This window comes from Pagrus pagrus (genome assembly GCF_965226575.1).
Source record: "Pagrus pagrus genome assembly, chromosome: 6".
NCBI lineage: Eukaryota > Metazoa > Chordata > Actinopteri > Spariformes > Sparidae > Pagrus > Pagrus pagrus.
Window position 1 is genome coordinate 17,170,224 of NC_140190.1, and position 265,863 is coordinate 17,436,086.

Sequence of the window (265,863 nt, forward strand, 5' to 3'; positions counted from 1 at the left end):
AAAAATACAATTTCCACCCGAATCCAATGGGGACTGCTGTGTCTCGTTCAGCCAGTATAGGACCACGTTTGGGAGAAGTTTCGAGTCAATCGGTCAAAAGACCTGGAAGCTATTGAAATAATCGGCTGAGGTTTTCATGAAAAATGGCGGCTTTTCACTAAAATAAATCACCAAAAATACAAATTCCACCCGAATCCAATGCGGACTGCTGTGTCTCGTTCAGCCAGCATAGGACCACGTTTGGGAGAAATTTCGAGTCAATCGGTCAAAAGACCTAGAAGCTATTGAAAAAATCGGCCGAGGATGTCATGAAAAATGGAACCCTTTCACTAAAATATTCACCAAAAATACAAATTCCACCCGAATCCAATGGGGACTGCTGTGTCTCGTTCAGCCAGTATAGGACCACGTTTGGGAGAAGTTTCGAGTCAATCGGTCCAAAGACCTGGAAGCTATTTAAAAAATCGGCTGAGGTTTTCATGAAAAATGGCGGCTTTTCACTAAAATATTCACCAAAAATACAATTTCCACCAGAATCCAATGGGGACTGCTGTGTCTCGTTCAGCCAGTATAGGACCACGTTTGGGAGAAATTTCGAGTCAATCGGTCCAAAGACCTGGAAGCTATTGAAAAAATCGCCAAGGTTTTCATGAAAAATGGCCCCCTTTCACTAAAATATTCACCAAAAATACAAATTCCACCCGAATCCAATGGGGACTGCTGTGTCTCGTTCAGCCAGTATAGGACCATGTTTGGGAGAAATTTCGAGTCAATCGGTCCAAAGACCTGGAAGCTATTGAAAAAATCGGCCGAGGTTTTCATTAAAAATGCCGGCTTTTCACTAAAATATTCACCAAAAATGCAAATTCCACCCGAATCCAATGCGGACTGCTGTGTCTCGTTCAGCCAGCATCGGACCATGTTTGGGAGACACTTCGAGTCAATCGGTCAAAAGACCTAGAAGCTATTGAAAAAATCGGCCGAGGATGTCATGAAAAATGGCCCCCTTTCACTAAAATATTCACCAAAAATACAAATTACACCCGAATCCAATGGGGACTGCTGTGTCTCGTTCAGCCAGTATAGGACCACGTTTGGGAGAAGTTTCGAGTCAATCGGTCCAAAGACCTGGAAGCTATTTAAAAAATCGGCTGAGGTTTTCATGAAAAATGGCGGCTTTTCACTAAAATATTCACCAAAAATACAATTCCCACCCGAATCCAATGGGGACTGCTGTGTCTCGTTCAGCCAGTATAGGACCACGTTTGGGAGAAAGTTCGAGTCAATCGGTCCAAAGACCTGGAAGCTATTGAAAAAATCGGCCGAGGATGTCATGAAAAATGGCCCCCTTTCACTAAAATATTAACCAAAAATACAAATTACACCCGAATCCAATGGGGACTGCTGTGTCTCGTTCAGCCAGTATAGGACCACGTTTGGGAGAAATTTCGAGTCAATCGGTCAAAAGACCTGGAAGCTATTGAAAAAATTGCTGAGGTTTTCATGAAAAATGGCCCCCTTTCACTAAAATATTCACCAAAAATACAAATTCCACCCGAATCCAATGTGGACTGCTGTGTCTCGTTCAGCCAGTATAGGACCATGTTTAGGAGAAATTTCGAGTCAATCGGTCCAAAGACCTGGAAGCTATTGAAAAAATCGGCCGAGGTTTTCATGAAAAATGCCGGCTTATCACTAAAATATTCACCAAAAATACAATTTCCACCCGAATCCAATGGGGACTGCTGTGTCTCGTTCAGCCAGTATAGGACCACGTTTGGGAGATTTTTCGAGTCAATCGGTCAAAAGACCTGGAAGCTATTGAAAAAATCGCCGAGGTTTTCATGAAAAATGGCCCCCTTTCACTAAAATATTCACCAAAAATACAAATTACACCCGAATCCAATGGGGACTGCTGTGTCTCGTTCAGCCAGTATAGGACCACGTTTGGGAGAAGTTTCGAGTCAATCGGTCCAAAGACCTGGAAGCTATTGAAAAAATCGGCCGAGGTTTTCATGAAAACTGGCGGCTTTTCACTAAAATATTCACCAAAAATACAATTTCCACCCGAATCCAATGGGGCCTGCTGTGTCTCGTTCAGCCAGTATAGCACCACGTTTGGGAGAAGTTTCGAGTCAATCGGTCCAAAGACCTGGAAGCTATGGAAAAAATCGGCCGAGGTTTTCATGAAAAATGGCGGCTTTTCACTAAAATATTCACCAAAAATACAATTTCCACCCGAATCCAATGGGGACTGCTGTGTCTCGTTCAGCCAGTATAGGACCACGTTTGGGAGAAATTTCGAGTCAATCGGTCAAAAGACCTGGAAGCTATTGAAAAAATCGGCCGAGGATGTCATGAAAAATGGCCCCCTTTCACTAAAATATTCACCAAAAATACAAATTCCACCCGAATCCAATGGGGACTGCTGTGTCTCGTTCAGCCAGTATAGGACCACATTTGGGAGAAATTTCGAGTCAATCGGTCCAAAGACCTGGAAGCTATTGAAAAAATCGGCCAAGGATGTCATGAAAAATGGCCCCCTTTCACTAAAATATTCACCAAAAATACAAATTCCACCCGAATCCAATGGGGACCGCTGTGTCTCGTTCAGCCAGTATAGGACCACGTTTGGGAGAAGTTTCGAGTCAATCGGTCCAAAGACCTGGAAGCTATTGAAAAAATCGGCCGAAGTTTTCATGAAAAATGGCCACTTTTCTTTAAAATATTCACCAAAAATACAAATTTCACCCGAATCCAATGGGGACTGCTGTGTCTCGTTCAGCCAGTATAGGACCACGTTTGGGAGAAGTTTCGAGTCAATCGGTCCAAAGACCTGGAAGCTATTGAAAAAATCGGCCGAGGTTTATATGAAAAATGGCCCCCTTTCACTAAAATATTCACCAAAAATACAATTTCCACCCGAATCCAATGGGGACTGCTGTGTCTCGTTCAGCCAGTATAGGACCACGTTTGGGAGAAATTTCGAGTCAATCGGTCAAAAGACCTGGAAGCTATTTAAAAAATCGGCTGAGGTTGTCATGAAAAATGGCGGCTTTTCACTAAAATATTCACCAAAAATACAATTTCCACCCGAATCCAATGGGGACTGCTGTGTCTCGTTCAGCCAGTATAGGACCACGTTTGGGAGAAATTTCGAGTCAATCGGTCCAAAGACCTGGAAGCTATTGAAAAAATCGCCAAGGTTTTCATGAAAAATGGCCCCCTTTCACTAAAATATTCACCAAAAATACAAATTCCACCCGAATCCAATGGGGACTGCTGTGTCTCGTTCAGCCAGTATAGGACCATGTTTGGGAGAAATTTCGAGTCAATCGGTCCAAAGACCTGGAAGCTATTGAAAAAATCGGCCGAGGTTTATATGAAAAATGGCCCCCTTTCACTAAAATATTCACCAAAAATACAATTTCCACCCGAATCCAATGGGGACTGCTGTGTCTCGTTCAGCCAGTATAGGACCACGTTTGGGAGAAATTTCGAGTCAATCGTTCCAAAGACCTGGCAGCTATTGAAAAAATCGGCCGAGGTTTTCATGAAAAATGGCCACTTTTCGTTAAAATATTCACCAAAAATACAAATTCCACCTGAATCCAATGGGGACTGCTGTGTCTCGTTCAGCCAGTATGGGACCACGTTTGGGAGAAATTTCGAGTCAATCGGTCCAAAGACCTGGAAGCTATTGAAAAAATCGGCCGAGGTTTTCATGAAAAATTGCGGCTTTTCACTAAAATATTCACCAAAAATACAAATTCCACCCGAATCCAATGGGGACTGCTGTGTCTCGTTCAGCCAGTATAGCACCATGTTTGGGAGAAGTTTCGAGTCAATCGGTCCAAAGACCTGGAAGCTATTGAAAAAATCGGCCGAGGTTTTCATGAAAAATGCCGGCTTATCACTAAAATATTCACCAAAAATACAATTTCCACCCGAATCCAATGGGGACTGCTGTGTCTCGTTCAGCCAGTATAGGACCACGTTTGGGAGAAAGTTCGAGTCAATCGGTCCAAAGACCTGGAAGCTATTGAAAAAATCGGCCGAGGTTTTCATGAAAAATGGCGGCTTTTCACTAAAATATTCACCAAAAATACAATTTCCACCCGAATCCAATGGGGACTGCTGTGTCTCGTTCAGCCAGTATAGGACCACGTTTGGGAGAAGTTTCGAGTCAATCGGTCAAAAGACCTGGAAGCTATTTAAAAAATCGGCTGAGGTTTTCATGAAAAATGGCGGCTTTTCACTAAAATATTCACCAAAAATACAATTTCCACCCGAATCCAATGGGGACTGCTGTGTCTCGTTCAGCCAGTATAGGACCACGTTTGGGAGAAATTTCGAGTCAATCGTTCCAAAGACCTGGCAGCTATTGAAAAAATCGGCCGAGGTTTTCATGAAAAATGGCCACTTTTCGTTAAAATATTCACCAAAAATACAAATTCCACCTGAATCCAATGGGGACTGCTGTGTCTCGTTCAGCCAGTATAGGACCACGTTTGGGAGAAATTTCGAGTCAATCGGTCCAAAGACCTGGAAGCTATTGAAAAAATCGGCCGAGGTTTTCATGAAAAATTGCGGCTTTTCACTAAAATATTCACCAAAAATACAAATTCCACCCGAATCCAATGGGGACTGCTGTGTCTCGTTCAGCCAGTATAGCACCATGTTTGGGAGAAGTTTCGAGTCAATCGGTCAAAAGACCTGGAAGCTATTGAAAAAATCGGCCGAGGTTTTCATGAAAAATGCCGGCTTATCACTAAAATATTCACCAAAAATACAATTTCCACCCGAATCCAATGGGGACTGCTGTGTCTCGTTCAGCCAGTATAGGACCACGTTTGGGAGAAAGTTCGAGTCAATCGGTCCAAAGACCTGGAAGCTATTGAAAAAATCGGCCGAGGTTTTCATGAAAAATGGCGGCTTTTCACTAAAATATTCACCAAAAATACAATTTCCACCCGAATCCAATGGGGACTGCTGTGTCTCGTTCAGCCAGTATAGGACCACGTTTGGGAGATTTTTCGAGTCAATCGGTCAAAAGACCTGGAAGCTATTGAAAAAATCGCCGAGGTTTTCATGAAAAATTGCGGCTTTTCACTAAAATATTCACCAAAAATACAAATTCTACCTGAATCCAATGGGGACTGCTGTGTCTCGTTCAGCCAGTATAGGACCACGTTTGGGAGAAATTTCGAGTCAATCGGTCCAAAGATCTGGAAGCTATTGAAAAAATCGGCCGAAGTTTTCATGAAAAATGGCCACTTTTCTTTAAAATATTCACCAAAAATACAAATTCCACCCTAATCCAATGGGGACTGCTGTGTCTCGTTCAGCCAGTATAGGACCACGTTTGGGAGAAGTTTCGAGTCAATCGGTCAAAAGACCTGGAAGCTATTGAAATAATCGGCCGAGGTTTTCATGAAAAATGGCGGCTTTTCACTAAAATAAATCACCAAAAATACAAATTCCACCCGAATCCAATGCGGACTGCTGTGTCTCGTTCAGCCAGTATAGGACCACGTTTGGGAGAAATTTCGAGTCAATCGGTCCAAAGACCTGGAAGCTATTTAAAAAATCGGCTGAGGTTTTCATGAAAAATGGCGGCTTTTCACTAAAATGTTCACCAAAAATACAATTTCCACCAGAATCCAATGGGGACTGCTGTGTCTCGTTCAGCCAGTATAGGACCACGTTTGGGAGAAATTTCGAGTCAATCGGTCCAAAGACCTGGAAGCTATTGAAAAAATCGCCAAGGTTTTCATGAAAAATGGCCCCCTTTCACTAAAATATTCACCAAAAATACAAATTCCACCCGAATCCAATGGGGACTGCTGTGTCTCGTTCAGCCAGTATAGGACCACGTTTGGGAGATTTTTCGAGTCAATCGGTCAAAAGACCTGGAAGCTATTGAAAAAATCGCCGAGGTTTTCATGAAAAATTGCGGCTTTTCACTAAAATATTCACCAAAAATACAAATTCTACCTGAATCCAATGGGGACTGCTGTGTCTCGTTCAGCCAGTATAGGACCACGTTTGGGAGAAATTTCGAGTCAATCGGTCCAAAGATCTGGAAGCTATTGAAAAAATCGGCCGAAGTTTTCATGAAAAATGGCCACTTTTCTTTAAAATATTCACCAAAAATACAAATTCCACCCTAATCCAATGGGGACTGCTGTGTCTCGTTCAGCCAGTATAGGACCACGTTTGGGAGAAGTTTCGAGTCAATCGGTCAAAAGACCTGGAAGCTATTGAAATAATCGGCTGAGGTTTTCATGAAAAATGGCGGCTTTTCACTAAAATAAATCACCAAAAATACAAATTCCACCCGAATCCAATGCGGACTGCTGTGTCTCGTTCAGCCAGTATAGGACCACGTTTGGGAGAAATTTCGAGTCAATCGGTCCAAAGACCTGGAAGCTATTTAAAAAATCGGCTGAGGTTTTCATGAAAAATGGCGGCTTTTCACTAAAATGTTCACCAAAAATACAATTTCCACCAGAATCCAATGGGGACTGCTGTGTCTCGTTCAGCCAGTATAGGACCACGTTTGGGAGAAATTTCGAGTCAATCGGTCCAAAGACCTGGAAGCTATTGAAAAAATCGCCAAGGTTTTCATGAAAAATGGCCCCCTTTCACTAAAATATTCACCAAAAATACAAATTCCACCCGAATCCAATGGGGACTGCTGTGTCTCGTTCAGCCAGTATAGGACCATGTTTGGGAGAAATTTCGAGTCAATCGGTCCAAAGACCTGGAAGCTATTGAAAAAATCGGCCGAGGTTTTCATTAAAAATGCCGGCTTTTCACTAAAATATTCACCAAAAATGCAAATTCCACCCGAATCCAATGCGGACTGCTGTGTCTCGTTCAGCCAGCATCGGACCATGTTTGGGAGACACTTCGAGTCAATCGGTCAAAAGACCTAGAAGCTATTGAAAAAATCGGCCGAGGATGTCATGAAAAATGGCCCCCTTTCACTAAAATATTCACCAAAAATACAAATTACACCCGAATCCAATGGGGACTGCTGTGTCTCGTTCAGCCAGTATAGGACCACGTTTGGGAGAAGTTTCGAGTCAATCGGTCCAAAGACCTGGAAGCTATTTAAAAAATCGGCTGAGGTTTTCATGAAAAATGGCGGCTTTTCACTAAAATATTCACCAAAAATACAATTCCCACCCGAATCCAATGGGGACTGCTGTGTCTCGTTCAGCCAGTATAGGACCACATTTGGGAGAAATTTCGAGTCAATCGGTCCAAAGACCTGGAAGCTATTGAAAAAATCGGCCAAGGATGTCATGAAAAATGGCCCCCTTTCACTAAAATATTCACCAAAAATACAAATTCCACCCGAATCCAATGGGGACCGCTGTGTCTCGTTCAGCCAGTATAGGACCACGTTTGGGAGAAGTTTCGAGTCAATCGGTCCAAAGACCTGGAAGCTATTGAAAAAATCGGCCGAAGTTTTCATGAAAAATGGCCACTTTTCTTTAAAATATTCACCAAAAATACAAATTTCACCCGAATCCAATGGGGACTGCTGTGTCTCGTTCAGCCAGTATAGGACCACGTTTGGGAGAAGTTTCGAGTCAATCGGTCCAAAGACCTGGAAGCTATTGAAAAAATCGGCCGAGGTTTATATGAAAAATGGCCCCCTTTCACTAAAATATTCACCAAAAATACAATTTCCACCCGAATCCAATGGGGACTGCTGTGTCTCGTTCAGCCAGTATAGGACCACGTTTGGGAGAAATTTCGAGTCAATCGGTCAAAAGACCTGGAAGCTATTTAAAAAATCGGCTGAGGTTGTCATGAAAAATGGCGGCTTTTCACTAAAATATTCACCAAAAATACAATTTCCACCCGAATCCAATGGGGACTGCTGTGTCTCGTTCAGCCAGTATAGGACCACGTTTGGGAGAAATTTCGAGTCAATCGGTCCAAAGACCTGGAAGCTATTGAAAAAATCGCCAAGGTTTTCATGAAAAATGGCCCCCTTTCACTAAAATATTCACCAAAAATACAAATTCCACCCGAATCCAATGGGGACTGCTGTGTCTCGTTCAGCCAGTATAGGACCATGTTTGGGAGAAATTTCGAGTCAATCGGTCCAAAGACCTGGAAGCTATTGAAAAAATCGGCCGAGGTTTATATGAAAAATGGCCCCCTTTCACTAAAATATTCACCAAAAATACAATTTCCACCCGAATCCAATGGGGACTGCTGTGTCTCGTTCAGCCAGTATAGGACCACGTTTGGGAGAAATTTCGAGTCAATCGTTCCAAAGACCTGGCAGCTATTGAAAAAATCGGCCGAGGTTTTCATGAAAAATGGCCACTTTTCGTTAAAATATTCACCAAAAATACAAATTCCACCTGAATCCAATGGGGACTGCTGTGTCTCGTTCAGCCAGTATGGGACCACGTTTGGGAGAAATTTCGAGTCAATCGGTCCAAAGACCTGGAAGCTATTGAAAAAATCGGCCGAGGTTTTCATGAAAAATTGCGGCTTTTCACTAAAATATTCACCAAAAATACAAATTCCACCCGAATCCAATGGGGACTGCTGTGTCTCGTTCAGCCAGTATAGCACCATGTTTGGGAGAAGTTTCGAGTCAATCGGTCCAAAGACCTGGAAGCTATTGAAAAAATCGGCCGAGGTTTTCATGAAAAATGCCGGCTTATCACTAAAATATTCACCAAAAATACAATTTCCACCCGAATCCAATGGGGACTGCTGTGTCTCGTTCAGCCAGTATAGGACCACGTTTGGGAGAAAGTTCGAGTCAATCGGTCCAAAGACCTGGAAGCTATTGAAAAAATCGGCCGAGGTTTTCATGAAAAATGGCGGCTTTTCACTAAAATATTCACCAAAAATACAATTTCCACCCGAATCCAATGGGGACTGCTGTGTCTCGTTCAGCCAGTATAGGACCACGTTTGGGAGAAGTTTCGAGTCAATCGGTCAAAAGACCTGGAAGCTATTTAAAAAATCGGCTGAGGTTTTCATGAAAAATGGCGGCTTTTCACTAAAATATTCACCAAAAATACAATTTCCACCCGAATCCAATGGGGACTGCTGTGTCTCGTTCAGCCAGTATAGGACCACGTTTGGGAGAAATTTCGAGTCAATCGTTCCAAAGACCTGGCAGCTATTGAAAAAATCGGCCGAGGTTTTCATGAAAAATGGCCACTTTTCGTTAAAATATTCACCAAAAATACAAATTCCACCTGAATCCAATGGGGACTGCTGTGTCTCGTTCAGCCAGTATAGGACCACGTTTGGGAGAAATTTCGAGTCAATCGGTCCAAAGACCTGGAAGCTATTGAAAAAATCGGCCGAGGTTTTCATGAAAAATTGCGGCTTTTCACTAAAATATTCACCAAAAATACAAATTCCACCCGAATCCAATGGGGACTGCTGTGTCTCGTTCAGCCAGTATAGCACCATGTTTGGGAGAAGTTTCGAGTCAATCGGTCAAAAGACCTGGAAGCTATTGAAAAAATCGGCCGAGGTTTTCATGAAAAATGCCGGCTTATCACTAAAATATTCACCAAAAATACAATTTCCACCCGAATCCAATGGGGACTGCTGTGTCTCGTTCAGCCAGTATAGGACCACGTTTGGGAGAAAGTTCGAGTCAATCGGTCCAAAGACCTGGAAGCTATTGAAAAAATCGGCCGAGGTTTTCATGAAAAATGGCGGCTTTTCACTAAAATATTCACCAAAAATACAATTTCCACCCGAATCCAATGGGGACTGCTGTGTCTCGTTCAGCCAGTATAGGACCACGTTTGGGAGATTTTTCGAGTCAATCGGTCAAAAGACCTGGAAGCTATTGAAAAAATCGCCGAGGTTTTCATGAAAAATTGCGGCTTTTCACTAAAATATTCACCAAAAATACAAATTCTACCTGAATCCAATGGGGACTGCTGTGTCTCGTTCAGCCAGTATAGGACCACGTTTGGGAGAAATTTCGAGTCAATCGGTCCAAAGATCTGGAAGCTATTGAAAAAATCGGCCGAAGTTTTCATGAAAAATGGCCACTTTTCTTTAAAATATTCACCAAAAATACAAATTCCACCCTAATCCAATGGGGACTGCTGTGTCTCGTTCAGCCAGTATAGGACCACGTTTGGGAGAAGTTTCGAGTCAATCGGTCAAAAGACCTGGAAGCTATTGAAATAATCGGCTGAGGTTTTCATGAAAAATGGCGGCTTTTCACTAAAATAAATCACCAAAAATACAAATTCCACCCGAATCCAATGCGGACTGCTGTGTCTCGTTCAGCCAGTATAGGACCACGTTTGGGAGAAATTTCGAGTCAATCGGTCCAAAGACCTGGAAGCTATTTAAAAAATCGGCTGAGGTTTTCATGAAAAATGGCGGCTTTTCACTAAAATGTTCACCAAAAATACAATTTCCACCAGAATCCAATGGGGACTGCTGTGTCTCGTTCAGCCAGTATAGGACCACGTTTGGGAGAAATTTCGAGTCAATCGGTCCAAAGACCTGGAAGCTATTGAAAAAATCGCCAAGGTTTTCATGAAAAATGGCCCCCTTTCACTAAAATATTCACCAAAAATACAAATTCCACCCGAATCCAATGGGGACTGCTGTGTCTCGTTCAGCCAGTATAGGACCACGTTTGGGAGATTTTTCGAGTCAATCGGTCAAAAGACCTGGAAGCTATTGAAAAAATCGCCGAGGTTTTCATGAAAAATTGCGGCTTTTCACTAAAATATTCACCAAAAATACAAATTCTACCTGAATCCAATGGGGACTGCTGTGTCTCGTTCAGCCAGTATAGGACCACGTTTGGGAGAAATTTCGAGTCAATCGGTCCAAAGATCTGGAAGCTATTGAAAAAATCGGCCGAAGTTTTCATGAAAAATGGCCACTTTTCTTTAAAATATTCACCAAAAATACAAATTCCACCCTAATCCAATGGGGACTGCTGTGTCTCGTTCAGCCAGTATAGGACCACGTTTGGGAGAAGTTTCGAGTCAATCGGTCAAAAGACCTGGAAGCTATTGAAATAATCGGCTGAGGTTTTCATGAAAAATGGCGGCTTTTCACTAAAATAAATCACCAAAAATACAAATTCCACCCGAATCCAATGCGGACTGCTGTGTCTCGTTCAGCCAGTATAGGACCACGTTTGGGAGAAATTTCGAGTCAATCGGTCCAAAGACCTGGAAGCTATTTAAAAAATCGGCTGAGGTTTTCATGAAAAATGGCGGCTTTTCACTAAAATGTTCACCAAAAATACAATTTCCACCAGAATCCAATGGGGACTGCTGTGTCTCGTTCAGCCAGTATAGGACCACGTTTGGGAGAAATTTCGAGTCAATCGGTCCAAAGACCTGGAAGCTATTGAAAAAATCGCCAAGGTTTTCATGAAAAATGGCCCCCTTTCACTAAAATATTCACCAAAAATACAAATTCCACCCGAATCCAATGGGGACTGCTGTGTCTCGTTCAGCCAGTATAGGACCATGTTTGGGAGAAATTTCGAGTCAATCGGTCCAAAGACCTGGAAGCTATTGAAAAAATCGGCCGAGGTTTTCATTAAAAATGCCGGCTTTTCACTAAAATATTCACCAAAAATGCAAATTCCACCCGAATCCAATGCGGACTGCTGTGTCTCGTTCAGCCAGCATCGGACCATGTTTGGGAGACACTTCGAGTCAATCGGTCAAAAGACCTAGAAGCTATTGAAAAAATCGGCCGAGGATGTCATGAAAAATGGCCCCCTTTCACTAAAATATTCACCAAAAATACAAATTACACCCGAATCCAATGGGGACTGCTGTGTCTCGTTCAGCCAGTATAGGACCACGTTTGGGAGAAGTTTCGAGTCAATCGGTCCAAAGACCTGGAAGCTATTTAAAAAATCGGCTGAGGTTTTCATGAAAAATGGCGGCTTTTCACTAAAATATTCACCAAAAATACAATTCCCACCCGAATCCAATGGGGACTGCTGTGTCTCGTTCAGCCAGTATAGGACCACGTTTGGGAGAAAGTTCGAGTCAATCGGTCCAAAGACCTGGAAGCTATTGAAAAAAATCGGCCGAGGATGTTATGAAAAATGGCCCCCTTTCACTAAAATATTAACCAAAAATACAAATTACACCCGAATCCAATGGGGACTGCTGTGTCTCGTTCAGCCAGTATAGGACCACGTTTGGGAGAAATTTCGAGTCAATCGGTCAAAAGACCTGGAAGCTATTGAAAAAATTGCTGAGGTTTTCATGAAAAATGGCCCCCTTTCACTAAAATATTCACCAAAAATACAAATTCCACCCGAATCCAATGTGGACTGCTGTGTCTCGTTCAGCCAGTATAGGACCACGTTTGTGAGAAGTTTCGAGTCAATCGGTCCAAAGACCTGGAAGCTATTGAAAAAATCGGCCGAGGTTTTCATGAAAAATGCCGGCTTTTCACTAAAATATTCACCAAAAATACAATTTCCACCCGAATCCAATGGGGACTGCTGTGTCTCGTTCAGCCAGTATAGGACCACGTTTGGGAGAAATTTCGAGTCAATCGGTCAAAAGACCTGGAAGCTATTGAAAAAATTGCTGAGGTTTTCATGAAAAATGGCCCCCTTTCACTAAAATATTCACCAAAAATACAAACTGGCGGCTTTTCACTAAAATATTCACCAAAAATACAATTTCCACCCGAATCCAATGGGGACTGCTGTGTCTCGTTCAGCCAGTATAGCACCACGTTTGGGAGAAGTTTCGAGTCAATCGGTCCAAAGACCTGGCAGCTATTGAAAAAATCGGCCGAGGTTTTCATGAAAAATGGCCACTTTTCGTTAAAATATTCACCAAAAATACAAATTCCACCTGAATCCAATGGGGACTGCTGTGTCTCGTTCAGCCAGTATAGGACCACGTTTGGGAGAAATTTCGAGTCAATCGGTCCAAAGACCTGGAAGCTATTGAAAAAATCGGCCGAGGTTTTCATGAAAAATTGCGGCTTTTCACTAAAATATTCACCAAAAATACAAATTCCACCCGAATCCAATGGGGACTGCTGTGTCTCGTTCAGCCAGTATAGCACCATGTTTGGGAGAAGTTTCGAGTCAATCGGTCCAAAGACCTGGAAGCTATTGAAAAAATCGGCCGAGGTTTTCATGAAAAATGCCGGCTTATCACTAAAATATTCACCAAAAATACAATTTCCACCCGAATCCAATGGGGACTGCTGTGTCTCGTTCAGCCAGTATAGGACCACGTTTGGGAGAAAGTTCGAGTCAATCGGTCCAAAGACCTGGAAGCTATTGAAAAAATCGGCCGAGGTTTTCATGAAAAATGGCGGCTTTTCACTAAAATATTCACCAAAAATACAATTTCCACCCGAATCCAATGGGGACTGCTGTGTCTCGTTCAGCCAGTATAGGACCACGTTTGGGAGAAGTTTCGAGTCAATCGGTCAAAAGACCTGGAAGCTATTTAAAAAATCGGCTGAGGTTTTCATGAAAAATGGCGGCTTTTCACTAAAATATTCACCAAAAATACAATTTCCACCCGAATCCAATGGGGACTGCTGTGTCTCGTTCAGCCAGTATAGGACCACGTTTGGGAGAAATTTCGAGTCAATCGGTCCAAAGACCTGGAAGCTATTGAAAAAATCGCCAAGGTTTTCATGAAAAATGGCCCCCTTTCACTAAAATATTCACCAAAAATACAAATTCCACCCGAATCCAATGGGGACTGCTGTGTCTCGTTCAGCCAGTATAGGACCATGTTTGGGAGAAATTTCGAGTCAATCGGTCCAAAGACCTGGAAGCTATTGAAAAAATCGGCCGAGGTTTATATGAAAAATGGCCCCCTTTCACTAAAATATTCACCAAAAATACAATTTCCACCCGAATCCAATGGGGACTGCTGTGTCTCGTTCAGCCAGTATAGGACCACGTTTGGGAGAAATTTCGAGTCAATCGTTCCAAAGACCTGGCAGCTATTGAAAAAATCGGCCGAGGTTTTCATGAAAAATGGCCACTTTTCGTTAAAATATTCACCAAAAATACAAATTCCACATGAATCCAATGGGGACTGCTGTGTCTCGTTCAGCCAGTATAGGACCACGTTTGGGAGAAATTTCGAGTCAATCGGTCCAAAGACCTGGAAGCTATTGAAAAAATCGGCCGAGGTTTTCATGAAAAATTGCGGCTTTTCACTAAAATATTCACCAAAAATACAAATTCCACCCGAATCCAATGGGGACTGCTGTGTCTCGTTCAGCCAGTATAGCACCATGTTTGGGAGAAGTTTCGAGTCAATCGGTCCAAAGACCTGGAAGCTATTGAAAAAATCGGCCGAGGTTTTCATGAAAAATGCCGGCTTATCACTAAAATATTCACCAAAAATACAATTTCCACCCGAATCCAATGGGGACTGCTGTGTCTCGTTCAGCCAGTATAGGACCACGTTTGGGAGAAAGTTCGAGTCAATCGGTCCAAAGACCTGGAAGCTATTGAAAAAATCGCCAAGGTTTTCATGAAAAATGGCCCCCTTTCACTAAAATATTCACCAAAAATACAAATTCCACCCGAATCCAATGGGGACTGCTGTGTCTCGTTCAGCCAGTATAGGACCATGTTTGGGAGAAATTTCGAGTCAATCGGTCCAAAGACCTGGAAGCTATTGAAAAAATCGGCCGAGGTTTATATGAAAAATGGCCCCCTTTCACTAAAATATTCACCAAAAATACAATTTCCACCCGAATCCAATGGGGACTGCTGTGTCTCGTTCAGCCAGTATAGGACCATGTTTAGGAGATTTTTCGAGTCAATCGGTCAAAAGACCTGGAAGCTATTGAAAAAATCGCCGAGGTTTTCATGAAAAATGGCCCCCTTTCACTAAAATATTCACCAAAAATACAAATTACACCCGAATCCAATGGGGACTGCTGTGTCTCGTTCAGCCAGTATAGGACCACGTTTGGGAGAAGTTTCGAGTCAATCGGTCCAAAGACCTGGAAGCTATTGAAAAAATCGGCCGAGGTTTTCATGAAAACTGGCGGCTTTTCACTAAAATATTCACCAAAAATACAATTTCCACCCGAATCCAATGGGGACTGCTGTGTCTCGTTCAGCCAGTATAGCACCACGTTTGGGAGAAGTTTCGAGTCAATCGGTCCAAAGACCTGGAAGCTATGGAAAAAATCGGCCGAGGTTTTCATGAAAAATGGCGGCTTTTCACTAAAATATTCACCAAAAATACAATTTCCACCCGAATCCAATGGGGACTGCTGTGTCTCGTTCAGCCAGTATAGGACCACGTTTGGGAGAAATTTTGAGTCAATCGGTCAAAAGACCTAGAGGCTATTGAAAAAATCGGCCAAGGATGTCATGAAAAATGGCCCCCTTTCACTAAAATATTCACCAAAAATACAAATTCCACCCGAATCCAATGGGGACTGCTATGTCTCGTTCAGCCAGTATAGGACCACGTTTGGGAGAAGTTTCGAGTCAATCGGTCCAAAGACCTGGAAGCTATTGAAAAAATCGGCCGAGGTTTTCATGAAAAATGCCGGCTTATCACTAAAATATTCACCAAAAATACAATTTCCACCCGAATCCAATGGGGACTGCTGTGTCTCGTTCAGCCAGTATAGGACCACGTTTGGGAGAAATTTCGAGTCAATCGGTCAAAAGACCTGGAAGCTATTGAAAAAATCGGCCGAGGATGTCATGAAAAATGGCCCCCTTTCACTAAAATATTCACCAAAAATACAAATTCCACCCGAATCCAATGGGGACTGCTGTGTCTCGTTCAGCCAGTATAGGACCACGTTTGGGAGAAATTTCGAGTCAATCGGTCAAAAGACCTGGAAGCTATTGAAAAAATCGGCCAAGGATGTCATGAAAAATGGCCCCCTTTCACTAAAATATTCACCAAAAATACAAATTCCACCCGAATCCAATGGGGACCGCTGTGTCTCGTTCAGCCAGTATAGGACCACGTTTGGGAGAAGTTTCGAGTCAATCGGTCCAAAGACCTGGAAGCTATTGAAAAAATCGGCCGAGGTTTTCATGAAAAATGGCGGCTTTTCACTAAAATATTCACCAAAAATACAATTTCCACCCGAATCCAATGGGGACTGCTGTGTCTCGTTCAGCCAGTATAGGACCACGTTTGGGAGAAATTTCGAGTCAATCGGTCCAAAGACCTGGAAGCTATTGAAAAAAGCGGCCGAGGTTTTCATGAAAAATGGCCCCCTTTCACTAAAATATTCACCCGAATCCCCATTGGATTCGGGTGGAATGTGTATTTTTGGTGAATATTTTAAATTCCAGCTTGTTAGAGGCATTGTTGTGTACCCTGACACAGAAACCCTTCAGTCTGCACAGACTTTTATGCTAAGCCTCAAATTTCTTTCACCAATGATTCACTGACTTCTTATGTTCTTTCTTAACGCTTGCACAGAGTTATCTTTGTTTCTGTCGGCCCTTTCAGTTGTGAGTCTTGTTGAACAGCATTTTGTTCACCATCTACAAAACATTACTTTTTTGCAAAGCATTCATACAAAATAACATTGATTTATAAATAGGAATTTATTCAACCTAAAACCATGAAAGCCTGTTCAAAACTAAAGAGTGGTCCTCTTGGCCATCCGATTGTACAGAATCAAGCTTTGGTGCACTAATGACACATGAAGACAACACTGCATCATATTTTTTCAATGATGTTTTGGGACATTTTATTCCTTCATTGAATTTTATGTAGCTTACCCTTGGTGATATAAATGAGGGGGAAAACCTTTCAGCACCAAAAACTGTAGCCTCTAAAATGCCCATAAAGTTGAATCGACATCTCTCTAAAACAAACAGAACATGGTTCATGGCTACGTGCACCTAATAAACTGGCAAGAGAGTGTGTAAACATCACACTGCACAGGATTGTGCCAAAAATTTTCTGTGAGCACAAACAATTTCAAAAGCTGACAGAGCATTTAACTGTTGAGATGCCATATGGCGTTGTGATCAACACATGCTTACTGCATGTTCAAGTCCCTAGTGTGAATTTGTCAGAGCAGCAACCAGCTGTTCTGTGTAAGTGGTCAGCACAGGATTGTCCTGACTCCATATGACACCCCACAGCTGCCAAAGAGTGCCAGAGTGGGTGACATAATGACACAGTCGCGATATGGTTTCCATCAGCGGCTGTAATGTCAGGATGCCCTTGAGAAATTGTGACTGGATGAAGACTGCTGTGCAGCTCCCAGCTATAGTATATGGAATCGAACTGAGACACAATTAATTTCTATGCTGATGAACTACACATTCACAAGTACACTTTCTAGTAATAATCAGGTAATGTGAAGTGTCACCTTTACAGTTTTTAATTGTGAGAAACCAGTATATGAGAGCTGTCTGATTCTGAAAGTAACCAGGATTCAAAAAACATACTTCTATTTGATGTAACTGATCAACCAGTAAAAAGATTCAGTTCGTGAAACCATTGCTCACCTTGTGTAGCGTATTTTATTTATTATTATTGATATTTTTTTCCTTCTGGTTTTTGTTGTATTGTTATCTCTTCTGTTTGTGTTTTTGCTCTGTGTGATGTTACTGTTCCATAAAATGCAATAAAAAATAAATTATAAAAAAGTTAATTCATCAAACAACCAGACTCATTATACTACTACTCACATCTGTCTATACTGCACTCTATACTGAAATGATGAATTTCATTTTATTTTGTGTGTCTGTTTGCCTCTTTATTTTCCTGAAGGTTGTCCATGACTGGCTGCTGACTCAGCCATTGTTTTTCTAAATCCCATCCAGTACGTGGTGTTTTAAATCAATAGCTGGTGTTTTTTCAACTTGTGCTCTCACTAAAATATTTTAGATTCTTATTTAAAACCACATTATATTTAGAGAAAGAAAACAATATTTCCTCAGTGCATGACATTAACACATTTTATCAGTCCCATTGCGTTGTACTTGCTATCTTTTTATTTTGGCTGAATTTCAAAATCCCTCTGGATTGATTGCAGTAGATTCGGATCACCTGTGTGCAGGGTGAAGAGACTGGCTCCTAATTAATGAGTGAAAGCAGCTCGGGGCATTCCCCTCCCAGCCAATCAAGGTGTGACAATGCACTTTCTAGCTGAGGGAAACTGTGTGTGTGTGTGTGTGTGTGTGTGTGTGTATGTGTGTGTGTGTGTGCGTGTGTGTGTGTGTGTGCTTTCAGAAATCGGGTTGAGTGACCAGCAACAGTCACCCTTCAAATCCGGGTCTGGCTTATTTGTGCAAGTGTGTAGCTTGCCTTTCAAATAGCCTGACGTCTGCATGTTTTCTTTTGTTCATTTAACTTTTCCTTATCTTAACTGAACCCCTTCGAACCCAAACCCCTCCCTACTACATTAGTTTTCTCATTTTATTTTGCTGGGGACTTGAGAGGTTACAAAAGCATATTTCAGTTTCATTATCCCCTGAAGAGGCATTTTTTGATTATTAAGTATTTGGCAATACCTGGATATATGTATATTTTCTGTTTATATATTTATGTGGGTTGGGACTGGTTCGTAAGCATTTTACTGCCAGTACGACCACAACATGACATGATGTGTGCAGGGTTGCTATGAGTGAAAGAAATGCCGTCCTGAGAAGAAACCATTGACCCCTTCACCACATCATCAGTTCTGTCTCCGAACACTTGTTCTATCAGTCTAATATTGACAAATGGTGAGTAATGGAGTTTGGGGTCTACTGACTTTTGTTGTTATCTATAAAGGAAGCAGCCCACTGAGGTTTGAGCTGAGCCAGGATCGTAAAGTCCATGCCTGTGACTGTCAGAGTTGGACACATTGACTTGTCGGTAAGCACGAGTACCAACAACTGAAGAGATAATTATATAGCTCCATGTATGGCAGAAAAAAGGGTTCACACTTGTCCCCTCTTCTCTCTTAGATTGAGGGGGACAGTGAACAAACAACTTAGAATTGACCGAAGCATGATGGGAAGTAGTGGAGTTTCATGTAGCAGCTAACAGCCAGTGGTGTGTGGTAGTTAAACTGTTCAAAATCTGGAAGCTTTCTGGCTTCTTGTTTCCATAAATTAATTAGGCAGTGGGCATCAAAACTACTGCTTACGGTGGACAAGCAGCAAAAAAGATTTAAGATCTGGTATATTAACAAGTAAACTAAAGACTTGTTTAATGTGCCTCTTATTAGCTTATCACAGTGTTTTAAATCTGTGAAACAAAAACAGAAATCAAGATTTTCATCTAGTAAACAGGACTTATGAATCATTGCCTGTGGAGTGTGGAAACACAGTACATGGAACAGGAACAAGAAAACTTTGTCTTTGCACTTGAACCCACAAACCCGGCTCACAAATCATCTCACCAAAGCAATCCATCTTTAAAAGTCGTTTCAATTGATCGAGGAGCACAAGAAGCGTCTTTAATAATCCAACAACTGAGAGAGGGTGGGGAGATGTGACCCTGTTTCTGGTGTGTGTGTGAGAGAGAGAGAGAAGAATTGGGAAATTAATGAGGCTTACTATGGGTGGACATGCACGGTAAGGGATGGTTAGAGCAAGGTTTGTGTGTGTAAAACATTTTAATGCTTCACTATACGTCTCCTTTGTCATGGTGACACTGACATGTGACAGGCGTTAGACAGTGTTTGCAGTTCCTCAACATTGTTTGATTTACACAAATTGGAGTAAAAGCTGGGTGATGTTTGCTTCAGAGGACACCACAGTGCAATGACACCGAGCCATGTGAGACAAAAAGGCATTTAAATCAATTTAGTGGATAATTTAGCTTTGGAAAGCATATGACCCTTCTTGAAATGTCTTAGTGGGGAAAAGCTCAATTATCTGTTGCTCAAAGAGGATAAAAATACAGTAAAAGAATGTCATGTTAATCATTAAGCTGCTAATTCAATTGGGATGGCAAGCGCTGAGGCTAAATTCTGAGGTGGTGATAGTTTTCAACTCATTGAATCCAATAATTTGACAAAGAAAATGTACAACAGTGTGCTTTGTATCAAGAATGTGTTATCTCTTCAGGGCCATGAGCTTTACATTCACAGAAATGAATATTTTCACATCAGGAAGCTCCACGGTTCAATGACGGTCTCCTGCTGTTGGCAGCTCAGCAGCCTTTGCTTCAATTTAGGCTTTGGATGATCTGCACAAAGGCAGGTAACTATTAAAAGTGAACTATTTTCTGTGAAACTCACATATACTGCATATTAGTCATCTTTGCAACATGCCTGCTCTATTGCTGCAACGTTGGAAAAGTCTTTATCACAACTCCCAACTGGGAACATAGTCTTAACCAGCCTGTGAATTGGGACTAAACATGTCGATGTTTCAGTTAACATCTTCCAGCTCCTGGCTGCAGAGAAGAACCAAAACGACGTCATTTAGGAAGGCTGAAATGAATGCCACAATCCAAAAGGGAGGAGAGAGGCATAGTCTCATTGCCAGGACATCAAATACCAACATTTTGGGTTGGTAAAGCATTCTGAGCACAGCAAAACTGAGAAAATAAGAAAATCCAGGCAGAGGGCTACAGGGCCCCTGCAGATAAGAGACGCTAACACAACTTTTCTCCCCGTTCGAGTCGCCCTCTCTGTCTGTTTCCGTCTCGCTACGTCTGCCGTGTGTGATATGCACTGATAGGTTGAAACCAGTCTTGTGATGTTGGGAAGGCGACGTGCAATGACGCAAAAATAAAAATAAACTTAATTCAAAATGTTGATGTACTTCTCCCTGCAACACAAAGGTCTGCTGAGCAAGCTCAGATGAAATGAGTGAAAGCTGCAAAACAATTAAAGAAGGGCCTTGACATGAGAATGTTTTGTCAGCTACATAAACACAGTGATTTTTCTTACTACTCTCAAGTTCCATCTTTTTTTAAACTTGTCAGGATAAAAGAAAAGCAGACTTGTTTAATGTGGCTACCATGATTTTATGGCGTATCCAGAATCTCATGAAAATGAAATCCCTCATCTTAAATGACAACATGAAACGGACATTATGCAGTTTATACGCAGCAACATTACGCCTTTGTGCGTGTGGGTGTATCACTGTAAGTCTATCCAGCTAATTATCCCATTGTACTGTGGTGTATTGAGAGGTCACAGAAGTGTTATTGGCTGTCACACTGACAGGCGGCATTGAGGGATCATCACACCATCACTATGTCAGCCTGAAAGCCTGAATACACTTCACCCGGTCAAAACACACACCGGGCATACAGCCAGCACTGATGGGATTTACACGAGGGGGGAAAAAAACACTGATGTCTAATCCTTTTGTGAGTCAAATGTAATCATTTCTTTTCATGCAGGTTGAATATAAGGATATCTCTGTCACACTTGGCACAAATGTTACTTGTTTTTTTTTTTTATTTAAATCCAGCTCAAAAAACTAAATGTAGGCTTATACTGTATAATCTTGTCACATTAATACATTTTGGAAACATTTGATAAATTCCTGTCATTCTTAATTTTTCTCTCTTTTATAATCCAGCCCTTCCTGTCCTCACCACCACAGCTTTACTATACCCTCACAGATCATAGTACTGCTGGCACTAATGGACTGAAATGGTGGCGATAACCAAAAATATTAAGTTGCGGTGGGTTGTCTCTGCACCAGAAATAACCTGTATTATAACATGACATTGTGACATTATTTTAATTTAGCTTTTTTATTTATTCAATCGTGACAGTTTCATTTCACCATAACCTTGCAGACTCCTGACAGATCAAACAAGAACAATATTTCTCTGAATAATAATTCTTGAGTTAACAGTGAGTCCAATATTATCCCAGAAGGGAAACATCTTTTCTTCACTCTCACATTTGTTTTAAATCATTATCTGCCCGACGACAGAATTAGAAAGGTGCCTGCTATAATACAGTGGCCTTTTTTTACTCTGAACAAAACCTAGGTGATTCTTCGATGCACACGATGACCAGCATGCTAGCAAACAAGATGTAACACGTTAACAAGAAAATTTCTAAACTTTTTCTTAAAATTTTCCTGTACTTAATGGTGTTTCTTTGCCACTCAGTCTTGACTTTGTGTTGTGATTCTTAACCTAAAAGGTTTGAGTTAGTCAAACTAACACAATGACGGCACACAGTTTACTCACGAAGCACATTAAGGAAATCTCAACCCACAGAAACGCTGCAGTATGTGGAAGTCTCGGTGCTAACAGGATGTCTACTGTAATTAGCCTCTTTGTGAAACTTGCAAAGTTATCAGCCTACTGCGACAATTAACCACATTCAGGCTACACACTGTGGGTCCCTCCGTCTGTCTCATATCTCATCTCATCTCATCATATCTCCATCCCTTTGTACTGTGTGTAGGTGTCAGGTTTCTATTCATCGGTGTGAGCAGGCAGATGAGACTGGGAGGAGAGAGAGAGAGATCAGATACAGGGATGACTAACGGCTCATTGTTATGAACAAGGAGCTTGTTCACATGTGAGTCAACCTGTTTGACACAGTAACGCCAAACTGCCATGACAAAGTACAAATGTGCTTCTTCTTCTTCTTCTTCCTCTTTGTGGTGCCGGATTCATGGTGCAACGTTGAACAGACAAAAATGATGAAGGCATGAGATACAGATTTACGTAACAGTCTGCTTGAATGATTCATTCAGCTATTGACTGATTCATCAAGTAGGTCATCCATCGAAGTCTTCGGTGAAAAGGCTGCACACAAGAACGTACAGTATCTTTGAACTGTAAGTTAACATACAGCTTTTTGGCTAAGGGGAGTTCCAACTATCTAAAGTCCTGGTTTTATTCAGGGTCAAGTGCATTCATTGCATCACTGCACTTCTGTCCAGATGAAAGAGTCAACGAGGGGATTATGTTCAAAGTGGAAACACAAGTCAGCGGCCAAGTGCTGCAATGTTTTGGCCACGACACACAAGATCTTTATGCTCAACCAACCAGACCTTAAAATTGAGGTCTTACTCTTCTGGCGTCATTGCGGTTTTCTTTTTTACAGTGAAACTTTAGATAACAAACAGCCAAGGTGTTTATCGGGTGTCAGCAGTGGGTAGATCAATACCTAAAGCATCAGTACAACAAACACTAAGCCTTGTTTTGAATATTTATTGTAGGGTCAATTGGACTGATAGATTAAAAGTGAACTTTTTTCTTTTTTTTTTACTATTATTTACTTCCCTGTGTTTAAACGTGTATGATTAGGTACGGGAATAGTGAAAAGAAACAGTAAATGACCGGCAAATCATTTAGTGATAATGACAGTGTATTCACAAGCTGCTCTAATGGCCTCATAAATCATAACATATTGCTCTCCCGTACATAATAGTACATTAGCCGCTTTTAATAATAAAAACTCAAAATCAATATCAGTGATTCTATCCTTGAATTACTTATCGGAGGGTAACCAAATTATGTGCCATCATCCACTCTGAGCAATTGCGTAGTTTTTTCGCTGCCTTGCCTTTAATAGGTTATCCTGTTCGAGGACCAGGGTGCACCCGGAGACGTTATCAGAGAGGAGACAAGCCACCTCAAACATTTTGTGTAGAAAAGTCGGTAACACTTGAGATGCCGGTTATGTGACACATCGGCGTCCTTTCCCCCCATAGGCCAACCCTCTGCTTTATCACAACTGAACGGGGGAAGATATCAGCCAATCTGATGCAAACTCATAGTTGAGATTCACAACAGTTTTTCAACCGATTTGGTGCAGCAGGAGAAATACTTCTAATGAGCATGGAAGAGATATCACACTAATGCACAGGATTACCAAGCAACGTGAGATTATTTAAAGATTAGACATTACATTTGCATTTTTAATGGTATTTTAGAGTTCAGTACTTCATGGAAATCAGACGGGGTGGACCTACTGTACATCACGACAAGTAGCACCCGTTTCATAGGAACTTTAAAATTGTTTTAAATAATGTGTTTTAATATAGCTTTTTTACTGCAGTGATACATTGCTATTACCCTCAACACTATGGGGGGCTGGGGATGGATGGGTAAGAGCTTCTATTGAAATAGCTCATTTAAAATTAAAAATACGGAAGAAATGAATGAGAACCAGTTCATTTATATCTGTGCAAACTGAACGTTGAACTGTACTTTTTTGTGAAGTGTAAACATGCACAACACATTCACTTTACCTGCCTGTCTTTGGATTCTGAGTTTAAACCTGAGCGCCTTTGCAGCAGGTAACCCATGCTGTCACAACAGGAACATGACCTTGTATTCTGCTTTATCAATAAGCACAAAAAGGAGCATGAAAACAAATGTGTTTCAATCACACTACCAAGCACTTTGTACCTTCCATTTATATCACCTTGCTGTCAATGTTGTTTGTGCTACACGGTCTTCTGATTGTGTTTTCTGCCATGCTGGGACAAACAGAGCTCACCTTTGGCATTAGCTAAACGGATCCTTAATAAAATACAAATAATCTCTATTGCCACAGTAATTGACCTTGCCACAAATAGCAAAGTGCATAGATAAAAGGAGAGGCACCGAGGGGTCAACATTGTTTGAAGGCGCTCGCAGCTCAGCGGGCTTGTGAATGCAACCTGCTTTTATCGGCCACCAAACAACTAAATACAGCAGAAGCAGGCAGCTGTATTTGCATTCTAAACACTCAACAATCAGCGGGTAGTGATATCAAAGCACTGCAGACCCCTTGATCTACTTTTGTATTCATCAAGAAAATCCTGCATTTACTGATAAATAAAAATACTTCTGCATATGAATATTTCTAGTTTGGTTAATCTGGAGCAGCTGACATACAAGCACGTGTTTGCACTGGAGATGAATGGGATTTCTGTGTATGCCTCTCCTCATCTGAGGGAATATTTGAGAAACATGAATTATGAATCCCATGCCACGCACAGATAACCGTGGTAATGAAGCCAGCAGAACAACTGGATAGGCTACATATTTAAAGAGGCTACTTCCTTTGTGGACATGTCATTCGGGCATTAAAGATTCAGACGTTGTGATAGTCCGACATTACAGAGGACTGCAGGGTGAGTGGGTTTGAGACAAGAGCTTTATCTGGACGGCATTATGGGGTTGATGCTTACAAGAAACCAGAGCTGCAAGGGCACGGCTGATGTAATAAGACAGCACATGTAAGCTTTACTCTGAAGTGTCCATAATGCCTCTGCAAACACTTCAAAATACCCGAAATTGTTAATGTTGCACATCCAGGATGCTAATTAAATTCACATGCTGAATTTATTCAGCACATATGAGAGGATTATTTGTGGCCTCCAACTTCACAGCATCTACAAACAACTTCTTTAATCACACTACAGGATTAAAACTAGAGCCATGAAACCTCAGCTCAGGTAGCATTAACCACCGCTGCAAAATGTTTATTTTCTCCAAATTAGTTTCTGTGTAATTAAACATTCATGCTACACATCTCTGCCCACACCATCCAGTTTCTCTGCAACGTTGGCCTTACTTTATCATTATCCTGTCCAGGCTACAGGCATGAACCAGGCTATACATTTACCAGGGGAGAGAACAAGGCCAACACATGCTATTTAATCCTCCACTACATCATGGTTAACCAAGACCATTTGTTTAATCACCAACTGGAGTCAGTTCACTGCAGACACTGATAAAGAAACAGTATACCACCGAAAGGTCCTGACTGTCATTAAAGAACTGAAAGAGTATGTCAACCTTTGTCCAGGTGAGCTCTTAGATCCACTTACTGTACTACTGGGTGTCAGGATGGCTGGTAGCTTCACCTCTTTGTGTTGAGTACATGTTTAAGTTAATGAGTAGCCAGCTTGAACTGTTCACTGAGATCTAACCCCAGTTTGTGCTTTACCACTAAATTCTAGTAGTTACAGAACTGAGGACCAGTTGTTTTTTTTAAAAAAAGGATTAATGCCTGATGTTGTGTCAAACAAACCAGAATGTCGTTGAGCAACACCTACCACTTTTCTGAGGATATTTCAGGATCCCTCAAAGCCTCGTCTAACCAGGGTCGCCGATAGTCTTGCTCATACCCAGGTGAGGAAGATCTCCAAAGGCCCCCGCAAGCAGATTATTTGAAGGGTTAGGGGGTCATTTGGGGTCCTCCGTTGACCCAGGCCCTGGGACAACTGACCTGGATTAAACATCTTTTTTTATTGTAGTCAACATTTACATGCTAAAAGACAACATGCTAGCATTATCATTGTGATCTAGAGCAGGGATACCCAACCTGAACCAATCGGGATACGTCGGGACCCACCAGCTGGGCCGGGTCGGACAAGGTTTCAGTCATGTCATAGATATAAACTGTGTGTAGAGAAATGCCTTTTCATGGCAATCGACACTGTACATGTCTTTATTCCAGGTAAACAGGAAAGCTGTTACCATGGTAATAATTGCGTCAGAATAACACAAACTCAGTTCTTCAGCATACTTTAACTGCGTCTGGCTCGAGTTGGGTTAAGACATAAAAAACACAGTGCCTGTCGAGTGTGGGTCGGTTCTGTTATCATGTTGTCATGCTGATGTAATCCGCTTAGCTCATGCACAGCCACAGCCACAAAGAGCTGCTGGAAGGACTTTAGATTCTTTGGCAGAAAAAAAAAAATTAAGACTTTTCCCTGACCTCGATAATGAACATCATGAGGTCAACGAAAGATATGAAGGAGGATTCTTAAGCACTTAGGAAAAAACAACCACAGAAGTAAGATAATCCAACTGTACTAACACTAAGGCTGCAAGGAATCGTGGGATGGCATTATCTCCTTTCCTATTGTAAAGGATGGTCCAGCGTTTCTATGTGAAAGGAGACAAGAAAGGAAGCATTACAGCACCTTTGCTTAGCATTTAGAGATTCAAATAACTCTTATCATGCTGCCACTTCAGTCATTTCACTTTTAAGCAAAGAAGAGTATTCGACCACAGCTTTAGTCTTGTTTATAAAAAAGTGAGGTTATGCAAACATACATGTAGTAAACTACAAATATTAAAATTGTGACCAGTCTTTCAACATGAATATATTCAGTGATAATAGTAATATTGTCACAAAAGGCTAGCTGAGTCAGGGGACGGCACAGTTTCAACAGGAAACATGTTTGTTGGAGTGTAAACTGGTACAAAGTGTCTGCCACTCTCGGTCATTTGACATAATTTGTTTGCTCTATTAACTTTTTGTCATTTTCCTCTTCGGCTGTGTTTTGTTGGCTCACTGCTAATGACTTGTCCTCCACACTGCAGATTAGGTGTTAGCGTGGTACTTACACCGTGTGCTAAATCAAAATAAATCACATTTCGTCTGAGGTGACCTGATAGAGCATGTAGTTTTCAGTAAAATGGGTTTGTTGCAGGAAAAAAAGGCAAGATGTCGCGATAAAAATATGATCAAATGGATAAAAGTACAAGGATAATCTCTGTGGTGCATAATTAATTTTTATCGTGATTGAGCTGAAAGACAGATTATTCCCCTGCATATTACTCTGACTGACTACAGTACCAAGGTCTCTCCGGTTACAGAACAAACTCCCCTCCTCTAATAGCTTTGTTTGTGACAATACACACTTTCAGATTGCTGAGTGACACAGACTGAAGGTCAGACTCCTCTCAAGCAAACAAAGCATGATGATGACGTCAAAAACAAAAACACACACAACCCAGACTGACAAATGGCCACGACATAAGATGGCAATTTCCATGTGATCATGAATTGAGGTGCAGAATTGTGTTGACCGACACAGACAGTGACCTGTGGGTTGTGCAACAGATGGCTGTCTGAACATCACTTGTGGAAAAAATGACAGTTACAGGCTGAGCTTCAATGTAAGAAATGTGCAATTGAATTTATGTGAGACTTTGCAGGTGATTTGCATGTATTCTCTGCTTTATGCTATATTGTGTGGTGTTATGTGACATGAACAGTAGCCACCTGGTAGTGCCTCAGGGACTATTTTGCATCAAACATGAATCCTACATTCATTTAATCAAATACTCTTTTTGTGCTTTGCCCATGTGTTCAAACTCATCTTTGGTGGGACTCTCACCTCAACTTGATCTGTGACGTTGCATGGTATACCTACCAGCCAATAGATGATACATGTGATAATGGGGATTTAAATTTTTAATCAGCACATTTGTCAGGTTACTTTGGTGTACGTCTGCTAATAATGGGCTCACCAAATGTGCTACCTGCATCTATTTTTGTCCTCATTCATAATAACCACTTCATTTGAAACACTGTGAAGCCAGAGATCAATGTGTTCTGACACATTTTTTTTTAGATTTTTTATATTTTTAGACTTCAAAGACATGTCCTGAGAGGCTATTTCAGAAATGGGCATCACCATCTGTGATCCAGTTTTGGATGCTGACAGGTAATGATTATATTATGATGGAATGACTACAGTCCATACTGCAAAAAAGTACCAAGTCTGATCATGCTATGTTTTCACTAGAAATAACACTGCTGCTAATGATCAAAACAAGAATGTCTCTTCTTTTGATTACCACAGATTTATCATAATGACAATACACACTTATCTGAAGTGGCACTACTGTGCGAGAGTCTCTTTAGGTGTGATTCTCTCATCAAAGTAATTAAGCGAAGCCTGAGTGCATGATGCAAAAACAATTCACACATCCTGTAGTACTCCTGCTTTCAACGCTGTTGGATGAAAACCTCACATCCACAGGTTTGGTGATTTTAATATTTTCAGATGACCTAACAGATGCAGCAATGGGCTGTTTAAAAATGACAAGATATGATAATTAATACATGGTCTTTACATGTGAAAATGTTTATAGAGCCAACTTAGACACTTAAGTGTTTTGAGCTACATGCTAACATATGCATGCTAACATGCGCCAATGACAATGCTAGCATGCTAATGTTTGGAAGGCAATGTTTACCTTGTTCACCATCTTGGTTTAGTGTGTTAGCATGCTAACATTTGCTAATTAGCCCCGAACACAAACTAGCTGAGGCTCAAGAAAATGTCAGTAGTTCTTCAGGTATTTGGTTATAAATCAAAGTATTTGAGAAACTGAAATTTTGACCTCATGATGATGCTAGTTGAAAGTTAAGATATCACTAATTAATCCTGTGGAAAACAAATTTCATCATGATTGTCCAATACTTCTCAAGAAATGTCACTTAAGACCTAAAATGCAAACCTCATGCTGGCATGTGTTTGATCAGAAACCAAAGTTTTGGACAAATTTACATTTTGACCAGATGATTGTGATGATTAAAGGTCGAGGGATCACCATAGACACAACGATTCATGCTTTTTGGAATATGCTTCATCTCTCAGGGATCCTGACTGTCTGTACAATATTCATGAGAATCCAACTGATAGTTGTTTTGGTATTTCACTGTGGTCCAAAGTGGTGGACTGTCTGACAGACCGATATTGCCATCCCTTGAGCTATGCCTCTAGCATGGCCAAAAACTTGTTAAAAGAGAAAAAGAAAACATTGCCAATTTTTCATGCAAGGTCAGAGACATACTGAAGCAAATGCTGTATTGTCCAACATGGACACGAATAACAGAAAATCCTTTTGGTCTAGGTAAAATGCAGAGTTTTCTGATGATCCATTTCTTATTCTTTAGATTAATTTCTATATTTCTGACGACTCGTGCACAAAGCCATATGTCGTAGTTCCCGTTTCTCTTTACATGAGACTTTTACTGAGTTTGTTACACGTAGTTAAAATTCCAATTTTCTCCATCACTGAGATGAAAACAGCTTTACCTCTTTTCCCAAAACAAACTAACACAAGGTTCTGAGCTTTTTTGTAAATGTAACAGATGTGGCATAATATACACATGCAATTTATGCCCAATGACTCCTCAAATTATTTTTCACTGAATATCCTGATGGAAACTCGACTCGACTCTCTCTTTCAGCTGCTACACTTCAGAGACAGATAAAACATTTCAATTTGACAGAAATAATTTGTCCGTCAGAGAGTGCTGGCTGTCTGCTCTGTTGTACGGAGAAGTAATTCCCATCGTCTTAACATTAATTATGTTCTCCTTGTGTCTGTCAACACAAGGAGATTGATGGCCGAGGGAGGAAGAAAAAAAAGAGCCACAGTCCGATGAAGTCTAAAAATAGACTCAGAGGCCAGCACGTTCACGTCTGTCATCTCACATCACCAGCATGAATGTGTAATTATTATTCATTGATTAAACAATTGGGGGAGGGATATGAAAGAATTAGAACCTATTGATACACATGGTGGCATATTTATGTGCATGTGATTGAATATATATAGAAACACAGGGACTAATAATCAGGCTGACTTTCATGCCTGGGGGCTGGATTTGTTTTCATCTGCTGAGGGATGAAGAATATCAAAACACTGCTGATGGAAAAGACTGCTGCGCTCCTGCTGGTGTACAAAACACTGGGTGTTAGAGGTTTGGCTGGTTGCTACATAGGAACAAAATCCAATCATTAAAGAAAGGCTGTGTGTAATTATTGCAGAGTTTTTCATATCCACTGAGGTCTAAAAGCCAGAAAAAAATGAAGAAAGAAGTTACAGGTGCGACCCGATCGCCAGAATAAATGTTGGAAATGTATGATTTTGCAAACCACGACTGTGTCGCAACTTTTGGATTTAGATTTCCAATTTCATCCTCTGACACCGCTGTGGTTATGTTCTGGTTAGGTTTAGGCAAAAAAAAACACTTGGTTAGGGTTAGGAAAACATCATGTTCTGACTTAAAATACCTGTTTTTGTTGCTGTAAAACAGGGCTATAGATGTTCTGACCTTCTGTCATAAATCTAAGTTTTTGTCGCCACAAATACAGCAGTACATAGTCCCCAGATTTCCTTGAAGAATATCCAGCATTGTCAAACTTACAAATGTTCAAATGCATACCTGAACTGCGGTCACCGGCTTGGCAGCCTTGTCTTCTGTAACTCCACCACTGTCCCCTTCACCTCCTAATACGAAAGCCAGGTCATAAACATGCGATGTGAACATGATATGACACATTTTGTAGAAATGTCAAAGTACGCAGCCAATGGCATGCACAAATGTGAACGTATCAGTGGCTCACAATAACATTAAATGCCAACATTTACTTCCGGCAGGTGACAGTTTTCTGCCCAGAGAAAGATAGACTCACTGGTATTAAATCCTTTGCCTCTTGACAGGCACCAGACACAAGAGCACTGCATGCAGTTACATCACATTTCATAACTTCTGGACAATGAAGTTCATACTGTCAGTTACCCCTCGTTGCCATCTGGAACTGCCAGTGTGAGAAGTTGCCTGGTGCAGCCTCCATTCACACGCTTAGCGGTAACATCTGACCCAAGTACAGTGTATTGTAGTAGATGTCCAGATGGTGGTACATTGTGATCCTTTGCTACTCAGCTACATCTAATGAACAGCTGCAAGGTGAGAAAAGGGTTTGCATGCAAACATATGGTGGACTTTATTCTTTATTTAGAAGAGGTATTACAAAAGAAGTGCGAATGGTTCATAACACATTGTTATTCAGCGAGGATAAGAAAGATGGGCTGCACCACTCAACGTTACTTACGATATAGATGCAGGCCTATAATATACAGTTCATTATAACAAGTTGCATACCAAAATTAAAGTATCTTTTTATTATTGTTTTACAGTTATGATCAACATTTTTACACTAACAATGTTGCAAATGACAGCGTTAAAATGACAAAAAGCTGCTAGCATGAAGAACCAGTGGTGCAATTATGCAAACTATACAGTTAATTAATAAATGCAAAATAGTACTCGGAGGTACTGCTCTTATCTATATTTAAAGAATCGTCCATATCTACTCCTTTACTCTCCTGTTTGAAGCACAACATCTGGTGCCTAGCCTCTGCCTCTCAGCGTCTGATGCAGAGGAGGGAATTTCCAGGAACCCCACGATTTGACTCTGGATCAGAGGGCTACAATGTGACTGTAAAGTGATTATGGATGCATCTTGAAGCATCAAAATTTTTAACTTTCTGTAGCCTACATGATTTATGTTTTCTCAGTTTGACTACTTGCTACTTATAAAATATATATTGTATTTGTGATGATCCCTAATTAAAGTAACAGATGAATTTACCTCCATTGTCTCTGCTTACATGTTGTGTGTGTAAGTTTCACAGTTCAGTTGGTTCAGTCGTACAGAACGTGCAGCCCGGTCTTACAGACTTGTTGCAGGCAATCATGTGAAGAACTGGGAGTCAGATTTTCAATTATCAGCTGTTTTGCATTATAAGATACTCTTTCAAGAGAGATTTTTGCAGTGCATCTGACAGTCTCCTGGTCTGATAGGGCTTTAATCGGCTGCTAAGGGACCAGATTCCTGTAGAGCGATGGTACTGTCATCTGGATCTTTCTTCCCTTCAGCAGTTCTGCTGGGTTTACACCAACAGATGTGTGTTGCTCTGTCGCACATTAATGCTAATAGTAGGTCAATGTGTTTGAGGATGCACGTCCATTTCAGAGTTGTGAGAACTGGACGAAACACGCACAATGTCCTAATGTCTGCAAAAGTCCTTCCATGTCTCACCTGTGTATTGTTGATGAATGTCACTAATTATCTTTTAAGAAATGCCAAATGTTACAAATGTGGATTTCACTGACTTTACAACCTGGTGTGTCCTGGTAGAAGACAGATGCAATCTTTCCATGCAAATGATACTGTAATCCAGTGCTTGGCTCGATACTCACATGTGTCTGTGTAGGTTGAAATGCCTCTGCGTGCCCTTTGTGCGCACTTGATTTCCTGGCAGAAGTGGCAGGTTTCCACTATGCATTCCATATTGGCAGATATTTCAAGCCACCACGCAGTTTCCTTTGCCTGTTCTCTGCATTTTGACAAGCTTTTAATGCTTTGACATGATGCATGCTCTCTAACATTTCCTGTGTCATTGACTGTGGAATTACAAGGTGACAGTCTGGTGTGATAAGGCCCTCACATTCTGACAATGAGTCTTTCAGCGTGTAATAGTCTTTTGCACCGCGCGTGATGCCATCCACCTTTGATCAGCTTCAGTACACTTTGCAGCTGCTCATCCCTCGGCGGAGCAGACTTTATCATGTCCAGTTTGCGCTGTGATATTGGCCAACTGTGACCGCATTTACATGACAAGCAACGTCTCTATGTCTCTGTGGTGTTGTCTCTGTCCTCTAATGTTCTGCGTGACAATGCATTAGCAATGAAAGGGGGGTTTTCCCGGTGCTAACTCTGCTTTGGCATTGAACTGCATCAGTTGCATTAGATGTCAGGTTTCCAGGCGATTTCTCCTCTCAGCAGATCATACAGGGGACCTGCATCTGTTGACATTTTGGTTATAAACTTGTTCATAAAGTATAATTAATCATGGTTGTGGACATTTGTGGGCTCCTGTGGCTTGCTGATGATGTTCGTCTGCTCTGATTCCCCTGACATCCACTATGTAGTTCGGGGGCCGCAGCTCTGGCTGTCTGAACACACAGCCTGCCTTGTTGAGTTTGAGGCCAGCCTCCGTTCTCTCCAGTGGGTGTGATGCAGGTGTGTTTACTGTGCAGGTACTATACGTCTCTCCCTTCCAGCAGTTTATTCAGTTTGCACTGGAATATATCTGGAGCGATATGTATTCAAAAAGGCAGGAGCTTGAATCGACACCTCCATAAGGCGAGATACATATTGTTTGGAGGCTATCCTCATGCAGTGCTGTCCAACAATGTGAAGACTGTGGATCCTGACAGCTTGGCCAGTGTCTCCTCTATTCTTGGCAGATGGAATCTCACACTTTTGACGTTCAGCTCTTGGAGGCAAATTAACTAATGCTTCCACCGGCCAAATTGCTTGCGAATGTGCAAATTTTACCAGCAACTCAATAGATTATCTATCAGCCACTTGCATATTTTACCAGCATTTGGCTGGTGACTCGTGCTGATTTTGTGCCCTTTTTGGAGGCCTATGCAGATCCTCGATGAGCTTATTGGCTCCAGCATGGTGAGCACCAGTCTGTCAGGCTGCGTGACCCTCTCTGTCACACCCTGCTCTTCCACTCACTGCAACTTGCCTCAGACTTTAGAAGGAAGTGGTAGAGGAACTCTTCTGTGTGACATATGGTACAGCTCCCTCTCGTAGGTGGGTCTTGAACAACCCAAAATGCAGAATATATTTTGCCTATGGATGTTTCTGCAAACCACAGATATGTGGGAACTTAACATTTCTATATTTTCCAACTTTTTGTTTCTTTTGGCTCAATTTTTTCAGTTGTATCTTATGATAACACTATGCTCATGCTTTGGTTGGGTTAAGACACAAAACCACTCATTATAAGGTTTAGGAAAAGATCACGTTTTGGCTTCAAATACCCATTTTGGTTGGCATAAAAACGGCTGGAGACTCCCTAATAATAATAATAATATATCTCGAGCAGCAGTCTCGAGCTGCGATCACTGGCTGGGTAGCCTTCTTGCCTGTAAATCCACCACCATCCCCTTCCCCTCCCAATATGAAAGTCAGGTTATAAATATGTAATATGAACATGATATGACACGTCTTGTAGCAACGTCAATACAGTACGTAGCCTATGACATGTACAAATGTGAACGTGTGTGTGTGGGTTGCAGAATCATTAACCGCCTACATCTTAACCTGCCGATTGGGCTGTCTTGACTGAGTCTTTATCTTTGGTCTAAGTGGTCTGAATTTTCTTTACAGCATCAACATCAGCTCCTTTTAATAGTTCTGAACTCAAATGGAGTGTGTTCTTTATTTATTTATTCTGTCTAATGACCCGATTTTATGAGTTAAAAGTTTTTTCTCAGTCTCTTCTCTAGTACTGACCTTACTAAGCTCTTACTAATTTGAAATAAGTAGCATTTTTTTATCAAAATGTCTTTTCTCCCCTCAGATTCTAATAGTTGCCTGGAGCTTTATATTTATGTCACATCTTCTTTGACACGTATGCCAACAACCAGTCTGCCCGTGACGTGTTCACTGTTTTCAGTGTGCCACCAGAATTTGCAGTAACTGTTGCAGGCACGCTCCCTCATATAGTGGTTTTCTTCAGTATAAAATAATCATCGCATTCAGCAAGAGCCATGTTGTAGTCGTCCTCTTTGTCCCCTCTTCCGAAGATGATTTCCTTGAAAATATTTTAAGCTTCGTAGCACATTGTGTAAAGAAGTTAGCAATAATGAACATCCTTTCAGTCTTTGTTTCCCAACTTTGCAGTTGATCTGTGCAGGGTGGATCTCAGTCTGGCTTCAGGTGTCTCTGTCAGAACACTTCTGACATCATGTCAGTTAAACTGCAGGTTAACACAGCTTGTTAATGTGTTTCATTAACTCTACAGCAACATCTCAACATGAACATTATGACATGCTATCAACCAATCATGGTGACTCACATACTGCGCAGCTTGCCACAGCATTGCTCTCTGCACAGTCTTACCTGGCACATGTCTCTGCATTGTCATTAATTTATTGCCATTAATTCATTTCCCCATTTTGCAGTTCTTGCCTTTGCTGCTCAGCTGCTGGCCTGGGGCACATTTAATTTGCCTACTGGTTGGGTCAGAAGTTTTATACGGTTTCTTATAACAAGTCAGGCTGGGCTGGGACTGGAACTGAATGATAATGGTAACAGGTCGTTCGATGCTGAACTTTGCAGGTACATTGCAGGTTTGCAAAACTGGAATCATGTATGGATCTGGATGGAGAATGTTTTTCTTCCCATTTTGCAAACTTGTTTAAACTTTTTAATAACATTTCTGATTGCTTTCGCTGCATATAGGAATACAGGATGAAATATGTGTGGCTGATGTTGATTATTTCTTTTCTCACAGTCTAACTCGCAAAATAATTTATTTGCGACTTTGCGATACGAGACGTTCATCAGGCGAATAGTTTGTTCCAGTGAGAATCCATCTTAAATAGGGAGTGACTGCAAGTCTGCAACCAATCACATTCCATGCATGAAATATAAAGACATGAATAATGACAAAAAACACAGGTTTCCTACATGAAAGTATCAAACAGGGAACAAGAGAAGCAAAATACTCCACAGTAATTCATATAAAGAAGACCATGAAGAAGAAAGTATTCCACCCACTGATCTGAGTGATTATTCCTCCATAATTAACTGCAAAATACCAGACTTACATATTTTTGGTTATATTATTGTTTCCTCCACTAATTGGGCAGCTGGGAATAACAATGCAGACATCTTTCACACATAACATGTGCTGTACAGTTTGCTTTTCGCAATCTAATTAAAAGTGTACACAGTATGTTACATAACAATGTGCAAGAGATGAGTAATAATGATTATAAAATAATTGAAAATGCACAGAACTTGGCCAAAATATGTGTAAATATATAGAATAAAAGTAATATTTCAAACATACTTGCTGTGTGTTGTTCACAGGACAGGGGAAATATGGTATATGTTGATGAAGGTTCACAGTCAAGAAAGATGGTATATAAGCACAGATGGATAGCTCAAACTGATGCCTCCAAAATACATTTGTAATTAATGGCATGTCCATTTTTCCTAACCTGCTCTTAAGTGTGTGTGAAATGTGCTCGTGTGCCTCCTTGTGGAGCACGTCAGCACTGGAGGAGGCACCACAGGGCTGGGTCACAGGGAGTAGTTGGCAAACAGGAAAGAGGAGCGCACTATAAGAAGAGACTGAACCCTGAGGAGCGTCAAAACATTTAAAACCACATCCGAGAGAGGAGGAGAGGAGAGAGGGAGACAGAGGCGAAGTGAGACACGCACAGTGAAGGACAGACACGGCGAAGCGTCCAGAATGAAGCGGTGATTTTATTCCCACAAGGACCGCGAGGCTGCCTTTTTAAAAAACCCCAAACCGGTCCTTGTCACAACCCAGCGTCAGCACACTGAGGAGAAGGTAAAAGTGCGGTCCGACGTCGCACTCCTCCTGCGCCCGGCGCGCCTCGGTGTCACCGCGCACAGAAATCCTGGATGCGCACAAAGTGTCAGCTTCAGCACCTGAGGAGAGGACAGCTCCGCTCTGGACCTCCTGTCCGACACAACTCCAATACAGCTTTTCATGTCCACACTTCCAGTCTGACAATCTGCTTCTCAAGTCTGGAAGAAGTCTGAAGACCCGCTGACGGAGAGATCCGCGACCGACTGTGTGCTCAATATGTACCAGGGGCATTTACAGGTAAGGAGGCAGCCTCTTTTGTTTGCTCATTCGTCCATGAAAGGGAAGTCTTTTAGTTGGGATGGGACTGACGTTAACGGGGCGCGCTTCCACATGCATCCGAGTTCATGTCAAGGGCATTTTTTAAGAGGTACTCACGGTTAATGCTCTGACAACAGGGACAGGAGTGGGGAACAATGTGCTCATTTTCATCTGCAGAGGGACGTTTCCTCTCATCAATCACAGCTGAGCATTTAGGTTTATGGAAAAATTGCCTACATTGATGAAAAGGGCTGACCTAGGAGCTTTAAATGTGTACATTATTTTCTAACATCCATTGACCAAAGAGAGATATGATAGGTGCACGTGCAGCTGCGTGCCAGATGTAAACAGGAGGTGAGCCCTGAGCAGGGCAGCCTTGACTCTGGCAACAACAAATCATGAGTTTCTGAACGTGCATGCTTAGGCTCACGTGACGTCATGCAATCTGACGTCAGTTTCCATACAGCAAACTACAGTACTAACAACACAGACCAGGAGAAGAGACTGAAACTGGAACAGACATGAAATGAGAGGAGCGTCAAACACTGCATGCCTGATGTACAACATAATCACACTCTGTCAGTCCTTCCTCAGTGGTTAATGACGGCCTCTCCTCCAGTTTAGATGCATGGATTGAAATGAATACTGGTGGTTGACAGAGATACCTCAGCTCTCAGACAGTTGATTATGTAACAGAAACTGACTGACTTGGTGCTCGGGAGCATTAAAGACCAAAATTTAATATTTCATGATGGATTACTCAAGCAGCAGTATTCATTGAAAATGCATGAAAAGGCGGTCAGCAGTTCTTGTCTGGATTGTGTTTGTTACGGGTCAACGAGGAGCCCGTGTTACTAAGTTAAGACATGTAATCAATGCTATCTTTACGCCACATGTTTCATCCCATGATCTCACACTTTAAATGTTTCTCATCACATGCATGCGAGCCAGTACACTGTGCATTGTTTAGATCATGACTGAAACAGGACGTCTCGTTGATGATATAAGGCTGATTTAGCAGCAGAAAGGTATTGAATCTATCGCCATGACGCTCATTTGTGTAACTGCTGCACTTTCTCCTTTAAAGTTAAGTGTGTGTGTGCATATGACAATAGAGCTACCTGAGCCTCGGCCAGATCTTTGTCTCATACTGTAATAATGCATTGGCTGCGTGGAGAAAGGGTGTGGTTTGCTTTACACATACTGTATACATGATTTCCCAAACTTTCTGATCATCATGGAGTTTTATCTCTGGAATAAATGCTCAGGAAGATATAAAGTAACATTTTATTGAGCTGTTTCTGCAAAAGTATTCTGAAAAGAGAAAGGTTCGGGTGCATGAAGGGGACTTCCTGAAATGTGAGCTGCATGCATTTCATTCAACCTCCAGTGAATGTATTGCTTCGAAACTTCTCATGAATGTTGAGCATGCCCTCTAAAATCTTCATTTTACATAATTCTCTCTGTCCCCAAATGCTGGCTCGAGGCATAAATCATTAAGAGTTGTGAATCTCCGTAGCTTGGAATTTTAAATGAAGCTCATACTGTACACACTTCCTGATGTAACAGCGAAGGAGCATCAGTCAGTCGCTCATAATCAGAGCTATCAGATTTCCTTCCTCACGGTAGATACACTTGTAAATCCCTCTTTATTACACGATTGTCAGTCAGAAAGATTTGTCAGCTTATGGTGCTGCAGCTCAGGAGGCTGTTGGCTGTGGGAACAAGATAAGGACGTCACAGCTTTCCCTTTCCTATTTCACTGGACGACCTCCCCATCTCTCTGTGACCTGGAGCATCTATACGTGAAGGTTTTTCCATGAACACACTAACATTTTTGCATAAATTATGTGGATCTGCACACAATGATGCAATATTTAGTGGATCAAATATCTTGGCATGACTTTCCTCAACGACGCCAGAGCCTGTCCTTGTGGTTGGCACGTGTGGATCGGGCTGTGCATGATGGATAATATCTGAGTTTGGCATAACCAGTGCTGCTTGGCAGAAATATAATACTGGACTCAATTTCTGTAATCATTAACATTTGTATCTTGTTTGTGTTAAGAATAGAGTTATTGTCAGCATCCTGCAGTTGTGTTGTGCATGAAATGAAAAGAGTATTGTTCCTGTTTTCGTGAGCAGGGGATCACCTTCCTGTATCAAGTGTTGGAAGAGATTGATGCTGTTTAAGAAAAGCGATTCAGAGGTGTGGATGTCAGCCTCATTCTCTTTCAGTGAAGGTGCAGCTGAAGATGCTGCGAGGCGAGCTGATTCAGCTGATTCAGCTGCTCAGAAGAGATATTGTTCCTGTCAACGTTCTGTATATTTCTGCGTTGGTGAACTGCATGTAGGAAAGACCTTGAGTTGTCGCCATCCGCACTCCCTCAGATGGCACTTTCTCACAACATTTTGACGTTATAGATGGCTGTGTAATTGCTGTAGTGGCTTCCCTACTTCGGTATTCCTGTTTACAGGGAGTCTACTAACGAGAGCGTTTGTACTGTGTGTATAAAACACATCCGGGCTTAATGGAAGCGATGCTCCAAGGCCTGTGGATATTTGCTCAGTTAAGCACAACATGATTACATAATTTGATTACCATATTCCAAGTCCCCCAGGGTAAAACTTGGATGAGCGATATCGTTGATCAAGTCTCTTAAGACCTCAGTCGTTCGCACCATCTTTTCATTAAGCTCCTGGTTTGTTTGTACAGTTTGGTTTGTCAGGTGAAAGATTAATTGTTCAAAGGTTGTCCTCGGGCACTCTGGGGGAGTCAAAAAGGCCACCGATATAAACTAGTGTAAAATCGCTGAGTGGTTCAGAATGACTTTTCCCCATTTGCATTTCCTCTTTTCTGTTTCTGTTTTGGTGGTGTGGACATTTGTGGCAACTCAGGGCACGTCTTTGTGTTTTTGACATCTCTTCATTGTCAAAAAACTTTGTCTCAAGGGACACTAAAGCCCTGACAGATTCTTTTTACAGCAGTCTGACACATTAAAATACTCTTAATTAGCATAATCAGATGTGTCTTATGAGATGCAAATACCATATTACAATTCCTAATGATTTAAAATATTCCAATCAATGCTAAAAGGAAAATTTAAGCAGTGTTTGTTGTAGGAAAGCCTCTTGATAAGAGAATAAACAGGTGGTAAAAACAGAGCACGGCAATCAATCAAATCAATAAGTCGACATGCAAGTCGACAGGGGATCACAACACCAGCAGGGGTCTTTATGCAAGCACGTGGCGCTCCACAAGCGCTTATCAATCATAGCTGCACAGTCCGTCGGGCCATCTTTCACTGATGTTGACGCATGTCTTCCAAAGATCTTTCAAGAGGCTTTCATCCAGACTGGTCAGCCACCTGCAGGACTTAGGGGTCCTGAACACTTTTTCCACATCGACTGTTTTAAAGTCTCCTTGATTTAATGAAGCATGGTCTTGATTAAGAGTGATTTAATAGCCTTGACTATTTCAGGAGCCAGGATAATGAGTGAAATCAGGTGGTATCCGGCTGGAACGAAAAGCTCCACAGACAGTTATGCTCTCCTTGTTGGAGACGTGTAGTAGGGCAGGAAGGAACATAACCCAAAACTGTTCAGACGCTGCGTTTTGGAGCCCATAGCGTCAGGAAATGACCAAAGTCTTATAATGCAAAATAGAGAAATAAATATACATCAACACCAAAGAGGAGAGGAGAGGAGTAGAAACAGGTCATTGTTTGACAACTGGGCTGAAAGGTATGCTTGTGAGGTCGAGTGCAGTGGAGGTTAATATTTTTATCTTCAGCTTTAATAACTTGGGTTTCATTCCAAACAAAATATCAGAAATTGTTTGAAAAAATTGGGGAGAAATAAATGTTATCAGCCTTCTTACTCAAACAGGGACAACATCTTATTTTAAAGAAGATGTTTGCTTGTTGCCCATTTAATGCTGAATTCTTTATATAATGGCATTATTAATTAACATTATCTCAGTTTGTGCTCATGTCACACATTGTTTTTATAGTTTGATTGTGTTTTAAATATTTATTTGAATGGCATGTGGGGAGGAATTAAAAAAAAAACCTCTTGCAACCCTTGTGTCGCCTACATACTGTACAACATTATATTATAGTCCGACATTACACGACTGTTTAACAACGGGGTGTCTTGGAGTTGTTGCGGTTTGCACATTACATGAGTGATTGGCAACACATGGTCACAAGTCTAACATCTGTCTGGTCCCTAAACCACGTAGACAACAAAACGCACTCGGGAAGTGGTACATGAAGAGACCACGTGTGATTCCTGGGAATCTCTCATCCTCCCTGGTTGGGTAGTTAAGGCTCTGTAGAGGTCCTGAGCAGCTTGTGGAGCTCGTAAAGTGGACTAGAGGGAGACTAAGAGGGATTCTAGCATACATCAGCAGCAGTTGTGCTATAAGCTGATTGAGGGGACGGGGGTTTGTTTTTCTTGCCCATATAGCATGAGAATTTGGTCAGTTTGCTGTTCACTGTTATCTGCACTCCGCTCTCCTAACACCCACCTATCCATCCTATAAAACACAATTAAGATGTGAACATTAGGGACAGATGTGTTTGTGTGGATGATGTAAGGAGATATGAGAGGAAGAGGCATACAATATTATCATAGTGCTCACTGTCGTTTTATTTTATGTTTATGTTTATTTGATGTACTTCAAATGATGAAATGGTGTCTCATCTTCACAGTTCATAGACTCATAATTTGGTCTATCAATCTATGATCTGAGTCAAAAGCCGAACATGCTGCATGTTTATTAAAAACCTTGCACTGATTACTTTTCAGATCACTGATAGAGCACCTCTATCGTCTATTGATTATCTGGTTTAAGACATTCATCAAATGAAATAATAGCTTGTGTCTCAAGTTTATGTAAATCAGTTGTTTGATAAATGATTGATATGATACTGACATGGTTATTCCATCCTGTAAAGGGCCCATAGTCTTGATAGAATACATAAAATACAAGTCTCCTTCAAAAACAATTGAAAAAAGCTTAATTAAAATGCTTTAATTTGCGTCGCCACTCCACTGTTCTCCACTTTGTTGGTGGAATGGCTTTGAGATTTAATTTCATATTCTGATGTGTGTGTCGATGTGTGGAAAAAATGATGCTTAAGTGGAATTTTATGTCAAGAGGGAGTTGATTCAAACATATGTGCATGAATATTACTTCATAAGTAAAAACACCAACTGTTACTGTGGCCCTTTGGGAAACGGTATCAACATCTCTGATACTAACAAACCAAGATGACACCTCTGGCACTACACTACTGATGAAAGTGCTAATTATCTTACGCGTGAGATGGAGAAAAAAATAATTCTGGTGTAAACAAGCACAAATTTCATTTATTTACAGTTAAACAATGAAAAGGGCACCAGCTGTATGCGGTGGGGCACCAACACGTAGAAAGTTGTGATATATTTATAGTGAAGAGAGGGCACTGTCATGTTTTTTTTTTACCAAAGGGGCAATCAGGAGGGTACTTTAGTGGTGTTTATACTGTACTATAAACTATATACTCTAATATATACTATACTGACAACAGCATGTCCAAGACAACAATTGAACCTTGTTTTGTTCAAAATGAAGTGTTTTATGTGTTAAGTTAATTCTTTATAGTTTGATTAATATCTGAAAAGCTGATAATGTGGAGAATTTTAACTAGATAACAGAAGTCAGTAAGTGTACTAGACCCTCGCGTTCCTGCTAGAAAGATGTTTTATCAAAACAGGACCCAGCAGACACACAGAGGCAGTTTCCAAAACCCAACATGCAAGCAAGAAAAAGGCAGGCAACAAAAAAGATGGCAACAAAAGCTGGAGACTCCAAGAACTAAACTAAAGAGTAATCTGAGAACAAAGCAGAAAGCCACGGGGAATGACGAGTGAAGAAAAAAGTCAGGAAGTGGGAACTAAAACATGACACATGAGGATAAAAATCTACAAAATAAAACAGGAAACAACCAAACTAAATCCCACAACCATGACAATAATGGATTCATGCTGTATGCCAGACTTTTGTTGCTTATTTAAGCTCAAATAAACTCATGCTTCTGAGTTTTGACAGAAAGGGTGACACAGGCTAAGTGTTATAGCAGCTCACAAGCCTCGCTCACCATTATGAGTCTCAGACTGAATGTCATGGGGCCGCCTTGAACTACACACACATCCACACACCAAATGTCAACACAGTGTAGCAGGCTTTCTCAAACAAGCTGCCCGTATCTGAGAAGGGATATAATCAACATGAAGCACCCAAATTCACAGCTTCACAGCTCGACATCATTCTCTCTGTTGGTAGATTTCCTCTGGGTATCTTTCTGCTCTGAGTCTGTTAACATGGCAGCCCTCGCAGCCCCACATGGTGAGTCCCCTGAGCTACTGTACTAAGCCACATTCTTCCTCGCACAAAAGTAGGACAAGCCCCGGCATCTTTGTTACTCGGAGCAGAGGGCTGTGCAGAAGAATGGGTAGCCCATCCATCTCTCTCGCCCAGCCCATTCATAACAGTCGTTCTCCAACTGGGAATTAATTTGCTCCAGAAACCAGGCGTCTCAGCGTCGGAGGGGAAGGAGCATGTGTTTGGTCCTCTGGGGAGATATGAGCTATCATGGATGAGAGCTGTTGATAAACAAATATGCACTTGAGTGTGGCAGATGTGAGCATGGTTTTAGATACTTAAAGGGACTGCCCAGTGATGAGTTAGTGCCACCACTGAGTGCTGTGTAAGTCTATAAAACACATCGAATGGGCTCCACATCCCTTTGAACTTGAACCGTACTTTTATGCAAAATTCATTGCTCCTCATGTAATAATGAAATTAATTAGCCGTTAATCCTATTCTTTCTGTCTTCAGATTTACAACATTTACAAAGAAGTAAATTGGCATTTTTCTTCTATCAGATGGCTCTAAGGTTGGCAATGTCGGTCTGTTGGTCTAGACTAAAATATCTCAACAACTATTTAGGTTGTAAATGCTGTCTTAGAGGTCTATACAGAATTTCACAGCAATCTAAGTCTCAAATTAGAGTCAATCACAGTAAATTTCCTCATATTTTGCAACATTTGTGTTAAGGTCTTAACAAAAGCCACTTATCGCTTCCATGAGCTGTGTAGTACAGCCACTGCTACTTGTGTAGCCATGTTGATGAATCAAGCAAATCAGTAGACCAAAACCAACTTCTGTCATTTTCACAGTCAAACACATGTCTCTTACACTTCTACTGGACACTAACTTTACCTTACATCTCTCCTTCTGAGCCCCCCTTGAACTCACCCTTCAGGGAAGGCACTCCCACAGGATTCATTGTAATAATTTAGTGTTAAAGGTAGTGGTAGTGTTAAAGGTGCAATATGTAAGAAGTCAAAAAGGGGAGAGCATATCACCAGAGTATCGCTCACTGCTGCTAACAGTAGCTTGTTAACCAGCTGGTTAACATGACTTCAGTCAGCATCACTGCAACACAACACATAGATGTCATGATATCAAAACTGCTATTTTTTTGGTGTTGGTTTTAAAATGGTTTCAACTAAAACTCTAACGTATTGCACCTTTAACTTTTAACTTACTGCATCATCAGGTCCAAATTGTCCGTTTGTCTTTTGGTTTATGACCAAATACCTGACAATCAGCCTCAGCTGTAGATTACTTTATTTTCCATGCTAGCATATTGAACTAAGGCTACAAACATGGTAAACGTGATACCTGCTCACCGTCAGCATGTTAGCATTGTCATTGTGAGCATGTACAGTGTCACAGAACTGCTAGCATGGCTGAAGACTGTTAAGCTCTGATCATTCTCTAATACGAACATGGACAACTGCGGACTCGCACATGGACAGTGGATGCTATGCGTTTGTTTTCACACTACAATCGGAGGAAAGAAAGTTCATGGTGACCTGACGGCAAGAAGAAGAGCTCATTTGTTTGATATCTAAGACTGAACAACAGGAAAAAGCGGAAAAAAAGAACTTAATGAAAATAGGACATGGGTGGAGATTACTGTACACACAGTACATAAGACATGACTCAGCTCTGAGTTCAGTTTTTCAAAGCTTACACAATAAATACAGTTGAAACAAACTCAGACACTCATGCCTGTAATGTGTGTGTCTCTCTCTTCGTGCTTTTAGAAGCTACAGTAAACTAAGAATGAATGGTGGGGACAGATTCACACATTTAAGTGAGGTATATCCGAAGGCTGTTCCTACACGGAGAACACACGGAGCGCCGCTCCCGTCTTCATCACGGCTATACAGCGTTCTCCTCTCTGTTTTTTGCCGGGAAAATCTGTTTTCTCGCCTCCAGGAAGAGATACTCATCTTTTGATTTGCCGACTCCCGACATCCTGCCTCTGGATTTGAACCTCACAACTCTATCTTCACCCTCAGCCCTGCACAATAGCTCTTCCTCTCTGAGCCAGTGATCTTGTCAGATAATTGCAGGCGAACGCTGCGCAAAAAAAAACAAGGTCTGCATATTATCACAGCAATTAGTGTGTACCCACAAACAGCAATTACCTCCCTCTCATGATCACTACTAATGACAATTCTTCGTCACAGCTCCACTTACAACCGAGCTGTGGGAAGAGAAGTCAAAATAATAAAATGTAAACTGAAGCTGCTCTAATTTCCCTTAAATTAATTTCAAGAGCTTTTTGCCGCCCGAACCAGTCATTTGTCTCTCTCATGTGTAAGGCTGGAGTGGAAATAGGAATCTTTGATGTTATTTGTACGCGCTGAATGAAGGATGAAGTGTGGAGGATAATGATACTGTAGCTGGAAAATGTGGCAATTTTACCCTGTTTTTTGCAAAGACAGACAGGAAAAATGTCATTTGTTTATTGTTTTGAGGTGGATGGATTTACAGCAGTGAAAGTGAAGATAGAAGGTCAAATTATGGCTTTTCTTCATGTATTCCAGTGTCTGTGCACCATAACTTTCTGTATGAGTTTGTCAGTCAGAAGCGGGTGAGGGTGCCTTGCATTTCTATAAATACCTTTGAGACGTGCAGTTAATAAATTCCCTGGCAGAAGTTGAGGGCTGGGCTGCAGAGCGGAGCACAGAGAGGAGCAGGCTGTACAGATGGGATGTATGCAGAGTTCAAGGGTACACCAGCTGAGAGGTCTAAAGGCACGAAGGTTTCGTTAGCAGAGCAGCAGCAACTCCTCACCTACTGTAGCCTGGTGCACTCCCACAAGCCCCAATCTGACTCTAGCTGCATCTCAGTTCGTGTCTGTACGTGTGCAGGTAGAAGCTGTACAGTATATACGTGCTGCCACCGAGTTCATCTGTATGGCTGTAAGCATACATGTTCACACAAATGTAGGTAATGGTGCGAGGCATGGCTGTGTGATTCATAGTTCTCCACATGACAGAGACTGCAGTGTGTCAGGGAAGAGGTCAGAGGCCCAGCTCCCCGCTGACTTCAGTCCATACATGCAGGGAATGAACAATGCCTCTTGGCAGCCGTGTGAACGATGACACATACGTGTTCGCATGATGATGCGGGCATCAGAGCTTGCATGTGTTATCTCCTGGGGTCAATTCACCACCTTAGATCACAGACATGTTCTACATGGACAGAAAATGAAATATGTTTCGGGTATTACTTTGGAAATAGTCTTTTTCTGGTTTGCAGAACTTTGGGCCTCATGGATTGGTCCATACATCCATTTTTTGCCATGACTGTCAAATGTTTGTGAAGTTTGTGTGTGATGCATGCATGTATGTATGTGGTCGCAGGTATTGTGAATTAGCACTTGTTTCCTCTTTACATTACACACACTGCTGGGATCAGAAATGTGAGGATGTGAATAAAGGTACACTACATGATGTACTGGAGAAGAGCTGTGTGATGTCGATGTTTCAAATAGTTGTGATTAGTGATGAATGTTAATTTAGTGACTGATGACTCTTTGTGCACATTCATTTCCATCAAGGTTCGTGATCAAATACTTATCCTTTTGAAATATGATTTTATTATCCACTTGGTGAAGTTATTGGACCTGTAATTAGCTACATATCTCAGTTTCCATATTTAGAGAGAGTACAGGCATGAAAAATGACACTAGCCACATCCTTGAGACCTGATCAACCCAAACTCGTACTGCCAAAGTGACAGCTGACACCTGACCTGAGCCTGACCCAACCTGATGTGACAGATTGAACAACTTAATTATAATTCAATATTAAACAGCCTTACTGGCACCCTCTGAATTAGCACCTGTGTGGCGAGAGAGAGATAAATAAGAGGACAGGGAGAAAAGAAAAGAACCAGTGGGACTGTACTTTCAGTGAGAAGAGTTACTCTGAAGGAGATAAACAAATGTTTCAATATGATGTGACATTCTAGTTATTTGGAAACAAGACAGAGTACATATGTTAATGCAAAAGACAGTGCACAATGTAGACGTGGCAGAAAAACAAAGACACATCTTGCGTTATGTCCCTGTTTATAAAAAGGTACCTCTTCATTTCTACAACCCTCATCTCTTGTGGCAAGATGAACGTTGTTCCATTGTATCCTCCAATTCATTCCTCTCTCAGCGTAATCCATCACTGACAGAGGCAATGAATGTGTAGGTGTTTCTGTGTGTCTCTGACGGTGTCTGTGTGTCTGTTAGAGGCCTGCCGGCTGTGAGAACGTCTAGTTCAAGTCATATAGATACCAGAGTCTGTTGCTATTTTGGGCTCTTCAAGTTTTCTATCTGTGTGGTATGTTTCTGTCGAATCATCACACACTCTTAGAGAAAGTGATAAAATCGATAAAGTTGGCCAGTGTCCCACGCCTCACGCCTATGCACAGTAAATAATGTCAAATCTGGGTATCTCAGATTTGATCTTATTCCCTCAGGGACCATTTTGTCTAGACTGGTCTGAAAATTTGTGAGCAAAATGTCTTAAAATGTTAGTAGGCAATGTTCTACAAGCATTAAAGATAGAGTAATCTGTTTTCCCTACGGTGACACAAAGAGACAGCAGCAGGAAGGATGCTGTGCTGGATTTACATTACTGCATTACTGCATACCTACTCGTGTCGTGAGTTTCTGAGGCAGATGGAGATGGTTCAGAGTGAAAACACTAGTTCAGAAAAAGGCTCCTTAACCTCTGCCTTCCTGTAACAAACACAGAGAAAAGCCTTCTCCACTGCAAATCCTCTGCTCCCCATAATCACAGCTGTCTATCTCAGTCAATGAAACAAGCACTATGACAGCACAGAATAATCTCATATTCAGTTATTAGAAAGGCGGGCCTTTGTCGCTCGTGTTACAAAATAAATTATATAACGTAAACACGGTTACTGATGGGAATGTAATTTCAGTGTGATGCGGCGTAGTCAGCACTTCTGTCAAGTGTTGCCGAGGAGCTTCAAGGTTCAAGGTTCATTGTGATTCTATAACACAGGGTTATACAACGAAATGTATGTAACAACCCCTTTATGCACTCCACCATAAAAAAATATGTTGTTGGGTTCAGGAGTCTCCACAGTCTGGTGGTACGGCAGCAGATGCTTCTGTATCTTTTGCCAGATGGCAGCAGGGTGAACAGATTGAGGCTGGGGTGGGTGTTGTTGTAGTAGGAGTAGTAGTAGACTCCGTGCAGACATCTCACTTCACTGATATCACTGATGCTCAGCAAATGGGCACCAGTGATGTTCAGGGCAGTCTTAATCAGCCACTGTAGAGCCTTCCTGTCCTCGGCCGTGCACGAACCATGCCAGTTTGTTTCCAGTCAGGATGCTTTCTATTGCTCCTCTGTAAAAGTTGGCCAGAATTCGGCTCCATAATTTAGCCTTCCTGAGTTTATTTAGGAAGTAGAGCCTTTTGATGTGCATTGACCATAACAGGCTCTCTGTGAAGTTGACTCCCAGGAACTTTCACATGCTCCACCTCAGCTCCACTAATTTTCATATGTGCAGGTTTTGTTCTATTTTCTCTCCTTAAAGATATAGACTTTAAAGTCACAGTGAGACAGAATTTAGCTTGCTAGCTTAGCGCAGCATAATCCATCACTGACAGAGGCAATGAGTGTCTTAGTGTTTCTGTGTGTCTCTGACAGTGTCTGTGTGACTGTTAGAGGCCTGCTGGCTGTGAGAACGTCTAGTTCAAGTCATATAGATACCAGAGTTTGATGCTATTTTGGGCTCTTCAAGGTTTCTATCTGTGTGGTATGTTTCTGTCGGATCATCACACACTCTATTTCACATGCTCCACCTCAGCTCCACTAATGTTCACATGTGCAGGCTTTGTGCAGCCCTTCACTTTCTTTTCTCAAAGGTATAGACAATGAAATAAAAGTCACAATGAAACAGAATTTTGGAATATGTTTCAAACTTAAACAGTGCTTATCATCAGACATCCAAATACACACCTCTGGCCTATGAGCTTTTGCACTAAGACCAACAAGGTAATGGTAAAGTATAGTCAAAGTTATGTTGGTTATTAGTTAGTTATACATTAAGATGACTGTCAATGTTACACGGATCAAATTCCAACTGTATGAGGTACTGTAGATGCTGAAGTCTTCTTAAACAACAGTTAAGAAAGTATGTGCCTGAGGTTTGAGTTTGCATTAATGCACTGGTAGGGTCAGAGGAAAAAAATGCACCACTGTGCACCATAAGATACACTGAAGCCTGGATGGATGGAAATAAACTTCCAGTAAAGATAATGGATCACGATCTACTTCTATTTCTGGTCTGATGCAAACTGCGCTGTGATTCATCTCAGTGGAGGATTACCTTTGACTACCATCTTATAATGTATAGACATTCAGATGCTGTGTCACAGGGTTATTTTTTAAATGAATGTGTAGAAGCACTTCACTCAAGTTCATTTAGAGTTGAGAAAAGACTGAAGGAGATTTGTCTCGTTCCAGTTTACAAAAGATAAGCGAGCTGCTGTGATAAGAACTACATGTCAGAAGTACTCAAAGCAGCAGCCAGTGGAGTGTTTCCTCAGGCTTTGCACTGTTGTTTTGTTTCCAACTCAACTACTATAGAGAGGAATCTATACGGTTGGAGGAAAAGGTCATAGAAAAGACTTGGGCTCAATTGGGTGCAGTCAGGCAGAGAAACATGGTTCGACCGAATCATTTCAAAATGACTTTCCTAAATTGACTGTACAACTACTCTGGAGTGGTCTTTAACCGCAGGCAGTGCATCTCATTTAGGAACTACTTTGAAAATGTCATACATAGTCTCATTTCAAAGTCAAAACAATGACTGCTAGATAAAGAATAAATGCTTCAAATTAAAGAGAAACCCGGCTAACATCATCACATCACCGTAATTATGAGGAGACATTTTCAACCTTGAGGAAAGACTCAAGAGCGTAACCTTTCTACTTTCAACATTTCTCTTTACCTACTCCTCTCCCTCACCCTGCCCAACCTCGAGAAGGCTATCACGTCAATTAAAGCCTATCCTCCAGCTATCAAATACCCCAGGGTAGTTAGACAGGCTGCCACAGAAAAGGTCAGTCACAGCTTTAACAATGGTGCAGAGAGAAATAAAGACACAGAAGATGGACGAGTGTTGTTGTTAGGAGTGATAGGTGGATCTGACACAAAACAACAGCTGGTAGACTAGTACTCAGACACATCAGACACAACATTTTGCGGTATTATCCCGAAGAATCTTTAGACTTTGTTTTTTCTACCTTTACTTAGAAATGATTGTTGCGCCAACAAATCCAACTTGTACGACAGTTGATTTTTGAGTCTCATTCCCAACTTGTCAAAAAAAACACTTTGGGGTGGCAACTGTCCCAACCTACAATCCCAAAGCGTCAATATTTGACTAGTTGGGAATGAGACTCAAAAATCAACTTTCTTGCAAATAAGATCTTGAAGCCATATTAAATATGGACACCTTCAACTTGATTAAACCTCACTCAAACCACAAACCTGACAACAAAAACATTATTTTCACTATTGATTGATCTTCCAATGATGTGTTTTGCTTAATTGATTGAATGTTTGGTCGATACTGTAATTTTCGCGGAACAATGGTCAAGTCTTTATATTGCTTTTTTTGTCAAACAGAAGATATTACCTGCATTTTTGGGGATTTTTCTTAAACAAGGCAAAAGCCGAACTTTGAGCTAATGTTGACGTCCTAACCTGCTGATGTTTAGCAGGTAATGTTGGTAAGGGTCTCGCAGACTGTACAAACCACTTTTACACAGCACTATAGTGGCTGTGAATGACAGTAGACCACAGCAGTTCACAAATAGGCAGCACATTTTAGTAAATATGAGGCAAACTAAACTTTTTAACTGCATTATTTCAAAGTCAAAAGTGTTTCCTCCGTCACTTTTTTGTGCACAGATCCTGTGACCGCTCACTTCTCCTGATAGGAAAACCCTGTCAATCTATTAACTCTAATGCATGCACAGATATTGTTCCTTATATCCATGACAGACAGCAGCAAATATATATTGTAAATTGTAAATTAGCAACTCATAGACATCCAGCAAGACATGCATAATATAAGAAGAAACACCAGCAGGTTCCAGCTCCATCCACCCTGTTAGAGCATTATTATCAGTTTTTTTTATTTGTTAATGTAAATCAGTCTGCACTACAGAGGATGTGTTCATGCTTTGAAGAGCGAGACAATGCGTGGTGTTGTCACTGCGCTGCTGGCAGCCTCTTTTATGGCCAACAGTTTTAACTCCAATGACAGACGGAGACTGTAAGAGAAAAGTAATATATTGGATCTATCGGAGGGGACATGGTTGCCTCTTCACAGCGTGTTCATTATTACAGTTTGTTCCTCTCTGCATTCATTTGCTGCGTAAAGTTTTCGAAAAGGCAGCCAGACAGAGCGGAGATGGAAACTCTCCAGTCTGGCAGAGGGTAGGAGACGCTAACAAACTAAGCTGTATGACGTGATCACAGCCCCTTGTGTAATCAGCACCGCTGCCCACATCTAATCTTGTGTGAAGAGCACCCTCCCCACCCCACCTCATCCCCGACACACACACACACACACACACACACAACCATCAGCCCTAGATGACCGGTACAGAAATTGTCCTTTGATAATGAACCCCTCAGCGTGGTGATTTGTGCTGGAAGTCTGATATTTATATGAGAAAAGCTACAAGCAGCAGCCATCCCTCATCAGGAAAATCATACTTCTTCTTTGCATAAATGAAAGCAGCTCTTTACACTGATTGGTGGGTCATCTGATGTTTCCAGTCTGTTATTATCACAACTGTTTCGTTGATGTTTAAGTATCCTAACCCAAGATCAAGATCTCCTGACTGTGGTTGAGGAAGTAATGGCTCCGACGATTGAAAAGAGTTGCTTTGGTCCTCAGTTGTAAAAATAGGAACCTAAATTGGCCACGCACCTGGAAGCTATTGTGAAATCTGAGACCTCCCGATCGATGGCCGGGCAGAGAGCCAGCATCTGCTCCAGACTTGTGCCGAGGAATCCCTACCTCGTGCCCTCAGTGAATATCTGTTTCCGTGCAGAAAACAGCCCTCTCTCTCTGGGATAATTTTTGCAAACACCTAATGATTTCAGATTGTCCTGTCATGCTTCTCTGTTGTAGCAGCTTGATGAGACAACATATCATTCTGATGTTTTACTGTACAAACTAGTCACCCCGGCATAATCTGGCATTGAAGGGCATCTGCTGAAGTGCGACTGTATGTATGTTTCCCAAAGGGTGAGATCATAATAGATTAGCCTAATTACATGTGATGCTAATGGGCTGCCTTGTGCTGATTCATTGTTTGATGATGAATGAAACTAGTGCTATCTTAGCCTGCTGGTGCGACTCTCTGCTGTTTGTTTTTTTTAAAGGAGTTAAGTGATAAAGAGACACATCTCGAGGGGACGAGCAAAAAGGCTCACGGTGTCTAAATCTGCCTCAAAAGCCATCAGGACAACAGCAAATTAAACCCAGCAAGCCAGTGTGTGAAAAAAAGTAAAGCTGCCATCAGTATCTCACCTTGCACAGCTACTCTGCATGAATGGCCATGGTCAAATCTGTTTTTGTGACATTCGGCTTAGTGCTAGCAGTCATATCAGGACATCAGTCTTCTTCTGATAAAGGGCTCAGGGGGGAAAATCCAGCCTGGTCTGAGTTTTGCCAAAGATTGAAGACGTAACACTGGCACTGCTCTTGATGCCGTCTTTACTTGCAATAAATGGCATCAGGCCACAGTGGCCCTCGATCAGAGCTTGATGTACTGTCGCAGATTTCAAAAGCGATTACTGCTGATTTTAAGTAAAAACCCTCAAAACGTTTTAATCTAAAAAATGAGATAACGAGCCGGAACAGTGACACATCACCTCTACAGTTTGGCTGCGTGACAGAAACATGGCTGCAAGTGCGGCGACCCTGCGTGTCTTTCAGTGATGTCTTGCCATGTTGAGTTAAATGGCATCCTGCTTCCATTGAGATCAATGGCACAGTGAGAGGGCATTTCTCTTCTGACAGATTCCTTGTGGTCGTGGAGGACGGTTAATGAGCTGCCTTTGGGCGTCTCTCTCTCTTTCTGTCTTTGTCACAATTTCTCTCCATCTCACACGCAGGTGAACCAACACTAATCTGTGCACCCCCCTCTCTCACACATACAACAGAGTATATCTCTCAGACGTATGAAAGAGAAGAAATCCTTGCTCATTGTAAAGCATTTCCCCTGTAAAGAATCATCTATAATGGCTGGCAGCTCCCCTTTAAGGCACGCTCCTCTCTATGGGTCATACTTCAGTTTGATAGATTTGTACTATTACAATGTGATGATCACAATAGGGCCATTAGGAGGTTGACTGCACCCTTTCTTAAAATGAAATGACTTTGCATGCCTTGCAGGTACAGTGTCGTTCTAAGGAAGTCCTCCAAATTCGTTTAGTTCATTGTGTCCGGAGAAACAAGCGGCTCTTCATACAAACCTATGAAATGCTCCACTTTAAAAAGGATGTGCGTTCATCCACTTTACTCAGTTGAACAACTCGAAAAACCATGATGGGACTTGCTGAAATTGTCCAACCACAAATGGTTTGCGGAGTGCATGATGGCTGCTTAATGGTCCCACTGGATGTTCCTTCACATTAAGTTTACACAACGTCGGAGGCTTTTGCGTCTTCTTGAATAATTAGAAAGTTGATTATAACTCTTCAAATTTTCAGCAATGACGAACAGCAGTGTTGTTCAGCCCAGTCGCCAGGATATAATGTTAGAAGTTGACGTTTCTGCAAACCAGATACATCCATGGATGACATGGGCAGCAAATGTGGCAAACCCTGTTGACATTAAATGCTTATTAGCCACCTTTTACATCAGGAGGTGGAGCTGACGTTATTACAGCCAACAAGGCTGCCAAACGGCCGACCGAAGTTCGAGTCACACCACTGGATATTTTTAAGGATATGTGGGGTATTTCGAGCTGTTTTGGTTGCAGCAAAGGTGGATGTTTTTATGCCACAGCGCCCGTGATCACTGTGGCCGGAGTCATTACGTTTTTGTGGGTTGTCAATACAGTACGTCCGAGATATCTCTGAACGAGCTGCTGTGTTGTTCCTCTCTGAACTAGGGAGATATTTGACTGTAAATATCTCCCACGAAACCTCATATTCAGTATTTAGCTCAGTTCAAATCCATCAGGATGAGTGCATTACTGTATACTCAAATGTGGCCACAGTCACCGCCAGTCCACACAACTAATTTTGTTGCTCAAGCATAAAGCACTGCTGAAAACAGAAACCTTCTCCGACAGCGGCTTTAAAAAAAAAAACTATAATTCATCACTTTATTGAAGTTAAAAGGGCTGCTTTTTATTCTTTCCTCTGGTGGAAATTAGTTCTATAAATATCAAGGACGTGTATTTCAAAAAGGATAATGTGTTTGCCTGTGAAGAGAATGTGCGTTATGGAGAAAAATGCAAGCAAGACAAAAAATAACTTAAATAAGAGATGTGGACGCCGATGCTGGCAATCTGAGGTGTAATTCTGCAGTGTGTGTCTGTGGTTTACCTAATAGCTTTTTAAAATGTTTGCTTAATCACTTGGATCTGTCTGTGCACTGGAAGTCCAAAAAGCTTCCTGGCTCAGTTTTGCTGATAACAGTATCGTCCCAAGCAGGCGCTGGTCCAGATAGTGTTCTTTAGACAAATGCCTTACTGGAACAAACTGTCGGTTCACTTTAGAGTTAGAATTATTACAATGCAAAGAGATACCACTGCTTGAAATTAAGGAGGGATTTTTGGAGCTGCCACATTTTCGAGGAATTCCAGAAATTCTGCAATAAATCTCCTAAAAATACAAAAAAGAATCGCAAGAATCACGTCATGATGAAAGAAACCCTCCATGAATGACTGATGAATGATTACTGTGGTATCCACGAGTAGACAGATCTTTTTATGATATGTAAATGGATGCGTCTAAAGAGTCTTCATTTCCTCTCACAGCATGGGTGAACAATAAGCCATTACTGGCAGCCTATCTTGTTTGCGCAGCAGGACCCCGATCCATTCCAGTGAAGGACCGGTGAACGAGAGGCAGGCTCGGTGACAGCAGGGAGGTGGGGCTGGGTGTCTTCAGAGAGTCTGTGTTACACCGTACTAATCAGGGTGGGGGTGGGGCAAGTGTAACATCATTTCAGGGGACCTACACTTGACCTAGGATTGCTTGTTAATGTATAAACACTGACTCCTGTTGTTTATTTATTTTAACAACCGCCATCGTATAGATCAAATGCAATGATCTGTGGGGCGATGATGCAATACATCTTTGTCAGACTTTTACAGCTATAATTAAGATCATTGGAGCTTGGTTTTTGGATAGTCTGTTGGCCTCGAGGGACTGTAATCAGCGAGCCACACTGTCTTGCAAGACGGAAATAAGTAACTCAGTGACGAGTATATCAATGGGATTTTGATCAGAGTAGACTGGTATGTAAGAAATATAAAAAAGGAGGATCGGGTTAAAAAATGGTCACAATCAGCAGACTGGGAGGTTGATGTGGTGCTGATGCTTGCACATTATAACCCATTCCCTCCTCCTCCTCCTCCTCCTCCCAACAACTCTATTCCTGCAGCTGCTGTTTTCAAAGCTTTAATTGGCCAAAGTCACTCAAGGTAACAAGGCCCTCATGGGCTTGTGTCTGGGCAACCTGATTATTGTGTGTGTTTGTGTGTGCACTGGTTGGGTAAAGGTACCAACACTGGGGCACTGAAGTCAAAGGAGGCATGTAATTGTCCGTGATGGTAAAATGACTGCAATAAGCTGAGGCTTTGATTTGACTAAACTCTTTCTAGTTTCGCTGCCAAAATCCTGGTGATGTTTGGTAAAATTGTTGCCAGAACACGCACAAAATCAAATGCATGCATTTTCAGTAATACAGGTGAAGCCTCACATTGGCATTATCCTTGGATGACCAACTGTAGGAAAACAACTGGCAACCATATGGCTCGGTGGATGGCAGTGTCCATCATAGCAAACTTTATAGATATTCAAGGTGATGATATGCACCATCTCCTGACCCCTCCTCTCCTGTTTTCTAGTGCCACCATGAGGGTCAAATTTATGCTTTAAAGGCAGAAAAGAAATTTCCAATTTTGTTCATTCTGGTGGCCCCTGTGGACAAAACTGGTATGAGCACCCCAGATATTGATCTGGCTGGCTTGTGTGTTTGTTTTGAAAGCAGGTGAAAGATGAATTACACTCATTAAGAAGCACACACGCAAGCACACCATTGGGCATATATACATTTTACCAACAAAGTGTTGGTTTTTACAGTATATTGAGAAAAGCATATATTTTTGTCATAGATTGATTACTTTACCAAAAGAGATGAAAACCATGACAGAGATGGGTTTGCCTTGTATATACAGTGATTGCCACCAACTACTGTTACATGTTGTGAGTTTTTCAGCATCACTTATTCTTTGTGTTCATATAGAAGAACTAGATAGCGAAATATGGCGTCTCTTCAGTCCGGTAAGAATTGCTCACCTGGCCCTTACGCTAAGTACATTTTCTTGCTTCTGGGTTTAATTCTTGGTCATGCGACCGACTGATGGCCCCGCTCATGAGTTCCCGCTCGGCCCTTACACTTTACATTGTGATCACGTAACAGATTCTCTTAAGCGACTCCCATTATCAGCCCATTTCAGAATGTAATCAATTAACACTTTTTCAAGCAAGTTTTAACGTTTTCTGGGTGTGGTCTGATGAGATATATGATCTGCTGTTCTCTCCAGTTCCCTGTTTTCCGTCACATTTGTGACGGGAACGTGAACATGAAGCATCAGGAAAAAAACAGACTCACGTACTGGCAACGGAAAACGAGTCAATCATCTATTTTTAGGAGGTTTGCCTGCTTTTAAAAAACCATACGGTCTATGTAAGTACATGTAAGTCTTGTTTTTGCTGAATATCTATGAATGTGTCTGTCTCTGTCTCTTTTTCTTCTCTCTCTCTCTCTCTCTCACTCACACACACACACACACACCATAAATAGCTCTGGGTCTATTTCAGTACCACAAATACTTGAGACAGAACAGACAAATGAGTGGGCCTGGATTGAATTTCAGGTATCCAAATGATTAAAGCCAATTTTCTCAGTTAAGTCCACCCATTAAGTGGTCACCTTGTGAACAGTATTGTCTATTCTTTTTCCTGCTGTCCACATCTCAGCTATAACTCCAAGTGGCATGCTGTTCTCAATAACGTCTTAAGTCATGGAGCTGGACCTCCACCCCCTTATTCTAGGCACATAATTAAATCTAACCACATTCTGATGGACTGGAATAGTAATGCATAAGGAAGACAGAAAGCCACATTTTGCAATCAAAGCACTCAGGGGCAGCTGCCCAGTGGCCGTGCGTACGACAGCTCCTTACGAAGCACAATGATAAACTCATCCACAGAGAGCACGGTGGTGCAGCCACTCGGATCTAGGACAGTCAGAGGCTTAACATGAGAGACGGGTCTGCGGCGAGAATGTAATGCCATTTTCCAGGCAGCCACTAGTAATCAGGTTACTGTACCCTCCTGCTCTATGCACAGAGGGGACCCTCCTCCTTTTACTGCCATCCCTCATCATTAGCAGCTCCAGGCCAAGCTGCAAGTAGCGACACAGCTATAGTGTAAGTAATGACTTGTGCTGGCTCTGCAAAGGGGCTCAGTGCCCTCTTTCTCCACAGTTTTTCTTAATGGAAAGGTAATGGGGGAAAAGGAAATTGGCCACTAGGGTCTGGAGAGGGCTTTTGTTCTTCCAGGATATGAAGAGCTATCAAAAGTGGAGAGAGTTAAAGTGGAGGCACAGGGAGAGTTCAGCCCGAGGGTCACTGTAACCACCCAGCCTCCATTACCTGCCTTCATCCTTCAGTCACGCTCTCTCATGCCATCATGGCCCCGCTGTCACTGTCATATGCGATATCTGACTAAAACTAAAAATAGGTGTCAAATAACATCCTTGTCCACTAGAAATTATGTTTATATCCAACCCAATCACTGTAAGAAATGTAGGCAACTGTGAGGTTCGATTTTCTATTTTACGTTGTGATGACACTGTGCTTAGTTGTGCACTGGTTAGGTTTAGGCACAAAAAAACACTCGGAGGTGGAAAAGATCATGTTTTGGCTTAAAATACCTACAAAAACTGATAAGCAGTCTTGAACTGTGGTCACTGGCCTAGCAGTCTTTAACTCAAACCCCGAGAAAACTGTAATTTTAAGAACAATGCGTTTTATTTGATTATCTGTTACTGTGAACATGACTTTTAAACATTACATTGTCTGTGAACATGTCTGCCTGTGTCCTGGAGAGATTTTCATCAGCAATGGTGGTTGTTAACAATGAAGAGAACATCTCCCATGATCCCACACTGACAGAAATTACATACTGTGTGTTTAAGTAAGAAACATGTAAAGAAGAACTTAAACTTCTATACAGTATTAGCACAAAATACATAAATGTAGGCACTTTCAATAACCCATGTCTATTTATGTCTATTTCCAGAAGCTTTAACAGCCTTTATTTTACACTCAAAATCACTAGCTGAAAGATTTCAAGGACCTTTGGGAAAACTGGGTTCAACAAAATCATTAGACTTAATTCTCAGGGGAGCACGAATGTCTGTCAGAAATACAGAGTCCAACACAGAATCCATCTAAGAGGTGTCATTGGATATTTTAGGATCAAAGTGGTGTACCATCGGACCAACCAACGCTGTCAAACTACATTTCTGGCAAAATGTATTTGGCAAAAGAAATTAGTTTCTAAAAGTAATTTCCTGGAGAACAGGTTTGGAATAATTCTAAATGAAAATGAAAAAAGGGAATTAAATTAAGATCATTTTCAACTTGCGAAACTTGGATAAAACAAAGGTGGAAAAGTAAAGAAAGTCGGCTGAAATTTGATCTGGCTCTGCCCTCCCCTCATTCTTCTCCCTTATAGGTTAATTATAGTGATAGATTTGCGGCAGCATTTCAGCAGCAGAGAAGACAAAGCACTCTTACAGAACTATAATCTCAGCTTCTTTTATTACCCTCCAGCTGGTGGCTGTGCTGCTGCTGCATGAATTACAACTCCAAGTTCAGCACTGACAGGAGCCCTGCAGGTCTTCCCGAGCGCTGATGAGGGGAATGGACGAGTCGGGTCAGTTAATGGTAGTTGAGGTCAAGCACCTTTGCTTAAAATAGATGAGGTCAATAGGAGAGACTGTGTGATGTTTTATGATTAAAAATGTTCCTCTTTGATCACAGCAGCATGGATAATGTCAGGATGAATTCATTTATTCATTAGTTTCTTTTAGTCCTCCCAGGTTGTTTCTGTCCATCAGGCTCCCCACTATCAAATCAGATTAGTTTTTTTTGTTTGGCCTCTGACTCATGACAGATGTAAACTGAGATCTGCATTGGACTTGATTCTACTTGATCCAAACCTGTCTGCTTTTAGTGGAGTCAAATCTGACAGATGAGTTTCTTTCATTTTTTAAAAATGATGAGTGAAGCCAGGTTCTCAACTCAAGACAGACTGTGTTTCAACTCAGATTATCTAATCATCTAATCATTTAGCTTAATTATTTTTTGTGAAGAAGAACAATAAGTCTTAATTAAACCATACCATACTTCCCAACAAGTGTCTGAAGTAAACAAGAACCTTGTGGATTATCATTCATAGGATGTTGCACCATGGGGGCCAATAGTACCAGCCTCATTACCTGACTGAAGGGGCCGGTATACTCCTTCAGAAGTGCTCGTCTGATGGACGGATACTTCACACTGTGATTGGCCAGCTGTGAGCAGGAGCAAGAGTTTGAACTTCTCTCTTTTTTCATTCTTGACAAAACTTTTTCTGCATTTTATTCATGTGAACAGCTGACACATCACAATGAATGTCTTCCAAGAAAGCCTGTTTGAAAATGTTTGCTCCTATCCCCATACTTAAAGGTCTCCCCCATCTCTATAATTGGCTTTTCACTTTGCCTCCTGTGTGACTGTAAAGAACACCAAAACTTTCCCTATCTTTCCATTTTGCTTGAGAAGTCCTCTTTTAGACTGTATGGAGTCCGTTATAGCATCTCTGAAACTACTTACAAATTTCCACCTGAAGATGGCGCCAGATTTTAGCGCCGTCTTTTCCTGACTTTTCCTCTCACGGCTAGAGAAAAAGTCATGAAAATTCACCAAAGCCATAAGATTAATCATCTGCGAACCACGGATATCCAAACCAAATGTCAAGGCATCCATCTGATAGTTGTTAAGATGTATCACGAAAAGCCAAAACCTCATAGTGACACAAGAGAAAAAGTCAGATCAACCCCAACCTCAGTAGATGTCATCCTTCGAGGATCATGGAAGTCTGTACCAAGTGATTTTAAAATTGTTGCAAAGGTTTCATGTAAATCCATGTAATAGATGTTGAGATATTTCATTCTGGACCGAAGTGGTGGACCAACTAAATGGCATTGCCATCCCTGGAGCCACACCACTAACGTGGCTGAAAAGTAAAACAAATATAACGTCAGGGAAGTGTGAGTTTGTGAAATCTGATTGTTCAAATTTGCTGTCGGCTGGTAAAACTGGGTCGATTAGAGCTTTTTGGAGATCGTAGTTGACCCATCTCAAACTACACAAATATTTAAGAGGAAGAATGAGACACTCAACAATTATTTTTTAATTGATAAAAACAAACAGAAAATAAGAAGGGGCCTAAAAACCATCAACAATGTATGAACTATTGCTTAGTAAATAGGCTACATGAAAACAACACACCTGCTCCTCGAGGCTTTCAGAGCAGGTGCGTTGTTTAAAATAAAACATGCCCACACTGCATATCATTAGTCTTGTCCGACAGAGTGCAGCGAGAAGCAAATTCACATGAGGAATTGCTGAATTGCTGTTATTTCACAAGATCGCCACTTCCTTCAGAAACTCACAGATGGCTGATGTGTTTGTGGTCCGTAGCTACTGTATGAAGAATGATTAAGGGGAGGACTGACTCACTGATGTTTGTTTCACAGCTGAAATAGAGACTCTGCCTATGTCAGGCTGTGCTGCTGGGTCATTTGGCCGTCTGGGAAATGAACAATAAACTCAATATCATAACACTGTATAAGCCAGTGCACACTTTAGAAGGCTTTCATTAAGTATAGCTATAATGCAGGGGAGAATATAAGCATTTTAAAAAATGCAGTTTTTGCTCTTTTGATCTTATTTGTGGGGATACTGCAGTTTTATTATCACGATGCTAACCCATGCCTTTTCAGAGTAGGCTGCACACTGGCCAGTTCAGCACAATAGATCTGTGGTCCCGGTTGTGCAGCCTGGACCTCTGTGGCTATGTTATGTTATGTTAGCAAGGGGATGACATGTCAGTAGTCAGACTATCATTCACATCTTTAATCAAAAAACTACTTAATTTATGTATGTATGCAAGTTGAAAATAATATATTGGTGGTATTCAACTTAAATTGCCAAAATGTTTGTTGCATGAGTTCCCATCTATATTAGCTGCTAGTTCAGCATGGGTCCAAATCGGCAAACAGGAAGTGAGAACATCTAATGGCCTTTATAGTTGAGGGAACTCAGGTTGTAGCATGTTGAATAAAGTATAGAAGAGGGTTTCTCATTGTTTCAGGGAATATTTCAGGTTTATTTTATGTAGTCTTTTCAACCTCACCAAAGCCAGCCTGGACTGCTTGTTTGTCTGGTGTAGACTATAGAGGGACATTGTGTCTCCCCCACCACTCATAATATACTTACATTTCATAGTAAGTTTGTGGCACTCATATTTTGCATCTTTTCTATTTCTTAAAACTAGCAGCAGGTCTTCCTGCTGAGTATCAAGAGTTGATTTTCTCCATCTTTTCTCTGTCCTCTTCATTGATGAGTTTTAAAATAAGTTTTTTTTATTAATTTCATTCTCCTGCTGGCTGCAAATCTTTAGATTTTTTTGATATTGGTGTCTCTTCCTCATGATAAAACTAAAATGGCACTAAGTAGAGTGCATACCATCACCAAGGCCCAACAGTACCCATTAATTCAATCAAGCCTAATTTAATACAAAAACAAACATATTTAAATTTCTATTTTGATCTCACTGATAGATACCAGGCTCCTAAATATGCCAGATGTTTTTCATCAGTGTCCATATATTACTCCCTGAGCAATTAATGAAAAGTGAGCCTTTTTGTGGATCTGCATCAAAAGTTAATGGGGTCTGTTCTGGGCCGAGATCAATTCTCCATCCTAGATTTGTGGGAATCCATTCAGTATTTTTTTTTTGTAATCTGGCTTACAAACCAAACAACAATGATGATACAAATGAGGCAACGAGGGAGTCTCTAACCTTGACTGTAACAATGAACACAATGATGACCTGATGCACAATGAAGCTGCAGCATTATTGTGGTAGAGAAAGGTCATTGTGTCTAACATTAGAGTGAAGGGTCCAGATGGCAATGGGGAAAGAGCAGAGGGTAAATAAGCTTTGTTTTGTAAGGAATAAACAGTAAATGCTGTTGCATGTTGTGCAGCTGTAAGGAGGGAGCATCCCTCAAAGCCTGATCTGAGGCTAATCAGAGGACGAAGACCACGGGATGTGTGATTTCTTCGTTGTAGCAAGCTGTTTGGAATTTATTTAGCTGGATAACACACATCTTGTGCAATATCCCTCTTGTCATTACAGCTGCATTGACAGAGAGCCATTCTCTCAGGTCGAACTTCATAAACTTGTCAATCAAAAAGAGCAGCGGTCCCTTTCTCTGAGCTGTTTCTGATGTGTCATTTACAGCTATTTAAAATAGGTAAAAGAACAGCAGGGACACGCCGAGGAGCTGTTAATGTGTGGAGCTGATGGCAAGGTGACACAAGGAACTCGTGTATGCTATATTCAGAAAGCTTTAATGATAAACAGATGACAGCAGGACTTACAAGGTAGATATGTGTTGACTATTCGGTCACGGCCGCTCACATGAAACCCTGTTCCCTGTCCCTGTGGCTGACATGACCATAAAGAAGCATCGCTGAGTTCTCCCAAAACAGGATCAGAGCTGCAAGCTGTGGACAGACTTCACCATTCAATCTCACTCCTGCGACGGTGGACATGAGGAGTAATTTAAAGAGTCCAAAGAAAGAATCGATCTTCTCCTGCTCAGAAGAGTAGAAGTCAAAACAAAGCTGCTGCCATGGTACCTGACGGTAAAGTCGTCTCCAGAGAACGCATACACCTTCAGGGGGGTGAGAGGAAAGAAGAGCATGTTGGGAGAACAGTAAACGCAGCATAGCATCTGAGAAAGTGTGAACACAAGCTTGACACTTATGCAAGTGTTGAGATTAAGATAAAAGCAAACAGAAGTGCAACTTAAACACAGCACCGAAGCCATGTGGACCCAGGACTGTTTCTTTGGAGATATTATTATGAATATGGATGATAGCAGCCCTTAGTCGTTTGCTCATGAAAAGAGGGTCATTACATCATAAGTGACAAAATGCACAAAATGCATATTTATTGACAGTTTAGTTAGTTTTAAATACCATTATCCTCTCCATTCTTGCACTACAAGTACTGTACCTCCAGCCAGATAAGTGCTGCTCTACGTATGTTGGTAGCCTGAGTTACACAATATAAAACATGTTAAAATATGCAGTTATAATGAGAACTAGGAATGCATTATCCACTACTCAGAGTGCCCAACCAAGCACACTTGAAGCCTCAGCAAAATCCTTGTGTTTTTCTTGCCAAATCGGATTCTAGTTAATGAAATGTTCAACTGCCAAAAAACATCTCATGTGAGTACTCCAACTGGGAGGAGCCCAAAGCTGTCTTTAATGAATACCACAGGCCACTTTTTACACTAATGCCGGCACTTCCTGAGCCGTTTCTGTCACAAGTGCTTTCAGCCAAGTGGATACAGTGTCCAGTGTGCATACATATTAATGATTCAAACATACATCCTCGGGTGTAGGATGCCCCGAGAGTCGTATCCTCGTACGGCCTAAGTTGAAATTGACATGCTTTTTACATGCTCTGTGATCCAGTGTTAATGTTTTATGAGCAGCAGCCTGTGTTTCATGTTCATGTTTCAGCATGAGCCTACAGTATCCGCTGGGATTACACGCTCACATCGCTACCATCCAGGTGGGTTAATATAAGTATCAAGTTGAGGTCCATCAGCTGGCTGGTATTCTAATTATGTGCACCCCTGTTTCAGTTCACGTTTGCATAAGACAGGTGATCTTCTTGCAGTGTCCTCCTGACCCCCTGACCTTTGACCTGCAGTCATATCTCAACCAAAGACCAAAGGTGGCTCAAACAGCTTTAAACTTTAAACTCTGCCTTGGATCTTTCTGTTTTTGAACTTTTGCATTCTCTACCAAAGAGCACCTTCATCACACTTTGTTTGAAATTCAAACTCTCTGGACTCTTTCTGATCACAGGTGACTTTACCTTTGAAATGTTAACCCCTGTACAGTGGACACTGGAGCATCGGGTTTACAGTATAATGTGTGTCTAGGTAAGACCATGTATAACACACCGATATTACTTTGACAATACTGTCTCCATTTACTCATTTGTTTCTGGAGCTTTTGACCGTATCACATGATCTTCATCAGCAATTTAAGTTGGATCATGATATCGCTGGATGATGATAGCGGTTACTGTAATGATAGGATTGTTGTTACATTATTGTTTTTCAAATCTCTTGTGTCCAAATTCAGGGAGTAAAACTAACAAAATTACCATTGCATTGTCCCCCCATTTAAACAACAGCTTCATTATTTTATATGTGGATAATGGAGTATTATGTAACATTAACATAGTAAAATTTCAACCATATATTATTGTTTACCTGTTGAATTTCTGTCATATTCTTTGGCTTCTTGTCAGCGTTTAAAAAGCCCGCTGAAAGGTTTTACATTTTGAATATTGTTGTCAAGCATAAAAAATCATTTAAGACCAACTTTAACGTGTCTTATCCTTTATGTCTACTTGTTTATCGCTCTAAAATTCAGGCCTGTGTTGTGTCCCACTGTTTGAAAGTGGAGTTCAAAGTCATGCAAACCTGGTGAAACAGTCTCTCACAGTGTTTATGTGTGTGTGTATATGTTCATGTGTGATGCTGGCTGACAGCCTTTTGTACATCCACCGTGTGTAAAAACAAGAGAATAGATTAATCATAATTGTCTGAATATATACCGTCTACGACAGATATACACATGAGATTTGAGCTCATAAATCTGCAATATCGGATTAAGATGTTAAAGCTACACATCATATAACTGATGGAGAATAATCAATAGAGAGCGATTAATAGTGAGAAGTGATTTATGGAGAGATCATCAGAGACAAACAGTGATGGCATTAGAAGTCCTATTTTGCCTGCGGACTAAAGGAACAAGGTTCTCATGAACGGAGAGTGATTCTTCTTTAGTTGAGCATCTCAGCGCTCAATCAGGCAGTTTTCAGGGTTAGAAAAATGTCTGGAATCATTGATTTCTACGTTTTTTACTGTTTTACTGGGCCTGCTGTTGAATTACTTGACTAAAATCTATTTCAACCAAAAAAAGGAAAAGACAAAGTGGTGCCAAATTTGATTGCCTGAGCTTTAGTGTTAATTCATGTGATTCATTTTTGACTACCCTAATCAAGTCAAGTTCAAGTCAGCCGTGCCTTTTTCAAGCAAACAACAGTCTGTGTACTATAAGCTCACATGGTGACATTTTTAAGCGTTTTAAATCTTAATTGCAGAACAATAATATCCATAACAAGGAGTCTTATACTACACCAGACATCGAGTTAAAGTAGACATTTCTATCTGTGAATTTTGTTCCTGTTCTGAATTCAATAAAATTGTTTGTCTGTTGTCACAAATGTTTAACTACTGTCCTCGTGTGTACCCTGTAAGTCCCCATTTTCTGCTAATGTGTGGATCCAAAACAACCATTTCACATTGACAGTATTTATTTTTATACAATGGGTCTTATAATCCCTTGTTGCCTTTTTTAATGAATATGCACTGTATTAATTAATATTTTTGGTTCTAATAAAAATAGTTATGAGGTTTTCAACACCAGCCAACAGCGTTTGACCAGATTAAAGAGTGGTGATGGCAGATGTCCAGATGTTTGTGTGCACCACACTGATGATGAACTACAGAGCACACTGCAGTCACTGCTTTACAGTATGTGATGTCAGCTCTACTGGGGAGACTTACACTTTTATAACCTTACTGCCTTTTAAAAGGTCAGAATTGCATTGAGATGCTGTACAAGTCACACAGTGTTACTTTGGTCTGAAGATCAGTTGATAGTGTGTTTCTTTTCGTCTTCTTCTCTTTTGTAACCAACTGAGAATTTCAATTTATTATAAGTTATTGGCTTATCAGACAGCCATTTGTTGTCGTTGTCGTTGTTGTTGTTGTTGTTAAGAAAACAAATGTTTAACACTTCTAATAGGGTTGTTGATTTGTTGCAGTATGTGAGAAAGTTTCCACTTCTAAACTTTTTTCTGATGGCCCGGGGTTTAAACTGGCATCCGTGTAAAATAACACCAGCATGCTTAAGCTAAAGGCTACTGCATCTTCTGTGTGCTACAGCCTCACATCCTTACATATCATCCGATGTAACACAGTTTTCCCTTAAGTAACTGTTTTGAAAAACATTTGCACATAAGCCTTATCTTGCATTTAAAGTTGCATAAACTGGGAATGTCCCGATGCCTGCACTGTAGTTGCATCTCCACTGTCTCTGGGTGGACACAGCACATGTACACCAATCACATGTAGACATTTAAGATCCATTCTGTGCTGATAAGTAGCTTGAAAGGGTGTATTCGATGATTATAAACGTGAAATAAGTCCACATATAAGCCTATTGATGTATAGGCTTTGGTTGGTTGGTTGGTTACCTTGGTTGGTTGTTTGTTTGGTTGGTTGGTTACTTTGGTTACGTTGGTTGGTTGGTTTGTTTGTTTGTTTGTTTGTTTGTTTGTTTGTTTGTTTGTTTGTTTGTTTGTTGGTTGGTTGGTTGGTTGGTTGGTTGGTTGGTTGGTTGGTTTGATTGTTGGTTGTTTGGTTGGTTGGTTGTTTGGTTTGATTGTTGGTTGGTTGGTTGGTTTGATTGTTGGTTGTTTGGTTGGTTGGTTGTTTGGTTTGATTGTTGGTTGGTTGGTTGGTTGGTTGGTTAGATTGTTGGATAGTCGGTTGGTTGGTTGGTTGGTTGGTTTGATTGCTGGTTGTTTGGTTGGTTGGTTGGTGGTTGCTTGGTTGGTTGTTTGGTTTGATTGTTGGTTGGTTGGTTGGTTGGTTGGTTAGATTGTTGGTTGGTTGGTTGGTTGGTTGGTTGGTTGGTTGGTTGGTTTGATTGCTGGTTGTTTGGTTGCTTGGTTGGTACCACTGGAACTTGTGGGTTTGAATATGTTTTATTTAATATTGGATCAGCTTAATTCAATTAAAGGAGACTGTTGTGCCTTGGCAGAGGTATGCAATCTACTGAATGCCATTCTAGTTTGGCCATATTTTGGGTGAACTAGAAGCTCTCCCGTGCCTGTAGCCCTGGGATGGATGAAACCTATCTTTGCTGTAAACGTTTCTCTCTGAGCTCAACACAGGATTAGCCAATATAGACATAGATATTGATTTATTAGTTCAATTGCTAGTTATTGTTTTTTAATTAAGAAAGATTGTTGAAAATTGTTGATATTTCAGTTATAGCTTCTTGTTGATGGTCTAGCTGTCTTTAGTCTAAACTTTCATTCAACTTACAAGTATTTTTATATACTTGATATACTTGATGAATCGTCTCTGTATTGCCACTGTTTGGGATAGATTTCTTTTAATTGTAGTGTTGACATTGAATAGTTGACCACACCTGTCATCGTCATCCTATTGTTATATAAAGTGTATTGCTGTTGGGACCATTTTTAAACCTTTGGCCTGACAGAGATATGATTGTGATCGAAATCTTGTGCATTTAAATACATTTGTGGAGTCAGTGCTGAGTTCCAAAGAGGCTTATATGTGATCTGCATATGTCAACATCCCTAATGAAAAAAGTCAATTGTTGACCGTGGCACTTTTCCAGGTTTGTCAGTGTGAAAACAGCAGCAGCCAGTGGCACCTCAGCCATAGCGACCAGTAGCTCACTGCGGTGATTCTTAATGGTGTGAACTCAGACGTGTGTTTGTGGGTGTTTGGGCCATAATAGTCTGGCACACACTAGGCGGCCTGATGCCTTTGCACTGATTTCTGTTTAAGCCGTATTTGCTCAGCTGTCCTCGGGAGCGGCAGCCTGTAAACCCTCAGGGACGGTTTTCCACCATCTATCCCCATTATATAGCATTACAGTCCTCTGCCTTTCCCAGAGTGTCACTTCATTTTATGTGAAACCTCTGTTGTGGCAGATCCTCTATATAATGAATATATTCAGTTGTGCTGCGCAGAAATTAGGTTTACAGAGAATCAGTGGAATAATTATTTCCCTGTACATAAATCTAAGAGTGGACAGTTACTGTGTACCTTGTAGTTAATTAAGTATTGGCTAATAAATTTGGGACTGTTTGAAAGATAAGCATTGTCAGATTTCCCGTAAGTTAACAAGTTGTTTGCTGCAGATAAAAAAAATTTCAGCCATGTGTAACCATAAAAGCTTGTCTGTGGATTTTGGTTTTTATTGGTCCTATGGGCTCTATTAAATTTAGTGTACATCCTGCTGACATTCACAACAGAGCAAGGTTGAACAGTATTTCAACATAATCCTTCCTGTTAGTTTTAAGCTGCTGTATGAGATACCAGGAAGTTGGTGTTTTCACACAAAAAACAAAAACACTCAACACACTAAGTGTATACAAAATCACACCTTTCCTTAAAGGGACGGTTTACCCCATATAAAAACCACTCAAGATAATGTTGTTGTGAGCAGTTGCATATAGCTACTATTTTCTTTCCACCACACTCTTCCTTCTGCACAGTTATACGGTTGGCGTTATCGTATAGGTTAGTTCCTACATTAAAATGCACACAACAATGTCTGTAGATTTTCTTGAGTGACTGAAAATAATTTATTTTAGATTTTGGGATGAACTGTCCCTTTAATCTAACAAACCAGTGCTGATGTACTTAAATGAAACACATGATTCTTCTGTATCAATAGGAGAGGTGTTTAAATGATTTAAATTCTGCCACATAATTAAAAGATTATAGTTGTTTGTGATTAAGACTGTGAAGACTACCCACATAATCATCAGTCACATAAGGCCACTGTGGCTCAGGAGGTCGAGAAGGTCGTTCACTACTCAGAGGGTCCGTGGTTCGATCTCTGGATCCCCCGGCTGCATGTTGGAGTATCCTTGGGTGAGATACTAAACCCCAAATTGCTCCTAATAAGTTAGTGGGCACCTTGCATGGCAGCCTCTGCCATCAGAGTATGAATGTGTGTGTGAATGGGTGAATGTGAGAACTGTTGTTTAGTTTTTTGAGTGGTCAGTAGACTGGAAACGCCATTAACATAAGTCTTTCAAATGAAGTTCTTAATACAGTAGTTGTTTACAAGTGAACTATTCAGAGTTCATGGCACAGAGTCAACAAAATGTAAACAAAGCTGATAAATGCCGACAAACAATATGTTGCCGTGCCTCTTATGAGATGTTCATTGTAGTTGGAATCGGTGAGTTGCATTTAGAATGTGACACCATGGACACTGAGCTCAATCAAAACAAGCATAAAAGTTTCATTGCCTAATTTCAATTTAATAGCTGCTGTAAATCATAACAGAAAGGACAAAACACAGCTGTTCAACTTTTTCAACACTTCGTAATGCTTGTCTCATCAATTCTACAAAGGCAGTCTCACCTATGTGACACCTGAGTAAGTTGAAGCAGACTTGGGTCTGATTCACAGCAGAGGCCTGACATGGCCTTCAGTAGTTAAATGCTGCAGGTGCAGAAATGCAGCCACAGGGTGGCTTTCAGCAAATCGCCTCAAACCTCTTTTGTTGACTGAGGGATTTAAAGCGTCACCAAAGCTTAAATCCATACAGACTTGTCTGTCACAGTACTGTGGGAGACATTCCTGACAGGCAAATACTCTGAACACCGATCACCAGCTAAATGCTGCTGTCCAATTTCTCTCAATGTGTGCAAATTAAATAAGCTGATTCAGAAGTGATTGAAGCGCTTTCAGTCAAATACATTTTATGTATTTCATTGTATTTCTAAATGACTTTATTTGAATCAAAGCTGCAAGCACATAATGTAATCTCACTCTTGAGTAGATGAGCCATTTCATGCTATTTGAGTACATAGAACATCAAATACAGTGTGAGAATCTTTTATTTGATGGTTATCCTTTTATTCTTCTATTCTCTATATCTATATCTTTCAGCATTTTGGTTGGCTTATGTTGAACAAAGCAAATGATTCAAGCCTGATATTTCAAATAGGAATACTTAAACATTTTGGAAAATATGCTTATTCACTTTCTTGCTGAAAGTTAGATGACAAGATTGCTACCACTGCCATGCCTGTATAGTAAATCCGAAACATACTGGCAGCAGTTGGTTAGCTTAGCTTTGCACAAAGACTGAACACAATTGGAAACAGCTCGCCTAATTTTTTTCGAAAACTATCTACTTAAAAGGGCAATTTGTGATGCACAGCCAGAATTGTTGTTTGTTGCAGAGATGTCTACTGGATTTAGCATGCTAACCAGCTAGCCCCAGCCACTCCTGTGTCATAAAACAGTTTTGTACCACAAGATGTGAACTTGTGAGTTTTAGCTGGGAGATGTAAAAGCAGGGAATCTGCTACTTAGACTAATGAGAAAACAAAATAAAGTCACAAAATGTCAAGAAAAGAGATATTTTACACCTATTGTCCTCACTAAACGGAAAGATTCAATCATACACCTTATGAATTCAAGTTGCTGTCCTTTACCGAACTTCCGTCAGCTAACACAGCCATTTAGCTCCAAGGCTAACTGAGCTTTTTGCTAACGGCAGCTGACGCTCTACAACCAAAGATAGCGACAGCAACAAGTTTAGTGAGCAGCAGTTAGCAGTTATGCTGCCCACTTATTAAATTTTAGCCATTTCTTACCAACATCTTTAATAAATAAATTAGATATAATGTGTTAAACAGTGAGCTTTAGAGGTGCTGGTGGGCTGATCTTATTACCAAGGCGAGGCTAGCTGTTTCCTGCTTCCATTCGTTGTGCTAAGTTAAGCTAACCAGCTGCTGGCTCCATCTTCATATTTAGCACACAGACATGTGAGTGGTAACTCTCTGCAAGAACGCAAGTAAGTTTATTTCCCAAAATGTCAAAATGTCTTAAACATGTCATCTTACATATCAGTGTGCTTCACTTGTTTGTTTCTAGAAAACAACCCCAAGGAAAGTTATTTACTGACTTTGGCTGCCTTTAGCACCGTGATAAATATTTTCCTGTGCAAAATTATGCTGCATTTGAGGACATTATTTGCACACAAGAGACAATTAAAAACCAACAACTTTGCTGCAGCCTCCCATGCTTCTCATTAGTTCTGTGGCCTTAATTGCACTTTTGTTATGGAGAGAATAAGGTAGCCAAGGAATCAAAAAAACTGATTAGAGATGAGAAATAAATCTGCCATGCTGTTTTTCAGGGTTATAATTATATTCACATTAGAATACTTGCAATTAAATAAGCTAATTTTGCCGAGAGCACAAAGGAACATTACTTCACAAACAAAAACGTGGCTTGCTGTGATCCTGAATGTGCCTTTAAGCTGTTGAGGGTTGGATCATGTCTGGTGCTCAGGCATATTTATTGGTCGGCAATGACTTAATGTCACATTTTTAAAGTCTTTATAAACCACAATGGGAACATGAGTGGGTACTAAATATACCCTCAGGACACAAGACGTGGCGTAGAGGGCACTTATTTGTACTAGAGCGTAAATTTGTATCAGCTGTCATCGACAAAAAGTCTTGACGTGACACAGCAGCCAGGACTATCACCGTACAGGCCAATAGATCTGGACAGTGACGTATGAGCAGCTGTAAGCACAATAACAATAAATTATTTTTCGAGACCACATCAGGTTGCAGTTTTCTGTGACGCATTATGTGTGCTGCCATCCATTCATTATAAGAAGCAATCCCCATAAAGTGTGTGGAAGCCAATAAACAGTGGCAGGAAATGTCACACTGATAGAAAACCTTCTCATGAGCCACTTCAGTTGAAATGGCAGCAATAAAATTGAAGACCCTCGGTAACATTTATAGGTATTAGCCTAGCTTATCCGGAATATTACCACTATTGGGAGTCGGTTATTGGCTTTAATATCTGGAGTGTTAAGGAATCCTATAACACACTGAGCCTCAGCACCAGACTGAGTCCCCCACAGTGTGTGTGTGTGTGTGTGTGTGTGTGTGTGTGTGTGTGTGTGTGTGTGTGTGTGTGTGTGTGTGTGTGTGTCCACTATGATTAAATGTGTCTGACTGCATAATTCTGCATAAGTTTCCATATAAGTGCACGTGTGTTTGTGAGTGATATCACTGTTATTTCTGACCAGCAAAGCCAGCAGAAACACAATTATCTGCCTGTTTGTTGCTAAAAACAAACCTGCGTCCCTCACAGTGAACAGAGTGGCACAGCTGAGGTTGTAGATCTGGTGGCACACTGTAATTCTGTTACTTGTTTTTTATATAAAGTTGCTCTTAACCAGTTTGTTTCTGAACTTTTTTGGCTTGTAACAGCGTAAAACACAGCACTGTCTGCTTGCATATGTATGACCAGTTGTGACCGACCAGAGAGAGTAATGTACAAAAAAAAGGCACAGATTGGAGAAAAGTCTGTGTAGCAGAAATGTCTTTTCCAACCTTGTTAATCATCTCAGATTTATCCTGCGATCTCTTCCACCTGGAGACCCTCCGCTCTAAACTAACACTGTAACAGCAAGCACATATATTTTGTCCGAGTGCAAAAATTGTATTTATAATTTCTGTTTAAAGACAGTGCTGTCAAATGTTACATTATCATTAAATTCATATTTTTTTTTAATTAAGCAACATTATATAACTTTTTTGCTTTAAAATAACAGCTTTGTCATGACTCATGCTGAGGAGGTCACAACAAATAGGGAGAAAACACCATCGTTAACGTTGAAAGAATGTTTTATTAAATCAGTTGTGTATGATGTGCATGGATGAAGAATGTGTGTGCAGATGTTGACAAATGCAAAAAAAAGCAAAGGGTAGACTGAGGACAATATCACCACAACCAGGACGTGGCGTGTCTGTGGAGTGGACCAGAGCAGAGAGAGGGTGAGAGTCAACGGCAGTTTAAAGCCGCCCCTCCACTTCAATTTCTAGTTTGAGCCGCAACTGGGCTGCTTTTGCACATCTGATTGCGCTTGTGCCCCTTTTCAGTGATTATTAGGGTTGTCACGGCTTCAAATTTCAAATAAAAAATCGATCAAAATGAGCATTCCATTTCAAATATCGAAATCAAAAGCGGCATCAGGAATTCACACATTTTTTTCTTTCCGTCCTGCCTATCAAAGTGTGTCTGTGTCCAGAGACAGACAAGAACAACACTTGTAGCGTGTCTGTGTACACACTGCAAAAAGTGTGGGTTTTGCAGGTGAGGGGAACTGAACTGTTATTGTGAAGGACCCTTCTAGTGTCTCTTCTTTTGTTTGAAATAAGTTATTGTTATTACATTTGAAATAATTTATTGGCTTAAGTGTGGTATATTAGGACGTCTAGTCATAATTAACCATTGCATATCAGCTCACTGTAGTCTGTGCTCATCCCTGACTGTGATACATTTTCCATCTGCGGAAAGACATCCCAGTTATTGTTTGTGGTATCTCTCTGAAGCCACGAGTGAGTCACGCAAGAGGTCAAAAAAGACATCATCACAGCCAGCTGATACAGTAGCATGTGGCCAACCTGGAGAGCAGATTGTCCTCCAGCTTCTGACCATGCATTACAGCAGGGGAATTGATGTGTTCTCCTTATTCAACATTCATACCTGACTTCTGATAATGTATGTGAGACAATAGAAACAAAAATCTGTTTTTTTATCAGATATATCTTTTTGTCACACTTTTTTTTACCTGGCTGGAACCAGAGTTTTGTACTGTATCGAAGGCTATTATCTCCTGCTGGCTCTAAAATAGATCTTGTAGGGAAGTATCTCCTGTTGTATAATGCAGGACTTAAAGGTCACCAGTTTAACATCATAAAACGGATCAACAGAAAGGTGGCCTGACTTTGAGCAGTAAGTAATCCTTCATGAAATTCATCTTTTACATCAACTATGAAGAATGAGGCTAGTGTGGAGTCCAACATTCATTAAATAAGTGCTTTTTACTCCCACAAAAACCTCAATCCACTCGAACCACTACTTTTATTTTACAGACATTGACAGGACAACTTAAAATAATGATTTTTTTCTTCAGTTTTCCTTTTTTGGAAACATCAAAGCAGACAGTCCTGACAAACTTGTTCTTGTTCAGACAACCCTAACCTTTACATTACTTATTTTCTTTACTTGGCACGCTGTGTTTAAGATCGATACAATGAAAATTTAATGGAGAATTAATGGAGAGGGGATTCGTCTTCTGAGAAGAGTAGATTATGGGGTGTGTTCAGTGGTCACTATAATAAGCCACGATACAGGAAAAGGAACCTGTGTTCACCCTTTACTGTGTAATAACCCCCTCACTTTAGCTCCTGATATGTATCCTGTGTCCAGACTTGATCCTCCAACCTCTAAAAATCTCCTGAAAACAGTAGTTCAAGTCCAAAGTGTTTGGTGACACACTTGATTTCTTTGTGTTGAAGCAATGACACGTTAAATTCAATATAGATTATTTCATTACTGTCTTGTGAATGCCACAAAAGATTGTACAATATAGTGAGTCGGTATTAAAAATGTAATTTTACACCTCATTACTCAGAGCCTCGTTTGTTTGCATGCATTGCAGCGCAGGAGAGATTTTTACGCCTGTTCAGTTTATTAATACTGTTGACAGATGCTGATATTAATAATATACATAAGAAAAAATATTAACAGTGCAAGTGCCACAGTGGGGTGTAATATGAGGTTACACAAAAACTTAGGTTACACCTAATTGTGGAAAGCACTAGCTGACATTCATCATGTGTAAACTGTTTGGTGGGGGTATCACAGGTCGTCAGATTTGGTCTCAAATGGTCTCACACAGTTCACTCATAAAACAAAGAGTTGGTAATTGGATTTTAGAGGTATCTTTTTATTTGTAAGTGTAAAGTTTATTACAGCAGATGATATAATTTTTGTGATTGAAGGGTGTCTGCCCCAAGCACACTGGTAGAGGTGGTGGCTGACGATTCTGCTGAGACTGGTGGGCTGATGAAGCTGGTGAAGCTGGTGAATCTGCGAAGACTTGCTGATGGTGAATCATATTTAAAAATACAGCAGCGAGATGATAGGCTGACAGTTAAGGTGTGTCGTTGTGCTTTTGGATAACTGTGGTTGATGTGACTGACAGCCCCAGATAATGACTGCAGGTAATTATAAGTGAGCATGTGTGAGAGGAGTGAATGACAGGATAGTATAAAAAATATATATTAAAGACTTCAAGCAGCATTATGTAGAAATTGGCATTTTGTGCAATTTGGCGCCCCCCACAGTGCAACACCAGTGTCATAAATACGAAGGTCCGTAACAATTTGTCAGGCCTAATGTAGGTGCAAACTACAAACAAAACTCATGGCATCATAACTATGTAATGTGTTGAAAACTTGCATGTTGAAGTAAACATGTATGTAACTCTGTGATCCTACCCTCTCACTGAAGCTACATAGTGCAGAAACAAGTGATGGGAGGGCGGAGTGGCCTATACAGAGACACCATTCATGGTACCATGAAAATGATTTTTTTTTAAGTTTTAAGGTTTTAAGGTTCTGTTGAGTCAGAAGCATGAAAGCAAAGTTGCCGTCTTTTGACTCCACTCCATAAAGAATCTTGATTTTCAACTTCAAATGATGCTTTTCCCACGAACAGATGTGGCTCAAACTCTCTCCAGACTTATGTCACGACAACTAAATTCTCTGGTTTTAACTGTCCTCTGAAACTCATAAAGATTGTGAATCCTCCAGACGACAGTGCCTGCGTAAAACAACAGTTTCCCAGCAAATGCATTAGTTGGGAGTGATGAACGTGCTGTGGCGGCTGGGAGTATGTAAATGAATTTTCTGAGCCTTGAGATAAACAGAAGCATTTATGTCCTCTGCCACCGGCAGCACCTAATGATTTGATTAAACTGTTTGCATAATGCTGTGGTCAATCTCATCTACTGTGGATAATTTGTTTTTTTTATTTATTCTATTTTCCAAAACAGCCCCACAGTGACAGGATCCTTAGTCAGAGGCTGCTGGGTGAGGGAGGAAAACAATTTAATGAAAATGTGTCACAGTTGTTTCATTCATCTAGACACTGAAATCAGATGTTCTTATAGAAAACAATAATACATATTTCTATCTTTGGCAGAATAGAGAATAGAGGCTCCTGAAAAGGAGCCTCTATTCTCCTTATTTTCAGTGCATAATTATCTTCTTGTCAAGGTTTCAAACAGCTGTGTCGGTCAGGAAAACAAAGTTGTAAAAAAAAAGACTAAGGCTATCAAGTTTCTCGGTGGCTATCTACAGCAGTTTTCTGCCAAACGTATCTTTATTTAGTCCTCGAAAAATAAGAGCCACTTAAGCAAAAGTTGACACAAAACAACACAGCAGGCCAGCCAAGACTGTAAACTAACACAAGCTGCCTGCGTGCCTGGTGGAAGATATCCTCGACACTGTTGGCTCGCATGATACCTGCACATACGGCACAGAAGGAGCATTTAGCACTTTTCAAACTGTGTCATCTTCCATTCAGAGAAAGAAAAACAACTGAAAACAAATGTTAAGAGCTTTTCTGAATCATCTCTGGCTGTGTTAACGCTGCTTTGCTCCTGGCATTGTCTTGGAGACGGGTGTTGCTCATTTATACTGAGTGAGAGTAGAGAGTGGGCGCAGGTGGCTTTTGGGACTTTATTAGGAGCATTAGGCTTTCAAAGGAAGTCTCCCTCAGGGCCTGGCACATGCATTTTGTGACATGATCAGTTGAGGAAATCAGTGAAGGAAATGGCCTAATTCATTTTTCTGGCGCGTGGAAATGTTAAAAGCCCTAATAAGATCCAGCTTAAAGGCCTCCAGCATGAGTTTCATGCTAAGTCTGAACAGGCAGATTCACTGAATATGATGAACGGCAGGATCTTCTCTCTGGTCAGCAAATTTAGTATCAGGAGGATACCATGATGTGTGTGACAATTCTAATTCTGCAACATCTGTGTGCCTTAAAATGATTGTGAAGTGAGTGAATGTCTGAGGTGAAAGCCAGTGGTTTCTGCTGTCAGGTCTCTGCCATAAACTCAAGGTGAAAAGGATGACAATGCCCCGGCAGAATCAATTTGACCCATTATGTAATCAATTTTTACTGTTATGTAATGTCGACTTAGCAATGATCTTAAGAGCGCTGCACAGTTTTCTTCCTTCATGAGGCGATGTGGGTGGTAGATGGAGAGTGGGACAGCTGATGTGTACATGCTTGGAGGGTACGTTTGGGTACAGTGAAGAGTCACATTACAGACTGGATCCAAGCTTAGACTGTGATCTTATCACTTCTTGTGATGTATCAATAAAGCAACTGACTATTTGGTTTGTTCTTGTTTGTTTGCTTGTATGAACACCGAACAACAGTATGAGGATAACTGAGCAGAAAGTGCAACTTAATAATTAATATGACTTGTTCTTGCTTCTCTTTGTGTTTGTTAAAGTCAGTTACAATCGATGGCCAACATTGATTTAAAAATGTATTTTACAAGAAAGTGAAAATGAATAAAAATAGAAGATTGATTGGCAGCTATTTTTTACAGAAATTAAGTTTATTATATTATATTATATTATATTATATTATATTACAAGTGAGAATGTTAACTGTAACAGTATGATTCAAATGAAACTTTAATTAGAGCTGCAAGATTCAACCAGCAAGGCTGAAAGCCCAAAGTGTAGCTGCAATGTGTGCCACAAACCATTCATATGTCACTACTTCCCCTAACAATTACATTTTAGCAGGTTTGGTCACTGGTATATGAAATGTTGTGCTAAACTTGTGGAGCACACATTAGCCTTTGCAAAACTGCCATTGCTTTACATTCATGTTAACTTGCTGGCAGTCTTCTTCCCTGCCTTTGTTGAAGCATTACTCTATTTCCTTACTAGTTAACACCACCTGTGGATCAGGAATACGTATGGCCTCACTCACATGCTAGAATGCAAGTGCAAGTAAGCAAACAGGACAGGGATCCACTTTTAAAAAATGTTGTTACGAATCAGCAGAAGCCCCTTTTACACAGTCTGTTCGAGGCACGCAAGTGCCTTTATTACTCCTCAGCAGAAGGCGCGGCACTGTTGTTCTGCCTCTGAGGAGCCATCAGAGGTAGCAATACTGCCAATGTCCATATGGGACAGGAGTGTGACATTAAGATGTTGAGTTATGTTTGCGACGCACAAGCTAGAGATCTAAAAAAACGTGTAGCAAAAGTTACCAACGTTAGCTTTTTTTCCTCTTCTATTCTTTCACAAGTTCTGTGAAAAGCTTCACAGATCAGCTGAGCCTGACAACACGAGAAATGTCTGCAGTTTACACATGATACAGCTTTACTTCTCAGTACTGAAGGACTTTTAGATTACCTCTAATCTCGTTATTCCAACATGCCTCATGTAGCTTTACAGCCATCACAACAGGATGTACATTATTATCATCTGCCCAGTAGACATGAACGTTCACTCGCCATACACTGTACATGATTCTTAGTGAATAACATGGTCTGTGTAATGAGCTCTGTATGATATTCTGTCTTCATAAGTACTGGATAAATATTGCTGTGGACAACCATGCTCATCACTGTCCACAGTCAACCCTCCACATTGTGCAGTGACCCTCTTTTCATTGCCATAGTCTTGTGGAAATGTCTTCAGTCGATGTTGTGTTACCGTAGACAGCCCCATCATCATAAAGTAAAGTCTGTTCTGTAAGATGCCCTGGACGGGGGCAAAAAGCACTGAGTTGTCCAAATGTCCTGACACAAGTCATTGTTGATCTCACTGTTGTAGGGGAAAGACTCTAGGGCTGCAGATAAGACTGTTGCCATGGTCCTGAAGGAGATACCAAGTAAGGCGTCATCAGAAGGGAAGCCCCTCCTCACAGTGACTACCAAGGTGGGCAGAACCATTTCAGAACCCCCTCCCCTCAGCTTCCCTCCCCCCCTGCCTCCAAGTGGAACGTCCTCCTGTGTTGGTCATACTGAACAATAGCAAAGCTTTGAGTGTCCTATAACTGACCTCCACTGTCTACTAACTCATCACTAAAGCCTTATGACTGTTGTGTCTAACATAGAAACAACAACAAATCATTTCCAGCTGCTCTATGGGGTATAAAACCCTCCTACTACATCACTACATTTACACAAACTGTGTATAATGATCATACGATCTATAGAGACAGCCTCAAATTGCTGCAATTACATGTTACTTTTCATCTTTTTAAATTAGCCTCTGAAAGAGTTATTGTGCATACAGTACATAAGGGTGGGATTAACCACAGGGTCACACAAATTTCCTCCCCCACTCCTAATCAGGTCAGAAAAACCTCCTCATGAACTTTTTACACCTCATAAGCAGCTAATCTTCCGCACAAACAACGTATGACTGCATTTCCAAAATGCTATGCCACACAGCATGGCATTGAGCTATTGATTGAGCTCTCTGTGTACAAAATACTGCAGCAAATTACTGTTTACCCGCTGCTGAGCTTTTCACTTCTCTTTTGCTTTTTTTTAAGTGTTATTATAGCTGGATGGAGCCGATGCTCCAGATGCCAATATGAGTTTTCTCGCTCTGTGCTTGATTGCTTTTGTACAGTATGTGTGTGCGTTCGCTGCTGTGTGTGTCCTCTTGTATATGTGTCTGTGTTTTAATAACCTGTAGCATGCTGCTTTATACTTGTTTGACGGTCTAATACAATGTCTGGTCTGATAAGCTGTCACACAACCAAGATAATGCTTCCGCTCGAGTGGAAGAGATTTAATTGTGCCTCGGCATATTTGCTGACAGACGGAAACTGCTGACTTCACACTAACAAGATAAGACTTGTATATTTGTAAAAAAAATTTAAAAAATATATATATCTATATATAGTTTATTTTGTTGTAATAAGTAATAATATGAATTACTTTATAAAACTGTCAGAAAAAGTCAGTTAAGACAAACTTCCCTCTAACTTTATTTTTTAATTCCTCGGCGTATGTTCTACTGTATGTCAGTAGAACTGTTCACTGTATTGGACTTACAGCTAATGCCTTTTCCTCCTGTGCATCTATTGAACAGATTGTTTTCCCTTAAGATGCAGCAGTTTCACCAAACTCAATATTATGGAGACAATAGGTCGATAATTCCCTATTTATAACATTTAACTGCCTGCAAATGTCAATACTTTTATCCTTCGGTGAACAGAGTGAGAGGATCTCTTGAGAGAAACATAATTGCGTACATGTAGTAAACATGTCCACTTTAGTAAACTGTACCTGATCTTACAGCACTGTAGCAGTTGGACCATTACCAGGGTCACAGAGGTTTTCAGCGAGTGTCGGCAAGGCATTTTCCCATGAAATTACAGTAATGAGTTCCACATTTCCATTTATCAAGCAAAATAAACACATGAGGACCTGCTCATGCAGAAATTAAATGCTCAACAAAGTCAAGACTTTCTCTGCCATTTATTAGCCAAGTAACAGACCTAATGAAGCAAGAATGCCACTGAACATTCCATTGTTTTATGAGGCGTGTTTTACATTTATATCCTGTAGATATTACCATGACTACGGCTGTCAAATATCACATCTAACAAATTATTAACTAATTGATTATTATGGATGTTTTTCAACCTTCTTCTACTGATTTTGATTTTGACAATAGCTCCAACGATCACTGACATCTCACCAGAAAACACAGGCCAACAGTCCAGCCATACTGGAATTAAACTACCAACATGATCAAAGGAAATATATACACAGATGTATAAATAGATTTGAGATGGCAGGCCCTAACTGTGACATTTGGTATTAAAGTCAGTGTTTTTCCTGTAGATTATGCTTTTTTTTTTTGTTGGCTATTGCAGTAACAAAGCACAGCCCATTTAAAGGTTAAGGTTCATTTATTGTCAATTTACAACGCCAGCATTTTAAAATGAAACTGAGTTTAGAACGTTTAGGCTACATAACAGAATGAAAAGAAAAACAAACAACAAACAACAAACAACGGAGTGTTGATGATGAGTTCAGGAGTCTCACAGCCTGGGGAGAGAAGCTGCTCTGTAGTCTGGTGGTACTGTAGCGGGGTGAACAGACTGAGGCTGGAGTGGTTGTCCTTTTAGTGTCTTTTGGGCTCTGTGCAGAAATCTAACACTCATATCTCCATCATTCAACCTTTTTGAAACGTTTTAAGGTTGTCATGATACAAAAATTTAACTTCAATACAATACTAGTATAAAAAACGATACTGGATACCTCTTCTGGTATCATGGCTAGGCCCTCAAAAACATACCAACACATTTACTGTATAGTAATGTTAATATCAGTACAGACTGGGGTTGAATAGCATGGAAATTAGCAGGGATAGTGATATTCTTGGGTATTGAGGAGCTACAGACTTTATTCATGGGCGAAATGTAACCTGTCCTGTACATTTACTGCCCCTAGACAACTTCGCTGATAGACTTTTCCCTCTGCTTCGGTCGATAACACCCGCCTGCTCTGAGAGCAGCCACTGTCTCCCTCTCTCTCCCACGCTCAGCGCCACACACACCACGCACTGCCCTCTTTTTAAAGGAGCCACGCTGCTCTTTTAACCAATATCACCAAGATTGGAGGATAACGCTCCCAGATTTTACTATAGTCATACATCATTGTTCTATTTTAGCAACAGCTTAAATTTTGTAACTTTGAGCACGAGATCTGTCCAAAAATATCATCATCAACATCGTCAAATACACAAATACACTGGAGTGGGCATTTAAACATACCTGAAAATGTGACAATTAACCATACAGAACAAGGCAGAAACAAACTATGGATGCCTCCAAAACCCAAAATCTTGAAACCGATCACTGCTCAGACTGGCTTGTTGTAGACACTACACTAGCTCTCTCATATGGAAGCACAGACACTGGAGTAAGCAGCTGTTGCAAGTCAGCATTGTTCTGCTAAGAGCAGCTTTTAAATATTTTATGCCAGACAGAGTAAAGTAAGCACCAGAAAACAACAAGATAAGGTTGTTTGTTTTTATTTTAATCACACAAGACTTTCAAGTCCACAGGTCACAACTTGCTTGCCAAAACTCCTTTTTTTGGGGTGAAATACACACAACATTGAAACAACTGTAGTGTCAAGTGGATCTTTGTGACACGACCCAAGTCATGATTGCTGTGCTCTCCAGTGGCTGAGGCTGCAGTTTGAGGGGCATCATGTCCCAGCTTGATGTCACTTAGCAAGTGACAGAGGCTAAGTGACAGGCTGTGGCTCCTTACGCCACATGTCTTGTCAAGTCATGTTTGTTGGTAAAGCCCAATATCACATGCAATGTCCCAACAGGCTTCACAGACTCAGGGGTCTCGTTTCTCTGAGAAGATGAGAGAAGCTTCAAAGTATATGAAAAAATATCGATATCTCACTATCTGTCCATGGCAACAAGGTGAAAACCCACAATTATTAGTTTAACAGTTGTAATTGCTTAGTGCCACTGAGGAGGAGGAGGAGGGGGACTTCTCATGGAAAGATAAAACAGCACTTGAATATGACCCTTAATTTGCAGCACCAGTATCCATCAATCCAAAGAGAGAATGTGCTGCTAATCACTCAGGGTTCATTTGGTCCAGGCCAAGGGGAATAAAAATTGGACATCGCTGCATTTTAGTCCTGGTTCGGTTCCTGTTCATACTGACTTTCAAGAGGAGTAACAATGAAGACAGGTAACTTGTCAATTCAACGGTTTGGGCAATTGTTAAATTAAGCAGTTTAGGTAGCATTTTAATGATTTTTGTTGTGTATTTATATTCTTTGGTGTCACAAATAGCTTCAGGAGAAATAACTGATTATTAGCATTTTTAGAGTGCAGACAGGCTGCATGTTATGATTAATGACTAATGGGTTCATACTACAGTCATGATTCAGGGTTTATCCATGTGGGATCACACCGTTTATAATGGACTTTAATGAACTGACAAAGTGCTTGAAGTAGGACACAGCACAGCAGTTTTAATAGCTTTTGACCTATTAATCAGGGAAAATACCTGCGCTGACATGCACTTATAGGCTACAGATCAATTATAAGATTGCTTCCTGAGCAGTTCACAATCAGCAGATAGATTTATTAGCAATATAGCTTTTTAAATTGTGCTATATTTACATAACTATATTTAAAATCCTGTGGTTGGTCTGCTTGCCTTTACAACAGAAACAAACCACACCACAGTGCACTCTGAAGGTGACCCGAGACCCACCTTTCCAAACGGTCTTGGTCCGGTTGACTGGTCAGCTGATTGACAGCTTTCATCCAAACAGTTTGCATTAACCAGGAAAATGCACTTGGGTCCGTTTCAACTGAACCAAACAGGTTAGGTGTGAGATTGAAACCACACTTTATTGGGAACTAAAGGAATGTATTTGGCCTACTGCATGTAAAATTGATTTACTTGAAGGATAAGGCTGGTGAAATTCTCTTATTGTCATCAAATCCCATGAAAAGGCTTATACTACTTTTTCATTAGAATAAACATGGGCACAGTAGTTTCTTTTGACTCAATACCCCATTGTTCTTGCCCCATAAGTACTTACAAAAATGCCACATGTGTATTAATCCACAGCTAAAAGAAAGTACCCAACACATGCACTATTTACTCTTGTTTGAGTGAGGTTTTCGCAAAACTACTAAATGAGCCTTTCTTTAAAAAAAAAAAAGAAGAAAGATATTTGTGACCTGTTTTTAAAGACTTGCATCTTCAGAAGGAATTAGTAAGAGATGAGAGAACTATTGCTTAGTTGGTTTTGTCTTTTCATGGTGTTTGAAAAATATTAGATCATAGTGAATAATGTCAGTCTTATCCTTTAAAAATAGATAGAAGAACATCATGTCCTAACTACACTTTAATTTCCAATCTTGCAGCCTAAGGACGAATCATGTAAAACCATTATGATGAGTCAACTAGCTGAACTCCAGTATGGTGGCCCGTGGGAGTACATGGAACAGTTCACTGCCACCCACGATAACAGCTTCCACACAACAGTAATGAGTTAACAACAGGATTTACAAGATATATAACAATCTAAAAAGCACGATTTAGCATTAAAGAATGCAGATGCTGAAGGGTTAAATGTGATATAATAACTGATCGCAGCTCTACACTGGACCCACACATACTGAAAGATGTTGGCTGTAATTATTTTCTCCATAGCCATCCCTGACATGACCTCTAGGTTGGTCTAATAACTGCTGTAAGTTTTCTGCTTTGATATTTTTAATACACCTTCCCCTTTATGTAGTGTTTTCCATCCTCTCCACCTCCTCCTGTCCTCACCCAAACCTCCCCGCCTTCAAAGCTCTGACGAGTCTAACTGGTACACAGCTCCCTTAACAGCAACATCTAAGAGATCTCTTGGAGTCAAGCCCAAGTGGCACAATTAGCTGAAGATTTCCATTACATAATTTTCTAGATTACTCCTTAAAGCACTTGTAAACAACGTGCCAAAGTGCTATGCATAGGAGAGGAGCAAATAGGTATAACACAACGGAAGTAAAGGAGGAAAAAAGGCAGTAAGGGAAAACGGTAACTTCCTCATAGTGAGAGTAATGGGCATGCAGTTCAGAAAGCTGCTCTCCTGGGTTAAGAGTAAACATATCATTGGCGTTTGCATGCAGCCTGCTACCAAAGTGCCTGACGCATCTCCCTAGATGAATGCGGCAGATCATCTGTCCCCATTTTCTGGATGATTAGAAGAGGAAAATGCAGAGGTCTCATCATCTCAAAGCCATTATTTAAAATTGGCCCCAGTGGCAATCACAGGAAGTGCTTTGAAGAACATCTACAACAATCATGTTGTCTGCAGTGCAGTTAGCACAGTTTCCTCCATTATGAGACTGCCAACAACACAGACATATCCAATATCCCTACACAGTGGTTCATCTACCATTGCCTTGGGGCAGTGTAAAGAAACAACATATTTTATTTCTTTTACTTACCTATTTATGTGAATTTGTTTAATTTCAGCTCAGTGTGAGAGTCGACTGCGTTTTGCTGTCATTTATGATCATGGAAGTTTCTCACCTCTCCTCTGTTCTGTGTGAAGTATGGAGGGTGGGGCTGAGCCACTCTACACACAGAGAGCAGAGCAGATGATACAAGATAACTGACAAGCTTTCCAAGAAGAGCAAAAACCAAAAATGGTTAGGGCTGATTAACCTGATTAGGGTTACACAACTGATCAAAAATAATATTGAAATTGCAACGTGGCCTAATGCAGTATTGAAATTTCAGGTTGCTGAAGTTCTTATAAAGGTTAAATGTGTGACAAACAGCTTTATGAGTACTGTAGTGCTCCAGAGATGTCCTGGACTACAAATTGTGTTCTCCAGATTTAAGGTGCCTTGTTTGTTTGGTACAGACCCCAACAAATGTCACATCAAAAGGACTATAAATATTTTTTTTTACTGACAAGTGTGAAATAGACCGTATTCACACAGCAGCCATTTTCACTCAGGTTGGGAGGCTTGAGTGCTGCGATGAATGCTAATGTGAGTTGTTGTCTAACAGAAGCTAAAATTAATGGGTTGTCTAATATGTTGTTTTACCTTGAAATACGGCCCAATGTTCCTCCAGATTTTCACAGTCCATGGTCTTTTTAGTCGCTATTAATCAGGAGGCAGTGAATAATTACAATTGCAACTTGGAACACAACAGTATGACATTTGAGCTTCCTACCCTGAGTATGATGTCAGAGAAAAATGGCCGCGGTGTGAATATGATCAATATTCAGTTGGTCTTGAAAGACTTTCTAAAAAGATGTTCTCAGACAACTGCCAACATTTGAATGATTGCTGTTGTTTGAGAATGTTTTACTGGTGTGCCATGCGCTTAAACCAAATTTCATGGTGTCCCATCTAACAACTATGGATACATTTCAATAAACAACACACATGCCAACCTGGCATTAGAGGAAAAGTCGGGGGATGGCCAACATTTCACTGCAAATTATCCAATAGTTGTTGACCTATTTCGTTCAGAACCAAAGTACTGGGCTGACAATCCGATCAGAATGCATCACTCAGTAAAGCAGTATTTTATAATCCTCCTTACTGAGTCAATTAAGGGCCAAGCTGGTTGCAGTTTATCACAAATAATGTTCTTGTTTAACAACTTAACTCCATGTCATATTTTCTGAGCTACACTGCTGACTTTCAGTAGACAACATGACTCAGCAGAGCTCTCTGTCAACATCTCTCATTATTCTCTAAAAACCCTCAAGACACTTTAATGAATTGAATGTATCACTTGAAGATTATGGTAAAATATCCAGCCTGCTGCTCCTTTGACAGCGCTGACCTTCAGTCAATCAGTCACAACATCAAAAACAGTGACTCTGCAGGGAAGACTTCAGCCTGCGTCCAGAGAACATTTTTATTGGTCGATAAAACACAGAGTGGAGAAATCCAAGGTCATCTATCGTTAGGGGAGTTTTCACACAGACTACAGAGGATTTATCAGTGCACCTCTATTTAAAGCAGACAGTAACTCCTGCTTGTCCCCAATAGATGCTCTGCAGACATCACAAAAATTGTTATTCACTGACAGATGTTTCTCTGGTTATCATTCACCCAGCCACTGCAAGCATGTGCATTTATGAATGCCATTTACATTGTTAAGAGATTCTCCCCCTCCAGGCCTCTGGTTCCAGGCCTCCACTGGGTGTTTAAAGACTACACTATATTTATACAGCACAGCTTGCATTTATGGAGCATGGATCGGTCAGCTGAGAGGCTGTTTAGATGTAGCTACAACAGTTTCAGTGGTGACTTTCATATGGAAGGAACTCTTGTATTTTTATTATGATCTATACTGTACAATATCAATACTGCACTGAAGCAAGAGCTGATTTAATGTGACAGAAGCTTAACATCGTTTGTGTGATCTTAAAAAAAAAAATCAAACTGGGATTGAAATTAATATAAAACTGATAAATCATTTAATTACCAGCAATTACTGATTTATAATTCATGTTTAAAAAAAGAAACCTAAATGACAAAAGTGGATGATACATTTAAAGATATATGATATAGGAGGAGTTTAGCTATACTTTTTAAATCAACCCAATCGCCAGAGTAGATAGTTAAGTAAGTTTCTGCAAAACCACAGATAAGTTCAGAATCAGCATTTCTTTATGTTGCAACTTTACATTTGTTTAGGTTTAATTTTCTATTTCTCTCTTGTCACAATGCTGTGCTAACCACTTGGTTAGTGTTAGGAGAACATCATGGTTCAGCATAAAATACCTGTTTTGGCCACGATCACAGGTGGAAAATAGATGTTTTTATTGCCACAGAAATGGCTGTCGATGTCCCCAGGTGTCCTTAAAAATATCCAGTGGTGTGACTTGAACTGCAGTTGGCCGTTTGTCAGCCTTGTTGGCTGTAATATCGCCGCCACCATCCCTCCTGATGTAACTGTCATATAGTGTGAACGTGGTATGCCACGTTTGGTACAAATGTCAACCTTGGATGTATCTGTGGTTTGCAGAAACCTTAACTGCTAACATTACATCCTGGTGACTTTGATCAAAAATCAGGTTTAAAACAATGCCCATCATAATGACCCAGAGCCTGAGTGACATCCTTAAACTACTTGTTTTGTCTGGCCTACAGAAGATATTCATTTTACAATGATATAAAACAGAGAAGGACAGCAAACTGTCATATCGAAGAAGCTCAAAACAGATAATATTTCAAACTTTTGCTTTATAATTGACTTAAACAATTAAAGGTAGGGAAGGCAATTCTGGAGAAAGATAGTTGATTACTGAAAGCCAATGATTTGGGTAAGAATTTGGGGTCAAATGCCGGCACACAGCATCAGTTGTTAAAATGTTTGCATGTGTGAGTGAACCAGTTCTACACTGTGAGAGATGATGGTTAAAATATTCTAAAAGGTTACTTTGTAAAAAAAAACAAAAAAAACAAGCCAATTTTCTCAACAACATACAAAGTGCCCACACAGTGAGCTAGACCACCATATTCCCTCTCACCAACAACAAACAGGCTAAAAAGGGAAAAAGTGTTTTGATGTGGTAAATAATAAAAGCATGCTGGTGTTTTTGTTTTCTCTGAGAGACGAACAAAGCTTCTCTCCCTGCCAGGCTTGAGTCAGTCAGTTTTAAAATTCCCAGCTATGTTAAGGTGGCATTTTAATCAGGTAAGGCTTCAGCTGAATATGGTTAAAAATCATCTAATTAAAGCAGCAAGAGACACTTGAGATGATTAATTTCTTCCATTAAAGGCCAACAGTTGAGTGGTTATTATTCAAGTTTTGTGACGTTTTGAAGATAAAATGAGGCATCTACGTCTTTCACAACACTAACAGCTGTAACTGAATCAACTGTGGCTCAGTCTTCACTCAGACTCAATTAGACTTTTCCTAAACATAATGTAAATCACTGAATAAATTCGACCTTTAAAACAAGTCTCCCCCTGTGTATTCTCATCCTATGATTTGTTGCTGTAGTCCAAAATTGGGGGGAAATGCATGGGCTGGCAGCAGCAGAGGTTGAAATCAGGTTACTTCACACTGTGAGACTTCCCTTGTACCGAAGCTTTATTCTGACACCAGAACTGAACAAACTCTAATTACCTGTGCTGGGTCAGCATTCTTGCAGCACAGCGCAAACTCCCACTGCACACAGTAATGACCCCTTCCTTCCTTCGGATATTATTTATGTACTTTTTACAAGTTTTCGTTTCTGCTGCAAGAGTTTGCGTTCCTTTCTTATGAGAAGAAAATATTGAACCTTATTCTAAACTGGTTGTTATCATCTTCAACATTTCTTTCATTTTACCCATCACTTTATTTGACGTCAGACATTTCTGTATGCATGTAGCAAAATTCATAATATCCACCTCATTGTGCATTATATTCATTTTTTGTCCTTTAATGTATTTTATTTTCTAATTTTCTTTTCTTTTTTTTTCTTTTTCTTTTTTTTGCAGCCAATGCTTACCAGAAAAACAGCTGTTTTAGTCATTCGTCCAGGCAGCATTTTACGACCTATATTTACCATTATCGTTTGGCGACTCCCTCTAGTGGATGTAGAGAGCCGGGAGCAAAGGAGGAAGTCAGGTGATGTAGTATAAAGAGCAACAAAGTCTACATATGGAAAAGGCTGCAGTGGTTGGCTGGTACGAACAACAGGACTTTTACCTGAGATCGTTGTTCCTGCTTTGTGTGAAACCAAAACTATGAATAATTTTAAAATATGTAAAAAAAAAATAATAATTTAAAAAAATACATATTTTGCTTACCTTGATTACATAACATAAATTATCTTTGATTATAATGATCTTTTCCTGAACATAACCAAGTAGTTTTCGGCCCATACGTACATTAAAACTAAGCCTTTTCTTTCATAAACACTTACACAGTGTTTTAATTTGTTGAAAACTGACCTTTTGGAAAACTCCTTCCAGGGTGATGATATTCACAAACTCCATCATCAGTGTTTACCTCTGAATGGGCAGAAACTTGAGATTTTTGGAAACAATGACACAGACACCCACGTTTATAAGTGTTAGTATAAGTGTAGCATCATTGGCACATGAAACTATGTGTTAGTTGTTAGTTAGTTGTAATGTATGGGTTATGATATTGGAGTATTCGAGTTTGTAAAGTGGTGATATGGATGTTATATTGTTAACGTTATATTTAGAAAGACAAAAACGGACATTGATAATATAATGATGGAAAAGAGAGAGGAAAACGGCTTCTTACAATGTTTTGCTGACAAAATAGCATTATCCAGGAAGCTTGTGTGAGGAGCAGTCACATCTCCATGCATTAGTCATAGAATTGTCTGTAGCTGATTCCAGATTCAAATGAAAGGGTCTATGTCAGACTTCAGCAGAGCTTGATGATGAGCTGATCATTGGAATCAGGTGTGCTGGGGCAGGGAAACATCTAAAACACGCAGGGCGTGGGGTCCCAACAAACAGGATTTGAAAACACTGATTCAGCACAAAGTCAGACCTCTCTGGTGTCTAACCTCAAACATACAGTAAGTAACTTAACAATAGCATGTTCTACATGTCTTCTTCTTAACTAAAGTAACATATCCATCCAGTGGCCATTTGGTACACCTGGCTAAAATGATTGCAGGGTATTACCACAGCCCTGCAATGAAACATGAAAAATAAAGCTGTTTGAGAGAGGTGTTCATTGAACTTTTTATTTTAGACGCTATGGTTTGTTGAGCTTCTGAATGTTGTTTCTGTTATTTTGTCCACCCCAGTTCTATAAATGAGGGTACGCTAAATAACAGAAAAACCTCAGCTGAGCTGATTTTCATGCATAGTCCAGAAAGTATTTAAAACATGAAATATTCAAAGAGAGGGTTTCTACTTTTATACTCCTTCATTTCATTGTTAAATAGCTACTATAATGCCACTGTAATAATAGAAGATGGGTATACTATACATGTATAATTGTAAGGGCACATACAGTACATGCCATTTATCTACTCAGCATCTTTCATACCAAGCATATGGAGGGTTGTGTGCAGTCCATTCTTGCCTGGTAATTAAACTTTCAGCACCTTCATTAAAATTCTGCTTGCAAGCACGGCCTGTAGAGCAACAATAGCAAATGTCATGTTCCCCTGCTGCCAGCATTATAGACACGCTGCACAGGCTGACAACAGTGGTGGTGGTGGCTTGCAAAACTGGTTTTCACCTCCAAATCATGAAGCATTGGTTGGCAAATTGCTGCCAGCTGCACCTGGAGTATCGAGGCTTCAGGGTAGCAATTTGGATGTAACCTATTCTGCAGCTGCACTGGCAGACCCACAAATTGGTGCATCACAGGCAAGGTGATTAGCATTTTCATGGTTTGGAAGGTGAGATAGGCAATAATGGTTAAGCAATTATTTTCTGGGACTCATCCATCGGGTTTCTCTCAGCCCAGCTAGTCGGAATGGTGACTACAGTAGTTGTTTTCCTGTATATTTCATTTCTGATCAGACCTCTGCTGAAGGTGCAGTCACACCAGATTTCACTTCCCAATATCCACTTACAGTCACGAATTAAACCTTGTCAAACACAATCAGATTAAAATTGCTCTCCAATGTCCGGCCAGCTTGAAAGATACGGTGGTACTAAAGTCTCATTCAGGAAACATTGATTGTTTATATTCTTGTTTATACTGAAGGAGCAATTTGTAAGATATGGCTCGAATTTCAGCTTAACTTAAAATAAAAAAAGATGAGCTAACGTTATCAACAGACACACTCTATTGCCGCTGGCTCCTAACTGAGCCATGAGATAATTAACTAGCTACAGCCAAGGATAGCTAACAAAGAGCAGCAGTTGTCGGTTCCTCTTTGTTTTTGGAGCTACCTTCAAATTCTGGCCATACTCTACACATTTAATGAGGGATGCTGCTTGGCTGTAGTAAGCACAAGGTTAATGACAATAAAGTGTTTGCTGTTTCCTGTCCTTGTTGCTTTTTGCCAAATCACATGAAAAACTTCGCCGTGAGGAATTCTGGTTTGGCCGCCTCTTACCGTGGCAGAGTTGCCCTTGTCATTCTCTTGGTTTATCTATTTCGGTGACCTCAATTTCAGCAGAGCTACGCCCAACCTCAAGCTAAGAAAAGCTCCAATGAGCCAGAAAGTAAAAACACAATGTGTGTGAGCAGGGTCTTAACACCCAATGTGACTGAAGCTTCGACTGAAATTGATTTCCAATGGCTCAACAATAAAATTCAATCACATAAACACACAGAGGAAAATCTGTATTCTCTCTCACTACAGAGCCTGTCCTTTCAGTGTGCCGTCAGTTCAAATGCTTGAAGATTTGGGTGTCGGTTTGGGAGACATCTCATTACAAATTAGCTCTGTGCAAAGACAGGTTTTACTGTAATGAGGTAATTACAGTGTGTGTAAAAAACAATCATCAATTTGCCACCTTAGACTGATTTTTGTGTGTGCATACAAAAACAGCAGTGTGATTGTGTGATTAAAATGATTCTCCAGCAACCAATGACCAAACGTCAGCTGTGTTTTGCCGTCAGAAAAGCTGCATCTGACTCACTTCAGTGTATCTGTGTCAAGATGCTGTGAATAAATGATGAATCTTAGCCAAACTTCACTCTGTTTTGACCCTTTAATAACTTTGTTTTTGGTGAACATGCACATCCTCATACTCCCACTCCATCTCATTGCATTTTTAACAATCTATCTATCTATCTATGAGATACAGACGAGTTGAAACCCTTTTGTGATGCAAGGATGTTTTAGCATATGCACTCTGGGTTCATAGGGCTCATCTTCTCTTAGTAATGACATGCCAGGGAGTCTTACGGACATTGTTCTGCTCAGTGAGAGCCTGAACTGTCTTGTCTGTTTGCCCTTACAGCTGGTGAGTGAGCAACAAGAGAGCCGCCCGCTTCTGAGCCCTTCCATCGACGACTTCCTCTGCGAGACCAAGTGTGATGGGCTTTCCCGCCCAGTGACTTCCAACACAGCTGGTACAGTACAGTTATTGACACGCAAATGTACGCAGGATCATACAAGTACAGTAACATTTCAAGTCTTTTTTAACTTGCTGTTTAAGATGCCCTTTATTATTAAGACCATGTCAGCAGAATAACTGATGTACTGTATGTAGAGGAAAGCTCTCTGACACCACCCGTGATTCTGAACACTTGAGGCACTTGTGGGACACAACAGATGTTTTTATCAACCACAGCAACACGGCTGTGCCCACGTGTCTAATAAATCACAGTGGAACCTTGCACACTTTTACTATCACACAAAGACCATGTTATGTGAGGTTTTACATGCAGACCAAAGCTCTTGAGTATCAACTTCAGTTTGATATGAAATTTATTATTATTATTATTATTATTATTATTATTATTATTATTATCTGTTTTTGACACTAAACAAATCTGAAAATTCTTTGATAGTGTTGCAAACAATTTTTCAGAACTTTTAAAATGTTTTTGTTTTTTTTCACAAATAACGCTTTAATAAAGTGATGGACACAAAATTGTACATTTCAAAAAGTGGCGGGGACATCCCCAGCATCCCCAGTGAAAATGATACCTATGCATTATTAGGAGGAATGTCGTGTTGATTTTCAAGTAAGGAGCCAATAAACCATTGTGCAATGGGTGACATTAGTACTAAACTTCCAACAGTGGGAATCAATATAGAAAACTTAATGGATAATTCTATACATTTTAGGAACGTTACAGTCTTCTCCACTCAGATCTGCAGATAAACAAGTTTTAAGCTTCATGTATGTTGTGGAATTTAGATTTGGAATATCTGGCAATTCTAATCTGCATTTTTACGGTGCGGATTGTAAAAAATCCGGGGATGGGTGAAGTTTTCACATGGCGGACAGTAATTATGTCAGATCCTAGTGACTGCACTCAAACCTGCAGCTTTCCGGGTCAAATGTGAAATTGGAGTCAGGGGTCATCACAGCTCCATAATAGTCAAAGCATCGGCGAAAACTCTCAAATAATTTTTTACATGGAGAATAGCTCAATTGATCTGAACAGGAAGAGAAACCCAACATCTTGACATCAGCAGAGTGCATGTGGATTTTATGTTCAAGTGTCTCCCTTCATATATATGTGTCTTAAACAGTATATATTTGTTATAACCTTTTTATTCTGCAAATAAATAAACTGAAAATCAACTGGTCAAAGTAGGTGTCGAGAAGTTAAATGTTCTGACTTTGACAGATGCCATCTTGGTTTCCACATGGATGGGACCTTAATTACTGAGCTGCACCATCTTTTAAATGATGATTTTCAGAACCAGATTGCACAGCTGACACGTGTGATCTCCAAACTGGCCAGTGACTGTTGTGATTCAGCTGGGCAAAGTATGGGGGACTGTTGTGGGAAACTCTCCTTCTGTCTCCCCAGTGCCTCCTGCTGCTCCCATTGACACTGACGTAGGCCTTATACGATTCCCAAAATGGTCAGATTGTGTCTAGAATTTAGTCAATGTGCAATTTTATAAAGGTGCCATTAAAAGGGTTTGGATTGTACACATGAAATCATCAGTGCCAACTTGTCATGTTCTCCACATGTTCACTTGGGTTTCCTCCAGCTGCTCTCATTTCCTCCCACAGTGTAAAGACATGCAGGTGAAATGGATATTAGGTGTGATTGTCTGTCAATCTGTTTTCACACTGTGATGGACTGGCAAACATTCCAGCACTGAATAAACCTGAGCAGGAATTAGCAGGCAAAGGAAATCAATGATTAATGATAATTACCAGCTCAAATATGCTAATCCACATGAGACCTACATCATGTTGTGCTCTCTCTTGCATGCAGCTTCCACTTCTGGGTTGATTTTGAGGTTGATGACTATTTTTTGCCCGTTGATGTAATTTTAAAAACTCTTGTCATAAATTATAAAATGCTTACATGGGTACTGGGGTTTGGAAACACACCAGTCAAACAGCTGTCTGTTTAAATTTTGAATTTAAGTAAGAGGATGAGAAAAAGTCTGCAGCTGTAAACTAACCTTATCAGCTGGTTGCCCCTGTTCAGCACAGTGTCCTTCACACTACCCCATGATCCATCACCACTAATTTCCAGATGAAGGCTGAAACTCATTTATTCAAAAGGAGCCTCTCATCACCGCCTCCTCGCTGGATAAAATCCCCTCTCTACAATACTCGCACAAAACATCTTTTTTTTTCTTTAGTCAGCACTTGCTCTAACATGCTAGATCAGTACTCACAGGAAATCTCTAAAGACACAACAGTGCACCTCTGAACTCTTTTTGAACTCTTCTCAAATGATTGCTTGAGATTTCAATCATTTAAGCTCAATCTCTTCTCTCCTCACACTTTCACATTTGCTAAATGTTAAACTGTAAATCCAAATGTTGTTTAACAGTGTGTTTGTCTGCTCTATCACAAACAGCAAATTTCCTGCCAACTTACTTACTACCTACAGTGGTTTTCTAGACTTACTCCAAAGAAGAAGGAAGACAGTACATCATTTTGTTGGAGTAAGGGTTACATTAAAAATGGCAAAACAACTCCATCATCCAAAATCCATTTGTCAAAACAACTTATGTCACCATTCCCAAAATAACCATTGCAGCGTTACAGTGACCCACCTACCAGACCTTTGTCGTAGAGGTTGTATTAGTAGTCTAAGTCGTTCCTCTCTCACACTAGTTTGGCTCGGTGGTTACAGCAAGTAGGGGTTCGAATCCCGGCTGGGGCAGAGCCTTTTGAGTTTGCCTGTGTTTCCATACAAGTGTTGCAAGATCATTTAAGCATTTAGTGAAATCAAATCATAAAAAAATCCAATTGCTTGCTGTGAAAGTAAGAGCATTTCCACCTGCACAATGCAAAGAGAACTCAAGGGATTGGGACTAAACAGCTGTGTAGCTGTAAGAAAACCACTTATCAGTGAGGCTAATCGAAGAAAAAAAAAGGCTTTAGTTTGCTAGGGAGCATAAAGATTGCACTCTGGAGTGATGGAAAAAGGTCATGTGGTCTGTTGAGTCCAGATTTACCTTCTGGGCGCATCAGAGCAAGAAGAGAGGCGGATGAAGTGATGCACCCATCGTGCCTAGTGCCTACCGTACAAGCCTGTGGGGGCAGTGTTATGATCAGGTCAGGTCTAGGTTTAGGAACGTTATGTGTCAGCTGCCAACCTGGATATACTGAATGATCAGGTTTTTCCATCAATGGATTTGTTCTTCCCTGATGGCACGGACATATTCCAAGATAACAATGTCAAGACTCATCAGACGGAACTAAATGTTGTGACATTGCATAAGCTTATCAAAGCGATGCCATGGCGAATGCGTGCCGAAATGAAAGCTAAATGCATCCAACAGTGTATGTTACGTTATTTCTCCTGTCAGTGCCCTTGACTGGAGTTGGTCCCTGGGCGCAGCTGCTTCTAATACTTAGTATAGAGTAAAATGCAAGAACAAATTTCCCTGCAAGGATCATTAAGGATGACTTAACCTATTATGCTGTCAAGCTGAAAAGCTGAAGACTCCGGTAAAATTCTCAAAGGCTACATTGATTTGCGCACCACCAGTCCATTGGCCACCACAGAGCAAATCATGAGCCATTAGATAACTACACAGTTCACAAGCATCCAGTTAAAATATCCAGTTGATGAGGAAACTTACTTGTCTGTGCAATTGTCTTCCCGTCTCATCATTTCAAGTAGACTCGAGGGTGCCAAAACATTTTTGACATCATTGCCTTTTCATGAACAGCTTGCGTTTATTTTTGATGCTGAAAACTCTTCAGGCAACCTTCCCCACGAGTGTGTCTCCCTTGATTTGTAATTGTACTTGTCGTCTAAAGAGCACAAGGCATGGAAGACAAGCACACTCTCTAATTACGCAGAGATTTCAGTCAAAAAATGCTCTCAGTTGGTTGTCATGAAACAGCAGCACGCCAATTATGCAGTCATGTGTCTGTAGTTTTGAGTTTGCATTTTCGCAAAAGACAGCGAGGATCCTTGGAAATGAATAAGAAAACTTTGGAGGTTCCTCAGATAACCAGTGCTTCTTTTTTTTGTACTGGAGCTAGGGATCTCTAATCTTACCATGTGTCTGGTCCAAGTTTTTTTCAAACACGTTTATAAAAATCTTGCCGCAATGAAAAAGATCATTATAAAGTTACAAATTATTGGACGATAACATGGATAACACCTCAACTCCAAAGCCAGATGTGCTTCATATATAATATGTGTATACTGACAATGTAATGTGACCCTACAAGGATTGAGGAGATATAATAATGTTCACCTTGGAAGCAAGAAATGCATGACAACCAGTAGCGAAAATGGCAATTACTATTATCTAAAGAGGAAAAACGTCAGCCAGAATTAGGATCCTTTGAATGCATTTCAGTGCAGTGAGTATGATTTTGCTTTATTTATTCATTTTCATCAACAACACAACTGGCAACAACAGCCAGCAGCACGACATAATGTTGATTTGACTCAAACCACAACAAATCAAATTACTGACACAGAAAAAATTCAATAAACAAGATGAGAGACTAAAGTGGCTGTAAATAGAGAAAATATATCAGCAGTGGGAAGAAACTATTTGGGTCAAGTGTGGGTTTGATTTACAATGAAAGACATTCAGTAGATACAAAAGGCTTCGGAAATAATTAACAATACTCGAACCAAAACATCCTCTTCTGAGCAGCCATCAGCACAGAATTTTAACACCGTCAGAGAGTCTGTAGTCATGAAGCTAGACGTCAGCGCAGACAAAAGTTGAGACCCTTGACAGAAGGCTCTGTCCTTCTTTGCCGCTCTACCAACCTGAGATTGAATTACTTAATTGACCAAACTGGAGCTCCTCAAGGGGCTGCATGCCTTATCCTTATCAAACTGTGCAGTGGCCTGTCGTATATTTAGATCCTCTGAAAAGAGCAGCAGCAAATTTTTTAGATGTCCACCCAGGAGGCAACGCTGTGACAGCTTAAGTACCTTTGACAGCTCTACTCGCCATGTCGGAAAATGTGTAGATCAAAATCAAAGCTTGGTGCCGAACAATAACTTAAACCTTTCGTTCTGTCTTATCACAAAAAGAGAAAGGAAGGTTTTCAAAATTATACCACTTAATAGCATGAACAACCTTGACATAACTGCAATAAGAAAGCTGAACTATTGAGAGTGAAGTATGAATAAATCACTCAAATGACAATTGTTCGCAAGTTGAGCTGGTATTAAATCAAACTACATTTCAAAGAGCTGTAAGGCAACAAAAGAACAGCAAAGAAGAGATTGAAATAGTGTTTCTTATAGCATAAAATGATCTATGTATACCTGAACACGACCTGGATTGCTGTCCTTAATGACACTTTTGCAGCTTCTAAGTTTTTGTGAGAATTACCCACATACATTCAAAGGATTCAACGTATTCACATACTGATTTGGACATTGATAATCATGGCAACGGTAGAAGATTTAAAGCATTTGGCTGCAGCATTGTGTAGGAAAATAACATGTTTGAACAGTAAAATTGGACGGCCAATTTATTACTTTTCATCTGATATAACCTGTTTTCATCATTTTTGTTGAAAAGGAGTGAGAATCTGCGCCCCAAAAAGCTCTTATTTCAAGAAATATAAAACTTTTAGACAAAGAGCCTCACGGTGAGGTCTGCGGAAGAACCTTCTCCTCTGAGAGAGAGCCTTTTGGTTTATGGATCTCTCTCCTTTTCAACTCTGCAGGTATTTTTGTGATCCAGCATCCATCCCATTGGGTGATGAAACTTCACGAAAGTATCTATACTGTATATTTGCACAAATTCATGTGTACTTTTCCTGCTTCAGAACGTGTCTAACCCAACACTTCCTCACATTTATAAAATCCCAGATGAGGTTAAAGCATTTTTGTGAACCAGCAATACAGACAGAAGTCATATTACTGGTTCAAGATGCAGTACATTTGGCGTTGATGTCCCTCATTCATGTCTAAGATGTGAGCCTGTCGACTGCACATGTACCTGTATGCAATGACTGTGTAAAAACGTAAAGGCTAAACTTGTGTCACGTCCCTCACAGTTCTGTCTTCAACACTGGACCTGCTGGATCTCAGTGAACCTGGCGACAGGAGGAACAGCAAAGACAGGAAGAGTCCCCTGTCGTCCCGGGGCAACAGCCAGAAGAACAACCATCACAGGAAGAAGACGGATGAGACGGAGCTGATCCAGGTGGAAGTTGAACACACAGGACCAAGCATGAGAACCCCAGAGAGGATGTCACTCGACTCAGGTAGGGACTGATTGTAAACTTTGGATGTTTCATAAGAGCCACAAGTACAGCATTCCTAACATCTTTGTAGGGACAATGATGCAGACCAACCATCAGTTATTTGGTATGCACTGACAGTCCTGCGACAAAGAAACAGCAACACACAGTACACAGTGAAAATACACTTAAAAACCCATACATAGTAGAGATGATAGCCTGCATTCAGGACTGAGTATGACATGTGTCTGTACCACCAACAATAGAGAACTGGTATTGAATATTTGTATAATACAGTATATAAAAATGAAATCCTATCATTGCACACAGTACCTCACCCTTCTTTATCGTGCCATCAACCACCTCACTCAGCTGTGAAAAGCTGTGAAACTCCCATCAACCCTCAACCCCCTGCATACACCAAAAGCTCGTACTCCCATCATCCCCAGTGGAGCTGACCTCACACATGTTCAAGATAGGCCAAAGCAGGATCAAGCCAATTTACTTTAATGAAAGGGATCATCTTAAAAGACATTAAAAGGGGAACGTCCAATTACTTTCGTATTTGCCAGTTGAAAAGGTTAAAGTCTTCAGTGAGAACTAATTATACAGAGTGAGTCAAACTACAGTGTGGTAAATTATTCATGGTTGTAAGATTGATGATGACTCTAGCGATGTTTTCCAGCAAAACTTTATGTCTTTTTTTTTTCAGTTAGGACACTCACAGCAGTAATTATCAGTCTGTTTTTAGCTCACTGTTTGTCCTGTCAGAGAGACTCCATTAGTGGATGTAATCTGTTCGTTTTTCATCTCATGGAAAACATAACCACTTAGTTTTTAAATTAGTGTTATTGTTAATCAGTGCAAAATTTAAATGTTTTTTTGTTTTTTTTAGCGTTGGTCCAAATGAACAGTTAAAAGATTTAGAGTGATTCATTGGATTAAATGTGAGGGTGTTGTTCCTTTGTTAATTGAGTCTGTTTCGTGATGTTTTATTTTTATTTATTTTATTGTTGATTATTTTATTATTGTCCCCAGTTACTATTGGTTCACCACTGGATAAATGGGAAGAGCTGAACCCTGAGAGGAATGGCAACAGAAAATGGAAGATGGAGAGACGGCGTTCTTCTAAAAATTCCTCCAATGAGTTTCTGTGGTAGGTGTCTTCCTGACCAGGCATTGATGGGATAGCAACAGCTTTAGAGTTTATAGCTACAGCTTTTAGATTTGCTGATTAGATGTGCCATGATATTTGTAACAGTACATTACTGCATTCATGGAAATGTTTAAAATAACTGAAAGCAGCCTCTCAAATCATAAATCAGAGTGTACGAACGGTGTGAACCCGCCTGTGTAGGTGCATCTACATGTAATGCGCTCTTCACGCAGGTGGGCGCAAGTTCATTTGCTATTTACGCAACGTGGGCGCTGGACGTGAAAATGAAAACTGCGTCAGTCTGAAACTAGCAATTACACCTGCGCTGTGCTGTGCGCCGCTTTGCCCCAAGCGTAAAATAGAGCCCAGAGAGGTTTGGGTGTTTGATAAACATGTAATACATCAGGCTTTCATGCAGGGGACAGTCAGACAAAGTTAGCGACTAGCTGATGAACATGGTGCAGCATTTAGCAGCTTAAGATTCACATATTTCCCTCATGAGTAAGTGGAGTTTAGAGGAGAGTGAATATTGGACTAACACGGTGCCCAGAAACACAACTCTAAATGATGCTAATGCTGCTCCATATCTGCCAGACGTGTAACTTAAAAACATTTTTCCAAAATGTTAGTGTTGGTTATCCTTAACCATACTAAATTAGGATGGCACTCAGTAGAGCGCGTACCTCCACCCAATAGTCCCCATCAATTCAATCGAGCCTAATCCAAAATCAAACTTGAGAGCCCTGTATCACTTAAGATTTTACCACCCAAAACTATAACTATAATTTAAACTCGCTAGATACCAGCCACCTAAATACACCAGATTTTTTTCACATGTATCCAGATCCATGTATTATTCCCTGACAAATTAATTAAAATGTATAATAACGCCCTCATGTCGAAGAAAAAAATCCTGGATCTGTCCCTATACCCAGATTCACCCTTAAAAGTTCTGGGCCGAGACACATCCTCCTTCCAGGTTTTGTGGAGTTAGTTCAGTAGTTTGTGTGTAATCCTGCTGACAATCAACCAACTAATAGATGGACATGGGTAAGGACGTAACCTCCTCGACGGTTAGTTAATGTGCCAAAAAAAACTTTCTTTCCCAACAATTACGACTAAAACAATTGGCTGTATAAAATGGGTGGAGCTTCCAGGTCTGAAAAGTGAAGCCAATGCGGAAGAGCCTTAAACCTGCGTTCTTCCTACTAGCCAGCAAGGGGCGATTCAACTGGTTTCAAAAATAAGTCAGATTGTATGTAAGCTTATAAGAAAATTACCCTATTTAACTCAATGTATTACCTTGGTAAACTGTTTCCTAATGAGTTTATGGTTTCAATCGCTAGCTTCAGGTCTTTTTCAACACAGGATGATGTTCATTTTATGAATTATGGGTCCATTTAAGACAATTGGCAATAAAGCAGGATATGCTTTAGGGCATGTCCTTGGGTTCTCAGGCAGAGCCAATCAGGATCATTTTCACATTGGGTTTACACTTGCCTATACATAGAGGCCAGTTGCATGGGCAATCTGGTTGTTTGTGTTCTCGTGGAGGCCAATGAATTTTGAGTCAGAAATAGCCCCAAAAGTTTAAGTGCCCTTGAAATCTGTTTTGCAGGAGTAGTGGAGAAATCTCATGTGCATATACTCAAGATACTGTACCTCCTGGATTATGAAAAGTAACAGAAATGTTTTGTTCATATCAAGTCAAGTCTGTATTATGTACACCACCTGTTTCTCTTCTACTTTAGGTCCATAGACTGTAAAACCCAATTAGAGCCATCGAATAAGAACTCCTTGGAAGTAAATACCAAAGTCGAGCCAGAGTCTGCCCTAGCATCTCAAGTAAGTGCTCAGCGTGACAGGAGCAGGCAGTAATCATCATTATTGTATGCACTGTCTGTACTTGAAATCAACATTCTTTTGAAGTGAGACTGCTTCACACATCTCTTCGGATGGTTAAATGCCTTCGTAAGAATTTCATGAATTTATGAATGTAACCTGTTTATCTAGCAACTGCATGTAAATGCATGATAATGTCGCCTTAATGTTAAATTTTGTTTGTAATCAGACACCCTGTTTTGTAATTGTTAAACCGTCATTTTGTCCTAACACCTACAATTCTTCCATTTCAGCTCAACAGGCAGTATATTAGTGGAAGACATGTAAGCCTCCCTCTGCATCCTTTCATATAACATTGAAAGACTTCTACATTTGCACCGGGAAATGAAAGCATCACACCATCTCGTAAATTTGACTTAAAAAGACCCAAAAAGAGGAGATTGCATTGAAGCCAAAATGCACCTTTGAGGAAATCCAGATATACTGTTGGCCTTGAGATTATTCCTTTGTGGTGCTACGAGGTCCAAATGTCAAGCGCTTTCCTCCTGAGTTGATGTCTTTGTGTAGGTCTGCATAAGGGGTCTTGTTTCCAGACGCCATTATTAGATTAATAGCCTATGAATAATTCAACCGCCTTACTCTGAGCCCATTAGTGCTGATCTCACCAAGCTGGCTAAACATACATCACCTTTTCAACACTCTGATGAATAATAGATCTGGGATTAAAGATAACTGTTTGAAATGGAGGGAAGTTATTGGCAAACAAACACTATATTTGTTTTTCTCAGGAGTTACATAATAGCTGATAGAGATACTGTACAGAGTGGTTTTACAGTAGTTTCCTTCTTGGCAGGTTCCACTGTACACACACACAAACAGAAAATGCATGCAAAGAGGGGCGTGTTGCATGAAACTTACATTCACTGGAACACATTAACCCAAACCCTAACCCTAACCCTAGGCCCAAATAATTAAGGCTTAAGGAAAAATCCACCCTTAGATGGGACTGACTAAATACTGCATATTAGTTGAGCAAGATTTTTATTCTAGACCTTGAGATCAATATGTACGATGAAATAATCTCAACTAAAGGTCCAGTAGATTTCTGAGGTTTTTCTCCCCTGTTAAAAGGGTTTCTTTCTCATATGGCAAGTTTTTCCTCACTCGAATCGAAGGTCTAAGGACAGAGGATGTGGCTCACTGTACAGAAAAGCCCACTGAGGCAATGTGATTGTGATTTTGGGCTGTATAAATAAAAGTGATTTGATTTGATTTAGTCACATTTCATCCATTATCAACAAATGGAAATTAGTGGTAATTGAGCGCTACATAGCAATTTTTTTGCTGCCCAAACAGTGTTTGTCCCACTCGACCTTAACATTGTAAATAGCCACAGCCGGCCTGTCAAGCTTTGGACTTTCTATACATGTTAAAGCAATGTTTACTGAGCTGTATATAAGTGTAATGTATTGGAAGTGTATCTATGTACTAGCGCTACCACAATATCAGATTTTCACTACATGATTATCAATTATCAATCACAATATCAATCACAATATCAATTTTTCATTTTTTTACATCACAGTTATTGTAAATATTGTGGTATTGCGACACCCCTATACCCAGCTATTAGGTTTACTGCTACTACAGCAGCACTGTTCCAACCAAGTCCAAAAAGCCCATCATTAACCAACTACATACATTTTGAAGGTTCTCTACATGATCATCAAGTGGTGAGGATGTTTATCTTTTCTTCGGCTTTTTTCTGCAGCTTTAGCCTCAGGATGAAATTATGTATGTAGCATCACTAAAACAACAACAAAAAACTTTTACAGGATTCCGGTTTTAAAACAAGTCAGGTAGGAAAATGAACATGTCAGCCAGAGACAGTATTTTCAACCAGTTCATTTAGCTAACATTAGTTAGATGTCTATAGTTCTGAGTATAAAATATGACACGATACGATACGATACGATATGATATGATATGATACGATACGATACTCTTTCTTTTTTTCAATGTGCCTCATCTATTGCTGGTACGATTTCCTCCATTTCCCATGATGCTCTTTCAGAAATTCAACTGAGTACCCGCCTTCACCTGGTGCTGTGAATCAAAGGTGGAAATATGGACATAAAGTTTAAACACATTTGACAAACTCAAGCCAATGGCCCTGATTCAACACAAATCAGACTGCTTGCATTCTGGTCTATTGAGTTTTGTGTTGGCAGTCAAATTGGTGTCGCTGCCTCATCTAGATTGACTTTCCTCTTGTACTTAAGTTTAAAAACTATGAGTCTGGAAAGAAGCCCTCTTTGTTTATCAACCGTTGATATATACCTTCTTTTATTATCCCATAACTGGACTGGAAATCACTTCAGGGGGAATTTTAAAAAAAGCAGCCAGAACAAAACAAAATGGTTCACACCTGTTTTGTAAATAGTCTTAGAGTGCTTTTGGGTGGATTTTTCCTTTAACAAGCCTACTACAGCAGTTTCTCCACACATAAAGACTTAAAAATATGGTAAATATATGGTAAATATGTGGTAAATATGGTGCGATTTTGTTTTAACACTGCATGCATTTAGTTCTTGTAAATAAAAAATATGGTTATCTACGATAAATGGATGAGGCAATTTCCGTTAATACTAAGATTAAGTAACCTCAATTAATCCTGCATAATGGCAGTCTGTAGAGATGGGGATTTATACAGGTAATGGCTGGCTTGACTGCTAAACAACCCTTTCTGGGGTGAAGTCACTGACTCCACACACATTTCTCTGTGTCTGTAATGGATTTCTTTTAGCCCTGGGAAACATACAGTCACTGCTATTTACAGTAAATCTTGTGCCATATCAAATCTGTGCATGAAAGGGTATCTCAAAACAATCAACCCCGCGTAGTTAAATGTGTAGGTGTAACGAGGAATCATGTAAACCACGCCACACTGTCATGATGCAAGGCCACATGTAATTGTTCGGGGGGGATTTTGTACACCAGGACAAGACTTTGTACAGTATGCAAGTTTGTAACTGAGAGGCTCTCAGCATATTTCAGATAGGGATTTTGCATGTACAGGTGCACAGGAGAGAAAGGAGGTGAAACTGAGAGAGGCTCGATGAGAAGCATGGCATTCAGATGAGGGGTGGGGCGAGATGCTGACAGTAGTGATTCTGCTGGCCTTCCTAAGCATGTGAGAGGCTTTGTCGAGGCAGGGATATTTACTCGTCCCTGAGAAAGCAGAGACGGCTGACCCTGCACACTCTCCCTGCCTGTCTCTCCCTCTGGCTGATTGTGTGTGTGTGTGTGTGTGTGTGTGTGTGTGTGTGTGTGTGTGTGTGTGTGTGTGTGTGTGTGTGTGTGTGTGTGTGTGGTTGTCACGTGGGGTGCTATGTGGATGTGTGTGTGCGTTTGCAATGTGTTGTGTAAATGTGAGTGTGCGTATGTTTAATGGATTTCTGTTTGTGCATATATGTATATGTTATAAAATGTGTGTGTGTATGTGTGTGTGTGTGTGACAGGCTCGCCTAAGCAAGGAGCAGCGGTGGGGCAGCGCCCTCCTGTCCAGACATCAGTCCCTTGAGGAGGAGTTTGAGCGAGCCAAGGCTGCTGTTGAGGTAAGCAGAGTGCTGCTTAGTACACCTCACATCTGTCACCTGTCAGCTGAAAGCATCTCCACCGCTGACTTTTAATGAGATTTAACAGGGAAGACCAAGTTTGTTTTTCATTATTAAACAGCAGAATTTTGTCTCTTCAGTCCTGGCCTTGTCTACTTTGTCTTGTTCTTTAACTTTTTTTAGCAGAATACTGAATCCCAGTCAGCAAGTGTTCTTCAGCAGCAGGGGTCGCGAACACGGTGATCACGGGTGCTTGGTCGCCCACAGTGATTATATGAGTTGCTCAAAGGGCACCTTAAACCTAGACTGTCTTGAAACATGTTAAATGTATAGCAGTGTTTCTAACACATATACTTTACTTGGGTGGGGCCAAGTATGTTTGGCGACCCGTTTTAGCATTTTATACTTTAATTAATTTATTTTTTATCCGTCTGAGAGAGCAATGGCATCCACAATCGATCAGGGCAGGTAGCCCTTCAAATTACTCTCTCTGCTTGAGGTAGCTCTCCGTCTGAAAAAGGTTGGTGACCCCTGTTCTTTAGATTACTATGGGTACATCCAAAATCACTTCTCGATCCTCGCTTGAATCTGAATCGTTGATCAGCTTCCTCGTCCCTATAGGCTCTTATTGCTGATGCAAGGAGGTGTGAGGTGGGATCTCTGAGGAGCCATGCGCGAGGATACACAAGAGCAGCCTGTCTGAACACTATGACGTATAAATAAGCCAACCCTAAATCTAAATGTTGTTAAACTTCACAAAATGCTTCAGGGGAAAGGATGTATCGTTCCTCTTCAAACATGCATGGTGTCCTGCATCTCTCCATGGAAAAGAAGCAAGTGAGGGAAACATAAATGCAATAGACCCTTTTCATGGCAGTCAATTTGACTTGACAGGAAAAGCACACGTGTGACCAATAATATCAATCATTTTATTAAGTGTGCCAGTAAGCCATGTCAGTGAGTGAGCATGCACAATACCAGAGCCCTGGAGCTAGCTCACCTAAATGGAATGCAGCCTCACTAGTGTTAGAAATGTCACCTGTGCTTTTCCTGTCAAAATGTCTGTCATGAAAAGGGTCTATTTAAGAGACATGAGATGTACCCTCTGGCCTAAGCCCTATTTTCTTAAGGAAGCAGCTGTGCACCGCTCCTTAAGTTAACCACACCTACGATTTGTTAACCTAACCCTTGAGTCTTTTTTTATGAAACCTTTTCTCTATTAAACTCAAAACACAAGGTCTGAAAACTCTTTAAATAGAGCATGGATCTCATCATTATCCAGCCTGAGCGTACATCTCTTTGCTTCTTTCTAGTGCACTGAGCTGAAAAGTGCTCATGACCTTGTCTGAGTTGCTGAGAGCTGCTGTTATTTTCCTCATCAGCCACAAGGGGCAGTAAGGAGCACATTCTGGCTGAACACGTAAACAAATTTGGAAATAAGCCACAGAAAGTTGACATTAATGCCTCTTGCAAGAGGTTTTGTAATAGCGTGTTTCTGATTCACAGTGGAAAAAGCTTCAAGAATGAGAGAACTTACTGGTTCATTTGGCACATTTGGTAACGTCCCCATCACCAATAAAGAGTTGCACACAGCCACTTCCCTAAACTCTTCTGTCCAAAATGGGGCTACCTGGACCTTTAACCACCCTATGTTGATCATAAAACTTTTATAGTAAGAAAGATATGGCATGTATTTTTTTTGTCATTTCATTTAGTAAAGTATTTTTTTCTTTTCCTCAAAAGAAACAAAAAAGACCTCTGCCATGAGTCCTTAACTTTATAAGAAATGGTGGACAAATCCCTTGACTGCTTGTAGAAAAGAAAGAGATGCAATAAAATGAGACTTCTTTTAAATTTAAGCTGGGAGACCTTTTTCCACTATTACTTTTCCAACATCGTTACCCACGTAGCTTCGCAATCGTTCCAGCCATTAGACTATATATACCTGAAGCCCTATGGAGCTGATTGCCATTTGACTCCTGGAACTCCTTTTTTTTATCCATATGTCAAATGGTCATTTCCTTGACTCCTGCTATGCATTTGCCCCTGTGGTGCTAGTGGATAGTTTATTAGTCCAAGTTCATACACACAACAGGAAGGTAATTAGGGTTAGTATTACAGTAATTAGATATGACTATATCGGGCTGAAACACTGAATGTGTGAAATATGCTTGATGTTGTCGTGCGATCAGGGAGGTGATAGGGTCTGCTACAAAGACAACATGGAAAATCTATCTTTGAGAAAGAAAAAGCGTTTTTTTCTAAATACGCTCTCACCACTTTTACCTCTTCATGAAAAACTTTAAAAACAATGTTTAAACACAGAAAAATCTTTACTTTTAGTCAAAACTAACAACAGGCGACCAAATGAAACGCATCATAAAATGCGTTTCATTTGGTCGCCTGTTGTTATTTTTGTGGAAACACCAGATGACACATCAGAGAGTGAAGAAGGAAGTCAGTGAACTTCATAACACTACCTTATCATACAATAGGTTTGGATACTTTTTTAGGTTTTCCTTTAGCTGAAGATATTTTTGCAAAGGTTACATCACATTGGCCCAACAACGACTACCTGAGTGACTAAAAAAGCTTTTGTACAACCTGAATGAAAACCATTCTACCACTCAGTTGATGTCACCCTTCCCAGAAAATGGGCATGAACTCTGCAGCGTTATGTTACTCCAGTTTACTGAGGGCTACAGACGACTGTTGCACACTGAGCTGTGTGTAATGGTCAATAAATAATAGAGCAGTGACGGGAAGACGTTGAGAAAGTGAGAGCAGCAGCTGTGGAGGAGTGGACCGCCCGCTTGGGGATCCTTTCCCAAAGTTAGCGATGACGTCACATCTTGTATAAGCCATGAGTTGCATCCTCCCCAAATAATTGCACAGTTTGAGTTTGTGCGTCAGCCAGAGGGCAGGTAAGTGATGAGATTCTCAGATGCTCCTGGAAAAGCGTCTGAGTATGGCGCATCGATTGGTAACAGTATCCTGCAACTTCGATCGAGTAGCCCAAGTGCTGGCCTCCACTCCAGAGGAGCTCTCATGCAAGTGGTCAGCCATTTTGGTTTCAGCTGCCAATGTCAAAGCCCACAATCAGATAATTTCCATTTAAGTAGCTGTGCATATGCATGCTATTTCATACTTATAAAGACACGGAGGCAGGGACGGCTCAGACGGCGGAGAGAACATTAAATCAGCACACTGCCTTTCTGCCAATTCATTCAATTAGGTGAAGCAGCCAAATGTATGAAAATTAGGACCCGCACAGGGAGTAGACAAGGAATTAGGCTCCCAAATATTATCCATTTCACAAAGCTGGCACTGATGAGAAAGTGTAGGTTTTATTCCTGTTCACACACAAAAAGGGAGAATAAAATGTCAGCGGGCCAAGATAGGAAACTCGGCTTTGAATTCATTTACAAAGAAGCTGATAAAGCGATGTTTTCTGAGTATGTAAAGCACAGGAGGATACACGCTGATGACAATATCTTTATTAAATAGAGAACCACTGGAACAGCTGCAAGGCAAACTGTGACTTCTGGGTGTTTTTGTGGTGAGGCATGAGAAAGCGCTCCCTCAGGGCAGATAAAGACGTGATGAAGGTGACTGTGTGGCAGCTTGTTTGATTAAAACATCAGCAGGACAGGTTCACTTTTATCTTGCAGAATTTTGGTCTGAGGCAGCTTGGGTTTAGTGAGAGATTGCAAAGGCAGTGCAGTTGCCTAGAAGTTAGAGATGCAGGCTTCTGATCAAAAGGTCAGTGGTTTTAATCCCCAGACCTGCTGGGAACAAGCGGCTGGGGAAAGTAAATGAGTAGTGCTTTCACCTCCACTAACAGCTTCCATCAGTGTGCCCTCAAGCAGACCACAAGACTCAATACTTTAAAAGCTGATAAGTTTCCAGCATGAGGTGCATAAGTACATAGTGCAAGTGTATATTAAAATCTGACTTTTTTATCCCAACAAGGAAACCAATTCGGTCAGCAGTGAATACAGCACAGAAATAAAGCAAAACAATAAAGTCAAGTTGAATGAGAATGGAAGGTCTTGACATACGGTCCTGTCTTCCCAAATATCAAGAAGGCAGCATAAAGTACTTCATACTCCTCCAGGTCAGACCTTATTTCATCCTCAGACTGCCAGCAACAAATCTTGCCACGGTAGTTGTTGTTACCGGTGTTACGTGATGTTCCAGCTTTTTTTATCAACAATTTGTCAGATGATAGACGCTACAATTACAAACTGAAAGTGTCTGGTCCGTACCAGCAGCAGCAAAGATGCAGCACAGAGTAGCAGGAGCCACATTTACCTTATCATGTAATGAAAGTATAGAGTTGACCTGTAAGATGATGGTGGAGGATTTGTTGTCAAAGCAAAAAGCAAAAGTGTCTATTTGGCAATTTTTCGGAACTGGAATTCAAACCCAGTGCTAATGGGGAGCCTGATAACGTTAATGAGGGGAAAAAAAGTTGGTTACCTCACTGAGAAGTTGGAGGTGTGCAGTCTGTTTTCAGCTCTTCATTTAACAGCTATACGGCAGCCATTTAGGTCAACCTGTCGAGTATGCCTTGTAGTGGGGTCAGCTCAGGGTTGGCTCACGTTTCCACCACAAACTGCTTCAGAAGTTGTTCGTGACAAGACCGGTAAAAACTGCTGTGTTCAGATCTACCAAGATCAATACCACAAAGGGGGAAAACAAGCAAGCCCAATTCAACCGGACAAAACAACACAGGTGTAAAAAGACTGATGTTTGTGTTGTGAGAGCTGAAGAGACTAACCACAGGATGTTAGAATAGTGGATAATAGATTTTAGATTTAGATTTTTGAGATTAAAATATCTTATGCCAAAGATTTGGTAACCATGGTAACACATTTACCACTGGAGAGCAGGGATTTTCCCTGATCTATCAGAAAGTGAAAAGGAGGTAAAACAGAGTTGTGTTGTGCTCAATTGTGTCCCTGTAAGAGACTCATATTCATCCTTTTTGTGCATGCTTGTAACTATTCATATGAGGTTGAGTTGCAGTCCCAACTAATAATGCTCCTAATCAGTTATTTCATCTGAAGATTTTTGTGATTCTAGAAAAAATAAATGTGCATGTAAAAAGCAGTAAAGTGCAGCATTTCTTTGAATTTGATTTCCCGCCTCTGTCACAAAAACTGTCCAAAGAACAAGGTTGTGTCCTTAGTACAACCCAAACAAACCAAACTGTAAATATGAGAGTATCCTTAATGCAGCCCACGATTACCAAGCAACAGCACACACCAGAACACTGTTCATGTGTCATGAATTCACAGTTGATTGCAATTTTTGTGGCTGTGAGCTGTACAAGAGCTGCTCCCAAGAGTGTTCTTATCACAGACATACACATAGGGGTAATCACATTGTCTGCCAAACTGCATTTGTAGCACTTTGTCCACTGAAATGTATTTTATTTTTGTCTGAGTGACATTATCGGGACTCCAGCCTCCTATTTTTGTCTCGCTGACCAAGGACTTGGCCTGCACTGCAGCGGGTGGCTCATTAACATTAAAAGGCCAGACCAGCCGTGCTCTGCAGACGAGGAGAGATTTTTTTTCGGAGGTTGCTCTGTGTCACTGGTAAATGATGAGACTTTTTGTAATGCAAGCCCCCGGGGCAAAGTGGATAAGTAAATCCTAATCATGCGCTTGGTTTTCTTCAAAGGTTGAGTCTAAAGTTACGAAAGCTCAAGCTGAAATAAACAGATGAGTTTAGAGTCTATCTCACACACATAGGCAAGGTCCAATATTGCTTTTTTAGCAAATACCTGATATTGATATTGTGACACTATTGTAGGGATGACTATTGGTACTTCAAAGCCTATTGGCCTACATTTCCCTTTATGCTTTTATTTATGTGCAGAATGGTCCAGGGATCTTCAGAGTGTCATATGACTGATAGAACTGTATAATGGAGCGATGGTTGTGATCTGTATTTGTACTCAAGAAAACACAGTATAAAGCTGAATGCTGCTGGTGTGAACTGACACCAAACAGACTGAGTTAATTATAATCATTACTTCTCAATTAACATTGATATATTAGTCTATTCTTAGAACAAAAGTGACAGCAGTGTGATATGATTTGGTTTTCCCAGTCAGAGTACAATTTACTATTCTAAGTCTGAGGCACTTGCTTTGTACCAATCTCTTTTTCATAAGAGAAGGTTCCTATGTTTTGGCTGACCTGGCATGAATTCTTACGCTACGAATTACCTTCCTGGCTGTGTACATTCATTTTCACCGTATATATTACCTCAGTACAGCTGACTAAGAAGCACTAATTGGATTCTGGAGGCACAATATAAATAAACCTTTCCTGAAAGTGGCTGACACCAACAGTACAGGGTATGTGTAACCTCTGTAGGTGTTGCCATGATTATCTGTGTTGTCAAGAATGTATTCATGAAGCACCTAATGAATCCTCGACCCACCTCAAACCCCTAATCATTTCCAAACAGTGGTGACACATTTGGCGGCAGGAAGCGCTCTGGATTCAATCCATTTTCTCGTAACACTTCATCAGAGCTGCTGAAATTAGAGTCACCGCTATGGGTTCGCTCCAGTGATACACAGGATATAAATTACCTCTCTGTATCTTCGCCATGTTCCACATAATTAAACTGCCAATGTTAGTGTAAAAAACGCCCTTCACAGCATTACAAAGAAATATCACTACATTTCATTCTAAATTAAAAACAAGTCCGTATCTTTACTCAGTTTCAATTCTGTGAGCAATTTGTTGTCGCAATTAGGGGGCGGACAAGTTACACGCCAGATGGGGTGACACAGCGTAATCAATTGACTGTCTATGAGACACAAATAACGACATGATGGACCAGGTCACAGTGCAAATACAGGCCCACAACACAATGAGAAATAATGAAAAAGAAATTCAACTAGATTATGTAAATGAGCATAATGACCGTAGGATGAGAACCATTCACATAAACACAAGGCCAAGAGCAACGCTGGGCTGTGCAGCAATCTGCCAGAGGGCTGGAACTGTTGGTCATGTGACTGCTTATTTTGCAAAGGGAACAGTGGTGGAAAGCCACCGTTTACTTGGAAGTTTGCAATTTTTTCCCCCCTTTTCTCATATGAGGTTTTTCTTCTTGAACTTCCATGCATTCACTCAGTAAGTTGTCAATTTGAGGGTTTCGTTTTCAACCATTTCACACAATGTGATTCATTCCCATCCAGAAACCCACTTTTATCTCATACATCATTAAACAAAATATAGAAAAATTCACAGTATAAAGGGCAGCAGAGAAAAGAAAACAAAAAACATTCTCATTTTATGCTTCTCAGATGACGCAGAGAGAACATCATTTTCATGAATGCATAACTAAAAATAAGTAATATACAAAACAATAAGGTTCCTCTTATGGAGTGCTTTTATTTGGACACTTTGAGTACATTACATAATATTTTTACTTTGTCTAGTAACTTTGTTGATGCAAGTCTTTTATTTGGAAAGGAGAATTTTTACCACTGCAAAATATATATCCAGTATCATATACATTGCAAAATTTGAGTTATTGCAAGTTGAACTACAATAGAATGGTGCATATCTCCGCCAAGGCCCAACAGTCCCCTTATGTACACACTCATAGATACCAGCCACCTAAATACGCTTGATTTTTATTCAACAAGATCCACTAATTATTCCCTAAAAATTAACGAAAATGTCAAATGAGCTTCCTATCTCGCAATGTTAAAGAAAGTGAGAGAAAATTCCTGGATCCGTCCCTTTATCTGGGTCTGCACCAAAAGTTAATGGGGTCTATTCTGGGCCGAGACCCATCCTCTATCCAAGTTTCCAGGAAATTTGCTCAGTAGTTTTTGTGTAATCCTGCTGATAAACCAACCAAGAAATGGACATGGTTGAAAACATAACCTCCTTGGCGAGGGTAATTAGGGGATCCAATGCATAATCAAAAGCCAATTATGTCTTCCTAAGAAATCATTTTCATGACATTCATGTGCGTGGGTATTAGCAAATATCGCCTGCAAGTAAATAAATAAAACTGTACCATCAAAACCAAACAAAGCCACATCATGACATCATAATCATGTACCTAAATGAATAAGTACAATGTGAACTTTTAAGGCTTCAGTGACACTTACTCTAAATATATGTTCCTAAAACAAGTGTGACTTTTCCAGCCCCACCACCGCCTCCCTCCACGTGTTTCCTTCTCCTCTGGAGCTCTGATAGTCAACTTCCTCTGATGGCTCTGTGAGACTCGCCTTCAGGCAATTTGTCTGAGAGTCAGCAGCATGCAATTACCTGCCATCTCTCACCATCAGGGTCACACTGTGGCCTCCACGTCAATCACAAGACTCTGCGATGTGGAGATGAGAAGGCCTTTGACACACAAATTCTTAAAGTAGATCCTACCCTCTATAGTGGCACTATACACACACTTACCGTATACATTGCAGTCATGTACTGATGAGTTTCTGGCTGTAGAGGACCCACTAAGTCACATGAGGCTGTTCTGCTCTGTTTGGCATTATTCTTCCCTGTTTGCTCTGCCTCTGACAGGAAGACAGCCATGAATCATGGGCTCAGTCAGCTGGAGAAAAAAACCTCCACTGTGGATGGATACGAGTTTTACATAAAAAATAAACATGATGTTAACTCGCATCTGTAGCAGCGATGCTGTGTGCTCGGAGCAAAGGCACAGCTCACGAAGAGATGTGCGTACATTTTTACCACAATAGGTAGAAATGAAGAGGACAGAAAAAGAAGCGGTGGCTGTCGACACGTCATGTAGCTGTGTATCTAAGACTTCAAACTCCCATCTAAAGATAACTCAGCAAATTTTAAATATTACTGGAGTGTTTGTACAGGTCATTACAACAATAAATACACTTTCCTTCTAGCAGTTTTCAGGGCTATAAATTATAAGTAATCAGTAAAAACTTTATGCAAAAAAAAAGTGGAACTAAAGCAGCACCATCGAGGTCAGATGCTGTCATTTTTATGACATGATCAGACAATAAAACAGCATCTGCTGTCTGGCGGTTGAAAATCAAGGTGCACTAAAATACATGCAGAGCATTAACAACATTGTTTTTTAATAGTTTTTGTTGATTATGCAACAAGACAGCATCACAGGGATGGGTTCGCAGGCAAGTGAAACCCCCAATTTTGGTGCTTACCTGGCACACTGGGATTAGTGGTGTGGGGAAATTTAACCATCTGCCATGTAAATTGTTGTCATGGTTTGTCTTAGTGCCTTGTTTTCACTTTCTAGTTCCTGCTCACCTGTGCTGCTAGTGTTCTGTTTCCCTCCTGTGTTCCTGTGCTCCTCCCCAGTCTGATTTTCCCCGCCACACCTGCACCTCACCCCCTCGTTCGTTTGTATTTAAGCCTGTGTTGTTCCCTCACTCTTTGTTGGTTCATCTGTTTCCATCTATGTGCTCTTTCCTTGATCCTCCTGTGGCCCCTGTGTTCCAATGTTATGGTTTGTCCTCAGTTTTGTATTTGTCTTTAGTTCTTTCCTTGGACTTTCCTTTGCCGCTCTTTTGTTATTTCCTTTTTGGATTTTAGTCTTTGAACTTTGGATTTCACATTGGACATTAAAGCTTGCTTTTTGTTTTCAACGTGACTCCCTCTGCACGTCTGCATTTGTGTAAGCCGTGACAATTGTGGCTTCTCAGTGTGCACTCCAATTAGAGACTGCAGATGAAAGAGATGTATGCTGCCTTCAGATGGCTGCAAAGAGTCTCAGCAGAGTAAAAGTCCATCAGTATGGGCAACAAAGTGTTGTGTATTACGGAGCTGGTTATTAATTTGTATTCTGCCTCGCTTGTATTCATGTCATAATGAAAATGAAGAATGTTTCATGGCAATCCATCTAATAGTTATTGAGACATTTCATTAAAAGCCAAAAATGTCAACCTGCTGCTGGTGGTGGAGAAAAAGTCAGGGGTTCACTAAAGTCAGGAGTATTTATCCTCTGGGGACCATGAATTCATGTACAAAACTTTATGGAAACCCATTAAATAACTGTTGACATATTTTAGTGTGAGCTACACCACTAGCATGACTTAAAGACACATTATCTCTCATGCACTACAATGTTTGTGTCCAGTGCATGAATAATAAAAGTTTTATTAAATTTAATAGGTGACAACTAAAACACTCTCAAACATGGAAAGTTATAAATATTTATGATTATAGGAAAAGAAAATAAGTAAATAATCTCCAGTGGAAAAGTCACCACATGGACCTTTAAATCAGCTCCAAAATAAACAGGAATGCAGTGAGGAGATGGTAAAACAGGAGAGATATTGTGCGGTCCTGCTAAGTGGTTTTAGTTAAATCCCTCGGTGCAGCTTTTTGAACATGCGGAAGCTGTTTCAACTCCTCTTGGCAAAGGCAGATAAACAGACTGTTGCACTAGTCAAAGTGAGAAGAGATAAAGGCACTTATAATGTTCCCTCTATCACTAAAATTCATGATGCTGTTTCTAATTTTAGCAATACTCCTGAGATGCAGAAAACTATGACTGACAGTGTTTTAACATCTCGTTAAAAACTCCAGCCTGAGTTTCATCAGACCCCTCACTTTTGGAGACAGACTGAATACAGTATGTGTTTAATAAGCAGCAGGAACAGGTTGAATCTGGCTGAAACTAAAACAACAAGGAGTCTTATCTTAACTTAAAAATTGGAATTGATATTTAGATTTATTGTTTAATACTTAAAGACACAACAGGTAAGATTTCTGCACTTAAATGTCTAAAAACAACTAGACCATCATGATATATTTTGTTGAGTTGGGTTCTTGCATTACTCTAAATGTATTACACCCAGAGAAATCCACAAGTCTACACAAGGTAACAGCACATTTCATTTAATTGCCTGTGGCTATAACTTCCTGGAGACACTGAGGAAGGAAGTTAATAAAACTTTACAACATTTCCTCGTCCATGACCTTAGATAGATTTGGCAATTGTGGTTGTTTTAATGGTTTGTTCACCAACAGCAAAGCAGGTTTGACTGTGGGATCATATGGGATTTTTATCACATTACTCACAGGAGTGTTTATTTTTCTCAAACAGCAAGATTATTTTACTGTACATTAGCCGTAAGATAGCAAGCAACGACACCCAGAAGGTCTACAGCAAACCCTGTCTGCTTTCAGGTCACTAACTAAACTCAGCACTCACCAGAGACTCTAGTTATCTCCCTTCTTCTCCACTCCCCTCTCTGTAATGGCCTTCATACATTTCCCAGTTCCAGTGGGCAGTCAACGTTACTGTTTATAAACACCCGAGAACGGAGGTCACCTCTGCAAATCTCGGCTGCAGTCATGTTGATAAACAGGAGTGAGGATAAATCCACTTTTAAATCCCATAAGCTTGAATGTTAACTCTGAGCTCTCCTCTCGTCGGTAAACAGCTCTGAATAAGAGCAGGATCTGATTTGATCTTGAGTGTTTATTCCTTATAGGTCTGGCTCTGCAACCAACTCTCCTGCGGAGCTAGACCAGACTTTTATTTTGTTTTGAAAGAGACCCCATTGCAGCAGAAATTGATACATTCATTAGAATTGAGTGAGAAGTTAAGCAGCGTGTCATCTGCAAAACAATGAAAGTATTTTTCATGTTTGATGTTGATTAAAAAAACTAAAACCAGCACCTGCACTGCTATCAGTGGGGTAGAAGATAGAAAAACAACAGATTTACTATCAGTTTAGTAAGGCCCAATTCTGAAATATGTAATGCATCAAATTTGGTTATTTAGAAAAAAATGTCCACACGTATTCATTTTGTTAATAATGTATTTACCAACCTAAATAGTGAATAACCATCAAACTTTTCACATCTTTAGAGAGTCTGTACCTACATGGAAACAACTTGGCCTTCAGTTCAGCATTAAATATGAAAATGAAAGTTTCAAGGTTTTCTTCAGCACTTACCCTGTGCCATCACAATAAACAATCAAACTCGAGAGTAAAAATTGTAAGTCTGACTCATGATTAAATTTCCTCTAGCTCCTCTTCACACTGCTTTTCCTTCTGACTGCATTTTTTCCAAACTACTCATCTGGTCTGATCTGCTTTTCAGACCTTCATCTTTTGCTGAGCTAACCTGATTAGTTGAACAAATGACGCACAAAACCCTAACTCAAATCTATTCGAACGCTGGGTTTGAGGCAAAGTACAACTGAACAATTTCTCCAATGTTCTTGAATTATGAAATGAGGCAAATCAACACCCAAACAACATTACTATGATTATAACAGTTAGTTGCACAGCAGAGGCTTTTCAGAATCTGTCGGCACCGCTGATTCCTGAAGTGTCCAACAATTTTTGTCTGCAGTTTATTGTAGGAGTTGAAAATGTGTACCATTTTCTTCTGAATCTTCACTGCCTTGCTGACTTTTTCTCCATGTTGTTGATCATGCTACAAGCATATTATTTATGAAACACCTTTTCTTCAACAAGTATATATATGTTGTTTCTTTGCAAGTGCTTGAAGCTTTTAAGTGGCAGCAGTTAATTGTGGCTATTTGATAGTCATTGGGGGGCTGTTGTTACATTTAATTACAGTAAGATTTCATATTTGGATGTTGTGTAAATTGCAAGGAAAGAAAACAAAGGTTGTGTACTAAAGGATTTGGATTGAGATACATTCAAACCATGCCAGTTATTGTTGTTTAAAGAAAGTGTAAGACCAATATAAGCTTGGATCTTATACGTTCAGTCTATAGGCTTTAGTTTTTCTGTTGGAAAGCTATTCCAGCAGGTGAATGGGCATAATTAACCGATTTCTGCAGCAAATTGAAATGTCATCATATAACAGTTTCAAAAGTCAGGGCTAACGGAGAGATTAACAGCCTCAATCAGACATTTTTTGACCACATAAATGTGTCATTTTAAATGCAGGATAAAAAGGTTTTGTCTGACATAAACACGCTTTATTGTCTGTTCTGTTGACCTTACACTCTTTGGCTTTGTTTTTAGAGCAAAGTCAACTTGTGTTGTTTTAAATGTGCTATGGAAATAAATCTGACTTGACTTGATTTCTTTAACAGCATCAGAAAAAAAACTACTTTAGCTTGAGTTTGCTAAGTAATAGCATTTTTGAAAGACCTTTGATCTGGAATGGAAGAAGGTTCCCAAGGTTTGATGTGAAGCAGAAAAGATCGATTCCTGCTGCTGGAACTTTGCTTAAACATACAACTGCACAGGACAGTTGCCTTGGTTTCCATTTGAAGTGCACGGATAGCTCCTTTAAACTCTGCCTCGACTTGCAAATGTAGTGAGTCATCAGAGGTGTGAAGTCCATACGTTACAGCCAGCTAGTGAGCCGGACAGACGTGACATTTCCAACGGGTGGTTGATGGGAAATTACAAGAGCTGTTGTTCTACTGTGCATTAATCACTCACTCCCTCCTCTCCCCTTTCCCCATCTCTCCACCCCCCCTTCCTCCCACTGTGCCCCTCTCTCTCTCTCTCTCTGACGTCTGCAGTCAGATACCGAGTTCTGGGATAAGATGCAGGCGGAGTGGGAAGAGCTCGCCCGACGGAACTGGCTGACAGAAAATGAGCAGGCGCAGATTCCCCAGAGTGTCTCTCCACATGAGAAGGTCAATATCGTTAAAATGTCCCAATCAGCATGTGCAGAAGTTTATTTGGTTGCACTGATGCAGAGATATACAGTAAAGATCGCCTCTGTAGTAAACGATGCATGTCAGTCTAGTGTTAAACTATAAAATGAGTTACCTTGGAGAAAAAGTAATACAAGGCATGTTTACAACACTTTTGACTTGACGATTTTATCTAAAAATTCACTTGAGTCACGTATATCTCCTTAAGTTTGGTTTAAGTAGAAAAGAGCACACACACCACCAGTCTGAGAGCTCACACACATGTGCCTTTTTCCTCAAAATCAAAGGAAAGGTTTCACATTTGAGTAAATACACTTTTTTGCTTTCTTGCAGAGATTTAGATGAAAAGATCGATACCACTATCATGTCTGTACGTTAAGTGTAAAGCCTGGGCCAGGAAGTGATTAGCTTAGCTTAGCATAATGACTGGAAGAGGGGGAAAATAGCTAGCCTGGCTATCTACAACGTTTAAATATGTGTCTACTAACACCTCTACACTGACCTATTAATACGTTATATCTGATTTGTTTAATCCACACATAAAATCGTAGAATTAAAGATTACCCAGCTCGCAGCGGACATCAGTTTAACATCAGCAAGACGTTGGACTCTAATGTTGGACAGACATTCAATTTTAGTTGGAAATGAAAATTGGGTTGATGTCAAAAGTCAATGTCGGCTTGACATCAACTTCCAACGGTGGATGGATGTTGAATTCTGGTTACTCAACACCACGACTTAAAACCAACCAAACATCAACATCTAATGATGTTGCAGCTTCACTCAGTGTGGACATTGATATTATAACTTTTTGCACGTGTTGGGTTTTAGTCACCATACCGCACAGTTCATGTCGGTAGTCTATGTCAAAATGATGTAAGCGTGAGATGTTGAATATTGGTTACATTAGATGACCTGACATTGAATTTTGTTCATGCGACATCACAACCTACGGTCAACCTATTGTCACCGTCTAACAATGTTGGTGGCCAGCTGGGTATAGACTCTAGAGGGTCACTATATCTCATACCACTCGCTGATACCATGTCGTTTTTACATATGTGTAAGTGTTAAACAAGTGATATATAATGTCTTAAAAGTCCACTGTGTGGGGTTGATGGGGTTTTATTGGCAGAAATGAAATATAATGTTGATAATTAAGTTTAACTTGGTGTATAATCACCTGAAAATAAAGGTTGTCATTTTCTGCTAAATCATACACACTGGTTAATAAAGGAGCTTTAGTGGGTGCTTGTGGTTTTGATGGAGAGAAAGATTGCTAGCTACATTTCCCACTTGTGTCCAGTCTTTTTATTAAGATAAATGAATCATCTCCAGGCTCAAGCTTGATAGTAAATTTACAGAGATGACTGATTGAGTGATAGTAATCTTTTAATCTAATTCTCTTCCAGAGAAACGAAAATCAAAAGGAATTCAGAAAAAAGGAATCACCCAAAGTAAACTCAAACTATTCCTTTAAACCCTGTTGTTGGCTGTTGACATTTCTCTATTCACAGGAAGTGAAAATGAGAAACCTAAGAGTAAAATACAAGCTGAAAACTGAGGCTGCGGTGGTATCTTTGATTGATGGGCGCTTGCCATCATTCAGAGCCTAAAATGTGTAGGTAAACAAAATCACTTCCACAAATTGGTGCATTTTCATTTCACATGTGTTGACTGATTTACCTTCTACTAGTTAATACATACAGACCAGGGTGCAATATGGCCCATATTGTTTCCTGCGTGTAAAGCATCGCCATATATGTTATAAAGAGGACAGAACATGTGGCTGAGCGGTATATTTTACTGGCCAGCTGACCTTCTTATATAAGGAAATCAGACTTGTGGGCTTCCTGATTGACCCCAGCACAGAGCTAGTTCTTAAAGAAAAAGCTGTTTCAAAGTCATGGCGCTCAGAAGCGGTCAACAACACACCAGGGTAATCACACTTTGAAATTGCAAAGTTTAACATTTAAAGAGAACAGACAAAGCCCAGGGAGCTCTGCTCAGGTTTGATGTGAAGCAGAAAAGATCAATTCCTGCTGCTGGAGCTCGGTTTAAATATACAACTGCACAGGACAGTTGCCCTGGTTTGCATTTGAATATGAAAGAGAGAAACTGACATTGCCACTGTCCCTACTTTTTTTCTGTTGTTTTTTTTTCGCTGACAGGGTTACTACTTCCACACAGATAATCCCTATAAGGACTTGCCTAACGCATTTGACGAGGGACAAAAGAAGTCTCGAGAGGGAGACTTGCCAAACGCTGTGCTTTTGCTGGAAGCAGCTGTCTTGCAGGACCCTCATGATTCAGAGGTGAATTCATTTTGTCCACACACACACGGTGACAAACACATTGTATTTTTTCGAGGTAACCGTGGAGACACCTGTATTTACAGCTGTGGATGTATTTCCAAAAGGGATGGAAGCACATTTAAAGGCACAAATGGCCAATAAAACCTGAGTGGTGTTGTTGGCGTTTCAGCACAAACTTGAGGCTAAATCCAGCACCAATAAGTCCAGCTCGTGTTGAGAGAAGCGAGGGAGAAAGAGTGCCTCGCTGACCACAGGCTTTGTGAAGCAGATTTAGTAGGCAGCGCCCACAGGCTAGACGCTGATTGCCTGTCACAAGCAAATAATATTTTTCTTGTCAAAAGGGTTGTTTACTGTAGAAAAAATGACCCAACTTGCTCATACTGTTGATGAGAATTTCCGTTTTGCCCAGTGAGATGAATAATAGCTCATTCTGCAGGTTTCTCCTCTCTTTTTCTTGTACTCTCCCCGTTTGAAAAGAAGTGACCTCTTTGCAGGCTGAAAGAGCAAAGCCTTCATACAAAGTGCTCTCTGAATCCCCTGGAATATACAGAAATGTGCCAGTTATTCCGAGGAGAGGATTATCCCGCGGTGTATGGAACTAATACGATTCGAAAATTCCTCATAGGGCGCTTAGTGGCTTATTGCCCCACTGTGAAGACCTCCGAATCATTCAGAAATAATTTCGCCCCTCATTTCAAAGAGTGGAACAAAAAAGCATCTGCAGAGATCAGCTTGAGAACAGGTTATTAAGTGTGCCCTTACAGACACAAAATACAGAGGAGTAATCTCATAATCTCACGTTCTGGATTTGAGGTTAGTGGTATCATTGTCTGCCCTCTTGTGCCGATCAAGGGTATTTTCTACTTGAGTCATCCTGATGTGGACCAACAGGGGCACAAAGATCAACCACAACCCCAAGTTTAGAAAACTTAACACAATTGTACCATCACAACTAACTACTCCACTCTTGAATGTCACTGTTTAAAACTGTGTTGTTGTTGTTGTTGTTGTTGTTGTTGTTGTTGTTGTTGCTGTACTCACAACATCATTGAAAATGAGGACATGTCCTCAATGATTCTTCGAGATTTAAATACAGGTTGAATGGAGGAATGAGTAATCAACTATTTCGATGATCAGCTGATCATTTGAGTCATGTTTCAAGCTACAGAGCCAAACTTGTTCCAGCTTCTCCACTGTGAGGATTTGCTGCTTCTCTCTATTTCATATCACTGGTAATTAAATGTTTGAGGGTATTGCACCGTTGGTAAGACAAAACAAGAAGCCTGATTCGATTGAGATTTTGAGGGTTTTTTTCACATTTTATAGACAAAACAGGTCGTCAAGAGGTTCCCAAGTAGCTCATCTGGTAGAGCACGTGCCCCATGTTCAAAGGTTGAGTCCGTATGAAGGTTTGAATCCAACCTGTCTCTTCCCCATTTGCTATCAGGCTTCACCAGTCCTATCAAATAAAGACCAGAACTATTAGTTAAAAAAAAAACAATTGACTAATTTTGTTGCAGCTCAAATATTTAGTTGGTATTCATCACTATATTATTATGTAGTGCCTTTAAAGATATTGTATGGATTTTTATTTGTTTGTTTTTTCTTTTGATGAAACTGATAGGAAGAAAGTCATCAAAGGTGACTAAACATAATGTGAATAAAACTTTCAAATATTAGTCTGTTTTGTCTGACCAACAGTCCAAAACCCAAATATTTTCAGTGTGAGACTGACTCAAACTATAAATCCATCATCAAAAGAGTCCCTGATTAATTTTCTGTTAACCAAGTAATCAACTAGTCCTTCAGATCTAAATAAATGAGGAGTCCTCACCTGAATTATCTCTCCACTTTTAAAAAGAGATAAAGTCAGGAAGTCATATTAGAGCTTTATTGAATAATAAATGGCCTCCCGCTGCTCTGATGATTTAATGGAGTATCTGAGAGTATCTAAGGACAACCCTCCAGGCTAAACACGGCCAATTTTCAATCATAATTACAAGTGCCCCTTTTTCGACCTCATGGAGGTTTTACATCCTTTGGAGTTCTGAATGTTTAAATGCATTCCTGCAGGGATGTGTCTGAAACACTGGCATCTTTCGCTCTGTGCTACCTCCCACTCACAGACGAGGCTGTAACTGTGTTTCAGCCCCTGGAGAATCCAAGCTATGGAGTCCAGGTTTCCACCCTGCTGTTTACTGTTACCTGTATTTTGTTTCCCTGCAGGCTTGGCAGGTGTTGGGGACCACGCAGGCTGAAAATGAGAATGAGCAGGCTGCGATTGTCTCCCTCCAGAGGTAAGGAGAAACGACTGCATCGGATTCCTATTTAAAAATCAGATATCGCTCTCAGACCCGGTAGAGATGACAGCTGTTACTGCTCGGGGACACCATATGTTTGCACAAGTGGGGCTCTGTGGAAATGTCACGTTAAAAGATGAAGCCCAGCGTATGAAATTTGCCTGAGAGGTTTCAATGAACTTATTGGCAGCAGTCTATTCAGCAAGAGGACAAAAAATTGTGATGTAAAGATTTGTTGTATTTATAGTCCCAAAGACAGCTGCATCACCATTTCACTTTTCCAGCCAGCGACTTGAGAAACGTCCTGCGATTTTTATCCTTAAAATAGAGACACCCAACATGTGGTGATTGCATAGAGCCAGGATGTGAACACAGTCCTCAATGGGAGGTGGCCCACTTTCATTCACAACACCGCTGAAGCCAGAAATCGCACCTATCTGGAAGTGTGAACACTGACAAGTCAACTGAGAACACAAAAGACAGCCATTCGGGGGGGGGGGGGGGGAGCAACCTTCCGTTTTCTAGCCACATAGACGGTCCATTCTGTGAAATAAAATGAAAACATTTAATTTCTGCTTGGTGTAAATGGGATTATAAAGGATGTGAAGAATTACTTTCTCAGCTCCTGCTAGAATCTCACTTAATCCAATAGGCTTGTGCGTATTCTGACACACCATTCAGATCTCATGTAGTTTGCGTGCCGTACACTTTAGTTTGTGTATTATGTAATAGCTCCATCTGTGAGGGGTGTGTTTGGGTATGAAGTGAGATTAGATGTTTACCTGGCATTAGTCCTGTTGTTGCTACACTGGCAACACTTCAGTTGGCAAGCACCATGTTGTCCTGCTCTATTCTGGGTTTCTTTAGCAGTTCATTGAAAAATGCCACACAGAATTTGAACAGAAGAACTCATTATGTTAAAAAATAAACATTTTGACTTCACTTTCACTAATTTTTGGCTATTTTATGCTTCACTCTTGAAGCTCAAAACATGTGAGCTTTGAAACATTTTCTGACATTTGCATAAATGCAACTGAATTGTGGGTATTTTTTGTTGTCAATTAATAGGTAACCAGCTCAATTCTGTACTGTTTCACTGTATTCCACAGTATGAAAATTGACTCTTATGATATCATGTACAATTGCTTTAAGAAGCAATTCATTGTATTGCATTCATGTTGAACTGATGATAATAACAACATTCATTATAATGGTGTAATACTATGGTTTATAACCTAAATTCTGTGGCCAAACATCTGCGTCAAATCTGGAGCTGTCCCTGGAAAATATTGTTTTTTCTGGTCACTCTGGACTTTCTTTCATTTTTACACCATGCATATATGAGAGGCTAAACATCTCGTGCAAAGAACACAGCCTTGTGAGTGTGTGGACCAAAGTTTATATAATCTCCACCTTCAGCACATTGAAGTGGGGACTGAAATAATTTGGTTTGACCGAGATTAGGAGGGTTTTAAGGAAGTTGGCACATTAACTGTAGTAAATCTGGCTTGAAAATTATCTTGATGAAAGCTAAAGCTTGTTTTGGGCTCTCCACCAGTCTCTTAACTAATCCAAGTTGTTCATCCAACAATGCTGCTCTTCTCCCCTTTTCAATTACAAAGGTTAGTGTAAATCTTAGTGGCAGCGATCCCAATGATATAACCAGTGATGTAACGTTAGCACGCAGGACAAACACATTTTCCATCTCTCGCTCTGGAAAAATTCACCAAGGGCATTTTATTTTCCTAAATGCAAATCATCTCCCTGCTGCTGAGGGCACCATGCAAACCTGCTCCCCTGCAGCAAAGGCAGAGCAGGAGAGGTGTAGCGCCTCCATCCTGACCCAGAAATCATTAGCCTCCGCCTGATGTTCCCTCGGTTTGGCCTGTCCCAATTAATGCCTGTCAAATCTAGATTTCCCTTTGAAGTGCACACCTTACAACATCTCTTCTCTCCCATGCCCGGGTCCTGTGTCCATCCAGGTGTTTGGAGCTCCACCCAAACAACCTCCCAGCCCTCATGGCTCTGGCAGTGAGCCTGACCAACACTGGTATGCGCAACGAGGCCTGTGAGGCCCTGCTCCGCTGGCTGCGACACAATCCAAAGTACAAGCACCTGCTGAAGGGCAACACGCACCTGATGGGATCCCCAAACTCCCAACGTAGGATGTCTCACGCTCAAAACATGGGCAGACATGAAAGGTGGAGTATTCAGACTGAACTGATGAAAAAAAGAGAATGGAGCATTTAGCTGTTTTTGCTCAGATAGAAGCCTTTGATATTTTTTTCTGCAATGTCCAGTGTCCAAACACACTTGAAAGTCATCTAAGATGAACCTTTATATGCCATGTATTGTCAGAGGCGTAGTTAAGAACCCAAAGATACTCATTTAACAATGTTATAAAAAAGAGAAGCAGATAATCATCACATTGGAAAAGTAGCAACCAAAGACTGAGGCAATTAATCAATGTCAAAATAGTTGCCAATTATTTTCTGGCAGTTGACTAATCAATTAATCAACTAATTGTTTCAGCTCAAGTGTTACAAATCAATGAGCAAGACTGAATTGTCAGGTTTTTGAAAGCAGCCCACTGGTCTAGCATTAGACTAATGTAACACTGTTGAACTCATTATGGACAGTTTTTAAAACAAACTTGATTCAGCAGAATCAGAGGTATCACCTTGTTTATTCCACGTATTCTTCTTCCTTTTCAAAACCTGCTGCCTACTTTACCCACAATGCAATTTAGCCACCAAATGACATCACAGGAGGCAATTTATCAGATTACATGCAGCTTTCTCTGGAGCAAAAAAAAGTGGATTTGGTGGAGGTACTCTTTACTAGTTCCTAAACTCATTTTCCAAAGTATTATGTATGTATATATATATTGATATATATCTTGATGTATACTGATATTAGTATTATATAATATCTGAAATAATAGGTGATGTTATAGATGTCAAAAATTGAAAAGAGAAAATAATCTATAGCCATCTGTAAGTTTTAAAAGTTAAAAACTGACGTAAAAATGCTGCAACTGAATTTCCGCCCTTAATCTAGCAGCTCATTGACTAACTGACAAAGATATAATATATCACGTGCTGCAGGTTGCACACTCGACAACAAGGTCTTTGCCAGCTGTTTTCAGGCTCTCATTTGTTTTACTCGAACTGCTATAACTCTGTCAGGTAGAGCAAGAACTTGTTTTAAGGTCACTCGACCGCGGCTGGTATTGGTGTATGTTCACTGGCGACACGGCGTACATGGAGCTACGTGTATCCAGCTTGTCAAACCACTGTTCCTGCTGCAGAAGCCAGCTGTCCAAGTTATCTTAAGCAAGAAAAATTAGGTTGTTAGGTGTATCAGATTGAAAAGGCCTAATTCTGCTCCCCAGGTGAAGCAGCACTTAATCAAATCATTAATCGCCAAGTCAATGTGAAGAGATACAGGTACCTCACAATTACTGCAGCCTCCGCTCTAATCCACACAACATCATCCTTTTTACTTCTGCTGCTTACTCCATCACTCTGACTCTTCTTCTTTCTCTCCTGACTTTCCTTTACCCTCCCTGCCTTTTCCTTCATCCTTGTCTTTAACCAAAAGCTAAGAAACAAATGACCAGTGAAGCAGAATTGCTGTGTAGCTGACATTTATTTAATTTTTCACTTAAGTGCATAGGTTGGAAGATTGTCAAGATTTAGGTTATTAACATTCACTATTATATTTGTATTAATCCACCTCAATATAAAAAAAAACTAACCTACTGGTGAAATAGTACAGAAAATGTTCACATCTGGTCAGTAAGACCTGTTTTTATTGAAAAATATCACAGCTGTTTGCCATCTAGTAAAGACTTAAACTCCCCCCAAAAAATAATTCTGAACCACTGCTCTAGCAGTAGTCATATAAAACACCAAACATTTCATCAAATATTAATTTTACATTTATTTTAAACCGGGAGGTTTAGTTATACTTATACTCAAATATACTGTATACTTCATCTCTCCTCTACCCTCCTGTCACTCTCCCTCTCTCTCTCGTTTTTTTCCACTATGAATCAAGTTGACGTGCAGTATAGTGCACATCATAGCTCTGCAATCTTAAGAGCGCTCATTCAGCAGCCTTAACTCACACTAATCCATGTGTGTGTGTGCGTGTGTGTGTGTGTCCACAGCTCCCTGCAACCGGAGGTCAAGGAGCTCTTCTTGGATGCAGTTCAGAACAACTCTGACAGCATCGACCCGGATTTGCAGACGGGCCTCGGGGTGCTTTACAACCTCAGCGGAGAGTTCAACAAAGCTGTGGAGGCCTTCAATACAGCTCTGTCAGTGCGGCCTGAGGTAGGAACCACACACACGCACACACATGCACACACACATGTGGAAAAATACAGATTAGACAGAGCAGAGCTGTAGTCATACCAACGCTTGTCAGAGGAAGAGATGCTCTGCAGGCACAAGTAATCTCAACCCTCAGAGGAAGTAGCACAGACGAAAAAGTGGGAAATACCGAATTTGTAGACGTAATTCATTCAAATTGTAATGTTTTTATTTTTTGTGCTCATGAACAAGCATACACACACTTGACCCCCGTGCCAAATTTCAGCTGAAAACTGTCAATGGGGAAATTCTTGCAGATTGATTGACTGGCCAAAGGAGCCACATATAGAGCTGTGGGTCGCAGCTTAGACATAAAACTTGAATTAGATTATTTTGGTTGTATGCCTCCTCGCACCAGTCAAATTGCTTGTCCATTTTTTGCAGAATATTATGATGTCACAGTAATGTTGACCTTGGACCTTTCGGATATAAGAGGTCATCATTTTTTCCTATGAGACATTTGCAGTGTTTCCTCTACATTAATTCAGGAGTGACGGACCACCACAGTAAGAACATATTGGAAATTAGAAAAAACATAAACAAACAAACAAAAAAAGGCCCAGTGAATAGAACTAGCCCCTTAATCATGATCAAAAGACTAAATATAAAGTAAGACCGGCAGGGATGGACTCTGATTCCAAGTGGACTTATGTGCCAAAGTTGAAGTAACTCCCTGTAGTTGTTCTTGAGATATAATGTTCACCAGAGTGAGGCGGATGGACAGACAACCCAAAACGCTGAAGGGGGTGCGGTAATAGTGCCATACAGTGTGAATATGAATTCACATTCACATTGTATGACACTCTGTAACTTAATACACTGTACACACATATGAATGCTAATATCGAACATACTGTATGTTCCCATTAAATACAGGACTCTCAATGAGGGCAAAATATGGAAACTCATTGAGTGCATCTGCTAAAAACACACAACACTACAGTGCGAACTTGAAAACCATGATCTGTCGCACACCATGTGTTCTCATGCAAACACATACAGCAGACGTGAAGCCCTCAAGCTTGTACACTTCCTCAGAGACATGGCGCCGCAATTATCGAGGGAGAGCTCGTGCAAACGGATGGGTTGAAGCGCACCAAACTGTCACAGCAATATGTGAAGCAAGGAGCTGCCAAATCTGGCCTCCTGAACTCCTGACTGGCACACATGCGCTCTCACACATGATCCAGCACAAGAATAGAGCAGGCTCACATTTACGCAGAGAACTAAAATCAGCCTCTGACGCACATTTCATGCACATTTACACAACAAACAAAATAAACACACACACACTAATTCGAGCTCAAACTCTTTCTCCATCTCTGCATCTCCTTCATGCAAATCAGTCGCTGTCCTCCGAGCGCCGTCCCAGGCCGGCGAGAATATTACTCACTGTTAAATCCAACCTCCCACATTTGACTTGGTAATATCTGCTCCCCTGCTGGAAAAATAGCTCTGAACACAAAGGGAGATAATTATATCCTGCTGCCAGGCTTAGCTAAAGATGAAGGACCCCTATACTGTAGCAGACCATGACCTCTGTATGTGCCTGTCTACCTGCAGGTGGGAAACAACGGCAAGGACATCCTGAGTGATGTAACCCTACTCTCCTTAAATTACCCTTGTTAGGTTAGTTCATTGCAGGGAGCTGTGTAGGGCTCCAAACACTTACTTGTTATTTGTGCATCGAAGGGAAAAAACACAGTGAATTCTAGCTCCAACACTGCATTGTCATGCTGTCACTGCAGATAGGAGGCTGCGTGTTGTGCAGCAGCCCAGATTATTCAGCTCTATTTCACTTGCACTTCTCTGTTAAAGACACTGTCAGCTGCGTGATCAGCTGGAAAGCATTTAAGACTTAAAGATAACTGAAGACAAGCCACTGATGAGCTTTTAATTCAAGCTAAAAAGAAACTCTTTTACTAATTAAATACATCCTGAAATATATATGCTAGCCACATTTTCACAACACACATCACAGTGAACTTTAGCAATAACAAATCTTTCACTTTCACCCTCAACCAACCAACCCCACCATTCACTCTTCATCCAGGACTACTTGTTGTGGAACCGCCTGGGGGCCACACTGGCGAACGGGGACCGGAGTCAGGAGGCGGTAGAGGCTTACACGCGAGCCCTGGAGCTGCAGCCAGGCTTTATCAGGTCCCGCTACAACCTGGGCATCAGCTGTATAAACCTGGGGGCACACAGGTGAGTGACCTGGGTGGGGGGGGACAAAGTTCCCACACTTATTTGATGCAGAAATTATATTGATTCGAGGTCTCGTTACAGAAAATTTCCAAACTGCTTGTCCTATCTTAACTTAAATTTCAAAGCTAAGACAAATCCTATCTTTCTGTCTATCTAGAAGCAAAGCCTCTTTTCCTCACTGTTATGTAACTGCAAAGGACTTTTGTTGGAAATAGGCTGTGCAGCACAGCTAAAAAGCCACAATAAGTCATCTGATTTGCACTTCCCATCATTCTGTTACTCTCTTTCCTCACAGACTTACTTAACCACTGTGTGTGAATGCAGGGACTCCATTTAAATTAATTTCATCTCCTTTTAAATTCTTAAAGGTGAAGCCAACGCAAAAACCTGCATCCATTTTAATGGCCAGAAGGGGGCAACTTTGCTGGTTTCAAAAACAGGTCCGATTGTATGTAAGCTTATGAGAAAATGGCGGTGCTTCTGTCTTGATTTTTTTACCTCAGCAATAAATTTATGGTCTTAATCTCTAGTTTTGAGACTTCTTTAATACAGCATGTTCTTCATTTTGTAAATTATGGTCCCATTGACAGTAAAATAGACAATATTTCAGGCCGTGGCTGTGTCAGTCACATCCAATCAGCATCCTCTTCAGCTGCACCCTCTCACCCAAAGACAGTATCGTCATTTATGGCTCCAAAAAAAACAAGATGGCGACGGCCATAAAGCCAAACTCGAGGCTTCAGAATGGTAGCTCAAACCAATGGCTGATGTCACGGTGGGTTTACACTTGTGGGAGTCACCGAGGATGTCTAATCAGTCCAAATAAGTGAAACCAGTTTGGGTGTACCATGGGTGTGTAGGCTTGAGCTGGATCAACTCATGTAAGTTTCCCTAAGCCAAACTGATATCTAATCCTATTATTGTTTTCTTTCCACAGAGAGGCGGCCAGTAACTTCCTGACTGCCCTAAGCCTTCAGAGGAAAAGCCGGAGTCGCCAGCAGTCGCACCAGGTGATGTCTGGAAACATCTGGGCAGCTCTGAGGATAGCTTTATCCATGTTGGACCAGCCCGAACTCTTCCAGGCTGCAAATATTGGTGATCTGGATCTTCTCATGCGGGCCTTCAACCTAGACATTTGAGGATCGGGAGGTAGTGACAGTAGCATCTCCCCCTTCACTTATACTCTTTGATTTCTACCCAACAGCCAAAAGCCCAAAGTGCACACATCAGAATGGATTGGATCTGATGTTTGAGACAACAGTGTGGTTTTTATGCACGTCAAAATTAACTACAGTCGTCAAAGTTGTTATATTTTTTCGCCCAAGTACCTTGGAGCAGTTCTGAGGACAGGTTCTTGCGAGTGCTTGAAGTGACTGCTTTGTGATGGATTTGCACTGCAATTTGTGATTTCCCTGAAGAGCACAAGGACGGGCAAAGATTGTATGAGCAATGCCTTAGAGAACACATCAATTAAAAACTGACTCATCCAGTGGAACAGAGCTAAGCCAAGAGAGACAGGCCGACAGACAGTTTGAGAAACTCACAGAGGAACCCTCACACGCCGTTCTCAGAGAAAAGACGAGGTCTTGAGGAAAAAAAAAAGGTTTCGTTATCCAATTACTTTCACAGACTTGAGACTGTCTCACCCTCCTCAAGGATGGATTTAGTGAGCAAACGATAAAGACTGCGCCATATGACCTGGAACTTCAAATTCTGTTCCTGGCTTGTTTTCATCCTCTTTGAACGGAGAATAATGATACTGCATGAATAAGCATTTTCATAAATGGATCCTCGTTTAAAATTAACATACTTTAAGAAGTTTTCCCTTTGCACTTCAGACAAACAGATAACTTCCTCAACCCAAGTGGAATGTGCAAGCCAGGTTGTAAAGCCTTACTCCAATGCATGCGAACAACAATATTTATTTATACTATTTTTATGGCAACACAAAAACACTAAGCCATTTCAGACTGGTTTTGATTTCTTTAAATAACTGCTGTCTTCTGAACTTGAAAGCTTTCTGAGCCATTAATTTTTGTTTTTGTTGGGTTTGTTTTTAATTTGGTCTTGGCTCCGAGCTTCTCTCTGCTCCCTTTATGCTGACTGGTTGGTGAAATACAAACAAAAGCTGGGCAACGCCGGTCTGTCAAACCTGCATCAGTGTGAAACTTCCTAACTTTCTCATATGACTAAAGTTGTTACAGGTCTAAAAGTAGCTCTTTCATTTAAAGCTTCTGGGACGACTTTATTAGCCCTCACATTTCATGTACGCAATTTGATGTGCGGGGCGGAGGGGTTTGGGAGGGCGATTGCTGCAAAAGTGCACTCTTGGATTCCCCTATGGTAGATAAAACATGATAAAGGGTGCCCCTCCAGTGCCCTCTCTTCACTTTACTAAATATGTCCCAACGTTCTGCGTGCTGGTGCCCCACAGCTGGTGCCCTTTTTATTTTTTTCACCACTGCCCTGCAAATATCCTGAGTCCGCCGCTGCAACTTCTGTCTGACTGTATTCATTTCAATACAGTATAAAAACATTGCAGATTGAAGAGCTGCAAGCCAAGACTTGAGAGAGCTTGGGGTCCTTCCTGACGCAGTCATTTGTATCTTTGCCGCACCTCCACAGGCAACGAAGCTCAAACATTTCATTAAAACAGTTTGCCTCGGCCATCATGCATGATTTAAATATTTCTGTGAGCTAGGGCAGAGTGCTGTCGGTTCTACCATCTGCAAACTTCAATTCACATCCCGATAAGACAAAACATTAAGCTATCACGCGTCCACAAAACACATCATTTTAAGGGGCCAGTTATTCCAGATAATTCACCTCAGAAGCAGCTTGTGTCGGTGTTGCTAGTTTGAAAGTCACTCTGTGAAGTGAGCGCCATGTTCCTCACCGTGCGACGGAGTAAATGATAGATAATCTGCAGTACTGTATAGCTCAGCATCTTGGTGTTTAACAGGCGTGTCCACAGTCTGGCTGTGCTGTAGAAAGCGGGTTTTTATTCTCAGATCCTATGCAAAAGGTCATGTTTTATGTTGCCATTCTGAATCGTCAGTTTGTCCCTGTCTGCCTCAGCGGACCCAAAAGGAAGTGGTGATTCTGTGCTTTGAAAGAACGCTATCAGTGCGAAGCAGAGACCAGGAAGAGAGTCATTCATCTTCCAAACTGTACAGCTTTGATGTCATGGTCTGTATAAGAAGGAGTGTTTCATTAGGACACTGGCGCAGAACAAAAAGTGCTCTGGTCAGTCAGTGACTCTGAAAAATACAGATACACACACACAAACAGCCACATCCACCTAAAGTGCAGCCTTCATGTTTTATAACCCTGTGGTGGAGCGATGTGTCTTTGACCTTACCGAAGTCACCGTCATACATCAAGCTTCGCTATCAGATACATGTTTTATTTCACCGGTCCGCTGCATTTGTCCACTTTGAAACTCACCTCAGATGCACTTTGAGAAGAAAACTCTTTTTTAAAGGTGCCATTTGTAAGAAAAGTTGGGACTGAGATTCAAAAATTAACTTTTCTAACAAATAGCACCTGCACAGCTACACAACTGTTGTTGAACCAGTTACATTCATATGTTATCCACTGGTGCTTTAAACATAGCGGGTAAGATGATATTTCAGGCTGAAACAGATGAGTAGCTACCACAGTTAGATTCTTCAAAATTGTTGGCACAGTCTCTGTGGCCGAGGGTGATGTTTAATAGATCAAGGAGGCAGAGGAACCCAGTGAGACACAGCACATATGTGCATGCCACTAACAATCTGCAGCAGAGGGGGGCTGACAGTGGACTGCACAATGACAACAGCAATGAGGCCAATGCAGAGATGGATGCACAAATATATTCGCTCTCTGAGGGATTTTATTATAATAATTAACTAAAATAACGTGGGTGCTATCCGGTAGCTTATCTGTTATCCTGCTGAATATTTAATTATCACTGAATTACTAAATCAGTTATTTTCAGCCATGCTAGCAGCACAGTTTTATAGCTGGAAATGTTGTTCCTTAGGTCCACTGCTTTGGACATTCGTGGTCCCCAGAGGATCAATCTTTCATGATCCTCTGACACCAAGTGGTTCACTGTTTTGTTTTACAGTGATTTCCTGACAACCATTGGATGGATTGCCATGAAATCTGGGATCCTGAGGAGGGCTCAGGATAAAATATACAGTAAATACTGTAAGGCAGTGTTGGAGTTGTTACTCAATAGAAGTAATGTATTGCACATTACTCGTTGCAGCAGTAAATAATGCATTGTTTTACCTACTTACTCCCTGTAGAAAGGAATTTGTTATACTACTCCTTACATTACATATGCGTTACTCCACAAAGATGCCTGAGATGCATTGTCACATAATTGCCAGTTAAGAATATCACAAGCCAATCGCCAGAATAAATGTTAGCTAAGTACGTTTCTGCAAAACCATTGATAAGTTCAGACATTACGTTATTTTATGTCTGGTTAGGTTTAGGCACAAAAACCACTTGGTTAGAGTTGGGAAAACATCATGGTTTGGACTAAAATACCTGTTTTTGTCACCGCAACCATGGCTGGAAATTGTCCCGAGTTCTCCTGAAAAACATCCAGTGGTGTCACACTTACAAATGTTGAAATGCAGACTAGATCTATGGTCACCTGTTTAGCAGCCTTGTCACCTGTAACTCCGCTACCATCCCCTTCACCTCCCAGTATGCTAGTCTGGCAATAAACATGTAAGGTAAATGTGATATGGCACATTTTCTACAAATGTCAGCATGACAAGACTTATAAGACATATCTGTCATTTGCAGAAACATTAACTGCTAACATTATATCCTGCCGACTGGGCTGCAATATAACATAAACCTTTACATATCAGTGCTAAAAGGACAGATCTTTCTTTCATGCTCTTTAAATGGCACTGAATGTGCCTGCCCAAACAAACTCACTCGAGTCACTCTCTCACCAAACCTTGACTTTATAGTAGACTAGTCCAGCTAATTTGACATGTTTATCACTAAAGCAGTGGTTATACCTCACGAGGAGGACTCTCTCCAATCATCTGTTCCTGCATTGAGTCAGCACAAGACTGTCCAGGCTGAAGAACATCTCCATGGAAATTATTTTTTTCTATCTGACCATAATGCAGATAATTGAGGACCTACATTGTTTGATTAGAAACTGTAATGTGATTACTGAATTTGTGTTACTACTGCATTACAGACAAATGTAATGTGATTACAGTAATGCGTTAGCCCCAACACTGCTGTAACCATCCCATGACTTTTTCATCTCTACATCTACATTAATCTACATTTATCTCTACATCTCTACATCAGGTCCAAAACTAAATTTGTCCAATATTTTGGTTTCCAGCTGAATGCATGTAAAGTTATTCACACTTTCATCAGTCTCAGCAATACTTTGTGTTCAGGGCTACTTAGCAAATGCCCGCTAGCTCACACCCTGAACTAAGATGGTAACAATGATTAACATACCTGCTAAACATAAGCACGTTAGCATTGTCATGGAGAGCACCATTGAGTTCAGCCTCACAATGCAGTTACATCTACATCTGTTTCAGCCAAGTATTTCTGTCCACCTCTGTCACTTACAGTATGGTGTATGTGCTTATTCTGCTGGCTAGAAACACATCTGGGAATTTCATTTGTGTCAGAGTCTCAGCACATCCGAGACAAGCTTCCATCACATTTCTTTCTGTACACCCACCTTATTTGTAATAGTTCCCTGAGGTATCGATTAGAGACATGGGAGTTATTCTTCAGGCCAGTATCCCTCCATTTTTAAACGTGAACAATTATTCTGTCCCTGGTCCTCCCAGCTGTCTTTTGTGTCAACAGTGAACTGTAGAAACTCAAACCATGATGTCTGTTAAATCGTGATTTCCAAATCAACTCTAGTTTTCTTATGAGGTTGTAGGCCTTCGCTTTTTGCATTTCAAGATACTGTAGTTGTGTTAAAAATGAAGAACTTATTTTTTTAAAGAGACCTTAAATTGCTGGCTTAAAAATCTAAACTTTACTGTGTACATCATTCTGCAGTGCATTGACATAGGATGCCTGGTGAGTTTTGTTTTTTGTAGAACCTACTGTACCTACTACTGAACCTTCTCAGGTGAACTGACCTAGCTTAACGCATGCTCCTGAGGAACAGACCGAGGTTGATCGCATGCTAGATCCTCCACATTTATTTTTTTGAATGCTATTTTCATTTGTATGCATGAAATACATGGAAGTGCTTTCTTTCTCTCCCACTAATGTATAAACATGAAAGAAAAAAAAACCTGAACTATATCATGATGTTTCCTTGCAATATTTCTACAATGCACTTTTAAAATCTGTAACCTTGACAAAAAGTGGTGTACATACTCAGTATATATTCTACACAAGACGCTTTTTCTCGCATAGAACTAGCGAGTGCGCAGAGCTCGAGCAGAGAAATGAGATACTTGAGCTTACACACTGCTACAACTGACTAATTATAGATAAATTGTGTAGAAATTTTGTAATTATGATTTCTACAAAATGTACTGGTAACCCTTTCAGTAACCCCGGCCTATAAAGCCATCTTTGAGGACTGCTTTTTCAGTGTTGGTCATGTTTAACGTCATATCAATAAATTGTTATGCACACATTCGTAAAGCTACAATAAACTAGTTATTTAATGTTATTTACTAAGCTTCATTAGTTCTGGTTACACGTGTAAACAGATGTGGAGTTTAATTTCTTTAAGGCTAAAATGGATACCAGGTAAATTAATGATATTAACATGTTAAGTACCATTTTTACACAGCTTTGCTCAAAACTCTATATATATGGCAACCTAAGGTGTCAAAATTTGCCTGAATTTAAAAAGGAATTAAGAAATAATCATAATGAATTATGAATAAACACAGACATACAGTACATATGACCATGAAATACTGTGTGAAATAATCAAAAAATCTGCTTATTTTTATGAATTCGCACAACAACTGAGTTTTCAGAATTGATCTTTTTTTCAGTGGTCAGGGTTCGTACAAAGTCTTGAAAACTTGGAAAATGCTTGATATTAACCATTAGGTTGGAATATAAATGAATTTGAATATGATTGTTGAAAAAGGTATGATTTCCAACATGATCTGGCGTTTCATCTGCAAAAATCTATTAATAATTTAAATGAAACGATCCCGTTGATACATTTGCTTGTCACCTCCTCGTCAGAATAGTATTCATTGTCATTTAGATTTGACCATGAAGGCTCGAGAGTCCAGAAAATGTTGGTTTAGGTACCTTGAAAGTGCTTAAAAGATACTTGAATATCACTCTTAAACAGCTGGAACTGTGTGTTTCATGGTTATATCAATATATTTTGTGTGTATTTATGCATCTTATTATTAACTTCATAATATCTTAATTTAGTGTTTCTGCAGGGTCCACCAGTTAAATTGAATATCAGAGAATGCAGTTTAATACCTGTTAGTACAGTACTGTACAGTCCAATGTATCAGTTTGATGGAAAACTAGTGAGGGTAAGATTTCTAACAATAGAGATTATGAAATTAATGCGACCAGGACCCAGATGGATGATTTAACCAATTACAGAACAATTAAATAATAAAAGTTGTCTATTATTATGAGTCGTTGAGCTTCCCGGCTGCTGTAGCTAGCAGTAGTGGCAGTGTTCGCTGCAGGTCTGATGGTACCGACTGAAACTCCACATAAAACGATTGAACAGTCTCCTGTAGAACAACCTACTTTCGCACCAATCGCACTTTTAGTTTATAGGCGTGTCACGTCTCGTCAGCCCGTCATCTGGCAATAACAATTGGTATGTGTGACTGACTCTTCTTGTATAAATATAAAGTTCTCAAACCGTTTATAAAATATTATTAACAGCATGATTTGTTGGGGTTCATAAAGGTTATCAGTACATGTTGTGTACATTTCTTTCTTCACTCCTTTAATTCAACGTGTACAAAGGCAGTTTGTTTCGGTTTATTTATCGATGCATCAGTCAAGTATGAATAAAATGATATTTTGATGAATGAACTTAGAAATTATATACTTTATATACTATATTCATTTATTGAAACACCTACTATAATGCATATTACTCTCCCTGTATAATCACAAGGAAAGCATTAGCACCTTTGAAACGTACAATATGAAAGTAATCTTTTAAAATAAACTGTTGTTATATATTCTATGCTTTTGTGTCTTTATTTTCCTCAAAGAAAAAGTCACACTTGAACTTTCAGGTTCAGTCTCAAAGAAGCCAAGTCTCAACAAAGGTGTAGTTTATTAAATTATCCAAACCTCTTAAGTAAACAGTGCCATTGAGTATACTGTCATAACTCTATTCACATACACCTAAGCCATATTTAGATAAATGCATACATTACAAAAGTCAACTTATAATAATCCCGTCAGGAAAACTATGTAATGAAAACTACAGAATTGGCACAAACTTGTTTGCAAAAAAAAGGCATCAGAGTAAAAACAGGTGAATAACCTTTTTTGACATTTAGTTAAATGAAAAAAAAGAATAAAACTCACAAAGGTACAATTGTACAATCCAAATGACTACATGTCAACGTCTAGTGCACATGCGGACAGTGAAAAAGCTTCTTTGTGACAAATTGAACCATTAACAACGTAGAGAAACGGAACGGAAGAGACCGAGCTGGAGGGAAAGCTGGAACAGAAAGACAAAGATACAAAGACGATAATCTGGAGGATGTCGTGGGGACAAAAGGTGCCGAGAAATAAAATTAATTGCAGAGAACATCTGAAGACATTTATGACTGAACGTTATTTAGCAAGACGACAAGTTTATCACCCATCCACCGGTGATAAAGAGCAGAAATGCTGTGTCTAGAACAGGGTTCGACAGGAGGACACGTTTGGTTTCTGACAAATAAAAAACCTTTTAACAGGAAGAACGGCAGAAACACAAGACTTGCATAGAGAGACCTTTAAGAATTCACGCTGCAGCAGTTTATCAAGTAGTATCTGGTGAAGTTGAGAGGTCGAGATAATAATACAACTCAGTGAAAGTCTAGGCACAGTGTTGTTAAAGGGGGGCACCACTGAAAGATGGAGTCATTCTGCACAATGGATATTATCTGAAAGCTTCCATCAAGATTTTCTGAGCCCTCAGGGAAAGACATTACAATGACTTTATCGAAAGCATTGTTGAAAGACCATCATATTCCTTCACTCTTTTCTCTTCACTCTAGTTTCCTAATAGATACGAAGTAAAATATTTCTGCTCTTTTCCTTTCAAACCTCACAAGAAATGTCATTTCACTGTCAGAGGATTGACCTCTCCTTGAGTATGAGAGGTAAGGCCTTCGAAATCCAGCCCAATTGCCAGGATATAATGTTAGCAAGAAACATTTGTGTAAACCACAGATGCGTCCAAGGTTGACATTTGTACCCAACGTGGCACATCACCTTCACATAAAGTGCACATTAGCATCAGGAGGTGGAGGGGATGGCGGTGGAGTTATAAAGCCAACAAGGCTGCCAAACGGCTGATCGCAGTTCAAGTCACACCAGTAGATATTTTGAAGGACACTGAGGAGTCTTTCCATCAGTTTTTGTCACGTAAAAAGCGAGTGTTTTTGAAGGAGACCTGCAGACAGTGTTTTTGTGCCCACCAAAACTGTCTATTCCTCACTGGAGTCAGGCGATTTTCATCTGTGATCGCCACGACGGTGGTATTTGTGCCTAAACCTAACCAAAGCGTAAGTACGGTGCTGTGACACGAGAGAAAATTCTGCCTGCACAGACGTAAAGTCGCAACATACAGAAACATCCAGCTCATCTGTGGTTTTGCAGAAACATACTTAGCTAACATTTATTCTGGCAATTATGTTGGCAAAATGGAAATGTTAAGAAGGCGTCAACATTCGCAGAATACCGTAACACTTTGAAAGTCTTACTTTCAGCAGAACCCCCCTTTAAAATATGCACCCAAAGGTGCAACATTGAGTGAATGACAGTTTCACCAAACTGGAATAAAGAGTTTGTGCCACTCAAATAACCAACACTTTGTGATATTACAGATTCAAGTCCAGTTCCATGTTGCTTACAAGTCTGAAGTAAATGAAGTATCTGAACCAGAACATTGAGATGTTGTTGACAAGAATATTTGACAAACACATGATGACCACATGGAGTAGATAAATGAGAAGAGTACAGAGTCGGTGGATAATCCAGCATTAGGTCACAGTGACTAAACAGCAAAGGGCCAGTTTCTACGTTCACTGTGGTTTCTGAGTGTTAAAGCTGAACAGGAGGTTTTGGTTGCAGTGAGCACCATGAAGTCATACATTCAGCACTGCAACATGTCTGTGTCGCCGTACAGCTCTTATCAAACAGTAGGCGAAGAGTAGATTTGGTTGTGGTGCATGTATTGCTTTAGACGTGATGCATAACTGATGTAACTGACCGGTAAAAAGTGGCAACAGGTCGAGGAGAACATTAATTTTAACTTTTGGGTCAAAGTCTGAATCTGTCAACGTGATAAAGGAACCAAACTGGACCGGCTGCAGCTGAGAGTTTCGCCTACAATGCAAATATTTTGCAACATTGTTAATAAAGGAGGTTCACTGAGGGATTGAGGATATAACTTGCATGTACACTGAGGATCTTTAAGTAAGCACACCTTTGCTTATATTAGTCATCCTTTCATTGACTAATGGCCACTTTAAAGATTTACTCGCTCAGCAGTACTCAAGCTGAAATTTAAGATATCACATTCAATTGCTTACGGCTTGTGGATATAAAGTCCACTTCAACTGCATCAGGTGCAAAATATGACCATGTTTTAGTGAAAAGTGCTTTCAGGGAAGGAAAATACTTATCTTGATAACCCAGCCAGTGTACCTCAGAAAGTTTCTCATTAAAAAGGACAAATCCAGGTGAAACTGGGGCAGGCTAACACCTAATCATGGCCTTACTGGTGCTCTCCTTCGGACTGAAACTTGCATACAGTATGCGTAATTTCCTCTCTTTTAATTCTTGGTGTCCTTTCATTCTCCCCCGGATGAAAAAAATGCGTTTGTATTTTAATGTAAAATGCAAAGCCACCAGCAGCAGCACAGTAATTGCTTGTTTGTCGTTGCAGTTTCAGAGGGCTGGCAGTGAAGCACTCCCATTTCAATATACATTTATAAAAACGTACCAGTGTGAAAATCCTGGCACAGTAGCTGAAGGCATAGAGGAGGAACAGTGAGATCTGATATGTGACATTAATTTCTGTACAGAGCACTCCAGAAGGGGAAATTGCACACATCCCTCTGTACCGCCACTGTGTCAAGAAAATGTCTTTTCTTAAACATAAACACTGAAATATACATTTAAAGCATGACAGAACAAAAATGCACAAAAAGCACATTGCTTTCCCTTTCTGACCAGAGTTCCTGGTTGCTCACTGAATGACATCACGTTAAAGCGAGCAGCTGGTCTGAGAGGTTATTTCCATCGTTTCCGCTGTGGCTGTTATTAAAGTTGTCTCCCAGTCTTCGGGGTGAACGACTGCGGTTCTTTAAAAGGTTGCGTGGTGAAGGGGGGTGGGTAACTTTAACTGCTCGACAGTCGATGGTAAAAGTAGATGTAGCCCAAGTCTTTTGGAGGCCTTTCTGACAAACACACTTTGTGGTCGTTGTAGATCACCCACCTACAGGAAGAAAGGACATTTGTTAATCATTTTTATTGCACTGCAAAATGTTTGCAAAGGATCATTTCTTTCAGGACTGACTGCTATGAGGACAGATGAAATGGGTCAATTTATTTTTTCCATTCAGTCTAAAAACAACAACTGTCCCTGTGATTTTGAATTATTTATTTTCAGACTTCTGGTGGCAAAAGCTTCATAATAAAAACACAGTAATAATGGAATTTCAATTTTCTGAGATAATTGATATGCAAATTAGCAGCAGAACATTAACAGGATGTCCCTCATCGTAATCAACAATATGCTGTCTGTTTTGTACCACAATGAGCTGAATAAATATATAGCAGAGAAACTGCAGAGTGTACTCACCTTCCTTCCTTTTTGATGTGACAAACATAATGTCCAGACATCGTGGATGCTCCCATGTGGCTGATGAAAGCAAAGAGCTCATAACCTGAAAAAGGAAACATCAAGTCACATAAAGAATATGCTAAAACAAACGTTAATGTTTCACAACTCCCAAGCGCACTGCCGTCTTTGTAATAGTGTCATGACTTTGAAAAATATTTATATTAGATACCATGTTCAATACCACTTGGAGAAATTGACACTGAGGGTTAAAATTTTAGTTTTAAATAAAAGATAAATATAACAAGGTTTGAGATACAACATTATCCACGTTTATTTACTCCTGACGATTGTCAGAGGAGCGAGGGGTGGGCCTATGTTGGCACTGCAGCGGTGTGTGTCAACTCACTGTCGGGGAGAGGAGAGAGCGAGAAAGCGCAGCTGGAACAGGTGTGTCGTGTTTCAGATATTCAGAATCAATATATTAATATTTTTGACAACACTAGTAGACGGACATGTAAACAACAGGGATTCATCAAGCTCTTTTAAAGCCTCCACACAGTTGTAAACTATTAAGATAGAGTAAGCAGTCACTGGTGTCAATGCCTACATTTTACAGATAAAGCACGGCACATAAAACTAAAACTAAATAAAAAGATAAAACATACAGCTATACTTGCTGCAGGAGCACACTGTTTATTATGATGACTAGTAAACAGGTTCCTCTTGTGGCAAGGACAGTTCATAAAATGCTAATAGTGAATTAGGGAAAAGCCAGAACGTCTGCATTGCTACTGGATTTATTGATTTTCACCCACAATGTTATGTGGTTGTCATGTAAACACCATTGGTATGCACATATATGAATGCATTGTATATTGTAAGTATTACTTGTGTGGAGTGTGAAGAGTTAAAAAGCTCCTGGATCACGTTTTTGAAGCCACTTTGCCTCAAGTTGTTCTGGTACTGTAGGTCAGTGCCCAGCAGCACAGGGGTACACTGTGTGTCAGCATCAGACTTTAATTGGAGCTGAGGATAAAAGGTGTTTCCAGGAGGCAGAAACCCCTTTATTTTACTGTCATGTTACATTTCTTTTAAAAAGTAACATACTATATTATGAAACTGTGACTTGGGCTGATAGAAGAGAAAGAGAGAAATGGCATCCAGTCACTCACGTCCTGGTCCGTCTTTGATCCGCGGGCCTGTCATGTCTCTGTCTGGGGACAGCGTGGAGTCGCTGTGTGAGTTTGCGTTGGAGAACGCGTTGTCGTTGGGCTCCGTGTCAGCCATGTCAGAGAGGGCGTCAGTCTCCTCCTCCTCTGGGTGAATGAATATCCAGTCGAGCGCTCGCTCGAGATTATTGTTCTGAAACAACATTTGTACTTAAGTTCACTTGTAGATACGTCAGTGGTGCAAATGTAAATTCATAATGCACAACGTCTTTTTATTGTTGGAATCATATTTCAGGCTCAGAAAACAGTTTTAAACGTGCACTGTTTGCTGAGAAAATCCTCTGCTGCATAGGAACTGATGACTAATATGTTAATGACAGCGCCTTCTTTAAAAAAAAGTCTAGTATTAACAGGACATGTTAGCACATAAACAACATGTGGTCCACAGACACAATGCGTAAAAGGACAAAATCAGGGCTGAGGATAACAAATGTCCATATTCTTGTTTTCGCTCTCTCATTCCCTCGTTGTTATAACTCTTAGGTAGCTCCTCCGACAAAGAAAAGCAGTGCTGAAAATGTTCAAACTGAGCAATCATTTATCTGGGAGGTGGCAGGCATCCATCTGCACTAAATTCCCCCCCGAGGATGTTTTGTTTTTAATCCAAAATAGAGGTGTGATTCCTGGAGCATGTGAGTCTTGGTTGGCAAGTAAAGCTACCTGCTCTTTCTGTCTCTCCAGTCGGGCCACTGAGGTTGGGAGGAAAAAAAAAAATCCTGCTGCTAATTTCGAGCTAATAATAAACCAGCCATGAGACCCCACTCTGCTTCACACCTCCGTCCCCATCATGTGGAATATTTGTTCTTTTTTTTTTTCACTTCAGTTTGGTGGCATTGGGGCTGGTAAACAAGAAAGTCTAGCGTCTATTTCTGTGTCTTAATAACTGTCTGCTGGGCTATTTTTGCTGAGGGGGGCAGTCTGAAACATGAAACGTGAGAAGCAGGGGCCATTTCAAAACAGGGGAGCTAATGAATATGCTGCAGCTGCATTCCCTTTGATTCACATTAAAAACACTGCTGTGCATTTAATTAAAGTATTCATGAAATGTGCTGATTAAATGGCCCGGCATGTCACTGAGGCAGATCCTGCTCCTGAACCTGAAAGGCTGCATTAGCGACTGCATCCATGTGCTGCTGGGACTATTTGTAAACAGCATGTAGAGCAGACATCTTTAATCACTCTGACATGTAGGACCTATTAAATTTGCAGTTTGGAAAGCAAACAAGTAGGCCAGCCAAGCGCATTTATGACTGACAGAGCTTGGATTTTATCATCTCACCCTTACTCTGCCCTCTTTTTCGGCACCACCTCACTTAATGCCAACTTTCTACGGTTAGTTTCTATTGACAACAGTCTCCCGTTTTCTGCCATGTCAGGCAGTCACTCATCAAACTGTGTGGGTGGTTCTTTGTCCGCAGATTGTCTTTTTTTCTCTGAATAACTCTTTATTGTCTCTGCGAGCCACGGACTAATAAATGAGCCTCACCTACAGAGGTCTGACTTTCTATAAGCGGTGCTCTTTCATTTTTCCATTCAGTCATCGCCTACACGTTATCTACTTTTCCTTCCCTGGTCATTCTAAAGAAATCCTTGTATCACAAGCACAACACATCACTTTATGTGCAGCAGAGGATTTTAGTCTCAGGAGAAGATGTAAGACCCAAGGTGTTTGCATAAATAAACAATGAACAGACCAATCTTTGTGTGAAATGTTGGGGATTAAGACTCATCCGAATCATCAGCTGGCAGAAAACACATTAGTAGAAAGAAAAAAAAAATATGCCTGGAAAAGAAGTCTAGTTGCCAGCTTATGTGAAAAATAACGTATTAGTACGCAAAGTGCAAACATGAACAGAGTGGGCAGGAGACTGACTGTAGCTTTGAGTGCCTGGATACTGTGGTTGCGGGGGAAGCCCATTGAAGTGAGGATGGCGATGCTCTCCTCGGGGGGCGAGCTGCCCAGCGGGGTGGCACCCATGGGGCTGTCGCTGGTGGAGGGACCAGGATCCATCATGGAGGGTAGAGTGAGAGGTTCTGCAAAGTCTGAGGAAAATGAGGGAGACAAGAATGATGAGAGGCTGTAGCTCTCAACCCAAACGATGAATGGATTTCTGTCAGAAGTAAGTAAGATCCTAGATGACTGTTGGCTCAAAACATTTGACAATTAAAAGGTACGAGGTGTGTAGGAGAGGGATGAGTGGACGAAAAAGTTGTAAGAAAACTGCACTCTAAGAAATAATTCTGGAGCAACAAAACATCTAGAAAGGTGAAACACTGATCTCTCATGTTACTGCAGGAGGAAGGGGAGGAACACTGCATTAATTTAAAATCAATTCAGGAAGCATCCTCGACTAAGAATACATCTAAGAACAAAGTATTTCTAAGTGGTATGTAATGCTTTGTGCACTTTCAACAGATTCAGATGAAAGTGAAGTGACCCTCAACCCACAAACAAGGACACTCCTACTGTAATGACTCCACTGTTGGCCATAAACAGAGCCTTCATTACTGCCCTTGCCATAAATGAAAATGCATACCACTTATCCCCCTCCACCGTTTCTATCTCGGCCTCCTTGTCTCGTGTCCTTTAGATTGCCCATTGCACAGTTAAATGCGAATGTCTTGCAGGCAAATAACTGTGACGTGACTGAACGGCGCATGTTTGCATGTTGAGTTAAAGTATCATTAAATTGGTTGTCATTATTTAACTTTAAGCGTAAACTCTGACAGATGTCATCACAGCTTTTATTATGATATTTTAAAAGTTAATATGGATTCTGTTTAAAAAGGCTCATATTCAGTTTTCACCAGATTCAATGAAAGTAATTATAATAAATAATTATTACTTTGCCTGTACAGTACTTCTGTACACTACTTACTAAATCCATTAGTTTACTTTTGTAAGGTTCACCTCAAAGAAATGTCCTGTTGTACGGCCTTTAACAATGATGAAGTGAAAAGTTTAGATAGTTTTGATGCTAATGGGAAAGTAATGAGACTTAACAAATGTGGAGGAGGCAGATTAAGTAACCTTTGTGCTGCAGGCGGCAACGGACCGTTTTACTGATGTTATTGAGCTTGAATGGAGCCCATTTTGCAGATACATTAGGCCCATTTAAAAACTAACAGGCAGGGAGCTGCTCTAATTTCTCTACTGTAGAGGCCCTTTACAGCCAACCTGGGAAATAAAAGTGTCAACGCCCCAGGGGAACGTCTCCACTGCTGAGAGGCTCTATAAGAGAGAAAAGTCAGCTCTGGCAAACTTTCTGGTGATGGCGTGCTGAGATAAACACCTGAGGTACACAAAGAGATGCAAAGTCTGACACAGATTTCTCTCTCTGGAAGAACTGGGGATGTGACTCGTCTCTCACTTTGAATTACCTTTGTGTTTAAAAGGCCTCGTGCAAATAAACTTGCCTTGGCTTGCTGTAGAAACGTTTTGGCAGGTTTGCATAGGCGCAACACCTATGCAGAACAGGCACTTTTGAAGAAAAAGGCACAACACAAAGCTTTACGTGTGAGCCGACTGACCTGCTGATAAACATCATGTGACTGCTTGAGTTGTGAAGCAGCGTCTGTGTTTACTTTCCTACTTCATTGCCTTGAAGTCTGCAGACTCAGCTTACTGACATTGTTGCTGAACTGTGGCATTTCAGAGCACCTGCTGTTCAGATTATTTGTCACCAGTATTTTTGGTTTCACTGGGTTACAGTCACCTCTTTAACCCTCAACTCTCACTCACACTCTCCATTCACACCCCATTTCTTGCCATTACTATTTTTGATCACAAGATCCTTACCATGAATTTGGACATTGGCACTATGTTTTTAAGGTTTCAAATAAGGTATTTCAGGTATTTCCTGCATGGCTCTGAACTCTGTCGATTTAAACAGAAAACATAGTGATCATCGCTGCCATTATCCGTACACACAACACACTATGATTTAAGTTACTCTTATTAAGAAGATTGTGCTCTCTTCCTGCTGTGCCATCATCCCCACATCTCCCCTGACTGTGTAATGCTGTTTTCATTTCATTTTAGCAGATTAAAAAACAATAAACACAGAGTAAAAAATGCTGATGCCATTAGCACCCATGTTTCCATCTCCAACAAAGCTAACTGCATCCATGCTGGAATATACAATGTGGCTTTTACTATTTACACTCAGGTCTAGGTAACCTAACCAACAGAGCTTTCAGAGATTTGAGGTTAAAGTCTACCTATGGAGAAATAAATGGGATCTTGTTATGATTTTAGCATCTATAAAAATACTGTAGTGAAGGAACACGACAGTAGTGACAGAGGTAGACCTTCAGTATGTTTTTCATCAAAGGAAAAAAAAAGAAGAAAAATAGAAACGGCCCCGTTTTAAACAACCTTTGTGACAATTCCAGTACAGCATTTAAGTGAAACTGAATGCACAATGAAGTCCCTGTCCCTGTGCTGAGCATCAGACTCTGACACTAACAGACAGCAGAGGACAGAAGCAGCGCGCCCATAACTGACACAAAAAAATACAGCAGAGACTCTCAGCATCAGTTTCAAAACACGGCTTCGGCACAAACATCCATCTGTCATCACCTTTGCTAAACAGAAAATCTACCCAGGGTGTTAATTTCAGACCCCCCATCCACAGAAAATGGCTCATACTAAAAGATCAGTCTCGTGATTTTTGAATCGATATCGAAACATTCAAATAAATCGCAAAATAGGTCGATATTTTTTAACCCAGCAAGTAAATTTGCTTAAGTGAATGTTGACTTTTGGCTTCAGGAAGAACACGAACCCCAGACTGCTGTGTGAAAGTCCTTCGATCGTCCAATTCATTCACCTCAAGTCCCTAAACTTCTTCCAACTGCTGATTTCTACACTCACACTCACAGCACTGTCAGGTAGGACTGTGCTACTTGACTATTCTCGCCTGAGTGCAAATAGATTAAAAAAAGGCCTTGTGGACTGATGTGTAGAGCACGTTCCCATTAGTTTTCACCGTACAAGCCGTGAAAGTTGGACAGAGTGTTAGTCTCCTGCAGGCTGAAAAGTGGGTGGTAAAAGTTAGCCTTCATGAATTGCAAATAAACTCAACATCAATAAATTTGAGTTCAGTGACTTGTAAGTTTTTGTGCTTTCAGTAAAACTAAAACTTTGCTGCAAATTCACTGGTTTAGGTGGCGCAACTCTATCTCTCTCCATACTTCTGTGTTGTCTCTTACCAGGCTCCTCCATGTGGGCTATGATCCAGTTGAAGGCCATCTCGGGGCCCATGTTGCCTGTGTAGTAGACCGCCTTCCTGCAGGCCTCCAGCGGAAAGCCCATCTCTGCCAGCTGCATTACTGCCGCCTCGTCTATTTCTGGAGCTGGGAACACGATAAACCGACATCAATAACTAAAAACATAGCAGTTGCTGATTCAACACTACCGCTTTAAACTACCAAACAGCATTTTGTGGTGGCTCTCTCTTTGGGCCTCATTAAACAAAGAGACCAGAAGAGAATCGGCCCCAGGGAGGTTTCTTTATCGAAAGATGATTTATCAGGGAGAGAAACGAGACTGCCTAAAACAAGTTGAAAAGTAAAGTTTGTTTGGAAGTGGAGAACAGCTGCTGCACCTGCTCAGGTATACTTAATGAGAAGCTTAGCTCCACAGCTTTTGTCACTATTGCTTGAAGCCCAAAATACATTTTACATGGCCATAAATGTGCATGTTTATTTAAGAGAAATGAAATACTCACAGTCTATGGAGCTCATGGAGTTATCTGAAAGAAGAGAGGAAACTTTTTTCAGGTGATGGCACACAATGAGAGCACACACTCACTGGTTTTGTGTATTTTTCTTTTGTTCTTATATTGTTTTGTGTACTTTCACTTAATAAAGTTCAACAATTTACAGAGAGCATGCATATTAAACAAGAGAGGATTCAGTAAAATATATGCAAACGTTAACCGCTGGGCTCCTATTACATTCCCATTCTCCACCCTTTTCGGCATTGTCTTCATCATTGCTATGATGGAATATTTAACAACTTTTTTGCTTGAACTTATTCTGAAGTGAATACTGACTATACAATAAAATGATTTTTCTGAAAAATTAAGCCCCATTTACGCCACGAAGGAAGCGCCTCTGCCATCGTGCAACCAGAGCAGGAAGAGGCATTGTATTCCCTGGTCGCTATCCCGAGGTAACGGTGGAACAGCTGGAATAACTAGAAACTCAACACTGCAAAAGACAAAGAATCCAACAGATGAAGGAGGCAAAGAAGTCGAAGAAGCATTTGAAGTGTGTCCCCTACGTGTTTCCCCTTACTGCTGGGACTCGGGAGGAGTCCAAACGGGAATTCTTTCTACTAGTAAGTAAGTAACAAAACCTGCTCACTTATTCATTCAACTGTGTGTTTTCCTCTGCCTTTTCATAGCACTGAGATCAGGGTTTCTAGGTCAAATTATTATTTTAACAGTTGTTTTTTTTTTTTGTTCTTTGGACAGTAGCCAGGCTGTTAGCGCTAGCCATATCGCTAACGCTGGCTTTGCGACAGCGACGCACGCCAACAGTAAAGCCACAGGGAAATGCTAGGAGGGGGGACATTTTAAAAAGTTGTCTGTTTATGCTTTAATTTAGGAACATACTCCTCTAAAGCACAAGATCTGCTGAAATAATGAAAGACTTAAAACGATATTTTGACCGACCTTAAAGTGAGACCATGCCTGGTAACTTCTTCTTAAAAATGAAAAATTGTCTTATTTGGTCTGGTATGACCAGAAGCTTATATCGGCTAATTTAGCAAACTGTAGATGGATTTTTCTTTAAAATGCTGAATCAGTTCGCTGACTCTCTTCCACTTATGCTGTTGCTGCACTTTGATCAAACATTCACCATTGTCCTGTAATTGTCACTTGTGGGCACAGGGGCTGCTGTTTGCTGAAAATGATGAGGGCTCACTTTATTGTGTAGCATCAATCATAATAGGGATGTCCTCTTACAGACAATTCAAGTTAGCTGCAAGAAGAAGTCAAGCTGTCAGAAAGCACTTCTGGCGGGGCCTTGTCACCACCTGCAGCGATGAGATTGATCGCCCCCCCGCTGTTCCCAAGAACTGCAATCACAACATGAGCGAGTCCTGCTCCTGACAAACATGCTTTGTTTTTGCGATGCTTTCCCACTTAAGTTAGTCTGAGCTGCGTAATCTTAGTAGTGTCTGTCGCCAATACTCATCAGGAGGCGCGTCCATAAATTATTCAAAGATGATGGGTGATAATTATCTGCACAAAAGACGACAACTGTACACGGCTTTCTCATTCCCAGTTCCTTTAATCACTCTATGTGGCCACAACATTTTTTTATGTTTTGCTTTTTCCTTTTTTTCACCAATTCCTTACCTGAGAGTTTCATCACCAAGTATTTACAATGAAATAATGACCCAATAAATGTGCAGTTTGTTTAGTTTCACTGTCTTGCTCCCCCAATCTCTTGTGCCTTTTCCCTATTTTTGTTTCATAAAACAGATGATGGTTCATTTTGAAATACCTAGCGCAGCTTTAAAATTAAAGAATGAATGAGTCTTTCCAGGTTAATCTAATTAGCACAAAACCCAAAATTAAGAAATCAATATCCATAAGGTTTGAGCAGTATTTAATTGTTTGTTTTGTGCCTTAAAATAACAGAAAAGGGTAATTAAAAAAAAAAGGTAAAAAATGTTTGCCCTCCATTTTCTTAATGCCCTGGATTGCCTGAGCGAATGAATGATACACAGACCAGTGAGAAATAATGTGGTTCAAGCAGCGTACAGGAAAACACATTTGTGCAGTGCTGTGTAATCAATGGGAAGCACTGAAGCCTTTTGGAGACAGAAGGCTGACCAATGATTAATCACTGCTGATGCCAGCCGGGGGATAATGGGCCAGTGGTTCATTCCCAACTGACAAAACTCATCGTATAAATGTGAAATAAATAAATAAATAAATCACAAAATGTATTGAAAACAGCACATCATTTGCTCTGACCTCTTTTCATTTCACAGTTTAAACGACATGATTTCCACACTGGTACTTGTTTAACAGAGAAGCTCCGAGGGAAGTCAACGAGGGACAAGGACGAAACAACTTCGCCACCTCAAACTTGCTACATCAAAAAAACATTTACACATATTTTCATGCATCGATTTCACTGCGGCCCTGCAAGATAGCTGCATGGCTTGCTGCTGTCGGACGTAGATACGCGTAAGTAGTTCCAGCTGAAAGAAAGAACGCTTTCATGTGCAAGACTGAAGAGTTTTAAGTAGATTGTACTCTTCCAACACGACAATTTGTGTTTTGAGGTCTGAGATAGCAGGTACAGCACATAATGTTCAGTCCTGAAATATTAAGGCACACTCAGACAAGCATGTTCAGACCTCTGTTTCGTCCTTTTGAGTTTCCCGTCCTAAGAAGCAGACAGCTAAACGATTCTGTAAAGCTCTCAGAAAAAACATCAGTCTGCCAATGTGTGAAGCACAGAAAGGGCTCCTCACAGATGTTACTGCGTCTTTGCTTCTTGGACTCCTTTTTGTGTTTGGAGCTTGGCACGGCACAGAACACTTTGTGCTTCACGCCTGCTAAAATATTAAGGAGGACAGCGATAACTTGATGTGGCTGAACTTTGCAAACAACGGAAGGAGGAACAAAAAAATTACAATCACAGAGGAGACAAAGAAAGAGCAGCCAAAGGAGCGACCAGCAAAATGGCACAAGTGCACTGTATGGTGTGCTGGAAATACCACGAAGCAAACAGTCTGATGCAACTAAGTTTCAGGAAAGGTAACAACAAGGCTCCTTCTGCTCTAAAACACACTTGCTAGCTCCAAGTAGGTTATTCCCAGAGCCCAGGGAAGTGCATTACAAGGGGATCTCATAAAATCATTATAACTTATTAGGCTTAGCCACACTGTGAACACAACAACTTTTCAGTAATTGATTGAGCATGCCTTTCCCGTGAGACTCTATTCAATATGCCCTTAAGAGAAAACTTTGGTGGCCTTGAGCAGAACATCATATTAGAGACAATTTCACGGATCATTTGTCTCTGTCACAAAAATATCCCACACCTCCTGAAAAGGTGGCAGCTTTGGAACAACACACATCGGAGTCAGTTCACAAAGCAACACTGTATTACCACTTTATTGGCTAAAATATGATATATAGTGTCTCGTACACTGAAGGGTGTTTCTAATACTCTACACACTTCATGTATATAATGAATGTGTCTAAAATATGTCAGGCTATCTGGGTAAAAACAAAATCAAAAACAGGTGCTCAGGGAAACCAGTGACCTTTAAAATTAACAAGAGGACTGTGAAATTGAAAATGAAGGGGCAAAAATGCTCCCAGTAGTTAACAGTGGTATTTGCATTAATGAATGCATGCCATAACCCCTGCAGGCCACAGTAGGTGAGTCATGAGAGCTGGTGACCAGGGGGTTGTTCTCAGTGAATTCTGGGTGAGAAAAAGGGAGCAGTGCCTGATCGAAAAATACGTTGGAATGTCAAATTAAAAATGCCCTTTGAATTATCCTAGTTGTGTAAAAAGTACCACAAAAGTGTGTTGTCCCAACTTTATTGAGATATATACTACAGCTTTCAGTGTGTATAAGTACATACACACACAAAAACAGGCACGGTTTCCAGCTGAAACCAATCTTGGCATAAAATGGATCTGTTCTTTACCTCTGGTGTCTTCAGGTAGCACGATGGGAGGCATGAGGTCAGGCAGCTCCTCTTCACCCGCCTGCAGCCCCGTGGCCCGCATCCGACTCAGATCCAGAAAGTCTGGAACGTCTATGGCCAAGTCTGTACAGGAAGAGACATACGCAACATGCATGAGACTTTGCTGTGGCTGTTGTTTTTCCAAGAGCACTGGGGAGATAGCAGGATCAAATCAAATCATTGTCTTTTACTGCATTTTTAAGCTTAGGTGGTGCCGTCCACTTATTTGTTTGAACACTTCTTACTGTTTGTTCTGAGGAGTGAAAATATATGTAGGAAAAACTTGATCACACAATAAGTGAGGCCCTTAAAGTTGGTTGTTGTATGACTCGAGCCTCGGCTAGCTGGTTGTGTCACAGCTGTGACAAGATTATTTATAAATGAATGCAATTAATCAAATTTTCCAATTACATGACAACATCTCATTAGTGAAAAGCCTCGAGTGTTGCTGAGAATTTGCAATATAAGATTTGAACTCCTCTAGTAGTCCTTTACAGATATGTACAGAGTGAGAGATGGTGTTAGTTTATGACTACGGGTCCAAAAAAATGCAGATTATGCACAATCGTGAGTTGAATGAAAAATGACTTTGGCAGCAGTTTCACCTACCACCGTTCAGTATCTTGTGAAATGCAGTTTAATGGTGTCCTCTGCTGGCCGTTTACATCACTACAAATACTTCTAATAATTGAGTCACAACATTGCTGGAGGCCGAGATTCAAAATACATTTTAAATCCCATTAATCAGTCAAGGGTGACAGAAACTTACCTAGTTTTTTTGGTACCCAGTCAACCCCGAACGTGAACTTCTTGATCTGCAAAATCAGATACTCTGGGAAGGAGGCGAAACGGGAAGTTCTGCAGACAAAAATAAAGACAAGTTTATATATACAACTGGTTTAAATTTAAATATGTGAGGTGGTGCAAAACCAGTGAGGTGCAGACTAGTCAGGAACAGGTGGCCCTTTACTTACTTGATTCCGGCTGACTTGGCCTGCAGCGCTGAGCTCCAGAAATCTGGGACGTTCTCCGGCTCGGTAAAGGCCTGCAGGCACGCCGTGAAGGGGATCCGCGCCCTCACCGGCTCAGGTGGGGCCCGCATGTTCTCCTCAGCATCCTTCCGCTTGGCCTCGTACGCCAGCAGCTCCTCTGGTAGAATGAAAACAAGCTGTGTTTTAATACAAGTGATTAATTTAAGGCATTCATGTTACATTCAAGATGACTATCATCTTCATCAAGGTCACATTTGTTTACAGTAATTATACAGACATTGTATATAGGCAATGTCACAAGAATGTTAGTTATCTTTAAAATAGTACATAAGATTTGTCATATAATTTGTAACATCACTGTTTTATTGTCAGGACCTTCTGTGCCCTTTCAGAGAAGGACCTGCTGATTCTCCCAGCAGCTGGTGCCACCTGAGCCCAGCATCATGCCAGCTGCTCTGACCAGACGCAGCTGTGGCTTCTCACGGCAGCACCACAATTTATGTGTACGTGTGTGCGCAAAGGGGCTTCTTTACCTCTATTGGTGGCCGCTTCTATGGGGGCTGGCAGCTGGATGCAGTAGTCCACTCTCTGAGTGTAACGGACCCGACGTGATTGGCAGCACTGAGTCCGCTCCTCCACCAGGAAGCGGAAGACGTCGCTTGGATTCTCTGAGCCTGTGCTGTTCCTCTGTTTACACAAGAATGTACACGGAGGATGAGTTACATATCAACCACAAAATTAGGACATGAGATCAGGCGCATTTTTCAGTTTGATAAATAAATATAGACCAGTGACGGGGTCCAGCATTGATAAAATGAACGTAATATTTGTATCATTAATCAACCCCTAAACAATATTAATTGAAACTAAGTACATTAAAATACTGTTTGTCTGTGCAGAAGCTTCACCATGAACATGTCAAGCTTCTGTGAAACATCCTGAGGTCTGAAATGCAACTCTATCTATCTGCTATTCTTCGCTGGTCTATTACAGTCTCCTGGCACGACGTGGACACAACTGCTGTTTGACCCAGATCTCTTAATACAGTTGGTCATAATGTAGACGCAATTCTTTAATTTAGGAGACGCCTCAATTAACCATACCCTTCATAACTGTGAGTGTTACATCTTTTCAGAATCACAGGCACATTAATCATCATCACAGAGCGGCTCTGACTGTGTCTTCTACGAGCGGTGAGGGTCACTGAGGTTTACACTGTGTTTATTTGAAGACTGTGATGAAGGATGGCATGGCGACTTAACACACCAGTTTGCACTGCAGCCTTTCTGCAAGCCAGGCCTTCTATTCTAAGTTGCTACAGAAATACACAAGTTATAATTTTACTCAGGCCAAGTGTGCAGACTGACACAGATGGAGGAAAATGTTGCCGATGGTGGTGGCTTCAGTCACGTTATCCATGTCTGGATAACGCGTCTGGAACTAAATCAGTGTCTAGTTCAGGACTAAGAGGACTAAAGGACGGGTTTTCTAGGGAACCAAGTTTGAGCACAAGAGCTTCTATAGAAAATGTGGCTGCTCGATGTGGCTTTAAATGAATATTTCAATATTTTACATCGCAATACACAAACTAGATCATGATATTTGAAACCTCTCAAAAGTGCTTCATAAATGCAAGGACTGGTCGACAAAATCAGATATCATGATATTTGAACAAAAACCTCGATATCGATATTGCAACAATACCGTTGGGATGATTATTGGTACCGTCACAAAATATTAACACAATGAGATTTATGATAAATAATCATAAGTAATGTGGATATAATGACTAAGTTCAAAAAGGTAAGTTCAGAAAATGGCATCACTTTACTGTAATACGGCCGTTAAAGCAGGAAAAGACAACACTATCACAATATAGCAATATCATAATTTAAACACCATATAAGTCTCACGATATCACAATAAGGATAGAGTATCTATATGTCATCCAGCTCTAATAGATATCGGGGCAAATATGGACGAACTGAGGCTCAGAGAATGCTGGTCGTGTGTTTTGTTGATCTTCACAACATGAGGTGGAGGAAATGTCAAGTCCGAGTCAGGGCATGTATCATGTCTGAGGCAGAATAGGAAGCATTATCTGTCCCCCTGTGTAACAGATAGCACTGAGCTATATATATCCTGTTTTAGAGAGACACGTCAGAGCAGCACCACATGTGTATGCACCAACCAAGGAGACAGTCAAAAAACAGACCCTCCCCTCTCAGTCAACTGCCGTTCCAATGTGTGTCATGGGGTAAATTCAAGATAATAGGGGACGGTCAGTTTTGTGAAAGGCAGCATCCCGTTCTGTTCTGTCTTTGTAGTATTATCTACCAGTGGATGTGTATATGGACGATCCAATATATATATTACATTCTTCACATTTCCACAATCAACTACAGCATGTGTATACATTTACATAAATGACAGAATGCAGACTGCGAGATGGTGTTAAAAAGCTCCAAAACACGACTGAAAAGTAGAAAAAGTAAATGAAAATGAAACAGAGGTTAAGCTCCACTCACCTCCACCAGGTTGATCATGTGCTGGAGGAACTCATGGGCATCTTGTTGTCTGTTGGAAGAAAACTCTGGGTGTCCTCTGCTGACCAGGGACTTGAACATCCGGGGAGAGACGCCCTTTTGCTGGTGCTGAAAAGAGAACATTTGGGTGTCACACACACTGACTGAGCAGGAACACTCTACTCACATCAGAGGGAAATATAAGATGTTACAGGTACACACTGGACTGCCGGTGCCAGGCTCTGTACATGAGACCACCAGTGGATCCAATCTGAAGAACTGTGGCTCATTTAGTTCTTTAAAGCTCCAGTAAAGTGACTTGATTTTAAGCTTTAAAAAAAACATTTGGATAATATCAAACATGATGTTGCTAAGGAAGCACTATTAGCTGTAACACAAACTTAAGTGTGCAGAAATGGTACTGAATAATTGTCATCACTAGTTCCCAAATTAATATGGCTGCTACGAGTCAAGCTAAGAAGTATTAAACATCTTAAGCAAGATACAAATCCTCCATTTTCTATCTGGAGCTTTCAGGGACTGAGCATGCTAACTATGAAGTAAAATAAAACAGGGTTTGGCTTATCTGACTGCCGTTTAAAGTATTCAGAAGTCTTCATATGCCACCAAACACAAGAAATTATATCCTGCACTCTATCAGCCTGAAAAGTGTGCAACGCCCAATACTCATCAACTTTAAATACAAAAAGTTCCTGTTATCCAGCTATAACGTTACAGCAATAAATTCAAGCTTACACAACAAAAGTAAAATTAATGTGGTACTGGCAGCCTGTTACTTGAAAAACTCAGCTCTCTATCAGAAAGTGAATACACACACTATGCAAAATGTGTAACTTTTCCTTTAAATTCACTATTCACTACTCTTTGTGTAGAAGATAAACAGTATACACCAACCAAACAAATTAAATATCATAAAATGTAGTATCATCTCAACATCATCCTGCCACACAAAAGGTCACCCATACAATTGTTTGCAGGTGAATTTACTTTAAAAGCCATTTTAATGAGAATATGTTATTGTTATGGTAATATTTTCCTTAGTACACACTGATGTCAACTCAAGCCCCCAATATCTCGCCACCTGTCAACATGCATCCAAACCTGACTCCACCATCACATGTGTAGGAAGTGCAGGATCACAGCTCTGCCCTATCAATTACCGAGACTGGTGAGGCTTAAAACAAGCCTAGTGCTGGGCGCCATTATGCTTTAATGGTTTTCCTCCCCTACAGTCCTGACAGCTGTGTACTACGTGTTTGGAAAAGGCGATGCTTTCATAACATGTGCATTTAAATTAGTAAAACAAAACACGCAAATAAATAACCAAACAAAATAAGCACTCTGTTTAAGAACGTGAGAGAGCGCAGGAAGCCAAGACAATCATTTAGCTCTGCAAAAATAAAGAGGAAAATTATGCGGCAATGTGGGGAATCAGAAAGCAAATCACAGTGTTAGAGCTGTGCCTGGAGCTGCGTTCATAAACAATTTGAGTTGCACATGTTGGACCGCAGCCAGAAGCTATTTTCAGACTACAGGAAAAAGGTCAGAGCACAAGAAAACTCGACATCTTCTGTTTGTTTCAATCATCATCCTTCCAGTTGTCACAATGACAAAAACCCTCACGTGTATTAATAAAACAAATTTACTGAATCATGAAAAGTCGTCTCAGGTTTAAATCAGGAAAACATCAAAAACAGACCGCTGTCTGAAACTCTTTCTTGACCACCCGAACAGTTTTGCCACCACTCAGTATTAACATGCTTCTGTCGGTTATGGACCCAGTTTGGGAGCTGGACATACCCAGTTTAATACCTTGTATTCTTCTTTCATCACCTGTTCAATGAGCTCAGATTTCATGGGTGGTTTGGCGTACTGGCCTGAGAGCAGTCCGTGTCCCAGTTTAGCCCTGTCGGACAAAAACAAAGGCATGAACATAACAGCATATCGTCAGTCTTTTAGTTTTGTTCCTGTTCTCTTAAGATGATTTATATGAAGACCCACCCTGAGGGCACGTGTGTACAGCTAAAACGATTAATTGAATAGTTATCAACTACTACTACTACTTTTACTGACATTGTATAGATTAACAACTAAACAATAAATTGAGAAAATAAGTTGCAGCCCTACATCTTGGTCTTTCTCCATTGGTGCCAACATTTATAAAACCTTCAGAAAATGCATTTGCTGGCTGTTTCAGGAGGCATGCAACTTGTTAAAGCTTAATAGTCCAACAAAGATGGCTCCAGAAACAAACCTTTCAGGAAAATCTGACTGTTTTATCCTCCATCTTTTCCTAAATCTGTCTAATTCTTCACAAATGTGGTTTCAGGAAATCATCTCCTTATTTCATGACATAAATCTTTGTTCCTTCATCATATTACAGACAGCCTATATAGAGAAAAATGACTTATAATTTACCATACCACTTATTAACTATAGGGGGCAGTGACTCAACCCATTTCAGTGCAATCAGTTACACAGGTATCAGTTTCTTCAAAAGCTCATATCAAGATTCTTGTGTTGTTTTATACGTACTGTTAATACGCAAGCCAAAATATCTCAAGCAAACTGAGATTTGATTTTGTTTTAGCTGTAATATCCTCTTTGAAAGACTTAACTGGTTGAAACAATAAAAAAGATATACAGTATAGATAGAGTCTGTTTAATATGATGATCTCTTTTCATCATATTTAAGATAATCCTGATCCATCCATCCATTTTATTTTTCATTTTATCTAATCAAGAAGGCCTCTTTGAGACTAAAAACCTAATTTTCTAGGCAAAGAAAGGCCTTTTTATGCCTACACTGGACTGACTAGATACAGTCAGCTAACATAATATATATCAAATATCAAAAAAATAAATACAACAAGTAATAAATACGGTGTAAATACGGTGCAGCAGTTATTATATTTCCAAATAATCATCAAACTATTGTAGAAAAAAACTGGCGTCATTTTCACAATTCTAACTGCTAATAATTGCTTGTACATGAGGAATATTGCTTTTACATGAATGATCTGAATCTCCTTCTGCACGATATTAAGTACAGTACAGGATGCAGGGTAATATATTAATTTAATTAGTTTAATCCTACCTTATTTAAAACTCAGGCTCTGCCGCCACTGCTTTAAAAGGAGGGGTCATTTTAACAGACAGATTTTCTTTCTTCATGACCTGATTTGTGCTGAGTGGCTCGATCAATTAAGAAGCGTAATGGGTATAAACATGTTTATGTGGCAATTTGAAACGTTTGTTGCTTTATATATCTGATATTCATCTGTTGCCTGGCTGAAGCTCTACTTATCTTTCATCATGGTGTCAGCATCTGTCTGACCTCTTGCAACACACTGGCTTCCACGACCCAATACACCCACGTGTTTACCAGAACGTATGGGCAAAAAGGCTTTCAATCTCACAAAAGGTGTATGATCTATTAGTTCGACTAAGATTCATAGACAAAACTTGCAAACTAACCCTAACCCAGCCACAGAGACAGCAGCAGGTGGGAAACACCTTCACTTGTTTTGCGTACTTGAAAACTGCATTATGTAACACCAGAGTCACTTACATTTGTGTGGCGAAGTCCTGGCTGGGGTCAAGGGGTGAATAGTCATATATCCTCTGAAGATTACCCACATACCTAAAGATCAAAATACATGTCACACACTCAGACACAAGACCACTGGAAACACATGAGGTGGCACTGAGAAGACACTGACACCTCCTGCTGGAGGCCATATTAGTTAATCTCTCACAAAAAAAAAAAAAAAAAAAACGTAGAAAAATATATAGACTGCCATTAATAATACCAAGAAAAAGAGTTGACAGGATAAAAAATACTTAATAAAAATTTTAAACTCTAAAAACTACTATAAAAGATATATATATATATATATATATATATATATATATATATATACATATATATATATATTAAGATCTCCATCATGTCCATATGAACTACTGTAGTTTTAAATGCACTGTCCTATGATGTCATTTATCAATGATTGCCATAATAAAGTCTGCATAATAAAAACATTATCATATATTGTTTTCCTCTACATAAAGTCCCATCAGTGTACTCACATCCTCTGGAAGTCTGGGATGCTAAAGAGGACCTGCATCACTGTGCCGAGGTAGCAGCTGTTGCCTAGGTTTTTGATGCCTGTGTAACCAGAACCAAACACCGCCTTCAGCTTCATGCCCGACTCCTGGATCACCTCCCACTCGCTGACCCGCGGCCGGGCGTTATTGTCTGTGTGGTGCCCATTCTCTGTCTGAAGGGAGGGAGAGACAGCTCGGTGTCAAACCTTTACTGAGGAAGCTTCACTTTTTGTTTTTTGTTTGGTTTGTTCACAGCTAAGACAACTTACTCTTTTCTGCATCTGTAGCATGTCTATCCCAAAGTGTGACAAGTGGTCTGATATGTGAGGGTCCAACACAGCTTCCTCCTCCTCAAATGAGTACACATCTGGAACCAAATTATCAGTCAGTCACTATGATAAATTGGTAAAATTACGAGGGAAAAAAAGAAACAAATCATAATATTCTCTACGATTAATGTCACTAATTTATGAAAACAAAAAAAACTTAGATGCCACCCCTTGTCATATTTAATCTCCAGATTGACCACATTATCATAGACTACAACTTCATCCAAATCAGTATGTTGTTTTCCTCTTAATAGACTAAATTTAGGTCAAGCAGCTACACTTTGATGAGACAAAGTCTAGATGCTTATGATAATATGGTGAGAGTGTTTTCTCACCTATTACATGAGCATTCTTGGAGAATGTCATTGCAACGGCAAGTGAAACTTTGCATTAGTAAGAAAAAAGTTAAAGGACGTTGATCACTAACACCACACAATAACTCAACAATTTAAAGTTTCTCAGACCTGCTCCATCTGGTGTGATGGTGTCCAGTTTGACTGCCAGGGGGTGGTTGGTCTCTCTGTAGTGCTCCAGAGCGTGGCCGTTGCCTCCACTTCCATCGAAGAACCACTTCCCACAGAGCACTGCTCCATCCGTCAGGTTCAGCCACAGGTTTTCTCTCATCTCGCATTTCTGACACTTCCAGCCACTGACCACAAAGAAACAAGACTGTTTTTACTATTGTGCTGTTTTTTAAATCATGTATATCTCAATTTAAGATTTACATTTTGCCGGCTTACGGACTGGATAAACAAGGCAAACTTCAAGACACAGTGATGCAGTCATACATTGACTTGCATTTAAAACTCTTTTGGCAATTTGAGAGATATCAAAATCATGACATCTTGTTGCAACATCCATTTATATCACCATTTTGTAATGGATTACCACTATGTTTACTCCAATCAATCTCCATTTTTAGACTCACAAGCACAAGTGCTGCATGACTTTCACAAAATTTCACTCCTGCATAAACAAGGAAAACTTTGACATTTATTTGAATATTCTTTGAGTGGAAGGAAAAAGAAAAAATGGGGAAAAATGATTAGCAATGACTTCCTCTATTCTCCTGCTTTAAAGTTTCTAAAGGAACAACACTAACAAACCCACTGCTGTGTGAAAAGATGTAGAGGATGTTTTGTAGACTGAACATGCTGAGAAAGTAACAGAATCTATCGCTCTCCCAAAAATTTAAATAAATAAAAGTGTTGCAACACTGTGCGTTTCCTACCTGGGTGGGATCCTGACTCCATTATCCAGCTGTCTGAGGCTCCTGGCATGTCTGGACACCTGGATCTCCTCCTCCCAGGACTCAGGCTCCTGCTTCTTGTAAGCTGATGGTGCATTGAGCACCGCGTCACAGGCGATGGTCACCTGAACGTCAGATGAAACAGCAGCGACAGAATTAACTTCTGGGAGTGGCTTTGATTGATATGAAAATATATCAATCTAAGAACTTCTCTCTGCTTTTAACTCTGCATTTGGCAGATATAAGATTTTATTTAACTACTGTAGCAACATTAAACTTCATCATTTAACAAAAGGACGACAGTGGACATGCAAGACATTGTGAAGCTGTGCCACATAAAGCGATTGATCCAGCAGAGGAAGGCAGAGTGGCATTATATTGCTACTATAATGCAGAAACAAACCATGCAAAACGTTTTAAAACAAGAATGGTAGTCGCCACGTGGTTTTTCTTAACATCATAATTTGTTTATTCACAACAATAAATTAAACATGCATAAAATAATTAGAAAAACAAAACAAAACCAAGCCTCATTCACAGTAGAAGCTCTAAAAGAAATAAAAATAATAAAATAAGTCCTCTGCACTCCGTGCAAGCAAATAATGATCAAAGCCAAAGGTGATGAGGGCACCTAAACAGTGTGTGCATCCAGTGGTTCCCCAGAAGCTTTTCTATGAAACAGCTTTCACACAAATGAACCAAAGAACACTACTAGAGGTTAAGAGAAACTCTGAGCCTCCATAAATTATATTCCAGAGTGCCAAGTTAAAATTTGTGACCAGAAATTTCTCACTTTAACCTGAACAAGAAAATGGATTTTCCGCTTTGCGGCTGTTCAGTGACGGGGGAACCACTGAGTGCACCCTCCCATCGGCATGCATGGAAACACACAGAGCACGAGCAGCAGCGACTCACTGACCAGAGCGGGCAGCTCCTCAATATTTGGTAAGGGGATCTCGAAGTGGTCTGGAAAAATGACGAGCTTGGCCTCGTCTTCATATTCATAGTCCTCGCCGTTAAAATCACGGTTTAGCTCTAAATCTACAGGGAAGGAAGTGAACATCCAATCAGCTGCTGTTAGACTGACGTTACCTGATGATCGTGTTTGTTCTTGGGTATTTTTATTTCATGTTTGTGTGAGGTTTGTTCTTTTTATGTTCCTGTATTGTTCATGTAGTCAATACCATAATAGCCTGAGGATGCAGATGAATCCTTGAGCAAGAAAACCATCAGTGGCATCTTGTTTTTACAACAGTGACAGATGACTTCATACGATGCTGATGACTCTTTTGCTCAGAGCGAATCTATGTTGAGCTATACTTAGGCAACTATTACACACTCTTAGCAACAGCAACTTATAGAGGCACTGAGGAGCACTGAGGATGGCTTTGTCTGTGCAGCTGCAGCGCACTCAATTCATTACTAATCACATTATGAAACTCAAGTAAGGCTAAGCAATAGATCAATATTACGTATATCATGATCGCAATATACGACTATACATCTCCTTAGATTTTGGATATCATTATAGGTTTTAAAGGCTGCATTATAGTGAAGTGATGTAATTTTCTGAACTTGTTCTAATACTTAGTCTTAGTCGTTCTATCCGCATTACTCATTTTTATTTATCAAAAATCTCAGTGTGTACCAATAGTCATCCTTACAATATTATCAATATTTATGTATTTGGTCAAAAATGTCCTGATGAATGATTTTTGTAAATATTTTTAAAATTATTTTGAGAACTGATTTATTGTTTCGGCCATTTTAAAGCAATAACAGGTTTGTCTTACAAAATAAGGCTTTTGAAGGCATCACTTTGGGCTATAGGAACTTTTGATGGATATTTTACATATTCTCTGTGGATCTGGTGGTCTAGAGATCAGAACGATCCCCGGCTACTTTTCAAAGTGTCAAACTGCAAGATACTGATCTCCAAATTGTCCCCGATGGCTGTGTGAATGGCTGAAAATAGCAATATCGTTGGGAAGTTTGGTGAGGAAACACTGTATTGCTTCTGATGAGCATGTTGGCACTTTGCATGGCAGCAGTGTGTGGGTGTGTATATGAATAAGTGAATGTGGCAAGTGTTTTAAAAGCGCAGTACAAATGCAAGTCCATTCACATTTTTCAAAAATTTCAGACCTCCAAACTCTAACCCAATTAATCAAGAAAATAATCTGCAGATTAATCAATGTTTCAGCCCTAGTTTATGATCAAGTAAGACAAAGAGAGAGGTGTCAATTCCTTTTGGCAAAGAGTGACGTTAACTTTCTGTCAATCAGCTAATAAATTAAATCCATCTTTTTTAAATGGAGCAATAGCCTCTTCTCTTATATCTCTCTCCATACAGAGTTGTCCTTCTCCACTCCAGACTAAAGTTGTGTGATGACTCATGAGAAACAAGATCATAGGTTATCCTCGACTATGTTATTGTGCCCACTGGTTTCATGGTAACCTCTGACGTTAGCAGCTAGCGGCCTGATTAGATCACTGGTCTGGTATGGAGATGACGGCGGGAAACATACATGCCCGCTGTCATATCAAAGATCCAAAATGGACGACAGCAAGAATCCTCCCAGAGAAAGAAGAGTCTGACAGAGTTCTCTTAGAGAGTCAGACATCAGCTAGAGGGTTGACCTAATGTACAGCAGTCAGATCGAAGTTGGTGCATATTAAAGTCTATTACGCTCCAGACGATAAGAAAACAGGAACATCAATTACATGGAGGCTGAGTGGAAGGAATTCCTCCCCCGCACACCAGCCATGAGGGAGGGAGGGAGGCAGAGCGACACCTGGTCTGCTCTGAGCAGCGTCATGGCTGCAGTAGAAGTGTGTCAGCCCAGAAGGGGAGTTGACAGGTGGCGGCAGCTGAGAGGCCAGCGACCAGGAGGAGGGGGAGGAGGCCAGGCTTTGATTTAGAACAGTTACCAACCACACATACAAATAAATGGGCTATATTTGGAGCACAGGAGGAGGAAGGGGAGGAGGAGGAGGAGAGGTCTCATCATGGGAAATATCTGACACTTTGGGTGAGGGCTGGTTGGAGGGGCAGCTGGTGGGTCACCACAGTGTAACAAACAATAACACCAGCTTCTAATGGAGGGGGTTGTCTTCATGGAGAGGTGTTTCTGACCACAGACATCATGTTTACTTCATTATATGTCTTGCATCAACTCAATGCAAGACATGTAACCATGTCAGCAACGAGCTTCATTTGTTTTCAGTTATGATGGAAATACCAGAGTCCAGTCTCAAGGTATTTCTTAGCTATGGATGGTTTCATTTAAATAACTTTATAAAGGTCCAAAAAGGTAAAATTCTCCAATATTTCCCCAACAAAAAGCAAAGCTTTCATTTGTGTTTGTGCTACAACCATTATTTATCACCCCCTCAGATTTATCTTGTGACCCTTTGGAGATCTGGAAAAACTGGACTCAACCATGTTACTGTATATAAAAGTAGATAAAACTACCTCCACCTCGACAGCTACAACATCATTATGCTACTTAGATATCAATGCATCAGTGTTAATCTAATTATGTTAATTTATGATAATATATCCATCACAGGGACCCTTTTTCTAGATAACTACTACTTTTACTTTTGATTATTTAGGTGCATTTTACTAATAATATGTCTGTGTTTCTCTTAAACATACATATTTAACATCAGCCTTTTGGGATTAAAAAGTGTACTTATCCTCACTCCTGTTTATCAACCTGACTACAGCAGCGATGCCTGAGGCAACCTCCATTGTTGGACGTTTGAAGCTGGGGGGGAAATGTACTTTACTGTAAGAACGTAAGGTTACACAAATGAGAGGGGAAAAGAAGAGAGAACCAGAGTCTCTGGTGAGTGCCAAATTTCATGAGAGTCATCCTGAATTTAAACACACAGACAGATACACCCGCAGTGTGTGCCGTCGCTCTAATGTGAGCTCACAAATGGTCTTGTGGTCAAACTACCGCTAATGTTTTAAAGTTTTATTCGTGTTTAGTTCAGTCTCATTTCTACTTTCGTATCCCGTAGGCAACCACATGAGACGCGCCGTTACTTTGAGCAAACTTGTGGATTTCTCTGGGTGTGAACATTGCTGGAAACATTTGGGATAATGTAACGTTTTTTAAACCTTTTGATGCAAAATTCCTACATATTACATATTTAAGAAGAAACATCTGGGTTTTCTGAGTATTTTTACATAGTGGAAAGGAGTACTTCATCCACCACTGCCTCTAACTTACCTAGAAACACTTTTCCATTTCTCCGTCTGGGGATGGCGCCTCCTGCAGCTCCTGTGGCTTTCTGTGGGAAACAGGAAGAAAAGGGATTAAACTGGATCAAAGAACCTCCTCACATTAAAAAAAAACACCCTTTAATACCTTTAATGATTCTCTTTGTAAAATCCTGTAAAATGCTGTTATGCTTCGCTGCGACGGAAGGTCCAGATGGTTGTCATTTTGTTAGAAATAGATGCTGAATGTTCCAGTTGCTAGGTCAGGTTACGAGGCAGGGGGAAAACCCCTGTCTGTGTCATGGTCAACATTAAAGAATGATAAATGAAACTGCTTCAGTTGCACAGTTTGATTTGTGGACTTGGACGGATCTCATTTACAGTGTGTTCATGTGGCCTGTCTGGGCCTGCAGAGAGTGATCATCTTCCTCTTCATACTGTCCAGAGTGGTACAAAACTCAAATACAGTCATCAATCCTTAACATCAACCTACAAAAAACACTTGTATCCACTAAAGTGTGGAAAACAACCCCAGTGACTGGTTTCCCACGTATCCTCTGTGGTTCAGGTGACTGACTCCCGTTCACTCGGCAGGACACAGACAGACAGAAAAGCAGAGAATGCTGACACACTAGCGACCAAGTGGACTCATGGGAAAAAAACAGCAGACACGGGAGCCTGCAGAATGTGAGCAGCTGCCAGATCCAGGCATGGAAATAGCAGCTCTTTACAAAGCATAGCTTATCTGAGGGCAATTAGAGCCACAAAGAAAACATGGCAGCAGCTCAGGCCTTTGTTGTTTACCGTCAACTTTTTAGGAGGGCTTGTTTTGGGTCAATGACTTGTTTGTTGAGTTAATTTTTTATTCATACAAGGATGGGCAAAATAACAGAAACGCCTTACAATATAATGCAATCCAATGCAACAACATGCTTAGCGTAGAGTTAAATCAATAGCTGTCCGCTGCAGTCTCAACAACAACTTGATAGTCTTTGAAAAGGTTTGTTGCAGGGTTGTTGTTTTGGATTGCATGTTATTGTTTGATGTTCCTTTTATATTTATCGCTTAACATAAACTAAATAATATATTTATCGCTATGAATAATTAAAATCTTGTGTGGTTTCATTGTATACAGCAAAATGTTATTATCTGAATTTCAGAAGTAGCATTTCAGTATCTTTAAGAGTTGATTTTTGAGTCTCATTCCCAACTCGTCGAATACTGGTGCTTTGGGATGGCGGCTGACCCGACCTACAATCCCAAAACATCAGTATATGACGAGGTCAGAATGAGACTCAAATATCAACTTTCTTACAAATTAGACCTTTAATATAGTTGTAACACTTAATTTTATGGGTCAGTATTTTCAGAATATTTGCTTGATAATCTCCAAGGACGTTTCTTGGAAAGAACTACGTATATTGGTACTAATTATAGGGCAAATAAGAATTTTCTTCAAAGAATCGCTCCATTTCAATCCAAATAAATATTCTAAATATTCTATTATTATCATTTATTTCATTATTCATTTATATTATCATTTATTGCTGTAAACTGTAGTCTCTCTCACTCTCTCATGTACAGCTGACCTGTTGGGCACTGACGATAAGACTATTTAAGTTTCACTGGAGATTAATTTTAATAAATTGGAAGTGCACCAAATAAAAACTCTCTAACAGTTTTAACATAATTAGTACAAATTACCAGGTTCTTTCTGGGAAACTTCATCGGAAATTATTAGGAAATAAGGGAACATATAGCATTACCAAAGGAGCTACAAAGACAAAAATGTGAAAGGTTATTGTTGATTGATACAGAGCTGAAAATACTCAATCCTCAGTCTGAAAGTCAAAATGGTCAAGTTAAAGGAAAAGGCTCAAACAAAGTTGCTATTTTTTTCCCTCTTTGTTTTAAAGTAAATGTTGATGACCAAGCGTTCAGTTTCCAGGTTAATGCAGGGAAATACACTGTAATTTAATTCATATTCATATTTAAAATAATGGCATCATGATATCAGCAGCACAGATCACAGTGTATCGTTTATCTGAAACACCTTACTTTATTGCATCCTTCTGCAGCATTTAACACGTAATCCTGAAAGTGTTAATCACATGATCTACCAACTGAAATACACACAAGACAAGTGTTGTTTTACTTTACATCCCTCTATCTATCATCTAAAAGCAGTATACATATGTTTAATTAACGGTTTATAGCACACTATAATGCAATTACAAGCAGATATAAGAGCATTTTTATTTGTCTATTGAGATATATATTTATATTACTGCAGGAGTGCTCTCCTGTGTTTACTTTCTGCTTATTGGTGCCCAAAGGAAGAGCAACATGTTTTGATAAATACATAAATCAATACTTTTATCTGCTTACAGCTACATTATATTATGCCTAGCTCCATTAATTCAATGTTTATATAGTGCTTAGAAATGTTCCACAAGTGGTTAAAATAAACAGATTTTTCAACTCCACTTGGCTTATTTTCTACATTAAATGTTGTGAGATTCACAAAGTGTATTTATATTTGGTACACAACCATGTAAGTATGAATTACAACATATGATTGACTATATATATCATTTGGATATACAATTGAGATCTGCCTGAAGCTGACTAACGTCAATGTCATCATTGAAGCTGACAATGACAATTGCGAAGCTCAGATATCATTGGTTGTAAACACTTTGCCCTTATTGTATTCAACTTTTCTATACTAGTATTGTTTAATATGATCCCATGTTAATGTCTTTATTGTTGTCTTTTGTGTCTTTTGTTTCTTATTGATTACAAATGTACTATATAAACTGTGGTGCCATTAAAAAGAAATACAGTGCAGGAGTATAACGTACCTCTTTCACATGTCGTTTGAGGTGCATGTAAACACTCTGTCCTGTTTTGCGATAATGTCTCTCCACATGTTCTCGTCCAAAGCCCAGGAATGTGTTCATGCACACATACAGGCCTCCCTCTGACTCCTGCAGACCAAAACAAACGGTAACAATGAACAGCAGCACGAGGTTAACAACCACCAACACAACAGCACATTTAACACATTGTGCATATTACACAGAAAATCTTTATTTTGCCTGATTTCAGAGTAGCTAGAAGGCAGGGTTGCACTACTTACTGTGTATTATATCCTCACACAAGTATTCCCTCTAACAGTGTCTGTTCTTATATAATACACAATGTATGGGAGCATTCTAGCTTCATTAAAAGTGTTTCACAGCATAAATAGGAAGATAATAATCAGATCCGTTCATAGTGCACTTTGTTACACACTACCTGGCACTAGTTACAACAATTTAACACAACGCAAGTTAGATATGTGTGCCAGTGATTCTGCAAGCACATTTTCAAAGAAGCCGTCTTGCATCCTGTCAAACTGCCAAAAATCTGTTCCAGTACTCTTGCACAGAAAAAAAAATATCGCTTTGATCGAGAAAAAGCCTGCTGCTGAAAAGCCTGGTTTATACTGCAACTCCACAGAAAACACTTTCACCTAATTCACACTATGACAGCCAAAAAGTGTCAGTCAATCTTAAAAATTGTGTTTCATACAAGCAATTTAAAAAATCAGTTATGCAACTGTTGTCTCGACTAAACAATATGAGCATCCTGTTACATGCAGCGACATGGAAGTTCACTTAATTGATAAAGTAATCCCTCTTTGCTCCAGTTTAAAAACATGGTAACTTCACTCCTCATAAAACTGCTGATGAGTGTCTGTGAATTAAAGCCGCACACACGTCACATCCCCAGTTGACCAACTGTGTCTAAACCCGCTTGTTACAGGATACAACGGTTTGATCGTTTTCTCACATTCAACAGATCTGCATGTGACCAGTTAATCACATTTCAGGTGCGGTGGTGTTACACATGGTGGACTGTCGGGGACTAAACACCCCTTCAAAACTAACCTAAATCTGCAATCAGTGGAGGCCTTATAAACCCCTGTGATAAACCTTTAAGTGGCCCAGAGTGACATATGAGCTTCAACAGTGCGAGGATAAAAATAAACCAGTCCTCGGACCAACATGATGAACTCCAGACAGCTGAGTCACCTTTAAAAACGGTTTCCGTCGAGAAAGTAGGTTTTTTGTTCTATGTAGGATGAGTTAAGAGACAAAAACTCTCATTTATTTTTGTCACAAATCTTTACACAAAGCTTAGACTTGGACTTTATCATCTAGACTTTATCATCCCAAGTGGAAATCCTTTTTTACAGCACCGTACCCATCAGACAAACAGTACAACAAGGACGGCAAAATAAATTACAACATGCATTCAAATATGGGCCAGGAGTTTTTCAGTGAACTCTGTGACATAATAATATAAAAAACATAGCATAAAGACCTCTATAAACTCACTATGAAGAACAAAAACATACTTTTAAAGATGCACTGTGTAGTTTTGGGGAAGAAATTTCAATCAGAAGAGAAAAATCTTCACTGACCGTTTTTATTTGTTATGCCTAAACAAACTAAATAACAAAACTCTCTTTGTTTTCATGACTGAATAAACTGAATAAAACAAACTGACCTTAAAGGACAACACAATTTCATACTGTTTTACTGTTTGTAGGTGGCGGACCCTGCCACCTTTATAGCATCAAACAGTGTTCTGGGAACCTTATTTTCCTCTGAGAACAGCTTGTTTATTCAGTTATGGAAAAAATAAAAATTCCTGAGTTTGTATTACAAACTACATAGTGCCTCTTTAAGTCAATAGTTTAGTATCACTACCATGGATAGCATGATTTTTTTTGCTTGGTCATTGTAAACTGATTCCTGAACACAGCAGTGAATTTTGTAACCGTGAAATGATTGTTAGAGGCTATCAGAGGCTGACGACAACACCACTAAAGGCACTATAAATGCACTTTGGTGTGCGTTTTATGATGGAAACATCGTCTGAGCACCACAGACACACTTTCAGGTCCATTTTTAGTCGACGCACAGCACACGGCAGCTGTCTCCCGCACAGCCACAACCTGACATGGCTGCTGACGCCCCTCACATCCATTCAAATCCCGGGGCAGGTGTGTTAGCTGGCGCACTAATTCTCGCTTGGAGCGCCACTGTGGCCTGAAGGGAACCCCCTCCACCTCCCTGTCTCCCTCTCCTGTGAGATGTAAACAACATTTAATTATTTATTTTCTGTCAAGTTCACGGGGGAAGGCGGCCATGGAGACACGCCGAGCAGATTCACGTGCGTCCGTATCGAACTGTCAAGCCCGCCCGCGACGCACATCCCCTCCCCGCAAACAACACGCTCATGTCTCGCTGTGTGTGCGTGTGTGCGAGAGAGAGAGAGAGAGAGAGAGAGAGACACACTTACGGGAGAGTCGAAGGAAAAGGCGCACTCGCTCTTGAAAACCCTGTCTCCAGTCCTGGGCACCCTGATGGTGGGCATGTACGGGACCAGCAGCTCTCCGAGGTCTGTAGCCATCTTCGCATTCCTGCTTCTCGCACCACAGTGCTGCGGAGCCAGCGGAGCAGCGCTGTCAGAGGAGAGGATGCTATTTTTAAAGCTCCCCGTCTCTACATTCCTGCAGCCAGCGGGATGTGACGCTGAAAAACATAAAAATAAAATGACAGACGGGTGGAGGCAAGGCAAGGCTGGCTGCTGCTGCTGCTGCTGCTGCACGGGCTGCAAAGCTGTAAGGCCACGAGTGTTGCTCTCTTTTTGTTGTTTCTTCTTGTAAATAAAAACACACACAGGGTTTGACCTGCGCAGATGTTACACGGCTGCTGTTGACTGTGGTGACGCTGTGAGCACACGTACAGAGATATTTTACCAGAAGGGCCCCTCCCACCTCTGAGGGTGATTCATAAAGCCACCCACACTTACTACAACATGCTCCCCCCACCTACCTCCCTCCAGGAACCAGGAAAAGCAGGATTGTGACTGCTAGTTTTATTATCCTGCAAGCCAGATAAACGACTCGCATCACTGTGGGTTCGTTTACAGGAGCTTGTGTTGTTCAAATACTAAGTAACCCACATAAAAATCTCTCAGTTGCATGTTTGCATCTATAAGAACATAGAGTAACATAGAAGCACAGCAAGAAAGGCTAATTCCGTGCACCTTACAATAAAGGAGCAATATGTTGTCTCTACACCCATGAGAAGGCCCTTTGTTCATCAGACAACAATCATCCTGTCTGCACAGCTCTGCCACCAGCTGGACACACATGGTAATTGCAAAAAATATAAAATGCATGCAGTTGATTTGCCAGAATTGTAGCCACAAAAAAAAAAAGTATAATAATTATAATTCTCCCATGAAGTGTGTCCTTTAAAGGGGCACTACAGAGTTTTGGAGAAGCAATTTTGTAATAAAGAAATATTTATTTTTTCCATAACTGAAGTCAAACAGTATGAAACTGTGTTGTTCTTTAAGGTCAGTTTGTTTATTCTGTCATGAAAACAAAGAGTTTGTTTAATATTATCTACTCACTCCCATGTTGATGGAAAGTCAGGTGAATTTCGTAGTCCAAATAACATTTGTGGAGCTTCGCAGAAAAAGAGCATTGCAGCATTCTCTTGTTTTAAAACGTAAAAAAAAGAAACAACTAGAAGAAACAACTAAACAAAAAAACACCATCAACATGTGGGTGAGTAGATATTGACTAAATTTGCATTTTTGGGGCGAACTTATCCTTTTACTTTCACATGATTTTGTCTTACATAGGACTAAGAATTGCTATTTATGTCATGTATCTGGTGAACACAGCTGAGGCTACATGGCTTTTTTGAATTTGTAACAGCTCTGAATAAATGCAGTCTGTTCATTTGTAGTATCCAGTCCTGCTTTGGTTGTTAAATTTAGATGAAAAAACAAAAACAGAGCAAATAAAAACATACTGCACCCGCAGTGGAACCCACCTATTATCTGCACCTTGTTAACTTTAACAGGGTGGAGACCCCTTCACATACTAGATGAGAGGCAGGTAACCTTTCTGTCACAGGGCTGACACATCTAGATACACTAGCAATTAGGCAATCTCTAGTTCACCCATTGTGTATATAGTTGGACTGTGAGAGGACACACAAGCACTCAGAGGAAACCCATGCAGACTCCTAGCTAGCTTGTGGATTTAAACCTTGAACCATTTATATAGTTAGCATGCTCTACAGAGACCCACTGCTGCTCTGCAATGTAACTTTATCTACAAAGATTTTAAATAAATGTACCCACTCATAGTAAAAACATTTTTGCGGAATAAAGCCAATAAAGACACTGGAGGACAAAAACAGAGTACATATAGATATTTTATTTACGCAGCAAGGGAAAAAATGTACAAACAGTGAGATTGATCGGCATGATGTACTGACAGCAGACATTAATTGTCAGGTGTTGCCTTAGGGCTGTTGTCAATGAGCTCCTTGTTGAGGGTGTTCACCTGGAACCATGGGCCGTCTCCCTTCTCCCTCATCTGTCGACGCACCTCCAGCTCCGTCAGTCTGTCGATGGCAAACGGTCAGAGAATTAATAAATCACACAGTAAATGGAAAACAAGAGAAGTGCTACAACACCTTTCCCTCACTTTTCACAAGGCCAGGAGAAAGAAAAAACATGGTGTGTCTTTCCTCAGAAAAATCCACCATCCTTTATAGCTTGTTCAATGGTTCTCATCAACATCATTGTGTGATTTCTTAGCCCCAAACAGAAACCTGGCTGGAAACCTTATATGTGTGACTGTGTTGTGTTCTGTATGTCACTGATGCACGTAGTTATGTCAGTCTTGCTTTGTGTTGAAGTGTCTATAGACAGGATTTGAGGCATTATGTTAAATACACCGTCATGGTCCCACTTGAACCCAACATAAAGAAACACGAATGAGTTACATTTTCCAGTACGATAAAACTTGAGTTGGTCCCAACACGTTTATGGTTCTACATGGTCAAACATCCAAACCAACCCTGTGCCAATCTCATTAAAGTTCCCTTTGACCAAAGACAGCTTACATCTAGAGTTATATAGGAGAGGTGCTTGATAGGATTCCTTTTTATCACATATCTATGTTCAGTCCTAATAACAATAAATATGCATGTTTTGTGTGGTTCTTAATTAATACTGCAATAATAAAATCAGTGTTATGACTGAACAAATGGCTTTGGCAGACAGCCACAGATAAAACTTCCTCCTCAACACCTTCAGTTAAGTGCAAAGTAGATTCCCTGACAAACAACAATCCTTTCGACAACATGAAATCTGTTGTGTTGAGTCAGATATTAGCTGACTGAATGAAATTCAATCAAACATGCACAGGAATCTAGCTTAGGAGCAGTATGTTTATCCAATTGGAATCTGTTCATTTACACCTTCAAAAGAATCAATTTAATGTTTTCAAAAGAAATGACACTGAATTATTAAACTGATCTTTTACAATGCATTCAGGCTCAAAGCAAATACGCCACTGACTGTGATACATGAAGTACCAAACTACTAACTGTAGTGCAAATTGTGTTGCAAGATATGCAACACCAGCACTTGGTTGGCTGTTAAAAAACATCATGTTTTCACTGCTAACTTTAATACAAGGATATAAGATCTTTTTTCTAGATGCTCAAAGTGAAATACAGAAGAATGTAGAAGTTTAAGATAGTTAGAAATGTTTTCTCTACCACTGTATCACAACTGCTTTCTGGCCATCACACATGGCAGGATTAATGTGACAGAAGCCAACATAACACACCAGCTCTAACACTCACCTCCAGTCTGCCTTTTCTTTTTCTCTTTGGATTGCAGCCATCATCTTCTCATAGTCCTTCACTGGGGAATCGCATATGTTCCGCGAGATCCACCTGGTGATGGGGTGCTGCAATGACACACAAGACAGAACTATCTTAATAATAAACCAGATAAGCAATTTTTTTTCAGTTGAATTAAGGGATCAATTAGTAGAACCACTATTGTGACTACATTAGATATGATCATTTTACATTTCTCTAAATACTTAACATAACTGTACCCAGGCAAACACAGCTGTTTTGAAGATTGGCAAGGACAGTTATGGCATGTCCATACTTTGATGCCCAATTCCATATTTTAATGCATGCAGCCCATCCTTCTCTGAATCAATGTTCAGATGAGTGACACAAAAAACACGCCTGAAAGAACTGATGAAATAAGATGCTAGCTACATACCTTGTAGTACTCCCAGTACTCTGGTTCGTAGCCCTCTGGGGTTTCAGCCAGCTCTGCCTCACCTTCACAACACAATCACACTCAAGTTCAACTCAAAGTAATATCTACTCACTCACATTTACTCATTAAATTACACATTAAACTGATCAGATAAAAGCACTAAAACACAGAAAAGAACTTTGAGACATTTGCCAACTTACCAATGAAGAGATTTACACTTCCGACAGTGATAGCCACAGGAATGCCAGTCAGCAGGATGTAATATTGCTAAGAAGAAAATGAGAAGATAAAATGAAATACTGAATATCTAATATTGTTCCGCTTGAGGAGTTATTACAACTGGAGGCCTAACCAAGCCAAAAGGAATAATTGTTACTTCTATGCAAGCTGACATTTATTGCATGACTTTTTTTATTAGGATGTATCTCTATATCAGAGAACCTACAAGACATTTTGCCCTTTGGTCCACTGTGGGTTTGACAGGTGTTACTGGCTCAATATAATGTTAGTATATCAACTAAATATTAATATGACATGAGCATCCACTTTTGTAGCTAGATTAGGCTAACATAACATTGCAGGCTTTAAGTATCCTTGTTCTTACTTCAAATGAGCAGGTAGAGCAGGGCTCGACTTTGGTGTCTTGGTTATCAGCACACAACTGTTTACGAGGACTGTCCTGCTGCTGGCACTGACCATATTATCTACTCAATGACGCTCCCAAATTTTGGCTCAGCTAACCCCTTAATTTCTCATGATAACAGGCAATGAGATGGTATTACAGTACTCACCAATAAGCGCAGAAATCTCCTGTCATAGAAGTCAGTGGGTTTGATGACAAACATTTTCTTGCCATGACCCCAACGAATGGCCACTGCAAAACAAAGCATTGGATACTGTCATGACCATGTACGTCCCAATTTAAGTTGGTGCTTTACTGACATGGTATCAAGATCATGATATAGGACTGGACAGACTTGGTTTATGGTTGCTGTGTTGTGATGTAAATTCAATATTTCTTGATTTTAAAAGTTAAAGTCACTGTTCTGAACCTATTTGACTTTAGTATGAGTAAACTGAACAAACAGTGCCACGTATAGCCACGTTACTGATGATCATTACTTAAGTGTGTCTTACATAGATCAGGGGTGGGCAATATATATATATATATAAAACACTATTATGATTATTGTCACAGCCATACCTTGGCATCAATATGTTGTGACATTTAATAAGGCTTACAAAAAGTGTCATAATGTCTAATGTGCATCTCACCTAGTCAACTGTTTGTTTGCTTTTATATCTCTTTTGTAAATATACTCTTAAATCTTACAGATACTCATATCCGTGTACTGTACGTGTGTACGTACATTTTGACAGTGATAAGCGCCATAGGAAAAATGTAATTATGTGGAGAAGTATTGTCATTCAAACGCTATAGCTAATGAAACAACAATTGCAACAACTACCAAACACCTTTTATTCTATTAAACAATTAGGGCCGTTTATACATGTCATTAGCTGACAACGAAGAGTGATCAGCTTCCTGTAACTATTAAAGTAACTAACTTCTTTACTTTTTGTTGACAGCAGGACAACGCTACCTGTCCGCTAGCTAATGTTAGCATAAGCTAACAATCCCCGGCGCAAGGTCATAAGAAGAGACGGCCAACTTTAGGGTCAAACGTCTCACTTCTCAAACGACCAGGGTGTCTCTTACCTTTATCTGTCCGTGGGATTGTTCGGGTGAGTAAATTAACCGCATTATTTCCAGATTTCAGAGGACTCAGTCTGGCTGCAAAAGCAGCAGCAGACCTGAGAACACTCATCCCCACCATCGCTACTGTGGGACGACGGTTCAACAACACGAGCTGTGATTGGTTGATGAAAGAGAGAAGCGGAAACCGCCATATTTGATAAGGGTAAATCTGTTGATTTTTACTCTAGTTAAGTGGTATTTTTGTGTACGTGCAGTACATAAACTTACAACTTAAATATGTGTTAAAAACTCTTAAAAGTCAAAAAAGAAAAATATATATTTGGTTTCGACAAATGCATGATGGGTAATGTGGGAGGGACTAAGGCAAAGATGGCGGCGTCCTCATCAGCAGGACGCGTCTTGACTCTTTGCAAGCAGTTTCAAAATGTCTTGAGGATATCTTCAGCGATAAATACTCCGCACTGTGCTGCTAATTTGACCAAATACCAGCCTCATATTTACAGGTAAGCAGTTTTGCGGTGTGTAAAACTAAAACATAACTTAAGGCCGATGTTAACATCAACGTGTTGGTACCTAGCGCTGGCCCCGCTCCTCATTGACCAGCAGCATCAACGATTACATTTATAATGACACATTAATGACAGTGTTAGGTTTAAATTATTATGTTTTCAGTTACAGGTTGGTCTTTATCATGTTTCCAGTAAATTACGTTGTAGAAGGTTTTATTTATGTATTGTATTTAAAGACAGGAAGTCATCACAGGGTACAACTAGAAAACCAATCTGACAGTGTACTTAAAATACAGTATGTACATATGTAGTTTTGGGTTAGCACAGCGCATTGCATGGTTGATGTCTGTAGTTATTTTGCTTCTACAAATAGCAACACAACAGGCCTCTTGTCGACTGTTTTTTTTTTTTCTGCAAATAAATAAACAAATAAACCAACAAGCACTAAAATTAGTTTCTGGGTGAGAATGGAAAGGTAGCCAAGGACATTTTAAAGGAAGCGTCATGCACTTATTTTAGGATTTGCCCAAAACGAGGTGAAATTGCATGCAAAGTCATTTAAGGTGGATTATCCCTTTTAAGTCTCGGTATGCAAATTTATTTTGCACCCACCAGGCAAAAGTATCCACTTGCTGCCCTGTCCTGGTCAACTCCCACCCACTCTTTGGGTCAGTGTCGAGCCCTGCACACAACCATCAGCAGAAGAGGGCTGGAAGAGTTCTTTGACCTCCCTGAGAACTGGGGAGAAACCTCTGTGAAGTCAGGTAAAACACTGAAGTATCATGTGTATTATGTTTACTGTGGCACCATTGTAGTGCAAATGTATCCACACCAGCTTTTCACACTTATTTGGTTTGTAATAATTTTGTAGGTGCACCATGGACTGCCAAACAACTGAGAACAAAGAGCAATGAAGATTTACACAAACTCTGGTAAGCACTGTTGAAATTTCACTGTTGCCTCACAGAGTGTAAACATTTATCAGCTGTTTGTAATGCTCTAATTCCATCTCAGGTATGTGCTCCTGAAAGAAAAGAACATGTTGCTCACACTCGAGCAGGAAGCAAAAAGGCAAAGGGTTCAGATGCCGAGTCCAGAAAGAATAAGGAAGGTTTGTATGATGCTTTAGATGACATCTTCTTCCATTACTGTAAAAATTGTGAATTACATTTGACAGATCAACTTGGCTCAGCCATTGACAGAGCTGAATTCGATGCAGGGTCGACTTGCAGTATTGTTGCTGTCATTTCTGTTAAAGTAGAAGCCCATGCGAAGGTCAACTTCGCTGTCTTTTTCCTCACAGGTTGAGCGGTCGATAATCAGATTAGAGACGGTGGTGAATGAGAGGGAGACTGCTCTGCGTCTCCTGCAAACAGGACAGGAGAAAGGCAGACCAGGAGACTGGAGGAAGAACATATTTGGATACGCCTACTGGTGAGGGCAGAGACTCTGCATACATTATTTCACAAATACACACACAGAAATGTAGTACTCTTAATTATCACTGTAAAGGTTTTGACCCTTTGGTAGAGTTGTGCAGCTGTTTTTCTACGTGTGGGACATGATACACATTCCTGTCAATGTTTTCACACTATACCTATACTATATCAGGTCGTTATGAAGGTTTCAGTGAATCTGACAGAGTTCAGATCACCACAAACACCCTTTGTCCCAATGTTGTTTTGACAGATTTAATTCAAATTGATGTTAAAAAATTAAACCAAAAATATACTTTTAGCATTTTTTTTTACAGTCACAAAGATCGGTTACTATTCACACCTGGTCTGGATTTTAACAGAATTTCTTAAAGCTGGAGTGCAGGGACTCATGAATGTATAAATGAATGTGCATTACATTCAAGCCCTTGCCAAACAGATAAATCTCTCTGTATTATGCAGTATACTGGAGTAAATGTAAATGTGGTGACTTTCCTACACTGGTAGTGAAGCATTTTACATCAACCAGCAATGAATTTGCCTCAGCAACCAAATGGACTACAGCAACTATGGGTATGGTGGAGCCTATGGCCAAATAACCTAAGAAGCATCCAAGAAAAGTTTCTCATGCTCGAGATTAAAAAAATGCCGTTCAGAGAGAGAATTACAGTCAGAAATCAGAAAGTGATCAGCTGTAAGGTTTTGTTACATCACATTTTCCAAGTGTTTGTGTGTTGCTCAATCGATTATCAAAATAGTTGATTAATTTAATCGTTGACATTTCATAGATGAATGTGATCTGTGATCTGGATGTTGCACCTCTTAAAGGGCTTTGGAAGGAAAATGTGGGAAATGATATCACTCACATACATTCGTTCTCTTTCCGCTCAGGTATCGATTCAAGGAGTATGCCATTCCATGGTACATGAATAAGAGATACAAGCGAAAGAAGTTCTACACACCCAAGTTTGTCGAACCATACATCAGGTAAGATATGTCAGACATGCAATATTGTGCTGTTTTAGTTGATGTATAAGATGGATGTGTGTTCTTATGAAACTGTTGATTTCTTCTTTTGTCTTGAAGGCTACGCATAGAGAAGCATCTTCGACAGAAGGCCAGGGAAGCCAGCTTAAAGAAGAAAACTCTGGCCAAACTTCAGGAAAAGTTTCCTCAAATGAAAGTTTCAGCACCGTGAAATGTCATGCTAAAATTTTACAGTTAAATTTTGGAGAGGCCCATGGGTTTGGAGATATGTCAACATCTCATCTGCAGAGTTAAGTAGTCTGAATCAGCTCATGTCAAATAACTGAAGTCTGAAACTCTTGTTCCATGTAGGTTATAAGCAGCTGTCATTTGATCCTATAAATTATGATACATCACCTTGAAATGTTTTGGTCACTGTTTTCATACTTAATATTAAAACATGCCATGTATTGAGTTGTCAAGTTTACTTAATGTGTTTATGCACTGTACAGTTACTTGATACTGTTACTTAAATATAAACCTGCTCCGTTCTTGGTCAAGACACCATGTTGGGCTTACAAGCCGTTTATTCCAAAAACCCTCAGAAATAAAATAACCTTGTGTATGTGAAAGTAGGTTTTATCTCAAACTCATTTAAAGAAATAATTTAAGAAAAGAGGACTTTATTTTTAAAAGACCAAATGTAGCCAATGACAAAGTGAAAATTAAATACAGGTTTATTTGAGTTGACACTCACAGCAATAAGCACAGGCAAGATCTGACCGGCCTTTGATGAGCTTACTTACTACACAAAACAGAAAGGCTTATGAACAAAAGACATCGACCCCAAACTGTGAGGTCATTCCTCCAAATACAAATCACCTAAATTTGAACTTGTCAGTTTTCTGCAGAAACCTTGGACTTGGTTTTTATCCAGTGTGATAATAAACTAACCTTGGACCATGTCAGAATAAAAGGCATGGACAACAGGTAGCAAGATCAGGCTTTTGTCAGATTTCTTTTGTGGATGTAACGTTTCAACAAATCCCAACAATCCTAAAGATAAGGCAACAGTTATGCTATAAACAAAGGAACTTAAACCTCAGTTCATCATAGCGACAGTTTACTTTGTAGATGCTTTTCTGATTTTCACAATAAATCCTAGACTGGCAGTATATGGACAAACAATTATTATTTTTAAAACAAATACAAAAGAAGTGATCATCCGCAGGTGTTCCTGAGTCCAGGGTCAGAGGTGAACGACTCACGATGTTGAGCTTGTGGCGAAGACAGTGACGAGGGTGATTTTGGCCAGATGTAAAATTCAAGGGCACTTCCTGTCCACACACTGCTTTCCTCCCTCTTCATACTCCTGCTTGGAGATCCACATCTGCTGGAAGGTTCCCTGCAGACAAAACATTTAGTTTGGTTACATTCGCACAAGAACATGATAGGCAGGAACACACACATAAATAAAGACAAAGCTATCGAGCAAAATGTTCAACAGTTCTCACTCATTTTGCCGCCACTTTTATCAAATTACAGCTAATAATGGGTTTTAAAGTTTAAAAATAAATAACGTGCACACTCCAAAAATGTTGCCCTTCTAAAAACGAAAGAATTCATCCATGTAATATGACCACAGAGATAAAATACAAAATTCTCCTTTAAATCTATGGGTATGAATGCCACAGGACTTATTTCATATATATTCTTATTTCAAACTTTTAACCGCTTTGTGTCCTTACAAGTGAAGCGAGGATGGAGCCTCCTATCCAAGCACTGAACCGACGCTCCACTGTAGTGTTGTTGGCTATCAGCTTCAGCCTCATGCTCTGCAAAGCACAGACACACATGTCAAACTCTGGTGGGAAACAGGAGTTTCATGTAAAAATAATGTTAATCTGAATATTTGAGGAAGTAGTGGCATTAACTTACCGGAGGGGTTTTCTGGGAGAGTTCTCTGTTCAGTCGGTCTGTGAAGCCCTGAATGAGTGTGTTTCCTCCAGTCACCACCACACTGCCGTACAGACCCTGAGACACGAGTCAAAAGGGTCAGCAAATCAGAGTTTCTGGTTTTGACAACACTGAAGATTTAGCAGCAAAAACTTAAGTGCCACAAGCAGGCACCCTTAGCAATGCACTGCTTCTTATCAGATGCTGAACAAATTCTGTGATTACCTCACATTACCCACAAATTGTAATGTACATATTTTTTTGGTCATACCCTATTTGCCTCAACTTGCTTCATCTACATCTAGTTCAGATAATATTTATATGTATGCGTTTACATTCAGCTACTATTGGCTGAATATCAAGACAGAACGAATACATGAAAATGCAAAGTAGTGCTGATTAGTGTTTAAGTGTTTTAAGCAGCATTTCAATTGAAGTTGCATGTTGGCCTAAAATTCCCCTTTCAGGATTCATCCACATTCCTTGCAAAATGTATTTTCAACGAAAAGATTTTGAGCAAGACATCTTTACTTTATTCAGTAATTTGAATAATATTCAAATTGTTTAAAACATCTGGATAATCACCGGCCGGATGTCGATGTCACACATTCCCACGCTGGTCGTCACCACATGGCCGACTCCCAACATGGTGTTTCCAGACAGGCCCTGAAGTGATCACAACAGACAAAAAATAATAAACTTGTAAGACATATTAAGGAACACATTGGGAAAGTTTTCATTACAGTGCTTTCTTTATTTAGGGCAATACTCAGTGATGGAGTATGTTTTGCTATTTTTGCTTCCCCGTTACCTCCGTAATTAAACTAACAAAGCATTTTGAGTGTGAGTGCACACACCTTGGCGTTCGAGGGGTCAAATAGCCCCTCTGGGATCTTCAGCCTCTCAGCCCCAAAGTCACAGTTGAAGCCGTTGGGCAGCTCGTAGTGCACAGTGGGCATCTGTGCAGCGACCCTGATGAAAGTGAAGGGGGTTATCTGTTAGTTTGTTATTTAGGGAGGACATTTTTACTTTTCAGTTGATGTTTAGGTAAATAAGTAAAACAATGTACATCAAGCTGGTAATTATTGCAAAATATCCATTTATGCATTATACTACTGTATTCCTGGTGCATACAGAGGCAAGATAGTGGGCATCTGTTGAACTGGAGTGAGGCATGTCTCTACATAATGGACAGATTCATAGTACACTGCTAATAATGCTCTTACTGTTCATCATATGGCGAGTCTGACACCTGCAGCACAGACGCCTGGAAGTCCTGGATCACACACTGCAAACAGAAAAAGAACAGGTTAGTCCACATTCACTAAAACATATAGTATATATCAACCAAATCATACCAGGAGTTAAGAGTTTGCTGCTTACATTACACATGTAGTTGTGCCATGAGCGGGTGACTTGAGGTAGTTTTTCCTTTTTCTTCCAGCTGGCTGGGGATCCCTCTCGCACTGAATCCTGTAAAGACAAACACAGTAGTCAACGCTGTCTGGTATGGAAATAGATGACAAGCTAAGTTAAGCTGAATCCTCCTGGTCATATTTTTACATATTCAGGACCTGTCTGCTTCAGGCTGGTCATTATCAAGCGGTCTATTCTGTTTTACATATGCGAACCGAAGAGCTAACACAGCTAACATTGTTATCACCCTGTTTAAAAAAATGGATGTTAATATGCATTCATTTATTTATCCATCCATCCACCCATCCATCCATCAACAGCCATTAATCAAATTGACAGGAAGAAGACAGACCAGTACAAACAGTGTTAACAGAGCAAAGCATCTCAAAACACAACTTCTGTGCAAACTGCATTAGTAAAAAAAAAGTGTATTTGTAAGACAAGATCTTCACCTTCCTCACCTTTGACGCAATCATGTACGGGGGAATTATTTCACAACTCAGTTCCTGAAAAAGCTCCCTACACTGCATGCTCATGAAGTCTCCAGCCAGGGGAGATTTGACGATTCCTGTAAGAGAGATCACATAACAAATGAGTCAAAGGAGTGCAGTAAATCTCAACCATGCTTGCTCAACTTGATACATCACTATGACTCTACTGTCCCCTTAATGACTACAAGTTCTTCAGATCAGCAATCCGCTAATTCACTCACCACCAAATAGCTTTGTATGTGTGAGCATTACAATACTGTTCTACAACATTAGCTTCATTCTGAGAAGTGATTTAAATCAGGCACCATTTGCAGAGAGGGACTAACAAACCTGATGGCTAGATGAAAATCACTCTTGTCCAACAATAGTTCATTATAGTAGCAGAAGCTTGTAATAACTGAACATTTGTAGGAACAGCTGGCTTAATTGATGAGGTGGAGATGCAAGTTCCTACCAGCAGATGGCACCACAAAATCAAAGAGGATAAACACATTCATCAATGGAGGATTTAGGACTATAAAATTTCCATGGATCCTCTGAGGTGTTGAATTTCCTCACTAGGCAGAGTCAACTCTGCAGATAGATAGTCACCTTCTGATGATTTCGGACAAATGCTCACCTTGCTGCAGGACATAGCCATCATGCACTGGAATGGCTGTGGTGTGTGTGGCGCCGCTGTCCAGGACCAAGCCTGTGGACCGCCCATTGGCAAAGCTGAGATACTCAGAGTAAAGGAAATGTGATGCAGTTCAACATATGACAGATACAGTGTTAGTCCAACAGACTTATCATAAGAGAAGTAACAACATTAAAGGGACAGTTAACTGACTGACATTAGCTTCGTCTCGTCCTTTTCTGGATAGAGCTGCACCGATTTTTCAATAAATCAATGAGTCACTTGAAAGAAAATTATTCGTCAACTATTTTGATAATCCATTAACCATTTCAGACATTCTTCAAGAAAAAAACATTTGCTAGCTTCACCTTCTTAAATGTAAGAATTTAATGATTGCAAATGAAAAGTCTTTGGAATTTGAACTGTTGGTTGGAAAAAAGCAGCAATTTCAAGATGTCACTTTGGGCTCAGGGAAATGTGATGAGCCTTTTTCACAGTTGTTGTTTTTTTTTTTTACATTTTCTAGCCTAAACGATTAATTGTGGAATCAATCAGCCGATTAAGATTAAGATAAAGATAATGATAATGAAAATAATTGTTTGTCGCAGCACTTTTTCTGGATGAAGTCAAACAGTGAAGGATACGCAGATAGCACAGCAGATTTGCAGAGGAAGAAGGCGGGAATGTTGTAATGTTCAAACATCAGCTCCGTTAGTTTCTCCCGTTTCGCTCGCGTGTTCCACTGCAGACACAAAACAGAAAACAGGATGTTTACTACTGATTTTAGTCAGCAGAACACAAACTACTAAGTTCATTCAAGAGGTGATGAGGACTGGCACAGGAAACAAACTCTCCTTGCCTCACAATCATCTGATTGCAGCTAAAACAGAACAGCATCTCCAACGTGTCTCTGTCTACAGCTGCTTACTATGAGATACAACTAACAAGTTTATATTTTAAGAAATAAAAAATACTTTTAAAATGTTTTTTAGAGGGCTGGAAAGTGCCAGCATTTTGCTGCTGGATGATAAATTCAGAATACATGAAGACATTCACAGATCAAGTATCCCAGCCTGTGTTGTTCAGATTCCAACTTGTAAAAATGCGAACTCACCGATGCCTCTGACATGAGCACTGGATGCAGGCTGGGCTCAGACTTGAAATGCATCTTGTAGGTGTGATCCAAAATGGCCTGGAAACTGTCCCAGTCCTCAACTGTAAACATGGAATAAAAGAAAACAAGGACATTAACAAGGACAGAGCTTGTTAAAAGTCAAATCACTTTCAAATTACTGATCATTTAATATTTTTGGCTATTGTACAGGTGAGAACAAAGAAGAAACAAAGTAGTTTAAATTCCTTGTTTAGTTTTAGGAAATGGTGTACAATTATTGATGGGAACTTAAATATGTGTTTTATACAGAGAACAATCCAAATATAACACATCTACAGTTGCGGTCAAACATTTACATACACTTGTAAAGCACATGTATATCATGGCAGTCTTCAGTTCCAGTGATTTCTTCAGCTCTCATTTTTCTGTGATGTAATGAGTGGAAAACTACTTTGTCAGAAGAAGAAAAAAGTTTTGTTTTCTGAAAAGTTTGGGTTGTGTCAATCAAATTCTGAGTGATTATGATTAATAATAGCTGGTGACTTTTCTGGACCCATTTTAATAGGGCTTGTTTGATATACCCATTAGACTCAGCCACAAACACTACAGAGCTCAGCATTGATCTGAAAGAGCACACTATTGATTTGTCAGGAAAGTCCCATGGAGCCATTTCAAAGCAGTTACAGGTCCCAAGATCCACTGTACAAACAACTGTTTGTAAGTATAAAGTGCATGGCACAGTTGTGTCACTGCCACAATCAGGAAGAAAACACAAACTATCACCTGCTGCTGAGAGAAAATTGGTCAGGATGGTCAAGAGTCAACCAAAAAGCAATGATTTGGAAGCTGCCTGAAGACAGGTGTCAGTGTCCATGGTCAAGTGTGTTTTGCATTGCCATGAGCTGAGAGGCTGCCGTGCAAGAAAGAAGCCCTTGCTCCAGATGTGGCACCTTAAAGCTCGACTGAAGTTTGAAAAACTTTAGAAAAAACTTTCTGGAGGAAAGTTCTGCGGTCGGATGAAACAAAAATGGAGTTGATTGGTCACAATGAGCAGTATGTTTGGAGTCGAGAAGGTGAGGCCTTTCACCCCAACAACACCAGACCTACTGTCAAGCATGGTGGTGGTAGTATTATGCTGTGGGGTTGAAATCACTGGAACTGAAGACTGCCATGATATATGTGTTCTTTACAAGTGAATGTCAACTTTTGACCACGACTGTAAGTCCTGTACACAAAGACGAAGATATCTTGAGCACATAGCACCAGTGTTCTCAGTGTATGTCTGTACTTTATTCTTGGCTACAGGCCTACATAAAAATCAACGTCACAAGAAACTTGTATCTTTCATCATCATCATCATCACTGCTGGGTCAGGTGGTGGAGAAAATAGAGCGATGATGAGCTTTTTTGGATAATAATTTGAGCGCCATGCGCCAATGTTCCAGGTCAGCCCTCTGAGGGAGCCTGTGGTCCCACGGTGCTGTTCTGCTGCAATTAAGATTGGTGTCACACTTGTCCCTAAATAGCCTCACAGCCAAACTCCACTGGACCACATTCTGATGAGCATCATCAGCTAGGTCAGTGCACCAGAGCACTCCTTTCATATCTGCTGTTGCTGATTCTCCAGACAGAAATCAGACCCACCTGTAGATGTGTATGTACATTTTCAGCTTGGCTTTAAATGTCTTGGACTGATGACTAACCTAATTGGTCAATATAACATCAATCAAAGGAAATTAATTGTCATCAATTATTAAGTTATTAATTAAGTTATTATTAAGTTATTTGAAAACCTCACTGGGCTCTGGGAAATTATGATTATGATTATAATATATTTTCTTTTGACATTTTATAAACTTAACAAAAAATTGATCAATCAAAAGAACAAGAAAAAGATTAGTTACATTTACAGATAATGGGATTAAAAATATCAGGAAACCTGAGACTGAAACTGAGCTTCAGGACAAAGCTTTGGAAAATAATCCAAAATCAAACAATGATTTATTTTGAGTTCAACTCTACATCAGCACCAAGGACAGCTCTGGAAATGCAACCCACATCTGGCTTTGGATGTTCAACACCACCACAATTTGACAAGAACCAATCAGGATGGGAAAATACGTCAGGCAGGCGTGGCGCTAAACCAAAGACGGGCCTTCCATCAAAGGCTGCTAGACGGTCTTCAAAAATAATCTCATTAATATTCATGATGAACAGCAGTCATCTATACGTCAGTCAGCGTTGTGACGAGTTCATCTACAAAGTCGGTCGTCAGACCAAAACAGCCTAATTATGGATATGGATCAAGCAGACAGGAATATAAATATTCATTAGTGAATTTACGTCACAAACAACGACAGAAAAAACGCAGAAAAAACATATACAAACACACAACACATATGTATTCGTGTGGATTGTAAGTGATATACATGTCCACAAGCAAGAGGTGGCTGTTAAAAATCAGAATTCTTTGGGTTTTATTTCCATGAAAAAGAAAAAATAAATAAGTCATACGTCATGAGTTAACACTCACTCATGCCATTCTTGAGCGGAGACATGACCTCCATGTTCTCCCTGGGTACCCTCAGCTGGTTGGTATCAATATAGTAGGTGGTTCCACTCTGCTTGCCCTTGTCACCATCTGTCTCCATGGGCGTGCTGCCATCCTCTCGGTCAAGGGTCACGCCGATCACCGTAGGGAAGTCCGCCTGAGACAAAACAAAAAACAGGTCAAGAAGATATTCTCACAACCTCTGGTGATAATAATAATTGTAATAATAATAATAATATCTGATAGGAATGAAAAAAATCAATCAAACTGTTATCTGAAGATCAACCGCACCCCAAACAATGAATTACAAAACTTCCATTTTTGTGAAACTGTGAAGGTGAGGTAATGCTCGTCTGTCTTAAAAAGACAAAGATTACAATTGTTTTGAAATGCTCAAAAGTACCTGATCTCATTGTGTAATGATTTGGCTCGTACTGACTAATTCATCTTGCATAAACAATGTCAGCACAGAAAGACTGAAGTTATCCCTTTGGCGTTTTGTTCCCATCAGTATTTTGACTTGCAATAGTAGGAAAAGAAATAGGTGTTACAAATAACATCAATGTACTATTAAAGTGTTCCAGTAAGTCATGACAGTGTGACAGTGAGCGTGCTTGCACAATAGCTGGACTCTGAAACTGACGTCGCTAAATGGGATTCAGCCATCATTATTATTTACAGCTGTGCTTCTCCTACTGTGACTAGTGCTGTTGTTTCTAAATCATTCTAACAATATTTGAAACCATGTTCAATACCACAGAGAAAACACAACATTGAGAGCATTTTAGGCTCATAACAAGGCTTTTGTGTTAAGAACAAAAGCATCTACATTAATTCACTTCTGGAGGAGGTGAAGCTATGTAGGTAGTGTAACATGCATGTGTCAACTCGCTGTCGGAGAGCAGAGCAAAAATATGCAGCTGGTACTGGTGTATCCATACTGCAAAAAAAAAGAACTGGAGCAGTTTTAAAAATTCAGAAGCGATCAAATCAGAGAGGAACATATGATATAAATGGTCTGCATGGTAAATGGTCTGCATTTATATAGCGCTTTTCCAGTCCTCTCGGACAGCTCAAAGCGCTTTACAACACATGCCACATTCACCCATTCACACACACATTCATACACTGATGCCGGAGGCTGCCATGCAAGGCGCCAGCTGCTCATCAGGAGCAATTTGGGGTTCAGTATCTTGCTCAAGGATACTTCGACATGTAACTGGGGGGAGCCGGGATTTGAACCAGTGACCTTCCGATTACTAGACGACCCGCTCTACCTCCTGAGCTACAGCCGCCCCTATATATATATAACAATCAGATCTGAATTAGCAACTATTCTGGTAATTGATTTTTTCATGAAGTTTAACTAATGCACACTGGGTGACATTTTATTTTCAAAAGATTTTACATTACATGGAGAACCGATTTTCACTACAGGTGGTGAACAGGGCAAACAACACTGGCATTTCTAAGAAACCACTGTTACACTGATTAAAGGCACTATGTGGAAATTTCAGAAAATCAATGTTATAAACAACACCTTCGTATGTTAAATGAACTGTCATAAGCATCCTGTTGCTCAAGCTTGCATTCTGCCATAGGCCAAAACAATAACATGACATACAAAAGAGTGAACGTGATTGACTTGGCATCATGTTGATAGATTATGACTAACCCTACTAATCCATTTCTAAGCTAACGTTAACTAGTATTGCACACTGTTAGCACTGCAGGGAAGCTGAAGCACTCAGGAGTGTTCTTTAACGTCACCTTGGAAATCAGTCCAGCTGTTATAAGCAACCGAGAAAGTCAGGGCAAGAAAGGTCTCATTTTTCAAGTTACAATTCTTGTAAACATTTGCAATAAAAAGCGATCAATACGTGTAAATTGCTTCACAGTACCTTTCATGAGAGTATGGCTAATCAGTAGCCATCTCTGATGCTTCTCTTAACAAACTAATATTTACAAAACCAAGATCCCAACCTGAAGCACAGATAAATCAAACCAAGTGAGTACTCCAGAACGATCTGAAGTCAATTAATGCTTCAGTCTCCAGGGTGACAGCCCTCATTTCATGACATTGACGTACCCTCAGAGGGAAGATGAAGATGACAGAGGAAGAAAAGACAGATAGTTAATCAGGTCATGAGTGATCCACTTACCTTGGGACAGTCTTCTCCTGCGTAGCCAGCCCTCACAGAGTATGAGCCAATGTCGAACACCAGAGCTCCCACCTCATCTGCAGAAATGAGAAAAAGGGCTGTGAATTTAAAATGTAAATTCAAGAACACCTTACACAACACCTACAGCTAGGGATTCAATGATACACTATATGAACAAACTACTGATATCAGCCACTTTCAGTTATATTCATGTTTGCTTTTACATGCTTTTATGTGAAAATATGATCCACCTCAGAGGAATGTCAGTGCGGTTTAAATCCTCCACAAAGAGTCGGACTCAGGTCTCTCAAATGACAAAAGGCATTTTATTTTGTGCAATATATCTTTTCACTGAATTGAGTACATAAAGAGTAGTTCCTTAAAACCATACCCACACCATACACCGCCACACAAAATGAAAACTGAACACATCAGCTGTTTATACACTTTAAAAATCCCCTCTCTGCCACTTTATCTGCTAATGTCAGCTTGAGATATCTGTTCTGGTATTTTTTCAGTATCGTTTTTTCAAATCTTTCCTGAGAGTACACTGCTTACTATAAATGACAAGCTAAGTATAGAATAAGTTATATGTTTTACACAATTTGAAAAAAAGGATAACTTGTAGAGCTGAATAAACCCCCGGCTGTGGCTCAGGGGTAGAGCCAGCGTCATGTTATCGGAAGGTTGGTTGGATTGCTGGTTTGATTCCCCTGGTCTGCATGTCGAAGTGTCCTTGGGCAAGATATTGAACCCCAAACTGCTCCTGATGTGCTGGTCGGCACCTTGCATGGCAGCCACCGCCATCAGTGCATGAATGTATGTATGAATGACTGTAAGTTGCTTTGGACAAAAGCGTCTGCTAAATGCCCTAAATGTAAATGTAATGTTTTTAGTAAAAGAAGATTAGATGAGAGAGTAGACACCGAAAGTTGTGACTTAAATGATTCCTTTATAAAGTAGAAAGTACAAGTACTGTTACTAGTTACTTTGTAGATTCAGATTATTCAGTGTTTATAGGCTATTAATTATGATATGTTACAATCAGATATTGTTGTGGACGAGACATTGTGTGAGCAGATGTTGCACCAGAGCCAAAGTAGGACATTTTGAAATTAGTTTATTTTATCTGCAGCCTGACAGAAGAAATAACTGATATTGATAATCAGAAAATGCTGAATATGCAACATTTTTACCCCTAATAGAAATAACAATATGCTGCTCAGTACTGATGCAGATCACAGAGCAACCTACACATTTATTTATTTCAGACTGCTCAGCTGATGCTTAAACTGTCATGCTCTTTGTGCAATATGCATCTTAAAAAAAAATTCATATCAAAATTAACTTTTCATCAAGTCACTACACATGCTGTTCCTACTGAATTTTTGTCAGAACTGTTTTACTAACAAAAATTCATATGTTACAATGTCATGATCAAACATAACATATAAAGTATATTGTTGTTGTGTTTTTGTTTGTTATTATATACCAATACTGAAGCAACTAAATGGCTACAATTGTATTTTAATTAAATACCCTTTCTCACACCAGGATTTTGTATTATATTTTGATATATTTAAAAAACATGCATCTGAAATCTGTTATTGTAAGATACTCTTTGATGTATTTGTGGCCATCTCTTATTGTCAATTAATACATTGTTAATCAGTTAAATTCTTAACGGCGATTAATCCAGATCCACTTATTAAAGAAGTTATGTCGGTTATAGTTGTAAAGTTCTCTCTTGGACATAATGTCAACAGAGGGGCAAAAACTTAGCAGCCTAACCTCATTTTATATTTAAGGTACCCTTTGAGCTCAGTCACTGTTCTGAGAAAGCTATATATAACGTTAAAGTTACACAAACAGACGGGATGTGTTCATGAGCTCGGCAAGCCCCCTTTCATTCATTTCCTTGCTCGCTAGCTACGCGGTACCGGGCTTGATTTACATGATTGTTGTGTACAGAAAGCAAACTTAAGCCGCTAAACGCCGCACTTAAAGTGTTAACAAGTTTATATATTCTTAAATTCGTGCCGATTAAAAATGCAAGCAAGAATGCAGCATTCATCTGCCAAGGAGCTAGTTAAACGTTAGCACAGCTAGCATAGCTAGCTAACTCTAAAGCTGGCTAAAGCTACAGCACGGGAAAACGTGGACAGCAGTTTTGATATTATAGTCATAAAATCCCACTCACCGCCTCCATACACTCCGCCACTCATCGTCTAAGTTATCTCAACAGCAACTTTCCTGATATAAGTTATTACAGCAGAATCACAACCGCTAAACGGTTAATCACAACAAAGGAAATGTGTTAGCATGGATCCATCTAACAAAGCAGGCGCCAGTCTGCGTAGCGACATTGACCAATCAGAATGCAGCACAGCACTGGTACTTCCGCTTCTTCTTCTTCTTGTGTGTGACGGAAATATCAAGGGACCGCAAACACTTCTTCCATGCTCTGGAGTGGACGTGGCCCACTGAACCTGACATCAACGTGAGTGAAAACTGATTATAAGTAGCATAAACTTACTTCTAATCGTTAAAAATTGACATTGCGACACTGTACGTGCAAGCTTTATAACACCAGAGTCATGTTTTTGAGTGTTTAGTGCAGGACCTTGAGTCACGGTCGTTTAGACACAACAAAACGCTGATCTCGGCGTCCATGTCACGTCAGCTGTAAAAGTAGCGACAGTGACATGCGGACATGAAGAATTTATCATTTCAAAATGCAAACTTGTAACTATCCCTTTGTTCATTCGGCGACATTCTCGTTGTCTATTTCCGTGTCATAAATTAGTTCAATTTTCCACAGCCTCGTGGGTGTCCAAAGTTGGATTATTGGCGCAAGCGCAGAGGGTGGACACGCTTGACTAACTTTTTGGTTATGGTTATACAACCCATGTAACATCTGTTGCAACCAGTGAGTTATTAACAGTTTCATATGTTATTATTTAACTTGTTGGTTCGATTTAATTTGACTTTCTTTCTGCGGTTTTCTTTTTATACTGAATACCAGAATATAAGCACATGGTCTATTAAATATCATAAAATAAGCAATAGGGAGCCCAATGTGATTATCTTTTGCTAAATAGAATGATAAGCAATTAATAGATTAGCAAAGTTGTTGCTGATAAATCTTGTGTCAATCAATTAATTGAGTATTCAACTTCATTTAATCTCAGAGTGAAATGTGTTGCACTGTATTTACGTTATGCATTCGTAGAGAATAGATTTTTTATGACAAACGGCTCCTATTTTTATACCAGCTTCCCCTGGTCAACACCTGTTGACACTGTTTGCTCACATTCCCTGTAGCTCAAGTTCACTGTATCCTGCACTGGAATACAACACAGCTGATTCTAAGTGCTGTATTGTAGGCAACTGGACTTGGTTCAGTTTCTTGAAGACATATCACCTCTCTTCCAAGAGAGGCCAAGGAGATTGTGATAAGCATTTTTTTTTTTTTTACCATTCTCTGCAATTATATCAAATAAACAGTTCCCTAGATAAAAATCTGCAGCCCGAGACAGAACAAGCTCAATTTATCCTTGTGGTGAGATTGTTCTGCCAACAAATGTTCCTCAAACATATTTTAACTAGTAAATTAATTTTTGACTTGGTTTGTTTCTAGCATCCATGCAGCGCTGCCTGACTCTGACCCTTGCCCAGCACAGCCGGCTCCTATTGAGAAATAAACTACCATCTGTCCGCTGCCAGCAGTCAGCCGCCATGTCAGGTCTCCTCATCAACCAGCCCAAATACTCCTGGCTGAAAGAGCTGGGCCTGTCAGAGGACAACCCTGGTGTTTACAATGGGAGCTGGGGAGGCAGTGGGGAAGTCATCACATCTTACTGCCCCGCCAACAATGAGCCAATTGCCAGAGTGACCCAGGCAACTCTGGCAGAGTATGAGGAAACTGTCCAGAAGACGAGGGAAGCTTGGAAGATGTGGGCAGATATTCCAGCTCCCAAAAGAGGGGAGATAGTGAGGCAGATTGGAGATGCGCTTAGGAAGAAGATCAAAGTCCTTGGGAGTCTGGTGTCTCTAGAAATGGGCAAGATCTATGTTGAGGGAGTTGGAGAAGTTCAGGAGTACGTTGATGTCTGTGATTATGCTGTCGGTCTGTCCAGAATGATTGGAGGTCCCATCCTGCCTTCAGAAAGACCAGGCCACGCTCTGATTGAGCAGTGGAACCCAGTTGGTCTTGTCGGCATCATCACTGCCTTTAACTTCCCTGTGGCTGTCTACGGCTGGAACAACGCCATCGCTCTGACCTGCGGCAACGTCTGCCTCTGGAAAGGAGCTCCAACCACACCTCTCACAAGTGTTGCAGTTACCAGGATTGTGGCTGAGGTGCTGGAGCAGAACAACTTGCCCGGTGCTATCTGCTCCATGACCTGCGGAGGGGCTGATATTGGCACAGCCATGTCGAAGGATGAGCGTGTGGATCTGGTGTCCTTCACTGGCAGCACCCACGTCGGCAAGATGGTGGCCATGATGGTGCAGGAAAGGTTCGGCCGTAAGCTGCTGGAGCTGGGTGGAAACAATGCAATCATTGTGTTTGAGGATGCCGACCTCAATCTGGTGGTGCCCTCTGCTGTCTTTGCATCTGTGGGAACCGCTGGCCAACGCTGCACCACAACCAGACGGTTGATGTTGCACGAGAGCCTTCACGACGCAGTTGTTGAGAGGATAGCCAAGGCCTACAAACAAGTCCGCATCGGGGACCCCTGGGATCCCAGCACCTTGTATGGGCCTCTGCACACCAAACAAGCTGTGGATCAGTATCTGGCAGCTATTGAGCAGGCCAAGCAGCAGGGTGGCACTGTGATCTGCGGAGGAAAGGTAATGGACCGTCCCGGAAACTACGTGGAGCCCACCATCATCACGGGGCTGGCTCACGACGCTCCCATTGTCCATACCGAAACCTTCGTCCCTATACTGTACGTCCTCAAGTTCAAGACAGAAGAGGAGGCATTCGCTTGGAACAACGAGGTCCAGCAGGGCCTCTCCAGCAGCATATTCACCAAAGATATGGGTCGGGTTTTCCGCTGGCTTGGGCCCAAAGGATCCGACTGCGGCATCGTGAATGTCAACATTCCTACAAGCGGAGCTGAAATCGGAGGAGCCTTTGGTGGAGAGAAACACACCGGAGGTGGAAGAGAGTCCGGCAGTGACTCGTGGAAGCAGTACATGAGGCGTTCAACCTGCACGATAAACTACAGCAAGGATCTCCCTCTGGCACAAGGAATCAAGTTCGAGTGAAGCTTTCAGGTGGATTGTTCACGTTCGATGAGCCCAAAAGGACAACACTAAATCATTTAGTGGCAGAGTTTTGCCAAGCAAATGCTTTACATTTATCTTTGAATTCAGAAAGGTCAGTTTGAATTTTGAAATCTGGTGTAATTTTGGATCCGTTTCGGTGTCCTGTATCAGATCTATGTCTATGGTAGTTGCATTAGATACTAATCCTGGTTTTGAACTAACGGTTTGAAAATGGTTTTGTGTGAGGGGTCAAGGTCAAGTGCTGTTCTTTTAAATGGGTGGTGTGCACTTTTCTATAAGCACTTAGAAAGTTGGTCGAATGCTAGATAACTGTACTAGATACTTTATACTGTATGAGAAAATAAATCTTAAATTTATTTTGGAAGAAAAACTGGAGTGGACATTATTACAGCGCAGATTAAATCATTGTAATACAATCAGCATTTCACCAAAGACAATCTTGTCACCTTTTTTTTTCAAGGTTCATAGAGGCTTTGAAATAGCTATTAAAAGTCAGGCTGTTGGCATTTATTTTTCATCATTAATATACTGCGCTTTGCATCCAGCACACGTAGACACACTGTGATTTCCTGGCAATAAAACAACAAATAATAAAAGACTCCATGTGGACTTGGCTGGACTTTTCTTTGTAAAATATTAAAGAGAATGTTAGGAGCAGCACTAATCCTTAAAGAACAGTAAGACATGAACTTCAGCACATGTAGGCGTGCCAGCTGTTTCATTGCAGCTTGGTTGTTTTTATGATCCTTAGTTTTCACATTTGTCACTTAAGTATCTAAAGCCACTGATTTAGGCAACCAACAAATTAAAATAAACGGGGAAGACACTGATAAAAGGGGGAGAAATGTGTTCCTTTATTTGGATTCTGCGTCAGCGGATTTGTAAAGTGAAACATTAACTTACACATTTCTGCGGCAGTTGCGCTCTCTGTTTTGAAAATGACACTAGAAATCCTCTATCAATGCTTGTATCTTAGAAGCAAAGACTTACAGGTGCACTATTAAGTTTTGGGGAAGATATTTTAAAGTAGAGGAGAGAAAAATCTTCATTGATTGTCATTGACTGAATAAACAATCTGTCGTCAAAGAACGACACCGTTTCATTCATTTACTTTGTTCTTATCTGCAGGACCCTTCTAAGTCACCACCTTTCTGGCTTTCAACAGCATTCTGGGGACTGCTTGTTTATTCAGTTATGGAAAAATATCAAATAAATATATTTCCGAGTTTTTATTATTACCTTATTAAAATCATTAATGTTACCTTTCTGAGTTTACATTTATTTCCCAAAACTAAGCAGTACACCTTTAACTGTGACTCTGACCTAATTGTAAGATTACAACCAGTTAAGTTTTGTAGATAAGCAAAAAGAGTCCATTTTTAGTATAGTGTAGTGTACTGTTTCTGGTGCAAAGATTGAGTTATACGTTATCGTAGGAACCATATTTATCTTCCAAAACAAGTGTAACGTAGTTTTAGATAATGGTTAATATTTGATTAACATGTGGGAAAACATGCTTGTAGACTTTTTCACAGCAGACATGTTCGTTATAGTGGGAAATGCACATTTTTTAGTTTTATAACTAATCTGTTCTATTGAAGTGTCACAGTAAGTGTGCAGCTAAATGGAATTTGGCCATCATTAGTTGTATTATTTACACCTGTACTTTATCTAAGGCTTAATTGTTGTCAAAATGTCTTCAACAGTGTTACTTTTTAAATTCCTCTTTAAAGCGTGTTTGGAAAAGTCTATGAGGGTTCGTGCAGTGAAAAGACTGACTTACTTATTTTGCATTTCTAAGCATTTCTTGTAAAAGACCTGCAGTTAATGTCATCTTGGATCCACCCTCTTTCTTGAATTCCACCCAGTGCATGCTGGGAATGGTCCAGCTCAATGAATCTTCCTCAATATCCGATATTCTTCTAACAAACCCTACCTAACAGCAGAGGTCTTCCCACTTTTTTAGATGTTACTATCACAATGAACCGATCCTGGAAGTCAGTAATACAACATGTTTGCCACAAATAACACAATTACTATAACATCATGTAGTGTCTTTAAGTACAGTATTGAAGAAATCAACTCTGTCCCTTTAATAGAAATACTACTCCATCTCCCATCCTCCATGCCCCCCATATGCTCACCCTCCCACTCAGCAGCTCTCCACCTCATACTCCGGCACCGTTTCTCTCTCTCTCCATTTACTGCTCCTCCCAGCAGCATCTACACTCGCAGCTGAAAGGAACCGAAACAACAGCGACTCATAATCCATGCCATTTAGGACGTATGCAGAAAACACCCACTTCCTCTGCTACTCCTCTGCACTGGAAAAAGGTAGAAAAGCTTTAATTGTTTTGTCTAAATTTAGAGTTTGTGCTGTGCGTTAGTGTGCACATTGTCCAGTGTTTCCTCTAGATTCATTCATCTGTGATTCACAGCAAAATCACCACAATCACTGCCAGCAGGGTGCATCTGAAATTGTAGATTTGGGCAAAATGTAAAGCACAAGACGCACTTTGACACAGTTTGGAATCATATTTTTATTCTAACAAAGCACCAGAAGAAGATCTGAAATCGGCACTCGAAGCCTAATTTGAATTAAACGAGAGATGGGTGTGGAGCCACCACTAACAGTTACTTCACCACTGCAGAATTAACAGAGGAAACACTGGTGACTATGGTGTTCTGGTTGTGAGCTCATCAAACCAATCTGTAGTTCAGGCATCAAGGGTTGTGTTTGGTTTTTCAAGTCTTATCTCTTGCTATGGACCTGTGGTGCACCAAAATGTCAACTCAAAATAACTGAGGGCTGGTGGTAATAAATTAATAATCATCTGGTATCAAAGCGTTGCAGCTGTAACAGGAGCCATTTGAAATTTGGCATTAGCACATCAGGGTTGTTCCTCACTTCCTTTAATTTTCTCCCCCCCAATACCCGACTTGTGTGATTCACTTCTTTGGAAACTCAGAGCATGTTAGTTCATGCTTCGTGTTAGTAGTTGCACCCCTGATTTACGGAAGTGTCTGGGATTCCCCTGGACTTAAAACGCTCTCACTTCTTCTCTTTGCACATTTCCTCTGCAGCTTCTCCCTGAAACAAAAGCTACACGCTTCAGGCCCACTCACTCTGGTGTTCATTGACTCCTTTTCTGTTCATTTTACACATGACACAGGTGCTTTTTTTTTAAGCAGCTTTTAATACAGATGTATGACAGGAGACACTTATGATGTTGCATTTTTAGGACATGAAATTTCAGTCTCAAAATAGTCTTTTGGGATATTTTTCACATTTCCAATATTTTCAAATGCATGTATGATAAACGGGCTCTGTGGGACTTCTGTGTCATGCTGAAAGCTGGCGTTGCATTGTGTTTGCAGGCTCCATTTTCTAAACTAACATTAGCTACTGTTGCTCTCTGTAAGCGGAGCAGATAGAGGCACTGAGAGAGGCATTTACACTTACTCTATTCTTTAATTGAGACAAATAGGAATTTGAAGTTTTTAATCACATGGTATGAATACTTAATGTGATAGCATATAGACAATAAAGCATTTACAACTTAAAGGTGCTCTTTGTAAGAAAAGATTTTTGAGTCTCATTCCCAACTTGTCAAATAATGATGCTTTGGGATGGCGGCCGACCCGACCTACAATCCCAAAGCGTCAGTTTTTGACAAGTTGGGAATGAGACTCAAAAATCAACCTTACAAATAGCACCTTCTAACAAAACAGCCGAGAGAAACGGGGAAGGTCTCATTTTTCCCACCACATTAACTTGCACCCTGCTCACATATGGCCAATAAAAAGTGATTAATGCACGTAAATTGCTACAAATTGTTACATAGAGTGTAGCTAAATATGTATCACCTCTTCCCAAAACGGACACCATGTCAGTTCTTCATTGCATATGCATGTTTCTGTCCCCCTGCTGTATTCATTTGGATAGCAACAGTACTTGTCTTTTGCCATCAGTAAAACCTGACTCCACATTTGGTGGAGTCATTTGGCTGTCAAGGGTGTGACCACACCACGAGAGGCATTATCACAGAAATGATGAGGGCACTTCACCAAGCTGCTGCTGTGACTGTCTCTCATGGGCCAACAACAGCACTGAGATAAGACAAGAACCTGACACGGGGACAGAGCAAACCGCTGCTAGGTACACTCTGGACTTACACGTGAAATGAAGTGATCACTTCTGAGAACAAATGCATGAATGTAGCTGTGACCAACAAAGGATCTTTATTGGTATGGTAATATTTGATGTACCAGATCTCCCTTTCTTTGGTTTTGATTGGGTAGGATGCAGTGCAGGTAGCCATACATTCTGATTTAAGTACCGTAGAAGAAGGGTTTTCTTTTTGAACATCTGCACTGTGTTCACATATAGGCACAGCAACATAATCAATATTTACAAATGGCATTACAATGATCCAGTATGGGGCAAAGGAACATAATGTGTCCTTTAAAGAGATAGTTCGTCAGCAGTGTTTGACTGGAGATGGATAATTTAAATTGAGCCAGTCAAGCCCAAGCTGTTCCAGTCAGCAAGTAAAACCCTGAAACTGTCAACATCTATTTTCCTCATCAGAGAGAGAGGGGGAGAGAAGTGGTGGTGAGCCCAGCGAGGCACGCATATTTTAAGTCACTTTGCACTCTTCAAGAGGGCCCTTTTTTCAATAATCCATTATGCATAGCAGCTCTGGCTCTCCCTGGTATTTCTCCTACCTTCTTGACGTCAGTTGCCATTTGTGAGGGTTACCCTGGCAACGGCCAGCCTCCCCGGGAGATGTCTGGTGGATAAGACGGCCCTGATAAAGCCTTTTAAGGTTCTACTGTTGCTGCACCTTTTAATTGCCTTTGATACAGTGGAAGTATTACATGGAGGTCGTCGGGCCGCGTCGCCACATGTGGGCAGAAAAAAAAAGGTGAACATGCAGATAAAAATAGGCATTGAGGAGCTGCTTCAGATTGACGTCCCATTATCTCCACTTGATTCAATCACCCACGTATTGGGCTCGTTTTTGAGCCATCCTGTGAAACTGACTTGGACATGATGGATCTATTTTTGGCCACGTTGTGCTCTCCTCTTCCGTTATGCAAAAGACACATGTGTACGACCTATTTTAACAATGTGCCATTGTTGTACTGATGAGATAATATGTAAAGGCTAGAAGCAGCACGCAGCCCATTGTGATGCCTCTGAACAATGTGATTATGGGTTAATATGAAAAGATCAAATATCATCAAGTTATCCTTGTAAGTCATAAAACCCTAAACCCCCCCTGGCATGCAAACATGTCCCTGTACATTATCGATTGTAACAGTAGATTCTTATTTAGAATTGCATCAGCAGCCTAAAACCACCCTCACATTCAAATGATTTAATTCATCTTCCTGACTGCTACTGTACTTTGAGCTCCGTTACATGTGCAAAACGCACACTGAATTTGCATTGATGCAAAAATGTCACATTCGTAGGCAACAATACAGTTGAGTTACTGTATACGACACCCATTCCAGGCTCCAGGAGGCTATTTATAGCCACACCAACATGTATGTCTTTCTTTCTTTTTTTTCAGACACCAGGCTATTGATGTGCTATTTTTACAGTGTCAATTCGCTCCCTCCCTCTCCTTTTGGTTGCCAAGCAATGGGCCAAAGGACCTGATTGGCCAAGAATGTGCTTTTGGACACCTTGACTCTGATTCTCAACTGGTTAATGAATTCTGTCTTTATGCTCACTGTAGAGGCAGGGAGCTGAAGAGTTCATATTACAGTGATGAATTGACTGTTTATGACTAGTTGCATGATTTATATCTAGATCTTAGCAACCATTTGTCATCATGCAAGGTATGACCAAAAACCTGCATCGTTCACCATCATGCTATGCATTTAACAATAAAAATGTCAAGGGTGTCATGATTTTTGTGAGGATGGAAAGACTATTTTTCTCCAATTATATGCTAGTGTAGAGGAATTGATAAACTACTGCGTTTCTCATTTTCAATTGTCCAGAAAGATATGAGTATTGCATTTCGAAAATTTCCGGATTTATGAATGTTTTATATTTGATAATATCTTATTTCCATGCTGTATTAATGACAAACCAACAACAACATATGTTTCTGCGATCATATTAATCCTAATCCTCATAATGTGTTTAGGGGGAAATTGGTCTGACACACCTAAAAGACTGCTGTGTAACTGAATTCAATTAGACTTAATCTGACCCCATGCCTCTCCGAAAGGAAACCAAGGGCTGGGCAACTTTCATCTTCCCTCCATTGATTGTGGCTCGTGCAGAGATATGGAAAAGCCTATCCCACTGCTCCCTTTCATTGGCCCCATTAAAAATTCATCCTGTCCTAATGGAGAGAGATCCTTTTCAATGAGCCCACTGCAGGCCAACTGTGGTGTGCCGGGGTGAGACTTGGCACAGCTGTCTCCTGGCACAATCCAAACCTTACAGCTTTAAATTTTGGGTGCGTTTTTGGGGGTGAGAAAACTGATTTTATCTTCACTGCTCTGTATTTTAAGCTTTAATAGTCTAGCAACAGAAAAAAAAGCATATTTCTCTAGTAAGTTTCATTGTCTTCATGTCACTTGGTATAAATAAGATTACTGATTTTAAGCAGATCATGCCTGCAACCAGTAAGTCATTTATTAATCTGATGACTATGTTATTGAGTTATGGAACAATCATTTGGCCTGAAAATGCCAGAAAATAGTGGAAATACTACATTTTCAAATGTTTATTTTGTCTGACAAACAAAAGATATTATATCACAAGACAAAGAAAAGTGAATTTTTGCTTACAAAATGACATTATTGCTAATTAACTATCAAATTGATCAATTCGGTGATTTATTGACTAATATATGCAGATATGTAATTTCCCCAAGCATTTAAGGGCTGACGCTGACAATAAATATATTTTCTTTATTGATTAATGTGTTGATTAATGGTTTGGCTAATAGCATTTCTTTATAGAATAGTGAAAATGCCCATCACAATTTCACAGAGCCAAAGGTGGTATCTGTGCCCACAGTCCAAAGCAAAAGAAACAAAAAACATGAAAATCTTCAAATCTGAGAAGCTGGAACCAGAACATGTCTGGCATTTTAGATAGACAAGTTAATCAAACTTTTAAAGGACCGAGGACATTACTGTTCCTTTAGTTCATTCTCATAATAGGCTCCTCAATTGACAGATATCTTTGAGTAACTGCAATATTTCCAGATTTTTATGATCATGCACACATACTGCAGTTTGACATAAGTATTTTGTACTTACACTCTGTTTTCATGTACAAAATAAACATAGAAAGGAACTAAATAACTTTACAATAACGCTCACAGGACAAAAGCTAAAGTCACACTTACTAATAGATTACATTCATAGAATAAACTAACAACATCTATACTTTTCTCACCTCAAGCATCAACACTAATACTGTAGATACACCACTCTCCTGGTTTACTTGGTGTATTTGTATGTGAGCAAATCAAGGAGTTTTTGAAGTTTTGGCTTTGCAAACCTGAGGTGAAGTCCATTTGAATCACTACTACTACAACCACTACTACTACTACAGGCTCTGTAGGTCTGATATTTGTTTCCTGTATCCCATTCGGTTCCTTTTTGTTGAGGGGGCTGACAGACGGTACCATTTCGCTCGTAGGTTACACTACCCATTTCATTTGTCATTACATTTTACCAAGCTTAACGAAAATGTTATTACTGATGGTTTAGGAGTGTTGGCTTCGATATAAATATATTTGGTAAGGTTTTGATATTTTATAACGTGTTTCATTGGTTTCATTACACAAAATAGCAATATATGCCGTACCGAGCACCCCTCAGCGTAGGCTGTTGCCATGTTCCCACTTTCATGGGTGTGGTGATTAGCTTGCTTGGTGAAAATTTTTAGTCTAATCCGCTCGCCCCTGCGCTGGCTTCTACCCCTTTAAACCGATTAAATTGTCTTAAAATTAACACGTCTGCCTTCACGATTTCTCCCACAGCTGGGACCATGGTTGTCGTGTGAAAACGGATCGGTGTGACTCGGATTGGAAGCACGGACAGAGCCAAAAAGCCTGTTTCAGGTAAGGACGTGTTAGTCTCCTCTTGGTATTTTGGTGGCTTTTCGGCTATTTCCTGCTTTGCTCACGGCGGTTGTATTTTGTTTTACATTGTGGGTGAGAAGCAAGGTTGCCCGCGAGAGTGAAGTATTGCCTGTGCTGTGAGCAGCTCTGTGACTCTTAACATGACTGTTCACAGGCTAATAATGCCTCAATGCTATTTTTTCCCCTCTGAAGCCAAGCTGTTGGAAATTCACTGATATCCAAACGCGGCCTTTTTACAGGCTGTCAAATGATTCCCAGGCGGAACTCGAGGGGCAAAACCATTCAACAGAAGGCACATATTCATCTGTTCCCATTTCATACATCAGTTTTCTCATTCGTGGTTGCACGACTCCCTGCGTAGCCTTTTTTTCCTCCTCTATTAAATATACATGGCAGTCCGCCTTCATCCGAGCGCCAACTGGTAGCGTGACGACTCAGGCAGTTTGTTGCTTGTGTCAGAAATGAATCTGGACTCAGATCAGCTGATAAAGACGGTTAATGCATGTTAAATTCTCCATATGATGGAGTTGAAGGTTTCATGTATCGGCTGACCAGTGGGAAACTGTTGATGTACAATATACTGTACAGTTTTTACAGTTTGTCAAGGTTGATCGTGTGTATTATCAATGTGCAGCTTTCTCAGGCCTGATTAGCCTGTTGCTCATATAACTGCACATTTAATAACATGTATGCGTGTTGAGTATGGTGATAAATAAGAAATATATATAATATATGAGAGAGAGAGAGAGAGAGAGAGAGAGCAGACAATCATACACGTTTCATTAAGAATAGTTACATCACTTAACTCTAATACAACCTTTTTAAAACTAGGTGAAGCTGAATCAAATTGATGAGTTGAGTAATTAATTGGTTGATTATTCGGGGAAAATGCCAAAAACTTTGATTTCAGCCTCTCAATTATATTTTGATTATTATTTTTTTATTTTTTTTTATTTTATCAGTCTTATGCAGACTCCGATCGATACATTGATCGGCCGATAATGTCCTATAGAGAGTTGAAACCCTTAAGGTTTCCCTCATGTGACCTTATTCCAGAAGAACTTTGTATGGTAGTGAATGGAGACAAATAATCTTTCGATCCCGCTTTGAGTTGTGCCATGAATTACACATATGTTGTTTGTCAATTTAAAAGATAATTTTTCAAGTCAATAAAGTCGCAGTTTGTCAAAAAACTAATGAAACAAAGACTGTGAAAATGCGTAATAAGAAAGACTATGCAGCCAACAGCGACGTCGTCTCGTTGAATGGTCACCAAAACCAATAATTTAAACCTTGTAGAGCTGGTTTTATATATTAGCAGCTCACAGAACTGACAAACTACATAACACACATAACTGCATGTGATCCCTCAAACTCTTGTGACAAAAATATGTAACGAAGGCAGGGTATTTTGCAGTTTAACAATAAATGTTTTGGTCTAAAATGACATCAGTGAACTTACCTCAAAATCTAATAATATTAAATCGCCCAAAGCATCGTTTTTCTGCCCTGTGTTCAAAAAGTTTCCGTATCGGCAATACAATATATCTTTTATAAGCCAATATCGGCCAATAGTGCCAGCCAACCGATATACCGTTTGAGCTCACACTATTACACAGAAATGATGTTTGGAGTATAATATTTGTTGAATTCCCAGTGAAGTTTACTGTCTCAGTGCTGCAATTTAATTTAGGACAATAGCGTTTATTATTACATTATAAAATATCCTGCCTGTGTTGGAGAAACACATTTAAGGGATCATTACAAAACAATGTGTGTTTATGTTCGTATACTCTGTGTATAAAAGTATATCAGCCAAGAATTTTTTACTCCCTTATATATCAGTTTCAGCATTGGCCCTTATAATCCAGTATCAGTCTGGCTCCATTCTTATGTGATTTTATAAATTGAGTATATGTGTGTTTTTGTTTTTGTTTTTTTGCATTGTTGCTTAGACAGAACAAGCAGTTTAATGATGTCATCTTGGGTTCTATAAAATTGTGACAGGCTTGTTAAATTATTTTCTATTGCTCATCATCAACAGATGAATTCATAATGAAAACAGTTGTTAGTTGTATCCCTGCAGCCAGGAAAGGACAACATTGGAACCATTTTACAGTAATGTGGAAAATAAAAGACAGTAGATTTTACAGTAATCTTACAATAATACTGATGTGTGTAGAGCTCATAGGGCTGGGCTGATAAAATATTCAGCATATCAATATCATGATTGATCAACAAATTATAAGTGAAAATAATAAAGAGTTACATAAATCGACTATACCTCCCAAGTGTACTGTATCTTGGGCTTTAACAAACTTTCACTACACCTCAGACAAGCTAGCCATGATAACAGCAACAAAACACTTGTATTTATAAATGGACCCATTGACAGGAAATCTTGTACCTTCATGTAAAAGGATCATGGTTCACTTTATGGTTTCTGGATATGGCTATGAAACAGTCTTGTCCAAACATGACACATCCAGTTGGATTCTTGTAGTTTTGATCAGGAATCATGTGTGACTGCATTATGTGTAATTCTGTAACTGCCTGGTGTAGGTGGAGTTGAAACCTACAATCAAAGTAGGTCATACACTCATCACACATTCATTCACTGTGTTCCCGTCAGCTCTGTGTAACAACAAGCAAAATCTAACTTGCTCTAATTTTACTGGGGACCAACCAAAACACCTCCATGGTGGTCCTGAGTGACTTCTAGTGCATTCTGTGATTTATTTTCCCTTTCAGATTTTCGGATTAAATTAAATTTAGGCCTATATTAAATCCTGCTTGGGGAAATTATTGCACTGTGTTGTTAGTGTTTTCACTACACACATAGGCCTGAAATGCACACACAACCTATAGACATGCATTAGTAAGGAGATGTGACTGGGCTGCCACTTAGTCGGCCCTCCATGCAGTTAGGGATGTGGCGCCATGCTCAAGGGCACCTCGGCACCTCTCCTACTACCAAACTGTACTGCTGCAGGAGTCGAACCCATGCTACCTTGATTTAAAAACCAGGAATTCTAACATCTCAAGGATAAGTTCACCCAAAAATAAAAATGTGTTCATTATGTACTCACCCCCATGCAGATGGAGTCAGGTGAAGATCACAGCAAAACAACATTGCAGCATTCTCCTAAACAACTGAAGTATTAATGTTTTAAAATGTTAAGAACTACAAAAAAAAAAAAAAAAAAAGGCTCCATACAGCTCGTCAGATATGATCCAAGTCTCTGGAACTGTGCAGAAAGTCTTATACTTTTGTATTGGAAATTAGAATACATCTGTCCAACTTTCACAGTGTGATTAAGACAATGAAATATCTCTTCAAATGTTTTTTCTGTAAACACTGGTGCTCACAGATGTTCAGATCTGGCTCTTCATAATGTTAATTCCTTTACTTCCTGACCATCTCATGTTGTTGGGCCCCTGTGGCTCTGGGTACAGCTGCACTGCCTGCACCTCCCGCTGATCTGTTCATGAACGAGGCAGGTGTGACTGACTTCCTACTTTACGTGACCCACAAGGAGCAGAATGTCTCATTGGCATATTTAAGTTGAATACAAAATATGCGAATGAGTTATGATACCATCATTTCTCAATCTGTTGTAAACCATCTCCAGGTTTCACTTTGACCCGCTTCTGAGCCTGACACATACTCTTCCAGCAGTAACTGTCCTGTGGTTGTATATGAACTATCGCTGAGTTAGCAGGGTCGTACACTGAAGGGACACTGTCTCCTGTAACAAATATATTGTGACCAAGCTTCATTATTGTAAACCAGAGACCATAGTGACTGACAGTGACCTCACCATGGAGGAGTTGGGGAGATTTCTCTGTGCAGCTCTCCTTCTCCTTGTCTGTGAGTGAGATAAAAATGAAAGTGAAAGTTTGCATGCCAGCTTCTCATAGACCGAATCATTAACCTGGATTAATGGATCAGTTATAAGCAGCAGCCAACAACATGTTGACAGCTGAACCAGATGCATAAACAATCATATGAAAAATCCCTTCACTTGTTTTTTTCAGAAAAAACAAAAATATTAATTTTACTTTCAAGGAAAGGTTAAGATAGCCAGCAAATGTTCAAATTTAAGAAACTGGAAGCCATAATGTTTTGGGGGTTTATAATAAATTTATTTTCAAAATAATTGACAAATAATTTACTGTCACCTGACCAATGGATTAATCGGCTAGTAATTTGAGCTCTACTTCCACTGAATAGCTATGTATGATTATTTCCATTATGGACATTTAAAACAATATTTTCCGTTGTGTCAAATTTTCTTTTCTCAGTTCTGTTTATTTATTCTAAATTGTGCATCACTTTTTTGTAAACTGTTTTTTTGAGTGCTTTAGTCATTACTGATTACATTTCAAGTTCCATGATGATGGATAAGATTCCAGTAATTGTTATTGTTTTCCTTTTTAGATATACTATAGGTACTATAGATAAGCAGAGCCATGTTTAATTGTCATGTAAATGCTCCTCTGGCATTGTTGGCAATCATGAAGTGAAATAACTTCTCTCCTTATTAACTCATTGGAGATGTATTTATGTCTGTTTCGGTCTTGAGGTGGCAAATGTACACACATTCTCTCCTCAACTAGAAGTACTGACTCAACTTCTTTACTCAAGTAACAGTACAGGCTCTGAAATGTACTCAGTACTTAGGAAAACGTACACTTCTGAAGGACATTTCTACCGGCCAATTCTGTGCAAAGCTAACTGAAGCTCACCTCATATTAATATTATTAATGAAACTTAAATGTAGGGTTAGGGTTAAATCGGTCTGATTTGTCTGAGCTGTTTGTAAACTCACCAGAAAGATAGTTGATTCTTGAGACTTGTTGCCAGGATGTCAAATACTGATATTTTGGGTTGGTAAACCATCCCAAGCACCGCAAAATATTGAGACTGTAAGAAAATACAGTCAGAGGAAGATACAGGAAAATACGAGACACTAACACAACAAAGTAACAAGGTATTTGTACTTGTCTAACTAGCAGTGACTCAGATTTATAGAAGGGTGTGATGTGTGTGCACAGCCTCATGAGTGTGATGCAAATACTTAAGTACGTGTAGTAGCGATAGCCTATTTCTGCCTTTGTGCGTCTTTGTCTCAAACCTATCCAGTTTTATGCAGATGGCAGCTATTTGGTCCCACTTGAGACCCAGTGGTCTCTTGCTGGCTGCTGGGAGCTTCAGCATGAACCACGTTAGATGGGTGTTTGGTTGGTTGGTGTCAGAAGGGCAATGGCAGTAATGGCCTCCCATAGCCAGTCTCAGAGACCCAACTGTGTTGGTGCCAAGCAGCACTATCTACTGTAGCTGGCAGCCACATACCAAACAATAGGCAGCTCCAACACAGCTCTCCCTTTGTCGCCCCTGATATTGTGCCATCCTCTGGGCCTGCGTTGGCCCGGCTGGCTGCATGCCTCCAGTCACACAAGTGGAGAAAAGGCACACGAGTGCTCAGTGAGGTTTACGACTTTAAATTGTTAAAGGTAAACTTTGTAGGGACTGCAGTACACTATCTGTGTGACAGCTTCTTTTGGCTGCGGTTGATATGTGGTTACTTACTACAGCGTTAATGAGTGGCCTGTTTTTGGTTTCTAAATGACTAATATTTAGTATCCACGCATGAACAAGAGTTCATTTTGCAAATCACTGCCATGACGTGCCTAAAATCAGAGCCAACTGTGGAGAAAGTACCTCGACACGTCACGTTCCTCAGCGTCATCCTCCATCATACCTGCATTATTTTCCTACTCACCTCTCTTTGCACGCTCAGTTGCCTTATGCGTCACAAGCCTCAGGCTAAAAACATCGATTGAAAATATTTATCAAGGTGTAGAATGTCAGATTGGGTGTTTTGGTAGTCTACAACGCTCTGTGTGACGTGGCATATTTCAGAGGCATACAGCAGAATGGATCCATGGCAGTCAGAGCAGTACCACATCACAGACGAGCTGACGTTGAGAGCCTCTCTTCAGGGGGGTTGCGTCAGCTGAAGGAGAGAGTGACGTTACTCCTGGGCAGCTGAAAGCATTGCAACGCTCACTGTCCCTGATGCCTCGTTACTGTCAAAGGCCTCTTTGGCTGAGACAAGGGTCCACGATGAGCAGTCCAAGCCATCCTCTCCTGTGTTAGCAGAGCGGATGTACAATGGCCAAAACCTAATGAACTCAGAGTGTAAACGAATAGCTTTTCTCACACTTGCAGTATATTGTAAGGAGATCTTAGCAGCATGGACATCAAATTGTCTTAGTTACGTATATGCCATTTGTGTAATGATGTGGTTTTATTTTGTGGCCCCACTGGTTTTAAAGCTTCCGCAAAACTAGAGCAACAACAACCTTTCCTGTGGAGAGGAAGGGCTGGACTCAGTCTAATTGTTGAATTATAGAAAATGGAACTGAAAATTTAATCTCGGAGGGTTTGACTTCTGGACAGCAGACTGTAAAACAGCCCGGAAAATGGGGGGGGGGGCGGGGTTGTTGTGAGCCGTGGTCCAAACATTTCTAAGGAGTGTCTAAGTGCTTTGTGACCCACATTCACGCTCCCCAAGGTAAAGGAAGTGGCAACTCACACACGCACAAGCTTACGCACGCACACAAATGCATGTACAAACAGATGCTCAGTCTGACACACTTGACACAGACACACATTTAAATGAATGCTCACATAATGTATACACACACACAGATAAATGTATGCACAAATGTTCTCATTTGGACATTGTCTGATAAACCATCCAGATCTGCCCACACTACACAATTTTCACACACACATACACGTTTGGGGCTCTTTGGGGCGGGCCAAGCAAACAGCGCAATGCAACAACACAAAAGACTGATTGAGTCAGGAAAGGTCAGAGCCTGCCTCAGATGGCCTTTTGAACCAGACTGGGGGTGTTTGAAGAGCCAGGCCACCCTCTAGGCCTCCACCCAGCCCCACCCTTTGCAGCAGCCTCCTTTGGTCTGAACTAGGGATGCACGATATGGATTTTTTCAGCCAATACCGAGAACCAATAATAATTTCACATTTTTGTATTTTAAAAATAAGTTCATAACCTGTAGTTTATGCAGCCCTGAGGGCAAAATGGCTAAGCTGTTGCGGACAAAGATGGATGATTAATTATTCATAGCTCTAATAAGATTTATTGTGTTAAACTCATAGACTTTTTTCCTCCTCTGAACACTTGCGGAACACGTATTGCAAGTTACAATTATGTTGTCTTCTTCTGAACCTGAAAAACAAAGCCCACTCCAGTGACAACATCTGTGGCTCTTGTCTTCATTGCGTGGCTCTACACAGGTGCAGCAGCTCTATGTCATGAACGCGACAGCAGCGTTGTTGTTGTTGTTGTTGTTGTTGTTGTTGTTCTTCTTCTTCTTCTTCTTCTGTTTTAATTGGCGGCTGGCAAACCAAAGGTGCATACCGCCACATACTGTGTGTAAATGCTGCACTTGTTAAGTCAACTAAAGCAGTTTGGCTTTGTATTATCGGTTCTATTTATTGGCTATAATTTCATTATCTGCCGATAACCAATAATAATAATGATAAATAATAAAATAATACATTTTCCATTATCATAACCGATAATTCATGGGCCCGATGTATATTGTGCATCCCTAGTCTGAACCCATACAGGATGCCCATGTTTGTCTGATGGAAGTTCCCATCCTTTGCTCTCCGTCTGCCTGTTACACTCATAGTATTTCTGTCTCTGTCTTGCAGGTGTCAGCTGGTGAAGCGTGTGTGAGTGTGTGGGTGTGTGAGAGCGTGTGTGTGTGTGTGTGTGTGTGCGTGTGTGTGTGTGTGTGTGTGCGTGCAGGCACGTGTGTTTTCCCGGCCCTGGTCAGTATTTGAAGCAGAGTGTGGCCTGAACGAATCAGAGGGACAATGAGCGAGCTGGAACAGTTGCGGCAGGAAGCCGAGCAACTACGCAATCAGATCCGGGTACGGCAACGTTTTGTGTGCACGTGTTTGTTTATGTTGACGTGTGTGTGTGAGTTGTGCTTGTGTTTGTACCTCACACGTGTGCCACTGTCTGTTTACTGCAAACTGTGACTCACACCGTTTCAGATGAGACAGTGACGCACTCGCAATATAACTTATCAATCAGCTGCTTCCATTCTCGTGCAGAAATTGGAAATTGATCTGTAAATGTCACTTACTGCTGCGTGACGACTCTGTGACCACTGAGATATTAAGTGTCTGTGATTGGCAATAACTTCTGGCACATGTTCGAACACTTATTTAGAAGCAATTTATGTATTTTTCATGATTTGTTCTTACATTAATCCTGTTTGTTTATGCAGAAATCACTTGTTACATTTAGTGATGCAGCAGCTGAAAAAGATGAAAACTGTCGTTGGTCAACATTACTATCGCGGTTTTTGTTTTGTTGCAGGATGCCAGAAAAGCCTGCAGTGACTCCACTCTGTCACAGGTAAGACTTCCTCTCCACATATAGAATATAGTGTGAACAATTAGTGTTTTATTTTCCTGTCTTTATACCACATTGAGGTTGTAGATTTTCACAAGGCAAAGCATTTTGGTGAGCTCACTAAATATACTAATTAAAGGATAACTACCGTTTTTTACAACCTGGACCTTATTTCTAGCAAAATATATGGTCATTTACTCACCCAGATAACTTTGGTGTCATTTGGAGTCGTTCGGACGAAATTAGATCCAGCGTAGCGCCGATATATCCATATAATGCGAGTGACGGGGCAGCGACACAGCGACACACACATATATATATATATAAATTACATATTCAAATTGTTTCCATTATTTTTTTATTAATGTAACTGGTCTGTAATAATTAAATGCAGTTTTTGATTAATTATGCGAGCTGGTACAGTAACATTACTATATTACACATTATTTCACTCATCACTTGAAAAGTAGCATCGTAGCGAGTATTTTCTATATTTCTCGATTATATATTGTGGCTGTTGCTTTAACCAATGTCTTATATACAACATTGAGTTAGACAGTGACCCCTATACATCCATATAGGGGTCACTGTCTAACATCTTTAATCTTTAAACTACCCGTGCTGCTGTTACTGTCAGCAGGCAGCAGCAGACCCTGAATTGCCACCGCAGTAATGATGGCGACCCTAGATGGCGTAACACACAAATCACTCGCCGAATTTGTCTATGTAATTATACGTGTTGTTTTATGGTTTTTGTGGTTATGTTAATAAGAACCCCAAGGAAACTAGCAACCACTTTGTGGAAGCTAATGGGAATTCAATTAAGATTAAAGAACACCTGCAAAAGATACAGATAACAACAATCTACTAAATGCCTTCAGTGTAAGTCAGCTAATCAAAGTGTCACAACTTGATGATGGAAATTTTGCCTGGCCGGCCCTCAGCCTCACAATTTATACACACAAATATTCAACAGAACCAATATAAGCCCCACTATTATTCAGCATCGTCCACTGTTGAGTGATGCTGGGCTGTTTTTGCTGTCTCAGCTAGAGTCCACTGACCAGTGGGGGGGGTGTCAGTGTGTGCGCGCGTGTGTGTGTGGGCGAGCGCCTCAAGTGTCACTGCTAACACTTCTTCCTGTGTTTTGGCAGATCACAGCTGGTCTGGACTCAGTGGGCCGGATACAGATGCGGACGCGGCGCACTCTCAGGGGCCACCTGGCCAAGATCTATGCAATGCACTGGGGCAGCGACTCCAGGTAGTGTATATGTGCTACAGGCAACATAATTATGCAATTATTAGTTAAGAGCTGGAGAGGAAATTAACCTTTTTATTCAAATGTGTTTGTTTTTTGTCTTTGTCTGATTTGTCTTGCGTTTTATTTTTTAAGGGGCATTTCTGTTCTTTAAGATAACATTTAACAGTTTTGGCAGACTTTACAGAAAAGAGTGCAGCAGTTTTACACCCTAAGTTCATTGTCAACTTATTTTAAAGATTTCTAAGCATTATAGTTTTGCAGTAGTGGTTGGTGCAGGTTTGGTGTTTCCTTCTACTGCTGCTTTAAGTTGTTTACTTGGTTATTTCAATTTAAAAGAGACATTTTTTTAATCACTGGACACACTGGAGCCAAACTATTCGTTCTCTGTACTTAACATGACTTATCTATGGTGGCCCGCAGGGGGCAAAAGTGACCAAACAAAATGCAACAACTTGAAAAGCATCAAGTTTAGCCCATTATCTGTTCTCATTTTATCAGAATGGTTTCAACTTTGAAGGTCATTTTTCCCCTGAGTTGCTGCTGTTAAACTTCTAGACTGTCAGCGACTGTGACCATGGTGACTTTCGCATCTACAAGACTAAACCTATAACTGTCAAGATCTACAGTATGCCAGGGATGGGCAATAAAGTGCCTCCAAGGGCTAACAGTCTGCAGGTGTCTATTTCAACCAAACATGGACACATGTTCAGCCACAGTGCAGGAATTTCCCAATAAAATCACAGCTCAGCAATTGGCTTAGTCTCTGTCTTGGAAAATTGATGTTAACTCTTAAATTCTCATATTAGTAGCAATACCTAAATAATACCACCAGTGTGACTGTCAATATTTAGGCTATGCATTGTTGCATATATTATATAATATAAACTGGTACAGTCAACCAAAAGAGTAGTTATCAGCTGCTTGAGTCACTGCTATGAAACAAGTCTTTCTGTGTTTAATATGTCTGTGTCACTGTTTATCTTTTTCTCTGTCCATCTGTCTCCCAATGCAATGCACTGGGGCAGTGACGGCAGTCCCAGGTGTGGGGCTATACTACTACCAGTACCACTACTATTATTTTTACTACTACTACTATTCTACTAATATGACTAATACCACCATAGTAGACTGTCACTGCTGCCACCTCCACTACTACTGTACATTTAAGTGCTAGTGCTGTTTTACACCCTCACTATGAGCACAGTAATGCTATTCACTGAGCACAGAGACAGACAGCTTATTTGATATTTCCTTAAAGATGCAGTTTGTAAGATCTAAACCTTATTGATAGTTTCTCAAATAATTAAAATTTTCAGTGAGGAACGTTCCTCTGTGTCCAGATTGGACTAAAACTGTGGATGCACGCATTGATTTGTCCCTAAATTAAAACTTCCAAACTGCTTTTTTAATTGTTTGCTGTGAACATGAGCACCAAGAAATTATCAGTCAAGAATAGTATGTATGCATGCAGTGCACTGATCTTTGTCCATAGGAAATGAACTGGGAAATGATGTAGCCAAGTAGTAGTTCTGTATGTCTAGTAGAGTTTAGTATATTTTATAAAACATGGATTACTCACTTCTGTTCTGTTTGAGCAAATGAGTCTTTTGTTTTTATGACTAAAACCTGTGTTCGAAATCGAAATACTGGAATTACCTCCAGCTGATGATGCTTAAGCTGTTCAGCGGTGATTTGTGTGTGTGTGTGTGTGCGCGCGTGTGCGTCTAGAACCCTCTGACCGACCGACCCTGCAGGAGGCCAGTGTTTATTTTGTATACAGCCACTGACATTTCAGCGTGATGACTCTCCTCTTGATTGTAGCATAGCACCGTCAAACTACTTCCTGTCCCCGGAGAGATGGAAACCCCCGGTCAGGATGGGAGGGGAGGGATTCCAGCTGTTTGTAGATCTGCACCACCTATAACTCTCAGTCTTTACTGACTGTTTCTACTTCATCTTCTTCTCAGTCTCCATCTTTTTGCTGTCCCGTCTTGCTGCCCCACCCCGGCTTCTTTCTAGTTCTTTCACAACCCCTCAGGCTTCTACCTCCCACCTGACAGTAGGGACTTTTACATAACTGGCATAATGAATATTAGATGGGGTGGGACATTAAAAGTGGCTTCCCTGGATGAGGAGACTTCCACGAAGAGGGAGGGAAATGGGGATGTTGAGAGAGGAGTAGGGAGCTCACACTGAATGCTGTTTGACAGAAAACCTTATCTTAGCACAGTAGACTGCAAGGCGGCTGGCTCTCATTGCTTTTAATGATGCATGTACCTTAGATTATGTGGGTTTCTTTTGTGAGCTTAGTCTCATGCTGGTGTTTTTAACTTGTTTCTAGGTTACTTGTTAGTGCCTCGCAAGATGGAAAGCTAATCATCTGGGACAGCTACACAACAAATAAGGTGAGATTATTGATAATCAATGATGGAATGTAGTGCATAATATGTAAAATAACAGTTGCATTAAAATCCACTCAAGTTATATAACAAGTTATAGTTTATCTCCTTTGACTCTTGGATTAGAGAGATTGTTTGACAGATGAACCTTTTAACCCCTATCTGCACAGGACAAGTATTGCCTGAGGTCCTCTAGTAATTTGTAATAATTGCGGTGGATGTTTGTGATCTTAATCCCGTGTGGATCTGTCCGTAATTTGTAAAAGTAAAAATTCCACCATATATCACCCATCGTATGTCGCCAAACACAGAGGTCATGTGATAATATTAGTGATTTGGGCTCATTTCTTTTTAAACATCTGTTTGTCATCTGTTGTCAGACAACTTAACAAGTAAGAAATTTGAACGTGGCTCATAATATGTTTAACTTGACGTTTTACAGTGATGACAGATGAGGTTACTGAGCAACACAAGGTTATCATGTTCAAGTACAGCCACAAAGCACATTTTACTTGATCCAAATGAGCTGCAAATGTGTATCGGTTTGTAACTCATGCTGAAAGGGAGCAAAGCTACTCAAAAGTATTTTTATAATGTGGTTGCTGAAGAACAGATGCTTACTGAACATTGATGTTAAACAGAGCCATGACATCATACTGTATCTTGAAGATAATGTTGGTAAATCTAAGTAAAATACAGACTTTGCTTATCCCGTGTGAATGCGCCGCATGAAACACAAGCGTGGGGAGGTAATTTCTAAATCACCTGAGGTCTCTGGGTAATACTAGTCCCGTGCGAAAATGACTTCAAAGTATAGGCTGTATTTTATAGATCCGCTAAACACTATTGTGTTGTAAATACTGTATGTTGGTGTTGTGCTCACATCACACGAGGCACCATTATGTAGTGCTTCATGCAACAGTAATAGGGAGTTTTGGGTTAAATTTGGCTATCAATAATAATTAATGATTATCAGGGATAATTATTAATTATGATTAATAATAAGATCCAATTTACATAAGATCACCTCAGGGCACGGGTGTGGGTGTGGGTGTGGGTGTGTCGTCATGTTATAGAAGATGGTTAGTTGCATGCAAAGACCCTAAGTCTGTGTGAAGCATAATTCAACTAACGTCAAATTAACCGTGTAGCAAAGCAAACTACCAATAACCTGACCTGAGATCACAATAACACCAAACAGTGAACAAACACATAGATTGAACAGATGTGCATTACATCAACCAGAGTTTAAAGTCCTGTGCTTAGCCTTGCTATGCTATGCTATCTAGGCCCAGGTCAGTGTTACCAGTCTTTGAAGAAAAGGTGCTGGTGGTTCCTTGGCTGATGAGCCATGCAGGAGAAGGTTTGGATTCCAATGTTGAACAATGCTGTTCTGCTGGCTTGGTGTTCCTCAGATCGTGGAGTTAGCTGGCAAGTTTTGCGTCGCAGCTGCTGGTGCTAACTGATCTGGAATACTAGCAGGACCTTGCGTTGCTGCAGTGAGGAGAAGTTCTTTGGGCCTGCTGGGAATGTAGTTTGTAGCTTGCAGCTCTCAGTAGCTGTTAGGCCCAGAAGAATCCAGATCCACTTGAGGGCAGCCCCATGGGGAGAGAAGTGGAGAAGCACTTGGAGAAGAGCGAAGAGAAGAAGAGAGAAGAGAGCGAACAAAGGAAGGAGCTGGAGTTTTGACTATCTGGTCAGAGGGGGGGTCTGTCACCCTGAGCAATAGTAGCTCAAAGCTGAATTTGCACCTAGGTGTGAAGACTGGGGAATTCTGGGAAACTGAGTTCAGTTCAGAGCCCATTTTGAAATCCACAGTGAACGACTGCATCTGTTGGTCCCAACATTGGGAACTGCGACAAACCACTTTCCAAATGGCAGCTACTCTATGTGGTTGCCTGAAGGTTGTTTACTTATTAAAAAATGAATCTGTCTGGTGAAAGAGTGAAAATAACTCTGTATTCAGTAACGCCCAAAGAGAATCACTCAGCCTCATTGCTAAGAAATTTTTCATATCATCCAAAAACAACTGAATTTTTCACTTTCACTCAAAATATGTTGCCATTAGCAACACAAGCTACAGTTCACCTCTTAACTTCCACACCTATTCAGTATGGAAATGCTGCTCATACCGATGTACACACTGAACACATTGACCTTAACCTTAAAGCTCAACAACCCTTCCTTTTATCATATTTTATGAAGAAATGCTTCTCTTCGTCCTCAGATGCATGCCATCCCGCTGCGCTCTTCCTGGGTGATGACATGCGCCTACGCCCCCTCTGGGAACTATGTGGCCTGCGGAGGCCTGGACAACATCTGCTCCATATACAGCCTGAAGACCCGCGAGGGCAACGTGCGCGTCACCAGAGAGCTGCCCGGACACACAGGTAGGCACAGGGCCAAACAAAGAAATAATTACATAACAGCAATATTGCTTGTGATTTCTTCACTGACTTTGATGTTGTAACGTTTTTATCATATCCTGATCGGAGTGCATCAAGCCACCCTGTTTTGTCTCACCATCCTTTTCAGATATTACGTTTTGTTGACTGGCTTATTTACAGTATGTTTTCTGCAAAACATCTACTTGAAGAGTTGATTTTAATGACCTAGATATGTGTGTTGGTTTTGTCAACAATGTAAGCACGAAATAGTGTTTTCTACCCCAGGGCTACAGTGCTGGATGAATATGCTTTAACTTTAACCAATACTATGACCAAAATGCCATATTTGTTTATTCTCAAAGGACAGGATATGGATTAAAGGTGGGCTCAGCTACCTAGGCACAACCGAAATGAGTGGGATTGCGCATTTGTGTCTCCCTGACACACAGCAACATTGTGGAGAACTACTGGCGTAGCAGTAAAAAAAATCAGGCAGGGCATAGCTCTAGTTATCTGATGTTGAACCTTTATTTATCTTCAGGTTATTTGTCCTGCTGTCGTTTCCTGGATGACAACCAGATACTGACCAGCTCCGGAGACACCACCTGGTGAGAGACAACCCTGCTTACAACTGCACAGTTTTAAGAATCAAGCTCGTTACATGACAAAAATATTGTCTTGATATAATTGTTTGCACATTATGTAGTAGACTGAAGATGCTTCTCCATATTATATAAAAAGTTTCTCTCCAATATCCATCCTCTGTCTCTCATTATCTTGCTCTTACTTTTGAAAGCCCTTTATGTGTATTTGACAAAAGCACTTTGGTCTGTGCTCTTCATCTATAGCTCTAATAAGTTAGAGTAGATGCTCATGGCAGACCAGCCATTGTCTGTTAACAGGGTCAGATGAAAAGGTGAAAAAGATACATGCGGAAAAAAAACAACTTTAATAATGGCACTAAAGTTGTAATAATCCCCCTGGATAGGAAACTCTTCTATTAATGCTGTAAAGTGACACACAACCTTCCTGTGCTGCATACTTTCCCACCTGTGCCTTGATAATAACTTGGGGGTCACTTTGGTTACTTATCCTTAACTGCTGCCTCCTTTCTTGCAGTGCATTGTGGGACATAGAGACAGGTCAGCAGGCCACCAGCTTCTCTGGCCACACAGGGGATGTGATGAGTTTGTCTCTAAGCCCAGACTTCAAGACCTTCGTGTCAGGAGCTTGTGACGCCACCTCCAAGCTGTGGGACATCCGCGATGGCATGTGCAGGCAATCCTTCACCGGCCATGTGTCCGACATCAACGCTGTCACCGTGAGTTTACACAAACACACACAGAAAAGATCATACCCTGTTGTTTTTACATAGTATCACACATGTCATAGAGCACCTTTAAAAGCAGGTCACCATGTAAGTTTATTGTCCTGGATGGTCTGTGAGGTTCTGAGTAAAACAAGATGTCCTCTCAACCCTGTACTTGAAAAAACATGATGTGATTATTTAAAAACACTTTACTTACTTCTGCTTGTTTTTTTACTCCTGCAGTTTTTCCCCAACGGGAATGCCTTTGGCACAGGCTCAGATGATGCCACCTGCAGGTTGTTTGACCTGCGTGCTGACCAGGAGCTGATGGTGTACAGCCACGACAACATCATCTGCGGCATCACCTCCGTGGCTTTCTCCAAGAGTGGCCGACTGCTCCTGGCCGGCTACGATGACTTCAACTGCAACGTCTGGGACACTCTGAAAGGCGAGCGTGCAGGTAAGAGACTTATGAAGTCAAGTCATTTTTTTGTGTGTTTGTTCCTTCTGTGTCAGATGAGAAGACCGTCCTAAAAAAATGTTTTTCTTTACTTTTTTATGTATTGCATTACAGTAAATTGAATATTTTTGTGTTTTGGACAGTTTTTTTTAGTTTTTTTTATTTTAAGATTAACCAATTATCAAAATAGTTGCCAGTTATTTTTCTGTTGATTGACTCGATCAGTCAACTAATTGATTCAGCTATAATATCAAAACATAAATTACACCCTAGAATAGATATGAACGATCATAAGAAATTAGAAGTAAGCAGCAAGCTGAAATTTAACACAAAGCCTACAGTATAGTAAGTAAGACTTTACAGTGATTTCTGAGTAATTAAGGCTTTAATGTTTGGATTTTGACTTAAGGCAGCAGATATTTTAGTCATCTTTGACTCTGGTTTAACTTCTTTGACCTCCAGGTGTGCTAGCAGGCCACGACAACAGAGTGAGCTGCTTAGGGGTGACAGAAGACGGCATGGCTGTGGCCACTGGCTCCTGGGACAGTTTCCTCCGGATCTGGAACTAAACAAACCTTGTCCCTGCTGTACTCAATCACTGCCCACCAACTTCCACCTCCCTGAAACCCCACCTTACATATCCCAACTCATCTGCTGGGCTGGAACCTGCGTGCACACTGTGTCAGCCAAAACCTTCTTTAAGTCGTCCCCGGTTCTCCTCTCTGCTGGTGACCTGCCCACCCGTGAGAACGTACCCACTCTTTCTACCTTTTTGATGTTTTTTCACCCAGCTATTACACAAAAATAAGAACCTTTCAGTGTAGTTGTCTAATCAAAAATTTAAACACAGATGAGCTATGAAAAACTGAAGGAAAAAATAGAAGTTTTCGCCCTTAAACCAATTCTCTAGAAGGCGATAAAGAGCGTCTGTCACCACGACTAACAAGCAAGATGAGCGTCAGTGTGTAATATGTAAATGTATATATATAAAGACAGTATATATGTATAGCATTATGTGTGTATATATGCGTCATATATGCATATATAATGTGTATGTATATATTTTTGTAGTTAATTTCCCACCCTTGCGTTGTTTTTGTTTTTTGTTTTTTTTTATGATTTTTGGGGTTTTTATGTTTTATTTCAAATGTACATATTCGCATTACTTCACAACATAATGCCAGAAACACTTATTTTGTCTTGTGTGAGTACCAGATTGAACGTCAGACAATTTAGATACAGCAGTGCATCATAATTTTAGATCAAAATTCAAATTTTAATGTCTAAAATTTCTGGTACTTGCTGGTTTAGTCGAGCCAAAAGAGGAGCAAGTAAACAAGACAGTTTGCAGAATTACAATTTGACCCAACGAAACTCACATTCCCCATTTATGTGTGTGTATTATGGTCACAGGCAGTGGGCATAACTCATACATCCTATATCTACAAACGTTCAGGTGAATGATAGCTGTGATGGTATTTTTTCTTTTAAGAACACGACCCCTGGCATTCCTCACGCAGTGTTTTAAGTTTTTAGTCTGGATTCAGCTTCAGCTCCAAAGCGAACCAGTGAATTTTAGGCTACTTTCAAAAAAAGCAACCTTATTTTACTTGAGGCTGTGCCTTTGCCTCTACCTGCATGGATTGTGGTTTCAAATCATCGGATGCTGAATATCTGAATGTCACATCCATTTCATGCAAATCAACAGCTGTGTGATGCGATCAATAGCCCAATAATGGTCCTAAACAGAGGTTTGCCTCATCCCTGTCTCCTGTGGCCTATAGAATCTACTCTTTTCCTTAAAGTCAAAACGAGCATCTCCAGTTGCCCATAAAATGATGGAGAGAAGGGCATCACATCCCTGAGCAGAAGCCGTTCTCTACCTTGTGATGCCTGCATGGACAAATGGTAGAGCGGCCAGTCGTTATGTGAGGATATAAAAGGACCATAAAGGAGAGCAGTGACTCTGTCAGCGACCTCTGAGGACGAGACATGAAGAGAAAGAGAGACATATGTCTGTCAGAGCTCGCCATGTCATTTTTATCCTTTTTTTTTCTAAATGAAGGATCAATGAGTCCTTTTTGTCGTCGGCAAGGTGCGAACTGAGCGACTGCATGGAACTGAAATCATGTTAGCCACTCCAAAATCACACCGGTGCCACCACAAGCCTGTAAAAAAACAAAAAAGAGAAAGGAAAAAAAGATTATTTTTTTTAAGGGTTTAACACTTTCAACGATTTTTCTTTTCCTCACCAAAAAACATGTTATGAACTGTTAAATATTGCTAGTGAAGAAAGTACACTTGGTAGACAGAAATGTACACTTAGTAGAGAGCTAGAAACGCACTCACAAGCTGTAGTACAAATGTAAACCATCGAGCACATGTGACTTATTTACCCATAGAAGAAGTGGTATCTCTGATTTTGAGTATTTCCTCATCACCCATCTTACATGATTTTGGTTCCTCTAAAGACTTAATAAAAAAAAAGAATTAATACACATTATGTATGTGAGTTGGACCTATCCATCAGCTGTCTCAGGTGCCTATCTCTGAATATAAACATTTGACCCGCACGGGCTGGATAAAGGAGGGTTTGTGCTCCTGTGAGATGTGGCACTTCTGTCTCCATTCTGCCTTACGATGCCATTCATGATAGACGGTAATGCTAGCATCGACTACAGTAATGTTTTCCTCTTTTTACACTCTGATCAATAAGAAAGATTGCTGATTATTTTTCTTTTCCTGATTAGAAGCACATTCTGATACTAGTGAACACTAAAAAGCATGCTTACAGAAAAACCCACCACATGCAGCTCCATACTGCTTCTTAAAGCGAGTGTTTTACACCACTTTTTATACAACTCTGCTTTCTTCTACTTCTACTACTACTACTACTACTACTACCGTACAGTTTGTAGTATTTATTTAGGTTCAGTCAGCTATCAATGAGACCCCTCTTTGGCATATCGTGATTCTAGTGACCTTTTTTTCTTCATGTTTTAGCTGCTTCTACCTGGCTTTGCATTAATGAGTCCATTTTGAGAGAATGTTAAAAATAACAGTTATAGTTTTTAGCCTGAGAATAACTTCGAGGTGTGTAGGATGTGATATGTATTGCATATCAGTGTTGAGGTGTGTATGGGAGGGGAGGGTTGGGATGGGAAGGAACGGGAAGGGAGGGTGGGTGGCTTGCTGATGTATGTGGATAACATATAGATCTAAGTGTTACTTCCTCATTTGTGCCAATGTTATCCACAGACCCTGAGCTGTGAACTGAAAACTACTCAATGTGACAAAAAAAAAACATGTTTGCTCACTTTACTCAAGTGCCAGCCTTCTCCATATCCATCAGTTCGTCATGTCAGTATCTGATTTTTATACCCAATCTGTTGTCTGATCAGACAGGTGGACTTGTATCTGAAGATGGGCTTTTGTATCCCAAAGTGTTATCAAGTTGACGGCACTTATCAGGCTAAATTTTCTGTTTCAGACATTCATGTCCCCAGATAAAGATGACAAAATGTATTTTTAGAAAAAGTTTGATATTTTGGGAAAGGTTCGTTTCCTGGCGGTTAGCGGAGTACACTTCAGTATTTGCACATTAAATAAGATATTACATGTTAATTGGAAGCTCTACAGATGATGATGGGCCATCACTTTTACTGTTTGACAGAGCCAGGCTTGCCGTTTCCTGACATTGTGCTAAGCTTAGCTAGCTGGCAGGTGGCTGAACTTGATAACAGGCCTGTCACAACAGCTACTTTTTGTTAACCATTTATTTTAAAACTAGCAGCCTGTTAGTTTGGCTTAGCTTAGCACAACAACTGAAAACAAGGAGACAGCTAGCCAGGTTCTGTCGAAAGGCTTTAAAAATCTGCTCATTAACACATATCTTATTTGTTTAGCAAAAATTAATGTATAAAATCAACAATTCGTCGGACTATTTCTTGGCTGGTAGCAGTAACTTCCTTGAGCGACATACTCTTTCATTATATTTACACTTCATGGCTTGCCACATCCTGTCTCTGTACTTAGCTAAGCGAGCTGGCAGCTAGCGGTAGCCCTCTGTGGTATTTGCATATAGGCCTGTCACGCAAAAAAATACAAAAAAAAAATATATTTTTGTCTTTTAGGAACCATTTTTGCCACTGATGTGATGATATGATATTTAGACACTGGAATTGGAATGTGGAAAAAATGACGAGCCTAAAAGAAGCATAAATTAAATAAAACCACACAGCAAAACAATATATAAAATGTGAAGAACTGTCAGAAAAACCCTGCCGGCTATTTTGGCATCATGTTGGTGACACTCATGTAAACCATATCAAGGTCAACAACAAGTATTGAGGTCATGTATATGCATAAATAAGTCAAAAAGATATGTATGTTAAGTCGATAATGTAATCATTGTGACAGGTCTACGTATCGGACAAACATGAGTGGTATCTTCTCTAACCCTCCTGCAGAAAGCGAATAAGTACGTTTCCCAAAATGCCAAACTCTTCCCTTAAACCCTCCCTGTTCTTTCATTCAGCAACGAGCTGTGTGAAATCTGAAAAAAAAACAAAAACACCATAGCCCTTAACAGGTGAATAGAGGGTTGTGTGTATTACTGAAGGCGACAGGTATCCATTTCCTCACTCTGTGTGTAATTCAGCAGTATTAGCAGCTGGAACCTGGACTAGTAACACTTCTACGTGCCTGTGCAGTTCACTCATCTATGTAGTGCAGTAGACTCATTAATCAAAAAGGTGCTTGACTACATTTACTTTCACATTATTGTTGTATTTACCTGAAGTCTCCTCCAGTGTATTCTCTTAACTACACAACTGATATGGAGCTGTTGAATCAGCTGATTTCACGTTACAGAAATGTCGACGTGATGCATTTACAGTGTTGTCTGAGGTACCAAACTCGCAGAAACTGAATCTTTGAATAGTTGGGGCGGTTTGTTTTTTTGGCAGTGAAAGTTGCCATTCTCACATACTGTGCCAACGTCTTAACTTCAAAGAGCAGATGTGAAAATGTCTGATGCACAAGTTCAGGCAGTATTTGAGGACTGTATTTGCACGACTGTCCAATTTAGTATATGTGAATATGACGAGTTTTAAGTTTTAACAGGAGGATTTAAAAAAAAAAAAAAAAATTCAATGACACCCCACCACTTGAATTGGTCACATGATCACCACCACAGCACCATCACAGAATAAATGCACTGCCCTGTGACTCTACAACCTACTGTTCTGACAATTTGTTTTTGTTTTGATTTTATTTATTGTTTTATGTTTTAAGCCAGTAAAGACCAGGGACTTGGTGCCATGATAATTCTCTTACAGTGCTATTGTGTGAAATTATAATCACTTGTTATTGAATAATTTTTATAGTCTTTTTCACACCAGACCTTTTTTTTGTATTTGTACAGTGGCTTGGTGATACTGATATGTTGCCATGAGTTATTGTAACCAATAAAAAGCTTCTAACCAAGAATACACATCCTGGCTCACTTCCTTTGGAAAACATCAGACTGGACAGAAGTCTAAGTTTTGTTTTTTTCGGTCTTGCATTTCACTGTTAAATGAGTCATTCAAAAACAAGCATTTGAGGAGAAAATGGAGCCACTTTTCATTAATGGAAAGCACTGAAACGGTTTAGTTAGCTCTTTAAACTTTAACTGTAAACCTGGCAAACAGATGTACCTATTTGTTGCTTCTTGGCAGAGTAGTCAGCTCTGGACAGAAACTATTTTTACAGTTAATTGACACACACTTTGACAGCAAAGTTTCTTTGTCATACATGTTCGTAAAGGGACAAAATTTAAAAAATAAATAAAACACGAACATCTGGTGTTTGTCTTTAAATCAAAAGCTGAACTGAATTCATGAGTATTTCATCTACTAATGTTCCATTTTATGCATTTAACTGGTAGAACAAATCATGTGGAAATGGAAATAAAAGAGAAAAGCTAATAGAAATGGAAAACAAGTAGATGTTAAATGTTAGGATTGCAGCAGCATTTACTTTGCATGTACATCATGGCTGTACTAGTGAGCTACTTTCCCATGGGTAGGCCAGCCTGAAAGATACAAGAAATGTCCTTGTAGACAATCTGCAGCCATTTAAATTATGAGCTAGAGAGTTGTTCAGCAAGCAGATGAGGTGCCATTCATCTATTCAAGAAACATTTACGATGTGAGACTGACGCACACTATTTTTTTTGTTTAATTAATGAAATGATCTGTACACTTGATATTGTTTTCCAGTTTTCTGGTTCAAAAGTCAAAGGATAAGTTCACCCAAATTCATTATCTTCTCACCCCCATGCAGAAGTCCACAAAACATTTCTGGAGCTTCACAGCAAAACAGTGTTGCAGCGTTCTCCTCAACAACTGAAGTGGATGGAGACAAACTGAAGCCAAAGATGTTATTTACACCCTCAAAGCACCCACTTCAGACGCTTTTAGCTCAACAGTGAAGAGATCGGGTAAAAAATAAATAACATCTTTTCTAATCAATTTGGTATCTCAGCTGACATGGTAACACTTTTTTCATTTTACAAGTCTCCCATCTTCTTCAGTTGTTTAGGGGAGTGCTGCAACAGCAACCTGAGGATGAGTAGATAATGACTGAATTTTCATTTATCAGTAAACACTAAAAAGTGGCCCTGTGGAGGTTATCTGTAAACAACAATCTGAACTCATGTTGACACTCGGTGACTTTCAAGTAACACAAAGAGTCAGTTTTAAATTGTGGCAGATTTAATACAATTGGGCAAATCTGGAGGTATTTCACATTCAAGAAAAAAAAAGCATTTTTTTTTTTTTTTTTTTTTTTACAAGTATAGACTGGTGTAATTGGCATTACACGTCTAACGGGTATAAATAAAACAGGATATTATAAAATATATGAGGATTTCCAAAGCCTTTACTCTATACAGTTACAGGATTTGTAGAAAATAGAACATGAACCTACATTGATTTAAAGACATGCTTTCCCTTTCTACTCAGTAATTCCTCCCAGTGAATTAACGCTAATTAGGTCCTTATAATTCAGAAAAACAGATCTCTTTTATTCTTAAATATATCCATGTTTTGGTGCTAACATACAGCAGATCAAGTGCCTGGACAGATACATACACATAAAACTTCATTTGCTCCACAAAAGTTAGTCAAAAAAGGCATATTCACAGTTAGTGTCAAGTTAGTGTCAGAACATAGCACCCGACCGAGATTAGATCGCCACCCTACGGAGCATCTCTGCACATCGTGAGTCCATTTGTTTGTTGTACAGGCAGTTTTGTTTTACAGTTTTACTGCAGTGTCTCAGGCACCTGAAGCACCTGAGGGCTGAGGAGGAGAAGAAGAGGGGGAAATACTGTCTGGGCCTTCACGCTCCTCTGTCCACTAGGAGCGAAACTACAGATTGTTTTTTTTTGTCATAATTAATTACTGATTATCTCTTTCCTTAAGAAACCGATTAATGCAGAATGTCAAAAAATTAAGCCTTACCAAATACTGTCAAATAGACTATTTGGTGTGACAAAAGGAAAAAAAAGTTGTTGTTTTTTGGTTTTTTTTTTTACAAATGACACAAATGGACCAAATCTTCCTATTCGAGAGGCTGCAGAAGTTTGGTATTCTTGCCTGATAAATGACAAACATTTAATTGATTATCAAAATATCCATAGATTTCTTTTCGGCTTATAGACCAAATCCAAGTATCTTTGCAGCTCGACTGTCCACAGAGAAACTGAGCAGTAGTTTGGGTGAAGGGGATCGGGCGCTCGGAGGCGGCTCCTGGCTGAGGAATGACTGGCTCCACGAGAACCAAACTGTGGGCTCACTGCTGAAGCTGCAGGTACTGGTTTGTGAAAGCCTCCAACTGTTTCTCCAGCGCTGTCGCTTTATGTCTGCGGAGGTAACAAACAGATTTGAGTCAGATTTGGACCAACTTCATCTAAAACACTTCTTGGAATGTAATTTATTTGTTATATCACATTTTCAGAGATTTTCTGTAACATTTAAAATCTGTAGAAAGGGCAGTCAAATGGATATAATGACCAGAACAGATGAGTCATTTTTTGGCAAACATGTAAAGCTACAAATAATTCACGAACAAGAAATAAAAAAATAACAGCTAGGATTGACATTTCTGCTGTTCCTGTAGCAGCATTTTCCCTAAATTCCCAAACATTCATCTACTCCACATCTCTACCCTTCACGCTGCCCCCAAAGAGAGAAGACGCTGAACTGACCGCAGGGTCTTGGATTGGCTCTGGACAGTCTCCAGCTGATCTATCTTGGCTGTCAGTTGGCAGATTTCAGCCTCCAGCTCTTTCTGCGTCTGGTCCACCTGCTGACAGAGCCGAGCAAAGGTCGTCGCCATCTCCCTGGCAACACAGAGGGCACAGCGTCTCGGTGCTTATTTATTTAGCCCCGTTACAGAGGGGAAGGCAGGGTGTGTGTGAATGAGAAACATTACGAGGAGTCTTTGTCAGTAGGTTAAATACCTCTGACAGAAACTGAGGAAATGGTGATGAACATTTTGATGTCAGACTGAATGTGCTACCCTGTAACACACTGGAAGTTATCAATTTCTGATATTCAATCCATTAGTAATATTTTAATGATGAATCTAGTAATGTCACATTTTATACTTTTTATGTGTATTTCATGGTTAACAACAACAAACTGAACAAGGAATACAAAGTAGAACTGCAGTCGAATGGCAGAAAATTAACTATTTTTAAAATTGTTACATTGTTACAGTAATTTTTCATTCAATAATGGCAGAAAATGCTGTTTTTTCAGCTTCTCAAATATGGAGATTTTCCTGCTTTTCTCTGTAATACATCATATTAAATTGTTATGTTTATGTAATGAGTATAAATTTGGTTTTTGGACCGTCAAAACAAGACATCAACTCGGACTCTGAGAAACTGGGATGGACTTTTCACTATTTTCTGACATTACTCAATACAAATATTTTAAAATAATTATGACATTAACTGATAATGAAATAATTATTAGTTGCGGCCCTTATATATAACAAAATATATCACAACTGGCTTAAAGTGGAGTATTTCAGGGTGAATTTCACCTTTAACACATCAAAGAAAAATTTGGCAGAAAACAAACTTTTCAATAGTTTAATACTATGTAGCATCAAATGACATATAGAGCAATAATTAAATCACTTTCCTGGACTTGCTGTATTGATGAAAATGACTATAAGTCCTGTTCACTTCAACACAGACTGAACAAACTACCAGAAAGCCATGTAAAATATAATATTCTGCAATTATTTTTCTATCGATTGACTACTCAATCAATCGTTGTAGCTCTACTGTCTAGTTTGTTCTACTATCGAATGAGAGAAATTCTACTGTTTCAGTAGCAAACTCACTGTTGGACCTGGTGGCTACAGTTTGCACTCGTAAAGCTGATGATAAGCTGCAGCTTCTCTGTGGCGTAGTCCACAAACTGCCGCTTCAGACTCCGCTCCTTCGCCTTTGTGGTCCAGGTGAGTCTCTCGTACAGGTACAGCAGGCCGTACAGTGAGGCTGACAGGGCGATCAACCTCCAGCCGACTGCTCGGTACACCTTAAAAAATAAATACATAAACAGAAGCTGAGTAAGCACCCTGACCAGCCTGAGAGAGAAATACTTTCAGTAACAGGGACAGTCTGCAGTGACATGAACTGTTTCTTTTGGGTTTGGAAAAGCAGAAAGTGACACGGAAATGAGGGAAAACTCATATTGTTAAGGAAAATCATCCCTGAAAAAAACAATATTTTGAAGAGACACTCAATTTCGGAAAACAACATACCACTCCTCCAACGATGACAACGCTCATTGAAGTGCGGGAGGTGAGGGATGCCACGTTGGTTGCCATGGCTACCATCAGGTCCTCCTGGGTCATGAGAGCTGTCTCGTTGTTGGGCGGGGCTATCGTGGAGGGGGGTCCAGAGGATGGTGTACGGGCGACGGGCAACGCTGGTCGAGAGGTCTGAGTGAACAGCAGAGTATTTAAAAACTGACCTACTTGACTATATTGTTTGTTTATATGAAAATTATTATCATAGACATTAAGGACGATATTGTACCTGGAAGTTCTGGTCCACCAGTTTGAGCGCTCTCTGTGCGTTGACAGATCCCAGGAAGCGATGGACTAACGATGTCCAGCCCAAAGTAAACTGAAACTCGATGTTCTCCTGGAAGTCGTTGCAAAGTGTGGCGCAGTTCAGGTCGTAACTCAGGTCAAACTTCCTGCTGGGCACCAGCATGTGGACTTGGCTCTGGAGCGTGGAGGGAAGCAGAGGGAGCATACTCTCTGGAGAGCGAGAAAAAAAACACGGAGTGAGAGAATTACAAGAGGGATGGACATCAGTCAACAGAGGTCATGGGATCATCTGTAGCCAAGTTTGTCTTGTAAACAATATTGTTGAACACTTTAAGGGACTATTTGTCAAAATAAGCACCTATTACTTATGTGTATTTAACAGCTGTTCATCTTTTTTGGGCACTAGAGGGCAGAAAATAACACAAGAATACAGAAACAAAATCAACACATTATCATTGTGGTTTGTGAAGAAAAAAAAGGTAATTTAATTTGAATATTCCTGCTTTATGAAACACCAACATTTCATAACAGCACTTAAGGGCACATTAACACCTTTCCAACATCAGTCACTGAGCTCAGCTTGCAAGACACAGTGACGTATTTTGCAGCATAATGGGGCACGGGATGATGGCATTCAGTGAGGAGGCTAAATATAGCAGGACGCCGGGTGGTGCAGACTGTTGCCAGTGTACACAATAGGACTTGACTAAGTTTAGCAACGCTCTCTAAATGAGCAAAACAATTTTGAGGACTGAAAATGTGAGCTGAGGTAATTTTCTATGAAAACAGGATTTCTTTCTTGGCCTTTAGAGCATGTAAAGGAAGTTATAATTTTTGACAACCAACCAGTCATATTTAGCTTTTAAGACCCTTTTTCATGTCAATTCTAGCAAAAAATTGATCCTGGAGGTCAGTTACCGGAGTTCCAAGCGTTTATTTATCCGGCCCCAGTACGACCCACTTGTGGGTCACCTTTGGTGATGTGACTCAAGTGCCTTTATACCCTTACTGAGTGTTTTCTTGCACAAGGTGCGACAGCCTTCAAATTCATTATTTTAAATGCACCATTTTCGAGCCAGATCAAAGCATTCACTGAACAGATTTGTTCTTGCCAACTCTTGAAGCAACGATTCATTTCAGTGCTAAGGTGATCTACTTATGTTGTACACATTATGTCTGCAGTTTAGGTACCTATCATGTATTTCTGAGAAGACTGGACAGAAGCGAAGACAGCATCAGAGCAGCGGTAGGCCAGGTTCTTGCCCATCCCCTCCTCCACGTGAGTCAGCAGCTCCTGCCAACAACAACAACAGGAGTCAGAGGTCATACAGGATGCAGTGATAAAAAAAGAGGGACCAGATGTGTCACTCTGGCTTCTAGTTTAAGAGCATTAAGCTGGTAAGACTGTTTAGTAATCACCAAAGCACCTCAGATTGCTGCCCTGGAAGGTTTTGATGATGAGGAAATAATCTGCGCCTCGACTTACAGCTTTGTAGATCTTGAGGACATGTGGCGAGGGGTGGAAGTCAGTGTGGAACTCGTCGACGATGACGTGGAGGCGGCAGATCTCCTCTTCCATGGCGCTTGATACCTGGACAAAACACAACCAGAGTTTTCAGTCAGCTATAGTACAGCAGAACAGGAGTAGGCAGGATTTCTGTGTCATTAGATAGCGTCTTTTGTTTTTTTCTGATGGAAGACCACTGCACCCAGCTGTAGTATCAGAGGTAGTTATATGATAGACATTTAGGTGAAGCTCTTTCAGAATCGAGCTCAGACGAAAAGCTGATTAACTGATTTGTCCATTAATAAAAAAACTAAGAAAATTGATTAATAGTTAAAAAAAAGCAAAATGCCTAAAATGAGCTGGTTGCATCCTATCCAAAGGAGATCTTAAACAGGACATGAAATAGTCCTTCCACCGGTCGTCGACTACATTACCTTTGTCGCTACATCCTCACTGATGGACTTGATCTTTTTCTTGATATCATCAATCAGCAAGTTGAGCTGATTCTTGACAAACTCCAGCCGGTCCATCTGATACTCTCTGTCCTCCAGGGCCGCCACTCTGAAGCAGCCAACAGGAAATAAAGTTACTAATGCAAAGTATAGACGCACAAAGCGCAACACTATGGAAAGGAGAACTTCTGAGAAATCCACTAATATTTACAGCATTTACTACTTCATGTATCTTTCCATTATTACACAAAGTGCCATTGATATTACTTTCTCAGAGGTTTCATATATTACCTCGATAAGCCCTTCATGGTGTTGACAAAAGGAGATGACATCACTCTGACAATATCAAACTTTAATCTCTATAAATACACTTCCATTAACAGAGTAGTCTGGGGAACAAAAAGTACGGAGCAAGATACTCACCTCTTCTCCGCCGCCTCGATGTTGATGGCGTCCATGATGCTCTTGACTTTTTCTGTGATCTGCTTGGCCCTGATAGTGTGCTGCTCAAACTTTGTTTTCACTGCTGACTGCGAGATACACTCCTGCGAGGCCATAACACACAAGTTACTGTGACAGCTACAGGGGCTGCTGCTGGATAGGGTGCGTGAATTCGCACGCTACCAGGGACGAACAGAGGACAAGATACACACCTGCTACTTTAACTTAGGAGAAGGAAAGAAATGGAAACACAGGTGTGAGAATGACAGCAGCAGAGTGTGTATCTTGTGTCCCACAGCCTTCATATTTGAAAGTCACAGTAATGTGTTGATGAAGCCTCAGCAAAATTATAAAAAACATATCAAGTTTGTACAATCAAGAATGCAGTGAAAGAAACAAAACAATGCTGTAACATGTAAAGGAAGGAATTGTGTGTCATTTTGGGATAAATTATTTTATCGCGTGTTCGATGACTTAACGTTTTTATCTGATAGATGCTGTTCTTTGAATTTAAACAGTGGCGTCATGATCTCAGAGACAAACTCACTACTACTCTACTATTATTAGTCCATTCAATATATTTACATTCATTAATCTTCTCTCAATACAATACTTTTCAATGTTAGTGGTGGAGTCCGCCATTCCCACGATAGATTTTAACTGTCTTCACAGAATGCATTCAAGTAATTCAGCATCATTTTATCTCATCGTTAACGTGACCCTGAGTGCAGATCCCTCTCATGACAGCGTATCAGAGGTGTTTTAAGTTACTGCTAATGCAAACTGAACGTTCCCTACTGCTGCTGCTTCACATTAAAGCAGCAGCAGCAGCAGCAGCAGGAAACATGATATCACTATCCACAATATTAAATCAAAAATGCATCTACAAAATATGACAGTGGTCACTTTAAGCGTTTTTTGTCAGCAAAAAAGTTTGGATGTTTCAAAGGCAGTTAAGGAACAAGCTGTGACCGACTTCACACCTTCAACTTATCAGCAAGTTAACCTACTTCACTGTGTGCTGCTGTAATGAGGAAAAGTTGAGCTGTATGCAGCCTGAAATCAGGTTGCTAATGATGGAAAAGGCAAATTATGACTGTCTCCTTTTAAAAATAAGAGTTTGTTTTACTTGCACTGTAAACAAATACACCTGTTGCTCTTCTGTTGTAAGTCTGATAAAGTAGCTGCTCAACAACTGCTCGCTGCTCAAAGAATTATGGGACGTGTAGTATTAAGCCACACTTTCTGTTACCACGGTAATCACGGGTGTTGCAAAATCAACCAGGACTGAAATCTTGAGGATTAAAATAATAATTTCCTCCCAGGATGAACACAATTCACTTCCTGCTAGTTAACAGGATGCAACAAAATACACAAACACATAAAAAACAATCAAAATTGTTAGGACAAAACAAAACCAACGCAGAATGAAAACAAATGGATGCCCTCGCCTAAGTGAATCTAGACTTCAGCAATGAAGACGCAGGTTGATGGGAAAGGCACAGTGATTGGTCTAGAAGGCCCTGAGGGGCCGCCAGCTTCACGTGCATGGTTGGTGGCGAAACCTGTTCACTAAGTCAGGCTTGACAAGGTGGCTGCTCATGTTAACCGTTACTGTTAGGAGAAGGACTTTGGTTGCTTCTCGTTTCATTCAGTTTCTTTTACCATGCAATAACCTCAAACTGACTCTTTCACAAACATGCACACACACGCAGGCAATTTAATTTCTCAGAGTAGTATTTCTCAAAAGCTGGAACCATAAAGTTAGCTCTGGTTCACAGCCTAGATAAAGCAGCCGCCGTCTGTATTTCTGAAAACGATAACTGAAAACGATTTCCTCACTTCTCATACAGGGTTCCTTCACATTTTCAATCGCAAATTCTTTTCCACGTTGTGGAGGAACCCTGCCCACAACAGTGATTCTCTCTCCAGTTGTAACCAGTGGCAGCCAGGCAACGTCAACAAGATTTTCTGAGCTCTTCCAACCGCAGCAGTGTTTATCAGCTTTATCAGCCTCCTGTAGTTTTTGCCTTGACACTGATTTCACCTCAGAGTTACAATATGACTGTTGAGATGTCTTTTGGCAGCAAATATATCAGTCTAATCACATGTGTGCCAAAATATATGAAAACGGCTTGATTCTTTTGAAAATGTGTCCCTCTGGTTTCAGACACAAGATAGATTTTGCCTTGAGAAGTGGGAATAAAAACATTTGAAGATATGGAGAGCACTCTGACACAGGCACACACAAACCGACCTCAAACCTCCTCTCAAAGCTCTGGAACTCCTTCAGTCTCTCCTGGAAGCCCTCAGCCAGAGCGCCACCTGTTGGATGAAATAATCACATTGTGAGTAAAATGAAAAGTTCTTTAACGACTTGCATCAGCACAGACTTAAGACACACTTAAGTTCTGACAATGACCCTAAAAATGTGTTGATCCCCAGTATCCACATGTAATGTAAACATTCAAGATTCAAGTTGATTGCAATATGGTTTGATAAACAGCATATACGCTGGTTGTGAATGATTAAAGTGAACACTGTTTCTCCATCCTCCATAAATACAGCATTATCAGCGGTAATGTGGAGCCTCACCTGTTTCAGGCATGCCCTGTGCACGCTGCATGCGGGAGTTTAGCACCTCTTTGGCGGACACAAAGAAAATGCGGTTGGGTGCCTGATCGCGGTCCACAACCTTCAGCTCCTCTACCAGGAAGTTCACACAGCGGTCTGTGTGCTGCTTTCTCACCTGGAGGAAGACGTGTCGCATTATATGATGCGCTGTTTTTTTTTATTTTATATTAACAAAATAATAGTGAAAAATATATATAATACGGATAATTGGCTATAATCAGTTCATCAAATACCATCTTAAAAGGTTATGAGATCAGAAGCAATAACATTTAGACACTTTACTCACATCCTCCATGTACTCTGGTTCGTTTGCTGAGGCGTCCCAGCGGTTGTTGAGGATGAAGATGTTGGGCTTTGACAGACGTTCGTTCACTTTGTGGAAGAAGTGCTTTTCCTAGATGATGACGGGTGAAGAGAGATCAAGTGATGTTTAAGTTCTCTCAAATCTTATAAAATAAACAAAATATACATTTCATATTTTCTCTTTTTCTCTCTAATAACTGAAAAGACTTCTTATTTTCTCGAAGCTGCCAAAAAAACACCATGTTATTTGTAATGTCAGTTTTGACACAATACAAATGAAAGGACTCTTAACTTCTTGTTGATTCATATTCAGTGCCTATATTAAATGTATTTACTGTACAACCCGTGACTGGCTCTATCCATGAACACAGACTTTAATTTTGTTTTTGTCCACTTCATTTTCAGCAAGACAGCAGAGTCTGTGTTGTAACATGGATACAAATGTTCAGGGTTTGCGCAACCAGATTTGGCAGGACACATTTTTCCTACTTGATAATCTTACAATATTTACATAAAGCCTGGGTTCATTTCCATTGAATAGCCCAGAGAGGGGAATTTGTGTTTGCTTTCCCTTTAAGAGCTGCTGCCGGGTTAAGGAGCTCTGTGATTGACTGTGTCCAGCTTCACATTGCATGAATGCCTGAGCTGAGAGAAACAAAAGTGGGGCCTCTGTGGCTGGATACAAACATAGGCAGCCACATCCTCCACTCTGTAATCAGCTCTGCAGAGAAAACATCAACACTGACCCTCTGAGTACACTTAAGTAGCTGACACAACAGAAAACTTACGTTGTTTGTTATTGTGGTGTGTTATTACTAGTTTAGACAATATCAATGAGTGATGCAAAGCTTTTCTACAAGTTATGATTCCTGGCTCACCCTGCAGGGGACATTTCAGCATCACAAATTAATCCCTGATGTAAAATACAATAATTGTCAAACCTAACTACCAACATATAATAAATGCCACAGGACATTGGCCTGACGTGCGATTCATGTGGATCAGAGCCATTACCGTGTTCATCAGTGTGGATTCAGAGTTGGCCACCAGCACAAAGACGTCGGCATCCAGACAAAACTTGTCAATCCAACTGTCCAGTTGTGATGTGACGTCTGTTCCTGGGCTACAGCGGAGTAGAGGAGTCAAGAAAAACATATTAAACATATTAAGAAAATGTCCAATGGGGTGATTCTTTAGAAATCACTGGCTGTATCTGTGTTAACCCCACTAGAAAAACTGCAACATTGATATTTACAAACTTGTCCAGATTGTTTACATGTGTTTAGAGGATCCTGTTACCTGTCTACAAGCACAAGGTCGTCTCGAAGCAGAGCGCACTTGGTCTTTGGCCAAAACACACGGACGAGACAGCCGGCGTCCAGACTCTCATCCATGTGGAGAGCATGAGCCAGCTGGTTTACAGTCTGCAGAGACATAAACAGACTGACGTTATGTTGTCCACATAATAACTTGTCTTCAATGTAAAACCACCTTGCAGCTATAAGAGTTATCGTCCTGTTAACTTTATGAATTTACAATAAAGTAAATATTACCTACCGATATATTTTGATAAGATTTTCCCTTTAATTGTAATAATCATGACTTTTCTTTACTCCTCAGGTTTGTATGTGATTGAGCCCGGGAGAGAATACTTTATTACTTTTTTAGTGAGAAGTGTTTTTACTACGCTGAAAGGAAGACTTCAGTACTGGAAAGTATAGCTAACAGTATCAACCAATAAGGTAATAATGTTTAACGGTGAAATGTTATTAGGTATTTTCTATCAGAAATGTATTACACTACCAGGATTTGTATACTATCAGCTAAAATTAACCTTGTTGTCCAAACATTAACAGCTATTAAAGTTCTTTCAACAAGTAAACCCACATGCACATCTGCCACTCCAGACAGTCGAGTCAAGAACACATTTAAAAACAACAAACATTGACCAAAGTGCTTTACAAGGAGATTACATAAAACACTTGAATTTCCAAATTCAAAATGTCCTGTTAATTGCCAGACAGGAGAATGGAAAAGCACAGGAATAGCTTCATTCAGTTCAGTCGCTGAAAGTTAAGAGAGAGTGAAGTCTCTCACATCAGGCTTTCAGTTCAGACACCTGACACCACTGCTAATATCCTGCATACCTGTGTCTGTTAACATGGCCGGTGGCATTTACGTGATTTAGGTTTGGAAAATTAACACAAACTAACAGCCGAATGGAGACACAAAGCTGACATGCATCTCTTTATTTTACCGTTGACTTAATAACACTATTACAAACTAGAAATAGATGTATTTATTATTGATTTAGATAAATAAACTACTTCTGACAGAACTATAAATACAACCTGTAGAAAAGTCAGTATAAAGATACAAGCTTGGCTCTGTTATTAGGGTGAGGAGTTAACCTTATCAGCTTGTACACTCAACAGCGTGACCCATATGAGTAAAACAACACTTCCACAACAACAACAACAAAAGATCTCATCATTTTGACTGCACTCAGTCCAACACCAGCAAACAGAGACATGTGAGAAAATGCAACTTCACTTAGATGACCATAGATTTCAAAACAGTCATTATCAGTGTATTGAGTGACATCTGATTAAAGGCAACAGATAGTCTGATTAGTGAACATTGGCAGATTCTGGTGTGTGTGTGTTTGTTCAACCTTATCATCCTTTGCTCTAGCAGAAGTACAAAGTATTCGTCAACAGTTGAGAACAAGCTGCCCAGAGCAGATCCCAGACATCAAAATGTGTAAATATATGAACGAAAGACGGACCAATGCTTATACAAAAACAAACAGTGTGAACCAAACCTTCCTTTTAAAGTGGTTATTAAAATAAAATTCACCTTGATGCTCTTCTCCTCATCAGAGCCCTCCGTCTTGAGGTAGGCCTTGTCCTCATCAGTGCCCTCCACACTCAGGAAGCAGTTAGTTGTGTGGCCAATCCCGCTGGGCAGCACACGGTCCCTCAGCATGGCGTTAACCACTGTGCTTTTACCATTACTGGTCCTAGAACCGGACAAAACAGACACTGGCTGAATGTGGAACCAAATCATTTGCTCATAATTCAACTTACTCTCAAAACGGACACATGTCAAGTCCTAAGATGATGCATTCACAAATATGCGCTTGCACGTGGGTCAAACTGAGTCACTTCCTAGTTGCCTGCGACAGGAAACGCTATCAGTGTGAAAGGTTCAAGAGACTTATGTGAAACTCTAGCTTGCTGCTGAATCGGGCAGTTTTCTCTGACACGTCCTTCTACTGCGTTTTTGATTTTAAACCTATAATTAGCGTCAGCACAGAGGACAACCTGATTCAACTAGTTTGAAATCAATTACACAGGATGACTGGGCTGACTGAACGACGTCACTTCAATGACAAGGGTCAAATTGATGACAGAAAACAAAAGCGAAAGCAAAGCTGCCACATGAAAAATGAGGGGAAGGACTCATGTAACCCACACATCACTACAATTATGTCTGTAAAGTGTTGATGTTCTTTAGAGGATGATGTAGAAGTCTGGTGTTTTTATAAATGTATTTACCTGCCAAAAAAGGCCACTTTCATGTGTCTGCGTGCCAGCACCTCCTTAATGACAGCAAGCTTATCAGCGTAGGACTGAATCTCCAGCTTCTGATCCTGGCTGGCGATGTTCTCCAACGCTTTATTCCCACAGGTTTCTGTCCCAAACAACACAGACACCATGAGCCAGAGAGAGATGACTGACAGATGGTAAATAAACAAGATGCTCACGTGAAAAGGAGCATTGCCTTCCTAGAGGTGAACAGAGCCAACCAAAACAGCTCACCTTCTACAAAGTCTGAAGTCTCTTTCACATAGTTGAGGAGTTGTTCAAACACATCGCTTATGGTCTTCTTGGCAACAACAAAGTGCTTGAGAGGGGAAAACTCCCCCCGAGCTGAATCCGTCCGCGTGAGTGGAGGGGCAGCAGCCATGGTGTTCAATCTAAACACACAGAGGGGTCAAAAAGGGCAAACACATAAATAAGACGGTTGGTCGTACATCATTCTGTTTGGATCAAGCTAGATGACGCATTTTAAATCATACACTGTTCCTCTTTTCAGGCAGGTTAGGTTAACTAATAACCTGCATGCAAGCAGCTGAAACACGTTAGCTAACACTCAGTTATGGAACTGGAAGTGAAGACACAAGTTAGCAGTGACATCGTGCAACTTCATTAAGTCAACTTAAACAACATGACGCATGAGAGTGACATACTTTGTCTATACAGGTCACGGTGTATACATGTGTATACCTGTTCCCGACTACTTATTATTAACGTTTGAAAATCTTACGTTAAACGAGCGGACACATGCGGCTGCCAAACAAGCTAACCGATTCACTGAGCTATGTTAGCTAACGTTACTAGCGGCGGCAAATTAGCATTAGCACAGCTAACTAGCGGGGTTCTTCCTCACCAGTCTTTCGACAGACAGTGTCCTCTTCTCATAACATAAACAATATTGATCGCTACACTCAGATCCCTTCCCTCACTGATAGATTACTTGCTGTCAGTCTGGCTAACCTTCTGTTTGTATCCTGTAATGGCACCGCTGTCAAGTTAGCGATAGCAGCCAAAAGGCTTCCGGGATACATTTCAAAGTAAAGGTCCGATTGACCTGAGTTGCTGCGTTTGACATTGTGCCACGAAGGCGAGGATTTGAATGTGGCTGGAAAGGATTTTATCGTAGTTTCTGCTGACTTGCATATGTTTTAAATAGCCGTGGAGGTTATCTGTAAAACTCAACTGATTCACCCTTGCTTGTAGTTTTGATTTGTCCCTGTATCTATAATTTGTAAGGTACCACTACTCAAAATCTGTGAAGGATATTGGGATATCTCTTTGTTTCTATTGATTGTTTTTGAATGTGTTTTACAATTTCGATGTTTACTAAAGTTACAACAGGCTTTTATAATTAGTCTATAAATGATTATGCGAACACTTTGGAATGAAAGAAAACATCATAAACAACAACAAACATCAAAAAAGGCTTTTTCTACCAACAAAGCAGTACAATAGAACATAATATATAGACCAACAAAGAGTCAGGCTGAAGTTACAGCTTATTGCTGATTTTTATATAAATAGACAGTTTATTGAATGTCAGTAGTAAAATCAAATAATTCTTTTACAGAACATACACATATTATTAAACAGTGTTTTTATACTTACAAAGCCTGCTACACAAAATCAATTTCATCCCTGTCCCTCTGACACACTGTACTATCATTTTTTTTTTTTTTTTTTTTTTTTCATTTTTCCGCTTTATTTGATTTTTCAACTAAAAGCATCTTACTTCCTGCTCTGTTCAGATTCCCTGACGTCAGCTTGACGCTGCTGCTTCCAACTTCCCTTTAGGGAATGGGGGCGGAGACAAGTGACGTAAGCGTGGCTGGCAGCAGCCAATCACTGTGCAAAGAATGCATCCAACCCCTGAGATCTCCTTTAATGCAGCTGGCGCTCAAGTCCAGTTCATAACACCAAGGGCATATTTAATTACATGCAGGACAGATTTACTGCATGGTATAACAGATAATAATACTCTCATATTATGTAACTAAGTACATTTACTCAGCACTGCACAAGTACAATACAAAATAGTACAGTACAATTTTGAGGTACTTTTGAGTATTTCTATTTTCTGCTACCAACTTCTCCTTCAGAGCCAACATAGGGCATTTTTAGATTCATTTGTTTTATAGTCAATGAGATTTAAAAACAAAACTACACTGATGCAACACTGAAAAATGCAGAATACTGGATCTGATAATCGACCAGGCCGATTATAAGTCAACCCACGTTATGCAGTATATACATGAAAATATTTGGATGATTTACTTTTATTTGTACTTATACTTAAGTACATTTATTGCCAGAAAATGACTTTAAGTGCATTTAATATCATATGCTTTAAGGCTTTTACCAAAGTACCACTCTTATGCTTGGCTTTCACTTTTTACGTAATATTATAACATGATACTTTTACTCAAGTATGACATTTGGGAACTTTTCATATCACTTAATATAACATATAATAATTATGCAGAATAGAAGAAGAAGAAAAGTCTGTTTCCTCTCCATTAAAATCTTCCATAACTGGCCCTACCATACAAGATATTTACTTTCTCTAGCTCTCTTTTAAAAAACATTGCTTTCACACATTCAATTTTGAAGAAACAACAGACACATTACAGGCTGTTTTAATGAATAAATGAACGTGCACATGGGCTGCTACACTAAAGTCACCTCTCCAAGCAAAGAGACCACACACCATTCAAATGAAACCAGTCATGTACGTGCTGCCTTTACAAACCCCACAATAACTCTTATTCAGAATAGCAGCCTGTGAATGGGACAATACCCGAGAGGAAACGCCTCTCTGTGTGTATGTGCGTGCGTGACCTAAGCAACTCTGGCAAACTGTCATCATCAGTCAGAGCAGCGGACACTGAAATACCTCCACCGGGACCTCCAGCGTCTGGTTTGGGATATTTGGCAACCTTTTGTCATCTCAGAAAACTCGGAATCAATCTCTTTCTGTTTCTCTATTCTTGCTGGATTTTTTTTTTTTAATGGTTATGTGCGGATTTATGATGGAGAATTAAAATGGTGAGGAAGAAAAAGCTGCTGGTGTTTGAGTAAGTATCACACTTGAATGCATTCGTGTTGACTGTTTGAGCCTCTGACATGAGGTCTTCTCACAACTTCAATAAAATCACATTAATAATGCTCTAGCGAGAGACTTTAAAGGTGTTTATGACACCTGATATTGAAGTTTTATGTGGTATTCCTAGAGAATGTTTTGTATTCACAGTAACAAGTCTACACAATGTAGACAAAATACACAATATAGATATATTAGAGTATGTTTTTATGTTATGGTGCTGATGGAGTTTTGGATTGGTAAAATAATATGTGGCTTTCTTTTCTCAGTGTGGCTTCAGTGTCATACATTAATGATGAGATGGATATACTCATTGCTCTCCTGGGCAGATATAGATTTCATCCCATACATGTGTGATCCAAACTAAACCCTTGTCTCGGTGGAATAAACGCAAAATCTTGACATTTTAACCTTTTGAATCATTATCTGAGGCGATCCAAAGATGTTGTGGAAGCGATACAAGCTCACGTTTTGGGGGCTGATCGTTTCTATGTGAAATCACCTGGGCACAAACTATTTTTCTGTCAGCTTCCCCATTGTGTCGATGCCATTGTGGCAGCACAGGTGACACAAGAGCTTGTGTGTGTATTGTCTGTGTGTGAGCTGGTGTTTTGTCTGTGTGCGTATGTATGGGCACCCTTTACATTGAACCATCCCATCTAGCATTCTCTCTCTCTGGGAATTTAGTTTTGACTCTTGTCTTACCACAAAGTAAGTCGGAAAAATGTACAAAATATATGTTTCAGAGTTCTTAGATAGACATTCAGTGATCTGTCAGTGGGTTCAAAGCAGTTTTGTTGTTTGTTTTTCCCGTCTGTGTTTTCTTTTCTTTTTAGAATTTGTGGAAGCATGATGTGGGATGGATAAACAACAACAAAACTCTACTGTAAGTTGGCAGAACGGCTGTTAGTATGATTTAACGGTGTGTGTTTTTATGACGGGCTAATGTGGATATCTAACGATGGAAAATGAATGACCCTGTTGATCTCCCCTTTGAAAAGGGGAATGTGTGTAAGACAGCCGTCGTTTCAAGAGTCTAACTAAAGCTACGTTTCCATAATTTAGTAAGTAATCCAGCATTTGTAGCTGGTTTTGAAAGGCTTTATAGAAAAGTAAGGTTTGAATTTTTATAAATGTATTCAAGTTTGAAATCACATTGCATGAGATGTTTCATGACAACAGTAGGAAATAATTTGATTTTTCTACAAGGTGTAACTTTTAATTACAATCATGCCATCGTGTAATCATCCTTATTTTAGAACCAAATGTCTTTTTTTTTATAACAGGCACATTCAAGGTGTGCATGTCTTTCATGACAGCAATTCATGTGTGTGAAATATACTTTTATCTACCATATCTGTGTGTGTTTGTGTGCAGATGGCCTCTAATGACCCTGACCTTCCTGACCCCTATGCTGACCCCCAGCCTGGTGACCTCATTGAGATCTTCAGACCGGCCTATCAGCACTGGGCTCTCTACCTGGGAGATGGTTACATCATCAACTTGACTCCTGTCGGTCAGTAGGAGCCTCCAAGAGACGAGTTAAACCGGCAGAGCTAAGTTAAACGAAAACAAAGCCGTACCTCTGACAACTCGGGCTGATTTTGACACACTTTGGCTCGAATGGAGCAATTAATGAGTCTGCAAATTAAAACTCAGTGAATATGAAACTAGCTGCTCTCATCCAGCTGTTTTTACCTTCATATCCCCGACAGGTCACATGCTTAAAGTCCCACTCCACCCAAAAAATGTGTCTTATGTGCAGATTTTCACATTCATTGCTTAAAGTGTGCATTTTCTCTGTGTTCATTGAAAGCCTGATTTTAAGAGGCGGGCCTATGAGCATGATCTGTGACATCACAAATAATTTGGAAGCCAATCCTGATCCAGTATTCAGCAAACACAAGCGTCGATGTGGAAACTTGATGCCACACAGACTGAGAATGAACTTTACAGTGAAGTAGGAGTAGGGACAGGAAGCATTTTATTGTGGACTGTGATAAACGAAATACACAATAAGTAGACCATGCTGATTTTTAATATGGGGATAATCCAAATAGCTTGAAAAAGCTGTCCATCTCGCTGACGTCCAGTGCTTTATTGGTTCCCTGATGAATTATTTTATTTTGCAGATTGCATCTCCCACAAAAACAAGTTAATTACTACAGATTCCAAACTAAAGAATGACATGGAGACGAAGTTACCACCATTTATTTATCCTTTTTTCGTGCAGGAAGACCTTGTGATTTATGATGACTTATTTAAGATTCTTAAGATTTTTTAAGATTGTTTGTTTTCCACAAAAAAAAGATGTGCGTTCTGTCTATAATGCGATACAAATATTTGCTCCCGAACAAAATGTAAGGTTAAAGTGATTCAAGTATGTTTTGAGTGCAATTTTAGTTTTTATTGAATATTTTGAAGACTAGCTGGATACTATCGTGAATCACACACATGTTGGACAGGATAATTACGTACGAGACATTTGTGTCCAGCAGTACTTGCATGTTAAAATACTTGCATGTTCATATATTCTGAATTTTTTTAATGAGGAAGAAGCAATAGCTGCCATTTTAAAGATTTCAATGTAGTTATTATTCTGCTGACCGATGCTGTTGTACACGTGTGGAGGGGATCTATGGTAGTTTAGACTCCAGCAGTCAGATGTAGATTGATTTGAAGCACTTTCCTCCTGCAGCCTGTTTAAAGATATTTAAAGTCACAACCCCATCACAGGAAAAACACCCCTTTAAACAGGATTATGGCTTGGCAGTGGTGAAAAGTAACTAAGCACAGTTACTCAGGCTTCAGTTGGGAAACTTTGTCGTCACCTCCCTTTCTCCTTGTGTTTCCTGTCTGTATCTCTACTATCTCTATTAATAAATGCAACATGTTTATAATATTCTTTTGGGGGGAAAATGCAGTATTTTGAATAAAGGACCTTTACTTTACTTTAACTTTAATTTTAGATTGTTGTATTGGTACATTTACTGATGTAAAGGACCTCAACACTTATTCCACCAATGTGGTTTGGTTTGAATCTCCTGAAAACGTGGGTATATTTCTATAACATGAACAATTTGTGACTAAAATAGAAAAGATAAGCATTCTTAGATATAACTTTAAAGTTTTATGCTCAAAATCTCAACATCAGCCCAAAACAACTGTCTTCATTTTCTGAATATTACCAGTTCTGAATTGTCCTAAAGCTTTCAGTGTATTTCAGATTTAGGTAAAAACACTGATCCATTTTTGATAAAATGATGATTAAGCTGTCTGCAGAGGACAGAGGATAATCAATCAACTCTTGTCCTTTCTGTCAATTTGGATTATCTAATATCTGAGTTGTAAAAACAACTGTCCAAGTGGCAAGGATCCAAAAATGACTTTGGGATCTGTTAGTTGTCTCCTCTTCACATTCCTTACACAGTATCTCATCTTGGCTATAATTTCCTTAATCTGCGAGATTCTTTTGGGAAACACTTCATCCAAGATAATCTTGTGACTCTCATCACACTTAGTCTCTCCTCTTCTCCAGATGAGAGTGCGGCAGCCGCCATGTCCAGTGTGAAGTCCGTCTTCAGCCGGAAGGCAGTGGTGCGCATGCAGCTGCTGAAGGAGGTGGTGGGAAGCGACTCGTACCGTGTCAACAACAAGTACGACCACAACCACACGCCCCTGCCCATCTGTGAAATCATCCAGCGAGCGCAACTCCTCATTGGCCAGGAGGTGTCCTATGACCTGCTGGGGAACAACTGCGAGCACTTTGTTACCCTCCTGCGCTACGGGGAGGGGGTGTCCGAGCAGGTCTCTCACTGTTTATTTTGTTTCTGTCTCTTGTGTCACCAAGGCAAAATACTAACCTTTCACTCAGCGTACCACAGCTCTCTCTGCGTTGTTCTCAGGTCAACATGACTGACCTCTGTTGGTCTGCAGTGGTTTGATGGAAAAATAGCGTACTGACCCTTTAAATGAGTGTCGCCAGAACTTTTCCCTTGCAGGTTCAAAACTGAGGCTTAAAAGTGGGCCCCGGGCCAAAGACAAACACCTGTTGTCTTGTAAAGTACTGTTGAGGTGCAATATGTAAGAATTTGCCACCTGGTACTAAGATACCAAGTTCCCTTCCTTGACTGACTTCTGGTGCCCAGATTATGAAAAAACAATTAATAACTAGGGACCCTACATATTTTAAGATCATTTTTACCTTAAGAAATAAAATGAATCCTCCTTGTCTCCACAGGCCACACGGGCCATTGGGGCCATCAGTTTGGTGACGGCAGCAGCCAGTGCCTTCTCTGTCCTGGGACTGATCAACACACGATCCAGAAACAGGCCTTTCTGACAGCTGTGTTCTTCACTGAAGGGTGTTGTCTCCCGACATTCATGCGGCTGTGATTTCAAAAGAATTAAATAAACTATTAATGAAAATGCAAATGAGTCCGTTCCTTGTTTATTAACTAACCTCACAATAATATCACATACTAAACAAACAAAGTAATATTAATCATTTTGATGCTTGGTCCCTGTCAAAGTGTGAACTTATTGATGCATTGAATAGTGGCTGCACCCAAATTACAAAAAACATTTGTTTTTTTAACCTGAAGTGGTATTTCATGCAGACAGTTTGGGTTTTTTGGGATTTTTGCTGCCACTACAATGGAGATGATGATTTTTAGTTTTACTGAGAAGTACAGTCTCTCTTTTAGAAAGCAGCTCTTTAACGGAAACTGTTTGGATGTATGGATTATTGGGAGAGATGTTAACTGTTCCTGGAGGGAAACGCTTTTAATGAATATTTTGAATGCAATTTTTCAATGTTGTGACAAATCAAATTCCTGTCCTGTTTTGGATGAAGCAGCCCTTAACTGCGCCATCATGTATCATTTAGTACCATCTGCTGTGATGTAACTAAGTGCTTTACTCAAGTACTGTATTCAAAGTTGCACTATATGAAGTTTTGGTGGAAGAAATATTCCTCAGAGAAGTGTTTATTCAGTTATGGTAATAGGATCAAATAAATATCTTCAGAAAAACAAAACAAACTAACTAGATAAACTACCTTTCTTTGTTTTCATGACTAAATAATCAAAATAAACAAACTGACCTTAAAGGACAACACAATTTCATGCTGTTTTACTTTGTTTATATGTGGCGGACCCTGCCACTTTTCTAGCTTCAAACAGTGTTCTGGGGACCTTTTTTCCCTCTGTGAACAGCTTGTTTATTCAGTTTTTTTTTTTTTTTTAATTACCTCATTAATACTGTAAATATCAAAATTCTGAGTTTGAATTTCTTCTCCAAAACTACACAGTGTCAGTTTAAGTACATTAATTTCCAGAAAATGTTACTTACATTTGCAGTACATTTCATATTACATACTTTTAAAATGTTGCCAAATTAAAGTGGTGTTTCCAGTGATTGCAGCAGGTGGCGGAAGTGTTCCACAAACACCGGAAATAAATCAGCAGAAGAAGAAGAAACACTTGCTGTGTGACGTTGAATATGTGCGTCGGTACAGCCACACGTGTTGTTTCCATGGACGTTTGAGTGCTTTAAGTTGAGAGAGTGTGTGATATTTCTGTGTTAGAGTAAAGTGTGAACCCGCAGCGACAAACATGGGGAAGAAACTCAAAGTTGGAAAGACCAGAAAAGACAAATTCTACCATCTGGCCAAAGAAACAGGTACCGTACCAGCCTTAGAAAAGACAACTGCGAGACTGTTTGCATTGAGGTAGATGTTAGCATTAGCAGGACTGCTAGCTAACTCGCTAACACCAAAAGAAGCGTACTGGATGGGGATTTTATAATGTCAGCTGTCTAATAACATCTTGTCTTTTCAGGTTATCGGTCTCGTTCATCCTTCAAACTCATCCAGCTCAATCGCAAATTTCAGTTTCTACAGAAAGCCAGAGCTGTGGTCGACCTGTGTGCTGCTCCTGGTGGATGGTGAGCTGCCTGTCAACACCCCATCGGATGATGATTACATGTCAAGGGTTGAAAGCATGGGGTGCCCACACTGTAAACCATAGAGGGACACACAGTAACCCTGATTTGTAAACCTGGTATTAGACCAAAATGGCCCTCAGCACCTTTTCTAATCTAAACCCTTGTTTATACACTTGTACCTCATGGGATACTGGAGTATGTATTTGTGACCTCTGCACCTCATGAATAATTTGGTTACATAGCTGCTTCTATATAAACGTTCAGCAGCAGGCTGGATCATCAACTTTCTTTTTTGATGTCTTCTTCTTTCTGCCTGGACTGATAAAAATAAATAAATGTTGGTTTTGCACGACAAACCATTTATCATCTTGGACACACAGCATACGTCACAAAATTACCTTCGAAGATGCAACCTTCTGTCTATTAACTGGTTAAAAAATACAAAACCTTTGTATGCTCTTCCTGGATGATGGATGATTGAAATATGTGTTGTGGAATGAAAACTCATGATTCAAAATCTCCTTTCAGGTTGCAGGTGGCGTCCAAGTTTATGCCTGTATCAAGTCTCATTATTGGTGAGTTTAATGTCATCAGTATGATTATTTGGTAATAAACTAAGTTCAAGTAAGTAAAAAGTTAAGTAAAAAATCTGTGGCCTTGCTTTTAAATTCAGTTGTTTTTGTCTGGTTGGTTGGTTTAAAAAAAAAGCCAAATTTTCAAATGCATCTACTCTTGATGGCTGAAGTACTGTGAGAAAAGTTCTTAAAAGAGTGTTTACTCCTGTCCTTTCAGGTGTTGACCTGGTGCCCATCAAGCCCATCCCCAACGTGGTGACGCTGCAAGAAGACATCACCACTGACAAATGCAAAACGGTGAGGCACCTGCTGGAGAGTTCAGCGCCACGCTGAAGGAAAACATACCTCAGTGTCCTGGCTGCAGAATAACTGATATGATGGTCTCTAAAATGACAGAAAGTAAGACGGAGCTTATCAAGGATTGGTTAAGTGAGATACTTTCTGTCTCATATGCAGGCTTTGCGAAAGGAACTGCAGACTTGGAAGGTCGACGTTGTGTTAAATGACGGAGCCCCAAATGTGGGAGCCAACTGGCAACATGATGCCTTCTCACAAGGTGGGTGCCACTGAAGTAAAAGTTTCTAAACAAAATTTAAAGCACACACATCACTGTGTAGTTTATTAGAGGAACAACCACCTGTCATGATGTCCCACCGTCTCACTTTGTTCCCTGCTTCACCTCCAGCTCATTTGACCCTCATGGCCCTGAAGTTGGCCTGTGACTTTCTGAACAAAGGTGGCACTTTTGTCACCAAGGTCTTCCGCTCCAAAGACTACCAGCCACTGCTCTGGATCTTCCAGCAGTTCTTCAAGAAGGTGCAGGCCACCAAGCCGCAGGCATCCAGGAATGAGTCTGCCGAGATCTTCGTCGTCTGTCAGGGTCAGTGGTAGCAACAGACTGCTGTGTGTGTGTGATGAGAAGAAAAATGTTAAATCTACATACATCTGAACCAGATTTGTTTTTGTTTGTTTTTTTAATTAGGCTTCCTTGCCCCCGACAAAATCGACAATAGGTTCTTTGACCCTAAACATGCGTTCAAAGAGGTGGAGGTGCAGGCGAAAACTGTGAGGGACCTGATGCCTGCCAAGAAAGCAAAGGCACGTACACTGTATGATTTAAATATTAGTTGAGCTGTATGGAGTTAACATTTGACTCCAGATATATTATGCGTCATTGACCGAGCTGCTGCTATCTCGTCACAGGCGGAGGGATACACGGATGGTGACCTGACGCTTTACCACAGCTTTACAGTGACGACCTTTCTGAAAGCCGACAACGCTGTTGACTTCCTGGGCAAAGCCAGCGCGGTGAGATCTCTGTGATATTTAACATGTCTAAGATGGATGCTGGAAGTTCGCACATTTTTTACCATTTCATAAAGTTAGATATAAATTGCAGCTGCAGGAGAAGGATGCTGAGGAATTACAGGGTCACAGTCCACTGTACAGTGTACAAATATCAAGCCGTGGAAAAGCTGTCCTGTATTGCTCTCACTCTCTTTTCTTCATTTAGATCACCTTTGACAACGATGATCTGGAGTCTCACCCGGCCACCAGTGATGAGATTAAGGAGTGCTGTCGTGACATCAAAGTATTGGGCCGCAAAGAGCTCCGGTAAGTGTTTTCTATTGCTCACTGCCAAGGTTTGTACATCAGTAAATAAATGTTAGCACTAGTAATAAATAGTGTACAGTATTAGTGACTCAGGAATGTGTGTTCTTCTTTCCTCCATCACATTTGCAGCCTGCTGCTGAGCTGGAGATCCAAGCTGAGGAAGTATCTTGCCAAAAGATTAAAGACGGAGGCCAAACAGCTTGACAATGACATCAAGTAAGCTCTAAATACATTTATATAAAAAAAAGCAACGGAAATGTTCTTTTTGGTTTTTTAGCCAGGCAGTGGATTTAAGATGTTGTTTTTGTTTTTTAGTTTAAGTTCTGATGAAGAAGCGGGTGATGTAGAGGAAGATCCGGACAAGAAGAAAAAGGTGGAGGCGGTAGAGGAGGACGAGGAGGCAGAGATGGAGAAGAAACTGGCCGAGCTGAAAGCTGAGGAGGTGGCTGAGCTCAAACGGTACGACGCAGGATTACTGTTTTCTTTCTCCTCAGGATTTTATTTGCCACTATTTGTTGCTTTCGTTATAATGCCTACTAAATTCCAAAGATTACAGATTTGCCTATTCCTACTTCATCCTTCAACTTGGAACTGTCCTTTTGACATTTCTTAAGTAACCAAAGTTTGTGTAACTGTTGTGCTCCATCAGGAAGAAGAGGAAGCTGCTGAAGGAAAGGAGGAAGCAGAGAGAGAGGGTGGAGCTGAAGATGGACCTGCCTGGGGTCTCCATTGCAGATACTAATGACTCATCCATGTTCTCCCTCAGCACCATCAATAAGCAAAAGGTGAAAATCGTAGAAACACTTGGGCTGGTTTGATAAAATCCTTATGTAGACGTATCTCTGTTTTTGTGCAGATATCGTCAGCTGAACCTTTTACCAGTCTTGATTTACTGTTCCTCTCTCCATCAGGCGCTGGCTGATATATCCAAGGGTGACATGCAATTAGCGGACGACCTGGTTGAAGGAGACGATGACCTCCACCTGTCTGAGGAAGAGGATGATGAGGCGGATAAAATGTCCCTTGCTTCTGATTTGGATGACGATGACATGGAGGAGGTGGAGCATAGGCAGAAAGAGCTGGAGAAGAAAGCACCAAAGAAGAAGTAAGTGGCTGTCCAGACCAAATACATCCCTGCATTTCATTCCCTCAATAAATTACTGTTCACTTATTCAGGTTTTGATTTGTCTAATTTGTTTTCCAGAGTAAAGTTCGCTGAAGAAGAGGAGGAGGAGGATGAAGGGCAGGGAAGTGGCCTGCTGGTGGAACTAGAGGGGAAGGATGTGAAGAAGGAACGAGAGACGAACCTGTGGTTCAGCAAGGTCTGTCCACTTGTGCTCCCTTTATGTAATATCCACACATTTCATTCACGTCATCACTGATCCTCCCTCATGGGTCGAACCTGCAGATGAGTTGATATCTGTGCAACCTCTGACCTTTAACCCCGCTGTCTTTCGGCTCTGCAGGGCATCTTCTCTGAGATCGACCTGGAAGGAGACGCAGAGTGCGAGCTCCAACAGACAGAGTGGCTTCAGACCAAACAAAAAGGTAAACATTCTTCTGTTTCTCATCCATTTATTCACACAAACTAGATTTCCTTGATTCACCATGATGAACAAGTGTAAAAGATCACTTTTAAAATGGGATAGTAGCTCTCGTGAATCTGACAAGATAATGACAAATGTGGATGTTTTATATGAAAAGGTAAAAAGAGGAAAGCTGAAGAGGAGGCGCAGGAGGAGGAGGAGGAGGAGGAGGAGGAGGAGGAGGAGGAGGAGGAGGCGGCTGCTCCACCAGAGGAAGAAAAGGCGAGACCTTCACAGGAAGCTACAGAGGAGGGCGACAGCGACTCTGACGACAGCAGCGATGATGAGAAGTAAAACCTCATTTACTGTGGCTTTCTTTGCTGTTTTTTGTTCAAAATATTATATAATGCATCCAGTTGTATTCATACTTTTGACAGCTAAACTATAAATAATCAATAATGTGCTGCTTGTTTCAGGGAGATCACCAGGATGAAGCAGGCCAAGGGGATTGGTGGGGTGTCAGGAGCTACCAAAGACGATGAAAACCTCCAAGTTGTTCCTGTAGAAAGCACAAGTGAGTATGAGAAACGGTTATATTTCAGGTGTTTAGCTGGTGATCTCCAACCTGCACAAACTGTTGAAAGCTGCTAAACATAAAACACAAGAGAATGAATGAATTGTATTATGATTATGCAGTGATGTTTTATAACTACTTCTCACTGTAGCAGAGAAGAGTAAACACAAAAATGGATAAATAAAAGTTGTAGCAGCATAGTATTTGGGATGAGTAAAGATTAAAAAAAAAATGCATTGTGGTTGAAAGGTGATCAGAATTTGTCCAGTATAACTTGTGTCTGAGAAACCAGGCATCTCAAATGCATTTGTAATAACTGGAAAATAAACGTATCTAGGCCAGTTTATCAGTGCAAACGAGGTTACATGAGTAACCAAGATGAGAATAAACTGTTGCAGCCAGTTAAAGTGCTTCAGCTTTATGTTTTTGTGTGACTTTGTGAATGTTTGTTGGTTCTGTGCTCCCCAGGTAAGAAAGCCAGGATCCTGGATGCAGAAGGCCTGGCCCTGGGCTGTGAGATCGCCACGTCTAAGAAGAGAGCCAGGGACCTGATGGACGGCTCCTTCCACAGGTGTGTGTTTGTCTGTGTGTCCCAATTTCTAACTTGTTTTAAACTTTCATAAAGCTTAAAGTAATTGGAGTATAAGGTCAGTGATAATCTTTTTTTTTTTTTTTACTGTCAACAAATCGATTGATACATGTGTTTTGTTTTGTTTTTACAGTGTTTTATGTGAATTAGTTTAAGTCGCACTAGATCGCCCTCAGTGTTCTAAATTTTAAAACAACAGATGGTCAAAGACAAAGTTTTTAGTCAATGTGATCTCTGTCAGGTACAGAATTAGTTTTGTAAACTCCACATTATTTAGTAAAAGTACTGGATTTAGTTTTCTATGAAGCAATGTGTATTATGTACCTGTTCAGCAAGTACATTGTACGCCTCTGCAGGTTTGCTAGCTCAGAGGAGGCGTGGGAGGTACCGGAGTGGTTCATGGACGACGAACGGAGGCATAGGAAGAAGCCGGTGCCGGTCACCAAGGAGATGGTGGAGGAGTACAAGCAAAAATGGAAGGAGATCGACGCCCGACCCATTAAACGAGTCGCTGAGGCCAAGGCCAGGAAGAAGAGGAGGGTAAGATCAGGGGAGAGTGCACTGGTGCAACTGTTGATGGAAGAAAGTCGGAGACGCGAGTGAAATCATTAGATCTGTTCGATTTCTGTAGATCTTAATCTGTTAGTTTCTCTGTGACTTCTCCAGATGCTGAAGAAGATGGAGCAGGCTAAGAAGAAAGCAGAAGCTGTTGTCAATACAGTGGACATCTCTGAGAGAGAGAAGATGGCCCAGTTGAAGAAGTATGACATCACACCCCACATCAGATTATGACTCCATGCATCATACTGGCATTTTTTTTACATTTTAAATCATTTCATCTTGTCTTTTTTCCTCTGTCTTGTCAGTATCTACAAGAAAGCAGGCATTGGGAAGGAGAAGAGAGAAGTAACATACGTTGTGAGCAAAAAGGGAGCCGGCAAGAAGGTGAGACGTCCCGCCGGCGTCAAGGGAACCTTCAAAGTGGTGGACGGTCGCATGAAGAAAGACATGCGGGGAATGCAGAGGAAAGAACAACGCACTAAAGGAAAAGGTGGCAAAGGAAAGGGAGGAAAGTCGAGGGGTGGCAAAGGAGGGATGAAGAGTGGTAAAGGACGGAAATGAAGACAAATTTGAACCAGCCCCGCCTTTCTAACATTGCCTGGTCTCTTTTTCCAGTTAAGGAGCTTTGTGAGCTCAGTTTCCTGCCACAATTTGGGCTCCTTAATCATGTACAGAGGCCGGAATGAACTTTCACATGGATGCCCTCTGTTTTTGCAACCTTTGCTGAGGTTCCTTCAGCTCCTGGACACTTGAGATATATGGGGTATATAAATGCTGGTGTTCAGTGCACGTCTTTCTGAAGATGTAGATTATTTGCCTTGAGAATCGATTAAAAGGAGCAACCTCACTGAACTGTGAATCGCAGTAAATCAAGTTAAACATAATAACAAAAAATGTGTTCTTCGGGTTGTTGGTTTTAATATTGTAAATATTATATACACATCTTTTCAATAAATGTTTTGTTTAAAGGAGTTGTTGAATTATCAATTCTGTGTTTAGTTTTTCTGATGCTTAATTTCCTGACAGATGATTTTGACTTAGTAGCTGGTCAGTATGAGTCAAAGGACATCACTGAACTACGTATGAACCGTGTTCAGTGTCCAGATGCAGATTGTCCTTTCACCTCGTCAGGTTGCAGAATAATTTGTATCACGAATTCAATTGGATCAGGTCTAAAAACTATTTCAATTTTGTAAACTCGTACCAGTATGAGGGCCATGGTTGTTTCATGATAATCTTGGAATACAAAAATGGGATTGTGTCTTTGTTTAATTCATTAGAAGAGAAAAATCTTCATTATTGATAGTGTTTACTTGGTTTATATTTGCAGGACTCTTCTAAGCAGCCACCTTTCTGGTTTCAAACAGCATTCTGGGGACCATATTCCCCTGTGAGGATGACGTGTTTATTCAGTCAAGGAAATATTTAAAATAAATATAAATGAGTTTGTATTTTTACCTTATTAATATTGTAAGTATTACCTTTCTGAGTAGAGCCCAAGTAATATAGCAATTGTCAGATATTGTAGGCTGATATTAGCCTATCACAGATATATCAGTGTTACTGTGTTTGTTGTCTGATATGCGCTGATAGGTATTCTTTTTTGAAAACAAAACAAAAAACAATTGTTTGTAGTTTAACTGTAAAAAAGCATGCCTCTGTGCTACGTTTGACAACCACGTTTGAGAGATAATTGCAAAATTAATTGCATAAATAATTGCATTATTCTGAGATTGAATTTCCATTCCAAAACTACTTAATGCACCTTTAAAAATTTAACATAGCCCACAAAACACATGATTGTAAAAATTAGATTGGCCTTATTCAACATTAAAATGTTAGTTACACTGTAACAAATCAGCTGAAATAATATAATAAAAACACTGACAGAAGTGATTCTTCTTTGCCATCTAAATACTTACTTCATTACGTTGGTACTACGGAAGCCCTAAAGGGCCATGCATTCATACGTTTTATTTCCTCCGTTTTCCCGCGATAACGAGTTAATTTCATTTGTTTTCTCGAGATCTCGAGTTATTATCTCGAAATAACAACTGCCGTTTTCCTGAGATAACGGGATAATTTTCTTGAGATCTCGAGATAATGACTGCGCCGCCGATATAGCTGAGGCCTTGCTAACTGTCTTTTTAGATTACGCACACTAATATGTATATTATTTGTAATAGCAAGGCGTAATGCTATTTCAGCCTGTGTCAGGCCTTGATTGAAAAGATATGCGACGCAGTGATCGATACGCTCCTGCTCCTCCGACATTGCTACACTGAATGATGTTTCCTGCAATGATTTAATATACTACACTATCGTTTTCTTTTCTCAAGATCTCAAATTAATTATATCGTTATCTCGAGATCTCGAGAAAAGTATCCTGTTATCTCGGGAAAATGGCAGTTGTTATTTCGAGATAATAACTCGGGATCTCGAGAAAACAAATGAAATTAACTCGTTATTAAGGGAAAACGGAGGAAATAATGCGTATGAATGCATGGCCCTTTAGGGCTTCCGTACAAATTCACTTTAAATACTTTTTAATTATTAGATTTTGTACCTCTGTGCTTTAACTCATTTTGAATGCTGGGACTTGCTTGTCACTATTTTACTTTTATATTTATTATTTATTTGATCAATTTACGACAATAATTGTACTCCTTTGCACTTGTAGTAAGATAGTTGTTCTTCCACAATAAATCCTTCTTAGTGTAGGTAAAAGTTCAATCTAAACTGAATTTGCAGCGTTGAGTACTTTCTCTAAATAACGACATTTCCCGTGAGCCTTTGCGACGTAAAATGGTTGCGTCAGAGTTGTATCGGAAGCGGCTCGCTTTTATGCTAACTTGATGTACTGCAGAACTATTCCGTGTATTTTGAGTATAGAGTTTGTTTTATTCGTCGTATTTGTTGTAGCATTAACGTACTGAGATATCTACAGGACCCGCTCTGGGTCAGCGTGCCTGAGAAGTTACCATTAGCTGTTTATTTAACATTATTTAGCTAACTTGGTCAACTTCGCTAAAACTACCGTTTGCCACCTGAACCTGCTTTCGCTTTCCTGTTAGGAATCTACCACTCGTGCTAGCTACAGCTAGCTTGAACACTGGACGGTGAAGTACCCTCCTCTCTGTGTCAGGATGCTCCTCATTGTCTTGGTATGCAGTCTGTCAGTGGCAGCCATGGGGCAGCAGGTAGAAGACGACTGGATAGACCCTTATGATATGCTCAACTATGACCAAAGCACCAAAACGATGAGGAAGCCTGCAGAGGTTAGGTGATGTTCAATGCCTTTTTTGTTGTTGTTGCTTTTGCTAACATTGCTATCGCCTTGACTTCCCTGAAGCCATGTTGTTGTTTCTGTTTCTGTTGTGACAGTTAATATTTGTTTGTGGTTTCCTTGCAGCCAACAAACTATAACAATGTGCCAACCAAAAGAAGAGAGTATATTCAGGACCCCAGCCAGCAGACACTGTGTGACCAGAAAGTGGTGTCTCTACTGAAGCAGGTCAGCAGTCAAAGGGTTTATGAACCCTTTATTTTAACTCTTTCTGTGGAGAGCAATCACAGGAATGCAGTGTATGTGGAGCTATACCACAGTATTTTTTGGGAGAGCTGTCGCACTGAATTGACTGTCCTGTCTTTAACAACTGTTGTTGTATTGACAGTTTTTTCTGTTAGTCATTTTGCTGCAGACATTTACGACTCTATTTAGGAAATTTTTCTGTTCAAACATCAGAGAAGCATAGCATCAAATAAGAACAGTGGGCTACACTCGAAAAGACTAAGGGAAAAAAATGCAGAACCTTTAGTAAACATAAAATACATTAGAACTGTTTAAAAATTCAACATCGATGATGCCATAAACAAAATGCTACCGGTCACTACATGCTCACATCTCCATCCCAATCTCGTTTGGTCTGGAGCCTAACTTGATCAGAAACTGTAAGACACCTCAAAATAAGTAAATGCAATGAGAAAACCTGCCTCCATAGAACAGTATTAAAGTATTGTGCTTTTCTTTCATTCAGATTGAAGAACAAGAGAAGAAAATCAAGCTCGCTTCACAGCAGCCTACATGCACTCCAGTGTTCAGGCGATTTCTGAGCAGACTCCTGAAGGAAATACAAAGAGTTGGTGTGGTATGTGGTCATTTCACATGTGTTATGTGGCTTTGAATATGTCAAGTTTTCAAGCTCTATTTAAACTTATTCAAACAGAATTCTGGTTCAGTATCAAGCCAGTTCTCAGGTGCACTTAGCACAGTACAGTAGAAAACAGGGTATTACCATTAAAACACGCCCCTTTTTCTCCCCAGCCCACCGACTCCACAGACGTCCTCTATGATGCCAAAATCAAGGTGTCCAGACAATCCATGACTGAGATTGAGATGATTCTGGAGGGTGAAGACAGCTGTAGAACAGGAGCTGTGGACAATGCCATCAGTCAGATACTGGTGGATCTCAGACCACATGATTATGAGGCATGGAAGTGGCGTTTTGAAGACACCTTTGGCGTGGAGCTTGACGTCGTGTTGAAAGTAAGCTGAAATTAGTTATGTGCCTAAAATTACTTAAAGATTCAGCTGAAAACTAGCTTGTTGGGGCATCAACAAAAAATGTCTACAAGACTAACTGGCTATCAACTTCTAACCAAGTTTTTAAAAAAAAATGCATTTGGTGTTTATTTTGTGTTACAGTCCGTTTTCCATCTCAAGCAACCAGTCAAGTTGTACTGTGTTCGCTCTGTTTGTGTTCCAGGTTGGGCTGTGTGTTCTGATCATCGTGGCCATCATATGCACTGAGCTGTGGTCAAAGGCGTCCTGGTTCTTGCAGTTTGGTAGACTGTTTGGTGCGTGCTTCTTCGTCAGTATTATCTGGAACTGGTTCTACCTGTACAAGGTAAAGAAAAGTAGAGTCGTTGCTCATGTTTTGCAGTTCAATTTTTTTGTCTTAGATACATTTGTAATACTATAATTTTTTTCTTTTTCAGACTGCCTTTGCTGATCACCAAAACAAAATGGCGAAGATGGATGGCATTGGTGAAAAATGCAGTGGATTGAAACAATTTGATTGGACTGATAGCTTGAAGGGTGAGCCAGTTTGAATGTATAAAACATATCATCAAATTCGTACACTTGGCATGAACAGGAAAATTGGCTCTAGAGACCAAAACAGTTTTTGTACCAAGCTGTAAACATGATTATTTCTGTTGTAGTGTTTAGCATTTTGATATAGGGGTCTGTGAGGATTGACCTGCTTTGGAGCCAGCCTCAAGTGGCCATTCGAGAAACTAACATTTTTGGTACTTCGGCATTGGCTTCATTTTTAAGCCCTGCATGACGTTGATGGTATATTAAAACGTATCTGCGTAGATAAGGCTTTTCCACTGATAACAGCTGCCTGCTGCTGTAACTTGTTATAAAAGCTCTGTTCAAGGGGGAGGTGAAGATTCAGGTGATAATTCTCTGTAGATTTGTCACTGCAAGCGACCCCTTTCATCCTCCACCTTATTATAAAAATATTGATCATAGCAACCTTAGGGTATTTCCAGACTTGGTTCAGCCCTCCAGACAAACTCAGAGCAATTAGACTCCACAACAATGATGTAAAGAATATTATGATGATGAAAATGCTGTGTTTGTTGTTAAGCTCATTATATAATACAACTACATTATTGGTACTAACACCACGTTGAAGTTTAATGGACTGAAACAATGAAAAAATGTTTCAAATAAATTAGTTTGTCTTCTTGAAGATTTTCTTTGAGAGGATGCACTCTCTGCTACATACAGTGATACCAGGGCTTTGAAGAAAGTTTTTATATGAACTCGATTCAGTTGCTTTTTTGGCTACATCTACAGTGTTTGTTTCTTTTCTCGCAGAGTTTTTTAGAAGCACCGTTAGTCTTCAAGATGATCCTTGTAAGAAATACTATGAAGCCATCTTTGTCAACCCGATCCTGTTGGTACCTCCAACCAAGGTAGGTTACTACTAGGACTGCGACTATGACTACGACTGTACTGCTTTGTTTTTTTGTGTTGAGCGTATATAGAATGAAGCATTTCACTCTATCATGTTAATTTTGTCCTGTTCATCAACACTCTTCCTGTGTTGAAAGTGGTATTAGTTTTGAATGTCTATGGGATTGGACTTGGCACAAACAAAGTTACATTTTAATCGACCTTCTCTGTTTAGGCTCTCTCGGTTACCATCGTAACCTTCCTCACAGAGCCGCTGAAGCACATCGGCGAGGGAATCAGTGATTTTCTTCGAGCCCTCCTCAAAGATCTACCAGTTACCTGGCAGATCCCAGTTTTCCTCACAATAATGCTCATGCTTGTGGTAAGGAGCCTTGATAAAAATTCCATACATGCAAATAAATAAAATCAGACAGTTTCTCTATACTGATATATTTATTTGACTCCTCTACAGGTAACCATGTACGGAGGTGTGCATGCAGTCTTCCAACATGGCATCATGGCTCCTTTCCGCCGCCCTCAAAGGGATCCACCTCCTCCACCGCTGCAGCAACCAAACCTTCAGGCGATCGAGGACTTTAACCACCTGGCAGCAGGGGACGCACCGCAGCAGTCGCCGAGGCCCAGAGTCATTGCTGACCGATTATACAGGAACCGGGTTCGTCAGAGGCGGCCCAACAAACCCAGGGAGCAGCAAGCCAAGGTGGTTGTAGAGACACTGCACACTGCGGAGGCTCCTTACAGCGCGGATGAGACGGATGCTCAGCAGTGTGAGGCAGAGCAGAATCTCTCAGCTGAGTCAGCAGAAGAAAGTGCTAGCAGTGTTGATGCTAACACAGCCCAGTCACAAACTAAACCCACTGAATCAGATTCATCTCCATCAGAGACTAAACCTCCAAAAGAAAAGGAAAACCTTTCTAAAGATGAACTCAGCAGAGACTGTGCAGAATCCAAATCTCAGCCAGCAGAAAGGCAGCCTTCACAAACAGACGTTCAGGTGAGTTCTTTTTAAAAAACATGAACACTAAAACGACTTAGAAATACTTAAAATAGTGCTTCTTAACTGTGATTAACCCTTTAAAGTACCCTGTTTATGTTTTAATGCTTCAGCTTGCCACAAGCAATAATGGGATGATGGATATTCACATAAATTGGTAAATAAGTATTAAATAATTAGTTTGATTTGTCCAGTGTTTTTACTTGCTTTTGAGTGTGTAAAGCCACTTACCTGTGGATACATTTTGAAGCTGTATGTATGTCATGTATGCATGCGTATATATCTCAATGATGAGAAAAAGTGTGAGTGTTAGCCCTATATGTGAATAACACTAATTAACTAAAGTGCAGTGAATTTCAAGGTTAATGATGAAATTGATCTTTGATTTGAAATACATTTTAGCAACCATATTTATCTTCTCTCTAACCACAAATAATTGTCTTTTTTCCAGTGGTGTGTGGTCATGGTTATTAATGTGACATTTGTGAACAACTGATACTTAGATTTCCCTCAAAATCAAGTTGTGTCACAACAATAAGGAAGTTTAATTCCACAGCATATGAGTGGATTTAGGTCATGTATTTTTATTGCCATTTGAAGGTTTGTAGCAGCTCTCTCTTTTTATAATGTAATGCGTCAGGGATTTAATATCACAGTTTTGGGATATAACGCCAACATTATCTTAATTCCTAAATCCATTTTGTTATGTCAGTTATTCAGGTGACATGTAGTTGGTAATGTTTTATTAGTGGAAATATCCCTAAATCTAAATATGTTATACTTTGGGTTATGAATGTATTATTTGCTTATAGTATTGGCATGTAAATGTTGTTGTTTGTGTTATATGTTTCTGATGTACAACTCCTCACTGCAGGACCTGCCAGCCTCAGCAGAAGATGAGAAAGAAGTGGAAACTATCGGAGTTCCCGTTCAGGAATCATCTGCAGTGTCGGTGGAGTAGACAACTTCTACATCTGTCAAAGCAGGAAGAAAAGCCTCATCTGTGTTAGGGTTAGGCTTTTTCTTGGACTATGGAGACAATGATGCTAAAGACAGTTAATGTCCAAGTAGTTAAAAGTGTTTCCAACTATCTTACTGCTGCACGGTCAAAAGATACTGTTTTGTTTTCATGCTGATTTCAGCTCAGTCAGCTGCACAGCGGCCAGACTGAAACAGGTGTCAGTGAAACTTGAAACATATATGTCAAAAACAGTATTGTTTACCTGATCTGGTGTGTCCTAATCATGGACTTATAAACTAGGTTTGCCTAGTTTTAATCTAATAATACTGAGTGACTGTTTTATCATAATGGGCTAATAATGACTTGTTTCAATTTTAAATGAAATACATTTGGATTTTGTAATTTATAAGGGATAAAAAACATTTTCTTTATTCTGTTTTTTCACAATAAATATTTTTGTAGCTATTAGTGGTTTGTATGTAGAGGCCTGGATGTATTGACACTAAAGTCAGTATTCCTGAACGGCAGCGTCACTTCTTTTCTTCGTTTTTTGGAAGGAGAAAACCTCTTGTACAAAGTTTGACATGATTGCTGACAGCATTGTTTTGGCACAGTGGAAAGAGAGAGTAATAAGTGAATTTCATAAAATTCATAAACCAATCTTTACATTACAAAATCATTCATTTGAAGTCTTGAATCAATAAAAAAGTGAAGTAAGAATATTCTATCACAGAAGTGCAGACACATATGAAGGTAATGGACTTTCATTGGAGTTTTTCTTCATCCGGTGGCCAGAAACATGAATATAATGTTGCTTCATGCCTGCTGGATGTGTAAATAGGAAACTGTTTGCTAAAAGTGTTTGCTATATCAACTGTATAAGGTGGTCATAAGCAACCTCTTCAACCAAAGTACCTCTTAGTCCCAGGGACTACTTTTCAGGGCTCCTTGAGTCCATTTTACTTTATTTTTTTTTGCACTCATCTGTACAACAACATTGACTTTTGATGTTAGTCCACCTACTGAGTACTATCTCCTGTAACACAATGATGATGCGTTGAAGCACAGTGAAGATTTGCAGGTTTGCAGCTGCAGATTCTTAAAAATGGCTAAAATGAAATTTTTTGAGTACTCAACCAAATCGAAAGGGGGCTGGGGTAAAATAATGTCCCCTGAATGTAATCTAGACTCTGGTCTCAGCAAAGTTCCTGCATTGGAAACACGGCTTTACAGTGTATCCATGTTGTGTATTCTTGTGTAAATCTTATTTTCACTGCCTCCAAATGGCAAAATATGTGTTTATTACAGTTTTAATGCAAAAGTTTTTACAGGTTTGCTGGAAATGAAACATTAAGTGACCTCTGGGAGCAAATTTTGTTTCGTCACAGTAATTCTGTGTAATTCTTAACGGGAAATAAAATGTTGTTATAATGAATTTGTTGTTCCCTGACCAGCATGAAGCTTCTCAGCAACTTTGCTCTGAGTGCCCTGCTTTCTCTGAACACCAGGAGGAAGACAGACAACATTATTTAAAAGAAGCATTGATGTCTAATGAGACTGCGTGTTTTAACAGCCACAACCTGAAGAATATCCATGTATCGTACTCCAGAATTATAACTGTATGAAGTGTACCACCAAGACTCTCAGTGACAACTTTCAATGTTTTGGCATTACATTTCACAGCCACGTGCATGCACACTAAGGCAAAACGTATTTATATAACCAACAGAGTCTAAGTGTTGTGACCAGGATGAAACTGTTTGAGAAAAGGATAAGGAGATTGAATAAAAGCCATAACCTGTATTATTAATGACAGAAGTGAATGATTGTAGGTTTGAGGTTGCTCGCTCTAAAACAATCTCTTGTTTTTTGTTGAATCTTTTTTTTTTATCCCTCTTGGAGCGTCCCTCTTAGTGGTTGGTAAGTTGAAAAGTTGTATCATTAAGTGCAATTTTTTGACTTTGGTCCATAAAATGCTCCTTACATTCTTTTGGCTTATTTTAAAACCCCATCTGAGGAGGGTTTTTGTTTGTTAAATATGCAACTGGACTGTGTCAGTGGTGTTACAAACAGAGCACTTGATATTGCAGGCAGGGCTGCAGCTACCACTGAAGACACTGAGGTCATTTCCTTTGGTATTTTGTGTATGTGGGAGTTTTCGCTAACACGGGGGAGTTTACATTCCACAATTAAAAACAAACTCTTGGTGGACATATCACAGGCTGATTCCAGTATTTCTGAGACTATTAAAACATTACTACTTTTTTTTTGCCAAGGTTATGAAAGTGTACATCCTAAATTATGGAGGCCATGAGAGGCAAGTGAGAAAAACAATCTGCTGATCCATTTTCTAAGTCTCATTTAAATTGCCTCCTCTGCTTTTATGACTAATGAGAAAGTGGAAAAAAAAAAATTTTCTGCCCTTCTCAACCCTCCTCCTTCCTTAATCTTTTGCAGTTATTAAAAAAGGGTTGGCACTTAAACCCCTCAATAAATAAATAATTAGTCCAATAAATTTAACATTAATATATTTGATGTGTCATTAATTTGTGATTTATGGTGACGGTTAAGCATTAAATTAAATTCTTCTTTAAGCATTTAGTTGTGTAATTATTCATTCATTTATTTATTTAAAGTAATAATCTCAAAGAGTCACTATCTGCTGCCGAATGAGTTAACACAACGATGACTGAGCCTGTGGTCCACTGATGAAAGCCCTTGCATTTGCTGTAATACCAAAGATGTACACTGGGTGTCGTTGGCAACTTTCCCGGAAAATATCACAA

At 40.3% G+C, this 265,863-nt stretch overlaps 11 protein-coding genes across 20 annotated transcripts; 7 read left to right on the forward strand and 4 right to left on the reverse strand.

The window, feature by feature from the left end:
- Positions 1-36,700: 36,700 nt before the first annotated feature.
- pex5la (peroxisomal biogenesis factor 5-like a) lies at positions 36,701-139,523 on the forward strand. Of its 5 annotated transcripts, none has more exons than XM_084356144.1 (15): positions 36,701-37,172; positions 79,878-79,982; positions 93,486-93,624; positions 99,666-99,875; positions 100,890-101,007; positions 102,759-102,852; positions 103,143-103,172; positions 106,371-106,466; positions 119,985-120,101; positions 122,294-122,437; positions 124,664-124,734; positions 126,720-126,938; positions 128,912-129,077; positions 131,170-131,327; positions 132,265-139,523. In XM_084356144.1, exons 1-15 carry the CDS (start codon positions 37,152-37,154, stop codon positions 132,464-132,466), a joined length of 1,890 nt encoding a protein of 629 aa, XP_084212270.1. In that variant the 5' UTR covers positions 36,701-37,151; the 3' UTR covers positions 132,467-139,523. The 5 variants fall into 5 exon arrangements, with proteins under 5 accessions (XP_084212270.1, XP_084212271.1, XP_084212272.1 ...); XM_084356145.1 differs by having other exon boundaries at positions 93,486-93,597; XM_084356146.1 differs by lacking the exon at positions 103,143-103,172.
- Positions 139,524-139,604: 81 nt separating this feature from the next.
- usp13 (ubiquitin specific peptidase 13) lies at positions 139,605-173,462 on the reverse strand. 3 transcript variants are annotated; one of them, XM_084356143.1, is made up of 21 exons: positions 173,133-173,462; positions 170,642-170,767; positions 167,788-167,848; positions 164,463-164,584; positions 163,526-163,668; positions 162,759-162,943; positions 162,235-162,332; positions 161,948-162,138; positions 161,430-161,501; positions 159,659-159,764; positions 157,841-157,966; positions 155,846-155,999; positions 155,295-155,469; positions 155,090-155,178; positions 154,282-154,404; positions 150,320-150,343; positions 149,802-149,945; positions 146,461-146,630; positions 144,531-144,720; positions 143,377-143,461; positions 139,605-143,010 (listed from the first exon to the last, which is right to left on the reverse strand). In XM_084356143.1, the coding sequence occupies exons 1-21, from the start codon at positions 173,241-173,243 to the stop codon at positions 142,914-142,916; spliced, it is 2,592 nt and encodes an 863-aa protein (XP_084212269.1). In that variant the 5' UTR covers positions 173,244-173,462; the 3' UTR covers positions 139,605-142,913. The 3 variants fall into 3 exon arrangements, with proteins under 3 accessions (XP_084212269.1, XP_084212268.1, XP_084212267.1); XM_084356142.1 differs by having other exon boundaries at positions 159,692-159,764; positions 173,133-173,368; XM_084356141.1 differs by having other exon boundaries at positions 159,671-159,764; positions 173,133-173,367.
- Positions 173,463-175,051: 1,589 nt separating this feature from the next.
- Positions 175,052-178,825, reverse strand: ndufb5 (NADH:ubiquinone oxidoreductase subunit B5). Its single transcript, XM_084354687.1, has 6 exons — positions 178,669-178,825; positions 177,740-177,822; positions 177,149-177,215; positions 176,949-177,010; positions 176,513-176,619; positions 175,052-175,261 (listed from the first exon to the last, which is right to left on the reverse strand). Exons 1-6 carry the CDS (start codon positions 178,784-178,786, stop codon positions 175,141-175,143), a joined length of 558 nt encoding a protein of 185 aa, XP_084210813.1. The 5' UTR covers positions 178,787-178,825; the 3' UTR covers positions 175,052-175,140.
- Positions 178,826-179,004: 179 nt separating this feature from the next.
- mrpl47 (mitochondrial ribosomal protein L47) lies at positions 179,005-182,049 on the forward strand (the record flags this gene model as incomplete). Its single annotated transcript, XM_084354408.1, has 7 exons — positions 179,005-179,171; positions 179,793-179,941; positions 180,049-180,109; positions 180,192-180,288; positions 180,481-180,611; positions 181,505-181,600; positions 181,700-182,049. 7 exons carry the CDS (start codon positions 179,005-179,007, stop codon positions 181,809-181,811), a joined length of 813 nt encoding a protein of 270 aa, XP_084210534.1. The 3' UTR covers positions 181,812-182,049.
- A 249-nt stretch (positions 182,050-182,298) lies between these two features.
- actl6a (actin-like 6A) lies at positions 182,299-194,236 on the reverse strand. 2 transcript variants are annotated; one of them, XM_084354800.1, is made up of 14 exons: positions 194,086-194,236; positions 191,886-191,962; positions 189,706-189,880; positions 187,173-187,273; positions 186,703-186,800; positions 186,062-186,156; positions 185,413-185,519; positions 184,919-185,008; positions 184,762-184,823; positions 184,393-184,507; positions 184,121-184,201; positions 183,518-183,613; positions 183,328-183,414; positions 182,299-182,984 (listed from the first exon to the last, which is right to left on the reverse strand). In XM_084354800.1, exons 1-14 carry the CDS (start codon positions 194,108-194,110, stop codon positions 182,904-182,906), a joined length of 1,290 nt encoding a protein of 429 aa, XP_084210926.1. In that variant the 5' UTR covers positions 194,111-194,236; the 3' UTR covers positions 182,299-182,903. The 2 variants fall into 2 exon arrangements, with proteins under 2 accessions (XP_084210926.1, XP_084210925.1); XM_084354799.1 differs by having other exon boundaries at positions 185,404-185,519.
- A 51-nt stretch (positions 194,237-194,287) lies between these two features.
- Positions 194,288-197,789, forward strand: aldh7a1 (aldehyde dehydrogenase 7 family, member A1). Its single transcript, XM_084354798.1, has 2 exons — positions 194,288-194,385; positions 195,526-197,789. Exon 2 carries the CDS (start codon positions 195,531-195,533, stop codon positions 197,157-197,159), a length of 1,629 nt encoding a protein of 542 aa, XP_084210924.1. The 5' UTR covers positions 194,288-194,385; positions 195,526-195,530; the 3' UTR covers positions 197,160-197,789.
- A 1,591-nt stretch (positions 197,790-199,380) lies between these two features.
- On the forward strand, positions 199,381-224,090 carry LOC311258989 (guanine nucleotide-binding protein subunit beta-4). 2 transcript variants are annotated; one of them, XM_084355769.1, is made up of 11 exons: positions 199,381-199,514; positions 205,205-205,285; positions 213,060-213,281; positions 213,736-213,774; positions 214,926-215,032; positions 217,374-217,437; positions 219,659-219,821; positions 220,360-220,426; positions 220,938-221,139; positions 221,371-221,587; positions 222,050-224,090. In XM_084355769.1, the coding sequence occupies exons 3-11, from the start codon at positions 213,225-213,227 to the stop codon at positions 222,154-222,156; spliced, it is 1,023 nt and encodes a 340-aa protein (XP_084211895.1). In that variant the 5' UTR covers positions 199,381-199,514; positions 205,205-205,285; positions 213,060-213,224; the 3' UTR covers positions 222,157-224,090. The 2 variants fall into 2 exon arrangements, with proteins under 2 accessions (XP_084211895.1, XP_084211894.1); XM_084355768.1 differs by lacking the exon at positions 199,381-199,514 and having other exon boundaries at positions 205,087-205,285.
- A 4,225-nt stretch (positions 224,091-228,315) lies between these two features.
- mfn1b (mitofusin 1b) lies at positions 228,316-241,657 on the reverse strand. Of its 2 annotated transcripts, none has more exons than XM_084355657.1 (18): positions 241,609-241,657; positions 240,871-241,028; positions 240,607-240,742; positions 239,906-240,068; positions 238,346-238,470; positions 238,061-238,169; positions 237,030-237,137; positions 236,705-236,858; positions 236,367-236,434; positions 234,092-234,213; positions 233,651-233,777; positions 233,196-233,300; positions 232,901-233,003; positions 231,693-231,919; positions 231,416-231,595; positions 230,993-231,189; positions 229,842-229,976; positions 228,316-229,496 (listed from the first exon to the last, which is right to left on the reverse strand). In XM_084355657.1, exons 2-18 carry the CDS (start codon positions 241,016-241,018, stop codon positions 229,427-229,429), a joined length of 2,277 nt encoding a protein of 758 aa, XP_084211783.1. In that variant the 5' UTR covers positions 241,019-241,028; positions 241,609-241,657; the 3' UTR covers positions 228,316-229,426. The 2 variants fall into 2 exon arrangements, with proteins under 2 accessions (XP_084211783.1, XP_084211782.1); XM_084355656.1 differs by having other exon boundaries at positions 241,502-241,642.
- Positions 241,658-244,581: 2,924 nt separating this feature from the next.
- Positions 244,582-248,090, forward strand: plaat1 (phospholipase A and acyltransferase 1; the record flags this gene model as incomplete). Its single annotated transcript, XM_084354331.1, has 4 exons — positions 244,582-244,634; positions 245,126-245,264; positions 247,287-247,555; positions 247,989-248,090. The coding sequence occupies exons 1-4, from the start codon at positions 244,608-244,610 to the stop codon at positions 248,088-248,090; spliced, it is 537 nt and encodes a 178-aa protein (XP_084210457.1). The 5' UTR covers positions 244,582-244,607.
- Positions 248,091-249,251: 1,161 nt separating this feature from the next.
- On the forward strand, positions 249,252-256,104 carry ftsj3 (FtsJ RNA 2'-O-methyltransferase 3). The gene is made up of 21 exons (XM_084355210.1): positions 249,252-249,430; positions 249,589-249,694; positions 250,223-250,269; positions 250,487-250,566; positions 250,726-250,825; positions 250,955-251,149; positions 251,252-251,367; positions 251,473-251,577; positions 251,783-251,883; positions 252,013-252,099; positions 252,199-252,342; positions 252,533-252,668; positions 252,795-252,988; positions 253,088-253,205; positions 253,350-253,431; positions 253,588-253,759; positions 253,886-253,983; positions 254,452-254,554; positions 254,929-255,112; positions 255,239-255,333; positions 255,439-256,104. Exons 1-21 carry the CDS (start codon positions 249,364-249,366, stop codon positions 255,692-255,694), a joined length of 2,586 nt encoding a protein of 861 aa, XP_084211336.1. The 5' UTR covers positions 249,252-249,363; the 3' UTR covers positions 255,695-256,104.
- A 1,854-nt stretch (positions 256,105-257,958) lies between these two features.
- Positions 257,959-264,880, forward strand: clcc1 (chloride channel CLIC-like 1). Its single transcript, XM_084354036.1, has 10 exons — positions 257,959-258,411; positions 258,546-258,647; positions 259,171-259,281; positions 259,458-259,679; positions 259,900-260,040; positions 260,132-260,231; positions 261,024-261,121; positions 261,337-261,483; positions 261,574-262,116; positions 262,991-264,880. The coding sequence occupies exons 1-10, from the start codon at positions 258,280-258,282 to the stop codon at positions 263,075-263,077; spliced, it is 1,683 nt and encodes a 560-aa protein (XP_084210162.1). The 5' UTR covers positions 257,959-258,279; the 3' UTR covers positions 263,078-264,880.
- Positions 264,881-265,863: the final 983 nt, after the last annotated feature.

What these genes read in the sequence shown, in the direction of transcription:
- pex5la (XM_084356144.1), top strand. Translation starts at nt 37,152, where the DNA reads ATGTACCAGGGGCATTTACAG. An exon ending in GAGGATGTCACTCGACTCAG is followed by an intron (nt 99,876 to 100,889) that starts GTAGGGACTGAT and finishes TATTGTCCCCAG; the next exon opens with TTACTATTGGTTCACCACTG. An exon ending in AGTATATTAGTGGAAGACAT is followed by an intron (nt 103,173 to 106,370) that starts GTAAGCCTCCCT and finishes TGTGTGTGACAG; the next exon opens with GCTCGCCTAAGCAAGGAGCA.
- usp13 (XM_084356143.1), bottom strand. Translation starts at nt 173,243, where the DNA reads ATGGCTACAGACCTCGGAGAGCTGCTGGTCCCGTACATGCCCACCATC. An exon ending in TCCAGGCACTCAAAGCTACA is followed by an intron (nt 144,721 to 146,460) that starts GTCAGTCTCCTG and finishes ATGTTGTTTCAG; the next exon opens with AACAATAATCTCGAGCGAGC. An exon ending in CACATCAAAAAGGAAGGAAG is followed by an intron (nt 143,011 to 143,376) that starts GTGAGTACACTC and finishes TTCTTCCTGTAG; the next exon opens with GTGGGTGATCTACAACGACC.
- ndufb5 (XM_084354687.1), bottom strand. Translation starts at nt 178,786, where the DNA reads ATGGTGGGGATGAGTGTTCTCAGGTCTGCTGCTGCTTTTGCAGCCAGA. An exon ending in AGTACTGGGAGTACTACAAG is followed by an intron (nt 176,620 to 176,948) that starts GTATGTAGCTAG and finishes GTGTCATTGCAG; the next exon opens with CACCCCATCACCAGGTGGAT. An exon ending in AAAGAAAAGGCAGACTGGAG is followed by an intron (nt 175,262 to 176,512) that starts GTGAGTGTTAGA and finishes TGCCATCGACAG; the next exon opens with ACTGACGGAGCTGGAGGTGC.
- actl6a (XM_084354799.1), bottom strand. Translation starts at nt 194,110, where the DNA reads ATGAGTGGCGGAGTGTATGGAGGCG. An exon ending in TGCTCATGTCAGAGGCATCG is followed by an intron (nt 186,801 to 187,172) that starts GTGAGTTCGCAT and finishes TTGTGTCTGCAG; the next exon opens with TGGAACACGCGAGCGAAACG. An exon ending in GTGACATCGACATCCGGCCG is followed by an intron (nt 183,614 to 184,120) that starts GTGATTATCCAG and finishes CTCGTGTCTCAG; the next exon opens with GGTCTGTACGGCAGTGTGGT.
- aldh7a1 (XM_084354798.1), top strand. Translation starts at nt 195,531, where the DNA reads ATGCAGCGCTGCCTGACTCTGACCCTTGCCCAGCACAGCCGGCTCCTA.
- LOC311258989 (XM_084355769.1), top strand. Translation starts at nt 213,225, where the DNA reads ATGAGCGAGCTGGAACAGTTGCGGCAGGAAGCCGAGCAACTACGCAAT. An exon ending in CACTGGGGCAGCGACTCCAG is followed by an intron (nt 215,033 to 217,373) that starts GTAGTGTATATG and finishes ACTTGTTTCTAG; the next exon opens with GTTACTTGTTAGTGCCTCGC. An exon ending in ACAGCTACACAACAAATAAG is followed by an intron (nt 217,438 to 219,658) that starts GTGAGATTATTG and finishes CTTCGTCCTCAG; the next exon opens with ATGCATGCCATCCCGCTGCG.
- mfn1b (XM_084355657.1), bottom strand. Translation starts at nt 241,018, where the DNA reads ATGGCTGCTGCCCCTCCACTCACGCGGACGGATTCAGCTCGGGGGGAG. An exon ending in AATCCACACTGATGAACACG is followed by an intron (nt 237,138 to 238,060) that starts GTAATGGCTCTG and finishes GTCATCATCTAG; the next exon opens with GAAAAGCACTTCTTCCACAA. An exon ending in ACAGGGCATGCCTGAAACAG is followed by an intron (nt 236,435 to 236,704) that starts GTGAGGCTCCAC and finishes TTCATCCAACAG; the next exon opens with GTGGCGCTCTGGCTGAGGGC.
- ftsj3 (XM_084355210.1), top strand. Translation starts at nt 249,364, where the DNA reads ATGGGGAAGAAACTCAAAGTTGGAAAGACCAGAAAAGACAAATTCTAC. An exon ending in CCATCTGGCCAAAGAAACAG is followed by an intron (nt 249,431 to 249,588) that starts GTACCGTACCAG and finishes TTGTCTTTTCAG; the next exon opens with GTTATCGGTCTCGTTCATCC. An exon ending in TGTATCAAGTCTCATTATTG is followed by an intron (nt 250,270 to 250,486) that starts GTGAGTTTAATG and finishes CTGTCCTTTCAG; the next exon opens with GTGTTGACCTGGTGCCCATC.
- clcc1 (XM_084354036.1), top strand. Translation starts at nt 258,280, where the DNA reads ATGCTCCTCATTGTCTTGGTATGCAGTCTGTCAGTGGCAGCCATGGGG. An exon ending in TGTTGGTACCTCCAACCAAG is followed by an intron (nt 261,122 to 261,336) that starts GTAGGTTACTAC and finishes TTCTCTGTTTAG; the next exon opens with GCTCTCTCGGTTACCATCGT. An exon ending in CTTCACAAACAGACGTTCAG is followed by an intron (nt 262,117 to 262,990) that starts GTGAGTTCTTTT and finishes TCCTCACTGCAG; the next exon opens with GACCTGCCAGCCTCAGCAGA.